The sequence below is a fragment of the Lynx rufus genome, unplaced genomic scaffold (assembly GCF_022079265.1).
Source record: "Lynx rufus isolate CCGP_SWC_20201006 ecotype Redwood Valley unplaced genomic scaffold, mLynRuf1.p SCAF_6, whole genome shotgun sequence".
NCBI classification, from domain to species: domain Eukaryota; kingdom Metazoa; phylum Chordata; class Mammalia; order Carnivora; family Felidae; genus Lynx; species Lynx rufus.
The window spans coordinates 113667054-113947785 of NW_025814878.1; the positions used below are offsets into that span (position 1 = coordinate 113667054).

The 280732-nt window shown below is 52.0% G+C and overlaps 7 protein-coding genes, 1 long non-coding RNA gene and 1 pseudogene across 17 annotated transcripts; 6 read left to right on the forward strand and 3 right to left on the reverse strand.

The window, feature by feature from the left end:
- The first annotated feature begins 13140 nt into the window (after positions 1 to 13140).
- Positions 13141 to 22398, forward strand: MLN (motilin). Its single transcript, XM_047101321.1, has 5 exons — positions 13141 to 13184; positions 15801 to 15924; positions 17989 to 18105; positions 21332 to 21440; positions 22241 to 22398. Exons 2-5 carry the CDS (start codon positions 15808 to 15810, stop codon positions 22246 to 22248), a joined length of 351 nt encoding a protein of 116 aa, XP_046957277.1. The 5' UTR covers positions 13141 to 13184; positions 15801 to 15807; the 3' UTR covers positions 22249 to 22398.
- A 5496-nt stretch (positions 22399 to 27894) lies between these two features.
- LEMD2 (LEM domain nuclear envelope protein 2) lies at positions 27895 to 45477 on the forward strand. The gene is made up of 9 exons (XM_047102245.1): positions 27895 to 28648; positions 30260 to 30300; positions 33359 to 33434; positions 36552 to 36628; positions 37530 to 37609; positions 39233 to 39378; positions 40406 to 40507; positions 40590 to 40692; positions 43906 to 45477. The coding sequence occupies exons 1-9, from the start codon at positions 27919 to 27921 to the stop codon at positions 44054 to 44056; spliced, it is 1506 nt and encodes a 501-aa protein (XP_046958201.1). The 5' UTR covers positions 27895 to 27918; the 3' UTR covers positions 44057 to 45477.
- A 29286-nt stretch (positions 45478 to 74763) lies between these two features.
- IP6K3 (inositol hexakisphosphate kinase 3) lies at positions 74764 to 86425 on the forward strand. The gene is made up of 5 exons (XM_047101391.1): positions 74764 to 74977; positions 81320 to 81533; positions 82678 to 82853; positions 83863 to 84038; positions 85958 to 86425. Exons 1-5 carry the CDS (start codon positions 74779 to 74781, stop codon positions 86423 to 86425), a joined length of 1233 nt encoding a protein of 410 aa, XP_046957347.1. The 5' UTR covers positions 74764 to 74778.
- An 8968-nt stretch (positions 86426 to 95393) lies between these two features.
- LOC124528061 (ubiquinol-cytochrome-c reductase complex assembly factor 2) lies at positions 95394 to 109430 on the forward strand. The gene is made up of 4 exons (XM_047101392.1): positions 95394 to 95547; positions 105514 to 105588; positions 106499 to 106568; positions 109249 to 109430. Exons 1-4 carry the CDS (start codon positions 95410 to 95412, stop codon positions 109374 to 109376), a joined length of 411 nt encoding a protein of 136 aa, XP_046957348.1. The 5' UTR covers positions 95394 to 95409; the 3' UTR covers positions 109377 to 109430.
- Positions 109431 to 110395: 965 nt separating this feature from the next.
- On the reverse strand, positions 110396 to 177174 carry ITPR3 (inositol 1,4,5-trisphosphate receptor type 3). Of its 4 annotated transcripts, none has more exons than XM_047101387.1 (58): positions 176963 to 177166; positions 161204 to 161274; positions 149896 to 150017; positions 147902 to 147988; positions 147144 to 147302; positions 146854 to 146952; positions 146431 to 146514; positions 143977 to 144123; positions 143672 to 143767; positions 143014 to 143064; positions 142698 to 142831; positions 141591 to 141690; positions 141349 to 141509; positions 140581 to 140722; positions 138941 to 139102; positions 138206 to 138378; positions 137516 to 137635; positions 136979 to 137161; positions 135827 to 136078; positions 135591 to 135735; positions 134893 to 135034; positions 134240 to 134439; positions 132895 to 133024; positions 132315 to 132372; positions 131046 to 131211; positions 129911 to 130075; positions 129753 to 129827; positions 129202 to 129327; positions 128426 to 128548; positions 128149 to 128349; positions 126942 to 127193; positions 126544 to 126669; positions 126282 to 126407; positions 124942 to 125062; positions 124209 to 124399; positions 123457 to 123605; positions 123146 to 123254; positions 122944 to 123034; positions 122659 to 122828; positions 121343 to 121517; positions 120989 to 121173; positions 120640 to 120840; positions 120382 to 120492; positions 119834 to 119929; positions 119616 to 119717; positions 119435 to 119521; positions 118774 to 118884; positions 118481 to 118673; positions 118137 to 118262; positions 117503 to 117675; positions 116646 to 116810; positions 115774 to 115966; positions 115210 to 115314; positions 114996 to 115123; positions 113937 to 114102; positions 113338 to 113498; positions 111961 to 112122; positions 110396 to 111261 (listed from the first exon to the last, which is right to left on the reverse strand). In XM_047101387.1, the coding sequence occupies exons 1-58, from the start codon at positions 177049 to 177051 to the stop codon at positions 111193 to 111195; spliced, it is 8007 nt and encodes a 2668-aa protein (XP_046957343.1). In that variant the 5' UTR covers positions 177052 to 177166; the 3' UTR covers positions 110396 to 111192. The 4 variants fall into 4 exon arrangements, with proteins under 4 accessions (XP_046957343.1, XP_046957342.1, XP_046957344.1 ...); XM_047101386.1 differs by having other exon boundaries at positions 142698 to 142840; XM_047101388.1 differs by lacking the exons at positions 110396 to 111261; positions 111961 to 112122; positions 113338 to 113498; ... (2 more) ...; positions 115210 to 115314; positions 115774 to 115966 and adding an exon at positions 115973 to 116133 and having other exon boundaries at positions 142698 to 142840; positions 176963 to 177173.
- Positions 177175 to 196595: 19421 nt separating this feature from the next.
- On the reverse strand, positions 196596 to 206163 carry LOC124528272 (gametogenetin-binding protein 1-like). Of its 6 annotated transcripts, XM_047101782.1 has the most exons (9): positions 206048 to 206163; positions 205234 to 205271; positions 201813 to 201917; positions 201028 to 201149; positions 200488 to 200585; positions 200132 to 200279; positions 199077 to 199216; positions 197139 to 197285; positions 196596 to 196866 (listed from the first exon to the last, which is right to left on the reverse strand). In XM_047101782.1, exons 1-9 carry the CDS (start codon positions 206066 to 206068, stop codon positions 196816 to 196818), a joined length of 870 nt encoding a protein of 289 aa, XP_046957738.1. In that variant the 5' UTR covers positions 206069 to 206163; the 3' UTR covers positions 196596 to 196815. The 6 variants fall into 6 exon arrangements, with proteins under 6 accessions (XP_046957738.1, XP_046957733.1, XP_046957735.1 ...); XM_047101777.1 differs by lacking the exons at positions 205234 to 205271; positions 206048 to 206163 and having other exon boundaries at positions 201813 to 203138; XM_047101779.1 differs by lacking the exons at positions 197139 to 197285; positions 205234 to 205271; positions 206048 to 206163 and having other exon boundaries at positions 201813 to 203138.
- Positions 203580 to 210251, forward strand: BAK1 (BCL2 antagonist/killer 1). Of its 2 annotated transcripts, none has more exons than XM_047101783.1 (6): positions 203580 to 203800; positions 205820 to 205920; positions 206919 to 207054; positions 207392 to 207535; positions 208626 to 208806; positions 208925 to 210251. In XM_047101783.1, exons 2-6 carry the CDS (start codon positions 205851 to 205853, stop codon positions 209027 to 209029), a joined length of 636 nt encoding a protein of 211 aa, XP_046957739.1. In that variant the 5' UTR covers positions 203580 to 203800; positions 205820 to 205850; the 3' UTR covers positions 209030 to 210251. The 2 variants fall into 2 exon arrangements, with proteins under 2 accessions (XP_046957739.1, XP_046957740.1); XM_047101784.1 differs by lacking the exon at positions 203580 to 203800 and adding an exon at positions 204684 to 204927.
- An 18170-nt stretch (positions 210252 to 228421) lies between these two features.
- On the reverse strand, positions 228422 to 231074 carry LOC124529190 (acyl carrier protein, mitochondrial-like; annotated as a pseudogene).
- Positions 231075 to 234816: 3742 nt separating this feature from the next.
- LOC124529275 (uncharacterized) lies at positions 234817 to 241885 on the forward strand. Its single transcript, XR_006966301.1, has 3 exons — positions 234817 to 234898; positions 235117 to 235240; positions 241336 to 241885. It is a non-coding gene; the product is annotated as an uncharacterized LOC124529275 (long non-coding RNA).
- The last annotated feature ends 38847 nt before the right edge of the window (positions 241886 to 280732 follow it).

A 280732-nucleotide genomic window follows, 5' to 3' on the forward strand; every position in this document is an offset into this window, starting at 1 on the left:
CCAAAAAACAAATAAGGCAATTATGAAATGGGCAGAAGACATGAATAGACATTTTTCCAAAGAAGACATCTAGATGGCTGACAGACACCCGAGAAGATACTCACCAGGGAAATACAAATCAAAACCACGATGAGATACCACCTCACATCTGTCAGAATGGCCAACATTAACAACACAAGAAATAAGATGCAGAGAAAAGGGAAACCTCTTGCACTGTTGGTGGGAATGCAGACTGGTACAGCCACTCTGGAAAACAGTATGGAAGTTCCTCAAAAAGTTAAAAATAGAACTACCCTACGACCCAGCAACTGCACTACTAGGTATTTACTCAAAGGATACAAAAATACAGTTCAAAGAGGGACATGCGCCCTGATGTTTATAACAGCATTATCAACAATAGTGAAACTATGGAAAGAAACCAAATGTCCATTGACTGAAGAATGGATAAAGAAGATGTGGTATATATATATACATATATATATATATATGTGTGTGTGTATATATATATGTACATATATATATATATATATATATATACACACACACACACACACACACACTGGAATATTACTCAGCCATCAAAAAGAATGAAATCTTGCCATTTGCAATGACATGGATGGAGCTAGGATGTATTATGCTAAGCAAAATAAGTCAGAGAATGACAAACACCATATGATTTTACTCGGGTGGAATTTAAGAAACAAAACAGATGAACATATGGGAAGTGGAAAAAAAGAGAGAGAAAGGGAAACAGACCATAAGAGACTCTTAACAACCTGAGGGTTGATGGAGGGTTGTGGGTGGAGGATGGGCTAGATGGGTGATGGGTATGAAGGAGGGCGCTTGTTATGATGAGCGCTGGGTGTCATATGTGGTGATGAATCACTGAATTCAACTCCTGAAAGCAAACTGTATGCTAACCAACTAGAATTTAAATAAAATTTTGAAGAAAAAAATAAATAAAATATAAGATCCCTACTTAAAACCCCTCAGTGGCATCCCATTTGAATCCAGACTGCCGTCCAGGGTCAGTCAAGATATGTTCATTCATATGTAACACCAACTACTTCTGTCTAGTTTAAGGGGAAAAAAAGGCTCTGCTGGGGGATATCAGCCCTCAGGATTCATGACGGGAGACTCTAGGTTTGGAAAAGAGACAAGAAGCATCTCTTGGCAGGAACAGCCAAGACAGAACATACCCAAGGCTCCTAGGCCCCACATTCCCCATCACCACCCAGAGACAGCCTGACTTTCTTCCCATCTTTGGCTACTGGAGACTCAAAGTCCAGGGCAGGAGGGAGCAGCTGGCCAAGGCAGGTCAAGTGCCATATCCCAGCCAAGAGAGAAAGAATCTGGCCCCTCGCTTTCCCTTCCTTGTCCCAGAAGGGAGGAAGGGTGGATGCTGGATAGCCAAAGCATGATAAATATCCATAGGTGACCTTCAGGCACTGCATGATCCAGCTCTTGCCTTCTCTTTATCCCCAGCTTACCCACCTCCCACTAGCTCCTGCCGTGGTTCATTCCACACCACACTGACCTGTCGGTTTCTAGAATATGGTCAAGTTCTTTCCTGCCTCTACAGTCTGTGTCAGGGCTCACCCTCACAGAGGAAAGATGCCTCATGATCCCTGCTTCCCACAGTCCTCTTACTCATTTCACTTTCCATGCTACAGGGATGGGAGGGGTAAGGGAGCTGCTGCTGTGTCCAATAGGTGTCCAGGCCATGCTCCAGTCAGCTGTGATGGGTGACCTCAAAGCCAACCTTCAGGGCCAACACATTCTCAGAGCCCAGGTGTTGTCAAGGTAGTTTACGTGGGGCTGCTTCCCCAAGGGGGCACCCTCCAAAGCCAGCCCCACCCCCCGCCTCCTTCCCAGGCTCAGCATCTTCCAGGGGGTGCTTCTCCTAGAGGCAGGGCTCAACTTCAGGCCCAGGAATCCAGTCCCTCTGTGTGCCTTCCCCCAAACGCACCTCCTTCTACCACCCACCCCCCCTTCACCATCCACAGCTGCAAAATTTCAGCAAAAGCCTAAAAGACAGGTGCTTGTCTTTGGCTTTATTCTTTTAGAAGAAAAACAATGAAGAGACGAACCCTAAGAAATCAAGTGGGGGGAAAAATCAATCCTTCGTCCTGGAGAAATGTTAAATCAGCGAATTAAAATGCTGGAGATGAAAGTGGGACTGCCGGGTGGAGCCTGTCACACCCGCTCTGACAATGACAGTGTCATGATGGTGGGGGGATGCGGGCGATGTCAGGCTGGGAGGCTTGATGTCAGCGCCCGCCCCCATTCTTCTGGCTCCTGAGTCCTCTCCTGCCAAGACTTCCCTCCAGCCCCTGGGCCCTCCTCGTCTCCCCCTCCAGCTTGGACAGTCTGGGTTGGGGGGAGCTCTCTTGCCTCTGCCCCTCCACCCCACCAAATTGTCCTGAAGTCCCCCAACCCCACCCATCATTTAGGAGAGTGCTCCCTAATGGTGGAGTGATATTGGGATTCATAATAAGCAATACATACTTGGTCTTCCTCCTTCCCCACAGAGAGCTCCTAAAACCCTTGGAATTTCCTAAGCGAGAAGAACAATGGGAGCATCTTTTGTTACAATGTTTGTTTTCTGGCTCCTGAGGCAGCCCCAGAGCCTCAAAGATGAAAGGAGTGCCTTGTTATTCATCACAAACCCCTTCTACTGCACCAGGGTTTATGTTAATGAGGTAACTTTTGGAAAGCACCTAAGGATGGGGTTGGTTGCCAAGGGGAACCAACCACTTATTGGAGGATTGGAATTTTCAGCCCCTCTCCTCCACCTCCAGGGAGGGGAGAGGGGCTGGAGATCATGTTCAGCCACCGATGGCCAATGATTTAAACTCCATGCCAATGTAATGAAACTCCTATAAAAAAGACAAAAGGACAGGTTCGGAGAGCTAATGAGCTGGGAACACATCCACATGCCAAGAGGGTGATGTACCCTGTTCCACTGAAACAGAAGCCCCTGTGCTTGGGACCCTTCTGGACCCCATCCTGCGTACCTCTTTATTTGGCTGTTCATCTGTATCCTTTATAATACCCTGGTAAACATAAGCTTACCAGTCACGGAAGCTGACTTCTGCGAGCAAATCAAACCCAAAGAGAGGGTCATGAGGAATCTCCGATTTATAGCCAGCCAGTCCGAAGCCCAGGTAACAAGCTGGACTTCTAATTGGTATCTGAAATGAGGGCAGTCTTGTGGGGGTGAGCCCTCGAGGGAGATAGTGTCAGAATTGAGTTTAAATTGGAGGGCACCAGCTGGTGTCACAGAATTGCTTGGTGCTGTTGAAGAAGACACACACTGGAGATGGCCTCAGCAAGTTTGAAAAAGAGATAGTGGCCTCCTTGGTTCTCTCGAATACACCCCTCCATGACCCAGCCCTCTGCCCGCCTCTGTCCCAGAGAGAGTTTAGCCCTCAAGGAAATAGACTGCATTCCTGTTTCTTACAGACACTCAGTCCCCTGGTCATTGACTGTGACCATGGATCTTTTTACAGGAGGTTTCCAGGTGGATTAAGTTCTCCGGGGGAAACAAAAATGGTAGAAAGAGGTGGCTGACATCTGTGGACAAGGGCCCATCTGATGAAGCTACTCAACGAAAGGGGTATGAGAGAGGAAGCAAAGAATGTTTAGAGAAGAGATAGAAACCCAGAGAGGCAGCCAGCAGGATAGAGCAGGGGTCAAGGGAGGTGGTGCATGGGCACCCCTCCCTGGAACCTGAGCTTATAACTGAATCAAGAGAGAATTTGCCCACCTACTGCACAGCAAGCCAATAAAAACTGACATCGAGTGTTTGCAGTGAAGAAACATAGGCTATTTACTGGTGTGGTACCACTCAGGAGAATAGGAAGCTAACACTCAAAAGTTCCAAACTCCCTGATGGTTTGTAAGTGAGATTTAAAAAAATTTTTTTAATGTTTATTTATTTGGGGGAGGGGGAAGGGGCAGAGAGAGAGGGAAACACAGAATCTGAAGCAGAGGCTCCAGGCTCAGAGCTGTCAGCACAGAGCCAGACGCGGAGCTCGAACTCACAAACCAGAAGATCGTGACCTGAGCCGAAGTCGGATGCTTAACTGACCGAGCCACCCAGGCACCCCATAAGTGAGGATTTTTAAGGGCAAACCTGGGGTCCAGGGTCTCCTGAGAAAGTGGATGCTGTTGATTGGAGGCCCATGAGGTCACACTAGCAGGTGCTCTGGTGGAGCTTTGTCTGGCTCCCCAGAGGTTTCTTCCATCTCAAGAAACTTGGAATCCGAAAAATATCTTTATTTTTTATGTTAGAGATTTTATTAGGTAGATCTGGTTCATCAGGCACATGGAGATGGTGTCTTTGGGGTGTGCTGATTCACTACTTGTAAGCCAGTGGGGTTGTGTTCCTACAGGTTCTTTGGCCGGTCCAGCTGTGCCTAGGGGTGATATGACCGCTAGTGTTTATTCTTTCGTCTAAACTGACAGGATGGACTACAGCTTGAAGCTGGATCCCAGACTGGGGGGGGGGGGTAGGACCTCAGGGGGGTAGGACTGTAGGCAGGACCTCAGGGATGGCAGCTTGTGAGCTGGAGGGTGAAGGAAAGGCCTGCTGCCCACCAGCACAGTTAGCGACACACCCAGACGGTTTCATCCTCTAATGAGCCCTCTTGTCCCCACGCAGCATCTGCCTGCGTGGGTCTGTGTGGTGCCACTGTCTGTGACAGCCTGGCCTTGATAAGCAGCTGTGTTTTAGGACAAAGTAGGGCCTTCTTGGCACAGTGCTGGGCCTATCATCAGTGATAAGGGGACAAATTGGACCTCCTGTCCCCATACGGGCTTGACAAAGCCAGAGGCAGAGGGGAGGAGGGTTGGGCATGGGCGCCAGGGCTGCCTCTTCTTCTCAGGGCTCCTCTGTCTTGCGTGCTAATAGAGGACACCACCCACAGCAGGAACACCACAGCGGAGCCTGCCCACACTCCTCTCTTGTTCTCCCAGCTCCCAGCAGGGTCACTGAGTACCCTTGAATGAGGGGTAATCATTCCAGAGATGCAGCAGAGGATGTTTTGTTGTCCATTGGGAAAAAGGAAATATACCCATTGGTGTAAATTATTCAGCCTTCCAAGTTCGGAAGCGGCAGGAAAGAGTGCCCTGGGGTGGCCAGGGAGCCTGATTCAGCGGGGCAGCCTGGGATCCTCAGCACCACGGACAGCGCCCCGGGCCCGGGGAAGCCACTTAGGCGCCTGCAGGCTGGAGGACGCTGAGGGCTAGGCCTAAGAAAAGTGCACCCTTGAGGCCCCGAGAGCATGTCCCTTTCACTGCAGCTTGAAGGGACATCGGATAAGGAATGTCACCGCCAGGCCCAGTTGCCTGGTAATCAACCATTCTCAGTGCCCTGCATGGAAAGGCAATTAAAGCAAGAATTAAAAAGCCATAGCATCATTTAAAATCCAATAACACGGCTGGCCTGAAATGTGTCTTCAGTCTCTGGGGAGGGTGGAGGTGGGATGTGGGGAGGTGCGGAGGGCAGAGGGATGTAGCAACAAGGGAAGAGAAAGAAGGGAAAGGGAGAGATGGTGGCACAGTGGTGGAGAAGGTTTCTGAGGCTCATGTGCCTTCCCACCATACTGCTCGTGCACCCCACAGGCATCGGAAGCCCTCCTTGATGACTCTGACCTCAAGGAAGTTCTCTCCTCTGGAGTCCTCCAGAGCTTACTGCCATCTCATGGTGTCCAGCCTTGGTTCCTTGCTGTCATCTTTCCTTCTCAACCAGAGCAAATGGTCCTGCAGGGACGTGTTGTGCTTATGTTATCAGTGTCCACTGCCCCCACCCAACCCAGTGCCTAGCACAGAGCCGAACCCTGCATAGGTGATCATTAACTATCCATTGATTGGTTCAATGGCTGAAGATTTTGTCATAGTCCTACCCTTCCCCCCCATTACCCACAACGCAGCAAGACCATCCATAAAATGAGAATCATAAAACTCATGATCGGGGCACCTGGGTGGCTCAGTCAGTTAAGTGTCCGACCTCGGCTCAGGTCATGATCTCACGGTTCGTGAGTTCGAGCCCCGCGTCAGGCTCTGTGCTGACAGCTCAGGGCCTGGAGCCTGCTTCAGATTCTGTGTCTCTTCCTCTCTCTGCCCCTCCCTTGCTCTCTCTCTCTCTCTCTCTCTCTCAAAAATAACTAAACATTTATTTAACTTTTTTTAATGTTTTTATTTTATTTTTGAGACGGAGAGAGACAGAGCATGAGCAGGGGAGGGGCAGAGAGAGAGTGAGACACAGAATCCGAAGCAAGCTCCAGGCTCTGAGCTGTCAGCGCAGAGCCCGATGTGGGGCTCAAACTCATGGACTGTGAGATCATGACCTGAGCTGAAGTTGGACGCTTAACCGACTGAGCCACCCAGGCGCCCCAAAATAAATAAACATTTAAAAAAATTAAAAAAAAAACCTCATGATCCTCATGACCTTGTGTACTGAACACAAAGCAAGTCTGGCCATTTCCTCCTTTTGTTTCCAGCGTCTAAAGGGGGTTTATGCACACTCCTTCATGTAAAAGCTCTGAATTTTCTTTTCATTCCTAAGAGACCCAGAGAATTTCTAATCTGCTAAAATGACGGTAACCCTTTTCCCATCAAATAAAGCCCTCCTGCAGGTAATCTTCCTGTCACAAGCTGACTGCCTTGATGTGACTTGGAAGTGAGTAGGGATACTGGGTTCCCTTTCATATTCCATCCTCCTTAGGAAAATCCTAAACCGGGAGGATTCAAGTTTGATTGGAGCTGTTCTTGCAATTTATACCTCCTGCCCCTTGGGAGCTTACATGTGCCTATTTTAAATAAATTCCCCCTTTTTTCTCTCTCTTTTACAAAGAACAACTGCAAATCTTCTCTAAGGATAGCTTTTCTTTGGGGTGGAATTCAGTTCTGACAGTTGAACATTCATGAGATGAGCCCTGGGTGAATAATGATGAAATGAATTACCTCTGTGATTGGGCCTTGCCTGGGACCTGGGGGCGTTCTCTCAAAGTCCTGCAGTGTTGTTTGGCTGCAGTTTCCCAGTAACTTCGTTGCTCTTCCAAAAGGAATATTACTCTAGGGAGTAAAAAAGGACAAAAAGAGGAATGGGCGCTGCCAGGGGAGGTGAGGTTGAGCTCTAACGCCCCTGTCTTCAGAGCTGCTTTGGGCAGTTCTTGTTTAAGATCCCGGTAGAAGCAGCCAGCCTTGCCGCTATCTATCTACATCACTCTCTCCAAGTTCGTCTTGCCCCGTCCTGGCTCCTGTGGTGCCTCTGGCTCACCCTACTATCCCCACTGAGATTTTAGGACCTGCCCATTTGACACGTACCTCACTTAGATGTGGCACACAAGAGACCACAAGGGTTTAGGACCTGAGCCGCATGCTCAGTGTGGTGGCAGAACAGGTCTCTGCTCAGCCAGACATCTATGAAGGGGCTGGAGCACCAGACCTGAGCAGCAAACAATTTCTGCTCAATTCCTGGGTGAACTCACCCTCCTCCACCGTGCACCGTCCACCACACTCGCCCAGACCCCACCTGGCCACCCAGCCCTAGCCATGGACCCCAGAAGAAACAGAATCCCCTCCTAGCCCTGCCACTCACCTCCAGAGTGGGCTGACGGGAAGGAGGTCCGTGTGACTGCCACAGCTGTCAACCGCAGAAGCCGCATGTGACTCGCTGTTGCCATTAGCAGCCACTGGCAGCCCCCCAAATCCAAAACCCATCAGCCCAGCAGATGTGGGGGAGTCACTGGAAGAGGTCGGTTGATGCACTGGAAGAAAAAAGTTTGGACAGCCAGCTCCTTTTACCTGAATCTACCCTGGATTAGGCTGACATTTGAAATGATTTTGGCTCCCATCCACACGGCGTAAAACCTCTACCAAGACTTCTTTCCTTCTTAAACACGAAAGCACAAACTTTTCTCAACCACAGACTTCCTTAATCATTTATGAAAATTTGTCAGCTGTCCCTGCCTCCGTGTTCCAATGCCTCGTGCCCTCGGATCAGGGTGCTGGGAGCCACCTGCCCTGAAGGAGTTGAAGAGGAGACAGAGGCTTTGCCTTCCCTTATAATTAATTCGTCACTTCCAAAGCCATCTGCTTTCTCTTCACACACACCCATCACCTCCATAAAAATATAAATACATATATTTAAAATTCAATTACAAGGCGACTTGATGTCGCCAGCTCAATTAACAGAAAGAACAGAAAAAAACAAATCCCACCAGAGTCAGCCCATAGACCCAGCTCTTAGCACCTGCATCCTGTCCCTGGAAAAAAAGTTATGTGACCTCTTTTTGAAGTTTTATAGCAGCAGCTTTGGCGATAAACCCCCATAAATAGAAAGGGAACCCAGAAGCAAGTTAGCGACTGGGACATTTCTAGGAGTGTATTAACCACCCGGGGAAGTATTGACCGGGAAGTCGGCAGGAATGCTATTGTAAAACTCAACCGAGCCCCCAAGTTCTGTGCACACTGTCAATAGTCCACAAAGCTGAACTGAACAGGAAAGCATTTTATTGGATTGTTTTGGGTCCAGGTTGTCGGTGCACATTGAATGGACTCAACAGGAAATCGGAGATGCAGGAATGTTAATTCGAGTATCAGATGTAACACACAAGAAGCTCAACAAATTGGACATTAATTCTGGACAGACCCTGTCCGAGTTTGTTTTCCTTTCCACGCACACTATTTCTACATCAGGGGTTCTCGGGGTATGGTGTCCGCTGTGTATCATTTCTCGACAAATCATTTGTGACTTCTGAAAAAAGACCCTGAGCCATAGAAGGAAAAGAATAAAAATACCCCACAGGTCACCAAAGCCCGCGTCCCATGGGCCAGGGCACAGTTGCTGCCTAAAATACATCTCTCAGTGCTTTGCTTGCCCTAGTTTCAAGTGCCATCACCATCAACTAGTATTTTTGCTCATGAGCCCAGTCACACACCTCCAGCTCCACGAGGGACCCCTCCCCCGCACCACTCCTGCACTTGACGCTGTGTTCTTTGCCTCTCCTTGGCCTGCGCTTAACGTCAGCGGTGCACATTTAATTCTTACCAGCATTCGGGCAAGCCGGCCTTTTCGAAATCTTTCATTTTTCATTTTTATACCTTAAGCTTTGGCACTCCCAGCCATCCTGGGGCTATTTTGGCTCATCTGAACTCTGTCTTCCCCTGGCCACCGTCCTCTGCCTCTTTGAGGGAACCATCTGGAAAACACAACCATGTGTGCACCTCCATGCCTCCTTCCAAGGGCCCCCAGTTGCAGCTTTCCTTCTTTGCTGGTCTCCCCTCGCCATCCATATCTTCATCCTGTGTCCCCGGGGCCTTGATGACATATGTCCAGCAGCTCACCTGGCCTTTTCCAGCTTGTAGTTCTGAGCTCCCAACGTCTTCTCATATTAGGTCTCTGTCCTCCTGATGTTTGTTACATCTCCCAATTTAGTATCATCTGCAAATTTAATTAACATGCCATTGCCTCCCTGTTCCAGGCCATTAATGAAGATGTTATGGCAGTACCCAGCAAACAATATTTTCAAGGTCAGGAGGAGAGGAGAGCTTAACGGCTAATACTTCTGCCCAACATGGGGGAAAGAGGCAATCAAGTGTCCACATGTGGGTGGGTTTTTCGCCTCCCCTCTGCTTCGGCCGCTGCACGTCCGTGGCAACTCCCGTTTGGAGAATGAAGGACATTAGATTATACCTCCCTTTTGCTTTTGTCCAGTTTCTAGCTGGAAAAATAGCCACTAATTGAGCATTTGTAGGGAGAGACGGTGTACATGGTAAAGACAAAGTAGTCGTTATTAGGCTTGTTATCCACCCATCGCTCCGTTTCTGAAGCACGACCCGTGACCGTGGAAAATACACGTTGAGGGCCAAGGCACCCAGCAGAGAGGAGAGAGAAGACATTTCCCCGGGGAGACACTTTCCCTGAAGGGCTGACCCTCAAGATCCACAGCCAAGAGGGGCACGAAGGAGAGGCCCCTTCATCTTTGCAGGTTGTGACCCCAGAGCAGAGCCCCCCATGAGTCCACGTCCTCCTCTACGTTCCAAGGAGTGGCTCACTGTGAACCCTGATTTGCCTTTCTTCCAGGGCAAACTGCAGATCTCATACTGTAATATTGCAAATTGCTTGGATCAGAAGTACTGAATCACGGGAGAGTTCCAGGATAATGCAATTCACGCCCAGAGAATTGATCCCAGATTATTTACTGTTTCCTGCACCTCCTTTCTCCCCATCTCTCACTGCAGGCCTGTCTCGGGTTCCGAGGTTCCCATCATTTCTTAGAGTGTTTCTGGACCAAAGCCTGGACTGGCCCAGCAGAGGCAGGGCCCAGGTCTCAGAGCCCTGGTGCAGAGGGGTGGTGAGCAGAGGCTTCGAATTTCCCCTTGTGCTTGGTGGACGGCCTGGCCCACCAGCTGCAGCCCTTCCTGGCTCTCCAAAACTAAGAACACACCAGAACAACCTGTGCTTGTCCCAGGTGGTCAGCTCAGACTGCACTGTGCTCAGATACCTTGCGGGGGGAGGGGGGAAGGGGGGTGGGCCTGGCTTAGGAGAAAGTGGTGGGTTTGTAGAATTGCCACAAGGCACTCACTGTTAAGGGCCTTTCCCAGCTGTAGACATCCTACCTGCTCACTCATCAAGCATCAAGCGGCAAAAAAACACAGTGGCCTCTGAAGCCAAACTTTGAATCCTGGCCGTGCCATTTTGATAGCTGTGACCTTGAGCCCATTGTTTCACCTCAGTTTTCCCACCTGTAAAATGGAATAATATCCATACCAGCTTCACAGTGTATGTTGTGAGATTGCAAAAAGCTGATGTCTGGCTGTTATTTTTTACATATCAAGCACCTTCCACACTCCAGACACTGTCGAAGTCAGGGGTAAGCAAATTTTTTCTAGAAGGCCCAAATAATAAATCTTTTCAGCTTTGTGGGTCTTAATGTCTCTGCCCAACTATTCAGCTCTGTTGTTGTCGCCCCAAAGCAGCCATAGACAATAAGCAAATGAATGGGAGTGGCTGTGTTCCAATGAAACCTTATTTATGGACTCAGAAATTTGAATTTCATATATATTCACATATCACCAAATATTATTCTTCCTTTGATTTTTATGAATTATTAAAAATGTAAAAACTACTTGTAGCTCGTAAGCTATGTAAAAATAAGTGGCAGGTTGGATTTGGCCCGTTGGCCATAGTTGGCCTGCCCCTGGTGTATGCATGAGAGACACAGAAACTGACGTGTTCCCTGGCCCCCCGCCCCGCCCCACAGGAGTCCATTGTGCAGACGAGCCTCCCAGAGCCTGGGTAGGTGGTGGGCTCCTTCATTACCCTCCTGCTAACCTTGTCCCTACCAAGGTCTGTGACCTGGTCTTAAAAGCCACTCTTGCAACCTGGGGCAGGGCGGGCAGTGGCATCTCAGTTCCAAGCCCTGGCGTTTTAAGCTCTAATTTCTCTGCGATAAATCTCAAAGACTGCAGAGACCCAGTGCACCCGTCTGACAACAGGCGGCGATCCAGCGAGCTGGACGAGGTCTAACCTGGCGTCAGAGTAGAATGCAGAGACCCTGCTGGCCAGAAGCCTTGCTGAGCCGGGGGTTTAGAGGTTATGTGGGCTGGGTTTGAAGCACCTGCACTTGTTTCTTTCTGAGAGGAAAAGCCACAGCAGACTGGAGGACTGAGGGGGGAGGGGTTCCTGGACAAGAAGCAATCCCCATCTGAATGTTTGGGGCAGCGTCTCTGGAAGGTGCTAATGGCCAGTGAGGTTCTCCTGGAGAAATGGCCTCTGCTAGCCCAGACCCTCTGGACTTCACCCTCAGTCTGCCCCAGCCACCTCCCAGATTCTCCTCGCCCTGCCCTGATGACCAGACCCAACCACTAAGCCCATTCAAGGCACTATGAGGGCCCCCGTTTCTCCCCCCATCGAATCCAAATCCTTCTGCTTGGTTTCTAAGAACGCCCACACTCAGACCCAAGAATGACCCTCTCCCAACCCACAGGGAGACCCTGCCATCCTATGCCATCCTTTATTCCTGCGTATGCCCTGTGTCCCAGAAGCCCCCACTCCCATCCTCTGCCATGTCTGGCCACGACCAGCCTTGACCCTTGTATAGAGAGACCTTGGGGGTCCCTGGCTGACTCCGTCGGTAGAGCATGCAACTCTCAATCTCAGGGCAGGGTTGTGAGTTTGAGCCCCACATAGAGAGTAGAGCTGACTTAAAAAGAGAGAGAGAGACCTTACAGTGGGGTCACCGAGGAGCTATTTCATTGTGCCTCGGTTACCTTATCTGCAAAATGGGACAATTAAGAGCACCAACGTCATGGCATCGCTGAGGCTTCATTAGAACATGCGTGTCAAGCATTCCCGGACCGTGTTCCAGAAACGGCACTGGCCAGCAGCAGCAGTAAGCCCTGACTCCAGATTACATTCATCTCTCCCCTGTTTAAATCTTTCACTTCACCATTTGAGTTATACGATTACCATGAAACGTGCCTGGATAGGTGTCTCATCTCCCCCATTTAAGCTACAAACCCATAAACCTTCTGTATCACACACCTTACATGCTTTCTTGGCTCCCACAGAGTCTCTGTTGCTCCACAGCCCTGGGTCTAGACTGTCATTGTCTTTTCATTAGTCACTTTAAACTGCCACACACTCCTGAGCCTTTTCTTTCTTTTGTGAGGGGCTTCGGCGGGGGGGGGGGGGGGGGGGAGGCTGAAGGCAAGTTATCTTTCTAATACAGCACTCTCTCTGACAGCCCAACAGAGAATCCGATCACTAAAGAGCTGGCCTGAAGACACTCAACAACATCATATATTTAAGTAACAAAAAAGAAAGGGCTTTTGTTAAAACGACCCTCTGAGCGGCAGCTAAGTTCTAAGTGGACGGGAAAGTGCCATCTGGGTGGAAGCTGGCCTCCACCAAATCCTGACTGTCGTCTTCCGGGAAAGCCCCAGAAGTCCAACGACGTGCCAGGCCCTGCCTGTTGTTTCCGTGAGCTTCGAGAATCCAGGCTCCCCACCCAAAGCCCCCAAGGTGTGGCCAAAGGTTAACGGGCTCCCAAGGGAGGGCTAGAGGGCCCATCAGACCAGCCAGATAGCAGATATAAGGGCGGGTCAGATATGCCAGATACCAAAGGAGGAGCAGAGACAGACAAGGTCAGTGCCACCCAGACCGTGCTGCTGTGAGTAGCCACAGAGGAGAGGGGCGGGGGGAGGGGGAGTTCGGCCTGAGCCCCAAGGCAGAAACCAGCCCAGTCCAGAGATCTCCCCTATGTCCCTCTGCCACCTTCAAATACTTAACTAGGCTTCCGGCTGAAAGCCCTGAGCTGATTTCCAGAGAAGCAGCTTGAAGCCATACATAGTGGGAGCACAGGCAGGACAGCCCCGGAGGCACGGAAGCTGGAGGGAGGAGGGGTGGGTGCAAATCCTGATAAAAAGGAGGCTGTCTGGGATGCGTGATGCCATTGACTGCAGGCCAGGTACCGAAGCCAGGGCTCAGCATGGACACCGGACCCCGCTTGGCACGAAGGCTTTGCTCTGGAAAGTTCAGGAGAAAGCTGGTCCCTAAAGAGATTACAGGACGGGGCAACTCTTGCCAGGTCGGGTGGTACCATGGGTGGGGAGGAAGGAGACAGGTGCCCGCTTATCCAGAGCTGATCACTTGTAGGCTGGAGCCCCATCGCTGGAGATGGAAAAGGGACGTCACTGGCTCATCACACAGTGAAAAGCTCTCCCACTCCGAGCTCCCAGAAACACAAATGAATGTAGGTGACATGCCAACTGCCAGTTGGATCAAGAAAATGAGCAGCAATTGGATTTTGCCTTTTTTTATTTAAAGTTTTTATTGATTCTTATGGAGCGAATGAAATGCGAACACCAGAATGAAAAGGGCTCTATAGCATCTCTGTGAAGGAAATGGGACGCCATAAATGTGACATATCCGTCCCCACTGGGAGGGAAACAGGGCTTCACAGACGCACCATCGGGGAAGCGTAGGAACGGGGAAGGGGAGAGTGCCTGGGAGCTCTCCACCCCCCACCCATCCTCTGTTCCCCTCCAGATCCTCCCGGGGCTGGGTCTCGGCTTCCCGAGGGTCCGCCTTCAGTGGGTGAGCGGTCTTCTGACCCCACTAGGAATTTGTATGTAGCTGGCATGGGAGGCTTTGGCTGCCTGAGCTCTCTCATCCTTTCTCGTGGAGTGTTCGCCAGATGGAGAGAGAAAGTAGGACGGGGCAGAAGGAAGGATCGCAAGAAGGCAGAGGGAGCGTCCTGCTTCATAGCAGTGGCTTCAGATGACGGAGGAGACAGGTCCCAGGGAAGAGGCAGGATGCAAGCCCGCAACCTTAGAAGATCCTCTCCAGAGGGGGATTTGGGGTTGGACCCGCAGAGAAACTTAGAGGCCAGTCCAGGGCACGACCCTCTCCCACCAGCAGCCCCGGGCCGACTCCCCCAAAGCTCTTTATTTGCAACCCTGTGATCACCCCCACGCCGGGCTGCAGCAGGGGCCGCCCCTGGTCTCGTTTCCTCACTATGGGGCCTGGCCCCTCCCTAGGTCTTCACTCCTCTAGGCTTCCTCCCTTCCCCAGATTTCATCTGCTCCCAGATGAGTGGGAGGATCATGTGAGAGAGGGCTTAGAAGGGGACACTGAGCACCGGGGTAATTACTTACGGAATCAACTAAGGCTGGCACCCAGCAGGAAGCGCCCTCACCAACCCCTGCCACTGGACCATCCCGACAGGGCCTGAAGCCTGCCCAACTGACCGCATTTCTTTCTTTCTTTCTTTTTTTTTTTTTTTTAATATTTATTTATTTTGAGAGAGAGAGAGAGAGCATGAGCAGGGTAGGGGCAGAGAGAGAATCCCAAGCAAGCTCCATGCTCAGCGCAGAGCCCAAGGCAGGCCTTGAGCCCATGACCCTGAGATCATGACTTGAGCTGAAATCAAGAGTTGGATGCTCAACCGACTGAGCCACCCAGGCACCCTCTGACCCCATTTCTTAAGCCGTTGCACTCTTGAGGTCACCACACCCACCTGGTCCCTGGCAACTGTCGGCGGCCCACCTTCCGGCCCACCATTCCAGACCTGCTCCCATCCTGGGACACAGGAGGCCCCCACACAGGCACGCAGGCACCCCCAGCACTCGTGGCATTCTGAGGTGGGGTGGAGGGAGGTGCAGGGCAGAGGTGAACTCTTGTCGTTTCTAGATGGTAACCAACAGGCAGCTAGCTGGGGCTCAAAAGAGTCCTGTTTCCGAGCATGCGCTGGCCCCAGAGGGGTGGAGACCCCACTCCCAGCCCTGGGAGGCTGCTCCCTGCTGAAAATTTCCATCTGGCTCTGCCTTCCCCCGGGGCAAAGGGTCCCAGCCTCTTTCTCTTCAGACCCAAGGTCTTCGCCTGGTGCTCCCGGGGACACCCAGGGTCATCAGGGCCTGGGTCCATCCCAGGGAGCAGTGAGGGCTGCCTGAGTCTTGGGGCACCATTCTGTTGCTAATCTAGAGTTTTTCTTCTGAGACATGGAGTCCTTCCCCCTTCACGAGCTTTGGAAGCTTTGGAAGACCTCACCGGCAACAACGAGGGTGGCTGGCGTGTGGGATGCTTCTCCCCCAGTTGTGTGACGGGGGCAGGACGGCCTCTCCCAGGCACTTGTTCACCTCTCTGGGGCAGAGAAGGGCCTCTGAGCTCCTCTGGTAAAGCCCCACACCCGGCCCACACGAGGAGAGGCCGAGCGGCTTGCTCAACGTCACAGCTATCGGCAGGGCGCGCGCCGTGAACCTGACAAGAGCTTCTTGTCGTTGTTCAGCCCCAGGATGGTGTCCCGCAAGGCCGTGGCTGTCCTGCTGATGGTGCACGTGGCCGTCATGCTGGCCTCCCAGACGGAAGCCTTCGTTCCCATCTTCACCCACAGCGAGCTCCAGAGGATTCGGGTAGGAAATCCCCCAGGCTGCCTGCCTCCCCAGCGTGGTCCAAGTGACTCACAGCTGCTCAGCGCTGAAGTGGTGTCAGTCTCTCTAAGGCACAAGTGTCCCTTGGGGGAAACCCACGTTTAATCAGCTGCATAGCTGGCATCAGTGACATCGAGGGGATCATGAAGGACCCAGACCCAAGCTGACCCCAAACTCCAGCTGCCTCCCTGCGGCCTTCATTCCCCACTAGCACCAATCAAAGGTGACAGCGGCTCCCACAAGTGACATCTTTTCCCACCCTGCCCATCCTTCAGAGGAAATTTTCAATTAACAAGCCGATAAACATTTGCTGAGCATCTCCGTAGTACAAAGGGCCACCCTGGGTGAGAGGCCAGGCATGCGAGGAAATCGAGGAACCTCCGTCTTCAAGGAGCAGGCTCAGGAGCCAAGATACAATCGTATGAAAAATTCGCTAACAATAGAAAACAAAGGGACACGGCACAAGGCAGGACGGGATTAATTGCCCAGTAAGTGATGCTGATGGTTAAGTGCTAAGTTCAGAGGCGGGAGAAGCCTCCCTGGGGTGTCGGAAGGGAAAAGGTGAGAACTGAGCAGGGGTCTTCAGAGAGAAGGAGGGGGCGAGGGGTTGGTCCCCCACGGAGTGCTGGTCAGAGCCTCTTCTTTAGAAGCCAGAAAAGGGGCCTGGGTGGCTCAGTCGGTTGGGCGTCCGACTTTGGCTCAGGTCATGATCTCGCAAGTTCGCACCCCACATCGGGCTCTGTGCTGACAGCTCGGAGCCTGGAGCCTGCTTCGGATTCTGTGTCTCCCTCTCTCTCTGCTCCTCCCCTGTTCACATGCAGTCTCTCTCTCTCTCTCTCTCTCTCTCTCAAAAATAAATAAACATTTTAAAAAATATTAAAAAAAAAAAAAACCCGGAAGAAAACAAGACAGGCTTAATGGAACTCAGGCAGCAGGGCCTCTGGAAAACTGGATTGCCAGACTGGCTCCCCGTGCCTTTTACTTTAGATGTCAAGCGGTTCTGAGTATCTTGTGTAGATATTTGTTTCTCTTTGACCTGAGGAGCTGGATGGGACTGTCGTGTCCCACCTGTCTGAGACTCGGCTCCAGTAGGGACAAACACACGAATCCGTTCTCTGGGAGGTCGCATGGCCTCTGCACCTCCATACTCTGTCAGGGGCAAGCTTCCACATACCCAGTGGCCTATGTCCTTTGCAGAGGCAAGGCCGGCCCCAGCTCCCCTTCTTCAGGGGTAGACATAGAAATATGGAAGAGAGGCAGCAGGCTCTCTAAACCTAATTTCTCTACCACCGGCTTCCTCTCCAGAAGGGACAACCAATTGTTCTAGAATCACCGTGTCCCAGGCAAGGCCCAGAGCTGAATCCCAAGGGGGTCATTAGAGAAGCCAAAGGATTGAGGTGTGTCTGATCTCGGTGCCCCGGGACCTGGCAAGCAGGATGTCACATAAGGTTTAGGTCTGGGCAGAAACAATCAACGTCGGTAGAACATAAACTAGCAAAATGGCAACCAAAGAACGCTTTGCGTTGATCCGCTCTGTGGTTTTGCTCCTCAGAATTGCCAGGCACCGGGATTTCTCTGAAGAAGCTGCAAACTCCTTCCTCCATAATTCATCTCACTGTCTCGCCTCTTATAAATCACCTCCCAGGGACTCCAGCTTCTGGGCCACCCCATGGCGTCCTCCCAGGCGAGGCTGTCTTGCCACCTTTTTTATGGCTCTCTGCGAAGAAAAACACATTTCCACACTTAATATGCATGAAGGGCAGCCCTTATTTTCAGCATTTTAACTTAATTAACAGTAACAATCTGGGTGCAATGCTTGAACTACAAAGGAACGGATTCTTCTTCAAGTTGACCTATTGGTGCACGACTCCGAGGGCCATTTGTAAGCCGTTGGGTTTCTGGAACTCCTCATGTAGAGGCACCTGGGAGAACTCTTTTGGCCTGTGGGAAGCTCAGACCACTTAGCACCCTGGGCAGAGACAGGCGAGGGCCATCTGGGCGGTGGAGAGATGGCAGGTTTTGTGCAAATTTGTGCTCTGCCCTTAGGAAAAGGAGCGGAACAAAGGGCAAAAGAAATCCCTGATTGTACAGCAGAGGTCTGAGGAAGTGGGCCCTCTGGACCCTGCGGAGCCCACAGAGGAAGAAGAAAACGAAGTTATCAAGGTGAGCAGACAGGGGGACAATGCAGAGAAACCTAGTGTGGGGAAGGGTTCCCCCTGCCAGCCACAGATTGTTCTGGAACACAGCAGCAAACCAGACATTCAGGCAACAAGTTCCATCCTAGGAGAGATACAGACACCAACAATGACACAGCTATCTCAAATAAGGCACCGGGTAAGGAGGCATGATAGAGGGTGAGGGGGTGGGGGCTGGGGGCACTGCTTTGGCTAGGAGGCCTCTCAGAGGAGGTGACATTTATTTGATTTGGAACCAGAATGATGAGAAGGAGCCTGTGATGCAAACGGCTAGAGCAAGAACGTCCCAGAAGGAAAAGTGCCGGCAAAGGCCCTGCTCAGGAAGCATGTGGTAGGTGTGAGGCCCCCAAGGCCAGGGCGCATTTGGGAGAGGACAAGAGAGTGGCAGGGCCTAGTGGTCCAGGCACCATGTCTGGAAGGTCACTGGGCAGTTCACAGCAGGGAAGTCATCTCATCTGACTTAGAAAGACCTGGGACCGCACAAGTGGAGGCAGGAGACGAGTCAGGGGGCAACTGCGGTCACCAGGAGACAGAGGACAAGGGTGCCCTGGGAGACGACTACAGTGTCAAGACCCAGGGCCTGGGGCCCGCAGTGCTGCGTTAGGATGCACAGATCGTGGCGGCCTGAGCGAGCCTTGAGTTTGTCCAGCGCGGCTCTTAAGTTCTCAGCCTCATTTATCCAGATGAGAAGACGCCGAGCCCTAAGTGTGAAGCATGGCTCAGTTCTGGGCCCTGGCAATAGGGCAGTGAACAAAACAGATACATCCTCCGAGCTCGTGAAGCTCACACTGGAGTGGGGGACTGGAAATGAGATGTCAGAAGGACGGGCAGCAGACTACAGACAGGATACAGAAGCAAGCATCATAACGTGGCCGGTCCTAACAGGTGCCGTGGAGGAAAATAAGGCAGGGACTGGAGGCGGATGGGTTGCGACCTCAACAGGGTGGTCAGAGCGGGCTTCACGAGGAGACGGTATTAGCGCTGAGACCTGGAGACGGCGAGGCAGGCAACCACAAAGATATCTGGGGGAAGAGCATTCCAGGTGGCAGGAATAGTCAATGCAAAGGCCCCGAGGCAGGAGGAGGCCTGGTGGAAGAGTGTGGAAGAACAGTGAAGAGGCTGGAGTGGCTGGAGCAGAGGGAGTCAGGGAGGAAGAGGGAGGTGGGACCAGATCGTGGACTTTGTAGGCTATTGTTTGGACTTTGCCTTCCCTCTGCTGAGGTGGGAGTTGCTGGGGGCTTTGGAGCGGAGGAGGGACATGATCAGATTCACATTTTACAAGAGTCTGCCCAGCTTCCGTGTTGAGAGCAGCCCGAAGGGGCAAGGGCAGGATTCGGGAGACCACTGAGGAGCTGCTAGCACATCCAAGAGCCCAGGGTGGTCAAGGTAGAGGCAGAGCACAGTGGTCAGGTTCTGGAAATAATTTCGACTTAGAAGCTCTGAGGATTTGCTGAAAGAACGAATGCAGGGTATAAAGAAAGAGAAAGGTAAAAACGAACTTTGAGGTTTGGGGCCGGAATACCTGGAAGGATAGATTTGCCACTCAGGAGACGGTGAAGCCTATGGTTGGCTGCAGGATGGCAGGAGGAAGGTCAGGAGGTCAGAGAGGACCTGTGAACTATAAGATGCCTGGTGGGCATCCAGGTGGAGGCGTCGCACAAGGCAGGTGTATATAGCCGTCTGGACTTCAGGAGCGCTCAGGGCTGCAGACATCAATGTGGGAGGCATCGGCAATTAGCTGGAGTTTCAAGCCAGGACAGTGGGATTCTTAAGGGGGTGGGTATGGATGGAGAAGGAAGGGCTCCAGGACTGAGGGGAGGGACACTTCCCTGTAAAGAGGCCTGGGAGAGGAAAAGACTGATATGCAGAGAGAACGAGGGCCTTGCCAAGGTCACAGTCAGGGCAAAACTGAGCTGGACACCAGCCAGGGGTCTTTAGACCCCATCAGCTGTCCATAAAGAGGGAGGTCGGTCATGGCCTCCTCGGTGCTGTCACCACCCTGGGTGGTGGGGTTAGGGGAGTGTGCCTTTCCTTCCCACATGCTCCTTGGGCTCCCCAGGAGGAACTGGGGGTGACTGGTTCAGCTGGCAAAGGGGAGCTCCCTCAGGACTGCCCTCCGCACCCAAGGCAGTTTAAAGCACATGTTACATCCTGTGGAATGCCTCTCAGAGGCTGAGGGTGAGGTACCCGTCGTCCCCTTTCCATCCCTCTAGAACATGATATACAGGCCAGGAGGTCCTTTCCGGATCATTCCGTCCAGCCTCCTCATTGTAGGGTGAGGACACGGCAGGGCTGGAGGCCAGAGCCCACGGGGACCCTTTGCTTGCCTTCAGGCATCCCAAGCCCATTTCCCACCACCAGTGGGGGGGTGGGGGTGGGGGGCCTGGGACTCCTCCATCGCGGCTCCCCAGACAGGCAGGCAATCTCCCAGTCTGCCAGCTGGTTTGCAAACCAAGACCACTGAACCAGGAAGCTCTGGGGGTGACAGCAAGCTCAGCACCCCCGGCTCTGCCACAACCACCTTTCTTGGTGATGAGCCTCCAGACAGCAACTCTGGGGTCTCGCCTGTGTCCCCGCGGTGCTAGAGAAGACCTGGTGGTCATGGGCACAGACCCTGGAGTCAGCTCTCCTGGGTATAGCACCTTCTCCCTCTGCTACTGAGTACCTGTGTGGCTTGGAGCGAGTTATCCTACCCTTTTGCCCTCCCTTTCCTCCTCTGCAGAATGGGGACACTAATGATCCCTACATCACAGGGTTATTGAGAGGCTTAATATACATGAAGCGTTTAGAATGGCGCCTGCGCCCTAAGGCTTCACGGTGCTGGTTATCATTACTCAGGAGAAGGGGGAGGGAGAGTTTCCTCCCACATGAAAAGACAGGGGCGGGGTGGGGGCAGTGGGTTCCTGCAGACCCTCCCCTCCTATCCCAGCTTCCCCACCAGGGGAGGTTTGTTGATCGTCCCTGGGCAGCAAGTCCGGGGGACTCCCAGGATCCGGGCCCCTGGATCGAGTTGGGGGGAGGTGCCAGAATTCCCTGCCGGGTCCTGGGAGGCCGAGGCTCCCAGAGGATGGGGCAGAATGGGGCCGCAGGGTGGTGTGGCTCCTGGCAGTGCCTCCTGCCGCCCGTGAGGCGCCCAGGGGTTAATGGCGCTCTCCGTGTCTCTTCCTTCTTGTTAACTCTGCCTTATTTCACAGCTGACTGCTCCTGTGGCAATTGGAACGAGGATGAACTCCAGGCAGCTGGAAAAGTACCGGGCCGCCCTGGAAGGGCTGCTGAGTGAGGTGCTTCTGCCTGCCCGGAACGGTACGGGAGGCAGCGCGCCTCTGCCTCTGGGGCTCAGCCTTGTCCACCCACGTTAATATTCCCAGAGTGCGTCTGAGCAGGGTTTGGGGATGGCGATTTGTTTTTCTGCCTTGTGCTTGAGACCATGAAGTGGTCTTCTCCGGGAAAGGGTGCCCCCGTCTCGGATGGAAGCCTGATCACAGAGCGGGGGCTCAGATGGCTCCTGGGGACCGGGGAGGCCCAGTTCCCCAGCCAGGGGCATCTCGAGGCCCTGCCCTGATGGCTCAGGCCCCTTTCCCAAACACCCTCCTGGCAGAGCTGACCACGACAACCCACCCAACCCTTCCCCTGCTCCAGATCGCGTGTTCCCTCCCAAAACACCACCCAGGCCAGGCAGTTCCTCTGAAGGAAACCCTGCGGCAGTCTGGCCACAGAAGCCTGCATTTTCTTTATCTGTTCTACAAATCGAAGTCCGGAGCTCCACGTGGCCTTGCCCGGTTCAAGGTCTGCCCTTCAAGGTCTGCCGGAGCCACTTGTGCAAAGCCAGGACTTGTCTGACAAACAGCCACTAATTACTTCTCAGGGTCCCCAGGAGGAGAGGAGAGAGGTGGGGAGTTGGTGTTTGAAATGGAAGAACCGGGAGGTTAAATGACTTGCCCCAGGCTACAGAGAAAGCTAGAGGCAGAGCTTCCAGAAGCCTGGCCCAGCGTCCCCTGGGGGCGCCCCCTCCTCCCTGGGTTGGCCCTGGGTTGGCGGCCAGCCTTAGAAGTGGACCCGCTGAATCTACCAAGCTGCAGACCTCCTGTGTTTTTCCCCAACAGACAAATGACAGCCCGCTCCAGGGGAAGGTGGATGAAACTGGGAGCGCCCTCCCACCCGAGGGAGACCCCGGAATCTGCATGCCCCACAGCCGGGCTCCAAAGGAACATACTCTCTCCCAAGCAAGCCCCCTCCGGCAAATAAAGTGGCAAATAAACAGAAACGACTCTTTTATTTAATATTTTAATTTTTAAAGGCCAAACCCCGGGTCATTGCATAAAAGGGGGAAAAATCAAGCTCAGAGGGAGTTAGCTGTAAATGGCACATATACAGTAGCAAAACGTGTGCCTTGGCTAAATTCTCCGTTCAAATTGTCACGTGAGACCCACGGAATTGCAAGATTTGTGCTGGTGAGGAAACTGAGGTCCAGAGACATGGCATTTTCGGCCCACACACCAGTCGGTGGCAGAGCGAGGAATTCAGGTCTCCACTTTCTGTTTATTGGCAAACTCAAGGTCTAAATGGGCTGGAGAGCCATAAGACTTCTGTACTCAACCCCTTGCTGAGTAACTTCCAGCTAGCCCTTTAACCTCAATGAGGCTTTGCAAAAGCCAGGTGGTAATACGTGCCTTGAGATGAGGGTACAGGCACGAGCAAATTACTATCATTATTATCACCTTGTGACTGCATGCTCCAACATCCGCAGCAAAATTCCACAGTCAACCCACTGATTTCTGCCTTCTAAACAAAACTGGATGGGAAATTTCATTCTAATTTAATGTTACATTAATGGATGCTCATTTATTTATAAACTGGGGCCTTAGAGGAAACACAGCTCCCTCTACCCATAGGTTATCAGCAATTAGACATGAGGCCCATTCCGTATTTCCACCCACCCCAACCATTGCGAGAAGTGAGCCACAGACAGTAGTTACCGGAACAAGACGACCCCAACCCTTAAAAAGGATGGTCCTTTGGGGGTGCTCTGAATGGTCCTGAGGAACACCCAGGCCTTACATGGGACCCACACCCTCCATGCTGCACATTCCCACAATTTCCTATGCACGTACTGATCATCCCAAGGGCAGCTGCAGGTTCCCAGGAAACGCTGCCAAAACACTCTGTAATAATTGGAGAGAGGGCTGCACAGGGCAGGGGAGAAAAGGGAGGGAGAAACGTAGGAATCTACAAAGCATGCTGTTGGGGAAAACTGGATCCAAGACTCCTCCTCGCCCTTCGGAGTACCACCACGCCATTCCCGCCATTATCTGGAACCCATTCCAAAAAAGCAGAAAAACCATTAAACGGTCATCGTCTCCTCCTATGGAGAAAACACTGCTTTTGTGTCTTTCCCTGTCTCCGCTCAGGATCTGTCCCTACAGTGAGACTACCTTCCCCCATCACCAGCAGGGGGCGCTCACCTCTTTCCCCCCACCCCCAGCCTCCCCCTCCTCCCTCCTCCCCCTCCACGCCCACCACCCTGCTGGGGTTTTCCTTAAGATCCCGGGGCTGAATAGCAGTGTTGAAATAGGCGCCAAGGAGAGAAATGAGACCCCGAGGGGATCATGCCCCAGGCAGTCTGCATTTCTTAAAATGGGAATTGGCTCCGCAACCACAGCACCTAGAGCCCCGTTCAAAGCTCGGCGCTGTTGTCCCTGACCCTCACCCAGCGGCCTCTGATGTGCTTCTCAGTAATGAGCCGCAACAGGGACCCAGCCACCACCTGCATCTGTATGCACAGTGCCCCAGCCGCCTGGTTAGACGTGTCGGCTCCTTTCTTCTCTCCTTTTCCTCCTCCTGCCGCTGTTCAATTTCTCACAATTGGCTCAAATAATTCTTTTTCTCCGAGTTCCTCAGTTTCCAGCACAGCAGACTCGATTGCTTACAGGACATGCACAGCCCTGGAAGAAATTAAAACTGGGGGGAGGTTGGGGAGGAGACTGTGAGCTGAGCCAAGACAAAATGACCATATTTTCACAAAACAGAAGTAAAGACAGACACACTCCTGCTTAAAGCGATCCACTGCCAGGGCCAGGCCCCAGCCAGGAGCAGAGACTGGGAGAGTGCCCAGAGGAACCAGTCAGGTAAGGACGCCGTTCTTCCTCACACGTTACTGAGGTTTATCTGGCAAAATCTACAAGAATATCTCCAGAAAACTGGCAGTTTCGGAGAGTTACAGATTACCCCTCTTCGTCTGGAATGTACTTTACACTTAACAGGACCACTGGTAATTACAGGGCGACCTGAACCTAGCTTCACAAGATGGAGATGATGAGGTATTTTCTCGGCAACCACATCGGTATGATTTTATAATTACTGAGCTACGTGGATTTGCCATGAAATTGAATAGTTAAAAAGCAAAGAGTAATTGCCTGATATCTGTACTCTGTAATTTAGTGTAATCTAATCATGGACAAAGCCCAAAAGAAAATGTTCTGAAAGCATTACATTTTTCTTCATACACAATTCGCTATTGACATCAGGGAATGTATTCCGTGCCTCTAAAGGAACTCTTAACCCACAGATCTCAAAGTGTGGCCAGAAGAATGAGACTTTTGTTACATTTTCAGCCAATTATGAAAAGCGGGCGACATAAGTGCCCATTACACCTGTTCTGGCATTTCTCCGTTGAGTCCCGTTGCCCCTTCGTTGACCTGGAGAGATTAAGGCGCTCTCCTCTTCCCCAGGACACCGAGATGAGGCGGCCAGAAGCTGGGCAGTGCTGGGACCACTCCAGTCAAAATCTGAGCCTAGACGGCACCCACTTGGTCGCCACTTTTCAACCACGCTCTCCCCGTGCCCCACCACTCCGCGGTGGGACCCCACCCGAGATGTGGTTCCAAGGAAACTTGGCGAGATGCACGAGGCTGGTGAGGAGGCAGATCAAGGAGGAGCTCGTGGTCCCTGAGCATCTTTAAGGACCTGACAAATGCGTGCAGGGCTTTTGCAGGAGGAGAAGGAGAATGGAAGCCACTAAAAGATTTATGGCTGTTGTTATTATAAGGTTCTGCTGAGACAGAGAGAGAGGTCAGCAGGACGGCAGGCGGTGTGGCAGCCCTCTGGGAATCCAGAACGTCCTCCTAGAGGCCCCTCACCTCCGCTAAATGTGTGGATGTGGTTACTAAGTAGATCTGGACATTGGAGCTTGTTTTTCCTCTTCTGCCTTTAATAAATCAGGAAGACCGCCCGCAGCCTGAGCTGCTCACCTTAAAACACACACACACACACACACACACACAAGAAAGTGATGAGAAAGGGGGGGCACGCAGAGCAGCCATTGACTTTAAAATATGCGTTCCCATCCGCGACATGGAAGGCCCCGGAAGAGCCTTGCGGGCAGCTCCCCACGCGAGGCAGCGGGCCAAGCCTGCGCTGGGGCAGACACGAGGGTCCGTGAAGAAGGTGTGGGTGGTCATGTGGAGGAAAATGAGCAGCAACAAGCAGGTAATGGGGTCTTGGGGGCAGGGAAAGTTGATGGAGGGCCTCAGAGGGGCTATCAGTCCACAGAAGGGGCAGGACTGGAATGAGGAGTTTAGGAGGAAAACGGAGAGGCCCCAGACCTGAGAGGGACGACTGACTTGTGAGGGTTTTTCCAATTGACTTTGCTCAATCAGATGGTGAGGTTTCTTCCTGGGGGCGGGCATGGGGGCGGGGGGCAGGGGGGACACTGATTGGCAAGCACCCTACGAGTGGTAGCACCCTACCCCCAAAGGCCTGTTCGACCCAGTGAGATGAATCCAGCAACTGCTAGAAGCCCCGTGGAGGCAAAGAGTAGACCACAGGGGGGCAGAAAACCGCAGCTGCCAACATGATGGGTTCCAGGCTAGAGGCAAGACAACAGGCTTGGCGGGTGGGGGTCACTTGGCCCCGGGTATGTGCGGCGGTAGCAGCGTCCCCAAACACAAGGCAGGCTGACAAAGCCCACGCTGGGGACCGCTGCTGGGGGCAGCTCTAGTTCAGTACATATTTTTAAATCGCCCTGGGATCCATTGTGATGAAACAGACCGTAACTCTGCGAAATGCCGGAACGTTCACTTGGTTTAAGCGTCAGCTTCAAGCCCTCTTAGACTACACGGGGCCAGTATTGATGCCGAAAGGCTCATTCCTTATATATGGAACTGCACAGCTGCAAGGAGTTGCACAAATGTTACCAACTCATTTGTCATGCAAACAGTGCTTCAGAAAGAAATAAAATACTATTATGTGGTATATGTGTTAGGCAATCACTATATCAAATTCATGGCATTCCGTGCAAACACAGGCAGAGAAAAGGAAAACAACACTTGGTGAGAAAAATTGCACCACATGGGAACAGCTAAGTTGGGGGATATGGGGAGGCTGACAATGGAAGCCTGACCGAGCTGAGCCTGTAATTTTCCCAGCAATTGCGGCCAGTGTAGGAATACCCCTGTGGGACAGCGAGTGGCAGGAATGCAAACCACTGGCAGAGGGGCCTTGCCCGTGACCCAGGGAAGGAATAGGAGGAGACCTGGGGAGGGGGGTGATGGGGAGTGGGCGATGGGCAGGGAAGAGGGGAACTGATTTAGAGGAGTAGTAGTGGAGCGGAACCTAAGAGGCCAAGGTCGGCCATAAACGTTTGGGACAGGGAGCTGAAGAAGGATGTAGAAGGATTACAAAGAGGGGAGAGGGCAGAAGGGCAACTATGAGCCATGGCGCTCTTTTCCTTTGCCACCACTTCCCATGCTTCCCTTAGGGGCTTCTCAGCCAAGAGCCTTCCTGTAATCAAAGAGGGTGTCCTGTGGGAGATCACACATGTGCTGCCACTGCAGAGATAGGGGTTAAGTATAAGCACTTAGGAGGTGTACCAGGCACTGTTTTAAGCACCTTAAACAAGTTACCTGTTCTAATCCTCATAGCAACCCTATCAACTTTACTGGCCAGCAAGCTAGAGATGTTCATTGGATATGATCACACATCTAACAGTGGTGCAGTTGGGATTCAAATGTCCTCAACCTAAATCTGCAAGGGACACAGGACTGTATCTCAGGGGTCTTCCCCTACCCATCTCTCAGAGAAATCCCACTATCCAGACGTATGGCCTCCTCCCAGAAGGCTGAACTGCCCACTCAAGCCCAAGGGCATTTGGCTCTTCTGCCTTCTCGGCGCATGCGGTGTCTGGCCTGAGGCAGGGCCGGTGCCCCCTCGGAGCCCCACCTCAGAGTTAACTCCCAAGAAAACACAGAAGCCTGTAGCCCTCGACCTCAGGTCGGACCGGGTCTCGTAGCATGCCTGGCGTCTAGTCCACGACCCAAAGCCCTTCCCTGACTGCAGAAGGGATCACACAAGGTCCCCAAGCACAGAGCGGCGAAGGGTCCCATCTGCCTGCTCTCTGTAGTGACTTGTCTTTCACCATCAAGCAATTCATTCACTAAATCAACAATTCACTGAGTGCCTACCACGTGCCAGGGACCGCGCAAGGGGCGGAGGATTCAGAAAGAAAACACCGATTGGCCTTACAGACAAGGAGGAGGACTGAGTAAGGAGGGAGGGGGGAAAAAAAAAAAAATCCTTGGACCTCTCCAACATGGCGGCCTTAATGGCCGAGTCTGACCCCCTCATCATGGCCGGCAATCGGGGTGGCGCCGACCTTCTCAACATGGCGGCAAAGGCCGACCTTCCCATCATGGCGCGGGGCCCCGCCCGCTCCGCCGCGGCCGCCAGCGAGAGCAGTTCCGGGTGCGGTGCGCGCCAGGGGCGGGCGGGGGGCGGCGTCCTGGCCATGGCCGGCCTGTCGGACCTGGAGCTGCGGCGGGAGCTACAGGCCCTGGGCTTCCAGCCAGGACCCATCACCGACACCACCCGGGACGTCTACCGCAACAAGCTGCGCCGCCTGCGGGGCGAGGCCCGGCTACGCGGCGAGGAGCGGCTGCGGGAGGAGGCCCGGCTGCGGGGCGAGGAGCGGCTGCGCGAGGAGGCCCGGCTGCGCGAAGAGGCGCCGCTGCGAGCCCGGCCCGCTGCGGCCTCCCTGCGAGCGGAGCCCTGGCACTCCCCGCCGGCCTCGGGCTCGGCCTACGCGACCTCTGGGGCCTTCGGCGATCTCGGGGCCTCCGCGGCTTCCTGGTCCGGGAGCCGCGGCTTCGCCTACCCCGCCCGCCCTGCGCCGCTCAGGCGCCGCGCCTCGGTCCGGGGCAGCTCCGAGGAGGACGAGGACGCCCGGCCGCTCGACCGGGCCGCGCCGGGCCACGGAGTCCGTCGCTGGTGGGCCACGACCCCGGCCCCGGCACGGCTGCCCTCCAACCTCCTCGGCGCCGACCCGCGTCCGGGCCTGCGAGCGACGCGGACGGGCTCAGCCGGCGCGGCGCGGGCCCGGCCCGAAGCGGGGCGGCGGCTGGAGCGCTGCCTGTCCCGGCTCCTGTTCTGGGCCAGCCTGGGGCTGCTGCTCGTCTTCCTGGGCATCCTCTGGGTGAAGATGGGCAAGCCCTCGGCGCCGCAGGAGGCGGAGGACAACAGTACGTCCCGGGCCGGCGCAGGGGAGGGCCCCGGGCGCGCGAGTGTCCACCTGCACCACCACCGTTCCTCTCAGCGCCAGGCTGCACATTCCCGGGCCTTAGATGCCTCTGGCTGTCTTCTTACCTCCAGACCTTGACTCTCCTCCCTCCAGCGGTGGGAGAAGAGGGCCGGAGTTCCTGCATCTGCAATAATTTCTGTCTTCACTCTCTCCTGTTCTCATTTTCTGCCCTAGCCCTTCCTACCAATCTCCCTTTCAACCACGTGCTGGAAGCAATCTTCATTCGTAGTCACTCCTTCCCCAACCTCTGGTTTTCCCTCTCTAGAGAAAACCACACCCCTCTCTAACAGGTCCACCCCCATTCCTTTTTAGTTCTTTCTTAACTTGGATCTCTTGCTCATTCACACATTAGTGCCCATTCCAAGGCACCCCAGGTTTCACTGCCCACAGATCGGATCTGGTTGGGTTCCCAGCTTTGCAGCACCAAAAGACTTTAAACTGATGTAAATGGAGGCGTTTATCCTTGCTTACATTATCCTCCTGGAGTGTGTTAAGGAAGGGTTCTGTGAGTCAAGGACATTGCCAGCTATGCTGCTTCTGTCCACACTTTAGTTAGTGATTAGACATGACAATTAGAGGTCTGCAGGATACAGTATGTTTCCTGAATAGTTGACGATTTGTATGTTTCTTAAAAGGAAAATTTGCCTCTTGGGTAATTCTGGGCTTTAGCCGAACAGAAAACAACATAGAAATCATTCCTTTATAAGTTTTAGGGTGTAAAGTATATAAATTTAAAGTGTAAGTATAAAGTGGCATTGTAGTTCACCAACTTTTGATATTCTTTGCAAAGGATGAATGTGATTAATACTGTTCCCAGCCTCAAGCCAAGGCCACATCTTTCCATGCCTAACAGGAACGGCCAAAATGCAGGGAGATGCCAAATCATGTCTTAGCTATTGCAGCAGATGGGTATTTGGGTGTATGAACAAGCCTGTGGGCATGGGGATCCCAGACTCATGCACACACCCAAATAGTTTCTTGGCTATAAGAGCAATGTATCCACCTACTAAAGAAAGTAAGCAGACCCGGGAGTCTGTGGGACTGTACTGATACCACAACAGTCAGACAGTATACTGTCCTACCGCTGAGATGCTTTCAGACAACAGCTCTTGGATATATACTGAAATCTACCTGGACTTCCCCTCCCACGATGTTACTGATCCCTGTTCAACACATCATTGTTTGCAGTTTCCAAAACCATCATGTGTATTGACTTGTTTGAGGCCAATGCCCCGAGTTAAACAGGGAGGGCTTTATTGATCCCATTTTACAAATGAGGAAACACGCTCAGCGTGGTTGAGTTGCTGGATATGCCTAATCATTTCCAGCTAGGATTTGGACCCAGCTGTTCTGGTCCTAATTCCTAATCTAGGATTGGGAAACCCTGACATGTCTGCATTTTAAAAGTGCCTCATTTAGGTGACATCTTTCTGATCCCCACCCTTAGGCTGGTAATGTTTTACTTCCCCTGAATTTTGAGAGTGGTCTTTTTTTTGTCATCTTTTCCTTAACCCACACTTTTAATTTCCTGTGTTTCTTTTCTTGGTCTCAGTGAAATTATTGCCAGTGGACTGTGACAGTAAAACAGATGAGGTGAGTTTGAATTTCTTTAGCTTTTGTTATTCCTCTCAAGGATGTGAGCCTCCGTCAGGAGGTAAACTTCCCCAGAAAAAAGATCATAATAGGATCATTTTCAGGAGTGCTTCCTGTAATGCACCAGAATCACATCGTGTTCTGTGATGTTTGTGTCAGACTCAATTGTGGCAGCAAAAGGAGTACTTGAAACAGAGAGAATTGAGCTCCCAAGATCCAACCCTGGGATTGTTATGGAAGCTCTCCCATCCATCACAGCACTGGGGACTTTGATCTTCTGCCTAAGTCAATCTGGGGGGATGCAGTAGGTTGTGGTTGAAGGACCTCTCAAGCTCCCTGGCTTCCAGAGGAAGGGCTGGTGGTTTTTAAGCGTCGGGAGGCTGGGTTCTCAGGTCCGCCTTTCCCTCTGGTAGTACATTTGTGGCTCTGACGATGCTGTTCGGATTTGAAACATGGGGGGCTGGTTTTAAACATACCTAAAGTGGAATTAGCCCCGTTAGTCTATAGATTTGTTTTATGAAGCTTTAATGTTCCCTACAAATAATATTTGGGGAATGCAAGCAGCCCTATCTGTCTATGAGTCATGCAGGCAGCATCAGCAGGGAGCTGGGAAGCTGGCCCAGGTGACAGTCTGGGGAAGATAGGAGGCAGTAAATTTTCAGGTCATAAATCCTACAAGGAGGAGCCTTTTGCTGCCAGAGGGCATGACTTAGTGGTCTAATTATTAAGTGTGCAATGCCAGGCCTCCCCCGAGACCTCAGTCTCCATCTCTGGCAGCCCGGGGGCTGGGAAAGAAACAACCCACGGCCACACGTTCATTCTCTCACCCGTGTTAACGAAGGGGTGTCCCGATAATAGGTTTTATTGCTTCTTTTGGCTTCTGCGGTATCCTATTGGGGGCCGTCTCATTGCATTCATTTACTGCAGTCATCCACCAAGTATCTTTGCTTCTCAGTTGTTTTTGTGAAAACAGATTCATAAGAAGTTTAACCTGCCTTCTGTCGTGAAAACCACAGTGGGTGATTAGAGGCAGTGGCCCAGACAAAGAGGGAGTGGCCAGAACTTTGAACCCTGAAAGCAAAAACAGGAAACAAGGAACTTTTCTATAAGGCCTCTCTGGTTGCTATTGCTTGGTTCTTCTTCGTCCCACTCGAGTGAGCCCAGGCAGGCATAGTCCAGGTACCTGCGAGAGATGCGCTCAGCGAGCACACTGGATACTTGCCACATCAGAGCATCGAAAGACAGGGTCTGGGCGTCGTCTCAGGCTCCAGTGAGCTGAGGTTGCATGGGGTGCTGCTGGCCTTTGTGAAGGGTGGACACAGGAACAGCAAGTTGGCAGATGCTTCTTGGCTTTGGTGAGGCTCATGCCGAAAGTCTTGTTCTTTGCGCGGCTCAGGCTCACCCAGAACCCAGATGGGCATTTGAGTTTTAGATATACGTGTTCTTTCCCTTCTCAGCCAACTACGACACTTAGCGTTTTTCTTTCTGCCTTTGTGCTGCGGAAAGCGTGTGGACAGGCTGGGAGTGGGTGTGCTGTCTCAATCAGGCCGTCTCGTTGTCTGGTGCCTTCTGTCCTCCTGTTCCCTTTAGGTGGTATCAGCCCCGCTTTGCCTAAATGTCGGTGAGTTTGGAACAGAGTTAATTGTTACTGCTTTTTTTTTCTGGTTGTGACAGTAAGGTTTAGTATAGAAAATGTGAAAAATGTGACAAAAATCACCCATGATTCTGCCACCAAGGGGTACTCTCCACATCTTGGGGGGAATTTCCTTCCCATCTCGTCTGCGTACCTGTGTTTATAGAATTGGGATCTCCGTGTATATTCAGTTACATTTCTTGTCGTCAACATTTGCCATCTCATTAGTCTTTAAAAGGTAGTTTGGATACCTAATTCTGCTTACAGACCTGTGAGTTGTCTCTGAACATTTATGATCCTGTGGGTAAATCTTGGTTGTGTCATTTTGTACCTCGTAAAGGCTTTCGGGTCTTTAGGCAACACGAGGGGACGTTTCTTGGCCTCCGAGACTGTGAGAAACCAAGTCCATCCCGTTACAGGTGAGGGCAACGAGTGAGCCTGAGAAGGGAAGTGACTGTGGTCCCTTCTGCAGTTTGGAGCCAGAGCCAGAGCCCAGACCCTAGGCGTCGGTCCACACCCCGCCCGGTGACAACGCAGAGGAGGTCTGAAGGGGGGCTCCAACACCCGTTAGCTGTGGCATCTTGGTGGCCTACCTAAGGTCTCCGCCTCGGGCTCCTCGTCTGAGAAACTGGTGTGCGGTCAGGACTGTGGTGGCGCTTCAGTGCGTGCCCACGTGTAAACGACTCAGCACAGCACATGGCTTGCCGTTCGCTCTCAGGGAAGAGCAGCCTTTCTTTCAAATCTCCTAAATCTAGCGAGTCTAGCAAACTGGTGTCAGTTCTGTTACAGGTGCAGGAGATCTAGGTAGGCCTGTATTCCTAGTTCTGTTTTCTCCTACACGTGACTTCTTTCCCCCTCTAGTTGCAAGGTTTCTAGAAATTTCCCATTTCCAGTCCAGAAGCCAGTCCGAGATGAAGCATTTGCTGCAGCTAATCCACAGAACAGACAATTTGTAGGCAGCATGCAGACAGCGGACTTTCCAAAAACAGACGGGAGTGGCCCGAGGGGAGAAGCGACTGCAGTCGTGTGGCATTTGCTTGGCCCGCCAAGGAGGCCGGGCTCCCGCGTTTCCCCACAGCCCCATCGCCTCTGCTCCGCAGCCCCACTTAGTGGCCTTTATTCCAGCGAGAACCATGGGACAGAGGCCGGGAGCCTCCAAGATGCAGACCCTTAGTTACCGTGTCTGCTTTCAGCTCTGCCTCTGCTTTCACGGTGTTCCTCTTCGGTCAGTTAACCCGATATCTATCGACCCTGTCCTGGGCCCACCGCGTTGCAGAATTTGTTTTTTTGTCTTTTGTTTTTAAAGTATGAGGTGTTTCTTGCTGCTTAGTACTTGACAGTGTAACCGAGGAGGTAAAACCAGACAGACAGAGCCCCCTTTCCCCCCACCCCTCCTTGCTGACTGCTTGTCCTGTGCCCTTTCAGTTCTGTCAGGCCAAGCAGAAGGCGGCCTTGCTGGAGCTGCTGCATGAACTGTACAACTTCCTGGCCATCCAAGCCGGTGAGTGGGTATCTTGAGGCCTGAGATTCCTCATGAGGGTGTGGGCTATTACCCGATCAGCCAGGCTGGGGCTGGCTGGCTGGCCGGCAGGTGGCTGAGATGCTCTGTGGAGATCTTCTAGAAGATATACTCAGAAACCAAGTCTTGCCTTCCCTGCTTCCCCACTCAGACACATCTGTTTTAAGCCTACATTTCGTTCTTATATCCCCTTGAAGGGTCCCAGGGGTCCTGGCACATGCACAGGCCTTTCTGCCTTCCCTAGATGCCCACCACCTGATGTTTTGGGGGTTCATGTTGATTGGAAGGGGCCAGGCCCCAGGTCTTCTCAGAGTCTGGGTCTTCTGACCTAGAGGGCCTCCCTATATCAGGTGGTCGGCCAGGCCAGGAGGAGAGGCATAGGCAGGTGGCAGGGGTGTGCCTGGGGGGGCCAGTCACACTCGGGCCCATCCAGCTTGCCAGGGCCCTGGTGTCACAGCTGGTCCTGATCTCCCCATCTGGCCTCAGGACTTCAGAGAAGTCCTGTACCCTCTCAGGAACTCCCCATCTTACCAGGTAATCTTGGGTATTTTTTTTTTTTTTTTTTTTTTTTTACAAAATGAAAATTAAGTGCTCTACTCTAGAGGAGGGTACTTCTAGCACCCCCAGGATGCCCCTAAAAAGTCATCCATCCAGAAGGTCCCCCTACTACTTTATTTAGAAAATTATTCTTTGAGGCCAGAGATACCACCTCCCCACACCTCTCAGAATCACTTGCTAAAGGTATCAGTGAATGACCAGGGCTTGAGTACCAGGCTAAATATATTTGGCACCAAAATCAGACAGAGCTCTTCAGTCTTATGAGATGTTCAGGAGGCACCTCTTACCTGTGGGGCCAACCCTTGTGGAAGGTTGTTGCTAGAAAATCAAGGCCAGATGGGCCTGTAGTGGGCCCTCAGCCCTCGGGGCCAGTCTTGTGATCCCAGCTCTGCCACCACCTCCCTCCTGAACGGTGGGAGACTGGAGGTGGTCATGGAGGCATCTGTGAGCAGCTCAGAGGAGCAGAGCAGGAGGAATGGGAGCTCACAGCATCGCAGGCCTCAGGGGCCTTTCTCCATGGCTGAGGTGCTTAGACTATAAATTTTGGCCTATGAGGGTGTTCCAGACCTTAGTGACTCAGCTGTGGCCCAGGAACCAACAGCATCAGGATCACCCAGGAGCTTGTTGGAAATGCAGACTCTGAGGTCCCATCCCGAACCTATGAATTAAAGTCTGCATTTTCAGAAGCCCCCCGGGGCATAAAGTAGAGAAGCTCTCCTCTTAAACTGTGGATGCTGGTAGACATTTTTCCTCCATCCCACCCTTCATATATGGTCCTGGCTTATGCCATCCAGGGGTTTGCTGCCTGCTGTCCTCTGACAAGCCTGGCAGCGGCGACCCTGAGGGTCTCGCTGCAGGGGAATGAGGGCTCTACTAGGCCATACTCCCCTCCTGCCCCCGCCCTGCCTTGGAGGTCACCTTTGGGCAGGGAATTGTGCTGGCCTTTGCAGCCCACGGGCTGCTTATGGTCTAGTAGAAGAGACAAACCACCTACCTCCCTGACCACTGGCTGATACACAGTGTGACTGGATGAGAACTGAGAGGCCGGAAGTTCCAGGAGGCACGTTGCCTTTTAGCTGGAGCAGTCGGGAAAGTGTCACAGGGGAGGCGGTGTCTGCCGGGCGCTGAAGCCCAGCAAGGATTGGTTCTGCATATGTGTGGGGGAAGGCAAGGCCAAAGGGGAAATGACAGGGTCAGGGCTGGAAGCGGCTGGTTTCGTGAGGGAAGAAGAAATGGAAGGAATGGAGTTTGGAAAGGTCGGCCGGGCTCTACCATGGGTGGCCGTAGAGGCCAGGCCCTCGGGGCTTCATCCTGCAGGCACTGAGCACCGGGGGAGACTTCTGAGCAGGGGAGTGATGTGCTGAGAGCCAGCAGCCAGGAATGCAAATGTGACAGCAGCTTGAGTGTAGTAGTGTCACGTAAGCAGAATCGTTTTAAAGTTTGGTTGCTCAAACGTGGAAGAGAAAGGGGAGAGGAGGCAACCAATCAGGAGGCCGTGGCGGTGGTCCAGGCGGGGTGATCTGGGGTGGGGCAGACCATGGCAGCCACCTTGGTCTCGGGGGTCCCATAAGGTCAAGATCAACTTGGCATAGGAGGGATAAGCTTTAGTTCGTTCTGAAGCTTTTAATGTTCATTCCCAGCCACTCAGTCCCCAGCACACAGACGCACAGACTAGCCATCCGCAGCCCCTAAGCTGTGCCAGGTTAAGAGCAGTCAGGCTGTGCGTGGGTGGGTTCAGGTTCTTGTACATGCCGACCCTGTGCTGTCCCTGCTCTCAAGGAGTCTAGTGACCCATGGGAAACAGCACGTTGTGGGTGGACCATAGCAGGCTATTGAGAACCAGCGGCTGTGGTGGGCCCCCAAGTCCAGAGCAATTTGGTCCAACAAGATTCTCCCACGGGCTGGGGATTTTTCAGAGGAGGTGGCCCCGGGCAGGCCTAAGGGGAGGCTCCCAGCTCCATCCTGGGTGGGAGCTGTTCACCCAGGGTGCTTGGAAGGGAGTGGCCCCTTGGAGCACCATGCCGAGGCCCCACTACCCAGCTCAGAGATGCCCTCTTTCTCTTTGGGCCATTTTGGACACCCCTCCCCAGAACCCCTTGAAACGGTGGGCCTGGAGTTCAGGTTACCTGCCTATGTCACGGTCAGAATCCCTGCAGTGCCTCCGGCCTCCCTGCCTTTCTTTTTTCCCAGGTTGTGTTTATTTATAGTGCCATTCTGGTACCTTCCAAAGCTATCTGTCTGATCCTTTTAGGGATCAATTGCAAACAGACCTTAGGATTGGGCAGCTTTTTAGTCATTTAATGCAAATCACCGCACTGCTTTGCAGGTCAGGTTTTAATGATCTGGAATCGATCCAAGCTAAGTGGCTTTTGATCTTGCTGCAGAGTGAAGATGCCCCACAGAAGCCAGAGCCACGGGGCCACATGCTCCCTATCAGAGCTGATGGCTTGATTCTTGCTGCATTTTTTTTAGTCCGTTTCAGAGTCATTTTTTTCCCCCACCTCTTCTTTGTGTTTGAATGTGTGTTTTTTTTCCTCCTAGGTAATTTTGAATGTGGAAATCCAGAGAAGCTAAAAAGCAAATGCATTCCTGTAATGGAGGCCCAGGAATACCTAGCAGTAAGTAAGGCTGCAGCGCTTACCCATTCCCGGGAGGTGCTGGCGCTTTTGTAGTGATCTTTCAAGCCCTGCTTTTTTTTTTTTTTCCCCTTTTTGTTTTGTGTTTGCTTTTTGGCTTTTTTGTTTTCCTTTTTTTTTTAACTTAGTTGAGTGCTAGGCTGCTGCAAGTTTAGGCAGCAGTAGGAGTGACCGGTCCAAGGTGAGCTATGAGCCAGAGCCCAGCCTGCTGGCATGTGGGTGGGGGGCTGGCTCCTGAGCGGCCAGTGCGGCCACTGCAGGCCACCTCTTCTTCAAGTGGCCCTTTTACTCGCTCCCCCTTGCTCTCCTTCCCAGCAGCTTTGTGGATCTACATTTCACCTGTCCGTTCTCTCCTTTTCGTTCACTGTGCAGATTGCTCAGGGTCTGCTTGACTGTGTGCCTGGCCCCAGTCTGATAGAATGGTGGAACTTTGGAGCTGACAGAAACCTTAGGGGTCACCTAGGTCATTGCCACTTCCCAGACGAGGAAACTGAGGCTCAGAGAGGGACAGGGACTTGCCCAAGGCCACACAGCTGGGACTGGCCACTGGGCTCCCATCCCCACACTGTTTTTCATTTTCCCCAAGATGAGCTGCCAGCTCTCTGGCCTGACACTTTGGTCCTCGAGGAAATGATAATTCCTTTGGCTACCTCAGACCTGCGTCGTTTCCTTGTGTGTGCTTCCACATCAACTCCTCCGGGCAGAGCTCCTTCTTGACTCCCAGCAGCCCAGATTTCCTGCCTGCCACTTTGCTGTGCATGTAGTGGAACAGGGCTTTGGGGCCCACAGAGGGCACGGGAGAGGGCTTTCTTAATCCAGCAGGAGAATAATGTTCCCGCTGCTCGGCCCAGACGCAGAACTCATCTCCCGCCCCCTCCCACAGAACGTGACCAGCAGCTCCTCTGCCAAGTTTGAAGCTGCGCTGACCTGGATACTGAGCAGTAACAAGGACGTGGGCATCTGGTGAGTGCGGGCGAGACATCACAGGGTGGCGGCCCCGCCACAAGCACCCGTGGCCGTGGTCCTCACCCATCAGCTGACTGCCGTGTGCTCACAGAGGTGTCTCGGGTCTGAAGTTAGAGGCAGGTCTCCCAGCTGAGTCCTTGTGGGCTAAGCCTGAAGCCAGGCAACGGAAGGAAGAAGCGTTTGGGGTGCAGATAAGACACAAAATCCGGGTGGCGGGACATTAGCCTAGTGTTCCAGCTAAACCTGTTTCAGGTGACTCGCTTTGAATTCACTGGTCCCACGTGGGTTGCTGGAGAAGGCATTTTTCTGCACTTCCTCTCCCCGGGTGCTAGTTTTCATTCCTAGACAAATGTTTCTGCATGTCGGTTTCACTCTGTGTGGAAATGGCTAAAGGAAATACTGGATTTTATTCTGACTGGGCAGTTCCGCCTCAGTTCTGTCTCTGGGGAGCACTGTTCGCAGAGATGGTGAGCCCTCTCGCCCTCCTGAAAAGCCCCATCTGGCTGCTCAGCTGGCGGGGGCAGGGCACACCAGTGATGCCCCCCCCCTCCCCCACCAGAGTTCATCATCCTGGCACTGCCTCTCGTTTCTCAGGGTTTGTCGGGGTCTCTGCTCAGGCCATAGCTCCTGATATTCAGACACCCTCCAGGGTTTTGTTCCCTTCCTCTCTAATCCACCCAGACTACTAATTCCATCAGCAGTGCCTCTACCAGAAGCCCCTCGGGCAGCTCAACCCAAAGCTTGATAACTGGATGCGTGGCACGATTAAAATTCGTTGGCTTAAAAAAGAATAAAGCTTCTCTGAGTGGCTGAGCGATTTTCCTGTGTGTTAGGAAAGGCGAAGGAGAATATGGATTTTATCCTCCACGGCACTCACCGAAGCTGCTAGCACAGAAGAATGATGACGCTCGCCCTTCCACTCTGGGGAAGGTAGTCAGGAGGGGGGCCGGGCCCAGCTCACACGACCAGTGTTCAAAGTGGGTCGTTAGAAGTCGGGACGCTACAGATACTGGGCATTGCACTGTGCGGTCCAGAGCGCGAGACTGTCACCCAGCTGGAAGAATGTGTAGGTGTGGGCATCCATCCCCGTGTGTCCTGACACCTCCTCTCAGTGGCCAGGGTGGAGGCGCTGGGGCTGGGGCCTGGCCTCGGGGAGCCCGGTGGTCATCATTCCCTGAGCCTCACGGCACCCCGATCTTTACCCTTAAACAGCTTATAATGCCTCTTTGTCACCATCACTGAGGAAAAGCACACCCTCCCAGACTCTTTCAGTTCCTGCCATGCAGTGCAAAGCCAGCAATTCAGTAAACATTTCCATTTCTCTATGCTGGGAGGTGGGAATCCAATTTACAGTTTAATCTTCCACACGCTGAGAGGGGCTGTCAAAAGACCCGACAGAGGGGGACGTCACTTTAGCGGTAGGGGTTCAAGCCTGCTGCCGTCTTTAAAGCTTTATTCTTCCTAAGTAGCCAACGTGGGAAATTTCGGGAAAGCACGCAACCAGGATACCGAGTCTATTTCATAAGCAAGTAGAGGCCTCAAAGCCCATCCTTGAGTGGGGCCGATCCCACGGCTCCTGGGAGCTTTTGAATGTGTCTGCAGCCCTGTGTCCTGTTTCAGGTTGAAAGGGGAAGACCCATCAGAATTGGTGACGACCGTGGACAAGGTGGTGTGCCTGGAATCCGCCCGCCCGCGCATGGGTGTCGGCTGCCGCCTGAGCCGCGCCCTGTTCACTGCTATCACCAACTTGCTCATCTTCTTCTGGTGTAAGTCCTTGGCTGCCCTTCTCCCCCCCTGCCTGTGCCGCGGGGACTGCTCCCAGAGCACCTCCCAGGAGCCCAGCTCAGTGACATTCCTAGGCATGAGTGATGAGTTCTGGAAGCCCAGGCCCAGAGAGTTCATTTCTGTCTAGTGAACCTGAGGTCTGTCTAATAAAACAGAGGAGATGAACAAGTCAGCCTCTGCCCTGGTTCATCTTACCTTTAGAGACTGGTGGCGGGAGCGTGAGGATAACTAAAAACATCCTTGCTCAGGGTCGGGGACCGTCAGTGTCCCTGAGAGGGAGATGGGCGCTGGCTGGAGCCCAGCATCGTCGCCCTGGGGGCCCCAGAGTGCAGGCCTCTCTGAGGAGGAGGCGCACCAGGAGCTTGGCCTAATTTTACTCCCTCTCCTTGGGAGCTCTAGGTACCTGATGAAAGCAGGAAGGACCCGGGGCGCTGAGCTGAAAAGCAGAGTGCGAGTCTTGTCTCCCGACATCAGGGGCCGCCTTTGAGCAGAGACCTTGGGGTGTCTCTGAAGGCAAAAGGCCGAGTCCTAGAAACTGCCGGCTCTGCAGACATGGCAGAGTTACAAATCACAGGCCATCTGGGCGTGCACACAGCTCCCTCACCCACGCCATCAGGCACAGACATCATTATCGGCAGCAGCATCCCGGAATACAAAGGGCCCCGCATGTATATATGTATGAAACGCCGTGTTCTGGTTCACAAGGGAGGAGATGAAAGTCCCGGAATGCGGTTGGGAGGAGCTGCAATCTGGACGGCTGGGGATGCCTCTGTGGTGACAGCCGGCAGGAGGAAGATGATCACTTAATGGCCTGCCTTCCCTTTGCATTTCCACCTCCTTTGTCCCCTCCCGCATGCTAGCCGGGGCCTGACACATAGTAGGTGCTCACAACACTTGTGCGGCTCACCCATAGCCTCCAGCGCAGCCACCGACCCAGACTGACACGCAGTGTGCCTCTGAGTGGCCGCAGGTGACGTGAGGATTAACCGGGCCTTTGTTCCCTCACAGGCTTGGCCTTTCTGTGGGGCCTCCTGATCCTCCTGAAGTATCGGTGGCGGAAGTTGGAAGAAGAGGAGCAAGCCATGTATGAGATGGTGAAGAAGATTATAGGTGTGTGGCCCCTGGGGCGAGGACTGCGGGCACCCGCCGGAAGGTCCTTGTCCTAAACCGTGCCCCCTGCCCTACCCTGCAGACGTGGTCCAGGACCATTACGTGGACTGGGAGCAGGACATGGAGCGCTACCCGTACGTGGGCATCCTGCACGTGCGCGACACCCTGATCCCTCCGCAGAGCCGGTGAGTCCTGGTCCGGCCCCGCCGAGTGCCACGGAAGGAGCCCCGAGCATCAGTTATGGGGCGGGGGGAGGGGGAGCTCAGCCCCGAGGATCCCAGGGGAGGGAGCCACCACGCACGCCTCCTGCCACTCCTCCGGCGCTCGGCTCTTCGTGGCAGAACGCAGACCAGAGGTTTAGAAACATGGTCCCACTCCTCTGTTAGCGTTGGGTGGCTCAAGCCGGGAAGGATCTGATAGGTTTCCATTAGTGGAAGTCCAGAGTCATGTGCGCTCCAGACACAGAATAGTTGGGTCCCTGGTCCCTTTTTTCTGTGATCCTTGGGGTCCTGGCTTCCGTGGATGTCGTGGGCTGGCGGGAGTTCCTCGCGGTCACAGGATGGTGGCCAGCAGCAGCTGGACCAGCATCTGCCTTGTCACAGCCAGCAGGGGAGAGAGGGACCTCCCGTTGCTCTCACAAGCAGGAGAAAACATTCCCAGAAGCTGCCAGTGACACACTCACTGAGGCCCTGCTGGCCAGACTCAGTTACTTGTCTGTTCTTTAGAATTTTTGAGAGAGAGACAAAGTGTGATTGGAGGAGGGGCACAGAGAGGGAGACACAGAATCCAAAGCAGGCTGCAGGTTCTGAGCTGTCAGCACAGAGCCCAACGCGAGGCTTAAACCCACAAACTGTGAGATGGTGACCTGAGCCGAAGCTGGACACTTAACCGACTAAGCCACCCACGTGCCCCATATTCTTGAATCAGTCACTAGCAAGGAGGAGATTGTTTTTCAAACATTTTTAACCACGGCCCATGACATGTTATCTAAAATACGGTTCACTTCCCACACACGCATGCGCACGCACACACGCACACAAGTGTACCTGCAGTTGAAAGCAGAACTTCACGGCCGTGGATGGGGTCCGTTCCCAGGGGGCACGGCTGCATGGGAAGGGGTAACAGGCCGTTGTCCCGCATGACACCAGGGGACCTTTCACATGGGCTGCAGATGCCGGATGTGGGCATCTGCAAAACCGCATGTGGGGTAGCTTTGGAGGACGGGGTCCCAGGGGGCAGCCATCAGGGCCCGCCGAGGTGTCGGCCCAGATTGTGGGGCCCCCTCAGTAGCTCGCTGCGGTCTCCAGCCGGATGCCATCTCTCCGGAGGGGGACGAACACTCACTGCAAGCCGGCGCTGCTCTGTGCCCTCCCCGGGCAAAGCCCACACTCACTGGCTCCTCACTGTGGCCCTGTGAGGTGAGAACAGTGAGTACCCCATCTAACAGATGAGGAAACTGAGGCACAGGGAGGTTAAGGAGCTTGCTCGAGGCCCAGCGCTGGTGGCACGTCTGTACAACCCAAGAGGAACTGGAAGAGCAAAACATTTAAGGTTTTACTTGTAAATGCTTAGTAACTTTCATCCTTCTTCAGGGACGTGCAGGCAGGAAGCTTAGGGAGAGAAGACTGACCACGGCAGCGTTGGCTCGTGCTTGTTGTTTGGTCCTCAGCAGGAGGCAGCTACGTCGCCCTCTGGCTCCCAAGAGGAGGCCACTTGGTGTTTTCAGACTCCCACCAAATTCCTGGCCCCACCAGGAGTCGCCACGTGACCATGAGTCACGGCCACTCCGAGCCAGTTTCCTCATCCAAAACAAAGACACCACTGCCGGGCAGAGGGCTGCGCTGAAGCCCTTGTTTACTCAACAAATGTTTATTGAGCACCAACCGCAGGCCACATGCTACTGGGTCCCGGGGAGACGGTGGGGAGAAGAAACCCAAATCTGCGCCCCAGCGGAACATTGGTTCTAGGGAGGAAGAGAGGTGACAAGATGCATAAGGAAAATGTGTGCTATTAGGCAGTAGTGACAAGTCCTCAGGAAAGGGGGACGGGGTGTCAGGAAGTGGCCTCACAGCTCATTAAGTCTGTGCCTAGCACGTGAGCACTCACCCAAGAGTGGCCCTTGTTGCTTGGGCTTCAGTTCCATGCAACCCACATGCTCACTGAAGTAAGAGCAAGAGTGCCGTCGCGGCTTGTCTCCGGCCGGGCCACCCGGCCTCAGCTCCCACGCCACAGCAGGGACCACAGGCGGGACTGAGCCCGGTCGGTAAACCCCGGGAGACTCAAGCCATGTTGGCTCCCAGCCTCTCGATTTATCTCCCAGGCCCCCGGTCGGTGCACCTGAACCCTCATGTCGTGAGGACCTGTCCGCTGCTGTCGGCCCTGCATGGGCACCGTCGGGCGTGCCCCGCAGAGGAGGGTCTGCCCGTGAGACTGAGGGAGAGCCGTGGAGCCTGGCTGGCGCAGGCCTGCTCGCTGCCTGGGAGGGGGGGCTGGGGCTAGAGCAGCCCAGTGGGCCTGCCCCATGGGACCTGACCTCTGGAGGAGAAAGCCCTGGCACCCCAACTCTGACTCCTGACCCACGGGCCACCTTGGGCGCTTCCCTCCTTTGTCCTCCCCCAGGTGGAACCTTCCCGCTCCCACATGTACACACCCATGTTCACTCTCCACGCGAGGGGTCACAGGGAGGTGGTCTGCGGTGCTGACGAAAGACGGGAACTCATCGAAGAGAGGATCAAAGCAATCCTCCCTGACTGCCTTGGAATCTTCCTGTCTAGTCTGGAGGGGAAAGAGACCACAGGGGGCTGTCCAAGGGGATGCAAGGCCCCAGGGACCCAGCAGAGCAGAAGGGGCCCTGGCTGGTAGCTCTGGTTCCAAGAGCAGCTCCAGCTTCTTCGCCTCCCCGGTTGGATGCTTAGCTCATTCGCGTGCTCCAAAGTACTGTGGAGTTTGGACTCGACAGCCCAGTGGCCACTCTTTAATTAGCCCACATGGGGCATTAGAATGCAGCCGGCACCGGTGGTGGGGCCGCCTGGCCCGGGCTGCTGCGGTAACAGGTCCCAGCAAGCGCTGGCTGAGGCCAGCACAACCCCTTCCCTCTTGGACACCTGGGGGTGCCCTGGCCCCCTCTGGCCCCCTTCAGCTCCCTTTAATTGAATGCTTTTGGAGCAGAGAAGGTTGAGGAATTATTTCTCTGTGGCTCAAGAAACTCCTCTCCTCTGCAGGAGCTCTGTTAGTACCTGATGCCTTTTCCTCCCGCAGATAAATTCTGCGCGAGATCCTGGAGTCAGGGCCCCAGTTTGTACAGAGGGTGCGTCCGGACCAGCTCGCTTCTCTGGGCAGTACCCAGTGGAGCTGCCGGGGCGCAGCTTGCCTGCTGAGCCTGGTCCTTGTCGTTGCAGGAGGCGCATGAAGCGGGTCTGGGACCGGGCTGTGGAGTTCCTGGCGTCCAACGAATCCCGGATCCAGACAGAGTCCCACCGTGTGGCTGGAGAGGATATGCTGGTGTGGAGATGGACTAAGCCCTCTTCCTTCTCCGACTCAGAGCGATAAATCCCGGGCGGGGCCTGTTCCCAGTCGGCCTGTCCCAGGCCAGTCCCCTCCGGGGGCGCGAGAAGGCCACCAGACATGCCAGTGCTGAATTCACACTTGCCTTGACTTTCACCTTCCTCCAGACTCTGGTTCCAAAGGTCTCTCTGTAAGACTCTTCAGAGATTAGCTTGTAGGGAAGCGTGGGCTTCCTTGAAGGGCACAGGGGAAAAGCCAGAGGCCTTGTCCTCTGCATTGGTCCAATCCTGTGCCCCGATTGCCGGCAGGAGAGGGGAGAAGGGTTTGTTTTTGATGAACAAAAAAGATGAAAGAGCAGCAGCTGTGAGACCCTGCAGAGCTAGTGTGCAGTTAGGTGGGCTGGAGCTCGTCCACCGCTGGCGAGCACTCAGCAGGGTGGGCGTCGTGCCCGTGGGCGGTGGGTCGGGATGGCAGGCTGGGGCGGCAGGGGTCGGGGAGCAGATTGGTCCATGTGCCTTCAGAGGGTGTTACCTGGGAGCTCAAGGGTGAGGGGAGAAAGCCTGTCCTCTAGCTGGGTTGGGCCTCTTTTATCCTAAAGGGGGAAGGTGCTAGCAATTAGAACGAGTACTGTAGAAGGACTATCTAGAAATGCCAGGCCCTGGCACGCAGGACCCTTGGGTCGGGAGTGAGCTGCTGGCGTGGCCGCCTGAGAGCAACCGGGAGCAGACACGGGCCGAGAGCGGCGAGGCGGGTAGGGCTGCCCAGAGGCGGCCTCTTTAGTGGTGCTGCTCACAGAGTCGCAGTTCTAGACCAGACCTGCAGCCAGGGCACTGCATCGGGCCGTGAACGCAGATTGCAGGACCCGGGGAGGGTCTCGCCTCCGGTGTGCGACGGTCACCTTGTCCCGTGGCGGCCACGGCGTCCCCACGCCGGGGCTGCTTAAGCAGAACTTCCGGCACCGACTAGGTTCGCAAGGGCGGCTCGGCTGCCCCCTGCTGGCCTCCCCGGGAGCGTGCCGGCGCCGCCGCAGACCTTCGCGGCCCCCCGCCAGCCGGTCAGCCCGCGTCGCGGGAGCCCGTCTCCGCAAACACCCTGGCGGGGGGCCTTATTAGTTAAGTGCGAGGAGCCTCTCCAGCAGAGCCTCGTCCCCATATGTTCTCATCTGCGGCCGCGGGAGAGGGGCGAGCAGAGGAGCCGAAACAGCTGCCTCCAGAAGGCACCGACCACCCCCTTTCGGTCTTCCTGGTATTTTTTGTTTCCTTAATAAAGCTCCGGTCTCCCTCATTTGAGCAATACTCTCTCATTTCCTCTGATGTCTGGATGATCGGCGGGGCTGGACTCTGAGCGCCAGCCCCGTGGCAAAGAAATGGTCTCTTAATCAAGGCTGCAGCCAGAAGAATAACGCTGCAACAGGCTTCAATATCAGGGTTGAAACTGTTGGATAAATAAACTATTTATTAAAAATGGATGTGTTTCTCGTCCATGGTTCTTTCCCTCCCCGCCCCCCCAGCCCAAGCAAGTTATAAGGAATGGTAAGTGGTGGGGTTACGAAGCACTGGCTCCCGAGAGGTCAGCTGGAAGAGGAGGCTGGGGTGGGCAGAACAGGGGCCCCGAGCCTTCTCGGGACAGCTGGCCTTCCTCCCTCTGGGCCCCGGCCTTTTCGCCACCGGGTTCTCCAGCAAACTACACAACCTCTCAGAGCCTTAGTTTCCCCATTTACAACAGGGCATGACTACCACACCCTGCAGGATGAAGTCAAAAGGCACCCACCTGGTCCCAGTGAGTGGGTGGCAAGGGCTGGAGATCGGTAGACCCTCTTTCCTGGGCCCCATTTCTGCCTCCCCGCAGGGCCCCAGAGGCCCCCAGGGGGAGAAAGGAAGAGCAGAGTGAGGTCGGATGGGGCTCCTTGGCAGCCGACGGTGTCCTTAAAGGAGGCGGGAGATTGATGTTGGCAACACTCTAGTCTGGAGACTGCGGAGGCCCAAGTGCTGTCTGGGAGGGAGCAGGGCCCGCAGGACTCTGCAGGGCAGGGGCTCACTGAGCTGCCCGCCCTACGGCTCTCCACCAGGGCAGCCCCCACCCGGAGGGCACACCAGAGCTGCGGGCATTGGAGCTGGCACCAAGATCCAGCCCTTCCTCCTCAGCCGGCCCCGCTGCGCCCCCCGCGCGGTCCCACCTGCAGGTGGTGGCTGGCCGGTGAGCACCGTACCGCTCTCCTCCCATCTGCTGGGAATTTGCTGGATAAATTGATAGTCAAAGGACCCAGACAGAAATGAGCCCACCTTTCCCTTTTCTGTTTTTCAGTGAAACATTCTCCCTCTGCTGTGTTTTGTCTTAAGCTGTGAAGGGAGCTAATGCAGGGCTCTATTTCTGTGAGACTGTTTGGAGAGCGGGAGCAAGATCAAAATAAGCCAAATAACAAAAGGCCCCCGCCAGCCGGCCCCTGCCTTTATGGAGCACGGAGCGCCCGAGCGGCACAAAGGCCCGGAGATGCGTCCTCTGCCGCACAGCCTCAGATCCGGCCCTGCAGCCCTCCTCCGCTTTGAAGGGCCACGTCTTTCTTTCAAGCAGCTCTCACTGCACAAGGGACAGGGCAGGGTGGTGGGATTTGCCTGAGGAGGGGGTCTGAGGGCATCTTTTTTGGGTGGGAGCCATTACAGAGAAGTTTCCATTGCTCTGCCCACTCCCTTCAAGGCTCCCTGGGCTGCGGACCTGTCTTTCTTCAGTGACAAATAGCCCTCTTGGGCTTGGGTGGCGCCAATAAAGAAGCTTGGGGAGTACAAGAGGGAGAGGCTGTACCCCACAAATCTCGGCCGTGGACGTCCACCCAGGAGCTCCAGGCCATCTTCCGGAGCCTCTGCTCAGGAGAAAGGTAAACACGGCCATTTGTCACTGACTTATCATAGGAACTGCGGTAGCAGCTGTTCCCCTTAATTAATACACCATTGACTTTGAGCCTCACACACACACACACAAAAATCCCTTTGTTGAGGCAGGTGTGCGGACTTCAAATCCATTATCCTGTCGGCCTCCACCAAAGGGAAGGGGCCGGGCAGTGGTTAGGCAGCAACTGGACGCAACTCTTCCAGCAGCCCTCCTCAGGCAGCCAGGCCAGCTTCTCCACCCCTGTCCCCAGAGAAAGCTCTAGACACAAGGAGAGAATCTGGACAGAGGGGCCCATGGTGCACCAGGGAAAAGAGAGGCAGAGGGGATGAGTGGGGGCAGGGGGGTGGGGGAACGTGCCACCAATGAGCAGTGGGGTGGAGGCAGGCACTCAGCATCTTCAGGACCGGCTCTGTCCTTTATTGGCCGGGACCTTGCACTCATCACTTTGTCCCTGTAGCGGGGGAAGTTATTAGGAAAAGGTAAAATCAGCCAATACATGACAGCATTATGACACGCTCATAGGGAGCTTTAGCCCGCTGAATGACCACAACACCCCCACGCTGTGGTTATCCCCTTTATATGGGATGGGGGAAACTGAGGCACAGGTTAGTCAGGCAAGTAGTGGAGCTGCGGTCTGAACACCCAGACAGACCAGCTCCAGAGCCTGTGTTGTCAGCCCTGCTCTCTTCCCTTCTCCGAAGAAAGTAAGGGGGGGCCACTCAAGATTTGTCGGGCTGCCCTGGGTTCACCAGAACAGTAAAGCCGCCTCATCCCAGAGAAGAGCCAGGACCTCACACAGGCTCTAGGAGGCTCCTGTGACCTGCCATCGTGCTTGCCCCACCTCTGCTCAGGCCACACGCCTTGCTGCCCCCACCCTGACCAGACCCGCCGCTGCCTCCGAGCCTCTGAGTCCCCACGTGCTCCCCACCCCCTCCTCCAGACCACTGTCCCGTTGGGAGTCATAGCTGCGCCCCTCACCCGCACATCTAGGGCCCGCCCACCTTTTTGTCTCTCCTAATGGAGGTGCTTACTCATACACCCGCCCCTGCAACTTACCAGCCTGCTACCTGCTTCCCTGAAGTGTCCATATCCCCCTCCCCAGGGGGACCCTGGCCACAGAGCCAATCAGGCTGGACTGTCCCAGCCGGGGCAGGGCTGTCACACAGAGAGGGCTACAGCTCCCTATGAGTGTGTCATAAGCTAACATGCCACAGAGCCCCCAGGACCTGCCAGCCCACCGCACCATGTGACAGAAGGCCCCAGGGTGAAGGTGGTCTAGGGGCCAGGCGCCAAAGCAGACCAGCCCAGGATTTGTGTAAGACGCGGCTGGGCCAGGCCCTGCGTCCTAATTGTGACCTCTCCGCGGCCCTGGCGAGTGAGGAGGGCTTGGAGCAGATTCGGTGAGATTTCTCAAAGGAAGACAGATGTTTCCTCCTGCCAAGAGCCGGGGCCGATGCAGGGCTAAGGCCCCCGTGACCTCGAGGACAAACCCCTCAACGTGGTGGCGTGTGGTGAGACTGCAGGCCACTGTGGAGGGGCCACCTCCCGCAGGCTGTGAGCAGGGACGGTCCGGAGCAGGGTCTCGGGAGCAGAGGAACAGAACAAGCTCTGAGAAGAAAGGAGAGAAGAGGTATCACTGGTGATTACAGCCCAATTTCTGAGCCGTTTCTGTTTAGTAAGGAGACAGGGGAAAGTACAGTAATTTTCTTCAATGAAAACAGGCAACAGAATTCCCTTTGCCTCCTTCCCCTTGCAATTAAGCCCTTCTCTGCAAATGAAATGATTTGGTTTTCATGGGGACTAATTTAAGCACACTTGGAAGGGCCGCTGAACTTTTTGATTGCAAACACCAGCACGTGCAAAACAGAACCCCCAGCATCGATGCCAGGCTGGTGAGGGGGGCCCTGCCACGGAGCCCGGGGCTTCGAAGGGGCGAAGCGGGCTGAGCCCCGGGGTGGGAGTCCAGCTCTGCCCCTAAATCTGTGACGCTCTCCCTTCTCCAGCCTCCATCCCTACATCACAAGTGAGGGAGCAGAACTGGAGCCCGGGGGGGGGGGGGGGGGGCAAATGGTCTGACACACCTGGGGACGACAATGAGCTGAGGATGTCACACGCTCTCCGCCACCCCTCCCATCAAGCCCTTTGAATCTGGGCTGGCTCTGTGACTGCTTTGACCAGAGAAAGATGGTCAGAGGGACACTGGTCAGCTCCAGCCCGAGGCCACCCGTGCGGCCCAGAGCCACCACGTAAAGTGGCCCAGCTGCCCTGCCGGAGAGACCTTGTGGGGAACAGATGCCCACCTGCCCCCAGCTGGCACACCAGATGCCTCAGTGAAGCTGCTTTTACCAGTTCCCACCCAGCCTACCCAAATGGCAGGGTCATGAGTAAGTGCATGGTTGTCCGTATTATTGTTATTACCACCTTTTAATATGAAACAGTTTGAGATCCACAAGAAGATGCAAAAGTAGTACAGAGATTTCTCATGTACCCTTCACCCAGCTACCCCCAGTGACAATATCCCACAAAACTGTGGCGCGTTGTCAAAACCAGGAAATTGATCTCGATACAATACTAACTCAGGCACGACTTTATTTAGATTTTACCAGCTCTTTTTTTCAACTTTATTTATTTATTTTGAGAGAGAGAACATGAGCAGGGGAGGGGCATGAAGGGGTGGTGCAGAGAATCCCAAGCAGGCTCTACACTGCCAGGGTGGAGTCCAATGCGTGGCTCGAACTCATGAACTGAACTGTGAGTCGTGACCTGAGCTGAAACCAAGGGTTGGATGCCCAACGAGCCACCCAGGCGCCCCAAGATTTTATCAGCTTTACATGCACTTCTTCTGTGTGTGTGTGTGTGTGTGTGTGTGTAGTTCTATGGAATTCTGTCACATGAAACCACTAAGTTTTGGGATGGTCATGACTCATAATGAATAGCTGATCCAGATATGGACAAAATCCCCCAGGAGTGTGTATCATCACACAGACCCTTGCGTGGAAGTAGAACATTCTACACTAGACTCAGAGAATGAGTGTCCGAGTGGTCTGACGGGAACCCAGGACGGCCCTGAGGGACAGGAGCAGCTAGTCTACAGAGTAGTCACTAAGGCCACTTGCCAGAACTCCTGGCACTAGGAAAGATGAGGCTGCCTTACTCCCTTTGAAATTAGGCACAGCCACGTGACTGGCCTCAACCAATGAAATGCTGAATGGAAGTGACAAGGGGCAAGCGGAGGCAGAAACGTTAAGACCAGCACGCGATCTGTGATCTCTTTTCTTCTGCCCTGGTGTGATGCTGCAGCTGGGGCTGCTGCCTCAGCCTGGGTCCCGGAGCGAGGGTGGCTGGAACCAGAATCCCCAGCTGACCCCCAGTGCAGTAGCGTGAGCAAGACCTCAGTGTAGGTGGGTAGAAGCCGCTGCCAAGAATCGGGGGTGGTTTGTTACTCACATCAGCTACCTGATGCAAGTAACTAGCTTCTGCCACCTTCCCTGAGGGAAGAACAAACAGTTGCATGAGGGGAGCTATAGGAATATCCTCTGTGTTCCAACATCCAGTGCCTGGAGGCTGGGGGATGGACTAGAAGATTCCGGAAGGTCTGTCTAGGCCCTGGGATCTTGTTCATTCCATTGAGGCAATGTCTGGCAGGCTCTGTAGTGAAGATCTGGATCTTTCCGAGCTGGCTAGCCCTGCTATGCAATTACCGCAAAGAGAAGGCCTGGGGTCCCGTGAAGAGAAGGATCAGAGGAACATCACTTAGTGGGCGCACGGGCAAGAAGGAGATCTCACCCCATGCAGTGGTGCTGACTCCGCCATCGGCAGCCACAGCCAAGAGGAGAAAGAGCTGCGCCTTCAGGCACCGCGACTTGTGTGTTTAGCAGCAGAGGGGGGGCCACACAGCTGTCCAGGAGAGCCCCGGCCCATGCTGGCTGGACCAGCCTGGCCCCAAGCTCGGTGGAAGAGGCCAGTGGGCATGGCCAGGTCAGAGGCTCTTTAAACAGAGGCCAACAGGGGTGAGGACACGTGGGTGTAGCCAGAGCGTCCCATCCCCCACAGGGACACGTGCACAGCAAGCGGCTGCTGAGTGCTAAACCCCCTGTGGGACACAGGTGCCCAGGATCCCCACCAGGATCCAAGTGACTGAAAAGGGCTGACAAATCTCAGCCGGAGGAAAGTGTGTGTGTGTGCGTGTGTGTGTGTGTGCGCGCGTGTGTGTGCGTACACACACATGCCTGTGCACGCTTGTGCTCCAGCCACCCAACGAGGGGAGGGGGCTTCCTCTGAGACAAACACGCTCCATGTACTTTATCAAATTTGCAGATGCCACACAGCTGGGGGGGATGATGGTACACCAGATGACAGAGCTGGGATCTAAAGAGAAGTTGACAGGCCGGAGCGATGGGGTGGATCTAACGAGATGAAACTTAACAGGGACGAACGTGTTTATTTCGTTTTATTTATCTATTTGTGCCCTGCCTCCATGCGCAGAGGAACGGGGAAGGAACAGTGGCTCACAGGCAGAGGTGAAATTACACTGCACGCAGGACCACAGACCTGACTGCACAGACCCGGGGTTGGGGAGGGGGTCGGGGGCTGAGCTCCAGGGTGGGCTTGGGGGTCTAGGGATGATGGTCGGTTCTACAGGCAGCAATGTGGGGTTGGTCTGAGGCTGCATCAGTAAAGGTATAGCATCTAGGTTGAGGAGGGTGGCGGGAACTGGGGAGCCAGGGCACCTGAATCTGAAGTCCGGGGTGGTCAGGCTGTCCTGTTGGGCAGCAAAGGCCGGCCTCCCTCCATGCCACCCACCTGTAATCCATCTCTCCTTTCCTCCTCGGGCCAGGGAACCGTTAAGGCAGCCTCACCTTTCAAACATGTGCCACCAAGAGTCAGGCCTGGGCCTCTGAGACATTTGCAGGGGACACATCCAGAACCCTCTTCACTCTCCGCTCAAAGCTGGCAGGACTGGGCTGGGAGTGTCAGCAGCTTGGCTGAGGCTTGGGAATGAGATGTCTCTCCCCTTGATAGGTACCTCCCAGTTTCTCAGAGGGGTCTCTTACTGGCCTATTCTCTTGACTTTGGCTGGGGACAAGATTCAGCAATAAGATGGTCACTTGCTGCAAACATCATAAGGGTGTGGGGGGTTCTGAGGCCTTGTGAGTATAAGCCTCAGGGAGACAAACCGTAGCTCTGTAGGAGAAAGAAGGTCCTCACTATTTTGAGTCTTGGGCTGCCTCGAAAGGTAATGAGTCTCATGTCACTGGAGGTATGTAAGCAGAAAAACTGAATAGGCACTCAGCAGAGATGCTGGCACGGAATGGATGGATGGGACTAGATGAGTTTGAAAGTCTTGCCCTACACTGAAATGCTTTTCGTTAAAGCTTGACCGAGTTTTTCATCCATGGGAATCCTTCTAAATGCTGCTCCCTGGGGTTTCAATAGTAAGACTGAAAAATAGAAGGAGCTTAAGGTGGCAGCCAGGGGTGAGGGTGTCTGAGTACGAATGAGGGCACTGTGGCCACAGAAGGTGGCCAGAGGTCATCAAAGGAAGGGAAAGACTCCAGACCCCAGGTAATCAGAGTGTCCTGTGTCCCTGCCATGCAACTTCTCACCGTGCAGGGCTGGCCAGAACCCAGGAAGCCTCTCCGTGCCCCCTCTCTGCTCCTTGTCCTTTGAGGGGTAATGAAGTCTGCACCCCCACCCCTGCCCTCAAGCACCGCTGACACCCCACCAGAACCTGGTGGGCCAGGCAGGGCGGGGCCACGGGCCTGCAGAAGGATGCCACCCCCACTGCTACAGGCCCTGCCATCCTGCCAAGGGTCAGTAAGAGACCAGGCCTGGACTGGCCTCCCAAGTGCTCACTACTGGGGTCCTGCCAGCCACCAAGGAGGGGCATCAGGTCCTTGAGCAAAATCTGGTCTGGAGGGAAGAGGAGCAGTAGGAATAGACCCCCCCCCTCCACTGTGTCACCACAGACTCACCCATATTGCAGACACGGGCCCCCTATCTCCTCCCCTCCTCTCCTCTCTTTGTGAGAAGATACCTGGGGGAGAAGGCTCTTTCCTTACCCCTTAGCTGTCCAGGAGGACTTCCTGGAGGAGGAGTGAATCCACTGCAGGTTCTGGGGAGAAGGTGGAAGCTTATGTGGGGCAGCAGGGCTTCGGGGAAAGGGAAGAACAAGCTGGAGGGGGGAGCCAAGCAGAACGCAGGGATGAGATGGGGATATCCCTAGCTGGCAAGGGCATGGACTCTGGCTTTGAAACCCAGGTTCTGTGACTACTTAGGCGACACACTTCCCTGGAGCCCGGGCTTCCCATCTATATAACGGGGATGACCCAGGTACCAACCTCACAGGCGTTGAAAGGATTAAATGACATGTTATACGGCACCTAGTACATAGACAGTACATGGTGATGATAATGATGAAAATGTGTGACTCTAGGGGCCCCTGGTGGCTCCGTCGGTTAAGCATTCAACTCTTGATTTGGGCTCAGGTCATGATCTCCGAGTTCATGGACTTGAGCCCCACGTTGTGCTCCTCGCTGACAGTGCAGAGCCTGCTTGGGATTCTCTCTCTCTCTCTCTCTCTCTCTGTCTCTCCCCCTCTCTCTCTGCCCCTCCCCTGCTTGTATATGTGCTCGCTCTCTCCCTCAAAAATAAATAAATGGACTTTTTTTTTAAATGTGTGACTCTAGGGGCGCCTGGGTGGCTCCGTTGGTTAGGCGACCAACCTTGGCTCAGGTCATGATCTCACAGTTCGTGAGTTCAAGCGCCACGTCGGGCTCTGTGTTGACAGCTCAGAGCCTGGAGCCTGCTTCGGATTCTGTGTCTCCCCTCTCACTACCCCTCCCCTGCTCATGCTCTGTGTCTGTCTCTCAATAATAAATAAACATTAAAAAAAATTTTTTTTAAATAAAATGTGTGACTCTAGAGGGTGTGACTATAAACAGTCACCAGTATTCAGACTTCAGCTACTACAAAGAACTTTCCTAAGAAGCAGAGCATCTCTGCCTAGAACAGGCTACTGCATGAGGTGGTGAGCCCCCCGTCCCTGGAAGTATTCAAGCATTCAAGCACTGGTGTTCTGGGGAGGGATGCCTGTGCAGGGATGGGTGTGTGTGAAGATGGCCGGCAGGGGTCAGCAATACAGCAGGACGGAAGGGAGGGGTGGTCAGAGCCAACCCCTGCCCCCCCCCCCCCGGGCCCAGCTCTGGGGACAGCAGTGACAACTGGATCAGGCTGCCTTGCTTCCAGGCAGACAGGATCCACAGGATCTCGTCCAGGCTGTGGCGTGTCCTGCAAAGTCAGGTCAGAGTCCTGACACCCAGCAGGCTGGGCAGGGGTGATGGGAAAGGAGAACTCTGAGGCTTCCAATGAGGATCCCTGAGGCCGAAGGCACAGTGCACCTGAGGGGACTCTGGGCAGACTGGAGAGGCCAGAACAGGGTGCTGGCAGCCCAGGATCTGAAGCTCGAGGTACAGGCCTTCAGAAGGGTCATTCGGGTGACCAGAGCTGGGGCCTGCTCGCCAAGCCATCTGTACCCAAGCCTCCTTAGTACTCTGAGGGCTGAGGCCTTCTTCCCTTCTCTTTTCCACAGCGGGGCTGACAATGCCTATCACACCCCACCCCCAGTGCTGAGCCCTCCCTCAGCTCCACCGGGGGCCTCCCAGGGCTAGGAGACTGAGGATGAGTAGACAGGCTGGGGAGGGCCAGGGACTCAGCCATGTCCCCAGACCCTGTCCCAGTTGGTACAACCAGAGATCCCTAAAGATGGCGCTTCTCCCTCTTCCCCCTCCAGGACCAAAGAGTGGGGCCTGTGATTGGGCTGCTCTGGGAGAAAGGCAGTGGAGTGGGGCAAGGAGTGGGCAGGAAGGGGAGAGCCTAATATGTCCCCTGCAGCCTGTCCTGGTGCATAAAGCCCCCAGTTGGCTGTTGGGGGCACCCACCTGGGGCTGAGGGATGGTGAGGGGTTCATTCCTTCACCTGCCCACTGAGGCCTCCCACTCAGGGAAAGCGGCTGCAGCCTCCACTGAGGCAAGGAGAGCTAGGTCCAGGTAAGAGCTGACATTGCATAACAGTGGTCAACGACACTCGGATGTGGCTGGTGTCCTCTGCCCAGCCCCAGATCCACAGAGGAGGTGCAGGTCCCTCCTGGCTCCCAGAGTGCCCCCCACCTCCCTCTGGGGAGGGTGTACCAGGACAGAGCAGGACAGGAGGGAGCCTGGGGCTTCAGGGTGGCTCCAGGGACACAGGGAAGCTTCCCTGACAAAACCAAACCAAAGCCAAAATAAATAAAACCTCTCCTAAGAGAAAAAGGTCTGAAATTCCACCATTAAAGATTCATTCCTTTAGCTTAACACTTTGTCCTTTTTAAAAATGCAAACCTATCAGAGCCTCACCTACAAGTAGGTTTGTCAAAGGAAAGAGAGAATGCCTAGCATCCGTGAGGAGGCCAACCGAGAGCAGCAGTGGGGGTGGGTTTCCCAGGATTTACTTTACTACAAAGCTACAGAGCTTTGGCCCAGGGCCAGCTCTAAAGACACCTACAGGGGAAGGAAGCTGAGTGTCCCGGTGCTGTTCCCGTGTCCAGGGAGTGAGACTGGACAGAAGAGACTCATACCCCTCCAACCAAAGACACCTTTCACATAGGCACACGCCCCCACGAGCGTGTAAACATGTGTACCTGTGCACATGGGCAATCATGCCCCCCACCCCCCATCACCACACCTACCCTCCAGGTCCAGGAAAACTCTGGGCCCAGAACACCTGTTAGGGAGGGGAGGGTGGGGTCTCTGCTGTCCCTCCCAACACCTCTCGGGGTGGTTGCCTTGAGCTACATCCCGCCAAGCAGTTGCTTTCTGGTTTAGGGTCAAAGCTTGCAGCCAGTGAGTATTTATGGAGGTTTTGCAAGAAGGTGCTGACATCTGAGAGGCAGAGAGATTAACCCATTAGATCAACCCATTATCGAGGGTGAATTTTTCACATTAACAGGTGCCTCAGAGCTCCTAAGGCATCCCTCCCGCCCTCCCTGAGTGTTCAGCCCGTTCCACCTGGACGAACCCTCCTGCACCAGTTATTTCTTTATAGGCTTCAGCAGGGCAAGGGGAGGGGGCCACTTTGGCACATTGGGCCAGTATACCTGGTGCCTCTTCCTTCCCTTCTTTTTTCTTTTTTAATTGTGGGGAAATATCCTCTCCTTTGAAAGTAAGTTTAATTCTTTTTTAAAATTTATTTATTTTGAGAGAGAGCTAGTGCACACGTGCGTGCGTAAGTGGGGGAGGGGCAGAGAGAGAGAGAGAGAGAGATCATGACCTGAGCCGAAATTAAGTCGGACCCTTAACCAACTGAGGCACCCAGGTGCCCCTAAGTTTAATTTTTATAAAAATAACACACGGGCATCATTTTTAAAATCAAATGGTGTTTCATGGTTGGTACATAGCAGGTGTCCCATGAATGAATGAATGAACGAACGAACGAACAAAAGAGGAACCCCTCTTGATGTTTCTCCAGTTCTTCACAACAGGGGCACCTAGTGAGAGAGGCAAGGAGCATTCACATCTTGCCTAACAGGTAAGGAAACTGAGGCCCAGAGCCGTGGTTAGGGGTGTTAGACAAAATGCAGGCAGCCCAGGCCAGGGACTTGACTGAGGTCACCTGCAGTTTGGGTCTAGACCCAAGCCCACCCCTGCTCTGGACCCTCCAGTCAGCTTGGGGCTGCCCTTCCCGGCAGAGCCCTAGGGCCACCGTGTTACCCCAGCCTGGGAAGGTGAACTGGCTTCTCACATAGCAGGCCTAATTTTATCTGCTTCTTCAGAAGGGCTGCAAAGAGTGCCAGAGGAGGCAAGGTCAGAGGGCCAGAGCTTTGGGGGCGAAGCTGGTCCAGGGCTGCAAGGGACTCCTCCAGCCCCAGAACCTGGGGTCCGGGCCTCCAACCTGGTCTTTCCTAGAAGGGCAGGCACCAGGTGGCCAGCTGGGCCAAAGTAAGACCAGAGGTGAGAGGGGAAGTTTGCAGGGCCTTGTGGGATCCATATGGCCAGGTCCTCACTGCATCTCACCTGGATCACTGCTGTACCCCCAGAATCTCAGTGCCTCCCAGGGGCTTCTCAAGGAGAAGTACATTGAGTTGGGAGCCAGTGCCTCAGTCCTCCCATCCGTGAAATGGAAATAATAATGGCACTTCTGTTACTCCATTACTCTGGGTGACTGGAGGGTTAACTAAATTGAGAGAATTAGGGTCTGTCTACAACAGTGCCTGGCACATAGCAAGGACTTCATTTGTATCTGCTGATGTTGTTATTCCAAACGTCATGATTTGAGCCCCTACTCTCACCCCCAGGCCACACAAGCCTCCCCCCTCCCCACACCCCCTGGGGCTCCCAGGTCCTCCCAGCCCCTCCCCTCGCTGTCTGTAGCCTTCTCCTGGGGCAGGGGAGGGGGAAGGGGGAAGCAGCCTGCAGAGAACAAACTCCCTGACCACCAACACCCCCAGGCCCTGCCTTGGTAGGGATGGCTGCCAGGGGACTGGGTGGGGGCAGACCAAGGACGGATGGCCACTCCAGCCCTGCTTGCCCGACTCAGCAGAAACCAGGGCCGGCAGTAATGGGCTGGCGGCCCCCAGCTGCAACCAACTTCATTTTCTGTCACAATTAAATGATCGCTCGAGTTTGCTCACGCTCACTTATTCAATTACCTTCTTGGCCCTGAAGGACTCACAGAGAAACAGCCATAAATAACCCACATCAGCCAACCCCCCAGGCTGTCATCCCTGCACATCACTCACTGGCCCAGGCCGGACTTGTCTGCGAGCCCAGGACCATGGCCACGGGCATCCCTGTCCCCCAAGTCAATCCTCCCCGGCTCCCATGGTCCACATCCGAAAGTCAATCCCTAGCCTGAGAGCTGGCAGATCTGGGCCCCTCCTGGCAATACATGCCCACCCGTGTATCTCTGGGGGGCCGCTTCCTCCTGCAGGCCTCTCGTTCTAGGCCTCTGTCGTCTGTGAAATGACAGAAAATTCTATGTGAGTTGTGAAGTATTACCCTTGTAGGAAGCTGTGGTCCTGGCTTCACAGTCAAAATGTGGGCACGATCAAAGGTGAGACAAGGTGTCCTCTCTACCTGCCTGCACCCCCACCTCCTCTCCAGGCCCCTCCACTCCAGGCTTCCACACGTGCCCTGCTCTTCTAGCCGCCATGCCTTTGTGGGTGCTTTTCCCCTTGCTGTTCCCTGCATTCACTTCTCTTCCCTGCGTTCGCTTCTCCACCCTTTACGGTCCAGCTTGGATTCCATCGCCCCTGGGGGGCCTGAAGTCTGCCCCCACGGCAAGCATATTGGCCTCTCCCTCCTTACGCTCCCACAACATCCTTTTTGTTTTTTTTTTTAATGTTTTCTTATTTTTGAAAGAGAGAGCGTGAACAGGGAAGGGGCAGAGAAAGAGGGAGACACAGAATCTGAAACAGGCTCCAGGCTCTGAGCTGTCAGCACAGAGCCCGATGTGGGGCTCGAACCCACGAACTGTGTGATCGTGACCCGAGCCGAAGTCGGACACTTAACACTGAGCCACCCAGGCACCCCACTCCCACAGTATCCTAGGCGCTTGTGTGGTACCTACAGGTTCTGCACATGGGAGACTATCCCAGGATCAAATATTCTGGGCCGCTGTGCCCATAACCATGTCAGGGTACGAATCTCACTTCAGGGTTGGCAAGTGTAGTCACTGTGGTTCCTCTCCCTGAGTCCCATCTGCACAAGGTCTAACCATTTATAATCGTAACAGTAGCCAATATCTTGGAGGCCTTGTGTCACACACGGTGCTAATCGGTTTTTACTTGCATTATCTCATTTAAACACTACAATAACCCTAAGAAAATTATCCCGGCTTTGCAGATGGGGAAACGGAGGTTCAGTAAGGTTGAGATGCTTGTCCAAGGTCCCATCACCAGGAAAAGGCTGGGCTGGGACTCAAACCCAGGTGTGTCCACACCCACAGTCCACGGTCTTTGCCTGCCCTCTGCCCGTTCAGCAAGAAGAACTAGCTGTCTCCGGACTTGGGTTCAAGTGTGGCGTGCGACTCTGGGCACCTCTCTGCTGTAGCCTCTCTTTGTCTCTCACCTTCTGTAAAATGAGAAGATTGTAACAGGTGGCCTCTGGGGGACCCTCCAGCACAGATGCTCTGGGATTCCACTTCTTTCTGTGAAGCATGGCTCTGACCAGCCCAGTGGAACCAACAAAGCCAGAATGGGCTGGGGGGGGGGGGGTGCGGCGAGCTCATCCTCCAGGAATGTTCTGGGGAGGGGCCCGGGCACGTTCCTGGAAGCAGGTGGCAGGCCGCCTGTTGTCTGGAGGAGGGCAGTTCTTGAGCCTAGCAATGGTGGCAAAGTTCTGTGGGCACTCACACGCCGGTCAGGTCCTTCCTCTTATGGCCTTTGATGCCCGCCCCCAGGGAGGCCTGCTCAGCTCGCCTGCGACTACAGTCGTTTAGGAGCAGAGGAGACACGCACCGCAGTACTGACAGCACTGGGTTCTCCGTGCCACACGTCAGCTCCTTCTCCCGAGAGCTGTCTTGGGAAGGCGTCCTCTCTGAGCCTTGGCCAGATGTGAGCTGGGGAACGCGGCCAGTAACGCCGCGCTGTGGGGAGAGCCAGCCCCAAGCCGGGTTCCCAGCAACACCTCCTCCTTGTCACCTCCCCAGCCCATACCTGGCCCGTGGGCTTGACGGGGAAAGTGGAGGGATCACCCTGTGCTTCCCCCCCTTGGCGTGGGGATGTGGCCTTGCATCGGTGTGTGTCTGTGGGGCTGTCTGGTGAGTCAGAGTCGTTAGGAATGGGGGCCCTGAGTTCAAATCCCAGCTCTGCCACTTAATAGCTGTGTGACATGAGGCCTTTCTGAGCCTCTGTTTCTCAGCTGTGAAACAAGAGTAATAGAGGCCCCTCTCTCACAGGGCTGCTGTGAGAATCAAATGAGGTAGAGAGAGAGAGAGAGAGAGAGAGAGAGAGTGTGTGTGCGTGTGTGTGTGTGTAGAACAGGGAGCCACCATATACCTGAATGTTTGCTGTCCCTGCGGGTGGTTCTGGTGGCTCCCTCAGCACCCCCCACTGCCCTGAGCCAGCACCCTGACCCCCCGCCCCAGCACATGGCTGGCATCTTGGGTGTTCCTGATGCCACTCCCAGTCCTGGTTGATGACACCCCGCAGCTTCCTAGTCCAGGAGTCCATCTGACTTACAGAGGGTGTCATGCCTGCCCTACTGTGTCCATCTCCTCAGATTCCGGGCTTCCAGGAGGCAGGTGGAGGTCAGTAAGGGGGAAGTGCTGCCATGGCTGGTCCCTCCTCTCTGAGGGGTCTTAGCTCATCAGCCATTTGGGAGCCCAACACGAGCCCAGGCAGGCTCTGGGACGGGACCCCAATGCCCAGGCTAGAAGTTGCCAGGTGGGGCCAGGAGCTGAGCGCCGGATCGGGCCGGGTTGCACTCAATCCTCTGCGAGCCGCCAGCCACTAGCCGTGAGCCCTCCTCCAACTGCAAGGGGCTGGACAGGGGCCTTACTGTGTGTGCTCCATCCTGGGCTTTCCAGGGAACGGGGGTGGCAGCTGATGCAGGAGGCAGCTGACCCCCAGAGGGCCCAGGTTGCTGCCATCCAGGGAGGCTCTGGACGACTGGGGGGCAGGGGAGAGCAATGTGTCCATCGTGAAGGAAGCCAAGGCGCTCCATCCCTGAGACCTTGTTCCGGGATTCCCTTCGAGGCACCTGTGACAGGTCCCTCAGTGCCCAAGTCTCTGGGCAGAATCCCGTGCCCCTGTCCGCCCCAGAGCACCCATTGCCAAAGGCCCACTAATGAGGACATACTTGTTCAGCCCAATGCGCTCTGCCATATCAAGGCGCTCACACACCCACACATGGCCTGAACACAGCACAGTGAGAACAAGAAGTACCAGTAGAAACAGAAAAGGTGATGAGAGAATGTGAGAGAAAAAAGAAAAACCAGAGACAGAAAAAGCCAGGACAGCGTAGGAAATAACCAACAGGCGGGAAAAGGAGGAGGAAGAAAAGAGTTTGTTGAGAGAATCACAAAACTGAGATGCCTTCCCTCTCTGAGCCTCAACATCCGGTCCTGGAAAATGGGTCTCCTCACAGAGCGGAAGTGGGGGAGGGTTGGGGAGGGGCCAGGGAGCGGAAGAGGAGAAGGAAGGAGAGGGCGGTATGCCAACCTGGGGTGTGGCAAGATGGGCCCGGCACAGGGGAGTAGGGGCTCTTGCTGGAACCCGGGCGGGTCAGCAACAACCGCAGCAGCCACGATGTTGATGCCATGAGAAGGGGGTGATGATATGTCCTGGAACATGTTGGCTCTAGAGCGGGAAAACTGGGTCATGGGGGCAGTAGAGGGAGAGGGGGAGGGTGACTGGGCCATGGAGAGCAGGCAGGGCCTCCATGCCCAAGGCCAGGAAGAGGAAAGGCACCCCTGATACCAGCTGTGGTGGCTCATGAGCCCACACACCCCCAGTTGTGAAAGCCAGGGCATCGGGAGGCTTGAGAGGGAAGTCGTAGACCCAGAACGAGTTCATTCATTCATTCATTCATTCACCAAACGGGTACTAGGAAGCTGGCACTGTGCTACATGCTGGGGACACAGTGTGAAGCAACACGATCCCCGTCACTGCCCTCGTGGAAGGGAAACATGCGGGGAGCAAATAATCACATAAGTAAGAGTGCAACTGTATCTGGGACGAGTGCTTCGAAAGGAAGGTCTTGGGTAGCAGACCATGTCAGAGGGGTCAGGGAGGGCTGCTTGGAGGAGGTGACACTTGAGCTGGCGTTTGAAGGGGGAAGAGGAGTTAGCCAGGCAGAGAGGTGAAGAAAGGGCATCCTAGGCAGAAGGGACAGCAGGTACAAAGGCCCCGCACAAGGTGTGGCTAGACCACAGAAGGCGAGGGTGCACCCCGCAAGATGGGGCTGGGGAGGTGGACAGGGCTGTGTCCCCCAGGGGTAGGGGCAGGGCTTTGGACTTTATTCTAAGGACAGGGAGTCACTGAAGTGACAGGACCTGAACTGTCTCAAAGCATCACTCTGGGGAGAATAGACTGTAGGAGCAGGGGTGCAATGAGAAAGGAGGGTACCGTGAGGAACCACCAAAGTCACCATGGGAGATGGCAGGGCAGCGGGCCAGGGTGGTGGCTGTGGAGACACAGAAAAGGAGTCCAGTTTGGGACTTGAAATTTTACAGGATGTGATGATGGATAAACTGCCAGGGAATGCAGCAATGAAGGAGGAGGTCCTAAAAGGTCAGTCGGGTATGGGGGGTGAAGGGAGAGCACCCTGTGGCCTAGAGCCAGCAGGGTGGCTGTGTGCTTATGAGCCCCGGGCATTTTCTGCCTCCAAACGGTGGCAACCAAGAGCTGACCTGGAGTCCTGTGTCCACAGAGGGGCCCCGTGGGTCAGGGCTGATTTCCTAAAGGAGAGGCAGGATCAGGCCCAGAGGGTGGGTGGGGAGTTGTCGTGGGGGCAGAGGTGGTCCCAGACATGGCTGTAGAAGGAGGCTTAGCTACAAGCATCTTGCAGGCGAAGCTGAGCTTCAGAAAAATGAGCATGAAGAGAATTTGGCCGTAGTCATAAACGGAAATAGAGTGGCTCATTTGATTGCATAACAGAAAGCCCCAGATCACCGGCTCTGTGACCACAGGGCCCTGTGCGTTTTGTTTACTGCCATGTGTCTCAGATCACATAGTAGGGGCTCAAGAATGATGTGAAAGAAACGCATGGAAAGGAAGTTGGTATGGAACTTTGCTCTTCACAACAACAACAACAGAACAAAACAAGAAAGCAAGTACTGGGATGCAGTCAGACCCTCCCAAGGCCCTGGGTTTGGCCACTCACTGGCCCAATGGCTCAGGTGGGAGGTCCCTTCTCCTCTACCCCCAAGGGCCTACGGGCTCAGCCTTGTGTTGATTCTAGGGTTCCCAGAACAGGGATTTGAGTCCAGTAGATGGGAATGGGGAGGTGCGGGAGAGCTGGGGGGAAAGGAGGTCATACCCTCTTTCCCAGGGCCAGGTAACCGGAGCCCAGCACATAACTGGGCAGCGTGAGGGACTGAGCGCACAGGAGGCTCGCAGGGCAGCCTGACCATCTGCCTTCCCTGGTGAAATGTGATCTGCTGCCCTGAGGAGCAAGGAGGGGCATGGGATCCACACCCCATTAAACCCAGCCTCAGGGTGCCCAGGAATCCCTGTCATGCCTCCAGGGCGCTGCCCTGTCTGGGTATGGGGGAGGACTCAGGACGGGGATAGAAAGGAGGTTGGCCGCAGGAAGGGCAGCAGAGGGCAGCCCCCAAGCTTGCTATGGCCTTCCCCTGACACTCTGTCCTGTGCTGCTAACCCATCTGTCCAGCAGCTCCTGCATGCCAGGCCCCAGGATGGGCGCACGGCACACCGCAGGAATTGTGACAGAGGGTCCTCTGGGACAGGGGCCAGGAGACCAGCATTCTAGTCCCGCCTCCTCTCCCATTTTGGCACCTTATCAAAGCCTGCGGCTCACCCGCTCCGTGCGTGAGCAGTGATTGAGGAGATTGAAAAGTCATCGTGGCTCAGCGCTGCAGCAACAAATCTGGGAGAACCCTGTTAGAACCAGGAGATAGGTGAGGGTGCCCGGAGGGAAGCAAGGACCAGGGGGATGTTGCCTGGAGTCAGAGAGAGGCTGGACCAGACCAAGGGACAAGCTGGGCCTGAGGGGTCTGGGCAGAGCCCCCGGCTGGAGGAGGCCGAGCCCATGGCTGTGGCTGAGCCTCAGGGGCTGAGTGCCCACACTTGGAGAAGCCCGGGCAGGGCCAGCCTAAGGTCCTGGGCCAGTGGGGCACCCAGTGCCCCAGACAACGGCAGCCAGAAGTCCGGGGTATGAGTCGCCTGAAGGGCAGACTTCAGATCTTCCTAATACTTGGTCCAGAGTCACTCAGACATGAGGCCTGACGCTTAACGAGCCCCTGTCCTTTACCCATCTCTCCCCATCCACATGTCACCAGACCTTGTCAAACCTGCCTCAACATCTCACGAACTTACCATTCCCTTCCACTCCACTGCCTCTTCTCCCCACCACGCTGGACTCACCCGGAAGGCAGTATCTGGCAGCCTCATAACCTGTCTGCCCATCTTTGATCCACTCCTCCTCAAATAAGAATGGATGTGCTCAAAACACAAACCTGAGCCTGGCCCTTTCTGATACAAAGCCCTTCTGTTTCTCCTGAGAAGCTCAGATTAGAGGCCTGTGAGACCCACCTCGCTCACTGCAGACTCACCTGTCATCACTCCCCACCTCTCTCATGCTCCAGTGCTCTGAGTGCCTCCACCTCCCTGACTACCCTCTTCCCTGATGCCTCTGGGCCTTTGCACATGCTCTCCCTTAGCTAGAGTGCTCTTCCCACCACCCTCTCCCCACCCCAACCTGGATGACCCCATTTGTCCTTCGGGTCTCTGATGGCTACTTCCTCCAGGATGCCTTCCTTGCTCCCCCCAAGGCTGGGTGAGGGGCCCCCCTAAGCTCCATGTTCTCCCACCAAATGCACTGGGATTGCCCTTCAACCTGCTGAACACCCCTTCCTCCACCCCCACTGTAATCCCCTGTCAAGAGTCATGGTCTGGCAGGTTCCTGGGTCAGCCTAGCGGAGCATCCGGAACAGAAGGGCCTCCAAAACTACTCGACTGACTGTCTTCAAGTTGATTGAGTGTTGATGAGCTGTCTTCCTACATGACTTTCCCTCTCACTGGAGGCCACAGCATGGGACAAACTGGCAGTGGGGAACAGGGTGGGGGAACGGAGAAGAAAGGAAGGGAGAACACGATCCCCTAGCCTAGCCTTACCTCCAGGAGTGAAAAAACAGCCAGGGTCCTTACGCAATCGGCCCTTGATGCACAGGGCCTGCCATCCAGGCAGCAGAGCAAAACACTTCTCTCAGACCTCTCCTCTTCTTCCTCCTCTTCATCCCCCCTCCCTCCTAGGCCCTCAGGCCCTGCTCAGAGCAGCCGTACACCAGCTGACAGCTGGGCATGCCAGCCCCCGCCAGCCCTTCCCGAGGGTCAGGTGACCTCCCTTCCCCAGGGCCACTGGGCAGACCTGAGTCTAGGCAGACCTCTCCACCAGCGCTAGAGTGGACAGGGAGTTCTCTGTGCTGGACACTGGGAAGGGCCTTTTCTTTGCCCAGGGCCTGCAGTCAGACAGGCACTGAAAAAGACTATTTTCCACTGGATCTTCCCTTCCAGACACTCCCTGCTGCCCTTCCAGGAAGGAGGCCCTGGTGAGTGCTGCCTCAGGGGATAGGGCAGGGAGGGCCTGGTTGATGGCGCCTGAGGGTCCGTGCAGGACAGGGCAGCCCCCTACATCCCGACAAGGCCCCACCCAGTGGAGGTGCCAGTCTGTCTGTATGTGTCTGTACATCTGTGCGTACCTGTGTATATGGAGGGGGTGCTGGGTCGGTTCAGGGACACGGAAATTCTGTCGTTCGCTCTTCTCCCATCTCTGTGCCCTTCCCCTAGAGTAATTCCAACCCTTCCTAGGGTGTCCAGAAGTCTCTAACCTTGGCTCCTGCATGAAGGCTGGGAGGGTTCTGGTGCGCTGGGACTGTAGAGGAAGCTGTGTGGCAGGTACAGGGGTTGGAGCCAACGATTCCCACCGTTTAACCCTTAACAGCGGCAGCTGTCCCAGGAGAAGTTGGCAATGCCCCCTGGGCTCCCAGAACGGTGTGTCCTGTCCCAGCAGCCCCACCCTTCCGCAGGGTGGGGGCGGTGCGCGAGGCTGGGATGATGTCAGGGCCTGTGGGCAGTAGCCGTGGCCTGGGTATGGGGTGCCCCCGTGGAGTGTCAGTAGACCACCGGCACCATCAGGGGCCCCCCTGCCCTGGGTCCTCGCGGCCCTCCGGTAAACCTGAGACCTGAACCTGTCTGGGCCTGTCACAGTCCTCAGGATCTCTGGGGACCTAAAAACATCCACGCTTGGTTCCTTCTCCAAAGATTCTGATCCCATGGGGCAGGACCCAGGCTTCTCCAGTTTTTAAAAGCTACCAATTTATGTCTAAACCTTTTTTACTATGAAAAACTTTAAGCCTACAGGAAAAAGTTGAGGACATGATATCATGAATGCTTGCATATCCTACACCAGGATTTACACGTTGTTTGACCTTGGCCGTAATTGCTTCATCGACTACTCTAAGGCCAAGGTATTTGAAGTCCTTTATGGACATCACCACAATCCCCTGAAAGTACTTCAGTAAGTTCTTACACAACCCCAATGCCATTATCCCATTAACAAAATTAACAACTCCCAAAGAACGTCCACATCTAGTTCATATTCAAATTTCCCCAATGCCCCCCTAGATGTTTCATATTGCTTTGTTTACACCAGGATCTAATCAAGATATACGGGGTCACTATGTCTTCTAAGTCCTTTTTAATCTGAAAGCGGCTCCGCCAACCACCTCCCGCCACTCCCCACCCCACCCCCACCCCCAACCCACCTTGCTGACTTGAAGGGCCAGTTGTCCCACAGGAGGGTGAGAATATGGCTGGGTCAGAGAGCTCTCAGTGCAGAAAGGGAAAATGAGGCCCAGAGAGAAAGGGACAGGGAATCTGAGGCAGAACCAGGTCTCCTGGTCCCCTCCTGTGCTGTGATCCCCCAGAACTCCCTCAGATCTCCTTATCAGAGATCTGAAAAACTCCTCCTCTGCAAAGGGCCTGTGGCCCCTGGGAGCCTCCCAGTGCTCTGTCCCAGGGCATCCTGGGGACGGCAGGCCAGGCTGAGCCATCCCGTGGCTCCCCACCTCCCCCACCCCACTACCCCCACTTACTCCTGCTGGGAGCAGGGCACCTGAATAAATCCTTGCCGTATGGTTGCTATCTTGTTCACCAGCAGCCACAGGGAACAGCAATCAACTTTACGAGCGTTGGGTTGTTCAGGGGAGTGAGATGAGAGGCCGGGAGGAGCTCCAGGAATGGGGGACGCAGGGGCTCACTGAGTGCTGGTTACTCTTCCTCATCGAGCAGGACCGGAGCACCTGTAGCTGCAGGGGGAGTGGGGTCCAGCCGCCCCAGGGAGGGACTGGTTGAGCGGAGAGGCCGAGGACCACATTCCCGTCAACTCAAAGGTGCCCTCCAGCTCCTGTGCCCTGTTCCTCTTTGGCAAGCCCTGTGCCTGGCCTCACCCTGTGAATGGAGCCAGGCACGCCACTCCTCAGAACATTCCTCACCAAGGGCGGGAAGCTCCCCCCACTCCTCCGGCCAGATACCCCTTAGAAAAAGTGGGGTGCAGTGAGAGGAGGAGGGAATGTGGAGGGGCATTGACCTTGGTGCCAACTTCTGAGTTCTTGAGAAACCGGCCCTGGGTAAGGCAGGCCCTTCAGCCACCGTTCTGGGCTCTGTGAGGACAGGCCTAGCAAACCCAGGTCCGGGATGTGTCCCCCCTCGGGGGGCCGGGGCTGGCTGGCTGTGGAGTGTGGGCCGCAGTGACTCCCTCTCTGGGCGATTCTGGCATGCCTGCTGCTGCCCTCTGCTGGGGAGACGCCGGCTTGCGTTCTCCCTGAACAGGCTCGCTCACCAGAGTTGGCCAGTCCCTCTCTGTGGGGACTGCACACTCACACACGCGCACTCACACATTCGGCCGCACGCTCACACGCTTGCTCCACCCATTATCGCATTTTGACCTTAAAAGGCCGTTTCTTCTTGCAGCCACAAAGTTGCCATGCTAACCACTGACAAAACCTTCTATCTCTGGCTCAAAGGCCTCTTATGTAAGGCAGGTGGCTGCTGATCGTAGTACTTAAGAGAAAGGTGGGGAGAGGCGGCAAAGGGGGCCAGAGGTTGGGAAACGTGCAGGTCTGGGTGGTGAGCAGTATCCAAGATCCTGGACGCAGCTTCAAGGGGGTGAGGTCCTGAGGGGGTGCAGGGAGTTGGAAGATGCTGTGCAGCCATTACTAGCCAGGCGCAAGGTGGCCGAGGCCCCGTGGTGCTGTCACGAGGTCAAGATGTGTCAGGAGTTGGGGAGGGAGAAGCCTCCCAGCCTCTGCCTCTCCCAGAGCAGGCCTTCCAGGGGCACTTGGATTCTTGAGTCATCTTTGGCCCATGCGTCTCCCGCCCTGACAGCAAGCTCGGAACATTGCTGCTGCTGCTAAGGACATTTGTCAGTGGCTGAAGGGCTTCTAAACTAATAATCGCTGTATTAAAATCACATTTGGTCCTCAAACTGGAGGAACATTGGGAGATTTTAAATGTTAAGAGAAAAGGAAAGAGAGAAAAAAAAAATCTTCTCTCAAAGGATGAAATCAGCCCCGAAATAAGTCTGTGTGACTGGGGAATATGAAGCATTGCTCTGTGGTTCTGGGTGTCAAGCCTTCCCTGGGGAACAGAGGCTCTGCAAAGCCACATACTTCAGCCACGGCTGGGAAGGTGATGTGTGAAGTCCCCCAGTGTTCGGTATTGATCCCATCGGGTGGGGGACCACGCAGACGGGGGGCACACACCATCCTACAGCCCTTGAGTCATTTTTAGAATGGATTTTAAAACACGACTTTTTTTTCCCCAGAAAATAATCTTGTGCTTTCCCGGCTTGGATGGCCCCGGATGATACACAACCCTCTGCCACATGAGAAACTCCAAAATCCTCCTGCCCATTACGACCTAAGCAGTTTTAAACGGTTTTCGGGTCCTCTCATCTCTAATAGATTAAAAAAATGCTCCCTTGGGCATCGCAAAGACATTGAATGGTACTTGTACCAAACCTCTGGCTCCGAGAGACCCGTGAAATGTACGGCAGAGCTTCAGAGGCGAGAGGGCACCCATAAACCATGCTGGTTTTGAGTCCGAAGCCTGACACATCTCACACTGCGGTCTGCTTTTGACACAAGCTGTTTCGTAATTATCTCCTACCCTGAACGCTCCCCCATCAGACTTATGGGGATGCGGTCTGGAAGGCTTCCACACCTCACGGTCTCAAGCAGCCCCCTCCTCCCTGGCCTGAGCAGGAGCCAGATGGGCACCTCCGGTGCGTGTGGCCAGGCCCTCTCTGTGCCCCCTCTAGGCCAGTGACTAGAGCAGTTCGGAGGGCATTGAGCAGGCCGGGCTTACCGCCACTCAGAGCCCTTCCTCTGGTCTCCTGGCTGGTCCTGGCTCTTCCCTATTGCTCCCTGCACATCCCCTCCCTGAGACTTACCACCACTCAGAGCCCCTCCTCAACCTCCCCCCCGGCCCAGCCGGCATCTCTCCCCGTCTCAGACCCCATCCTGGACCTGTGACGCCACCCCTCCTCAGCCGACAGCAGTATCCCTCCCAACCTTTTCAACCAGGGCTCCATCTCAACATAATTTGTTCCCTACGAGTCCCCCTGCGATACTCATTATACTTTTAGTATCCGTTGACTGAGAAAATGGATGCTGATAAAAACTACTAGGAACTCAGTAATGCCTTTAAATGAATTTGTCTTTTGATAATCACCAAAGTGTTTATATACATTTGAGAAGTTATCGTGCTCCAAGGGTATTACTGTTCCGGCCGGAAGACGATGCTGGATGGTGGTGTGGCTTGGGGAAGGTCTAGACTGGCCCACAGGAGGCCCACAGGAGGGGGCCTTCACCCTCGGCACTGCGAATCCACACCGCTGAGCGCCCCGTCGGACCCCGTCCACCAGCAGCACACTGCCCAGCCGGGTGCAAGCTCCTGGAAGGCCCCCATTTCTGGCCACTAAGGCACACAGCGTGGAGAGGGCCTCAGACAGGACCCTGACCCTCAGGCCTTTAGAACTGACAGGGCCCCTATGGCTGAATCCCACCTAGAGTACTCACTAGCTCTGGGCTGTGAGGAAGCTCTTTAACGTCTCAGACCCTCAGTTTCTCCACCTGAAAATGACTCTCTTCAGAAACAGAGATGGGGATGATAAAGCCAGTGATTCGCAGGAGTAGCTACCATCATATAGGATATATTTGTGCAGTGAAGTATCTGAGGGCCCAATTCAAGTGAGGTTGCTTTCCATTTCCAGGCTCCATGCTGGGGATTGGGCCGTGAGTGGGTCCATTAGTCAGGATGCACCAGGCTGTGCTGTATAACAAACAACCCCCAAGTCTCAGGGGCCTACTAGAGCACAGATGTACTTCTCTATTAGGCTGCGTATCCAACATGCAGAGTCACTCAGAGAGTGACCGTGCTTCCGAGATGACCAGGGCCAGCGTGGAACTGCTTACCGCTCCCACCAGAAGTGACGTATGTCACTCCCGTTCCCGTTGTGTTGGTGGAGGCAAATCACGTGGCTGTACTTACCTCCAAAGGGCGAGGGAAGTGCAATCTTCCCACATTCCCACAGGAAAGACCGGACTCTTGGTGAACAGCGCTGACAATGACCGCAGTCAGCCAGCTTGTTTCCAGGTATAAGGAACTGACAGGCTTTCATGAGATATAGTTCAGGACTAATTTAGTCCAAGTTTGCACTGGTACAAGTTTGATTTGTGGTTTCGCCTGCCATCTTCCTCTAAAATGGCAGTGGCAAGCTTGAAAAGAGGCCTATCTTCTGTAATTTTTAACGAACTTGGGTTTCGTATGTAGGTAGAGATTACACACACACAGACTCTCAGGAAATAAAACGTGCCAACTGGTAGTGATGAGCCATGAGGCACTCATCCACCTCAGCTTGATGGTGGCCTCTGTCACTGTCCCTGGCATCACTTGTATTGTCATCTGTCTCCATTCTGGAAGCCAAATACAACTGCAGGCCCTGCTGTCCATGACCCCCCCCCCCTCAGCCCAGGGAGTGTCCTGCAACCCTACAGCAGGCTGACTCAGGACCCTTGGGGCTACACTGACACAGGCATTTAACAACCAGCTGGATGGGGGGCCCATCAGAGAATTTAGCCCTTGAGTCTCCTGGAGTGAGCCCAGAGTTATTTCATTCAGGACATAACCCAGCGACAGGGGAGGAGGACACAGGGACCTGGGCCCATTTGTCCACCACTCCGGGGGGAGGGGGCTTTAAGCTGAGCTCTTCTGGCTGGGGGCATCTGACCCTCTTCCCTCCCTCGGTCTCTCCTCCTCCCTCCCCAAGGAACACAAGGGCAGGATGCTGGGTGAGGGGGGCAGCTGTGGGCCTCTGGGGGCAGGTGTGGGCTGGAGAGAGTGACACCTGTCTCCTTTCGACGCACTAGAGAGAGCCCAGCGTTCTCAGCAAGTGTGTCAGAGGGGTGTAAGGTCCTGTCTCAGGCGGCGCCTCACCTGCCTTCCCAGCACCCAAGCTGAGTCAGTCCCGAGAACAACCCACGCAGTGACAAGCCTCGAGTGGTGGAGACGCTTGGGGAGAGGACTCCACAAAGGAATGCTGTGCATTTTGTCATCTGAGCATCGTGACAAGGCTATGGCAGTGGGCGGGAAACCAAGACTCAGACGAATGTTACCGGTTCGTCCTAGGGGCCTCAACAAGCTAGTGGGAATGCCTGGTACAGATGTGGGCTCTGGACTCCTTGCCCAGTGCTCTGAGGAAACAGAACAGGGCCCAGAGGCACTGATCGAAGGCCAAGGCCCACGCCAATGACAGACGTGCCTGCATGTGGCAAAAGGAAGGTCTGGGTTGAGAAAGATCTGTCAGCTTGAATTACTTATTCGGGACTTTTGAGGGAGGATGGGGAAGAATGGAGGTCTTCCCTCGCTCATTCCCACAGAGCAGGAGGCTGCACGCAAAGACAGTGACATCCTGAGTTTCCTTGGGAATGGAAGGTCGGCATCAGTGTCAAGGGGAAGCCACAGTGTGCCTCCCTGAGCAGCACAAAGCCTACCTGCCCAGCTCAGGCAGGTGCTCTGGTGTGGATGCCACTGCCCTCCAGCCTCCCTCTGTCCCTTCGCACCAACCTGTGTCAGAACCCCAGATCATACTGTACTATGCTATCACCTCCTCTATACCCTGAGGAGACCCTCGAGAGGAAGGATCTCCATTGCCCTATCTGTTGAGTCTAGATTTTTTTTAACTTTTTTTTTTAAGTAATCTCTATGCCTTACATGGGGCTCAAACTCATGACCCCAAGATCAAGAGTCACATGCTCTACGAACTGAGCCAGCCGGGTGCCCCAAGTCTAGATTTTTTTTTAAAGTACAGGCTGACTACCCATCAGACTCCCCATCACTACGACCCACCCTAAGTTTGCACTGCTGTGCCATGGGTTGCCTCGGAGACCCAGGGTCTTCCTGGCTCGCTCTGCGCTCTCTGAGAAAGTTCAGCCAGGGCTCCTGAGAACATCTGGGGATGCCAGTGCTTCTCGGGTCTTGTTGACATCCTTAGCCAGAAAGTACCTCAAGCCCCAGCTCTATAGGTAGACCTCCCTGGACCCCTCATGATGGTTTTTGCAGAGGTACGGAGCCCACCCACCACTAGGACAAGCACTTACTTCACCGGGTTGGAGGAGGAAGGCTAGGGGTGGTCAGGAAAGGAGAGACCAGGCCTGGGGGACAAGAAAACCTGGGCTCCGTCCTAGCACAGCCAGTGACTTGCGGGCGACTTTGGCCAAGTCCCAGCCTCCTTGGGGCTCAGTTTCCTGACTGTCAAAGTGGACCCACAGCAGCCCTCAGCATCCCCGCAGCATGGCGGGTAAATGCGCCATGGGGCTAAGGTGTCTGGGTTCAAATCCCTGCCCCGTCCTTAACGGCGTCGTGCACATAGGCAAGTTACTTAACCTCTCTGTGCCCCATTTTCCCCATCCGTGAAACAGACTGCTAACACTACCTCATAGGGTAGTTGTGAAGCTTAACTGGGTTGATCTATATAACAGAGACCTGGCACACAGAAAGCACTCTGGGTTTATCACCATTTATTGTTATTTCCTCCCCACACCACCACGGCAGGGTGACACTGATGTCCTTAGAGCTCCTTAGGGAGACAGGAGCGTGGGGAAGAAGGGCGGTGGGCCGCCCAGCGCGGCTGCCTGGGATACCAGCTGGACCTGTCAGTGCTTGCTCAGCAAGCCCAGGCCTGGTTGGTGGTCCTGGGCCACTTTGGTTTTTCTCTTCTTTCTTCCTTCTTGCCTTCACCAAATCTGCAAGCAGAATTGGGTTTGCCAAACAATTGTGCTATCTTGTCATATACCCACTGATCCCCGAGCCAGTTTCTGATCTGCCTCTGCATCTAGATGCCTCCTACCACCTTCCCAGCTTGTGGACCAGGCTCCAAATGGGGCTCTGTCTGTGCCGTCTTAGAGCAGACGGGATTAAGGCCTAGGCTGTTGTGTCAGCTCGGCCCCTTGCCATCGGGCCTCAGCCCCCACCCCCACAACACACACACCTGTCGCCTGGCCCCGCAGCCCTGACCTCCCCAGTCACGCTCCAGCCACGCAGGCAGCTCTCAGAAGCTTCACCCTGCACCCAGCAAAGCAAAGGCACATACCAGACAAAACGCCTCACCCTTCCTAAAGGGGCACTCTGTGGCCTGAAAGACAGTAGCCAACGTGAAAGAGGCCCTTGTAGGGCTGTGGGGCGTATAAATGGGCTGGGCTGAGGCTTTCACTGCCACCTGGTGCCAGAGGTCTAGGCGGGTGGCGGGGGTGTCTCTGGGCTGGGGTCCTGAACAAATTGATAGGTACTCTGTGCATGCAGCCAGCTGGCCGTGCCCATGGTCTGGACTGAAGGTCATTTAGAATGTTAATCATGTCCAGTCCTGCCTAGCTTGGTGGCATCCGTGGCCAGGAGTCCAGCGGAGAAGAGAATTAATAACTCGGCGGTGATGGGCACCCCTGTGAGAATGTCCTCTCACACAGGACAGGACGTATGTGGCCAGAAGAGCCTCCCCTCACAGTGTCTCCTTGGCACTCTCCTGAGACAAAGTCACGAAGTCTTTGGGGGCTGCATTTCCAGCCCAGAGTTCCAGCAAGCCCACCCTTCAGGAGGGAAAGGGAACAGCAGGTAACAGAGGACGAGGCCCAGAGACAGGCGGCCCCCACTTTGCTCCTGTCTCGCTCCTGGTCCACACCAGAGCCCAGGTAGGGCATTTCACGCCTCACTTCCCTCACGTGCAAAGCGGCAGTAAGAAAGGCTCCCTTTCTTACAACCCAGAGCTGTTGGGAAAATACGACCGCCACAGCAATAATGCTAGAAATAATAATGATAAATCACATTTATTGAGTAGTTAACTCTGGGCCTTCAGCTAACCTTTTCATGGGCTTTATCTCAATTTTGTCCTAAGTCCATGAGGTAGGTATCCTTACTATTTCTTTCTATAGATGGGGAAAGTGGGGCCCAGAGAGGTTTGGTAACTTCTCAAGGTCACACAGCAATTATGTTGTGGAGCCATGATGCAGACGGATGTGCACAGCTGTGCCGTACAAAACTGAAGCTTTCCTGTACCCCCTAAGCCCATCCATGCAAGAGGCCGAGTGCCCCAACAGCGGGGACTCTGCTCTATTCTTGGGCCTGGAACAGACGTTCCCAAAGGCAGGCAGGAACCATGACAGGAGTCAAGACAATCTCTGCATTCTGGAAGCCTACAGTTGTGTATATTATTTGATTTTTTTTTAATTGTTTGAGTATTTAAATTCAAAAGGCACAGAACAGTATTTACAGAAGTCTACCTCTCATCCTGGCTCCCTGGAGGCAATCACTGTTACCAGTTTCTTGCAACAGATTATTCTGGAAGTGATTGATGTCTCTTTACAGTCTTGTTCAACTACCAGTGGGTCGTGGCTGGGAACCGTGGGTCCTTCTGCTTCCCCCAGCACACCGTCTCCCTCACGTCATTTCTACCTTCCTCCTCTGCTCTCAGGGGTCCCCTCCCAGGCTCACAGAGAGACAGCTGTGCCCTGACGGTGGCGAAGGCCAAGAAGGAGAAAGCTGGGGAACGCTGACAGCCCGCCTCCTGTCCAGGAGCCGCTACCCCTACCCCAGGCCTTCCTCCTGTGGACACATGGTTGTGCAGGACAGCACGGATGCCGGGGATGCCAGAGTGGGCGTGCAGCTACAGCCCTTCCTGCACCAGGTCGGGGGGCACCTGAGCGTGATGAAGTATGATGAGCACACTGTGTGCAAGCCCCTCGTCTCCCGGGAGCAGAGGTTCTACGAATCCCTGCCTCTGGCCATGAAGCGGTTCACTCCTCAGTACAAAGGTGAGTGTCCAGACACGGCTCTGTGCCTGCCACACTGGGGGAGGCCTAGCCGCGTGCGCCCGCTGTTTCCTCGTGCCGGGTGGTGTGTGTAAGAGTTGCCACGGAGACACGCCCCCCTCCCACAGCCCGGTTGGCCTTCACTGTCCTAGTTTCTCTGAACCCTTCAAGCCTCTGGGCCTGGAGTCTAATGCCGTTTGGCAACCCTACAAATTAGCGCAAGCCACCACACTTCGAGGAATTGAGAACGGAATAAAATGATACCCCAGCCCCACCCTGCTCTGCTAGGGTATCCGGTCTGTGCTTCGGGAGTGCCATGGCTGGGTCCCGTGACCAGGGCTGGGAAAGACAGGACGGGCTGAGGCCTCCTTCACCTCTGGAGGCCCAGGCGGGTGAGAGGAGCCTCAGGCCTGGGTCAGGGCATGAAGGAGTTGGGACCCGACAGGTTTAGAAAACCAGAATTCCTGCCCTCAACTTGTGGCAAAGCCAGGGCCATGGGTTGCCTTTGAGGTTTAGCTGGGGAAACTGGGTACAGAGCAGTGTATGTTCTAGATCCGAGCACAAGGTGGGTTCTGGGGAGTGAAGGCGGGGTGGGGAGGGCTGCCGTCTGTGGGACTCCAGGCAGGGGCACTCTTGGCAGCCGGCCAGCATCCATGGGGCAGGCTTTTTGTGCACACCCAGCCTTCAGTAAATGCAGTTCACAGGGCTCTGCCAACCTCCAGCCCCTCAATGGGATGAGTGCCCAAAAATCTCTTTTAAAGGTGTTTAGATGTTGTGACTACAAGCTTCTGCCCTCATTATCTAAGCATCTGTAGTAAAAGTGATGATAATCTCCAAATAAGTCAGCCAAAAATTCACTTGCATTTCAATGACGAAGATACTTGGGAAGGATGGAGCCTATCTATATGGGTGTTTCTCAGAGTGTGACCTGGGATTGACCAACTTTACCAGAATTGCTGGTGTGTGGGTTACAATGCAGATTCCCAGGCTCCATTCCAGACCTGTGAACCAGAACCCCTGGGGTCAGGGTCCAGGAATGTGTATTTAACGTGTTCCAGACTGAGACTGACTGATAGGGGGTCAATGAGCCCTAGGCATTGCTTCAGCCCCAGCCTGCCAAGACCTTCTGAGAGTCTAAGACAAGACCCACGAGCATCATACGCTAAGAGACAGGGGCGGACGGGTGGTGTGCAGCCTGTGTGGGCCTCCCCTGAGGCCTCTGGGGCCGTAGGCCGGTGTTGCCCATCAGTTGTGGGTCACTGCCCATCTTGTCAGAGCACCCACTGGAATGAATGTCTGTCCTTTTGCAACTAAACTCAACCTAGCAAAGCGGTGGCAGGATCTTGCGTGGGGTGGCCTCCTGCCCACAGCATTTCACGCTTGTTGGACACAGCTCTGAAGCTGAGACAGACTGCCAGGACGGCCACAGGCAAGGCAGGAAAGTGAAGGAGGCTGGTTGGTCTGCAGGACCCCATCCTGATGCTCTGCCTGTGTCCCACGTGTCTACACGTGCCCATTCCTCTGGGCAGGAGAACAATGGCACCACTCTCAGGCACCCTCAGGCACTGGTCTACTGTCCAGACCCCTACTCCACCCTGCCTCCCAGTTCTAGTTGGGCCCATCCCAGTACTGCCTGCCTTAGGGCCCTGCTGACTTGATAGATTAATTTCAGCCAAGGCATCACAGCTACGTGTATCAATGGCCATAGAGCATGCTTCAGTCTCTGCCTTCCCCTAGGAGATGCTGTTTCCACACAAGTCGGGAGGGGACTGGGTCAGGGAAACACATGACACCCTCCGGCGAGACCACATAGCCCTGCTGAAGGTGAGGCAGAGCTTCCACACTGGGGCGACACCCAAACGTGAGGTTTCAATGATGCAGAAACACGGATTCACTCAACAGCCAGAACACAATCCATGAGGTGCCACGGGCCAGGCACCACCTAAGGAAACACACATCTAGGGAGACACAAGAGAAAGGCACCGAACCAGGACCCTCACACTCTCAGATGCCTGGAACAGGTTGCTGAGGTCAGGTTTTAGATGGGAAACAGTCCCTACAAGGGCCCTCGGGCTGCGTGGGCTTCTTGTTTCACCGGAGAAGAAAAGTGGTGTCAGCTTGGTGTTCACTCAGTAGTTTCCACGTGTTAACTCAATCCTCACGACAACCTTCTGACGGAGCTACTATTATTATCCCCGTTTCACAGGTGAGGAAACTGAGGTACAGAGAGGTGACATGACTTGCCTCAGGCCACACAGCCAGTGAGAGGCAGAGCCAGGATTCAAAGCTCCGAGGTCTGGCTCCCAAGCGTGGGCTCTCGGGCACCCAGGCCCGCTCCACCAGCACGGTCACCCAAGAGATGGGCTCCTCACAGGCCAGTGCTCAGGGGCTCATCTAGCCCAACAAAGGAGGGGATGTGACTTGCCCTGATCCGCTCAGCTAGTGACCTTAGATCAGGGAGGCTCGAAGGCCCACAAGGCTGCCACAGGGGGGTCTCCCTTTTTCTCCCCCATGGGAATGGCCCCAGAGAGAGGGGCTGTTTCTCTAGTGGCCACTGCAATGCCATGGAGCACACCCTCTCCCTTCTCACTGCCCCGTGCTGTGGTGGCATCAGGGAGTGTTAGGCAGGGATATCACTCCCAAAGGTAGCCTCCCCATGACAGGAGCTTGCCTCGACCTCCTGCTGGGCTCCTTGGCCATGACATCTTAGGGGCTGCATCCCTCTGCCTCCCAGTGTACCTGTCAGCTTTGAGTGAGCAAGGACGTACTTCTAGGTCCAGCTGGTTGACGGACGAGCCAGATTCATATTACAGACACCGGCAAATAAATGCTCTCACGAGCTTAAAAATAAATGCATGACAGTATATTCATGGAGGCTGGGGAAGCTGCTTGGCCAAACCGAAATTGCTGAGATGCTCCGGGCATGGCGGTTGGGCCGTAAGCACTCTCGTCTGCCCAGCTGGCAGGGCTGCAGGTTGAGGTGCTTGGGGAGGGCTGGTGAGCAGGCAGGCAGGGCTCCCCTGGCCAGGCAGAGGCCGCAGAGTGCCGGGAGCCCATGGCCCTCTGAGGCCTAGTTCCCACGGACACACAAGGCAAGCTGGAAAGCCAGGCCAGGCCCAACATGATTCTTGACTACAAACCAATCCAGGCCCCGAGGAGTCTGGATTCCATTGACACGCTGCTTCAGTAAAGAAAGAGCTGGCATGTTGAGATGGCCAGGCAGCTATCTGCTATGGGTCTCAGGCTTCAGAAGGAAGGTCTGGGCTGAGCTGCAGAGTGATGTGGGAGACGGAGGGAAGGCAGATAGATGGAGACACAGAGCCAGAGGCGTGCAGGAAGCCGGAGCACGAAGGCACAGACCTGGAGTCTGGCTGTGTAGCTCTGACAACATGAGAAATAGAAATGCCTTTTGGATTTTATTGGTTTTGGGTTCTCTGCACCTCTGCTCGCCTCCATTTATTTAGACACTCAGATCTGATGAGACCAGACAAGAGCTGGAGCCTACGGAAGCGGATGAAGGTCACATTTCTTGTCCTTCCAGGGAAGCCTCCCGGGGTTGAGGCTCCCCGAGACAGCGGTTTCTTGCAGGCTTGGCACCATAGTCCCACAGATGGGAGAGGCCAGACGGTGAGCTGAACTTTACAAGTCCCCAAAGGGCCCTGCCCTTGGCTGGCACACCATCCAGGGCTCCCCCAGGCAGCCAGGAGACTCCAAGCTCCTCAAGGACAAGCACCAAGGCCGGTGCTCTCCTTTCTCCACTGTGGAGTGGTGGCTCTGGGGCCTGGTGCTGGTTTCTAGGTCAGTCCTCCTCCCCAGATCATGCACAGAGACCCTCCTGCCTGAGAAAACAGGAATGGAAATGTAAACACCATGTCCTCAGGCTTCTCAGCACTCCCAACCCTCTGTACTGATGACCCTCTCACACATTGGTGGCCTCATGGCCTCTCTGACTGTTCCCACGGAACAGAATCGCCAAAACAAATGTGATAGGGACACAGCAGGAGTGTCCCTCGTCTACACACAAGTAAACACAGCATGATGACACCGGAGTCTCCCGATGAAGTCCTTGGCTCCGTGGTACAGCTTGTTCCTTCTTCCGTATCCGCACCTGGTGTGGCCTTCTCAGAGCTCCACTGCTCACAAACTGTATGACCCCGGGCAAGTTATTCCAGCTCTCTGGGTCTCGGTGACCACAGGCAAGCACCTTACAGGCTAAGTGTCACTCAGTGGAAACAAAGCAAAAGCACCAATGCTGGCACCTGGCAGAGATTATCACTACGGTAGCTCTTGCCCTGACCTGCATCAGCCCTTGTTCTCACGAGCGACACAGCTCAGGCAGGCTCCACCGAGAGATGCGTGCCAGTGTGCAGGTAAACTACAAAATGCCAGGTTCAGGTACAGTATTACTAGTAGTATCATCACTAGTTCACAGGACTCAGGGGCCTGAGAGATGCTGAGGCAGAGCAGAATTTTTTTAAAGGAACTGGAAAAAAACTGCATGTCACTGTCAGGCTGCAAAATTAGGGCACTGGGAATCTGAGATGACAGGACTGGCCCAGAGAGACCGCTGAGCCAGACGCAGATGGCCCTGAAGAGCGACTTGCTGAATTATAGAGCAGCCCTGAAAATGAGCGTCCGCCCTGACCAGCCCGGGCAGGGACGCGAGCAGGGAAATCAGCTGCCTTGAGTGCTGGTTCAGCAGAAATTACCACTTGTGCTGAGAAAGTGACCAAGTGGTCGGGGGAGGAAATGAATACCTGAGAGGACATGATCACATGCAACCCACCTTCTCTCAGTCAGAGTCCCAGCAGAAAATGAGCGGCGTGTTTAAAGGGGTTTAAATGAAGAGAATTTTTAGAGGGACTGCTTGTAGAAGGGCATGCAGGATTAAGGGAACAACTGGGGGTGACGAGGCACCCAGGGACCAGCACCACTGCAAGGCTGTAACCATCCCTAGACCTGAAGGGCCGAAGTCAGGGAGTGGTGTCACTGACCCAGCAAGAGGAAGGCCACAGAGGGACAGGATGACACTGCAACAGGGAGGGCGCCGCTGGGATAAGTACCTCGACCTCTCTCCCGCCCCGCCCCATCTCCTGCCAGTGCCAATGTCCTCCACTAGCCAAACCCATGGGAAACGGGGCGGGGGGGGGGGCAAGGAAGCCACTGGTGCACCCCACAGGGTCAGCCTCTGAGGCACAAGGCAGGTTGGAGACAGGTGGAGAGAAGCTTGGTGGGAGGAGGAGCAAACTGAATACTCATGGCATCAGCTACAGAAGAACAGGGAACTAAGAACTCCAGAGATCCAGTCCTCACAAAACCATTCACATGGCTGTCTCCTGCCACCACCGAGAATAGGGTTCCACCTCCACCAGAACTCTGGCGAGGCTGAGCACCCACTGATACTGAGCCCCACGGAGAAAGACCTGGGCTGTGCCCTCTGAGCAAGAAATCCAAAAGGGGGTGCCCACAGAGGCATTGACATACACGCCAGAGCTAACTACCTGACCTGGCCGACGTCGTGGAGGGGAAGCCCAATTAGCACATTTGTTCACTGGGTCTCCTCACCCTCTTCACTCTCATAAGCAGCGACTGGAGCAGGCTGTCGTGCCTTGATTATAAACACCAATGGTCAGGAGGTACCATAGCTGGAGAAATCCCACCAGTCCTCTGTTTTATATCAAAGAACCATGTTCTGTCAATAATATTCATGTGCTATGTGTATAACTGAAGGAAATGGTGAGCATCAGTGTTAAAGCCAGAGACGGGGCGGGGACAGGGTATAAATGAAGGCAACAGAGAAGCAGAGCCCCCAGAAGGCTGAGGCGAGCTTCCTGGCAGGAGCTGGTCAGACATAGATTAAAGGAAGGGAGAGCAAGGATGATGAAGGAGGCAAAGGGGAGGCACGGGATGGGCCCCAACTTCCCGCAAAGTCACCCTGGGAGAGGGGGCCCTCTTTGCAGAGGACCGGCTCTGATGACCCAAAGTTGGGCCCCTCTGGAAGAGCGGTATTGTCACTGGGAAGGTGCCACTGTGCACAGAGGAACCAGAAGGCGAGAACAAAATGTACAGGACTGGCTTTGCGAGCATGAAAGGACAGAGAGATGCAATAAAGCAGAGGCTGTGCCCAGATCAGCCCAAGGCTATTTTTTTTGCAGGCTCCATGGCCCTGGGCTCATTCTGGAACAGTCCCCATAGCTCTTCCTTGAGAGGAGAGTTAGGGAAGCGGAGAGGTCGATCAGTGCCATTAGAACTACAATTCAAAAGGATGTCACCCCTTGTCACGCGTCCACCAGGTAAATTCCATCTGGTTTTCCCCTCCTCTCCCTCCCCCCGTGTGCTCTGCAGGCACCATCACGGTGCATCTCCGAAAAGACAGCCGAGGCCATCTCAGCCTGGTAGCGAACCCACTGAAGGAGAACCGGGGGCCCTTCAAGGTCTCCACGGAGTCGGCGGCAGTGGCAATATGGCAGACTCTCCAGCAGACCACCAGCGGCAGCGGTGGCGCCCACACCCTCGCCCAGTGGCAGCACACTCAGCTGGCACACTCACTCAAGGAGAGGTGAGGGCCACTTGGCAGGATGACAGAAACCCACTGGGGATCAGCACCGTTCCCACCTGGGCCAAGCCTAGCAGCTCCCCAATGGGGCCAAGAAAGTGAGAAATTCAGATAAAGGCTCCATCTAGAAACACCAATGTGACCAAAGAAACGAAAGGACTTCCGTTCATGCCATTTTAGAGGGAGGACTCCGATGCCTTTCTCTCAGCAGCTGCCGCACATGCAGAGTCCTGCACAGAGCAGGCATTTAGTACACGCTTGTTTAATTACATACCTGTTTCACTGAGACCATGAAGTGTCTCTGGTGGGGGGAGGGGGTGGAATGCAAAGACCCAGAACAGTTGACACGAAGCAAAGTGGCTAATGGCAGTCAGAAATCACCTTTCCTTAAGGGCCAGGAAGGGACGAGGAGAGAGATCAACACAGCCACCCCGCGGGACCTAGGAGACGCAGGCAGCTCAGGGCACCCGAGGTCCTGGAGAGGTCTCCAAAACCTCTGATACTGTTAGCTGACCTTTCTCAGATGGAAAGCACCCCTGGGGACTTATAAACCATTTACGGGGAAACAAAAGGGAGCTAATACAATGAAAATACCTCCCTTCCCCAAGGAGCACAGCGGATGTAATTAAGCCTCTTGGCTCAGCATCAGGAAGCGGGTACACATTATCTCCGTTTCACAGATGGGGAAGCCAAGGTGCACAGGACAGGAGAGAGGGTGGACCAAGGATCCCTGATTCCCACCCCTGTTGGCATTTTGAGGTCTCGAGGAAATAACAACACGGCACACAAACAGCCTAAACCCCGAGACTTCTGATTCCAGGCAGGGTCGCCGCCCCCGTGCTATGTTGCCTCAATAGTGCGAGAGTAATCCAGATCACTTACAAGTGAACTGAAACCACCACAGCCCTCTGATGAGGTGACACGCTCTAATGAATTATTCTGGGGTTTAGAGGGACCCCCTGCCAGGGCGGCAAGGTGGCCTGATCTGGTGCCCAGGGCCTGAATGCGGCAGGAGGGACTCTCCGAGGCCCCGCAGGCTTCCTGGAGAGTAGCCAGAGACAGTGCACTTCAGCGTCCAGCCCAGGAGAGCCCAGTCACAGGGACAGGCACCGGTGCCCTGACTGTCGTGCGCTTCCCTCGTCCACAGCTCAGCCACGTCCCTCCTGAGGTCAGAGTTCCACCTCAACGCCCACGTGTCCTCACTGGTGGAAGATGCTAACGGAAACCAGGCCGAGAGGAGGAGCTTTAACCCGTGGGGTCTGCAGTGTCACCTGGCCCACCTGACCCGCCTGTGCACTGAGTACCCGGAGAACCAGCTGCATCGTATCCTTGCCCGCACTCCCTGCCCCCTAGTGGGGTGGGGGTGGGGATTAAGAACAGCCATGCCGACGGAGGTGGGAGGGGAACAGGGCCAGGGGAGGGGTGGGTGGCGAGACAGAGACTGACACGTGAGGGAGACTTTGAGGCACAAGCCCTCAAGCCTAGGACCTAGAAGAAATCTCATCTCTCCAAAAAAAAAAATCAGAGCGGATGGGGAAGTCAGACTGGGATCTGGTCAGGCCGCTGCCTCTGCCACCCAGGGAAGCAAGGACAGGCTGGGCCAGGGGTCTCTGGGGGCAGACAGGAATGATGACTGCCACGCCGGGTGGGGGCGGCACACCCCATCCCCTCTTCTATCCCTCCAAATCCTCCCTGCAGATGTCTTCCTGTGGAGCTGATGGCGTGAGGGGGTGTGGCTCCCCCCTTAGGGAAGTGCCCCTAAGTGGACTCTTAGAGGAGTCACTCCCCCCTCATCCTCAGGCTGCCATGTTCTCAGCGAGCACATTTAGGCTTGCAATGCCCCTTTGTCAGCGCCGGGCTCCTTCCTGCAAACGAGTGACTGGTTTCACAGTGTTTACTAAGACACATCTGCAACCCTAATCCCTAAGAAGCTTTTGCAGGATAATTACTCCGCTGAAATTAATATTCCTGCAACTCATCTCCAAAGCTAACATCAACCCACTTCTCCCAAAAGGTATTGGCCCATTCAGTGACTTGAGGTTTTAGCCTTATGATTTTCTGCCATAAAATGTAAATTGGGCATGGCCTGCCAGGGATTTCACGCCCGCATTTAAATTTCAACCTCAGAGCAAAAAGGAAAAGGAAAAGCAGCTCACAGGCTCATAAACTCCCCCTAAGTAAATGGACTTATTAAAGCAGCCTGCAAAGCTAATACCTTGAATTCTTAAGAGGGACGCCGGACTTGTCTGTAAGGAGAGAAGGGAGAGAAGGACTGGCACTCAGGGTGGGGGCCTTCACGTCCTCGGAGCCTTCCTGAACTTGGTGTGACCAGGGTTTCTGTTGCTGGAAAACGTCGTGTCACAGTACAAGTACCCCTGTATCCTTGACCTGAAGATGGGGACCCGGCAGCACGGGGACGATGTGTCCGAGGAGAAGAAGGCCCGTCACATGAGGAAGTGTGCTCAGAGCACGTCAGCCTGCCTGGGCGTCCGCATCTGCGGCATGCAGGTAGGTGGCAGAGGGCCCGCTGGAGGGCGGGGCATCCTGGCACGTCCACTGTGGGGCAAGGGTGTCTCCCAACTGCCACCACTGCCCACGGAGCCCTTCGCTTGGGAAGCAACACAGGAGGCAGTCGGGCACAGCCCTTCCGCCCCGGAAATGCATATCCCGGTCTGTGACACGCTGGGATTTTTTTTTTAAGAGACCCTTTCAGGATAGTGGTGTCAAAAATCCACCATTTTTTAAACTCGGTCTCAGGGTCTCTGGCAGCTGAACTTCCCGGCGGCCACGTGGGTCCTGCCCACAGTGAGAGAAGACCTTTGACCGCAGCGTGTGAGCAGGGGCTGAGGAAAGAGCTGAAAAGGAGCCTCTCCGCTCACTCGCTCACTCAGCACACTCCGCTTCCTCAATTACTTGAATGATAAAGTCGAACCTCTCCTTCTCAGGGACTGTTGAGGCACTCTGCTCTTTGAATTCTTATTAGCCATTCCTTCTTCCTCCTCCACCTTTTCTGCTTTTCGCTGCCTGTTCTGGTTAGTGAAGTGGGAAGGTGGTAACCTATTCAGCGGAGGCAAAGGAACGGTTAATTTTTTTATTGCCCAGACTCTACCCTGTTTTTTGCAGCTCTGATGTGGCTTGTGGCAGAGGGGCTGCAGAACGGGAAGAAATAAACTTTCCCCACGCGTTCACTCTTACAGTCTATCTCCTCAAAGCAAAACCAGACACCGATTTGACGGTACACGTTCAAGCTTTCCTTAATTGAAACTGCCACCCCTTGAAGCTGGAAGTTGAGTCTATAAATTTGTTGCACAGATGTCCCTTGGGAGGCTTGGAACGCAGTCCTCAGGAGAATGCAGTGTGATGATTTGGGGTGTAAATGGAATCTCTCTCTGGACCTCAAATCTTCTGAAATTGATCTGATTTATTTAGACAGTGACACCCGTCGTGTATTTATGACGGCTAATTTAGCAGCCGATGTCCAGCCCTCCAAAGCAAGTCTATCATATCTTTCTGATTTTTTTTCCACACTGGTAGAAACATATCACATAATCTGAAGGCAGAAAAGACCTGAGAAACTGTCTTGGCCAGGTATGGGCTGCCCTTCCCAGGTGAGCCAGGGAAAGGTGTGCCAAGTCATGGCCATGCCAGCTACCGGCCTCGGTACAGCCTCTGCCATCTGAATGAAATGGGAGCGGTTGCCACTGTCCCCCCATCAGCATCTCCTCCATCTGCTCCCTTCCTGTGGCCAAGACATGACAGGGGAGGGGAGAGGAGCTGGTGCCAAGGAGGACCCACCAGCCCCACAGAGCTGCTGTGAACTGCCCCCCACCCACCCAGTCCAGGCTCCCCTCAACTGCACTGGCTGATCCATACCTGATCGAGCCCATCTTTTTATCTTTTTCTCTTCAGTCACCCTGCTCTACCCCAAGAGCTCTGTTTCCTTAGAATCTGCAGAGAAAGGACTTTATAAACTTCAGTGGGGAAAATTGAATCTAGTTGGCTTTCCAAGGCCATTGGCTGTGATTTCAGATTCCTGCTAAAGCTTACTAGTTTGGATTTGCTAATATTTGAATTGAAGAGGGCCAGAAGCCAGGGTTTAAATCATGATTTGGAGGATGACATTGGAAATTCACAAGAAAGGCAATCCAAAGCTTTTCCTCATGGGTGGAGGGTCACCTCTGTGGAGTGAAGGATCTTTACACCTTGGATTCCTATTAAAGGCCTGCACAGAAAGCATTTTAAAATGTGAAAGTTCCACTGGTGCTTGATGAAAGATCATCCTTCCATTCATTTCAGCCACTCTTGCCCTGCATCTCCCGGAAATCTGTTTATATATCACGTTAGCTTGTAACACTGCAACCATAGCAGGGACAATATTTTTTTTAAGTTGGCAATTCTTCACATTTTCTTTCTCTTTTTATTGGAAGGTTTATCAAATTGATAAGAAGCACTTTCTCTGCAAAGACAAGTATTATGGAAGAAAACTCTCTGTTGAGGGGTTCAGACAAGCCCTCCATCAGTTCCTACATGATGGAACCCGCCTCCGGACAGAGCTCCTGGAACCCATCCAGCGCCAGCTTCGGGCCCTCCTCTCGGTCATTCGGAACCAGAGCTCGTACCGGTTCTACTCCAGCTCTCTCCTCATCATCTATGATGGGCAGGAGCTGCCAGAAAGGACCTCAGAGGGCCTGCATCCTCCGGAGGCTCCGCAGCCGGACCACAGCAGCTCTTCTGGAAGCCTCTCCAAAGTTGACATCCGGATGATCGACTTTGCTCACACAACATACAAAGGCTCCTGGAATGAGCATACCACTTATGATGGACCAGATCCAGGCTATATTTTTGGCCTGGAAAACCTCATCCAGATCCTGCAGGATATTCAAGAGGGAGAATGAGGCTTGTTGCGCCTATCCAGATTTTTCTGGAGCGCAGATATCAAAAGGGACCTATTGGCAGCCGGGGTACTCTAGACACTGTTAGAGGTCTTTGTAATCATTATATCCATGTTTGAAAGCCATACGTGGCACATTAATGGCTGCTAAAGAAACCAGCTCTGGAGATAATTCCATGTACTCTGGCATCTTATGCTAATGCTGGTCGTCAGAGGCTGGACACGCAGTGTGAAATGGCACCATTTTAGAGTATACTGGAAGGCTGCAGCTTGAGTGAGAAGCCAGCATTACAGTGAGATTCTGGAGAATTCGCATTTAAAAATGCTTTTTGTTGTCATGCCGAAGTCTTGGCAAGCTGTGAGGCAAAAAACTCTACTTGAAGAAGACTTGAAGAGGGAGTTCATGAGTGTACGGCTTGTCTGCTCGCATGGGCTGCCCACTCCAAGGGCAGATACAACATTATAATGAATGACTGTCTCTTACCTTCTTAAGAGGCATTCTCTGTGGGGCAGGAAGAAGTGGGACAGATCTGCCCATCTCACCACCTTCCTGCCCAGGGTCTGAATGGACAAGGTCAATCCAGATACAGCCCAGGCAAATCAAGACCCCAGGTTCTCCATTGTTTCCCGTGGAGATAAGGGTCTCTTTCTAGACTTCCGGGTACCTGTTGGAAGTGATGACTCTGCCAGAATCTGGCCACAAAATGGCTCTAACCATGAAATGCAGCTTCCAGGTGGGGGTGGATTGCACAAAAGAATGAGCCACTGATGTTACATTACACTCCCCGCTTTCTATTTATTTATTTTGGGGGTGGGGTGGGGGAGTCAGAAGAGAGAAGCCTGGAGGGCCAAAGAAACCAGGCGCAATGTTTACAAGACTGGTGGACAAGTGTAAATACGGAACAAAGAGCAAACAGTTCTAATTAATTCCTTCTTCTGCAGTGTGGAAACCTATTACAATGCCCTTGAGTCGAGCACTAAGATACGTTACCCAATTAGGGAAATAAATTTGTTAATAAAATTGCTGAGGTCACCAGTGATTATTTGGTGCGCCTTATTACCCTTTCTGTTTGTTTATTCTGATCATCACAGTGCACGGAAGTTCCAATTTATGGCTGACTAGAGTATACAGCAAGAACAGTTCACCGATTTCCTGCAATCCTTTGGGGATCCGTGGGTGGGAAATGGTGGCTAATACAATATTTCCATGCATCTACAAGGCAGGTAGCAGGCCTGGGAAGTAGGTGGTCCTTTTATCTGAACTTTAGACAATGCAGAGTTAAATAATTTCTGTATTCTCGTGGCTAATTACCATCAACTTTCCAAAATCCACATTTAGAGAAGGAAAGAGTGGCCTGGATAAAAAAACAAAAACATTGTTTAATTTTAGGATACATTATATAGATTTCAAAGCAAGTTAACTTCCCTAATTAGGTTTGGCTGAGGTAACGATGTGTTAACTTGCATGCTTTGCACCCATGGTGGGAGAACTGAGTCCAAGTATGTTGGGTGGCAAAAGGAAGTCAGCCGAAAACTAAATATTTGCTAATGACAAAATGGAGCCCTAAATGCTGCTTTTTCTAGGCCACTTCCTTGCTTGAAAATCTGGTTCACCAAGTCCAAAGCTCCCTGCCTTCGCTTCTGATTCCTGCCCCCGTTCTCAGCCCTGGGTCCTGTGGGACCTGCCTGAGGATGAGGGGGATGATCAGCAAGAATACAAGTCTTTTAGGGCTGGCCACCCATGTCACTAACTGTGCTGCCATCGCTGTGCTCGCTCCTGCCCACGTGACCCTTCTTCCCTTTAGTCACTCCTTTATCTGACAGTACCCTTCATATGAGGACTTCTTCCTCCTCCACCAATCACTCAAGCCCCAGCCCAAATCCCCACCTGCCCCTGAAGATGTCACCAACAAAAGCGCAGTTTGTCGCAAGGGGCAAAGTTGGCTAGTGGTTTTAGACTGTGCGTCCCAGACCACTGGGCTCACAGGGGTCGCTGCTGTCTGAAATGTATATGAGGCTTTGCTGATCCAGCTGAATGAGTCAACCCAAGCACCGTAAACCCGGACAGAAGGAGAAGAACAGAGAGGCAGGGAAAGTAGAGAAGATGGCGGCCATGTATGTATTTGATCTCCAATGGGAGTTTACTTTAAAATGGCAAGAGGGGTGAGGGAGCCCTGAATATCTAGTAACCAGCAAGGGTACACCGACCTGAGAAGCTCTCCCCTGTCCATCTTTTTTGCTAAGCACTGGGGAAGATCCAGCTCTTGGGAGCATAGATTCTAGTTGAGGGGCAAGAATAAGACACGTGAACTGACGACAAACCGCATAAGACAGTACCCAATGATACAGAGGATTCATCTGTGTGGTCAGATGATCAATCCTAAGAGTTGAAGAGGTCGGCTGACAGACAACACACATCATAGAAACTGTCGGAGGAGGTGAGACTTCATCTGGGCGCTCAAGGGTGACAAGAACAGGGAAGGGGTTGGCTGAGTGGAGGCAAGGAAAAGTCCAGCATGCTCACGAGTCTGCCAAACCATCCAGAATGGGGATTTTGTGGTTGGGAGTAGTACAATGAAGAGTAGAGAAGTGGAGTGAGCCCAGATGGTAGAGACACTTGAAAATCTGGCTGAGTAGCTCATTCGTTTGTGATTTCATTAATCTGTCCTTCCTTCCTTCCATTCATCCATCCAACAAATACTTTCTGAGTGCCTGGTACATACAGCACAGTGCCAGGGCCGATGTAGAAAACAAGGAAGTGTGAGGATCATGTCGTTATCCTTAAGAACCTTATGACTTCATAAGAAAGTGAAGCCTCTCATATGAAAATACCATGGCGGCTTCGACAAGGCATGGGAGCCGTTTGCTCAGCCATACAGAGTGCTACCCAGGAGAGGAGAGGCAGTTAGGGCTCACTGTCATGTGGGGTGATCATGGAGGTGTTTGAGGCGTGCCTTGAAAGGGAGGCAAGTCTGAGAGGTGATTAAGAAGGCAGGTATTCCTGTTTCCGATTCTGTGTCTCCCTCTCTCTCTGCCCCTCCCCCGTTCATGCTCTGTCTCTCTCTGTCCCAAAAATAAATAAACATTGAAAAAAAAAAATTAAAAAAAAAAAAAAAAGGGGCGCCTGGGTGGCGCAGTCGGTTAAGCGTCCGACTTCAGCCAGGTCACGATCTCGCGGTCCGTGAGTTCGAGCCCCGCGTCAGGCTCTGGGCTGATGGCTCAGAGCCTGGAGCCTGTTTCCGATTCTGTGTCTCCCTCTCTCTCTGCCCCTCCCCCGTTCATGCTCTGTCTCTCTCTGTCCCAAAAATAAATAAACGTTGAAAAAAAAAATTTTTTTTAAAAAAAGAAGGCAGGTATTATCGATGAGCGTGGGAATAGGAATCAAGGGTTTTGCTCAGGGAACAGCAGCGGAGGGTGTGGGCCACAGGGGCTGATGTGAAGAGGTACCAAGAGAGATAAAGACAGACCTGGAGAAAGCCCAGCACTTGAGGACTGAGAAGGACCTCCCAACCTTCCACCTCTATTGCTCCCTCTTGGCAGGAAGCCCAGAAGGGCCTCCTGGCTGGCTTCCCTTTCCCGGCGCTGGGGAGCGCTCTTCTCCCTTGAACTGAGAAACATACAGGGATTAGTCAGGGTGGGTTAGCCGTTATAACAAACGCCCCCCAATAACAGGAGCTTCATGTTACAATCAGGTTTGGTCAGCAGAGAGCCTCCGCTCCACACAGTCATCCAGGGACCTTTCATCTTGTGACACCACCACCTTCAATCAGCCTCAAGGACTAAGAGTGAGACAGCACAGAGAAGGCACGCACACATTCCATAGGCAAGAACCAGCCATGCATGGGCCCTGCCCAGATGCCAGCAGGCTGAGATGTAGTTTGTGTGCCTGGAAACGGGTTTGATGAGACCCCGGTCAGTCTCTATTATAACCTCCAGGATCCTCGTGCCAAATTGATACCTGATTTAAGGAGGGAGAAAGAAAGACACAAAGAGCACATAAGGGGGCACAGGGGGCAACAGGGGCCTGGCAGTGCCAGAGCTGCGGGCCCTGAGCAGATCCTTCCCCTGGCCATGTCCTCATACAGTGAGGGTGAGCCCAGAGCGCTGGTGGACCTGGTTCACGTCTCCCTACCTCAGCTGCCTCATCTGCCCCCAGGAGCTCTCACTGGATCCTCGAGACAGGTGATGCAGAGGAATAACCTTCTCCTGACCTCCCCACCAAGGGGGGACAAGGGCAGCCTGGGAGCCAGTCACCCAGCCCTGCCTCCTCCCTCTGTCGTCGCGGTGTGATTGAAGAGGAAGCGACAGAGTGTTATTACAGCTTTTCCATGATGCAATGTCATCAGGAAGCCCTGGGCCTCTGGACAGCACCCTGGCAGTCCCATCGCTCTTCCCAGCTGCCTGGAGTCTTGTAGCCCATGCTGGAAAGCACAGGAAGCGGTCTAATAAAACAAATGGCCAAGCAAGGCCACTCATCAGCAGCTCTTCAAAATGATCTAAACTTCTGACTTTTGATTTAAATCTGCATCCACTGTGGCCAAAAACAGAAAACAGAAGATGAGGGAAGGAATTGAAATGAAGGCGTGGGTGCCAAGAACTGGAGGGGAGGGAGGGAGGGAGGGGGAAGCAGCTCTGGGACAATATCAAGTTGAGCACCAGCCAGGCCGGGCTGACTTGTGGCCAGGTTGGGTCCTTTTCATTAGGCATTGCTCAGAACTTCCCTCTTCTGTTCCTAGGCTGCCCTGGAAAGGGACAGGAAGTTTGAGGGCTAATCTGAATCCAGAAATCGATCTGCTCCTGATTTGCCCTTCACCCTTCTCCCTCAGACCTCTCAAGAGAAGAATCTTACAGGGGCGTCAGGTGGGGCCTGGCAGGCCAGGGGACCCGGGTCTGTACTCTAATGCCGTCTGTTCTCTTCAGATCGTTTACTGAGAGATGACTATACCGCCAGGGCCTGCTGTCGAATAGTGACTAGTGTTTTGCGGGGGCCAAGAGTGGCAGGGCCACTCCTTGAACTGGGGGCCAGGGAGGACCTCTCTGAGGTGACATCCACTAGAGCAGACTGAAGGGAGGGAGGCAGGGCCCAGGACAGAGGACACACGTCTCCACAGAGCGGAGGGGCTCTAGGTATGCTGGGCTGTGATTTAGGACCCCACCGAGGCCTACCCCAGCACACCTCAAACACCCGCCGATCTTGGTAAACAGCTCACCTCCGGAAAAGGGCCGCAATCTACTGCCAGCCTGACCCTCCCCGGGCTCACCTCTATGCAGGGGCATTAAGTGACTAACTTCTCCCAGGCAAATCCAGACCCACTTTTGGTGGTAACATATCTGCATATTGCAGCCAATCATTTTCTCTGGTTGAATAAGTTGAAGGAAGAAAAATCAGGCGATCGTGCCCCACAATACAGCTAAGTATTTAATTCGTTTTTAATGTTTACATTATTAACACCGGCATTACAAAACGATATTTTTACTTTCAAGCGATTTAAATCTGCAATTCGGTGTCTCAATTACTGGGATCATTATAACCTGAAAAACTGAAGCAATGCTCGCTCCCTCCTCTCCTCCCCCTGTGGTGCCGGTTTCTATAAGGAGCAACCGGGACTCCATGGAGCCCAAATACCCATTCCAAATGGATCAGGAGGCACTGCCCTGGTAGAGGTTTTCAAGAAGCCAGGGGAGGTCGCATTCGGTGTGGAGTGAGTGACAGCCGGCAGGTGGGTGTTAAAATGGTCATCAACTCTCCGAGGACTGGCACTAACCAAGTCACATTCCAGGCAGTTGCCTACTAATGTGTCCAGAATGGCGCTGGGTGACTGACAAGCCAATGAGCTCAGACTCTGGCTCTGGCCACCCACAGGCATGAGAAGGTGGAGGGCACAGGTAAAACAAGACTGGAGAGGACCCGAGCCCCTCGGGAAACTACAGTGTGTCCTAAACCACACCACACATGCAGTTCACGGTAACACTGCAGAGAGGCCGGAAGGGGCATCCTGATGGAGGGGGTGAGAGCGGGGGCTCTGGAAGCCACTCAGCTGGGGTGCAAGTCCAGGTTTTGCCACTTACCAGCTAGTGACCTTGGCAAGTCCTCATCCTCTCTGTACCTCAGTCTCCACCTCTGTAAAATGGGGACAATGGTGGTACTTCTGAGCGCCATTATGAGGACAAAACAGCCAGTATTGTGTAAGGCGTTTGCTGTGTGCCTGACACACAGCAAATACTCAGTGAGTGTTACTTTATCACTTTAATTCCCATTTTTTAAAGAACTGAAGCTCAGAGAGATTAAATAACCCACCCGAGGTTGGCTGCTCCAAAGACCTCTGCTGCTCCTGTGCCTGGAAGCCACTCCTGCCCCTCGTGTGACGCCAGTCTCTCTCAAATACAGGCTCCTCCAGACCACCCAGACCCCACCCCTGCCCCAATCGCTGTGGACCCAGCACCCTGCCTCGAATCTCTCCCTAGCACTTACTGTATATGAAATTATCTTGTTCCTTTATTAAATGACTTAACACATTTAAAAGCACTATTTTCATCGTTATAGGACACGTGTTCGGTTTGTTGCCCATCTCGTCTGACTTAAATTTAAAACCCACAGATCCGGAGGGGAGAATGGAGGGAGGCGGAAGCAGCTTTGGGACGATACCAAGCTGAGCGTCAGCCAGGCCGTGCCCTCGCCCGTCTTGTGCACCATGGGGAAGGAACTCAGGACTGGCTTCATGGCTGTGTGAGCTGTGCAGTCACACAGGGCCCTGCACTCCGAAGAGCCCCACACTTGGTTTAATGCTCTGCTGTTATGGTCTTACAATTCTTAATAATATTTTAACAAGGAACTTTACATTTTCATTTGGCAACGGTCCCCCACAAATCATGTAGACAGTCCTGAATGAATGAATGAATGAATGAACAAGCCCACATTCCAACCCAGGTCTATAAGACTCCGAGGCCTCACTACTGAACCAAGCCCAACAAGATTCCAGTGGGGGTAAGAGAGGTGGGCAGAGCAGTCTGAACCAGGGGCAACCACAGCCTACCTAGAAGACATTGTGATGGGGAAGGGAGAGCCTTAGAAGCAGACATTGGTTTGAGTTTCCTAGATGTCTAGTTGTTCTCAATCTCTCATTCCACTTGCGCCTCGAGTGGGGTGAAAACCATTTAATGCCACCTAATGCTACTCTTCCTCTCACTGAATGAAACAGGGACCTCAGACCCTGCCTCCTAGGACACTGTCAGCCAGCCATGTGCTCTTCGAAGCCACAGCTGTGGTCAGGCCTCAGGCAGAATGACAAGGCCTCTGGGCACCCAGCACAGCCCTAGGCGCCTGGAACTTGACAGTAAACAGATACAATCCTCGACCTTTTAGGCCTGGGGTCGGCCATCAAAACTATGTGGCTATAAATACAGCTGATGATGAGAGCAGGGAGGTACTGTTGGACCGGGAACGAGGTGAGGGTGCCCCTGAAAGCCTCATTTTTCCACTCCTCCTGAGCTCTTCTAATCTCAGGTAGGCACCCCCTGAACTCACTTACCTCAAGTGAGCATTGCACACCCCAGGTCCCCAGTGGTCCTCGTTCAATAGGTCTTTACTCTTAAGGCCTTCAGAACAGTTCAAAGCTGATCCTTGCTAAAATCATTCATTGATCTTTCCTCAATTAAACCCCTCCCTCCTCTTCTCTCTCCCATTTCTGCCCCAGGCCTGGCTCTTACTGCTCACGTCCCTCCATTCCCACTTATCCAAATTCTAACCAGCCTTCAAGGTCCAGCCCAAATGCCATCTCCTTCAGAAGCCATCTCCGATCTTTCTCCCCTCACTCCCCCGAACAACTAGAAGTAGTATTTCTTTCTCCAAACTCCCCAGCATCCTCTAACATTTCAAGTAAGGCCCTCGTGACTTTGAACTTTGGGTTGCGTATTCACTACTCCACATTCTACTCCTTGAAGGCAAGAGTCTCCTGGGTTCACCTTTACAAAGTGGGCAGGTAAGAAGAAAGAGGTTCGGAGAAGCTGAGTGTTGTAAGCAGAGGATGGTCTTGGCTAAATGCCAGGACAGTGAAGCTACAGAGCAGGGCTGAGGATTTCTTAAGGAAACTGGTGGGGTTATCTTGGGAAGAAAAATGATGGGCACACCTGGGTTGCTCAGTCGGTTGAGTGACCGACTGACTCTTGATTTCAGCTCAGGTCATGATCCCAGGGTCCATGGACGGAGCCCCTTGTCGGGCTCGGCGCTGAGCATAAAGCCTGCTTGGGATTCACTTTCTCTCTCCCTCTCCCCTGCTCACGCTCTCTCTTAAAAAAAAGAAAAAAGAAAAGGAAAAAATGATGACATTCCACATGATGTTGCAGCTGGAGATGTAAAAGAGAAGACTGGGTAAAACAAGTTTCCGAGGCTGAATCAACCCAGCTGACTTCACTCAAGCTGGGAAATCTGTGCCTCCCATGGAAAAGTGCCTGGTGTGGGCAGGGGGGCGCTATGAAGGGATACTAATATGGCTGGGAGAGAGGAACAAAAGCTAAGGAGCAGTACCAAGTGGTAGTGACAGGTACAGGGGCTGTGAGAAGAGAGAAGGGGAGGCGAACAACTTGTGCCTGCTACATGATTAAATTCAAACACATCTTCATCGAATAACAACCCGTATTTACATGCAAATGTACTCGTTTATGCAAATTAGCAGAGGTCTCAGAGGAAGTTTTTTAGTCTGGCTCTTGTGCAGTCATTGAAAAAGAGAAGCAAACCTATCCCTGGGGTACTCCGCGTCTGACTTGCCCCTGGGTGCTGGGCCGGCTCCAGGAGGAAGGAAGGCTGAATTAGCTCCGCGAGCAGAGACAGGAGAGCAGCGCCCCCATCCGGAGAGCGCCAGGGCGCCCGCGAAGTCGCGCATGCTCGTTCCTCCCACCCACCCCATCTCGGGAAGCCGGAGAGCCTAAGTGCGCAAGCGCCACCGGCCGCTCCGACTCCTCCCATGAGGGCGGGGACAAGCGGGGCCCAAAATGGCGGCCAGCCGCTACCGGCGCTTCCTTAAGCTCTGTGAGGAATGGCCAGTGGACGAGACCAAACGGGGCCGGGACTTGGGCGCTTACCTGCGGCAGCGGGTGGCACAGGCCTTTCGGGAGGGAGAGAACACCCAGGTGACCGGACTGTGGGGTCCTCCTGCAGCGGGGAGGCGGTTGGGGCGATGGGAGGAAAGGACGAGGCAGGGACGGGGCCAACGAGCGGCTTGCCGAGGTGTTCACGCATGCGCGCGCCTTCCCACCCCGGTCGCACGTGCGCGCGGACCCTCCTGTACCCCCGGGAACTGCAGAGAGCGAAGACCCAGCCTTTTATTCAATGCTCTGATCTGGCTGCACTTTGGAGTGACTGAAGAAAGCTTTTTAAAAATCTAGATGCTCAGGACCATCCTGAATCAGAACCACTGGGGGTGGGGCCTTGGCCTCAGTATTTTTTAAAGTTCTCCAGATGATTCAAGGTGCAGCCAGGGTTGAGACACACAGCAGCAGTCGTAGACAGTGACAGTCGCAGGCTTATAGCTCCCCCGACACGGTGCTGGTACCTCGCAGTGTTGTGCACTGACATTGAGCTGAACCTCCGGGACCTCTGTAAGGCCTGAGCTAAGCCTTTGTGTGCTACCTGGGCCCCTGTTAGCCCGTGCAGCAGGTTTGGGACCTCAACCCATGCCCCTGTGTGTAAGTAGTAGACCTGATTCCTGCTATCCTCCAGGTTGGTGTGACGGCAGCTCTGGGACTCATTCATAAAGCACATCTTCGTTGAGCATCCACCATGTGCTAGGTGCTGGGGAGACGGATGAGGTCCTCTCTGCATCTCAGCGTGAAATTTAAGCTTAAATTCTAGTTCGGGACACAATAAGGAAGTAGACCTATGTAAAGTAGTCCAGATCAGTACTATGCTGGGTGTAAAACAGTAGCATGATAAAGGGGTACTATTAGTTATGGTAGAGGAGGACTTGCTCAGGAGGTGACACATAGATGAGACATAAGGGAAGATGAGCTGAACTGATACTAAGTGGGAAGGGGCATGCCAGGCAAAGGTCCTAGGCAGGAAACAGATTGATGTGTTAGGGAGCCGAAAGAAAGCCAGAGTGGCCGAAGAGGAGTGAGTGGGAAGGAGTTTGCTAAGAGTTGAGGTCAGAGGAGGACAGGAGCCAGGCACAGTAGGGTCTTAAAGGCACTGGCTAGGAGTTGGATTTTCTCATAAGGCCAGTGAGAAGCCATTGGCGAAGTTTGTGGAGACTGAGTGTCCTAATTTAGTTGTTTTAAAAGATCATTCTGGTTGTGTGTGGTGAATGAATTATAGGGGGCAAGGATAGAAACAAGGAGGCCAGGGGGGCCTGGGTGGCTCAGCCGGTTAAGCATCCAACTTCGGCTCATGATCTCATGGTTGGTGAGTTCGGGCCCCGCATCGGGCTCTGTGCTGACAGCTCAGAGCCTGGAACCTGTTTCAGATTCTGTGTCCCTCTCTTGATCTGCCCCTCCCCCATTCGCATTCTATGTCTTTCTCTCTCTCTCAAAAATAAATAAACATTAAAAAAAAAAAAAACAAGGAGGCTAGAGAAAAGGCAAGAAACAGTGGTGGTTTGGATGAAGTTAGCAGCACAGGAGATGGAGTGGCCAGATTTGGCTTGCAGAGTGAAGGTTGCTTCAACAGGACTTGCTAATATAGTGGATGTGACGTAAAGGAAAAAAGAGAAACCAATGATAACACCTAGATTTTTTTGGCGTGAGCAACTGGGTGGGAGGAGGTGCCGTTTATCAAGATGGGAAAGACTAGATGAGGAACAGGTGGGGTGTGGGAAGAACATCTTGAGTTCGGTGTTAGACATGTTAAATTTGAGATGCCAAGTGGACTTACCTCCAAGTGGAAATGTCAAGTAGTCAGTGAGATATTTGAGCCTGGGGCTCAGGCAAGAGGTCAGAGGGAGGAAATGGGATACATAAACACACAACCTGAACTTTTGCCAAACTTGGCCAAGACCTATCAAAGCAAGGACATTTTTTTTTTTTTTGCAACTTAGCCCAACACAGAGCCAAGCCAGCCCACCTAACAGAGCAGGAACATGGCCAGTGGCATCGTTGAAATCAGATTCCAGATTGGGTAGAGAGCATGGATGGAGTGTCTGGTTCAGGGCTTGTGAGGAGTAGGGCACTACACTGACATGCCTTTTACACCGGTCTTCACTGGTCTGATGTATAAAGATCTTGAAAGCAAGAACTGTACCTCGCCCCAACTCTGCAAACTCCATAGACTTTCTAGGATTCTGCTCCCTACATCATTTTAGTGTGAGCTTCCTGAGAAAAGAGATGGTGCCATTTTTATCTTTCTCCCCTGTCTAGCATAGTTCTTGACACATAAAAGACAATCAGTAAGTGTCTGGATAAACAAATAAATGACTGATTGGTTATGGCTCATGAGGTAAAAATCATTTGAATATGGTTCCAGATGTGGCAGAACTAGATGGACAGAAGTAGTGAAGAGAGAGAAGGAATAATTCTGTGTCCTGAGTGGTGAGAATTAATTTGAGAGCTTGCTGTGCGAGAGGGGGGCGGGGGGTACTGTGGGAACTCCAGAAGAGGGACACAGCCTGGTCCTTACCGCCAAGACAGAGCCGGGCAGATATGCAATTTACGCTACTGAAATCCCAGCGGTAAAACCAGCCAGCAGTGAGGCTGACAGAGGCTGGAGCCTTGGGAAGGAAGTGTGATGTTCGCCTACTTGACTTAGTGTAAGAGGAGCCAGAGAAGGAGGGTAGAGCTTTCTCTTTTGGAGTTGTCATCCTTTGTCATCACCTGGGGAGATAGTTCTAATCAGTCGAAGGCGCACACAAATTTGAGTCACGGTTTTAGATGCAAGTCATGGCTCTGTTGATGGTTCTGGAGCAGCTGATGAATGCATCCCTAGTAGAGCAACCCAGTATATCATGATGGCAGCGAGCACATTACTCAGGACCACTGTCATGGTACCTCATCCTGATGTCACCTGAGAATACTCCTGGGCTTCGTAAATCTTGGTGATAATTTTTAGAGGGAGCGGCTCCTTGCCAGAATTGAGAACAGCACTGTGAGTCGCTCCCACTGACGCCCCCGGGTCATCTATAAACCTTGAGAAAGAGAGGTGGTTCTGGTAGACTTTTCATTAAGTTGGCAGCCGGCAGCAGGCATTAGACCCGGTTGGCTGATTGGTGTGGAGTTTCTCCTTGGTTATGCCAGTTGCCAGAAACACAGGACTGGAGGGGGAGGCAGCTCTAGTCCACAGCCTCTTTGTTCCTGTAGAGGAGAGAGGCAGGCAGTCCTCTCGGCCTCTTGGCTTCCTGCGTCTTAACAATAACACTGAATACATGCCTGGCACATTGTGCATGCATCATCTCATTTAATTTAATCCTTAGTGCGGCTGACTGAGGCAGCCATCGCTTATTCCCATTTTACGGATGAGAAAACCAGAAAAATAAAACAACCTCCTCAGGGTCCCATGGGAGTTAGGTGGCAAGACAAGTAAGCAGCAGACCCAGCTGTTCTGGCCCTGATCTTTCCTCAGCTGCCATTTCTCCCAAGTTCTTTCTTGTTAGAAAGTCCCCTTGGTCCACAAACATCAAGCCACTCCTTTTCCCTCGTGCCCTGCTCAAGCCTTTTTGGACCATGGACAGTTTCGCCAAAGAATTAAATACCTCCCTGTGTTTACCCACCTGCTTTTCTTTGCCCCGGCCATGACCTCCCTAGTGTGGATGGGAGGAAAGATGACCCTCGGGTGGGACAGCAGTGCAGGAGAGCCAGACTCGCTGGAAGGCAAACGAGCCCTTCAGACTTGAAAGCAGAGTACAGAAAGCACCGCCTCCATTTATTCCACCTCAGGATGCCCTTTGGGGAGTCTCACAGTCCACCCAAAACCCACCAAGAAGGAGGTGTGGTGGGAAGCAGGAACACACTCAACACCTCTTACACCCTCTGTCCTTTTGTACAGTTTTTTCAAAATTAATGGTTATGGGCTTTGCCCACTTTGAATACAGTTTCTTCAAGAAACACGTACCCTGCCGCACCAAGAGCTTAATAAAAGAACCTCAATGTGGGGGAAGGTGGCAAAACAACCGTAATTGTTGACTTAAGTACAGGGAAAGGAGCAAATCCTTCTACTGAGTTCATTAGGTACCCCAGCAGCTTCCTTTAAGCTCCCCAACTGCACACCAGCACCCACTAATCCAGCGTGGGGCACAGCTGTGAGGAACAGCCTGGAAATGCGGCCACCCGGGAAGGGGCTCACCCACCAGTGAGTTCTTGTATTATGTCCAGGTTGATACCATACCCACCTCGTTTGGAAAAAAGTTGAACTGTGTTCTCAGGCTTGCGGTAATGGAAATGCTAGTCCCAGTTCTCAGAGGAGAATGTGAAAGTGTGTATAGAATTCTGTTTTCTCGGTCATCCAGCAGAGCCCCGGTCTTCGGCATTCCTGTGTGGCCGGGACTGGCTCCCAGCTTCCTGGCATGTGCTGGCAGGGGTGACACTGCCTCAGCGCTGCCCTGCCCCATATGTGGGCCCCCCGAAGGCAGGTTTTTGAGGAATGGGCTGAGGACAGATCATGCTGTTTTTAGTTGCAATATTGAACCCATTGCAAAACAGGAGTTACGAGGAGAATCATCTCTGAGGCGGAATGCAGACGTCTCCATCTTTCCTCCTCTCCCAGGTCCAGGTGGAGCTAGAGTGGGGTGAGGTAGTGTTTAGACCTGGGGATGGCAGTCTTCTGTGCTTGGTTAAGGATGCAGGTGCTTCTCGGTGGGGGACAAACTACTGACCACTTTCAGTGGGTCTCCGCTTTACTCAGAGCTCTTTGGGTCTGCCTGTTGCCCTCTGGACAAGTGGCAGGCAGGTTTGTGAGGCCTTCACCGTCCTCTGATCCTTGGCAGCAGCCTGAGTTTTGCCTTGCACCGCACCCCAGCACTGTACCCTGGTGTAGGGTGTCTTCTCTTGCCTCCCAAATTGGCTACGACGTTAAGTGGTTCTTAACCCTTGAGGATCTCGTGCACTGTAGACACCGCCCCCCAAACACACAAGGCTTGCCAAGGTTTGCTGCCTTCCCAGGCCCTCCTTGGTGGCTCAGCTTAAGACCCTGCTTGTCTTTGACCCATGCATCCTTGTCCCCTGCCTTTTCACGCGTCCTGCCAGCCACTCCTCTGATCCGTATACCACCCCAGGCTCAGTCCCAGCCTTGCCAGGACGCTCCTCAGTGCGGGACTCTGGCTCCCCCTCGCTCTGTGAACTGTCACCCGCGGTGAAACTTGAGACCCCTGCCACACCTGCCCTGTTAGCCAAGCCTGGTGACCCGCTCCCACCTCTGATTTCCCTTTAACTCTGGCTCTCAGTTATACGCTACCCCGGAGCCATGTTTGATTTTTAATGCGCGCGTGTCTTGTCTCTTCAGCATGATTGCCAACTTCTCCAAGGCCGAGGCTGGGTCTTTATGTCCCCTCACAGCCCCTAGCAGAGCATTCTGCATAGTAGGTGCTCAAGAAATAGATTTGCAACTGAAGGGAATAGGCTCCCATAACGGAATGAACTCATTTCAGAAGTTCATTACCAAGCCATGAAAACCTTTTTTCATAGATCCTCCTGGACTGAATCCAGCTCTACCTTAATTAGCAAAGCAATTTGCGACACCCTTTCCCAAAAGTGCTTATGCGTCCCTTTGTGTGACTAGAATCAGGGCCGCCGTGTGTACCAATTGCAGTCACCACCCAAAATTCAATTTTGAAAATCGAAATCAGTGCCTGCGGCACTGATGTAGATTTGTATGTATAAAAGTTTAATATGGTAAAGAGAAATACACTGACGACTGAGCAGGGGAAATGCAAAAGGAGCAAAAATAGAGCCATAAAGGACACTGTGTCAGTTGCACATCTATTTTATTCACATTTAGGGAGCAGAGCTGAATTTTTCATAATGTCCCACTGCTGCCTTTCTCAAACCCAGAGCTGCTATTAGTCCTAAAATGTCCGTAATCTCATTAGGTGTGAATGCAAAATCAGGTAATTTAAAGCTTGTCTATAAGAATATTTCTAAAAGTGCACAGTACATTTCATCAGGAAAACTGTATATTTCAAAATTCAGAAATGTTTGTGCTGGCATCTATGAATAAAAGTGTACGATGTACAAGTGTGGCCAGGCTTCTGGAATTAGAAAGATATTTCTCGATAATCTTTTAAGCAGTAACTGAGACTTTTTTAATTGCTGAGCTTGGGTTGGCTGTGCCTGGGACCCAGAGTTGGCCATGGCCACTTCTCTCCTTAAGCAGTAACATCTGGCCAGAAGTTGGCATACCTAGTTCTCATCGCCTCCGTCAAGCCGCTTTTACAGCCTGATAGAGACCTCTTCTGACTTCAAATCAGAAGTTGGGTGACAAGTTCATTTTTTGGTGGTTATTGTCAGGTGTTTGGTTCCTTCTTGGATCGTTAATGGAGCACCAGGCATTATGTAAAATATCTAGGAGACTGTGTCTTTACTACTGAAGGAATTTTAAGAGATGGAAAAAACTCAGAGGATCCCTTTGTTGTTTGCACTCAGACCCTGTGCTCTTTGCCCTCCCAGGAGCAGTGCTCTGCAAGGGTGACCTCAGCCTCCTCCTGTGCCCTTCCTCTGCCCTTTCAAAGAAGGGAAAGGACAGGAAGGGAGAGGACACCTGTCACCCACTTGAGGGTGTATGTGGTAGGAGGTAGCTGAGTAGCCCTGTAGCAAATTCTCACGGTTAGAGAAGTTGGAGGAGCAGCAGGAGGGGAGCTTGCATGGGCAAGATTTTGGAGGGTGAGGATCTGGTCAGAATGGGGGTTTGATCAGGAAGCGCTGTGTTGGTGGCCGAGGAGGGCAAGTCCACGGTGGGAACGCCTTTCCTCCACTTGGGTGGGAAGGTGGTCGGATGGTGGTAAGAGGGGAAGGTCCAGATGGGCGACCACCAGGTGAAGAATAAGTGTGACAGATGACTGCTCACTTGGCAGAGACTGAGGGTTGGTGTTTCATCCCCGGCGAGCTGACCGCGGAATGCTTGGTGACCGCCGAGAGCCTCAGGTCAGAGCCGGTGGTTCGGTCAGGTGCGGCGATTTTCCCTGCCTACATTACTCCGTCTCTAGCCACGCCCCAGCCATCACACTGGCATCACTGATCCACCGAGAATGCACTGCCTTTTCCCTGGACATGTGCTTAAGCCTGCCCTGGGCCTGGAAAGCCCCCATTCCCTTCTGTAGCCATGACCCTTCGGCCAGTCTTCCCCGGCAGTGTCCACGGCACCCTTCATGCCACTGTCACCAGGATTATCTATCTCCAGGCTTGTCCCGAACTGTTCTGCTCTTTCCTCTTGTAGTTTGCAAGCTAGAGGCCTGTGCTTCCTTCTACAACTATTCACTACCAGTAATATTAACAAAAGCTGATCGCTCACATTTATCAGTGTTCCAGGTCCCAAATTCAGAGCAGCCCAGGCATTACCTCATTTTTCCTCACACCGCCCTCAGAAATAGGGGCTATTATTATCTTTTCTTTTAAAAGAAAGGTTAAGTTGGCGGGTATGCTTCAAAAATGTCAGTGCTTGAAAGACAAAAGAAAGGCCGAGGCACGAGGAACCATCCCAGCTGAAAGGAGAAAGATACACGACAGATAAATGCAGTAGGAGATCTTGGACCAAAAAGATTTTTTTTTCCTGTAAAGAGTATTACTGAGACAATTGACAGAATTGGAATATGGATGATGAACTAGATAAAAGTGTCATATCAGTGTCAGATGTCCCGTATTTGATCACTGAACTGTGGTTATGTAAAAGAACGTCCTTGTTCTTAGGAAACATACTGAAATATTATGGAGTAAAGGAGCATCATGCTCCAACTTACTACCAAATGGATCAGAAGGAAAATGCATAGAGATGGAGAGACTGATAAAGCAAATGTGGCAAACGTTTTCTTTATAATTTTTTAAATTTATTTTTGAGAGAGAAAATCTCTCTCAAAGCATGCGTGCACACGTGTGTGAGCAGGGGAGGGGCAGAGAGGGAGACACAGAATCCGAAGCAGGCTCCAGGCTCTGAGCTGTCAGCACAGAGCCCGATGTGGGGCTTGAACCCATTTATTTATTTATTTGTTTGTTTGTTTGGAGGAGCAGCAGGAGGGGAGCTTGCATGGGCAAGATTCATACATATTTATTTACTTACGGACTTAGTGGCAAATGTTTTCTAAAGTGTGGGAGGCAGGGGGAATTGCACGATTCGCCCAACCTTCTGTAGCTAGCTGATGAGTGAAGGAGCCAAGATTCAAAGCTAGGCAGTGTGACCCTACTGCTCTCCACAGCCACGGAGACCTGCTCATACACAGGGCCGAGCACGCCGCGGGTTCTCGGTGCGCGATCTTTACATGTGTAAGTGAACTCATCCTCCCAAGAATGAAGACAGCAAGCAAAAGATGAAATGCGTGATTTTCTTTTGATAATTGACAGAATATTCTTCAAAACTTTGTGCTGGCATTGTTCTCATTCCTTTTGTGTCATGTACCTTCTGTTCCCCTACCTTCCGTGTTAGCTCTTGGTCGCGCGTGCTCTGCTGAAGCCAGGATGTTCCATGCGCTTTCCTCCAAAGTGCGTCCTGCAGAATTCTGCTCCAGCTGGACTTTTCCCTGGAAGCGCTGCCCCGCAGGGGTCAGAACGTGATCTCTGGTAGCACATTTCCCCATCCATTCTTTCTGTCCTTCCCTCAGCGCCAATCCACTCAAAGAAAGACTTTGATCATTATTCAGTGAACACTGGCTACCTCCCCAGCCCAGAATCCTCTCTCTTCTGATGTGGCTACCTGGGCATTCTCGTGATGAGTGGCCTCAACCCGGGGATGGATCAAGTTAAACTAAGTGATGGATCGTCTTTTCTGTTGGCAGTAAAGTGGAGACCTCATTTGACACGCGCAGAGAGGCAGAAGCAGAGCTGCCTTATTAAAACGCTTAACTACTGATTTATTTATGCTTTGCCTTCTTGGAGAAAGGATTTAAGTTGGAAAAATCTATCATTTGAATTCTGGGGAAAAAACATAAAAGTGAAAGTTTTGTTTTTGTTTTGTTTTTCTGGGGAGGTTTCAGAATTCTTGGCAGAGTAATATAAGGAACTGTAGATAAATAATAGCAAGAGCAGAAGGAAGGGAAAACTAAAAAGAGGTATGAAAGGGGAGAAAACACTTCGCATCTGCACGTGCCGTCTTTCCTGGAATTTCCAGCAGGGGCACCAAGGGTATTTCTTGTTTTTTTCCCCTCTCTATTCACAAGGCCTCAGTGTTCAGGCCCTATCCTTTCCAGCGGCACTTAATTGGACTCTCCCTCTTGGTTCTCCTCAATTCAACTGTCTCTTAAAATACTGCCTTCTTCATGTTTCTTTCCTTATAAAATTGCAGCGGCTCACCACAGATGAGCGCTCAGACGATTTTCTTTTTTCTTTTTTGCCTTTCCTAAAAGAATATTTAATACATTTCATATTGAAGGTTTAACTCAAAAAGCTCCTTCTCCCACCCAGGTTCTTACTGCATATTCGGGCCCTCAGCCAGATTGGTCTGGTCTGAAGCATAGATAGCATTCCTGCCTCCTCTTGCTCACACCATCCCCCACCCGGAAGGCCTCTCAGCTCTCCCTTCTGCTCCCCAACTCCTTTGCATCCTCCAGAACCCAGCTTAGTGTCACTTCCACCATACACTGAGCACGGGAACTCCCCCTCCTCTGGTTCCTTGGAGCCCACACTCTCCACCACCACTCCCTGTCATGAGATCCACCCTTCTGATCATCTATTTTGATTGTGGTGCATCCCACTGCAGCCGGTGTGGGGGTACACAGGTCCCAGATGCCAGTTGATGGATGGAGTTTTTCTGCAGGTTGGGGAGTTGGTGAGGTGAAGCCATTACAAAAAGGTGATTTCTAATAGCTTTCTAATAGCTGGAGCTGTAGGCCAGGTTTGCCTCCCATGGAGTGAAAAAGCCAGTGCGAAAGCCTTCTGTAAGCTCTGTAAGCGGGGTCCTACCCAGTGGTGCAGACACGGCCTGAGAGGCGGGGCTTATTTGCCTACTTCCTTGGGGGGTTCTTTGTTTTTCAGATCGCCGAGCCTGAGGCCTGTGATCAGATGTATGAGAGCTTAGCACGACTCCATTCAAACTATTACAAACACAAGGTGAGTGGGCCAGTCTTTTATATCCCCAGCCCTCGGACTGGAAATGACCAATGAGAGTGAGTGAAAATCTGATTATACAATCCTTTGTAAAGGATTGTGGTTTTGCTACTTTCAGATGTAACCAGTAATTTCAAGCAAGCCAACAAAGGCGCCTGGTAGAGGCTTTTAGGTCACCTAAATAAAAGCTATTTATAATTTCGAATAAAGGCCATGTGTTTTATATGCCAGTGCGTGCCCAGGGTGTATCTGACAACCGTTGGGTCTTACACATATTTTTGCATCTACTCTGATGGAACTGGTACTTCCCCACACTCCGGTGATAAAGTTGGGTGCTTTGGGAAAGTCCTGTCAGACAAAGCTGGGCTTTTCCTCAGCCCTGACATGATTACTGTCAAATTCCACTTAGTGTGGTTTTTCCCAAGCCTGAAAAATGTGTTCAAGTGACTCCAGAAATATACACAGCCAAATGCCTAGCCTACAGGGAAAAGGGATTTCTTCTAAATCCTCATAACTGAGAGTGTGGTCCGTGAGCAGCAGCACTGGCGCCACCTGGGAGCACGTTAAAAATGCAGAATCTTATATGCCAACTAATTTGGATGTAAATTAAAAAAAAAATTAAATTAAAAAAAAAAAAGAAGAAGAAGAAATGCAGAATCATGGGCCACACCCAGACCTCCTGAATCACAGGCTACATTTCAAGAGGATTCTTGCGTACGCTCAAGCGAGGCCAAGTCTTTGACCTCTAGGTGGCGCTGCTCTTCTCCCAGCCCGGTCTCTGGCTTCCCGAGGCCCAGGCTGGTGAACTTTGCCGGGAGAGCAAGGCTTCCCCCCAGGATCATCAGGTCTCAGGTTGTGCTGCAAAACTAATCTCTCCCCCACCGTCTCTCTCCTCTCTGGCCCGTGTGACCAGTACCCTCGCCCCAGAGACACGAGCTTCAGTGGCCTGTCCGTGGAAGAGTACAAGCTGATCCTGTCCACAGGTATTGACAGCACAGCTGCCCTTTCTGGTTGGTTTGCAAATGATTCTTTGAGTTTGAGCAGCCAAGGGGAATTGTCTACTAAGACCGCTCTGCTTGATGGAAATTCTTGTGGAATAGCCCAGAGGAAATTCTGAAGCTTCGGGGCTCATGCTTTTTGGCCATAAAATATGGAGAAGGTCAAAGGCATTATTTAAAAAAGAAAATCCATCTTCAGAGCTTTTAAATTCAAAGCGTGCGGCAGGGAACCGGGGAATACGTATTTGCCAAATGGAAGTAGTTGAAATCAAGATGGAAGGAAAATAATTTTATTTTTATGGTCCTAAGGGGGCTTTATAAACAATGAGGGTTTTAATTAAAACAAAAAGCCATTCAATACACTTGTATGGGGATATCCGTCTGAGAGTTATCTGACCCAGGGGACATGGTTTGTGGGTTAGATATGGGTTTAACTAGGTGTGTTTGGGAGTTGTTGACAGACCTCGATTAACAGAAAGGAAATACCCTACCTAGCCCATCCCCTCCTTACTTCCCCACCTCCATTGTCACTGGACAGGGAGATGGGGGGAGTGGCAGGGGGAGCCTGGGTTGATGTAGGCAGGTTCTGGAAAATTACTATTTTTATTGCCAAGGATACCGTATACAAAAATAGGCTAACCTTTTCTGCAAGGGCATGGCCCTGAAACATTTGCCTTTGGGCACTCTAGAAATTTCTCTCTCCTAATCCTCTGGCAGCCTTTCAGCAACCAAGTTTTGGGGATTTGGCCTTCCAGACAACTCTTACCTTCTGAACAGATAAAGCCTGGTGGTATCACCTGCTATTGTGTGTCAACTCTGATCCTATTTTTTGTTACAGTACTCTGGAAAACCGGGGTAAGGATAGTTTGGCCAGGTGGAATTCCTTTATCGACAGTTTTTTCAAATGTACACATAAAATTATTCCCATGTTTCTGGGCCTATGCAGTCACCAGTATTGGTGCATAGGGTCACTCTGAGGGCTCTAGAGGGTTTGAGCAAACTTTGGACTTGAAACTAGAATAGAAATAAGTTCCAGAGGCCCAGCCTCCACCTTCTTTCTTGGCCCCTGGACACCTGTGTGAGTTGGGGGAGAGCAGGCTGCAGCAGACGAGGGGGGCACGGAAGACTCCCCACCACTGGCCTGTGCTGCAGCTTGTTCTGGCCAGAAGTTCAGCTCCAGCAAACCTGCTGATGGTTCGTTTTCACAGTAAGCCTCCTATTTTTGTTGCGACCGTGTGGCACAGGCTTACTGATTGTTTCCTCTGACAGGGCAAGAATACACCTTGCAGTGTTTGAGGGCCTAGCGAGTCTGAAATGTGACCAAGGTCTGGGTCCCAAGCATGTTCACCTGGGCTTGGGGCCATGGGAGACTCTAAAAGAGGCCCCGTGGCTTGTGAGTGGACAGGGACCGCCCAGCATCCCACTTCACGCCCACGAGAAAACCTGGAAAGGTTTCAGGGTGGGATGTTGGGCTCATGGCTGAGGTATAGCATATGTCCTGACTTAGTCAAGAGCCCACTGACAATAAACGTAAGCTGCCTTTTTGTTCAGAAGAGCTGTTCTTTTTTCTCTAGAAGTTTTGCTAACTGATGAAAATCTAGGCTATGAAATTTAAACAAGATTATGTGAAAATCTAAATTTAAAATACAGGTAAAATTAGGTGTCATAGAACTTTAGCCCTAGAGAGACTTGTTGGTTCTCCACTGGGGGCAAAACTGCCACAGTCCCGCGTGGAGGACGTCTGGAGACATTTTCAGACGTCACAGCTAGGGGCCGGGTATGGGGGCTGCTACTGACATCTAGTGGGTAGAGGCCAGGTTGCTGCTAAACATCCTACAACGCGCAGGTCAGCCCCACAGCAAAGGACTGTCTGGCCCAAAATGTTAATAGTGCCGGGACTGAGAAAGCTGGTTTTGATTCCTTTGGGGCGTGAGCGTGTGCGTGTGCGTGTGTTCTTACACAAGGGCCCCACCAGCTCTCACCGGCTCCCTGCTGCCTTCATAGCTATGAAGACTGCCGCCTCTTCTCAAGTGTGGGCCAGCTGCCAGGGAGTTCCTTTAGTCTGGAACTTTTGAGGCAGGCGTTTTTTTCTCCACCTTACAAATGAGGAGCCCGAGGCTAAGAGGGTTAAATCACTTGTTTCCCAGAGAGGAAGTGATCGGTGGGGACCCCAGTCCATCTCCTTCCCCAGTGCCTCTTCAGCTCCGCTGGATGTGGTGCAGAGCTTCAAATCCCACCTCCACCACTTCCTGGCTGTGCGACCTGAGCAACTTACCTAACCTCCTTCCGCCTTCACTTCTACATCTGAGAAGTGGAGACAGTATGGTCTGTGTGTTACAGGCCAAGTTTTGAGAGAAAGTCTCAGGGCCCGTGGGTCACGTCACTGACAAGGGCAATACCGTTTCTTTGCTGTTCTCTGGCACTGGGTGGAGACCACTGGAAGGGGCAGGATGTTCATGTGGTGCCTGCTGCACAAGTGCTGCATCCACACGAGTTATTTTTCTGTCACCCTGTCTTGATTTGCTTATCAGAAGTTGGGGGCCACGCTTCCCTCTTTCAGGAACATACTGTGTAAAAATCAGGGTGTGCTCGGATGGGGCCAATTTACATATTCATATTGTAGACTTCAGTCTCTTTATTTATTTTTTGTCTTCCCCTTTTGCAGACACCCTAGAAGAATTTAAGGAAATGAATAAAGGCATGTGGAAGAAGCTGCAGGAGAAGTTTGCCCCCAGGAATCCCGAGGAGAAGCAGAAGGCCTGGGCCCGGTCCTTATCTCGCCCGCGCACCTAAGCGTGGAGTCTTGTACATCGCCATCATAAATAAAACTGCCCTGATTTCCCCATCCTCACGGTTCAGGAATCTCACCCAGCCTTCACAGAAAGAAAGCCATTGCTGCTCTAAAGAAAGCTTCTGCCTGAGAAGGGATGCCATGGAGCGTCCACCCCCACCCGCCGGTCAGGGTAGGGAAGTCTCCAGAGGAGAGGAAATGCGGGTCTCCGTCTGGGCCTGAGAAGGGAAGGTGACGGGGCCTCTGGGCAAGGTGCTTCCTGTGCAGCCCCAGGAGCCCCACCTGCCAGGGGGGATCTGCTGGCTCCTGGCAGGATTCTCAGGCTCCCTTTTGTTGGAGTTCCTGGGGGATAGCCAAAAATAGCGGTAAACATTGAAGAAGGCATCCTGTTGCAAACAGAAAGCAGGAGGTGGTGTGGCCGAGAGGTGAGAAGAGGCTGTTTGGCCGTCATTCCCACTGACTCAGAAGGACGGATCCGGTCCTCTGCCCCTGACCTTGCAGAAAACCCATGTTCCAAGTTGGTTTGAGGGACATAGTAGAGACACAGACGGTCTTCGGCCAAGTGGGGCTGCAGACTGCAGGCGGCTTTAGCGCCCTAGGCAGGTTCTGTGGGAGGCCACAGGACACCAGCCCCCTGGCCAGGGACACACACACACACACACACACGGTCACCTCATCCCATGGAACCTTAGTTGTAAATGCTCGTGGTCCCCACTTGAGCATTTCTTCTATCAACCACAGAGCTGAGAGAAGGTAGGGCAGGGGCTGACAGGCACCCCTCACCAGGAAGTGAAAGTGAGCTCTTAACCTCCTTCGTCCTTGGACTCCTCAGTATGTTTTGAAATACATACAATAAAATACAGACCAGTTCTACTGCGATACAGTTCTGTCCAGGAATCACTGCGAGACAGGATGTCGCTCAGGGCATCTACCGAGAGCCCGAGGTGAGGCCGGGCCAGTGGGCACAGGAGCCCCCACCGCCCCTGGGGAGTGTAGGAAACAGCATCCCTTTCTCATGGACTAGCGTTCTATTAATTTATTTAAGGCAGTTAACATATTAGTTCTCAGGCCAGAGGGTTTGTAAAACGTTACACCAAAAGGAGATAAAACAGTCGAAACCCAGCTGCTCCAACATGCCCCAGCCCTGCCCTCTGGGCCAGCAACTCTTCTCAGGAGGCCTAGAAGAGGCAGGTCCCAGGAGCAAGGCTCTTTTCCTCGGGTCACCAGTCCACCTGGGGCCGAGCTGGAGGGGTGGCCTGGATGATGAGGTCTACACGCGGTCTACAGCAGATCTGCGGCCCAGAGGGAGCCGTGGAGCCGTGGCCTGGGCTGAACACGGCACCCGTGAATAAGTTAAATAAAAAGCCCTAAAATCACTAGCAACAACAGCATTACTGCACCTCCCTCAGGAGCAGGCAGAGACCAAAATGTAGTGCTTAGAATAAAGACGCGACCCCACTCCTAATCCCATGGAGGAACACAAGAGAATGTCAGTTACTGCTTTAAGGAACAAAGCAATTGTCCTTCCGGAGGACTTCTCTCCTCTAAGGCATTAAGGTAAGCTGAGTCCCCATAAGTTTCTGAGTCGTTTCTAAGGGCTCTAGGCAGGACTGTCAGCTCTGTGGCTCCCCACTCCATGCTGGCCAGAGCCTGGCACGGCTTGGGGGGTGTCTGGCAGAGTGGGAGCTGGAAGCCGAGTGGGCACCTGGCCTTGAGAGGCTGGCGGGCTGGCCGGGCCCCCTGACCCGCAGGAAGGGGCAGTGTTCCCGGTCACCACTCTCTGCAATGACCATCCCCTGCTGGGGCCTCCGGTGGCTCTCAGCGGCTCATGCAGTTCTGGACGTCCACAAAGCCCAGGCGTTGCCTGCGTTTCCGCTGCTCTGTCATCTGGGATTAAACGGGTGCCCACAGGTCGGGTCAGGCAGCCCAGAGCCCTCTCTCCATGGGCACTGGGGAGGGACTGGTGCCCACCCCTCACCCCCCCCCCACCCTGCCCCTCAGACCCAGCTGCTGCTCAGCTCTGGCAGCAGGCCACAGCCCCCTCCCCCCCAGGGTGCCTTGAGGATGTCAGCCCCAAACGCTTGTCCTCAATTAGTGCATCACACAAACCCCTGATTTGGTGCAGCTGGGAAACACCCCACCTAAAAGAGGGGCGCCTGAGCTCATTTAGTCACTCCGGACGGAGAGGAGGGTGCTCTGGGCAAGAGGGGATCTTGAGAAGTGGAAGGGTGCCCTGACATCCCCTATTAGCGGTGAGCCCCTCAGAGAGCCCCCGAGCAGCTGCTGGGAGTAGGGGTGAACGAGGGGGAGGACCCCTCACACCTGTAGCAGAGGTCCACTTGGCCATGTCTTTTCGGTGGACTCAGGAGCTGCCAACCTCAGTCTAACTTCCCATGGGGGAGAGAGCGTATTTGGAACCTGTCTTCCACCCCAAACCCACAAAGGAAAGGAAGGAGCGTGAAGGCCCCAGTCCCCTCCCCCTCTCCCCCATGGCAGGCTGGGCTGTGACCTCCCACGGATGGTCTGGTCTGGAGCTGCCCGGCGTGGGACCCCAAGGGTGGGGCCAGGATAGGCCTGGGTGCACACCTGCTCCTTGAGCTCGTTGAGCTGGGCGGTGAGGTGGGACACCAGCTTCATGGTGGAGTTGAGCTTATCCTGAAGAATCCGGATCTCATTCTGCTCCCCTTCCCCCTCGTTGCTCACTAGGGACATGGCCCTCATCCGGGGGAACCAGTCCAGGTTCTTGTTCTGAAAAAAATCACCGGTGGGATGAGCAAGCTCCGGCCCAGGCTAGGAAGGCCTCATTTAGAAGAGCAGTCATGGAGGGGGAACCCGCCGTCACACCCTGGACACATTCCTCCCCAGGGCTGTGTCATGGGAAAATCTGAACTGACTGGGGTCCTCCCCGGAGCCAGAATGAGCTGGCAGTGAACCCTCGGCGGGCGCTGAGGCCACCACACTGTGACAGGCTAACTTCCTTTAGCCGGCCTCAAGTCTCGCCAGTATCAGCACCATCTGTTTACACTCGGAACACCCTGCGAGGTGGAGGAGGGCTCTGCAGCAGACCCTGAAGCGCCTGCCTTCCTTCCGCCCCACCCCGCCACGCACGCCCCACGCCCCAGGAAGATGCGAGTCGGACAGATGGCACACTGAGGGAGGGGAGGCGCCGCCGGGGATGGCTGGCATCCGACACGTGTCTCAGAGGCAAGGCCACGTTTCCCACGACCGAGGAGGAGCGGGAGGGGGCCACCAGTTTTCTGGCTCCTCGTCACAAGCTGGGAGTTCTCAGACCAACAGATAAACCTGCACTCCAAGATCAGTTCCAATTATACACTCAAGAAACAAATAGAACTCTCCCCCCCCCCCCATAGGTCTTTCCTTTTAGCCTGCAATTTATCTGATGTGCAGTAATCTGAAGATGCACTACATTGAATGGAACTGATGGGGCTTCCTTTATCCGAAAAGCTACGAGACCTTTTTGTTTTTTTGGTTCACTGCCTTCACTCCCTTTTAGTCACTACAGAAATTGGACGGAGTAACTTTGATTCCTCCGAAGTCTGATAGTTGAAAGTTTTTCCAGGCTCCCTCTCGGCCTGGACCATCCAAACTCCGGGAAGCTGCCCTTCCCCTTGCCGAGCTGGAAAAGGCTCCCTCAGAATGGTCCCCCAAGCAGCAGTCCCGGGACAGGGTCTGCCTGCTCCCCCACCTCCTCGGTATCGGGCAGCCACGGGCCTGGGGACACCACGCACGTCCTTTGGGGCTGACAGGTTTGTTGTGGGCTTTTCCCTGACAACAGAGGCCATGCAGAAGAGCTCGAGGACCCTCGGTAGGTAGCACGGGCAGCCGGCGGGGCCCCGGTGAGGGCTGCCCCCAGCTGCTCCTCAGCTGGCCCTCCCACAAGGGTTAGCGACTGTCCGCCCCCCCCCCCCCCCAGCGGCCGCTGCTCCCGGACGGGGTCCACACCTTGATCATCTGGGCCACGTAGCTCTCAGGCCCCGTGTAGTCCGTCTTGTTTTTGACGCGGACCAGCACGATGAAGTACAGGTAGTTCCACATGTTGTGCTCGAACTTGATGTGTTCCTCAAAGGACACCGTCTTGTTATCAAACTTGTCTCTCTCCAGACCTGACGATGCAGAGGGTGAGGACGAAACCATCAGGCTCCAAGAGCCACCGTGGGGCCACCTGGCAGAGTAAACACCCACCTCTTGGGGCAGTGGGGGCATTTGTTCCCCGGGCTAAAAGGACTGGTGAATGCATGTGACAGCCCACCCTGGGCTATTTAGGTCACTTCTATTTAAAGCACCAGCCACTTAGCCGTGGCGACCCCGCCCTGCCACAGCTGTAGCCTCCCACCGGGGCAGCTCAGCACCACGGTGGCCAGAATCCCAAGAGCCCGGCAAGCAGGAGCAGTTGATAAGGGATTTGTCCTGCAGGTGCCACCCGCTCCTTAGCCTGCAGTGGGTGGGGAGGGGACTTCACACCGGGAGTGGGAAAAGCCCTGGACAGAGACCGGGGGGCTTCGGTTTCCTCTGGAAACTGAGAAGGTGTAAGGGGGCCTCACCGCAGATGAAGCACGTGGTCTTAAGAATCTCCTCCTTCTTCTGCTTCTCGCTGCGCAGGTCAGCAAAGGTGTCAATGATCACCCCAAAGATGAGGTTCAGCACGATGATGATGACAATGAAGAAGAACAGGAGGTCGTAGACCACACGGGCTGGGAAGAGGGACTCCTGCAGGGGGGGAAGCAGGGAGGCTGGGCCCCGTCGCCCAGGCAAGCCAGACTCAGGCAGGGGTCAGGGCTGTGACAGAGGAGGCTCGGCCCTCAGCAGAGGGGGACGAAGGCCCCCGGCTCCCGGGGCCCTGAGGGAGGAGAGCAGACCCAGCCTCACTGTGGGCAGTGAGAAGTACAATCACAAGCCCTGAGTGTGGCTCAGGAGACAGCGAACTCAGAAAGGATACCAGCGAGGCCGGCACCCTGTGATAAGAGTTTGGCATGGGGCACTGAGGCTGCAGGTCGAGGCCTGTCTCTGCCCCTAACCTTGGGCTGGGGACAGAGCCAGCTCTGAACGCCTCTGCCCCACCCTCAGGACGCCTGGCCTCACACATTCTAGAAACACTGTCTGACCTTGGAAGCGGCTTTCCCATGTGGCCGAGGACAGACTGAGTACTGGTAATGCCTGGCTGCCTGAGTCAAATCCTGAGGCGTCCTCACGGAGCAGACTCAGCTTCCCCACCCTGCCCTCCCCTGCTGTGGGCCGGGGCTCTGCCTCGCAGATGAAGCCAGCCAGCGCAGCCGGGGATCCGCCCGGTGTCTGACTCACGCCTTCCCCAGCCTGGGCAAAGCTCGGCTGCCAAGGTCTTTCCTGAGAGCAACTACAGGGAGCCGGTGGGGAGGCGTGAGCAGACGGGGGTGGGGAAGCTCAACAACCATGTAACCGCGCACTGGACCCGGTGGCCAAGCAGGGAGAGGGGATGCGAAGTGGGGGCTTGCAACATCGGAGAGGGAGGGGGGCCGAGCTGCTCCCCCAGGCCGTGACCGTGACCCGAGAGCAGGACCTCGCAGTGGCTGACGTGGCCAGGGCTCGGGCCACGTGGATTTGGGAGCGGGGCAGGGGATGCTCACGTCTTTGGAGGGCTTGCGGAGAATGTCGCCCACGCCACCACCATTGCGCAGCCCGTGGTTCATGACAGTGACGATGCACATGAGCAGCGTGTCGCAGGCCCGCTCCGTGCTCTCCAGCTCTTCGTTCCCTACAAGCGGAGTATGTGTTCACACCCAGGCCAAGCCACCCGCCTCTGCGCCCCTGCCCCAGGCGCCCAAGACACACTGCCCTCACCTTCCAGGACCTCAGGCACTGAGACCCCTGAGACACAGTCCAGCTTGTCCCCACTGCACGTGCCCACAAATGTGGCAGCTCCATGTGGCATCCCCAGGGGGCTGGCTAGAGAGGACGTGGGTGAGGTCACCAGGAAGTCCAATGGCCATCATTCCCCTCGCTGTGCCCCCCGCCCCACATCCTCCATGAAGCCTTCCCTGATCCTGCGAGCTCCCCCCTCTGTCAGGCTACACGTGAAGGGTCCTCATGCCCCTGCTATGCACAAAGGACAGGAAGGGGGGGGGGTCCACACCCCTGAGCCTGGCACACAGGCAGCCCCTGCAAACACTGAGTTTCAGATGGATGCCAGGTCTGCAAGCAGGTGGCTCCTCAGGGAGCAGAAGACCAAGGCTCTCCCACCCCCTCGGTGTGTCCCGGGGCAAAGGGAGGCAGATTGCTGTGAACTAGACACCCCCGCCCCAGGACCCAAGAGGAGGAACTGAGGCAGGGCGCCTGGTCCTGACACGGGTCATCTGTGCAGCCCCTCTCAGCCCCCACACCCTCCCAGGAGAGGAGCCGCCAGACCTCCAGAGTGATTGCCGGGCAGCCGGTCAACCTCAAGGATGAAGTCATCCTTGAGGAAGAGGAAGCCAACGATGGAGAAGAGGTAGACCAGGATGAGGGCCAGCAGGGCGGTCAGCAGGATGGAACGGCCATTTCGAGTCACACTCTTGATGACGTTGAACAGCGTCTCCTCCCGGTAGATGAGGTCAAAGAGCTGCAGGGCAGGGACAGGGCCTTGAGGGGCTGCAGACGCCGCTGGATCCAAGGGCTGCCCGGCTCCCAGTGGTTTCCCACAGGCTCCTCCAGGAGGGTCTGTGCTTGGGCAGGTGGAACCAGCCTAGTGGGCCTGGCGGGGAAGGCTGCTCAGAGGCACCTGGAGTTCTAAGGCCAAGGGAAGGGAGTGGCCCGGGAGAAGGTGTGAGGGCCGAATGGGCAGGCAAACACCACACCCGGGGGAAGAATTTTTTGTGTGATTTGTGTGCGCTGGCTCACTTCAGCCTCACAATCACTCTAGGAGGTGGGTGCTGTTAATCATCCTCGTTTTATAGATACAGAAGTGAAGGCACGGGGCAGTTAAGAAACTTGCCCCAAATCACAGAGCTTGTAGGGGCCACGCTGGGATGCAAACCCAGGTAGTCTGGTTCGAGTCCAAGCTTAAAACCACTACCAGACAGGGGAGATGAGCCAGATGGGGGCCGGGAGTGGCTGTCAGGGCCCTGAAGGCTGGGCTGGGGCCAGGTAGAGGAGGACTCTGCAAATCCAGCCCTCCCAGCCCAGCAGCAAGAGGACCGGACAGAGAGACTGGCACTGGGGAACCACTAGCAACTTGAGGGAAGCCCCGACCACCCCCACCCCCCCCCACCCCTGCCAGCCCCAGCCCCCAGAGGGCTCACCAGGATGCTGTAGAAGAGCTCATGGACAAAGAGGCCCAGGACACTCGTCAGGATGTAGCCCACATGGTAGAGGAACTCCATGTCCATGACCATGGCCTTATAGCCCCGGATGAAGGTTCCGCGGTTGCCCACAAAGCTCACCACAAATACAATCTTGTTGGTCAGCTGGGGGCAGTAGAAGGCATGGGGATCAGTGCCCCACGGCCCACCCTGAATCTCCACTCCCTGCCGCCCTGCCCCCCCAGTGACCAGCTCGGAGGCCAGCCCTTGCCCGGAGTGGATCTGAGCTGGTCCTGCTCAACCTGGCAGGCTCAGCATTAATGAAAATGCCTCCAGAAATGTACCTGGACTCTTGGATAGAACAGGTGAGGAGCCCCGTGGGCCCCTAGCTCCAGGAAGAAAGTGAGATACAGATAGAGTCAGACCAAGCAGACCAACCTTGGCCTCTACGGTGACTTGGTAAGTTCAGAAAAGGGGTCTCCCCCCACCTTGCTCTGGGTACTTTATTTCCAGCTGTCAGGAACTGTCATAATATACAAATCTTTAATGTCTACAGTACACACAGTGCCTCTGGGCAGTGCCCGACTAACACCGTCTACACAGCAGCCCTGAAGCCGGTGCCCCAAAGTGACTCCTGGCTGGCTATCTCTGAGTGCCGGTTGCCCCAGGCTGTCCCGGGAGACAGTGGAGGCACAGAACGGCCCTAACCGCGGAGCTTTAACAAGCTTGATCCCGATACAGGCACAAGGGGGTTAGGGCAGAGCAGTGGCTGCAGGAAGACAGCAGGCCAGCCCGAGGTCCAATGGCACCATGAGCCCCAAGGGTGGTCTGGGGTGAGGGCTCCCTCTGACACTCACGTTGAGGGCGCCCAGGATGTTGAGTGTGGGCCCAATGCCCAGGTAGTAGATGGAGCGCAGGATGAGCGCCACAATGAGGGGGCGGATGCTGTAGCGCTTGGTGAACAGGGCCGCGATGGAGAAACAGATGAGGATCCAGAACAGCAGTGAGATGAGTGGGGAGCCCAGCACGCCTGGGGGCCAGGGTGCAGGGTGAGCACTGGTCTCTGAAGCCCACCACAGCCCCAACAGACCCCGAGAAGCCACCTCCTCCCGGAAACCTTCCCTATTAAGTTCTTGGTCACCTGGTATTAGGGCCTCTCCTGCACCACCACACCTGCATGTCTAGGCTTAAGGCAGGAGAGGCCCTATCCAGCTGCTGCTATCATAGCTGAGCTCTGGCTCATGCGCATGGGCCCGTGTGTGTGAGAGAGACGTGTAGTGTCTCGAGGTCAAGGACCCTGTCATCGCACTGGACCCCATCTGTCTCTCCCCCCATGATGGGGTGCAAAGCCCAGAAAGTAGTGCAGGGGTGCCTTTCCCCCACTCTGCATCTGGTCCCCTCAGAGCCTGGCTGGCCACAAGGCTCTGCCCAAACCCAGGGAGGAGGCACGGTGGTCTCCAGGGCCACAGTCTGCCAGCCTTGTGTCCCCACCTGTGGACGCGCCCTCCATGTAGGGGTAGAAGAAGGCAATGATGATGTTGATAAAAACTGCCAGGTTGAAGGAAATACTGCCCCACAGGGTCATTCGGCGGGAGAACCAGTAGATCAGTGGCATGCCTGGGGGAGATGTGGGTGGGTCTCTGGTTAACATTGTCCCCTCATCCCACATGGCCTCCCCCTCTGGGGCCCCCAGCACCTGCTCAAGCTCCAGGCCCCGCTTCAGGGGGAAAATGTGACTGGAGCCCTCCTGGGGTGGGGTGGGGTGAGGCAGCCCCCCCTGGCAGGTAAGGGGGTCACCAGGGGGCCTTGCCCTCCCGCCCCGCGGGGGTCCTCACTGCGGAGCTTGCGCTGCCACTCCATTTCGTTGTGCAGGAAGGAGGACTGGTCGAAGAAGTCGCTCACTTTGCTGCCCTGCTCATCCTGCTCCGTGGTGGTGAAGAGCCGGTGCTTGGTCTCCTCCGTCAGGAACTGGCAGATGCCAGGCACTGGGAACACGATCTGCTCCATGCTGCGGTCCTGTCGCACGATCTGGGTGCACACAGGCACGTGGTCACACCTAGGCCACAGCCCTCAAGGGCCAAGTTCACAGGCCCTCACTCACAGCGCCCCTACTGCCCTCGGGCCCCACCTCTATCTGGGATGTGTGGTTCTCGTAGTAGGCCAGGGGGTCCTCCTCCTCCTCTTGTGCGGGCGCGGAGGACTTGAGCATCTGGGACAGCTGCTTGTTGTTGAGGCTGAGCTGGGGGTAGAGGGGCCACCGAGGTCAGGCCCCGCAACTTTCCACCGCTAGACCTCACACCAGAGCCCTACCTGCTCCAGGTGCGCCCCCTGCCAGACGAGACCCAGCCTACTCCAACTAGGATGCAGCCCAGAAGAAAGAGGGGATAAGGGGGGGAGAGCCTGTCGAAACCATTCTATAGGCCCCTCAGCACCCACGGCTCCAGCTCCAGGCTTCCAGACCCGTCCCACAACCCGGCGCCCACCTCTACCCGTAGGTTTCACCCCGGACCGCCCACCCTCCCGGCTCCTCCCACCCTGAGCCCCGCCTCCCCATTCCAGCCCTTTACTCAGGTTCAGGCCACACCCCCGAGTCGTGCTCCGCCCAGAGTTCCTGGACCTGCCCCCGGGCTCATCCCGTATTCCAACCGGCCCTCCGATCTCGCAGTGCCCTCATCCCTTCCCTCAGTTCCTAGCCTCGCCCCCAGATACCAGCCCATCCAATCTCTCGCCAAGCCACGCCCCTAGACCTAAGCCCCGCCCCACACCCAGCCTTGTCCCCGCGCCCCCACCATAGAAGAGATGCCCTCGGCCTCCTCCTCTTGGATGCGCTTCACTGGCTTGAGCAGGTGCTGCAGCTGCTTGTTGTGCCTGGAGAGCTGAGTGAGAGGGCGGCGCAGTCACGGGGCGTGGTCGCTGGGGTGGGGGGGAGGGCAGGACCGCCGGGGGCGGAGCCAGGGGTGGGGCTGGTACCTGCAGCGCCAGGATGTAGATGTTGTGGCCCACTTCCCGTGGGCTCACCTCCGAGTTTTCCCGCTCCTCCTCCTGCAGGTAGGCTTTCTTGATGACGTCCACCTGGCAGGGCAGGGCCTGTTTGCCGCCTTCCTGGCGCGTAGGGAATGCCCCGATCCCGGTTCCCCTACACCCCAGCCAGGCACGTCTTCCCACCTGACCCCTGGCCCCAGCCTCACCAGCTCCTGGGGTCGCAGGCTGATGAGGATTCGCTCAGCGTTTTCACTGTCGTGCCGGCTCTCCATCAGAGCCAGGAGCAGCTTGGAGGCATTGTCCTGTGGAGAGGTGGGGAGAGGGGGAGAGGCCACAGTCTGAGAGCCCCTACGATGCCCCCCAACAACCTCTTCCACCGTCTACTCCATAATAGCCTCTCCTGGCCTGCAAGATGCGCCGTAACCTTCCCATCCCCGCTGGCCCCCGGGACTTGCTGAGAAGTGTCCTGCAAATCCAGCCCACCCACTAGCTGTCTTCACCGCCACCCCATGGCAAGCAGACGCAATCCCCAGAAAGCGGACACGTACGTGGGAGACCCTCAGATAAACCCAGAACACGTCTGCTCCTAGAGTGTACGTCCAACACTCTTGCTCACACATTTACGTATGCATATTGACACGTACATATTAAACATGCCAACACACCCCAGTACGCACACTCAACACAGGTCGCGTCACGTGCATTTGTGCACACGCATCCCATGCACACTCACGTGGAGTGCCACGGGCCCCACCTTAAGCTGCAGCACCAGATCCATACGGTATTTGCACAAGGGACTGATGTCATTAAGAATCAGGGCCGTGATGATGTCTATGCCGTTGGACTCATGCGTCACGATGCAGGTCTGGCAGGAGGCAGTGGGAGACACGGGGCCCAGGCCTCTCAGAACTGTGGCGCTCCGGAGGCTCACTGTCTCCCCTGCCCAGCCTGCTCCACCCACCCACACCTCCACACTCCCCCTCGGCTGCTCCTGGTTCTCATGGCGACTTACCTGGTTCTCGTGGCAGGGGCCCTGACAGTACTCAGTGAGGGTCTCCAGGGTCTGGATGACAAGGCCCACGTTGTCCTCATTGATGTAAAGCCCCAACAGCCCCAGGCCACCGGTGGTGCTGCCGCACATGATGTCCAGGAACTGCAGTGTCTCACACACCAGGTTGTAGTTGGTCTTGTTGTTCTGAGAGCGCAGGAAGTTCTGCAGAGCACAGAAGGGTGAACATGGCACCGCTCCCGCAGGGAGGCAGAGGCCTGCACGGACCACACGGTGAGCGCCGCAGGGCGTGACCGACGGGGAGGGCGGGGGCCCACGTGCTGGCTGGGGGAGGGGCGGGGCAGGCGCTCACCTGCAGGTCTCGGTTGTGGTTCTCACACAGCAGCTGCAGAAAGCGCAGGATGGGCTGCATGATGAGCACGGAAGTGCCCATCTCGTTGCTCTGCACGCGCTCGCCCACCTCGTGCCCCCGGCGCAGGCTGGGGCCCAGCGAATAGCGGGATGGGGAGCCTGGCATCGAGAAGGAGGCCACGCGACCTGCAGGGAGAAGCCCGGTAAGGCTGGGGCTGCTGGAAGTAACCGGACCCTGCGTTCCCACCCCCAGGCCCCTGCCTGCAGATCTCGCCCCGTGACCCCCCCTCACCCTGAAGCCTCTGACCCTGGCCCAGCACCCAGTACAGCATCTTGTACTGCTGTGACCTCTGACCTTTGGTGGTGGGGTCTGCCGACTCCCGGTCCTCGCGCGGCTGGCTGCCCAGGTCATTCATGTTGACGGCCACCGTGGACTTGGTCTCCTGCTGGGCCCGCTTCATGCGGTCATGCAGCACCTTGAAGAAGCGCTCTGACTTCTTGTCACTTGTCATCAGGTTGTAGAAGGATTTCTGGGGGCAGATGGTGAGATGAGTGAGGGACAGCCTCAGCAAGGGCCTGGCTCTGAGCAGCCCTTGCTGGGTCCCTGGAGGGCTCTATCCTGTGCTGCAGGGAAAAGCACCTGCAGGACCACAGACAAGCCCCTAGACGTGCCCCAGGACTAAGGCTGGGGCAGGGTCGGTCAGGACTGTGGAGGCGGAGGGGGAGGGTCCGTATCTGCTGTCCATGTGATGCTGGAGGCCCACCCCAGGCTCCTCACCCCCATCTGCATCTGCCCTTGGCCCTCTGTCTGCTCCCCACACAGCAGCAGAGATGCCCCTCAGAAGTCTAAGTCTCGGATTTCCTCTGCCTGAAACCCTGCAGCGGCCCCATCTCACTCACAGGAAAAGCCACGCCTCACAGCTCGCATGAGGCCACACGATGGCCTGCCACTTCTCTGACCCCAGGGCCCACCACTCTCCACTCCTCTGCCCTCTCCAGCCACATCAGCCACTTCCTCCTCATGGCCTTTGCACCTGCTGCCTGCTCTCCCAGGACAGCGCCCGCCTGTCCACATGCTCACCTCTGGGTCCAACGTTCCCCTTTCCAGGACACGACCCTGATCCCTGCCCCAGCACTCCCTAGGCCCCTCACCTCCATCATCACTGTCCAGCATGCTCTCCATGTTATGTGGGGATTACGGTTATTGGCTGTTGTCCTCATTAGGATACAGGACCAAGAGAACATGGATTTTGTCTTTTTTGTTCACTACTGAATCCTCAGTGCCTAGAACACTGACAGGCCGTGGAAGGCACTCCGTGCGGACTTACTGAAACAATGCACGAATGAATGAATGGGGATAAAGCAATCAGGGGGGGCTTTTCAGAGGAGGCAGTCCTTTAGTTGGGCACCAAAGGCTGAGGAGGATGTGGAAGAGGAGGGAAGCAAGCCTGAGCAGAGGCCAAGAGGCAGGAATGATGGATGTGATGTGGGCAGCATAGTGGGGAGACAGGCTCAGGCCTGGCTTGAACAGGGTGGTCTGCATGGATAGAAAAGAGGCCAGGGTAGCCAGACTCGTGCCAGCCACCAGCACCTAGCCCTGCGGCCCCAGCTACGGGGTACATTGTACCTCCTCGTAGAAGGCACCACCCAGGACCCCCACCCAGTCCACACCTGGATCTCCGTGTTGCCACCATCCAGCAGGCGGATGGCCAGGCCAATGCTCTCCTGGAAAATCTTCTCATTCTTGGTGCTGGTGATCAGGTCACATACCAGCTTGGTGGCCCCCTCCTTGTCCAGCCGGCACTGGGTGGCCGCAATTGCTGACCAGTCTTGGTCCAGGCCTGAAGTTGGGGAACCCGCGTGAGGGGAGCCGGTGGGGCAGGGGAACGGAAGGGGCACCCAGGGCCTAGGCAAAGGGTCACCCAGAGGCACAGCCAGGGGGCAGGTGGTACTGACCAGGGCTCATGGGGTCCGGAAGGTCCCCCCTCGAGCTGGACTTCCGGTTCTGGAGGTAGTTTTGTAGCAGCATCTTGCGCAGCTGATTGCCCTGGAGGACAGGGAGCGAGAGCCCACAGTGGCACTTTTCACCATTTAACCCCTGGCCGGACAGTTCTGGCCCCGAGCCCCTGCATGGTGTCCAGCCCGCCTGGCCACTCACCCGGTCCCCGTACTTGGCCTTCTTGAGCAGCATTTGCTGCAGGGTCCGCAGCACCTTGACACACAGCTTCTCCTCTGACTCCATGAGGTCCTTGGTGTGCTGGATCAGCCTGGCCAGTGAGGAAGAAGGGCACACATGGGGCAGCCTCTGATGCCTCCCTCCAGCCACTTCCCCTGCCCTGTGCCGGGCGGGAACACACCCGGCCCTCTGATCCCGCAGGCTGTCCAGTCCCCGCAGGACCCTTCCCTGTCCCAGGCTGCCTCGCACCTGCCACCCCCCCCCCCCACCGGCCGGGCTGGCATCGCACTCACTTGGACAGGAAGCCCCCACTCTCACAGCGCTGGTAGGCCTCACTGCCCTCCAGGAAGAGCAGCTCGGGCCAGTGCAGGACGTCCACCAGCACGGACAGTTCGGCCTGTACCAGGGGCCTCAGCCGCTCCTCCAGGGCCGTGATGATGTCCTGGAGCGGGCACGGCACAGTCACTACCGGGCAGGTGCAGGCCATCCAGGCCCAAGAGATGAGTGAGGCTTGACCGCCATTCCCCACACCCCAGCACCAAAGGGCCCCACGGATTTCTCTGAGCCTGTCTGAGGGGCCCTGGACCCACGGAACCACCCTGAACAATGCAGGATGTCTGTCTGCCCAGAGCTCCTGGCTGGGAGCCACAAGCCCTGCACTTTCACCCAGCCCCTCGTCTAGCTGTGTGACCCAGGCAAACCCCTCACCCTCACCCTCTCTGAGCCTCGGTCTCCCGCCACGTGGGGATAGCAAGCCACCACACCCCCCAGAAGTGTGTGTCTCAATAATGTGTTGCACAAACAGGAAGGGGCTATAAGGACTGAGAGTTGTCCTGACCCCCTCCGTGAGCACCAACCCCACTAGCAGGTGCCTGGGTTCTCCTGGCTTCCCCTGGAAGGATGCCCCTCAGTCCCTGGCCCCTGGCCTGCCCTTAGCAGAGGACTCCTTCCTGGGGAGTGGGGGCAACACAGGAAGGGATGCTTCCCCGGAACATGCCCTTCCAAAGCAGCTCTCGTGGCAGATGCCAGGCAGCCCCACACCCACCTGCAGCTTCTCGATGATGTTCTTGTAGTCCCACTGGTTGGCGGTGGGCGTGACACGGGGGAAGGCCCGCGTGGTCGCCTTGTAGTTGGAGGCGTTGCGCTGGGCTGCAGCTGCACAGCTGGTGCCGCTGCTGAGCAGCGAGCTGATGTGTGCATCCAGGTCCATGGGCAGTGAGATGGCCCGGCCTTTGGCTGGGGGGAGAGAGGAGGGGTGCTGGAGGGCGGGGGGGCGGGGGGCAGGTGGAGGCCTCAGCCAGCCAGAGGGGCCAGGCTCAGGGCTGCTCGACCAGGGCACAGGGTGAACTAACCAAGGTTCTGGGGTACACGCCGGCCCCCTCTTGGGCTGAGGTGCCCTCTTCCCCCTTTTTGGGTAAAAAGAGGGAGTTTCTGCCTCTTTGACTCTACCCTGGCTCTACTCTGACCCCTCCCCGTCCCCAATGCTCCCTAACAATCTTACAGGCTGCCCTTCTGCCTGAAACCATTTGCAAGCACAGGCAACTTCGGTTGGGGAATGTCCCCCAGCATTCTCCTCTGGGGAACTGGCTCAAAGCAGAGAACAGCTTCTCTCAATTGCTAAGATGCTAGTTGGACACCAAGAAGGACCTACTGAGAACTACCTGGAAGCAGACGACAAGCGAGCTTAGGAATAACGTGTTTATTTTGAGGGCAGGCGTCCCTGTGGTGAAGGGAGGGGAGGGGTGGTTGGAGCTAGCCAGTGCCCCTGGCGCACTCACCCACCATGGCGAGGGTCCGGATACAGGCCTCCACGGAGCCCTTGTGCTGCTGCTGCAGCCACGGACACTCGAGCAGCCGTGTGGTGGACTGCAGCAGCTGCACCACGATTGTCTGGTGTGTCTGCAAGAGGCAACACGCCTACTGCTACAGCCCGACCCACCCTCCAACGTGGAAAGCCCCAGGCCCAGTGACCAGGGCCCACTGAGAATGGGCACAATAGAGGAAGAAGGCCTCCAACAGATACCATGTGTCTTTGTGCCAATCGGAAAAAGGTACTCCCTTGCCTCTCGGCAGTGCACAACCTGCCCGACTGTACATGGCAGCCCTGTGAGAACTCCCCAAAGTCCAGACCTGGGGCTTCTAGTCCTATTACTGGCCTTTTCCTTCCTCTAAAAAAAGTTTTTAATAAATTAATATTGTGGAAAGTTGATGTATTTACATGGTTCAAAACCCAAAGCATGCTATGAAAAGGCACACTTCGAGAAGTGTCAGCCAACCTTGACCCCATCAGCTCCATTCTCCCACACTCTGCCCTGGGGCTCAGGAGAGGTGGGGAAAATTGATACAATTACCCATAGTCCCAAAGAGGCCCCAGAGCGCAAACATATGTGTGTCAAAACAAACCCACCCATGCTGAGACCAGGACCTGCTCCACCCTCAGTCCATCTATAGGTAGCCCCTTTCTTGGTCACTTGTGTGTCCATCCAGTGTTGCTTTAGGATTTAGGTATTGTCATAGGCTCCCTCCTAAAGGGAACCTGCCTCTCTTTCCTTCAAGAGGCTCTGGGCTATGACATCTGAGAATCTGGGAATCGATTAAGGGGCCATGACTCTTCCAGTGATTTAAGACAAACTCCTATTCGCTAGCCTAGAACTTTTTTGCTGATACAGGTAAGTAAGACTTCAAAAGGCTGTCTATTTCAGTCCTAGGGGCACCTGATCAATTAAGCCAAACACCAAATATCTCTGTACATCGGACCCTCTGGATTACTGCTCTGACTCTGCTGTCCACTGAGGTAGGCATGACCATCTTGTCTTTGGGGAGTAAGTGCTGCCAGCTGCCCCCCGCCACCCTGGGATCCGTCATACCTAGTGAATTTACGAATTCCTGTTCTAGGGTACTGCCCCCACTGCAATTCCTGACCCGCAGAAATTACAGAAGAATAAATGTTTGTTGTTTTAAACTGCTAAGGTCTAGGGTGATTTGTTACACAGCATATGCAATTAACACACTTGTATATGTCCTTCTGCTACGTCTTTATGTGCCACGAGCAAACAGGAATATATATCCTCTTTTCCCTCTTCGCTACACAAAAGCTGTGCAGGCAAGAGCGGCTCACCTGCAGGGAGGTGCTGTTCTCCGAGAACGGAGAGCTGAAGAAGGCGTTGATGGTGTCCAGCACGACAGTCAGCACATACTTCTCCAGGGTGGGGTCAGCCAGGCGCTTCTCACGCTTACTGCAGACCTGGGGTGGGAAAGAGAGATGCCTGGGGGGCCCCACCGCTCCTGCCCCCCGCCCCGAAGGCTGCCGGGGCTCCCACCCACGCCCCTGCCCAGCACAGCGCACCCACAGGCCCACGCCCCACCCCCCGGGGACAGACCCGAGCCATGTCCAGGGTGAAGTTCTCAAAGAGTGTCCAGATGTGGTTGCTGGTGTAGATCTCCTTCATCTCCACCTCTGTGTCCACGTAGCAGTGATTCACGAAGTTCACGTAGGCCATTTTCACCTGCACAGCCCGGAGCAAGGTCAGGGGCACTAGCAAGGCCGCCGGCCCAGGCTCTCCCTCTCTGCACTCGGATTCTCCCCTGACCTCTCCGTTGCTCCTCTCCCCACACCCCTCCTACCAGCCCCCATGTCTGCCACTCCCCCACTTCCCTCACCAACCTCTTCCTGCCCTGCCATGGCAAGACTGAAAGGCTGCCTCGGCCTGGCTCTACCCTTCCCCCCGCCCCGGCCGTCCCCACCCACCCCAGCCACCTCTCCCAGTCCCCAGAGGACCTCGGTGATGCAGTCCTCGTGTGTCACCACAGACACCACGTCTTCCAGGGGCAGCAGGGAGGTGCACTTGATCTCAGTGTAGACGTTCTTGCCCTCAGCACAGGCAGCCAGCAGGTCCACCAGGGAGATGTGATACATGAGGGGGCTGTGGTCCTCCACACCATCCCGGGCAGCCTTCATCATGTCCAGCAGGTGGGCCAGTGAGGCCTTGTCATTGTAGAACACGACCACGTCGTCACCTGCATTGGTCAGCTGAAGGCAGGAGGGGTGCCCCATCAGACCCCCTGAGTCCAGCAGGCCCTAGGTTTACCCGAGAGAGATGGGGACTCTGACCTCAGCCCTCACCTGACATTCAGGCAAACCCCACCCCCCTGCCTGGCCCTCGAGGCCGTAGGCTAATGTTTCGGGCCCTCTGCCATCAGGGCCGAACCCTGGACCCAGAAAGTGCCCCCCTCCTCCCCTAAGGAAAGAAGTCCCACTCAGGCATGTTTCAGAGGTGCCTCCTCCAGGAAGCCCTTGCGAATCCCACCCCTGCCTGGCTCACCCCCCCTACCCCCACCAGTGCTCCCACAGTGTGTAATTTAAAGGCTCACAGAGCACATGCTGCATCCTCTCGTGTCAGCAATTATGTTATTCACAGTAATATAATAACAGCAACTCATAATTCGCATCGCACAGCACTTCCAGCACAGGGCGTCTCGTTTATTAGGTCCCTCATCTCACTTCACCGGGCTCCTTTCTCCCCTGCCCCCACACCATGCGGTAAGAGGCTCCAGGGCAGAGTCCACGTCTGTTCCAGATGTAGACTCAGCCCTCGACCCTTCATACCTTCAGGTAACGGGCCTACTGTGTACCCACGATGTGCCCGATGCTGGGGCCCGTGTACGAAGGATGTGGTCCCCCGCCCTGAGCTCACACCCCAGCGCCTTCCCCCACGTGCACAGAACAGGTGCTTCATGATTTTTAAGTACATGATAATAGAAGGATAAACAAAGGAATGCGTGTTTGAGCTCTTTCAGGCCTGTTGTCTGAGTTCTACTAGACCGGCCTCTTTGACCTTAGTTTTCCCTCCTCCTTCCAGCACCCTCAGCGTTCCTCTCGTGACCCCACTGCCTGACTCCTCCAACTCCGGGTCCTGCCTCCTGAGCGCTCCCTCTCTGTGGCCACCACCCATGAGTTCCCATGCGCCCCGCGGCCTCGTCCTCACCTCCGTCATGATCATGTCCTGGCACTTCTTGACGTACTTGCCCTCGGCCTTGATGACGGTGTGCAGGAAGTCCAGATACTGAACGTGCCGCCCGTGCGTGGCCAGCAGGTGCACGAAGTGCTGCAACACGGGCTCGCTGATTTCAGAGCACAGCTGGTAGTTGTTCAGGAAGATGTGCTGCATGGTCTCTGCCTCCAGGAGCTAGCGGGGAGGGCATCCATCAGAAAGGGGGATCTGGGCCCCGCTCCACCCAGCCGCCTCCACCTGGCGTCCTTACCCCTGGTGTGAGGAAGAGGTGCAGGTGCTTATGCAGCAGGGCCTGGTTGCCGGGGTTCCCCGCGCAGAACTTCTGCAGGAACTGGTGCGTGTACCGCAGGATCTCCATCATCTTGGCATCACCCTGGGCACGGAGAGGGGAGGAACGAGGTGAGGCCGGGCCTGGTGTCTGCGCTCAACGGGTGTGGGGGCAGATCGGGGCTCGGGATTGGGACCACAAGGAGGCCAGGTTCAAGGTGAAAGCTGGGCCTCCAGGTCAGGACAAAGAAATGTGTGAGGGGCTGAGGGTCAGCGGCTGAGGCGAGGCTGGAGCGGGGAAGCAAGGCTGAGGGGTCAGGGTCAGGTGAACGCTGGGATGGTGTCAGGCTCAAGAGTCAGTGTGAGGCTTGAGACATATCAAGATCAAGGTCGGTCAAGGGGAGGTGTGGGTGTCAAAGGTTGAAATGAGGCTCAATTTGGAGTCAGGGACCAGGTCGGGGTAGGAGGGCAGAGCGAGGCCAGGGTGTGGAATCCAAGTCAGGGGTCAGTATGAGGGGTCATGGGTCAGGGGTCAGCCTGTGCTGACATCATGGGTCAAGGGGAGACCGGGGTCACATGGACCAAGGGGAGGCTGGCCAAAGGTTACAGTGAAGCTGAGATTATCAGGATGAAGCCAGAGAGGGAAACAGAAGCTGGGGTCGGGGTCAAGAGTCAGAGTTAGGTTAGCATCAGGGGTTAGGGTGCGGTTTGGGTTAGACTGGGGTTCAGGGTGAAGCTGCCCGGGGGATGAGAGGTCACCTTGTCATAGGGGATCTGCAGCAGGTCCAGCATGACCTTGTGGGCGTCCATGTTCTTGAGCAGCCTCTGCTGCTTCTTCCTCATCTGCTCCCCAACACCGCACATCTTGTTCAGCCGCTCCAGGATCTGGGGAGGGTGGGAGGTGAGCCCAGAGCCCCTCCCCTCCTCCTCAAGCTCCCCCTCCACCCAGGGCCCCGCTCAGGCTGGTCGGAGTCCCCGGCCAACCCCAGCCAAGTCCCAGCTCACGCTGGGGACAGGAAAGGGGAAGGAGGCCGCGGTCACAGAGTCAGATCACTGCAACGAGGCAGGGAAGCACTAAAAACCCAATCCCACCCATAAAAGTAAATAGAACAATATGACTGTGAAATGGAATTTCATTAAATTCCTTCAGCTTTAAAATAATGCCATCTGGACTTCGGCAGGGCTGTTTTTAATGCACAGGAAAAGCCAGAGGATGTCAATCTTGAGGACCGGTGGCCGGCAGAGTGGGGAGGCGGGAGAGGCCAGGCCCCAGAGCCTCCAGGGGGTCCTCGGGGCCCCCAGCCACTCACGCCCTTGACGATCTGGTAGTTCTCACTGCTCTTCTCCCCAGGTGGGTGCAGAAAGCCCTCCTCGTCTGTGGGCCGCTGCGGACACAGGGAATGGGGGTCAGCCAGGCCCCGCCCTCACTGGAAGCCCTGTCTCCCCAGCTCCCCACGACCTCACTCACCTCCTTCTTGTCTTTGGTAGCACCTGCCTCCACCTCCTCGCCCTTGCTGCTGCCCTTCTTGTCGACCCACAGCTCCGACTTCTCGACCATGGTCCGCAGCCGGTCCAGCTCTGACTTGATCACCTTGTAGTTCTCCACATCCTGAGCTGAGATCAGCAGCTGCACCTGAAGGTTGAAGGCAGGCTTGCCTGGTGAGACCGGTGCCCCCAGGTCCACTGCCTCGCAAAGAACCCCGGTGCCTGATGCCCCGGCCTCTGGTCCTGGCATCTCCATTCTGCCTCTGCTCCCATTCAATGTGTATGGCCCTGCCATAGTCCACCACCTCCAGGAAGCCTTCCCTGATGGCCGAAGACCTCCCTGCACTCCTTGGCATGAGCTGCCCCATCACCTGGCTTCAGCGACTCATTGACTTGTGCTGCAAAGGCCTGTCGCTTGGTCACTCGGACCCCAAATGCAGGACAAAGCATCCTGGCATCACTGAATGCTGGCTGAAAGAGGGATCTGAACCTCGGCTCCCACTTCGCTCACTCTGGTCAGTGGGCAAGGAGGGAAAGCTTCCTGGGCCTCAATGTCCCTCTAAAAAAACAGGAGAGTAGTAACCACATTGCCAGGGCTGCCCCGAGAATTCCATTAACATGAGGCCAAGGCTCAGTGTCTGGCACACCCTCGCTAAATGCCAGTCCTGTTTCCCAGGGAGCTGTCAAGACCACACGACATGGCGAGGACACAACCAGTCACCTTAGTGAGGGCTGACTGCACGCCGGGCGTGATTTGAAGCACTTAGCAAACGTGCACGTGGTGTAGTTTGTTAAACTATGAAGTGCCATCCACATCATAAAGAGTGACAGGCCTTGAGTCAGGCTGAGAGGGAATAAAGATGGCCCAAGACTTGGCCTTCACCTTTAAGGAGCTCAGCAAGGCCAAGAACCCCAGAGAAGCATCTTGAACTTCCCCTGAGCTGTGAGCATCTACGTCACGGTCAACCCCCCGGTGCCCAGCACAGGCCAGCGCCCAGCCAGTGCACCTGCCCGCTCGGTGCCGGGGCCAGGTGGTCCTCTGGCCACCCCCCCGGGGAAGCCCCTTTGGGCCTCCTTCCCCCTCCCCAAGGGCAAGGGGGCTCAGACAGGAGCAGCACCTGCTTGAAGGTGTGCATGGCCTCCTGGCGCTGGCTGAAATGCTTGAAGAGCAACTGAAGGGCCCCCGAGACCAGCGGCGCGTAGTCGTGCATGCTGAGGTGGATAAGCACCCGTAGGAACATGCGGCCGCCCTCGTCGTCCACCTCCAGCATGCTGCTTGTCTTCCTGCAGCACAGGCGAGGGGAACAGGTGGCCCGTGAGCTCCCTGCCAGCCGAAGGGAAAAGCGTGCTCCCCGCACCCCCTCGGCAGAGGCAGCGCCCAGTGCAATACTTGCTGAAAGCAGTGATGGTTTCTCACCAGTTTGTAAACAGCCACCGCCCTGAGCTCCCTGAGTGATCCCCGGGTTCCCTTTGATTAAGCAGCGGAAGCGGCGACTCTTCACACGGGACCCACAGACACCCCCCAGGGACTCGCAGAGATCGGCCGGGGCCGTGGACAGAGGGCGGGCAAAATCCACGGCTTTGGTTTTACCAACCTCTAACTAAAGATGCAGCATTTCCTTCAGTGAGAAAAAAATCAGCACTACCTGTGATTCGGTCACCACTACAAATCACAGATGTTTTCACATCACCTTATGGGTGTTACAGAAATCGCGAAATGCCAGGTACGTTCATTGCCACTTGGAAATCGTGGTACTAATTATAGCCCTGGCCCAGTTTGTTATCTAATGTGTTAATAAAAAGGCCCATATCTAACTGGCGTGTCTAATTTGTTTTCTTCAATATTTTGATAGCTGTATCTCAAAGCACTTGCTTTCCCTTGTAATTCACGTGCTTTATTTTATGAATTTAAAAATGCCATGCTGAGCAGGGGTCCAAAGGCTTCGCTAGATCCCAAGAGTGTGGCGTGGAAATGGTTAGGAGCCCCCAACCCCCAGGAGGAGCCCTCCCCCTCCAGCCCTCTGTACAGCGGGCTATCCCCCCACCTCCCCCTGCTCCCCTCCAGCTACCTGGTCCAAATCCCAATGCACAAACAGGAGCACAACAGCCCTGGGTGACGGCAGGGGAATGACCAAGATGACACTAAGGTCCAAGCGGCCCCTGTATCATTGGGGCCGGGGAGGCCTGACAGGGCAAACGCACAAAGCCAAGGAGACCCCCGCCGCAGAGCCCGGCAAGGGGCTGCGGGGAGTATGACCCAGGAGGAGGGGCCAGCCCCAGCCCTGGGAAACCCAGCCTTGGAGACCCCAAGAGGGGGGTTCTCACACCGTTGTCAGCATCACCCACCCAACCCCTCACACAACCCCCCACGTCAACTCTGGCCTCACCCTACTCCAAACATGGCCTCCGCCTGCTCCCCGATGCGATCCAGGTTCATGTTGGCAGCTGTGGGGAGCAAGAGTAGGCAGATGGGGGCAGGTGGCCGGTCCGTGCCCAGGAAAGATGAGGATCACAGGGGGAGGGAGCAGGCAGGTCCCCAAACCACCTCGTTCCCTGCACTTGTTGGGTAGCAGCCCCACCTGCATGCTCCTTCTCAGAGCAGCCCCACCACCCTGCAGGGGTGAGCAGGGTTCTGAGCTGGGCATCCGGAGACCTGGGTCCTGGTCTGGTTCAGCCTCTGACTGGCTGTGACTTGAGGCAAGTCCCCGCCCCTCTATATGGGCCTCAGTTTCTCCATTTGGGAAATAGAGAGGATGATCTCTGCCTTTGCCTCTTACCGTGGCAAATAAATGAGATACTAGGGAGGAAAGGCCTTTGCAGGTTGGGAAACAGAGGCAGGGCTGGGGATCCAGCCCCAAGGTCTCCCTCATCCTCCACCCCACTGATGTGTACCCCTGGGCGAGTCACATAGCCTCAGTCTGAAGGCGGGGGAAGGCAGGGGTGGGGAAGGCAGCGGTGGGGGCTCACTTGTGGAGTCGAAGGCCGGGGCTGTGCCATCGGCCCCGCTGTCCTGCATGGGAAACACCTCCACAAACTCCTTCTTGAAGACAGACAGCAGGTAGGAGATGCGGTAATCCAGGCGGACATTGAGGATGAACTGGAGAAGTGGGGAGGGACGGGGTGGCGATTGGACTGAGGTCGGAGGGCCAGTTGTGCCCCGGGGGTGGGGGGAAGGTGGTACCCTGAATGAGCTCTAGCATTTGGGTATCTCAGGATAGACGTTCCAGATGCTCCAGCATTATCACAACCTAAAAAATCAAGACTCCTCTCCCCAGGGAGGTCCAGGGTGCCCTCTCCTCCACTCTTGACCCAGTGATGAGGGATGACACCTCCTCTCCAAATTAGGCAGAGACACCCCCTGCCCCGTCCCAGCCCACTCAGCCCCTCCTTCCCAGGCAAGATACTGACAGGAAACAGAAGGAAGCTCCCCAGGCCCAGAGGCCGACTCTCATCCTCCAATCTTGCTCTGCCTGGGGCTGGGGGTGGGGGGGGGGGGTGGCGGGTGGAGAACTGAAGACTGAGAGGGAGCAGGAGAGGCCACTGTGGGGCAAGGGGTGAGGACACAAGGTTTGAGGACACCCTTGACTGGCCTCTATCCTTATGGGGCACAGAGAGCTTCTGGCCATACCCCAGAACACAGATCTGGAAGCCCTTAGCCCCTAGATGAATCAGAATCCCCCTCCTCTGACTCCCCTCCTCTGACTCCCCTGACCAGGCCTTGCCCAGACTGGGTCCCCATGGAGGTCACTGTATTACCCTTCCCGTCCTCTGCTGACAGTAAGGCAAAAGCAAGCAACCACTCCTTGGGATCGTACCAGCCCCTTCTCCAAGTGTTACTAGGGGGTCTCAGACAAGACTCAGAGCAGGAAAGACTATATCTGCCTCACCAAGAAACGGCTCTTAAGACTCTAGCTCTGCTTCAGAATCTCTGTGTGATGGCGGGAAAGTTCCCTCCCCCCTTTTCCTTTCCTCATCTGTACAATGGAGGGACGGAGCTAGGCCTTGGTGCACACCAGAATCACCCGGGGGGCTTGTCACAGCACAGACCGTGGGCCTGCCTCAGAGGCTTCTGATCCGTAGGTCTGGGGCGGGGCCCGAGAACATGCATTTCTGAGTTCCCTGGTGAGGCTGAGGTTGCTGGTCCAAGGACCACACTTTGAGAACCACTGGGCTACACAGCCGATCGCTATGGAGCCCTCCAGTACTGGATCTTATAATCTGAGTGGGAGTTCACCCCACCAACCTTCCTGTCCCAGGCTCCCCTCTCCTGCCCTATTCCCAACACCTCCCACCACTGTTCTGGCCCAGCCACCTGCAAGATTTCCAGGATCTTCAGCTTGGTCTCCATCACCACAATGTCTTCATTGTCCTCAAACTTGCTTCGGTCCAGTGGCTCAGTGGCACCAGAGCCAGCAGGCAGGCTGGGGGCGCCAAAGACAGACTGCTTTCGGCTTAGCACCATGGTGGACATCATGTGGCCCACACCCTGGATGGACCGCCGCACGTTCTTGCCTGCGGAGTGGGAAGCACACGGGGATCACAGGGGGCGCACAGCAGGACCGCTCGGTCTGACTCTGTCTCTGTCAGCTGCAGGGCTAACCCAGAAAGCCTTCCTGGGGGAGGTGAGCTTTAAGCCAAATCTGGGCAAAGAAGGGATGGCCAGGGCAAAGGCGGCCATCTGATAATAGATGACAGGGCTGTTCTCCCCCACCTTCCCCATCTGACAGGGGGCCCCTCAGGCAGGGCCTGTGTGTCTCCCTTCCTCCCTCATCATCTCCCCTCAAGACCAAGATGCCTTGGAAGGCAACGCCCCCAGGCCCCGGGGTCTCCACAGAGCCTGGACAGGAGCCCCTCTGGTCCAGCAGAGGCCAGGAGGCAGGCTGCACAGGGTGTTGATCAGAGGACTTCTGGCACTAGGAGGAGATGGAGAATGCCAGGGGTGGGGGTCTAGCCACAAAGCCTCACCGCCTGAGTCATCGTAGGCCTGTAGCATGGCCGGGGGCCCCTGCACGCAGTCGATGATGCCCAGCAGAGTGCGAGTGAGCCGCAGCAGCTCACTGAAGCTGTAGAAGCCGAAGTAGATGAGATTGTGCGCCAGGCTGACCACCTGTGGGAGGAGGAGGCGGGGCCGAGGTGAGTGGGGCGGGGCCGAGGTGGGTGGGGCGGGGCCTCGTGAAGGGCGGGGCCAGGGCGGGAAGGTAGGGCCGAGCAGGTGTAATGAGGATGTGACTAAGTTCTTGGGTAAAGGCAGGATCTCGGGGAGCCTGGACACAGCCACCCTTGTGCCCTAGTGGGCTGATAAGGAAGTGAGGCCTACAAGGAAGAATACTGTGCCGGGGGCGGGGGGGGGGGGGGCAGTGGGGATAGAGCGGAAATGCAGGAAGGTGGGGCGGTAGCTCCCCACAGGCACCTATGAGCCAAGTGGGGCTGAAGGGGTGCGTGGACGAGGGGGATCCAGCCCTCTCCAAGGTAGCAGGGGGAGAAGCCTCCCACTTGGGGAATCCCACTGGTCCACGCAGTCTCCCTGAACTGGCTGGGGCACTGAGGAAAGGTGGGGTCATGGAGCCCCCAACGCACCCCAGGGGGCAACTGAGGCCTAGTGAGGAACCCCCCGCCAGAGCCCCCGCCAAGCACCAGCCCCCCCACCCCCCTGCCCAGCCAACCTCAAAAGTGAGCTTGTTCTTCTCCTCATTGGCAAAGGGCACGGCCTCGCTGACCACATTGTTGAGGTAGTCCTCCACGAAGTCCATAGTGCTGGCAAACTTGTTCTTCTTGTCGTCTCGAGAGGCGTTTAGGTTGGAATCATAGCTGGGGGGCGGAGGCAGTGAGGCATGAGGGTCCGTGAGATCCTCCCACCCCAGCCTCGCTCGCCTGGCCCACCCTCCCCTACCCATCTCACTCCTTGATGGTGATGGCTGTGGGGATCTCAGTCCAGAGGCGGGCGAACTTGACAGGTGTGACCAGCTCCTGGGGGTCCCTGTCCACGTGCACGTGCAGCATCAGGTGGCAGAAGGAGGCGCGTAGGTCAAAGGGCAGCATTTCGTCTGCCATACACAGGAAGATCAGGTCAACACCCAGCTGCTGGGAGATCTCGTCGATGGCCAGGTACTGGCGGTCCAGGCACATGCGGGCAAAGAGCTTCAGCTGGTACCTGCAGGGAGGGCAGGGCGGAGGGTGAGGACACGGCAGGTGGGGGCCAGCGAGGGCTACTAGCAGTTGGACCTGAGCAGGTTGAGAACTTGGGAAAGTGGCAACGGGACGTAGGTCAAACCAGGCATCTGCTCACATAATAGGAAGGGCACAATTCTGAGTGAGCACGGTGAAAGGGAAAACAGCCTGGAGTTTTGCGTATTTGCAGCTCTCCCCGCTCCTTGCTGAGGAGGAAAGGAGGAAAGCACTTCCTGGCTCAGCCAGCCCAGGTCTTCACAGGGAAGAGCGCTGGCTGAGTGACGGGCCGGGAGAGGAAGGGGAAGGACGTGCAGTAAGGCGACCAGCCTGGGCAGAGCGGGGGGTGCAGGGTGTGAGCCCGGGATGTGAGAGCTACAGAAATGGCAGCTGCAGGCGACACTGCTCTGCCCCAGGGTGGCGGCACACCCTCGGCTTCCTGCTCAGAGCCCTGCGTGACCTGCCGTGGGCCCTGGCGACAGATGGCCCACCACTAAGGATGTGTGAGCTTGGGCAAGTTCTTTAACTCTCTGTGCTGTCGCTCCAACTTCGAGGGTGACAATAGTCACAGGGTTACGGTGGGGCATCAGTGAGTGGCCAGGTCACTTTGAACAGTGCCTGGTACATGGCCCGCATTTGATACGTGTTACCCAGTATCTCATTTTCTAAATCAATAAGTTTGGAGACAGGTTTGGGTTTCTTTCAGGCCCAGTCACTGTGCTGAGCTCTTTAGCTACACAGTTGCCCTCACTCGGCCTCCCTGAGGAAGGCTGCAAGGCTGCTGGGGCTCATCCCCAAGCAGAGACTGGCTGAAGGCCTTCCGAGAAGGCCCAAGGGCACAGGTGGCACGGCACGAAGCAGGGGAAGGAGCTGGCCCCGGACGCACCTGTAGTAGCTGAGCACGTTCTCGTCGTGGGCATTGCCGGCCCGCGCCTCCTGGGCCAGCTGCCTCACGCTCTTCTCGTGGTGCTCGTTATTCTTGTCGGTCCAAGTGAGCCACACCTCCTCCTCTGAGTACTCGATGCTCAGGTACTCGTGGGACTGGGCCATCTCCTTCACCGGCCGCAGCCTGCAAACCAGGGCCACCCATCACAGGGAGCAGGGGGCTGGGGCCGGACTCTGTGCCCACAGCCCTCCCCGAGCATGCCCAGCCACACGGACCCCTCCTGGAGCTTGGCTGAGTGCCAGCTCAGACAACTTCCTCAGGCCACGCCCTTCTCAAGGACAAAGGATCCGGCTCATTCCCCTAGGCCTCCCTCCTCACGTAGCGCCAGCACAGGGCTGGGCACCCAGCAGGCAAGGGCACATGTCTGCAGACCGCGAGGGTGTCAGTTCTAGCGGATGGAGCCCAGGCTCCAAGGCGGCTGAGGAGCAGGGCGAGGCGGAGCCCTGGATGTGGGCAGGAGGCAGCGCAATGGCTCACTCAGTCTGGATGAGAATGTCACTGTTCTTGGGGTCCAGCACACATTTGCAGATGAGCTCTTGGGTGACAGGGATGGCGATGTGGTTGGACACACACAGGTCAGAGAGGTAGTCCAGGAACCTGGGGTGGTGCAAGGAGGGCCAGGGGGCTCAGAGGCTGGTCCCTGGTGGGGATAAAGCCCAATGTCCTCCTTCCCCAGCGGATGGCACCGGCTCCCTAAAACCTGTTTACTGCTTCTGCTCCTACCCCAAAGCTTGGGGTATGGGCACGATGGACTCCCAGCTGCCCAAGGAGAGACAGTCATGGGCATCACCCTGATCACCCTGGGCAGGGGGGGGAGGGTAGCTGGGGGTCCAAGGGGTCAGGGTAAAGGAGGCACAAGGACAGGAGTGCTATTCAAAATATTTTACAACTGGTTCAATACGGGCACCGACTTTGTCACCAGAGAAGGGTCTTGGACCTTCTGCTATACCAGGCATTGACCCTCTTGTTGTTAGATTGGGCCAAATTTGGGAGGGGTCCCAGAGAGGGGCTACAGAGGCCAGGGCCTCAGAGAGGTGGCAATTTACCAATGGAGGCAATAGTTTTTTTCACTATTTGTAATGAGCAGCCGCAGCGGACTCTGTGCCCCCAGAGGACTGGGAAGGAGAAGGGCATAGGTGCAGTTGGGGGGGGAGGGGGCGGGCTCACCTGGGCTCCCTGTTCTTCCGTACGAGGCTGACGAAGGTCTCCACCTCGGTCTTGGTGATGTGCTTCTCCAGGAGCTTGCGGTTGTTGTGCAGGAGGGCAGTGATGGTGTCTTCTGCCAGGATGTCATAGCCGATCTGGGACTGCATCATCCCGAACTGCTTGGCGATGTGCTCCTGGGGAACAGACAGGCTGAGTCGTGGGGAGCCCGGCTCTGCTCCAGCACCCCGCCCTAGCCCTGGAGACAGGGGTCCCCCCCACAGGCGGGGAACCCCGACCCTAGCAAGGTGGCAGTCTGGGAGAGGAAACTGGCACCGGGCAGAAGAGTAGGTTTACGTAATCTAGTTCAGCTCCCAGCCTGTCTCCCTACCAGAGTGAAGCCTCCGCAGGGGAGGAAATTATCGGGCAGGACCGGCTACATAATTTGTGGGGCCCTGTGCAAAAATGAAATAGCAGGACCCTTCTTCAAAATTTGAGAATTTCAAGATGGCATTAAACCGCAGAGCATTAAAGCCAGCTCGAGGTCCTTCTCTGCACACCCATGAAGCTGGCCGGGTCGCCTGGTTCCCTGCAGTATCCCCGGGGCCTAAAACGGTGCCTGTCACGCAGCGTGTGCGTGCCTCAGAAAATATTTGCTGAACGAACAAAAGCAGGAGTGAGCAAGAGAGCAAGCCAGTGAGCAGGTGCATGGGGAGACCCCCGGGGCCAGGAAGGCTCAGGCCAGGGTGAGCAGCACACCTGGTTCTTACGGTAATCCTCCTGGGAATGCCGCAGCACCCGGTAGCAGAGGCGGAACATGTGCTGGTAGGGGGCATTCTTCTGGTCTGACAGCTCCTCCAGCCGCACCAGGGGGCCCTCACCCCCCTTGTCACGGAAAGGGGCCTTCAGAATGCCAAAGATCTGGAAGGGCAGAGAGAATGAGGAGGGATCCCCCTATACCTGCCTGCAACCCTCATTATCCCAGAAACCCTCCGCCCCAAACTCACTCTGCCCCAAAGCCACACCACCATGAACCCCAAAGCTGATTTTAAGCTGGACTGAGACCTCCAAGCCCCCATCAAGGGCCCCTCTTCCAGCTCTCACCCCTTTCTCCTGGCCAGGATTCCAATGCTGGCCTAAGCCCACCCGTCCCCACATGACTAATCCCAGCTCAGATCCTGGACCAGGCTCAGCGTCTGGGGGAAGAGCTCAGGGCTGCCATAGCTCAGGGGTCTGAGGTTAAGAGAAAAGGCAGGTCAGGCGGGTGTGGCCAGAGGTCTCCACCTCTGGTCTCAGTAATGTGCTTCTCCAGGAGCTTGTGGTTATTGTGGAGGGCGGACACAGCCTGCCTCATCAAAACAATGTTAATGTAATTTAAAAATTTTTAAAGGCAGGGATTGGGTGAGGGTTCTGTTCTAGAACAGAAACCAAAGAAATGCAACCATATGGAATGAGAAAACCTTCATTGGATCCTGCTTCAAAAGAAACAACAACAACAAAAAAAAACCTTTAAAAGAACATTTTGGGTGAAAAGTAGGGAAACTTGATATGGATTGGGCACTATTACCAATTTTCTTAGGTGTGATGACAGTATTGTGTTTATCCCAGGAGATGCACACTGAAAAACTTAGGGGTGAGGTGCGCCCTGTCTGGAAACGCATGGGTGGAGGGACAGATGTATAGATGCATGGTTACGTGAAGCCAAACCAGCAAAATGGTAACAAGTGCATTCAGGCAGTGGTTGTAGTGTTCACTGCACTATTCTTTCAGTACTTTCTCATATTTGAACGTTTTCACAATAAAAATTTAGAAAGAATATTTAAAGTAATCTCCACACCCAATACGGGGCTCGAACCCACAACCCCGAGATCAAGAGTCGTGTGCTCCACTGGGTAAGTCAGGTGCCCCAGAGAAAAAAATATTTTTAAAGCACAAGTTCTGGGGGCACCTGGCTGGCTCAATCAGTAGAGCATGGGACTCTTGATCTCGGGGTCATGAGTTCAAGCCCCATGTTGGGCATGGAGCCTACTTAAAAAAAAAAAAAAAAGCACAAGTTCTAGACCCAACATCCTGAGTTCAAATCCTGGCCCTGCTGCTTCCTAGCTGCAAACTCTCGGTCAAGTTACTCCACCTTCTATGCCTCAGTCTCCTCACGGGTAACATGGGGATAATAATACTACCTCCCCCAGGTGGAGAAGATCAACTGAGCCAAGGGCACTGGTATACAGTCAGTGCTCAACAAATACTCATTTTTGGAAAAGGGGTGACGAGAAGCTGCAGACACAGAAGGTCCACTGCAGATGGGAATGGCTCCTGTCCTGGACACCCGGCCCGGTCCCCAAGGCCACTGTAGGTCCCAGGCGGGGTCCGCCCCATTCCCCACGCCTGTGCACAGGCACCTGTTTGAGGATGTTCTGCTCGCGCATCAGCTTCTGCCGTTCCCGGTTGGGCTTGGTGACCATGATGTCCAGCACATTCTGCCCATTGTTGGGCACATCACTGACGAAGAACACCAGGTCCTCCAGCAGCTGGATGACAAACCTTCACAAAGGGACGCCAGGGATGACAAGCGTGAGGCACCGACCCTGGGAAACACCCCTGGGACACACCCGTCACATGCCCTTCATGGGCAACCAGCCCTGCCTGAAATACGCTCTCATCGAGTCACCCGCCCACCCTGCTGGCCAAAGCACAGAGCCCATCATCAGCCTTCAACTTCTCTCCCCAGTTTCACGGCTCTCAAAATGGCTCTCAAAACACACTCCTCGCCCCACCCGCCCTGGATTCCAAAGTGCCCCCAAGACAAAGAATCTCATTACACTTCAGTCTGGAAAGGAACAACTGGGCACAAGGCAGGGTGTTTGATGTGAAGGGCTCCGCATTTCTGCCCTGGCCCCACCACTGATTAGCTGTGTGACCATGGACAAGTCTCTTAACCTCCCTGAGCTTCAACCCATCATCAGGGTTAGTTCTGGCAGTACACGAGCAGTGAGGCAAGGGCCCGGGTCCACCAGGGCCTGCAGGAACCAGTCCCCCACCTCTGTCTCCCCCACCCCAGCCACGCCTGCCCGGCTTCTGCTTTGTGACTCCTTCATCCATGAAAAGCAGACCCTTGGAGGACAAGGCCTCTCAGGAGACCTCGATGACCCCGCCCTGCAGCAGCCCACCTGCGGTCATTCTGGCTGATGAAACCCTCGCTGAGTTTCTCCACGGCACTGGCCAGCATGGAGCTGGCATCGTTGGCAAAGTCCAGGTCCCGGATCTCAGACACCGGAACTGACACGATGGCAAAGGCTTCCTTGTCCTCCTTGGTGGGGCAGGTGCCCAGCTGCAGGGACAGGGGTCAGCAGGGCACCCAGGGACGAGCTAAGGCCCCAGCCCCAGCCCCCCAGCCCCGGGCGCCTCGCACCATGAGCCGAATGGGCCGCTCTTCCTCAATGTCGATGGGTACGTTGGTGCTCTGGATCCACGTGTTGGTGCAGAGGTGCCGCAGCCGGACATAGGAGTTCCTACAGACGGGGCCAGGGTCAGGGCTCGGGGATGGGGCCTCGGATCGCGTCCCGCTGTCTGCTCTACCCCCGATGCTCCACATCTCCACCTGACTCCACACCCACGGGACAGGGAACTGCTCCCCTCCAGGCGAGGAGCCCAAGCCAGAGAAGAGTGACCAGCAAACAGCCCCCAGGCCCCCTGCTGCCCTTACCGAGGCCCACGTGCCTCACCCGCACTCCCCAAAACCGGCTTGTTTGTAAACTTGGAACCAAGACTCATTTGGACAAATGGAACCACTTAGACTATTTATCCCACTTAGTGTCAAGACGCATGTGTTTCATAGCGGAAACGCTCTTGTCTCTGATTATGAAATATCATTACCTTTCTGAAATGAAAAACAATCTGAATCTCAAAATGCACCTGGCCCCAAGAGTTTCAGCTAAGGGATCGTGGGGGCCTGTAGCCACTCAATTACTTCTCCCATGAGTCCTGTTGATGGGTAGACTTGATATTCCCACTTCACAGATCAAGAAATCAGGGCAAAGTGATGGAGTAAGCTGCCTGAGGTCAGACAGCTAATAAACACTAAAGCCTGATGGACACCTGGGAAGTTGCTTGATGTTATGGCCCAGAATCTCAGGGTTGGGGGAAGAACTTAAAGATTGGGGAGCCCCGGCCCCACCCAGTGCGCCCTGGACAAACCCGTGCAGCCCGAGCTTGAGTAGGCAGACCAACGGGGGCAGGTGGCTGATAAAGATCCCTGGAGAGAAGGCATTTTGATAAAGCAACTTGCATGAGGCAGCACCCACATGCACAGAGCCCAGGGCCAGGCACACAGCAAGCATTCAGTGGTGGTTAGCTGTCTACAGCTCTCAGAGCTCCATCCCCAGAGGGACGGGACATGCAGGTCCTGAGGCCAAAGGATCTCAGGAAGACAGAGGAGTGTGGGATTCAGGGAGCCCAGAGACAGGATGGCCCGGCCTGGAGACTCCCATCAGCCCCCAGGCACATGGCACCTACTCACCTGGGCACAAAGGAATCAGTTTTCTGCAAGGTGGTGGGGTCCAGCTCAAAGAGGGAGGCAATGTCGTTGCCATGGGGCACAGCCACCAAGCGGTACTTGATCTTCTCCCCAGCGTTCCGGCGACCTGCACGACCCTGAGCACGCTGGGGTAAGGACCCCCACTCAGGCAGAGGCCCCTCCCTCCTCTCAGGCACCCTGAAACCACCTGGGGTTCCACCTGAGAGGCCTTCTCCCTCCGGCTCACCTCCCAGGGTTTCACGGCCACCCTCCCGTGGTCCCTCTTCCCCCGGCCCCAGAGCCCTACTTTGGTCCTCACCATTCCTGCCGCCTTGGACTCACAGGTATCGCCTTTGTAACTGGGGTTCTCCTGGACAGAGACACGAGATGGGGAAGGCTATTGGACACTGAGCTATGCTCACATGACCCCAAAACAAGGTCTACCCCAAAATAGCCCTCACCCTCCCAGGGGCACCCACCCCAGCACTTAAACCCAAGTCACTCGTGAAGAAGCCACCAATGAGAGCCCCCAGGCCTTGACCTTCATTCCCCTCTCCGTGGACACCCACAGATGAACACACACACACACACACACACACACACACACACACACACACAAATGCCCCAATATAACCAGCCTGCGTATTCCGGACAGACATGAATGTGGAATGTAAGTTATACAAGGGCTGGGGATTTGGCTCACCGTTGTATCCCCAGGGCCTAGACTAGCTCCTGGCACATAGCAGAAGCACAGTAATACTCATTAGTATACTCGTATATACTCATATAATACTCAATTATATACATTCATGCACTTACTTGATAGTATTTGTTAAATGCAAGAGTGCAGATAAGCCAGGGTCCACAGTCACATATGTCTGTGTGTGCAGACGTGCAACAGGCACACACGCTCACACATGCCCACACGCACGCACACCCTGAGCCCCCAGGATGCCCCCCTCTCCCTCCCCACTCACCTCGGCAGCCAGGTAGTTGCCCGTGGCCAGGTGCTTGAAGCGATACAGGCCATTCCAGTGACCGGCTCCTCCACGGCAGGGGTCATGGTGGACCACCTGAGGGGTGCAGGGGTGAGGCAGGAAGGACGACTGGCCAGGGAGGGGTGACCCTGGGGAGACCTGGAGGAGTTTACTCTGGACGCCTGGAGAGCTCTGGGTGAGTGGCACCTGGACACCCCACCCCCACCTCAGCTCTACCCTCCAGGGCGATGGGGGAAGAAGGGGGGAGCCCAGGGCTGGGTTCTGGGTAAGACACAAGCTCTGACCTCCACTTCCCAGAGGGCATTGGAGCTGGTGGCCGAGGTGGCGGACTGGCGCAGCGTGGTGCGCAGGAACACCTGCAGCTTGCCCTTGTACTCGTCACACGTCAGGAACTTCTCCTGCTCCGCATGGAACAGCCGCACCACGTCTCCCTGTAGGTGTGGGTCACGGGCTCAGGACGGCCAGCCCCACCTGCATCAGATGCAGGAGCGGCTGGCCGGGCCCCCGTGGCTCCTCCCAGAGCCAGCAAGCAGAGGGTGAGATGTGTACTGGGCCCCACCAGCGGGTGGCCGGGGCCAGGGGCTGGCCCCTCAGCCGGGCGCTCTGCCCAGATCCCAAATCCAGGATGTCCAGATGACTGGGGCGGGCCAGGCTCTTATCCAGATCCTTCCCCAGCTTCCTATGTCAAACCCACCCTTGACTGTCTCCTTCCCGGATTTATATCTCTAGAAACCCCACCTGACCTCTAAAGGCCAATCTCGAGTCACCCCCTCAATGAAGGCAGGAGGGATGTCACCTTCTGGGGCCCTTCTAGGCCCATGGCTGCACCTCCCTAGGGCCCTTTCTGCCCGATCATGGGTAGTTCTTGCCCATTTCTTCTGCTCCCACAGGACTAGAACAGCTGGCTTATTCATCTCCGAAGCTTTGGACACAGACAGCAACTTTGGGTCCTGGCTCTGCTTCACAAGCCGTGCGACCTTGGATAAGTTCCCTAACATCTCCGAGCCTCAGTTTCATCTCGTGTACAACGGGGCTACTATGACCTCCTTGCAGAGATTGCGAGGATTATAATTTGTATAATGGAGTCACGCTGCGCGCTTAGCACGTGCCAGCCTCTGCGTGCCCACCTCACGTGGACTTTCTCACCTCCTCCTCACACTGACTCCCTGGGTACATACATCGCTATCCCCACCCTACAGGTGGAGAGGCTCAGGCACGGAGAAGGTAAGCGTCCTGCCGAGGGTCACAGAGCTAGTGACAAATGGGACATGAATCCGTGCTGCAGCTCCAGAGCCCTTATCTTTCCACCACACTTCCTCCGGCAGCGAACCTACAACCAGCGGGTCGTCTATTACCGTCTAGTAATATTATATCTATTACTCCAACCACCAGTTGCGACCACTAACAGCATTATCTGGCTTCTCTACCACTGCACTGGACACAAAGTTCTCAGTTAACACCTGTGGAGTGAACACATGAGTGAATAACTAGACAGATTATGTGAGTTGCTTTGGCGGAACCTTGTGACCCTTGTATCCACGAGGCGCAGGGTTGAGAACAAAAAAAAGGGGTGGACTTTGCACACTCAGATCTCACTTCCAGGTTGCCTGGCACTAACATCAAAGCCATGACAGATTCACCGAAACCAGTCTAGGCAGCACCAGGGGGTTCGACCTGATGATGGTGCTTCATTTTCTCAGGGCCACACAGATTGGGGGCTGGAATGTGTAATCGGAGAAGGCTTCTGGGAGGAGGTGGCACACAGGCTGAGGCTTGACTGATATGTGGATGACGCGCAGGCTTCAGGGAGAGATAGAAAGGCATTGAACAGAGCGTGGGTGAACTGAAAAGAGCCTGGGAGACGGGAGAGGGAGAGTGATAGGCTGAGGCAGCCTGAGGGGGGCAGGAAGGTCTGATGGAGCAGCCTGGCTGGGAACGGAGGGTCAAGGGAGCCACTGCAGGCTTCTATGCAGGGGAAGATGCAGGGAACACAGGGCAGCCTCCTTAGGGGGCTGCTCTCGGGCCTGTCCCCTGTCCCTTTAACAGATATCATGGTCAGATGCCTGCCAACTCCCCTAGCTGAGGAGCCCCACCCTCTTTGCTACCCCCATATCTGCCCCTCCCAACTGCCCCTCCACATAGAACCCACACCCCAGTAGGCTGGTTCCATCCCCTGAAGCCCCACTTGAACTTGGTTTTCAGGGCTGGTCTAATGGTGTCTCCAGCCCTCTTTCCCCCTTGCTCTGGTCCCTCCCTAAGTCGTTGCCGCAGTGTTTCCCAGCAGTACTGTGTGCCCTCCAAGTCTGTCTGGAATCGGGGCACAGGCCCTGACTCAGCAGCCTCAGGCCCTTGCCCAAGAGGGCATAGGGCAAAGGGCAGTGCACCTGGCTTGGATCCATGGAGCAGGCGTGGGGGAGGAAACAGAGTGCTCAAAGGATCTGGCTCTCCAAGATGAGGGAACGGGGACCCCTATCCACTGACACACTCTTAGCAAGAGGAAAATTCGAGGCTCGCCACGATCCAGAAAAGATGGAGACTGAGGCTGGGAGGCTAGACACAAAAGATGGGGTGGTCCAGTGGGTGGCGGTGGAGGGGGGGGGGGTGGGGACGGAGGGGAGGGCCTGACAGAGAGCAGGGCTGGGTAAGGGTAGGTGAGGGAAAGCAGAAAGGGGGACCTTCAGGGCCGGTCTGGGCAGCCGGCAGGCAGGTGGCAGCGGCAGTGGGCTCCCAGTCCTTACCCCTTTCAACACCTCCTCCAGGTGGTCTCGGAACTGCATGAACAGGTTGATCTTCCAGCTGGTGTTGCAGTTCACAGAGTTGACCTGGGGAAGGGCAGAGAGAACCCTGATGCCAGGCGGACCGCCAGCGGTTGGAGAGTGGGGCATGAAAGGCCCGGTGAGGGGGTGGGGGGAGGACCAGCCCAGCTCCCATCAGAGCACAGAGAGGAGGTGTCTTCTCGAAGCCAGGGCCCCCAGGCCCCAGCCAGCTGCCCTGGGGCTGCCAGCCTGTGGGGCAAAGAATGGGGCAGACGTAGAGACCCAGCTCGCCCAGCTGGCCAGGTGGGAGTGGAGGAAAAGACCATGGTGGGGAGGGGCCCTTCTGTGCCCTCAAGGATGTTCAGACGCCCTTCCACTGCGGGCTGGCCCCACCACCTCACTCACCTCCTTGCAGCCAGCGTTGTCACTAAGCTCATAATTGCTGGCATGCAGAGGCTGCCCGGCGTTGACAGGATTCAGGATCACCTTGTCCCCCACCACCACCTATGGGGACAGGCGGAACAGGGTGAAGGTGGGAAGGGCCAGGCCTCCAGGCCTCTCCCTGGTCTCAGTCTGCCCCTCTGAGAAACGGGCACGACCTCATCCAGTCCCCACATCAAAGACCCTGTCGAAGCCCCTCTGGTGCTGCGGCCCGCACTTCCCACCAGGCCCCTCCAGCCGGGCCCTGTCCTTACATTGTCCCCGTTGCTCCTCAGCTTCCAGAAGGGCTGGATGAAGAGCCAGGAGCCCTCGTTGCCTGTTGCATCCAGTGTCACCCGCATGGCATTCTTCTCCAGCAGGGCCGGCAGCCGCTTGTTCACTGTCAAGTACTTGTTGCTCTTCATGTGCAGGAGCTGGGGGGCAGGCAGGGTGCAAGTGAGGTCACCGGGCCCCAGGGGGCCAGCCCATCAAGGACGGGGACTCTGGGCAGCCCACTGGACCTTGGTCACAGCTGGACACACATACAGTGTCAGATACACAGACATAAACACACGAATTGAGACACGTGCAGTCACTCACGCGCGTGTAAGTGTGTGACACACACACACACACACACACACACACACACTGTCAGGAGCCTAGGTGAACACAAAAACAGCTAGCATTTCTGAATCCTTCCCATGTATTCATTCCCGTAACCTTACAACTACCAAAAGGGAAGTAATATCATTGGTCTGAATTTGCAGATGGGGAAACAAAGGCACTGGGAAGTTAAGTAACTTGCCCAAGGTCACAGAGCCAAGATTTGAACTCAGACCATAAGGCTCCAGCGGTCGGTGACCACTGTGCTGGAAACACACCCACAGACACAGCTACTCAGGCCACACAGAAACAGGCACACCCAGAAACAGATATGCAGTCACAGGGACACGCCCCAGAGGGCATGTCAGCTGACACCCCTCTCCCCAACGCCAGCCCAGCCTCTTCAGGGGGGGATGCAGGTGGGTCTCACCTGGATGACACTGCCATACTTCACGACGTCCCCGTGCACCTTCTTGTTCTCCGTGTCATTCTGCTTCTGCTCCATCTGGGCTGCGTGCTGCACAGACACACGCGGAGGTGGAACGCAGGCTCGGAAGCCGGCTCCTGGAGGGCCACATCCCCCCCCATGCACAGGTGTGCACACACACACACAGCTTCTGGCACTGTACCCAGTGACCCACCCCCCCCCCAAGGCCATCTAGCCCATTCCCTTCGCAGGTGGTGAGGGACTGAGACTCAGAATGCAGAGGGGCAGCCTGAGGTCAGACAGCCTGCAGCCCAGGGACCCGAACCCCGATCCCCTGCCCCCTCCCCCCATCTGGAGGAGGCATGCCAGCAGGCCCTTGAACTCCCTGTGCCGTCTGACACTGCCAGCAGACAACCTAAGCTGTGCCTCACTACCCCCAACTCAGCCGATTCCTGATGCCCCCATCACAGGACCCCTCCCCCAGCCCAAAAACCTGACAGAGGCGCCTGGCGCTACTTCCTCCGCCTCCTTCCCATCCCCCTCCACCCCACTCCTCTATGATCCTCCCTCCCAAAACTGTGTGTGCTCCTAGCCACTGTCTTCACTGGTGGCCCAGATCCAACTCTGACAGATCCAACGCCAAGGGCCTTGAGGCTTTGGCTGGCTTCCCATTAAGGACACGTTTTTAGGCACTTCTGTCACATTAGACTGGAGGCTGCTTAAGGATAGGCACTGTCTCCTCCATCAGATTGGGGGGTCCTAGACAGGGCTAGACAGGGTCCTAGACAGGGCTCTGTCTCCTCCATCAGACTGGCACTCCCTGAAAGCGCTGGCCCTTCTACCCAGTTCTTCTCCTCAGTCCCTTCAGCCAGGCCTCACAACGGAGGCTGGGGCAAGGGTGGCTGTTAGGGAAACTGGCCGTGTACCACATGATTTCCCATAAACCCACGGCGTGACTACACGTGTGTGTGTGTGTCTGTGTACATGTAAATGCCCGACACCCAGGCCAGATCCCCGGTTCAGCCTCGGCGTGTGTCGCAGCAGCAAGGAAGCCCGTGACAACCCCCAGCCCAGGAAGAAAGATGGGTTATCTGTTAACAGACCTCAGGCAGCCCAACCTCAGCCCCCTCTTTCCAGCCCAGTTCATAGCTATGGGGTGAAGCCCACTCTTCCCCCATTTTACACCCACCTCCTCAAGGAAGGGGACACAGGGAAGCAAGGTCTACGGGACAGGGGCTGGGACACCAGACCTGAGGGAGGGTCTCAGAAACAAAGTGCCAAACTGCTGACCACAGCCAAAGCCTCGTACTCTCTTTTTCATGGGGACTGGGCCCTGAGGTCTGTCCGGAGGGGACTGCTAGGATGTCAACTGAGCCACTGCCCCCAAGAGGTCCATGAGCAACCACCAGGCCTCTACACTGTGCACTGTCCCTGTGTCCAACAAACCCAAGGTGAGTCAGAGATCTGAGGGCCGTTCAGGCCCTACTACAAACTCACAGGATGAAAGCACGGACTGCCCAGCCCCCTCTAATGGTCCCAGGACCCAGCTCTATAAAATGAGGAAGGAGGTTAAGACTGGTTTTCAAATCAGGTTCCCTGGAGCCACTGTCACCAGGGGCTACTGGTAACTCCAGGTACAGTTGTACAGGTTGTTCACTGCACTATGGCATCCAGCTGAAGGGCTGAGTGGAAGCTGAAATCCAGTCCACCTTTCACTCACTGAGCCATGTGCCCAGGGCATTAGGGCTATGCCAGCCTGGAGGAAGGAGTACCTTCTTCTAACTGGCACAAAGGGTCATATAGACAAGTGGATCACTGGGAAGGCACTCTACTTCCTCTCTCTTACCTCATTCACACCCACACATACCAATCTCTTGCATCCTGGGGTTTCCCACTTAGCCACAGGGCCCCTCTTGGCTCTGATGGGCAGTGGCCCCCGTGTGTGCACCCGGATTCCTGAGGCACATACACAGGTGCATGCCTGTGCGCATACACACCTGTAACTTCTGGAGCAGCACCACGTCAGCGATCTTCTCCTTGTCCTGCTTCGTCTGTTTGGCCTTCCAGTACTGCTTCTGGGCCGAGTAGCGGTTCATGGGACACACCTTGAAGAGGCAGTCTGTGGTGGGGCAGGCCAAGGGAGGGAGATCAGTTCATGGAGGGCTCAGCCTACAGCCCCACCCCCCAAATTCCACCTCCACTCTCCCCATCCTCCTGCCCCACTGGGATGGAGAGGTAGTGGTAAGAAGGACCCAGAAGAAGTTGGGGCAGGTGTGAAAGCAGGATCCCAGCTGGGAGGCAGACGCAGGCCCTCTTCCCCACGGGAGATTTATCAGAGGCTCTCAGGCCCGCACCCCATGCCCTGTCTGTGCCAGCTTTTGTGGACATCGGTGGCTGACAGTTCATACCTGCATCCTCCTCTGGCCCACTGCCATCTTGCCCACAGATGCCTGGGAAGTTGCATCCCTCTCCCTCCCCACCCCCAGGAGCAGCTGGCACAGGCACAGGATAGTCTGGCCTCTGGAGATGACTGTCCGCAGTGCTGGTCACTCCCCAGCTCCCTGTACGATCCGGCTGACGCTTCTATTTGGCCTGAAACCACATCCTTGCTTGGCTCTTCCCTTGCCCTGAGTCAGTGAGGTCTCCCCTGAGACCCCTCTTCAATAATTCTTCCTGTCATAGGCTCTGCTTCCAGGGAACTTGACCTAAAACCTGCCCAATCAAAATTCCAGAAACAGGTTCATTTTTACTCTTTTTCTTTTGGAAAGCAGATGAAACACTTAGGATTTTCATAAGCCCCCACTCCAGAGAGGGCGTCAGATTTTTCTATTTATCAAAAGGAAGCATGAGTTGAAAAATCCTATTCTAAAGTGTGGTGGGAGGGGATCAGGGATTCTGGGTCATGGTGACGTGCTGGCCCGGGCGAATGGACCCACCTGACAACAGCACAGACTGTCCTGTGAGGCAGTGGGTGCCCCGTCACAGGAGGGAACCACACCCTGGACGAGGCGCTGGGCTTATGGTCTCTAAGACCCCTCTCACGCTGCAGTACTGGGCCTCTCCAGCCGCTTGGAGCCCAGGACAGGGATGGCTGTGCTGGAGAGCCCCTCAAGCCCTCTCATCTACCCTCCAAAGGAAGGCTAGGTGCCTGCTCTGGTCAAAGCTGGTCATCCAGCCCCCGGCAACTAAAAGCAAAACTGGATTTTCTATCTAGCCCACGAGCAGGCAGAGGCCCCCTGCTCAGGAAGAGAGACCGAGTGAGTCAAAGACAGAGGGAAGGAAAAAATGGCAATTCTATTCGTAGATGGAGCCGCCAAGGCCTGCCCTGCCTAGCCCACCTTGGCACCACCAGCATGAGGGGGCATCACTTCTAGAAATAAGCGCTCAGTTTGTCGGAGAGAGTATGTCTTTACAAGGATCTGCTTAGCCCTCCAGAAGAAGCTCATGTGTCACCGCCTCCCAGAAGTCCTCCTGCTTCGTCAGGCTGGGTTGGAGCTCCCAGGGCTCCCCAGGTCCCCCGGTTACCACATCGATCGCACTGCCTTGTTAGAGGCCACTGGTGCCCAAGAGAAGTCAGAGAAATGGAGCATACCAGGAATTGTTTTGGAAAACGGGAGGGTGGTTGTCCTGATAGAGGTAACAGCTGGCATTTAGTGGGCAGGACAGGGACGCTGGACACCTGCACCATAAAGACTGTCCGGCATGACTCCTGCCGAGAGTGTCCTGCCACACGTGTGCAGGTGGACAGCGGAGGGCAGCACTCTGGGCCCAGAGTGGCCCACAGAAACACAAAGTACTTGTTGCACAGTTTTTAGCAAACACTGAATTTTTCAGGAATGCGACTCGTTTCGAAACTGAGGGAATTTGTGTTGTTCTTTGTATTGCTCAAACTTGACCAGGAGTTTTTTGCTGTTTCAGAGAATGCATCACGCTCATGGCCGTGCCAGATGCCTGCGTTTGTGGCTGCCGTCTTCATGATTCACAGGCAAGCTCTGACTGCTTCCTTGGGTCTTCTAGTTGTGCCCAACATCGACTTCTAAAACATGTATTACTATCTTATAAATTGTTTTCCTTTTATGTCTCTTTTTTATCACACTTAGGGCATTAGACTGGCCTCGCTCCCTCCCCCCAGCTCCAAGCTCAGTCAGATCCGGGCCCTGGACCCCCCATTTTATGTTACATAAATATAGACATGCATAGATTGTATTATTTTTGAATTCCACTTAATAATATTAAAGGGGGTTCTGGATCTGACAGGCTCATCTGCAGGCTGGCAGGGCCACGTGTCCTTCCCCGTGTCTCCAGCACCAGGTCAGGTCTCAGAGAATATCTGCCAGATGAACACAGGAATCTAGAAATGAGTCCCTCACGTGGATGACGTGGGGCCTGAATCTATAGCCTAGAAGGGAGGAAAGGGATGGGGCGCTCAAGTGGAGGGAAGGGCAAGACAGTGCCGGAGGAGGAGGTGAAGTGACAGCAGCCAGTCACACTTGGGGTCGGGCAAACTGAGACAGGAGGGCCAGGGCCAGGAGTCTGAGTGAGCCTGGAGCCCACGGGTCTTGGCGGTCATGAGCTCCCTGGTCTCCCCACCACCCCCTCCCACTCCCAATCCAGAACAGAGAACAGAAGGAAAGACAGATGCTGCCCCGGGTCGCCCTACAGCAGAGGGGCTCAAGCCTTTCTGAACTGACTCGCCTACGAAATACATTCTTGGATCACCACTTTGTGAAACCACATGGGGACTTCTGTCCCTGGTAATAGGGCAGGCTGTGACAGGGCAGGGCTGAGAACCGTCATTATCATGTCTTTTGGACCAACCCAACCAGAAAACAACTAAAGCAACCAGGTTTTTCAAATGGATATTATTTTAAGACTTCTTAAAGAACTGACAAAACAGTGAAGAATTATTGGGCCCGAACAGAAGATCAAAGGGAAGTTCAGAGATACAGAAACACCCAAGCTACTTTTGCCCTGAGGATATTTGCTGATTCCAGAAAACACGGGCTTTTATTTGGATGACTCCATCAGGTGACAGGGACAGAAATCCAAGCCCAGGCCCATGGAAGGTGGGAGTCTAACAGGCGACCCTCCACTCAGGAAGCTAAGACCCCAAAGGGCTACACCCCAGGTGAAAAGAGCTCCTTCCAGCAATGAGAGCCCTGTTGGAATCCCTTGGATGGTGCAAGAAACCCAAAATTCGTGCCTGGCTTTAGGCGGTCTTGCATGGGTGGAGCCCCAGGAGTCCGGTAACAGGATATGCACACCCTCTCTGGAGGAAGGTAACTTCCTCCCGGTCCACAACGACTCATACCAAATCTTTCAATTTTTTAAAGCGTTTATTTATTTTCGAGAGAAAGAGAAACAGAGCGCACATGGGGGAGGGGCAGAGAGAGAGAGGGACACACAGAATCCAAAGCAGGCTCCAGGCTCTGAGCTGCCAGCACAGAGCCCGACATGGGGCTCAAACCAGAGCCGAAGTTGGATGCTCGACCGACTGAGCCACCGAGGCACTCCGTACCAAATTTTTCAAATGCAATATCCAGTGTACAGTGAAAAACAACCAGGAACTCTTGGGAACTAGATGTGATGAGAGAGAACCAACCCACAAAACAGACAGTAGAAACAGATGTTGAAGAGACTTCAAACACAGGCATCCGTAGAACAGTTACACCTACCCTGCCTAAATCCACAAAAGCCTAAGGGATCCTTCGAAGGGGAAACTGTACAAAGTAACACCACAGGCTGAGAAAGAACCAGATAGAATCTCTAGAAATAAAAACGCTTCAACAACCACACTTAAAACTCACTTAAGTATTTAACAGGGGAACAGGAGCTTAGGCAGGGCCGAAGGAAGAATTAATGAGACATTAACAACTCTTACTACCATGCATTCTAAGACGCATTGGAATTCAATTCTATCCAATTCTTTAAAGGATGGTTGAGTCCCATTGAAGGGACCTCACAGCCCACTAATGGGTCAGAGCCCATGGCTGAATGAAGCACACTGCCCTGGAGCATCCCAGGAGTGCGAGGAAGCCAGCACTGATCCCTCCCTGCTCCCAGCTCTTTCATCTCTGTCTTGGAAACTGACTACCTAGAACTTGTCAAATGTGCCTTTTTCTCTCACACAGATGGTCCCTTAGAGCCTCGCCTGTAATACACGTCAGAAGATGCTTGTTGAATGAATAAATGACTTGAGTCCTCTAAAATATTTGTGGCCCACCTCTCTGCGCACCTCCATGCTTTTACAATGCTGTGCTTTCTTGCCCAGAGGCAGCCCTGTCAGAACCCCAGAAGAGGCCAGAACGCTTCTTCTCACCAAACCACAGGGCAGAAGGGCAGTGAGGAGGAAGAGTGGGATGGGAGAGGGGAGATCGGGCTCACACAGGAGCTGCAGCCTCAAAGGCCAAGAGATAAGTCTGGGTCCGGGCAGGTTTCCAACAGTAAGGGCTGCGTGTGCTGGGGGACACATGCTCGCGGCGGAGGGGGCACCACTGCCTGTGAGGCTGCAGACAAGAGGATGTTCACCTAGTAAACAAAGTCAAGTGACCTTCCCTGAAACTAAGGTATGTAACACTCCAAAAGCCACTGCCACTGGAGGAGCTTTAAAAAATACAAACTCCTTTGGGGCGCCTGGGTGGCTCAGTCAGTTAGGCATCTGACTCCGGGTTTGGGCTCAGGTCATGATCTCGCGGTCTGTGAGTTCGAGCCCTGCGTCAGACTCTGCGCTGACAGTGTGGAGCCTACTTGGGATTCTCTCTCTGCCCCTCCCCTGCCCATACTCTCTCTCTCTCTCTCTCTCTCTCTCTCAAAATAGTAAACATTAAAACAAATTTTTTTAAATACAAACTCCCAGGTCCCCTGTAGATTCAGCAGGTTGGGGCGAGGCCTGGGGATATGCATTTGTAAAGGCACCCCAACCCCAAATAGTCCTCCTGTTCCCACCAGGTTGAAAAGCACCAGTGCAGACGACTCGAGATGCGAACACAGCACAAGGAATAAAGTTCTACAGTCACAATAACATCTAAGCCCTGTGTAAATCACGTAAACATCTGCTTTTAATTATTGTCAACGTTTAGACTCAACCTGTCGAACAAAACACGGAAGACTCCATGGGTGTGTACAGAAGAGAAGGCAAGGTCATTCAGCCTTGATGTAAAACTGAAAGTGAGCCTGGCAGAGGAGGGAGGGGGCGGGGGCAGCGCTGGGGTTGCTGGTGGCCGAGAAATGAAGGCGGAACCATGATCATCAGGTTTATGAAGGTGACAGTGGAGAATCGCGACAGGCTGCCCTCAGGAGGATAGGGCAGAGGAAGTGGACGAGTGGCCCAGGGGAGCTAAATTCTCCTAGAATAAGCAAAACATTGAAAGACCTGGGAGCGACAGGGGAAACATCGAAGAGTTCAAAGGGACTGCCTTCCGAAGCGGCTGAGGAGGCATAACATGGTGTAACCCAGTGGGGGGCAGCTGGCAGACTCGATCAGCAGCCCAGATGCCCCTGCCCCCGACTCAGCAGCCTCGCCGCTGGTCCAGCCTTCCAAGAGCACACCTGCGTTTGCACAAAATGACAAGGGACAGGGGTCTTCGCTGCAGCACTGGTGGGAAAGCTGGAGATTAGGGATAGCCCAAGTGTCCATCGGAGGGGACTGGTTAAATACTTCCCACCAGAGCCGCATAATGGAATGCTCTGCAGGTGTAAGAGACAGAGGTCAGAACTTCGGACACACGCTACACGCCACACGTGCGTAAACCGTGAGGCCATTATGCTAAGTGAAAGAAGCCAGTCACAAAAGGGCAAATACTGGGTAATTCCGCTCATGTGGGTACTTCAAACAGTCAAATTTACAGAGTTGGAAAGCAGCACGGTTGGGGGGGGGGTGGCAGTGGAGAACGGCTGGTGGTGGTGATTATTTAACAGGTTAGACTTTCAGTTTTCTGGGAAGAAAAGAGTTCTGAGGCCGGAAGGTGGTGATGGATGCATAACAGTGAGAATGTGCTTAATGACACTTAACTGTACACTTAAAAATGGCTAAAGATGGGGAACTTTATGCTATGGATCTTTACCACGATGTAAAAATAAATACTTTTTTTAACGTTTAAAACTATGTAAGTAGGGGCGCCTGGGTGGCTCAGTCGGTTAAGCGTCCGACTTTGGCTCAGGTCATGATCTCACGGTCTGTGAGTTCGAGCCCCGCGTCAGGCTCTGTGCTGACAGCTCAGAGCCTGGAGCCGGTTTCAGATTCTGTGTCTCCCTCTCTCTGACCCTTCCCCGTTCATGCTCTGTCTCTCTCTGTCTCAAAAAAATAAATAAACGTTAAAAAAAAATTAAAAAAATATATGTAAGTAGTAGAAACACTATTTTCACACAGTTGTCGAGGATACAGAACAAAAATGAGTTGGTTTTTGTTTTGTTTGTTTCTTTTGAGAGTGTGTGTGTGGCACGTGTGCACGCGCGTGCACACACACGCACACACACGCAAGCACAAGTGGGGGAGGAGCAGAGACAGCATGAGAAAGAATCTTCAGCAGACTCTACACCTAGCTCGGAGCCCGACACAGGGCTCGATCTCACAGCCCTGGGATCATGAACGATCTGAGCCGAAATCAAAATTCAGACACTCAACCGAGTCACCCAGGCACCCAAAAATGAGTTTCTAAGTGAAACAAAAAAACAGAGACATTTCAAGGTTTCTATATACTAATATGAAAAGGTCCCCAGTAGGATCCATAGTAAGATTTATAAAAAAAAACAAAAAAAACAGAATAGTGTATACAGAATGCTACTTCTATGTAAGAAAAGGGGGGAAATCCGAAGAGTGTGTATGTTTGTATTTGACAAAGGAACCCTGGAGGATGCATAAGGAGCTCAGGAAAGTGGTCCCCTGAAGGGACCACAGTAGAGGAGTGAAGCAGAGGGAGAAGGCGGGTGGGAGTAGACTCTCTATGCCTATTTGTACAATGTTTTGATGTTTTCATATATGAATAAATTTCCTAGTCTGTTTTTTTATACCGTTGCCCCCAGGAAAGGGGGCAGAAGGTGAGTGAGGGTGAGGTGGGGGGGCAATGTTGCTTTCATCTTGAACCTGGAGCCTGTATTCGCATTACTTTTATAAAATGGGGGGGAGGGAATAAGAACAAAATTTTAAGTGGCCAATAAACATATGAAAAGATGCTCCATCTCATTGGTAGTCAGAGGAACGCAAATTAAAACCGCAGTGAGATGCCATTTCACACCCAGCAGGCTGGAAGAAATTTAGTGGGACAGAACCAAGTGCAGCGAGGGGGGGGGTGGAAGCAAGGGGGGACGCACCCATAGTCTGGGGGGGGGGGATGTGAGCATGCACAGCCCTGCAGGAAGGCTCAGAAGAGCTCCCTTGCACCAGGTGTCCCCCACCTCGGGACACACCCAAGACACTGCTGCACATGAGCCCCAGGAGACGGGTATGGCAGTGTCCGCCGCAGCATGGCCGGCAGCTGCCAAAAGCCGGAAATGAGCTAAATGTCTATCAACAGGAGAACCGATAAGTGGATTGCAGTTTATTCACCCGATGGAATATTACATAGCAATTAACCAGATGAACTAAAGCCAAATGTGTCAACATGGAGAAACCTCAAAAACCATGCTGAATTAAAAATGTGCGGAAAGATTTTAATACACGGGGTTATAAAAATGGGAAATCGTACCCTGTATCGTTCATGAATACAGCCCTACGTATTAATAGCAAAAGTATAAAAACAGGCTCCTGAATGGTACACACCAATTTCTGATGAGTGTTTGCCTCTGGAGAGAGAGGGAGGGGAAAGGGATCAGGGGAAAAACCCAAAGGGCTTCAGCTACAGGCATAAGATGCTTTAAAAATGACAAGGTCTGAAATAAACGTGGCAAGAAGGATCTGATAGAGCTCTCTTGACTTTTGTGTAGAGTTGAAATATGTCTTAATAATAACAAAAATAACAATCAACTGGGCTTGGAAGGTGGGACAGGGAGAGCAGAGGCATAGCCTTGGGGGAGGTGGGGGGCCCCCAGCCATATAAGCATGGGGAGGTCACTTCATCAGCCTCTCCCCGGCATGGGCTCCCCCGAGTCTGGGTGGGTAAGTGGGTAAGTGGCCACTACATACATTCCTGGGGTTGCCATAGCTAGGTATGTGGGCTCTGAGCTTCCCTAAGGTAGACTGGGAGACAAGAGCTCCCCAAGCCCTGTACCGGGTCTCCCCATGCCCCCAAGTGGAAATGGAGATAGAAAAAGGGCTCACAGGAGAGAATTGCTCAGACCCCAGGCCCAGTCAGCAGTGTGAGACTCAGAGCAGCCATAACCCCAAGACCCCTACGGCAAAGCAAAGGTCAGGGAGGGTGGGCTGGCATGGGGTGCCCTACACATTGGGGCACCAGCAACCTGGGCCTTCCAGGGCCCTGCAGAGTCTGGAAAGAATTCCCAGAACGTGTTAGGGCTTGGAATGGCCTCAGAAGATGGCTAGAGCTGAAACCACAAACAAGAAGCCTATCAGGGACTGGTGGAGGCTGGTCGGGAGCTTCACTGGGCTTTGCCAGCCCGGCCTGGGGGCCTCCAGGGTCAGCATGTGAGGATAACCAAGCTTTTGGGGGAGAGAGGTAGCAACCAGAGTTCCCAGCAACGGTTGGGCCCACCCAGGATGCTGTGACTGCACTTGTGGGGCCTCAGGAAACGGCCATCTCTGATGACATCTAGCCAACTTCTAACATGCCTGCCATGGCCCCCACACCCTTGCTGGGGACCTCCTTCCAGTGCCTTACAGGGTGTTTACAGGAGGGATGTGGAACAATGAGAACTAGGACTCCCAGGTTTGAGGCCAAGCTATGCTTTCCTCTTCTCTGGGCGTTAGTCTCAAAACTGAAGTAGTGGGAGGCCATGTCTCTTGTCCAAGTTCTCACACTCCCAACTACCTGCCAGCTATGGGGTGCACAGAGACCTGGTTCTGTCCCAAAGGTCGGCTCTTCTCAGGTTCAAATGGGGCCACAGGGAGTTCAGAGGGGCCTCTGCCTGCCTCATCAAGATACCCCGGGCCAAGACCTGGGGCAGAGAGGGCACGGAAGAAGCTGGAGGCTGAGTCCCCCCTTCCCCCTCTCTGAGCTGGCTGGGCGCAGTGAGGCCACAGGGACCACAGGGCAACCCCCAGATCTTGGAGAGGGCCCCACTCACAGGCTTTGGGAAAACAGAGAGGAAAAGAAAGGAGGGAGTAGTGGGTTTTTTGTTGCCAAAAATTGGCCCCAGACTCTGTCCACTGGAACTCTAGAGCAAATCTTCCTCGGCCACACCCACCTGCCTGCCACCACCTGTCACACCACAAAGCTGACTGCGCACACCTTCCCTCTTCGTTCCAGTGCCCTCCCTGCCCTGGCACAGCCCACCCTGGGGACCCTCACCCTTACTAACTTCCTCCCAAGAATTTACCTAAATCCCCCAGCTAGAGTAGAAATCCGCCCCTCCATGAGCCGCTCCAAAGCTCTCCTACTTCTGGCTCCAGGAAAGGCCCAGGCTCCATCACTACCCACTCTCAACCTTCAGAACCCAGGGGCAGGCATGGTCAGAGCTGGGCCTCCAAGCAGGGGGCCCGCACCAGCACCCTGAAACCCCCAAAGCCCAGGCTCAATGCTTTCGAGGTTGGGTTCAACCTAGGGACTTTGGACGGGTCACAGCAACGGGAGCAGCCAGGCCTGAGAGAGGCAGCAGGGGCGGGAGGAAGCCTGAGGAGGGGCTGATGCCTGCATTTATTCCTCAGATGTGTACCAGGCACGCACTATGTGGCAGACGCTGCGGCCAGAACAGAGAACAAAACAACCAGAGATCCCTGCCCTGGCGGAGCTGACATTCTAGCTCCACAGACGATAAACACGTAACTAGAACGCATGGGGCATGTCAGATTCACGCTGTAGAGAAAAGGAAAGCAGGGAAGGGAGATGAGGGGTGCAATTTGATACTGGGTGGTCAACGAATGCCCCACCAAGGATATGAGACCTGAAGCACAAGCCAGGTGAATATGCGGAGTAAGAACCTTCCAGGCAGAGGAACAGCAAGTACAAAGGTACAGGGGGGGGGGGGGGGGGGGAGAGCTTGGCTGATAAATATGAGGAACAGCAGGGAGGCGGTGTGGCTGGAGGGAATGAGAGGGGGGCAAGGGGTGGGGGATGAGGTGAGAGAGGCAGCGGGGCCAGACTCCGCAGAGCAGAGTCTACGGTGGTGAGGAATGTCCAGTGCCAGAGGCAGTTCCCACATACCAGGGCACGTCCTGGCCTAAGACCCCCAGACTCAGCCCCCACTCAGAGGCCCCCGGTACAAGCAGAAGCACAACAACAGGTGTGGGGCCCTTCTTCCAGCTGGGAGGGCCCCCCTCTATCTCCTCCACCCTTCAATGGATGGGCAAGGCCCGGGCAGACAGACGGTCAAGGATGCCGCAGGATTATCTTAAACCCCGCTCGCCTCCCAGCATCCCCCTCGAGCACAATCCCAGCTAATCTCTCCCCAGAGGAGCAGCCACGTGGGCAGACCAGGCGGCAGCAGCCCGGCGTGTTCCTACCTGCTCCCACCCTGCCCACCACACCCAGGATCTGTCTGATTGTCGGTCTCAGCCTCACAGGTAATCACAACAATAACACTTTACCCTGGCTGGGCACGGTGACAGCAGGGTGTCATTTCATTCTCTCAGCGCCCTTGGGCCTGTGGGGCGGGGCTGAGGAGCCCACTGACCACGGAGGACACAGAGGCCCCGAGAGCAAAGGCCCTTGCCAAGGTCACTCAGCAGAGCGAGGTCTGGGTTCCACAAGCTCCCCTCGGGCGGGAGTCCTCCACAAGTCCCGGGCCTGGGGACACCGCCAGGGTCAGGAGCGGGGACCCAGAGATCACTGGCTCCAATCCCCTCACCACGAGGATAAGGAGACTGCGGCACCCGGAAGGGCTCTCACCCTGGGCCTCCTAAAGCCCGGGGAAATTCTCTTCCCCTGCCCTGCTCCCTCAGAAAATGCCCAGTCATGCAAACAAAGAAGGCCTTGTGGCCGGTGGGGAGTTCGGGGGAGAACGGCTCCCAGCCAGATGCGGGTGTGCCCCTGAGAAGCGGGGTGTGGCCCCCTGGAAATGAAGGCAGAAGCTGTCTGGGCCGAGGTAGCAGCAGCACAGCCTGATGGGGGTTCTGCAGAGAGTAGTAGGAGGGCTGCAGGGCAGCTCCTGGTCTAACCCGGCCCGTTGGGGCTGGATGGAGTTGAGTGAGTTCTGTCCCAGGGCCAAGACTCAGCAGCCTGGGAGGGAGGCTGGCGGCGAGAGCGGAGGTCTTACCTCGGAACTTCTTAGGGGGGTTGTCCAGGTCCCCTGCCGCGGGCTCCACCACACAGCGGTCATCCACCAACCTGAGGGACAAGGCAGCTCCATCAGCGGGACAGAAGAGACCATCTCCCCAGGCGTGCCTCCCTCAGGGCAGGGGATTCCAGGGCACTGGGGAGACCTCCAAAAAAACCTCTCCATCGCTGTCAACCGCCCCCCCCCACCATCAAGTCTTTCCCTTTCCTGGCACCGCTGTTAAAAGGCAAGGTCTTTTGGGGTGGGGATGGGGAGACCCCAGAAGAAGCACAGAGACACATCCAGCTCCCCGACCCTCCCACCCCTCACTTCACGGGGCTGGAGCTGTCTTGTAGGGGGTCTGCCTCCAGTCTGGGCTGTTGCACACTGCAGATATAAATCCTATGAAAGCCCTGAGTGAGACACTGCTGCCCAGACCTAAGGGACAGTGGGCAGTGTAGGAAGGCAAGGGAAAAGGACCAACAGAGACACAAAGTCAGAGAAACTCAGAGAGGGAGGAAGTGAGAGACAGAGAGAGCAGAGCAGAAAAGATAGAGTCAGAAAAATAAGCAGGATACAAACAGAGACAGAGAGAGACTAGAGACAGATGGACAAGTGGGAAAAGCTTATGAGACACCAAACTAGGAGGACCATCCTTTGGTCTCAAAGACAGGACAATGAACCTTGCACCTTCTCAACCTCAGTCAGGCCCCATTCCATACCCTCCCTTTTGGCCTATCCTGGGGCCTAAAATCTCTTAAGCCACAGCTGTGATTAATCCTGAATCTCTGGAGGACATCCATCCACCCACTTACTCATCCATCCATCTACCCACCCACTCATCTATCCATCTACCCACCCACTCATCCATCCATCTACCCATCCATCCAACTACCCATCCATCCATCCATCCATCCATCCATCCATCCATCTATCCATCCATCCATCTACCCACCCACTCATCCATCCAACTACCCACTCATCCATCCATCCATCCATCCATCCACCCATCCATCCATCTACCCACCCACTCATCTATCCATCTACCCATCCATCCAACTACCCACTCATCCATCCATCCATCCATCCATCCATCCATCCATCCATCTATCCATCCATCCATCTACCCACTCATCCATCCATCCAACTACCCACTCATCCATCCATCCATCCATCCATCCATCCATCTACCCACCCACTCATCTATCCATCTACCCATCCATCCAACTACCCACTCATCCATCCATCCATCCATCCATCCATCTATCCATCCATCCATCCATCCAACTACCCACTCATCCATCCATCCATCCATCCATCCATCCATCCATCCATCTACCCACCCACTCACCTATCCATCTACCCATCCATCCAACTACCCACTTATACATACATCCATCCATCCACCCACCCGTTCCTACATTTAAAATTATTCAATGCCATCCTAGCCTCTAGGATAAAGTGATGATGATGATCCATCATTTCAGAAGCCAGATCTTATCTCAGCGTTTCACAACTGTTACCTCTGAATTCTCACCAACTTCCCCACAAGGGGCTATTCATTAACTCCATTTTACAGAGGAGGAAACTGAGTTTGAATGCGAAATAATTTGCCTGAAGTCACAGAGTTGATTCCAAAACCTCCTTCTCCTCCCCTCCTTAGGTTGGCTAACAAGGCCTTTTGTGGACTGACTCCACCCACTCCCTAATTGGCCTCACAACTTCTGCTCCAACCATGCTAAACCTCCAGTTGATCCCAAGGTCCCTGGAGCTCTCATCTCTAAATAGGTGGTCCTGGAAGCCTGCAATGCCCTTCATGCTCAGCCCTCCCTGGCTCCTCACCAAGACCCAGGCCTAGCAGACCTCATTTATTCTTCCACCCTCGGCCCCTCTCTCTACTCTGTGAAACCTTCCTTGGCCAGCGCCCTCCCTCCCCCTGGGCCTCGGGCCTCCTTCCCCCCCCCCCCCCGCCCCGTGTTCCCACAGCACCTGGTCCCGGTCTCTCCTACTGCCATGCCTCTTCCTACTGCAACTGGTTGCCATGTCTACACTATGGGTTCCTTGAGGACAGGACCCCAGTTTTTCCTTTGGCATCACCAGCACTTTGCACAGTGTGATCCATAAAAATAATAAAAGCAAGCAGGATTTTGTTTCTAATGTTTTCATATGTTGTTATTTAATTTTCTAAATCTGCTTTATTATTATTTCCATTTGGTGGGCCGAGAAGCCAGAGCACAGAGAGGTAAACAATCTGGCCAGGAACATAACAGCCAGCAAGCAGAAGGGCCGAGCTTTGAAGCCAGGCCGCTCAGTGTCAGAGTGGATGCTGTGCACGACCTCGCCATGATGGGGAGGGGAGAAGGCAGCTTGCTCTGTGAGGACCCCTTGGTCTTCTTCCCTCTCCCTAGCTCCCAGACTGGCTCAGGGCTTGGCCCTCTTTCCTCTTCCATCTGCACGCACACCCTTGGGCATCTCAGCCACATTTGTGGGCTCCAAAGACCACTTAGACACTCACCAATGACTCCCATATCCACCTCACCCCCAAACTCCAGATCGCGGATCTAACTGCCCACCCAACACCTCCACTTGGATGCCCATAGCACCTCACACTCAGCATGTTCAAAACTGAGCTTCTGGTCTGCCACCTGAACGTGCTCCTCTTAAAGTCCTCCCCATCTCAGTTGATGGCAACTCCGTCCTTCTGATTGGTTGGGCCAAAAACCTTGGACCAATCTCTGGCTCCTCTTCCACCCACGCTCACACCCAATCTGTGAGAAAACCTTGTGGGCTCTATCTTTAAGATACGCGCAGACTATGACCTCTTCTCATCACTGCCACCACCACCTGGCCCAAGCCACCACCCGCAGTCGTCTGGATGTGTAACTGCGTCCTCACTGATCTCCTGATGTCCCCCCTTAACCCCCTAATTCCTGTTCCCCACACAGCACACACACCTTTACTTGAGAAGGTGAGTCAAATCAGGGCAGTCCTCTGCTCAGAATCCTCCGGAACTACCCATCTCGGAGTAAAAGCCTAGAATTCACACGGGCCTAAACCCACATGACCCAGCCCTCACCTCTCTGACCTCATCTCCTCCCCCTGCCCCTTGCCCACTCTGCTCCAGCCCAACGCCCTCCTCCAGGCTCCTCAAACTTTCCAGGAGATTTGGCACTGGCTCTTTTGTCTGCCCCCAGATGACACCCTCCTGGCTCCCTCCCTCAACTCCTTCAGATGGCGGCTCAAATGACCCATTCCCCTGAACACCCTTCCTCCCTCCCTCCCGATTCTTTTTAAAACTGGAAACTGCTGTTTCTCACACCCGTTATGCACCTCCCTGCCTCACTGTTCCCATAGTCCTTCTCACCACCTGGCCTGCTCTATATTTTACTTATTTATTTTGGTCACAACCCCCCTCACTTGGAATGGAAGATCCATGAAGACAGGGATGTGTCTGTTTTGCTTCCTGCTGTATCCCCAGAATCTAGACCACTGCCGGGCACAGGGCAGGCACGCATGGACTATATAGTGAGCGAATTAATTCGTTTCGCTAGCTGCTAGGGAAAGTATACAAGAAGCAAAAGATAAGGTCCCTGCCTCAGGGAGTTTAAACTCTCATTGGGAAGACAAAGCACATACTCAGAGGAGTTAATGATATAAAGAATATGTATGAGTGCCAACTGGTGGTACCAACTGTGGATTTTGTCCAAATTCAGGGAAGGAACAGGTCAGAGCTTGGCCAATCAGAGGTGTGAAAGAAGAGGCAGGAGCTGTACAGAGCCTTGAATAATTCATAGAATTTCCTGTAAGACATTAGTGAATCAGATTATCTGGTTGCCTCTTAGCAAAGCCCTGAAGGAAGGGGACACAGGATGGATATGTTTTGATGGGGGAGGGGAGGAAGCACTGGCCAGGACTGGGGGCCAGGGGGTGCCGGACAGCCATAGGGCGTCATGGAAGTCAGTGTGGCTGAGGAGAGGCTGGGGTAGCCCCCAACAGCCCCGATCTTGTCCAGCGCTCAAGGCCTTGGGGTGGTCCCCTCCTCAGAGATTCTGTCTGAGGAAAGTCCACCCTCGCCCTGACCCCACCATGACTCCCCTGGGGACTCCTTGTCTGGGCCACACGTGCAGGAAAAACACATGTAAATTCGGATGCCTGGCGTGCTTTTCCTAATCCCCCTGGCACAAATCTGCCCTGTCATTACGCGGATGTCCTTCTGTCCCCACCCACTCTGGCACAGCTTCTGAAGCCCTGATATCTCCAACTCAGCCCCTCCCCAGTGCCCCATGGAGTGCGGGAGTGCAGGCTAAAAACACATAGGGAAAGGGAGGGATTGATCAGGAGGGGAGCATGGCCTCCAGGAGGAGAACTTCAACAAGGTTGGGAAGGAAAACATCCTCCACCTGCAGCTGAGAGAGGGCAGGAACGGTCTGTAGGAGGGACCAGAGCAGAGAGGCAAGCCATGTGGGAGGATAAAAGAGGCAGGGGTGTTCCCGGGAGATATCAAGAAAACAAGGTCAGTAGATGGGACTTTCAGAGGGTCCTCCTGGCTCTCACATTCCACCCCCTCCGTCCTCAAAGTGTGGGTCCGGAGTAGCAGAATCAACATCGCCTGGGAACGCTGGGCTACATTCCGTACCCCTCCCCAGGAACAACTAAGGGATGGCACCTTGCCCTACTCAGCATTTTATTTCCCATCTGATGCATAGGGGAGCTCCCCGCCTAGCCTGTAAGCAAAGCAGCTGTCAGCAGAATGTTTAGCGTCTCCAATGTCCCCAAGCGCCCCCGCGAAAGCCTCCTTCCATTCCTCTGTGTGTACTCATTAAGACTGAGGCAACCCCTGAACAGGCTATCAGTCGGGAGGGGCGGGAGGGGCGCCTCGAGAAACCATTAACAGATTAAGCAGGAAAGTCCTTATCAGATGGGCTGCAGGTAGACCTGAGGCCAGAAGGAGGCCCGAGGGCCGGGACCCACGACAGGTAAGTTCTGACGGAGGGGGCGCCTCAGGGGGCAGTCCGGGCGGGGGCGCCGGCCAGACTGTGGTCGCGAGCGCCCCTCCAGCCCCTCCCCCGGAACCCGCCTACCCGGCGTCTGCAGTGCCCTCCCGGCGCCCCGCCCCCGCCGCCAGGCCCCGCCCCTTCCCCACCGCCCGGCGAAACTCGCCGCCCCACGTGCGGCAGTCACCCGGCCGCGCCGCCTCGCCCGGGCCTGCCTCCGACTGCAGGCGCGCGCGGGGGTGGGAGGGTGACGTGCGCTGCGTCCGCGCTTTCCTCCCTTGCGCTGCCCAGCTGCCCCCGCGGCGGCCCCGGACCCCTCCCCAGCCGGTGGCACCCACGTCCGGGGGCCGTACCCCCGCACTCTCCTCATGGGGGGAATCTGCGTTGATTAAAGGAGCCGGACACCGATCTCAGGTGCGCGGCTTCGCGTGCGCACCTGGCGCTGTAAGGAGAGCCGAGCTCTCCAGAGGGAGGTGGCGGCGGCGTCGCTTCACCCCACCCCTGACCTCTCCCGAGCGCGTCTCGGTCTCCGTCTCCGCCTGAGGTCCCGGGAAGGGTTGACTCCCACCCTCCGCCAGCCCGCTGATCTCATCGTCCCACCTCCAGGCGTTTGCACACCAGAATCCCTGTCCCTGTCCGAGCCCTGCCAAGCCCTGCCATTTTCAAGGCAGTGCTTAGACTCCTGCAGAGTTCCCTGCCCATTCCCACCACATCGCTCCTCATCTAAAAGCAGGTGACACCCCAGCCACGACCACGTTAGAAAAACCAGTGTGCGGAACACGTTGTAAATTGTTGTATATTTTATATCCAATACCTAATTCTGTTCTTACCACAGTCCAGTGTGTGGTTCAAGGAGTGAAATTAAACACTACCATCACCCTACCCCCTCCGGTCACACACACACACAGCTGGTCAGTTGGTGGCACGTGTACAACCGAGGTCTCCATGGGTTCAACAAAACCTTACAGAGAAGCCATTAGGTGCTGGGTGTCATCTCTACCATCAGGAAGCTCATACCCAACATGCTGAGTGACCTGAAGACAGGAGTCATGTCCTAGACCCCTGCATCTCCCCACCTCAGGGCCAGCCCAGAGGATACTCAGCAGCCCTGAGGACAGTCCCTACTGTGAGCCTTCCATCCGCTGGGAGGCACAAAGCCAGTTTGAGCCTGCACCATGCAGGGCCCGACAGGGCATCCACGAAGTGGGCAGAGAGAGATGAGCGCAAGTGGGGAGGGGTCTGGCCGGAGGCCTGTATTCAGGGCTGCCCTGGACCCTCTGAAGAAGAGATGGTTGAAAACTCTGCTCTACACAGTTGTGGCGGAGGTTGCCGTCCCTGAAATGTCCATGGGGTCTGCACCCCCAGACCTCAGTCTAAGGGAAGAGAGGAAGGCAAATGCATCCAGGGACCAGAGTGGCCCCATTCTGCCCTGGCTGGACTTTGAGATCCAGGTGGGAGTCATAGAAAAGGCAGTGGGGCGGGTCAATGCTGTCTGGAAAGATTAGATAAGGAGGAGGAAGAAAGGACCTAGAAGTGGGTCAGGTGACTATCAGAAGAGCCTGAATCAAAACCTGCACCTACCAACATGGCCACTATCACAGAAGCCACAGGAGGGGGAATCATAGACTGGGAAATGCCTGAGGGACTCTAGTCAGCCCCTCCCAATCTGGCCTGGAAACTGAGGCATGGAGGGGAAACTGAGCAGCAGGTCACACAACAAGTTAAAGGAACAGTCAGTTCCAGACCCCAGATCTCTGACTCCCAGACCAGGACACTGGCCACCACCCCAAAAATCTAGGCCAGATCCATGGAAGGCCTCTCCCAATGCAGGCCCTGTTGGAATACTGGGATTGGCTGGTGGTGGATGAGGGCCTTAGAATCCCTTTCTCCAAATACCCAAAGTCCCACCCACTAGGTGGGGGTGGGGAGGAATGTTGGAAGAGGAAACCAGGTTCACTGGCTGGGATGGATCTCTGGCTCGGATCTCTGGCTCATCGGAGAAAAGAAATTCATTTCTGCATCCCTACAAAAACATCCATTTACTTCACCTCTACATATCTTTCTTTATGAAGGATCCACCATGTATCACCAGAGAGCCCAGTATATGGAACTTAAAACAAGCATGAATCAGTAAATGTTTGTTGAATGACTTAATGCAGTCTGATGAAGGCTAAGAGATAGACTCCCTGGACCTAAGGGCAGGCAAGGTAGGCTTCCTCTTCAGAGAGCGTAAGTCTAAAAAGGACAGTAAGCCACACACTCAGTGAACTCCAAGAATATTTCCAGAGATAATGGAGGTGGTAAAAATGACTAAATTTGGTCCAATAGAAATAAAGAGCAGGGCACTTGGGTGGCTCATTCAGTGTGTCCGACTTTGGCGCAGGTCATGATCTTACAGTCTGTGAGTTCCAGCCCCGCATCGGGCTCTCTGCTATCATCGCGGAGTCTGCTTTGGGGCCTCTTTCCCCCTCTCTCTCTGCCCCTCCCCTGCTCGCTCTCTCTCTCTCTCTCTCTCTCTCTCAAAAATAAACATTTTAAAAACAAGAGAAAGAAAGAAAGAACAATCCCGGGCTAATGTGCAAGCCTTCAGGGAGCTGCCTCTGCCCACAGGCCTGGGTTTTTGGCTTTCAGGATTGGTGGACTCTGGTAAGTCCCAGGGTCTCAACAATGCTGCTCGGTACACAGGGAGATGTATCTGTTAGGCTAAGAAGAGGGACGGAGAGCTGGAGAGACAAGAGGGAAAGCTGAGAAGAGACAGAAAAGTTTAAACAGGGGCTGCCCCGCTGGTCGGCCTTCACCTCACCCACTGGCCTTGCTGGCCCAAGCCTTTCTCCTGCTCTGCATAACCCGGAACTGGACTTGTCCTGTCCTGCTTGACATAGTAACTGAGGCCTTAGGATTCAGCAGGGCAGGCCCTGAGGCCTGGCCTGCCTGGCTCCAGACTGCCGCAGAGCTCTCTGGGAAACAGAGCCGCAAAATCCAGAAAGTGAGATGGTCTATAGCATAACCCACCCTGTCTTGTCAGGAACTCGGTGTCATCGTGGGAAAGAACGAGGTGGGGGCATAAGAATCAGATGTAACATGTGGACCTTGATTGGATCCTGAATTAAAGAAACCAGTGGTCAAAGACAGACTGAGGACAATGGGGCACATCTGACTACAGACTGGGTATTGGATGCTATTAGGAAATTATTGAAGGGTGTGGTAACAGTACTATGGTTACACAGGAACATACCCTTATTTCTTAGAGATGTGTAATGAAGTATTTAGAGGCGAAAACATGCAATTATGTAATTTACCATAAAATACTTCAGCAAAAAATAGATGCAGCATATATGGCAAAATGTGGGCAATTATCGTCTAAGTAGCGGGCATATGGGTAATTCTAAATGGTTCTTTTTACTTTTTTTGAATTATATGTATGCCTCTGGCTGGAGGTGAGGGACCAAAGTGACAGCCTAAGTGAAGGCCAGGGCCACCCACTGTAAAAGCTCTGTAAAGTCTCCCCGTTGCCAGCAGCAGCAGCATCTCTGAGACACAGACTGAATTCTGCCTTCCATGACCTAGATCATTCCCGTCACCGGTTTCTAGACTCCCAGCCTGGAGAGGACAGCTCTCCTACAGGCTGGGGGAAGCGGGTGACGGCTGGCTGGCTGAGTAATGGGAGGGATTTGCGAACCAAATATACTGCCCCAGCACCTGCAGCTGCCCCCAGGGCTGAGGTTCATGTTCACTGCCTCTTCTGGCTCTGCCCACCTGATAGCCAAAAAAATACCTACGTTTACACACCACTGTGATCACTGTGCTCCTCTGCTCTGTCCCCTGAGGAGTCCCTCCTGACTGTCTCCCCAGGTGGAAAGCCCTCTGCAGTGTGTCCCCACCCAGCCCCAGCCCCATCCCCCACCCACACCCTGGGCTCACTGTGTAGTCAAGGCCTAGCCTCATCTCTGTGCCCACAGTCTCCAGTGTGAAAGGCCCCTGCTACGTGAACCAGGGCAAGTCCTTTAGCCTTGCTAAACCAGGGGCCTTCATGCAGGGAACTGTGACTGCAGGGGCTCTGTGCTGGGTACCAGTGCCAGCATGACACATTCAGGGGGACTCGGAACTCACATTCAGAGGCCTGAGACGAACTTCCTGGAGGTCTGGGTTCTGCCCACCTCCCCTCTCCCAGACCTCCTTCCCTCCTTTCTCACAGCCCCCACTTCCAGGGAGGAGCCCCCCAGCTCCACATGGGGTGTTTGCGTGGACAACAGGCCCGGGGTGGACTGCAGGGGCTCCATATGCGGGCCCAGGGGCAGTCGAAACCCAGAAACTTCCCCCTGAGCTGAGAGCAGAGCGCTGGTGTGGCCTCACCCTAAAATCCAGCACATCACCCCACCCCCAACCCAAGCCACTGCCCCACCCACCCCATAGCCCCACTGGGCCAAGTCGGGAGGGGATGCAGGGTCAGGAATGTAGGGCAGGGCAGAGTGTGAGCAAGTGTCTACAGCAGGATTCTTTAAGGCTGAGAGCTGGATGCAGCCTGGGTCCCTGGCGTCCCTGCCCCCACCTCCCCGTGGAACCCTGGGGCGGATTCTGCCCTCAGGCAACCCCCACACAGCCCCACTCTCCAGTTCACCCCTCCTCTCTCCATCACGGTCACCACGCCCAACTCTGAGGGTGGAAGCTGGTCTTTCTCCCCACACCCCCTAGTACAGCACCCCCAAACTTAGGACATGAAGGGGGGATAGAGCCCCTGAGGCACAGGGTCACCTTCCCAGTACCTCTACCGCCAGAGAAACAGGCAGAGTTTTGAGAGAGCCTGTGATGTAAAGATGCGCTTTTTCTTTGATCTCAGAATTCCACTTCTGGGAATTTAGCCTGAGAGGAAAACCGGACAAGTGTTAGGGCATGTATGGACTAGGATGTTCAGTGCGGATTGTTTATAAGGGCCAAACTTTAGAAACAACCTGAATGCCCGATACTAGAGTTGCTTGAATAAATGAGGATACATCTTACCGAGGGACACTATGCAGCTATAACAATGGCGTGTGGGCATAAGAAAATACAGCTTAACATACCCACCCCCCTGTATGACAGGATACAAAGCCATATGTGCGGTTTGACATCATTTTGTAACTGTTTATTTGTGTAAATAAAAGGTTTGAAGATTCACACGCAGAATGTTAATATAAGTCACAGTGGTATCACAGATCATTTTTTTGAGTTTTTCCAGTTTTCTCTGTGGAACATATATATTTTTTTTAACTTTTTTTTTTAATTTAAATTTATTTATTTATTTTTGAGAGACAGAGGGAGACAGAGCACAAGCAGGGGAGGGGCAGAGAGAGGAGACACAGAATCCGAAGCAGACTCCAGGCTCTGGGTTATCAGCACAGAGCCTGACATGGGGCTCGAATTCACAAACTGTGAGATCATGACCTGAGCTGAAGTCAGACGCTTAACCGACTGAGCCACCCAGGTGCCCCATATATTATTTTTTTAACAAAAAAATATGTATTTTCAAAAAACGAGTTGCATGAATTGGCCTAGCTGAGGCCCAGACCCTGCCCTGTGCCCCAGGGCATCTCCAGGTGAAAGGAGTCCGGCATCTCCAGTGAAATCACAATTAAATGAAAGCCAAAGGCAGGTCTGAAATCTGCTCCAGGAATGTAGTCTCCACGGGAGGGGCAGTGCCCTCCCCCCTGGAATTACGTGTGTCTCAGAGACTTAAGGCTCAAAGGGCCCTTATAGACCATCTCACCCAGCTCCCCATTGTATAGACTGGAACAGGCTGGAACTCTATCGTGGTTACTACTGACTCCCCAGTGACTAGAACAGTGCCTGGCACATAGTAGGTGTTCAATAAAGCTTTGTTAAATGGCTTAAAGAAGTCTGATGAGGGGCGCCTGGGTGGCTCAGTTGGTTAAGCAGCCGACTTTGGCTCAGGTCATGATCTCGAGGTCTGTGAGTTCGAGCCCCGCATCCGGCTCTGTGCTGACAGCTCCAAGCCTGGAGCCTGTTTCAGATTCTGTGTCTCCCTGTCTCTGACCCTCCCCTGTTCATGCTCTGTCTCTCTCTGTCTCAAAAATAAATAAAACATTTAAAAAAATTAAAAAAAAAAAAAAAGAAGTCTGATGAAGGTGAAGAGATGGGTCCTCTGGACCAGGTAGGCTTCCCTACAGCCTGTCAGTCTAGAAGGGCCCTTAGATCAGGGATCCCCACCCCAGGTAAAATCACTGGAGAGTTTTTAAAAAATCCAACCCTTAGACCCCAGTTGGTCTGACATGGGACTTGGAAGCTGGAAAAAAAAATGTTTTCTTAAAGATCCCAGGGGAGAGGTGTCTGAGTGGCTCAGTCCGTTAAGCAACTGACTTCGGCTCAGGTCATGATCTCACGGTTCATGGGTTTGAGCCCCGCATCAGCTCTGTGCTGACAGCTCGGAGTCTGGAGCCTGCTTCAGATTCTGTGTCTCCCTCTCTCTCTCTGCCCGTCCCCCATTTGTGCTCTCTCTCTCTCTGTCTCAAAAATAAATAAGATGTAAAGAAAAAAACAATTAAAGATACCAGGGGATTCTCAGGTGCAGAGCACCTTAGAGAACATCAGGCTGAAGGAAACACACTCTGAGAAGGCAGAGTCTTGCCAAAATCAACCAGAGAGTTAGTGACAAAGCAGGAGAACCCTGCCCCTGGGACTACTGATGTAAGGGTCCTGACCCTGGGGACCTGGGGCTTCCTCCGTATTTACCTCCATGTTTTCTGGGTGCTGACCTCCAGTGCCCACCCTTCTGGGGAAGTGAATCAGGCTGGAAGGTGGACAGAGAACCCCAAGGGGGGCATCTTTTGACCCTATTCCCTGTGATCACCCAGCCCTGGGCAATACAGGTTCGGAGGCCCTGAAAGCCCCCAAATGGAACTCCAAGCAAGGAAGGCACTTTGACAAACGATGGGAGCTCAGTTTCAAGACCCAGTTCACCTGCACTCCCCAACTTACTCCTTGTGGGCCAAGGCCCACCCCTCTGGCCACTCAGAGAGACCTGCAAGGAACTGGATGTCAGACTCTGAGGGGCCCACCCTGCACACTCAGGGCCAGTTCCCCACAGCCACTGGCCAGGAGTCGCATTAAATCCTCCACCTTTCACTGGCCCTGATCAGTCGCTCCAGCCCTGGCCTCTGCTGCCTTCCACCCAGGATGAGGCGCAAGGCAGTGGTCCTGGCCACACTCTCTTGCCAAGAACAGGCATGGGCCTGCTTTCCCTTCCCTGCCAAGGTCCCGACCTGCTCCAGGATCTGCTGCCCAGACCCCTCCCATCCTCTCAACCTGGAGTTAATGTACAATCTTCACCAGGAGCTCTAATTATTCAGGCAGCTCTAATTAGCTTCCTCCACTTTGCCCTGTAGTGCCTGGCCAGAAACTGAAGGCTGCCCCGGACTCCCTCCTCCACCCATGCCCCCCCCCCAATCTCCCAGCTGACCAGCTCCTCTGCCCACCAAGGGGGCCCCTGTCTTCAACAAATTCATTTCATCCAGCCCTTACTGGGCACCTCCTGGAGATCAAACATTGGACTAGCCTGGGAACTCACTCAAATCACAGACATGGGCACCCACAGTCAGGGTGAAAGCCAAGGGGCCCCTTTCTGGGGCCACCAGAAAGATTCTGGCGAGGATGGGGCAGAGAGAGAATGACTTAAAGCAGTGCAGCTCACACTTTAAGGCACCAAATCCCATGGGGATCAGCAGGCAGCTTCCGAGGGACAGGCAGAGGTCAGAGATTCTGTACTTGTAGCAAGCTTCTAGGCGACGCTCCTGCTGCTGGACCAAGGACTATACTTTGAGTAGGGAGGACTTAGCAGTGCTTAGAAATCATTCTCTCATTGACTGAGTTCCCAGAAGGTGAGACACAAGGCTCCCTCTTTCGCCACAGAGGCCCCCCGTGCCCAGTACGGTGCCTGCGGACAGCCTGAGCGGATGAATGGTGTAATGAATTAGTTAATCCTGGCAAATTGCCCGGCATTAGATGGCCCTCCAGAAAAATCCCCAACTAATCGTGAAGCAACACAATCCCAGAGAGGAGTTTGTGCTAAGCAGTGCAAAGCACAGAGAAAGAAGGGTTAATTCTGCCAGGCTGGGGGAGGAGGAGCTGGATCTCTCAAAAAAGGTCACTTCGCATGAGGTCTTAAGGGTGGGTCAGATTTACCCAGGTGGAGACTGGCTGAAGGGCGGGGGCAACCCAGGAGCAAAGGTAAAGAGACCTAGAGCGTGGGGTAGGTTCCAGGAATCAGGGTAGTATCGTGCACCTAGAACTTCAGAGGGTGTGAATGGGGGAAAAAAATAGGAAATTAAGTGAGGGTGCCAGAATGCCAAGCTGGGAGGGGGGCATCCATCGGTGGAAAGTCAGGAGCTGTTGGAGGTGTTTGCATAGGGAACAGGCACCCTGGAGTAGAAGTGCTATCGGAGGTCACCATGTCCTGCCCCAGGCTCAAAATGGACTGGAGGAAGCACTCCTGGGGGCAGGAAGGGCCAAGGCAGGAGGGAGCTGTGTTGGGAGGTGACAGATCTGTTTTGAGGGGATGAGGGCTGTGTGGAGGGCAGAAGATCCTTCCCCTGATTCTGACAGATCTCATAGATACTTAAAAACCACTCACTTCGGGGGTGCTTGGGTGGCCCAGTCGGTTAAGCATCCGACTCCTGATTTCAGCTCAGGTCAGGATCTCACAGTTGGTGGGATCAAAGCCCTGGGTCAGGCTCTGTGCTGACAGCTTGGAGCCTGCTTGGAATCCTCTCCCTCTCTCCCCCTCTCTCTGCCTTTGCACTCTCTCTCTCAAAATAAATAAATAAACATTTATTAAAAAAAAAAAAAAAAAGGGGGGGTGCCTTGGTAGCACAGTTGGTTAGGTGGCTGACTTCAGCTCAGGTCATGATATCGCAGTCCGTGAGTTCAAGCCCCGCATCCAGCTCTGTGCTGACAGCTCAGAGCCTGGAGCCTGCTTTGGATTCTGTGTCTCTCTCTCTCTGTCTGCTCCTCCCCTGCTTGTGCTCTATCTCTCTCTGTCTCTCAAAAATAAATAAATGTTAAAAAAAATTTTTTTTAACCCCACCCACTTTGTGCTCAGCCCTGAACCAGGCACTAAGCAACAGTGGAGATGATCATTTGCCAAAAGCTCCCAGTGCTGTTCTGACACAAGGTGGGGGGCTTCCGTCTGCCCCCAATTCCCCCACATTCTCTCCTCCTTCCCTCAGCATTATGGGAGGTGTTTACTGTGTGCACACTATGTGCAGGCTAGTAGTTTCAAACAGCAGCCCTGGCCAGAGCAGCAAGGGGTCCCCCCGGCCCGTGCTCTCTGGGGGAGGCCTGCACAGATGCTGGCCCAGATGTGGTTCCACCCCCATCCTCTGGGGAAAGGAGCAAGAGAAGTCAAATCTAGTGAGGGCGAGGACATGTGGCTGGGGATTCCACATCTGAACGGGGAGGGGAACGAGAGAGGCACCAAGAAGGATAAGGAGAGCAGGTATGCTGGCATTCCCAGTCAGAATCCTCTGCTGGCAGAGCCAGCCCTCCAAGCCCCAGTCCTGTTGGATTCCCCTTCCTACCGGACTAAAGCCAAACTCCCAAATACCCTGGGAGACATCAAGAGAACCAGGTGATTCCCACTTCCCAGCCTCAGGGGTGAGCCAGGCCAGGTCCAGAGCCAGACCTGGGTTGAGGGCTCCAGGGCTGTCCTCCAAAACCCCCAGAGAGGAGGCACCTTGTGGCTGGCGGGTGTCCTGATGCGTAGGGAGAGCAGAGGAGGGTGCGTTTATCCTAAAGGCAGCCGGGGGGGGGGGGGGGGGGGTTGGAAGATGAGCCAACTTAACACAAGTCCCCAGACTGAACATGGGACAAAGGGAGCAAGACCTGCCCTGGAGCCTGGCTGGAGAGGTGGAGAAACCACTCTACCTCCTCACTCCCCCCCTGCCCCCCGCCCCCACCGCCCGTGCGACTCACCCAACTACTCCTTTGAAGATAAACCTATTGGCTCTGCCTAATTCCTTTCCTGCCCTATGCCTGCTTCAGGCCTAGGCCTCTCCAGGGACTTGAATAGATTCCCTGCTTATCCAGACCCTGGGGGGTGATGGCCAGAATTAATTAATGTTTGTAAAGAGCTCGGGAGATCCTGGGACCGGGGACCAAGGGGCGCCAGATGAGCCGCGCAGGAAATTGACCGGGAGAGGCGGAGAGAAGGGGCCAGGACCTAGGATTCTTGGTAGGGGAGGGCTGAGAAGGCACTCCTACTTAAGGGGGGCAGGGGAGGACAGAGCTAGAAGGAAAAGATGCGACCCTTCAAAGGTGCGACTGGACCCTAACAAGAGGATTTCGGGCTCCAAGCTGCCCCTGCCTTCCCCCACAGCTCCGCCCCTCCCCCCCCCCCCCCCCCCCCCCAGCCAGTCACGTCCAGGCCCGGATGCCTTCCCCAACTCAGGCCCCAGCCACCCACCTGCCCCGCCCCGGGACCACCTGCAGAGGAAGTCTCAACCTCTCCTCCGGCTCCGAAGAAAGTCGAGAGCGCGAGGGTGGAGGCTTCGCCTAAGGGGCGCCTCCTACCAACTCCCGCAGCGTGCCCGACTTCTACCTGGGCAAACATTTCACTTCCTTTCTCTAAAAGAAGGAGGCGAGCCGTTACCCGCTCCCTGAAGCTGGGGACTTCCAGGTCCTCTGTCGGGGGGCGGCGGCAGGACGCACGCAACTGGTACCAGGGCCTACGGCGCCCCTTCCCTGCCCGCGCCCCCCTCGAACTCGGCTCACTCACCCCAAAGTGCTGATGAAGCCATTGACGGAGCCCTCGGCGTACAGGGAGACGATGTCCCCGATGTGGAGAAAGCTGGACATCTCGCTCATGGCTGCGGCCCTCCGGGGACCCGGGGCGGTGGGAGCGCCAAGGGGCGCGAGGCCAGGCTCGGTGCAGAGGACGGAGATGACCGTGGAGGCCGGAGGGGCGCGCCCCCACCCGCGAGCAGGGCGCTCGGCGCGGCCAGGGCGGGCTAGCGGCCACCGGAGCGGAAGGCGGCGCGGCGCGGCCCGGGAGCCGCTGGTGGCGTCCGGGTGAGGAGGTGCCCGCGTCTCGGCGCGCCCGCCGCCCGCCCGCCCGGCCCGGCCCGCGCGTACCTGCAGTGTAGAAGGAGCAGGAAGTCTGGGGCCGCCACACACACATGCAAATCCCGCCCGGGAGGCGGGGAAGCCACACCCCGGCCCCCCCCGCACCCCACCGCCGCCGGCCCGCCTGCACCCATGTGCGCCTGCCCGCCTCCCCGCGCCCTGCGCCCCTCGCGCGTCCGGGGCCAGGCCTCCCGGGCGCCGAACCAGCCGCCTGCCCTGCGCTACTCCGAGGAGTCCTGGAGCTCCCGCTGGCTCCCGGGCTCGGAGTTCCAGCTCCAGCGACTCCCTAGACAGACTCGCGGAACCGCCATCCCTGGGAGGCCCAGCCGTATGGGGGCTCTCTCCCCTTGGGGTTCCCCGGGCTCTCTACTCCTCTGCCCTCGGGTCGGTGAGAGCCAGTGCGGGCGCCGGCGGAAGGGGGTCCAGCGCCCCTGCGGGCGCTACCTTGAACCGCGCGCCGAGGACCCGGGAGCGTCCCAGCTGAGAGCCGTCTCGCACCAAGAGGCGCGCTCATTCCTTTGCAGCGCAAATCGGGATTCATTTTTCTCAACGTGAAAAGCCTTTTCATTGCACAATAGAAAGTGCTTGGGCTTGGAGGGGAAATGAAGCAATGGGGTGGGTTTTGTTTTTTTCTCTCCACATTCCTGTGTACAAAGAGATCCAACTTCCGAATCAGTTCGGCCGCTCCCTCTCCAGGAGTTGGCTCCCAAACTCTTGGCTCCTTCTGTCTTTCTTTTTAAAGGGGGGTGGGGAAGTGGCGAAAGAGAAAGCTACCTTCTCTCGCTAATAGCGCACCGAGTGCCAACAATGACAAGGCCGGTGCTGGCCCTCTGGGAGTGACCCGCTGCGGTGTCGCCGCCGAGCTCTTGCTCACGAAGTCCTGCCCTCAAACCCACGTCCCCAGCTCGCCTACTTTCTGTTCTGTTCCTGGGTGCTTGGGTGTTTGCTTCTTAGTCCTTTTATCTTAACTCCTGGCACAGAGTGCCCACAGCCACCCCCATTGGATCACATTTATTCTTCTGAAATCCCCACCCGGACTTCCTGGGAAGGGGGGTGAAGGGGGGCTTGTCCCTGGGAGAAAGGGAGGAGGGGACTGGATTGAAGCAGGAAGAAGAGAGACCCAGGGAGGGGTGGAGGCAGCTAAGAGCAAAGAGACAGCTGCTGACCCAGGGGAATGAAGAGAAGAGTCCTGGGTGTGTGGCTTTTTCACAAAGACCCCTAGAATTGGGGGGTGGGAGGGAATACCTCCAGGATTGCTGAGTTCAGTGTTTTAGTTTCTTATCAGGACCCATAGTAATAAATACATTTTACATCAGAGCAGTCCACCCCCTTACCCCCTATATGTAAGTGAAACAATAGTTTCACAAAACAATACTTACCCTTGTGACCTGTGATGCACTCTGATATTTTCTGTTCTATTTCTGTATTTTGTTTTGTTTTTCAATACTGATTGTGACCCATTTAATTGCTTTTTTTGATGTAACCAAACATTTAACTGCAGTTTGGAAAAACCTCATCCAGACTTCTCTGCCAAAAAGAGATGACAAAAGCCCAGAGAAGGAGCACCAAACCTCAAGGTCACACACGTATATTCATGGCAGCTGGAGCCAGAAGCCCAGCCCCTGACTGGCAGCCCAGTAGTCTCTCCAGTACCCCCACACAGCACTGGAGCTGGAGATGTCCATCCCTGGAGCGAGCCCTGCTGGAACAGCTCTTCTTGCTTCCAGAAGTCAGGCCTCCACTGATAGAGCCCACAGATGCTGGGAGCCCAATGCGGGCCTTGATCCTGAGACCCTGGGATCATGATCTGAGCAGAAATCAAGAGTCCCACCCTTAACCGACTGAGCTGCCCAGGCATCCCCCCAAAAGGTTTTTTTTTAAGAACAGATGCTACAGCTGCAGTGAGTTCACTCTGCTGCTCCCCTGCTTGAAATCCTCCTGAACCTCCTCATCCCTGACGGAATAATGCCTACACATCTTAGCTCAGCACACCAGACCCTGTCTGTCTCCATCCCTCCCCACCCCTGCCCCCTGGGCAGACACAAAGATGGCTCCTCAAGGAGGAACCATGGTGCAGACTGCTCAAGAGCGCAGGCTCTGATTCACAGGCCTGAGTTCGAATCCCAGCTTCTGTTTCCATCTGTTCAATAGGAAGGCCTCTGTTTCCTCATCTGTTAAATGGGAAGAGTGTGGTGCCGACACGTGAGGGAAGTGGGATAAAGCCATCCATCAGCACAGGATCCCCTGTTAGGAAGGACTAGGTGTTCATTCTCATTACTCAGGACCTCATCCACTCCTATCCCTGCGCCTGGGCTCATGGGCTTCCCTCTACACTCCCTCTCTCTATTCCCACAGTCAGAATAAAACTCCTTTCCTGATGTCCTATAAGTATTATCACGGAATATTTTAAGAAATAATAATATTAAATAAAATATTAAAAACAGAGTGAGGGCCGGTACCTTTCCTTCAGCTTTATCAAATGTTAATATTTGGCAAATTTGGGTTCCAATATATTTTTTAAAGAACTGAACCTGAAAAAATGAAGTTCCTTATGCTCCCCCCCCACCCCAACTCCATTTCCCCTCCCTCTCCCACCAGAGATAACCACTATCCTGATGTGGGTATCATTTTGTGCAGTTCTTATGCTACATAGGGATGTATTCGTAAATAATGTGGGTATATCATAATCATAAAATAATATGCCATCACTCTGTAGGGTTTTATATTTTATCTAGATGGTTTCACCCTGTGTCTATCTTTTGATACATGTAGCTGTGGTGTGACAGTGTGATACTTTCTGACCATGTCACAATTTGTTTATCCATTCGCTTGTGGATCATGAAAGCCCCACTTGAGTTTTTGTTATGACAACAATGTTGCACTAAGCCTTCTTCTGTGCATACACGTGAGAGCATTGTTCAGACTATGGCTTGAGACCTACTAACGGGTCAGATCAATTTCGTGGCTGAAGGTCAGCATTTTTAAAACTCAAAATCGGGGTTGGCTGGCTGGCTCAGTCGGTAGAGCACACAACCCTTAATCTCAGGGTCGTGAGTTCAAGCCCCACGTTGGACGTGGAGCCTACTTAAAATAATTAGTAATAAAATAAACAAATAAATAATACTCAAAATTGATTAGAAAACAACGTGCATTAAACTGCAACTATATATTCATAGCAGGAAAAAGAAAATAGTGTGTGTCACACATCAGGTAACTATCAGAGAGTTTAGCATGTGGTCTCTGTGTTCTGGCTCAGTGTATGCTTACTGAGAATAATGTCAAAATTTTCAAAAACTCTAGAGTGAGAACTTGAAAAGTGGAATTGCTGGGTCACAGGGTACGTCCTTCCTAGAATTGCCAAATTCTTTTTTTTTTAATATTTTTTAATGTTTATTTTTGAGAGAGAGAGAGAGAGAGAGAGAGAGACAGAGAGAGACTGTGAGCGGGGGAGGGGCAGAGATTGAGGGAGACACAGAATCCAAAGCAGGCTCCAGGCTCCGAGCTGTCAGCACAGAGCCCGACGAGGGGCTCGAACTCACAGACTGTGAGATCATGACCTGAGCTGAAGTCGGACGCTCAACCATCTGAGCCACCCAGGCGCCCCACCAATGTGGCTGTTCTAACTCACCCTCTCACCAGCCACTGGGACTGTGCCCACTGAACCACACCCTCACCAGCACTATGTATTGTCAGACTCTTTAATGTGGAATTTTTAACTTCCCCCACCACTACCATGGAACATATCACGGGCTACCTTGAATTGTAATGATCTCTGTCCTTTCTGGCCTCCCACAGCCGACTGTGAGCTCTTCACTTTGTGTCTCCAGACCAGGGCAGGCACATAGTAGGTGCCTGACAAGTCCGTGTGGATTTTTTTTTAAGTAGGCTTTACGCCCAAGGTGGGACTCGAACTCACAACCCCCAGATCAAGAGTCACATGCTCTGCCAACTGAGCCAGCCAGGCACAAGTCTGTGTCGATTTGAACTGTCAAGGAAGAGGAAGGTGAGGAAAGCATCTAAGTTACACCAGGAGATAAAAGGAGACTGTGGGAGCCCCAGCTCAGGGTGTCAGGTGCCTGGATCCCATGGGTGGAGGGTACAGAGCTTCTGGGGATGCTTTAAGCAGTTGAAAAGGAGAAGCAACAGGCCCCACCCTTCCTGAGTGGCTTGAGCAGGATTCTATTAAGCTGGGGCCAAATTCATGCCCAGGAGGGAGACCACCACGTCCCCAAGGCAAATGGTCTGCCTACTCCAGGCCCCAACCTCAGTGGAGGTGGGGACCTGCACCCACCTCCTATGGGAGCCTCTCCTAGAGGGAAAACAGGGTGGATGAGAAACTCTAGTCAGAAATCCCAAACTCAGGCTGCACAGGGAGCCAGTGATTGCAGGGACCTCCCAGGGGGACCTGGGGGGCGGGGCTACGTTGGGGGAAATTACCTTTTGCCATCTCTTTTCTTAACTTTTGAATTTCGGACAACGTGGATATATAGCCTATAAGCCAACATAAATAATAATAAAGATGTTTGGGACGCCTGGGTGGCTCAGTCGGTTAAGCATCTGACACTTGATTTTGGCTCAAGTCATGATGTCACGGTTCGTGAGTTCAAGCCCAGAGTCTGAGCTGACAGTGCAGAGCCTGCTTGGGATTCTCTCTCTCTCTCCTTCTCTCTCTGCCCCTCCCCTGCTCATGCATACATGAGTGTTCTCTCCCTCTCTCTCTCTCTCTCTCTCTCTCTGTCTCAAAACAAATAAAACATTTTCTAATATAAGAATAAAGATGCTATTTATTAAAATAAAGCATATTATAATGATACAATGTAAAGTTATAAAATAAGGCATCACCCCCAAGAGCCAGCAGGAAGACTTCCAGGAGCCCTATCTCCACTGTCTGTCCAACCTGGGCTTGAAGAGGTGAGGGAAGAAAGGATGGTGATGCTCAGACCCTTTCCCTGGACTCAGATGGAACACTGGAGAGGTGGGCAGGAAGACAATTGGCTACCAGCTGTGAACCCTAGTCCTCCTTCACCCGTGTGCCCCCACCTCAACGGCCTCCTGGAGACTCCTTCCCAGCTCTGCTGTGTGACCTTGCATAGGGTACAGACCTCTCTGGGCCTCAGGTTACTTCTTGTAAACAGAGTTTGCATCGCCTTCCCAGATTTCACCCTTGGCTCTGATTGTTCTTTAACTTTGTTCTGGCCCTCCAGGACCGCAGTTGGTGCGGGGGCGTGGTAGGAATGCCACCCCCCATGTTAATTGTGCCATCTTGTGGTTTGGAGAAAATAACAGGTAGTTCTTAAGGGGTTCCTCTGCCTCTCACTCCTGTTATGGAGGCAGGGCCAGGAGAGGAGGAGCCAGAAGGACTGACTCAGTGCAGCAACCACCCAGCCCGGTCACCCGCCGTGGGTGGGGTGCCAGCCCAAGCCCTCTGGGTTTCCCAGAGAATTCCTTCCCCATGCCATAAGCTGCCCTGGGCGGGCACCCCGGCCCACAGTAACCGCTCAGCCACCACCGGGGGCCTTCACAGGAGCCTTCACTCACACACTCTCCCTCCCTCGCCTCACATAGTCACACACTCTTCCTCACACATTCACACTCTCCCTCATATACTCACGTACTCTCCCTCACACATGCTTACACACTCACACGCTCACACCCTCACTCCTACACCCTCATCCACACGCTCACACACACTCACGCACTCACCCTCTCAGGAAGCCTGAAAGGAAACAATACTTGCTCTGTCTGCCTTCACCCCACCCCCACGCCCCAGTCATCGAGGCCATATCTATTTGTCTCAGACCACCTACGACATGCAAGGGACCAGAGAGGAAACCGGCTGTAAGAATGCGGCCAGTTAACCCTAACACGTGGTCCTGGGCTGCTGAAGGGAGAGATAAAAGAATCTGCTCTGGGATTCCTGCGGGTCACAGAAGGAAGCGTGATTCCTTCTAATTTTGACCTCTTGCAGGAGAAGCACCCTGGTTCTGCAGCCCTGAAACTGAGGGGCCCCTACGCCAGGTCTTCCCTCCTCCTCTGCCCCGAGGTGTGCTGGCAGGTAAGGTGTGAGGCGTCCCCGGGCACCTTCACAAACAGCGAAGAGCACAAGTCCCGGAGCAAGGCCGCTGGAACCACTTGCCAGCTGTACAGAGAAGCCGTCGGCCTCTCTGGCCCTCCGTGTTCTTGTGTGTAAAGTAAGAATACAGCACCGTATCAGTAAGATCCTGGCAGGAAACCGCCACCGCATCCCCGACGAGGGGCTAAAGAGAAGTTAATGAATGGATGTGAGACTAGGGTTAAGGGCCCCAGGAAGGGACGCTAACAACGGCAGAGAGCTGTTACCACTCCACGCCCGAACAGTAGCCGACAGAACAAATGCCCAGACCTCTCTCTCCCCTCCTGTCCTCCAGTTTTGCTAGTGCCCCTCGTTGCTCCGAGGGAAAGGGAGCCTAAATAATTCAGGCCACAGAGGTCAGCCTCCCAGGGCACAGAGCAAGCACCGAAGAGTGGTCAGTGGCCCTGGGGGGAGGGCGTGAATGGAGAATATCTAGCATAAAGAACTACTTTGTAAAGCCCTTAGTGCGGTCGGCAAATATTCTATGTAACTGTCTTTATTTGCGTCGTCCTGAGGGTCTTAATAAAGAGAAGTGCTTGTGGATCCAGAGAAATGACCGTCTAATGGTGGATTTTGTTTTACAGGATTGCCAAGGAGGGAACATTGATAAGGCAGAAGATTTCATCAAGCTCTCCACAGATCATGCCTGAGTCCCCTCCCCAACTGAATACTCAGTTAATGAGTACCCATTACACCCACTGGCCCGGAGGAGGAAGTACAGGAGGCTGGACTGAGCTCAAAACCTCCTGAAGTCAGAGTCGGGAGTGGTGGACGTTACAGTGGAGGCTGACTGCAATCCCCAGTCATTCTGCCAGGTCACCCCATCCGTATGACCAAGTCAGCATGCTGGAGCCCCCAAGAAGAGGGCAGGCCTCTGGCAATTCTGCCTCTTTCCAGATTTGGGAAAAGGGCCCCACACCGTTGTGGGGAAGCTGCACAGGCCTCTGTGAGCATGCCCGGGCCTCCGCACTTCACCTGCCAACAAGGGAGGCCGGTTGGAAGGAGAGGGGGGACATCATCCCAGTGATCCTATTGGGAAAGGGGGCCAGCATGGAAAATCTCCCGGGGGCCAGGACCAGGCAGGAGCGGCCTTTGTCTGGCAGGAGATGAACAAGATGACATCAAGTCCACCTGGGCTGGGTCTTGGCCTCCAGCCACGCCCCACACCCACCTTGGCAGGACCCAGGCCCTGCCAGCTGGCCCTTGCCTGGGCTGCCTGGCCAAAACTGGGAATGACTGAAATATAGGGGTTCACCTCCCAAACAGGACCTGCTCCTATGCCAGCTTTGCCGGCCTCTGTTTCTGGATCATTCAGAAGGAAGAGGTCCTGCAGCAAGGGGTGTGCCATGCCCTCCCAAGGGGGCAGGGAAGGGTCAAGGCTGAGGCACTCTGAAGAGGGGAGGGACAGAAAGGCCTGCTGTTTGCCCAGGAGCTGAGCAGACACTAGGGCCCTTGTCCTGGGGCAGCGGGGGAGGCTTCTGGCCAGATGGAGAGCAGCCGGGGGAGAGGAGGGACTCTTGGGCCGAGCAATCAGCCTCTTCCTCCCACACCCCCACTGAACTCCCAGGACTCTCTTCCTCTCCAGCCCCAAAGGAAGAGAGGAGCCTTACTGAGGCCTGTTGAAGCCCAGCCCCCACTCCCACCCAGACATCAGAACATCTGGAGGCAGTCCCAGGGTGCTCAGAAGCACCCCAAGTTGTTGAGCAAGGTGCTGCCTTCCTGAGGCACCGATGCTGTAAAACCCTCTGGGTCTGGGTGGTCAAAGCTGGACAGGCTTTTCTCTGGAAGGGGCCCTCCTGGTCTGCAGGGAGCAAACCCAGTCTCGGACCTTCAGGGCAGGCTGGTGAGGAGGGCTGCGTTCAGCCATTTGACAGATACTTGTTGAGTCTGTGCTCTGTGCTGGCCATTCTACAGGGGCAGCAGGTTGACAGCTCCCTGAGGGCCTAAGCACCCTGGTCGCCATGGCACCCAGCTCCTGCCCAGCCCCTGACCCAGAGCAGACCTTGGACAAACATGGGTTGGGCAAGCTGAACCTCAGCAGCTCCTTCTTTGGTCGGCATTGCTGAGATTCTATACCCTCTTTCTAAACGTAGCCACACCCAGGAGCGGCCCCCAGCACATCAGTCAGCCCTCAGTATTTGTCCAGGGTTGGCTGGGGTAGCTAAGAGGAAGGCTTTCCCAACACTTGGAGCAGGAGCCAGGAAGGGGAAACTATTGACAGACCGCTGCCAACACCTGTTGCCCACCCCTAGGTGGTGCTATGGCTGCATGAGTGCACTTACTCCGGCCTCCTCCCTGCCCCATTTTACAGATGAGAAAACTGAGGCTCGCACAGCCAAGGGGACTTCAAGGCAATCAAACAGCTAATGGATCATTCCCATTCAACAGATAGAGGGGAAACTCGACTATCTAAGTGGCTGGTGAAGGTTGTACAGCTGGTAAGGTGTCCCCATGTTGCAGATAAGGAAAGCTCAGGGCGGTGGAGGGATTTTCTCAGTGCCACACAGCTAGTAAGTGACAGAGTTGGGACCCAAGCTCAGGCCTGCCTGACCCCCAGAGCATCCCGGCTTAATTTTCCTTTTGCAGAAGGAATCTGGGAGGGGAATCTGCTCACTCATGAGTGTTGCTCAGCAGAGGGTGGTTCCTACGCCCTCACAGACCCTGCCTGGAACTCCTTTTCAGTGGTGGCTGGGAGGAGCCTCTCGCCATTGAGACAGGGACCCTACCAAGGCCTGTCCCTCCATTTAGATCTTTCCTCTGACTTCACCGTCCAGCGGGCCTGGTCTGGCTCCCTCCATCCTGAGCCAGGTGGGCCTCCATGCCCCAGGATGGGCCCTCTCTGAGCACCACCGTCTGTGGGCCACATGCAGGCGGCACCTGCCCTGATTCCTGCAGACTCCAGCACCAACCACCATGATGCATTAGCTCTCCCGTTGTCCCAACAGACAAAATGAACAGCAGGAGGGAAAGAAGTTAGACATCAGGGAGGACTTCCAGGTTGTCACAGATGGAAGATGCAGGGACCCCGGACGACAGAGGTTGTGGAGTTCTTTAAAAGAGGAATATGCCAGGCTGCCCGAGGAAAAACCCAAATTCAGGGGTTCCAAATTAATTAGCTTCCTTTGGCTTCTCCAGCTCCCTCCCCTTAGGGCCTGAATGATGGGATGGGAACTGGAAGGCTGCCTCCAGAACCTGTTCAGACCTCTGACCAGGGCACACCCAGCAGCTCACACTGTTTACATTCAGAGCCAATAAGAATGAGCATTTCCTGAACCTTACTACGGTCCCTCTATGCCTCTATCAATGCATTTGATCTTCAAGTGGCCCTAGGGAAGGGGCACTGCTATTATGTCCACCTAAAAGGCGAGGAAACCAAGGCCCAAGGCCTTTTCCAGAACTCTCCATCTTCCCAATGTCTGTTCATCCTTCAGGGCTCAGCTTAAGTGTCCCCCTCCCCAACAGGTCACACCAAGGACCTCTGCTCTCCGCGGGGCAGTCAATGCACAAGGACCACCACCAGGCTGTCCAGGGCAACCTGCCACCTCCTAGCTCTCCACCTTGAATAGACAACTTCCCTAAACCTCAGTTCCCTTATCTGTCAAGTGGGGATAATGAAGTACCAACCATAGGGGATGGTGGTGGGCATTCACCAAGATGACAGACCTCTGATGTACCCTTGACTCATGTCCAAGGCCACAGCTTCCTGCAGCTCTGAGCTCTGGTAACGGGCTCTTTTGTCTTCATCCAGCTCCAGACTTGCTCGGCCAACAGACGGGGGATCAGGAGGCTGGGTCTTGGAGACATGGAGTGCCGAGGGCTGAGGGCAGGGCCCAGCTGAGGCAGGCACCAAGGATACCCTGGCCCTGGCCATATAGGGACCAGGGTGGAGGTGACACCCAGCAGCTCATCTGTCAGGTGCTTGGTTGGTCATGGCCATGAGGTTAAGCCAAGTAGTTCCTATTTACCTCTTGGGGCCAGAGGGAGGGGGTGCCATCCTGTCTCAGCTTCCCCAGTGCATTCTGAGAGCCCAGGGAGTCACCTCCTGGCTTTGGGTCTAGTGGAGGAGGAGCTCAGTCTGGGTGACAAGGTGGGAAGGGGACTAAGAGAAGGATCAGGAACAATTTAAGGGTAACGTTTGGATTACTACTGCTGCGTAACAAATTATCCAAAACTTCGTAGCGTGAAAAAAACCACCATTTTATTTTGCTCAGAGTTTTATGAGTCGGGAATTTGGGAAAGGCCTGCTAGGCAGCTCTCACTTAGGGTCTCATATGATTGCTATCAGATGTTGTCTGGGGCTGGAGGCATCTGAAAGGCTCAGCTGGGCTGGCTGAGCAGGACAGTTCCCTCCCATGGCTGGGAGCTCAGCTGGGGCTGTGGATGAGGCTACTGCCATGTGGCCTCTCCAGCCACATTGGCAGTCTTAGGGTGGTCTGACTTCTCACACGGGCTCTGGCTTATCCCAGAGCAACTGTCCTAAGAGAAGCAGGAGGAACCTAGGTGGCCTTTTATAACGTAGCTTCCACAGTCACAGAGCAGCACTTCCACTGTGTTTTATTGGTGGAAGCAGCCACAGCCCTCCCAGATTCAAGGGGAGAAGGACATAGGTCCCACCACTCCCTGGGAAGAGTGCCAAAGGACGTTGGGACCATGCTTTTTTTTTTTTTTTTGAGAGAGAGAGAGCGTGCGTGCAAGTGTGAGCAATGAAGGGGCAGAGAGGGAGACAGAGGATCCAGAGTGGGTTCCAAGCTGAGAGCAGAGTCCGATGCAGGGTTCAAACCCACGAACTGTGAGATCACGACCTGAGCCGAAGCCAGCTGCTTAACCAGCTGAGCTAGCCAGGTGCCCCTATTTATTTTTTAATTTAAATTTTAGTTAACATACAGTGCAATATTGGTTTCAGGAGTAGACTCCAGGGATTCATCACTTACATGCAACATCCAGTGCTCATCACAAGTGTCCTCCTTAGTACCCATCACCCATCTCGTCCTTCTCCCACCTACCTACCCCCCTCCCTCTGTCAACCCTCCGTTTGTTGTCTGTCTTTAAGAGCCTCGTGTGGTTTCCTTCTCCACTTCTCTCCACCTTCCCATGTATTCATCTCTTTTGTTTCTTAAAGGGACCATGCTTTTAAACTACTAGAGGTAACATCTCAGAATGGGTCTCTCCCTGTGCTAACTGGGACCTCACAGGTTATAGGCCCTGAGGGATAGCAAGAGACCTTAGGCCAGCACCCATCCTACAGATTTGAAGACTGGGGTCCTGGGAGTGCAGAGCTTGGCTCTCAGCACGTGCCTTGGTCCCATCCTGCCTGTCTCTGACAGTGAAGGTCAAGGAGTGCTCAGGCCCTGAGGCCCAGGCCCGGTCAGGGACTTGGAGAGGCTTGTGGGGGAATGCGTATGCGCAAGGGGTATGTAAGAGTGTGCATGCGTGTGTACAAGCACTGGCATGTGTGGATGAACAGGGGAGGATCACTCCACTTACTTACTATTGTGCCTTGTTAGCAAACTCCCCTCTTCTAGGGACCCAGATTTTGCAGTGCAGTAGAAAAGGTGAGGCAGGACCATAGGGAGGAAAGGGCTTCAGGAGGAAGGGGCCAAGTCAAGAGTGTGTGCTGGGCAAGAAAGAGGCCTGTGGGGGTCAGAGGGGCTAGGACTCTGGTCCTGGGGTCTCGGGGTTCAGGGCTCCCAAGAAGCTGACAACAGCTAGTCATCAGAAACCCTTGACAGTTTCCTGGCAGCACAGGGGAGCACCTGCTGGGAGAGGGTGGAGACTTGAGGGGTCAGGGAGGCCTGGAGAAGCCCATGGTCCTCAGCCCCCACCCTGAGGCCAAGAGGTGAGATACCTCTTCAGTACCCTGCCTGTCCCCAAAGCTGCTCTAGGCCTCCAGTAGCCCATACCACAGTAGCCCAAGGCGAAGCAGCCAAGGCAAACCAGTGTCCCAGTGTGTGGCAGCCTGTCACCCAGTCTCTTTCATCGCCTCCAGGGCAGGGACTTGTCCACAGCCAGACTCCCAACAGGCTCTCAACAGACATTTGTTGATTGAATGGGGAGTGGGTGCATGCTGGAGTTGGTGTGGGCTGGGGTCTGCCCTGGCCCCTGGCCCTTGCTCCTTTGCTCAGCCTCCAGGCAGGGTGGCTGCTGCAGCCACTCCCTAGCCCACTCCAGAGACCCACCCAGGTCCTCAGCCACTTCCCAGGCGGCAGACATGTTTGGCCCTACAGGCCTCTGGAAGGAGGCAGCTTATCAGAGGGGAAAGGACACTTTGTTCAGGCCTGGCCATCTGCCTGGGCTGGGGGCGCCTTGTTCAGGCCTGGCAGGCAAAGCAAGGCACTCCCTGTAGTCAGATCCCAGCAAACAGACGGGGATGGAAGGCCTGGAGAGGGCAGATTCACAAGGCTCTGTGCCCCAGGCCATGCCAGGACCTCGGGCCCCTCTCAGAGGTCCACTCAGGCCCTCCCTTCCCCTCTGCAATTCTACCTTCTCTCCATTTGTCTCCTACCTCTCTGACTCCTGATTAGATTTTTCACTCACTCGCTCCATTCGTTCATTTAAGCAACATTTAAGGACGACTTGGAAGGTGCTAGTAAGGTTCTAGACCCTGGGGACATGGCAGCCAGCAAAACAGGCAACCATGCCTCATGAAGCTTACATCCCAGTTGAGAGACAATAAGCACAAAGATAAATGAAATATGCAATATGTTAGATGATGAAGGTGCTCTGAAGAAAATAAAGCAGGGCAGGAGCACAGGGAGAGAGCCAGGTGCAGGGGATGAAGGGGAAGAGATGATTTTTTTTTCAACATACGGTGGTTAAGAAATATCCCTCCCTCCCCCTGGGGCGCCTGGGTGGCTTAGTCGGTTGGGTGACCAACTTTGGCCCAGGTCATGATCTCATAGTTCATGAGCTCGAGCCCCGTGTCAGGCTCTGTGCTGACAGCTCAGAGCCTGGAGCCTGCTTCAGATTCTGCGTCTCCACCTTTCTCTGCCCCTCCCATGCTCATGCTCCGTCTCTCTCTGTCTCTCAATAATAAATAACACGTTTAAAAAAAAATTTTTTTTTTAAAGAAATATCCCCTGAGAAGGTGACAGCTAAGCAAAGGCCTCAAGGATGTAAGGAAGTTCCTCACCTAAATTCCTCAAGGCAGATCCTCCAAGGCAGCGGGAATAGCAAATGCAAAGGCCCTGAAGCCAGAGCGAGATGATTTTGCGCAAGGCACAGCAAAGAGACCAGTGAGGCCCGAGCACATAGGGCAAGGAGGGCAGCAGGAGATGGGGTCAGAGACCCACAGACAGCCGGATGAGGAGGGGCCTCATCCGCCTGGGGAAAGGACTCTGGCTCACGCTCAGGTGATGGGGAGCCAGTGCAGGGCTCCGAACAGAGGATTTACCTTTCAAAATAACAATAGCTCCTGCTACATAGTGTCTAATATGTATCAGCCACTTTTCTAAACACCAAACATGTATTAGCCCATTTAATCCTAATAACCTTTATTAAAGATGAGGAAACTGACCAGAGAGAGTTCTCTACACACTAGATGTTAGTAGCACCCTCCTCCAACTGGTGACAAACCAAAAACGTCTCCGGACATTGCCAAATGGTTCCTGGCAGACAGCATTGCCCCCAACCCAGAACGACTACCCAAGTGTCCTCCTGTCCACCCCATCTGCCACTGTCCCAGCTCAGGCCCACACCCCTCTCACTATGACGATTGTGACAGCTTCCTAATTGGCCAGGCGGCCCCCTGTCCTCTCCACTCCATCCCCCATGGTGCATCTTGCCATACCACTCTCCCAGCTTTCAGCGATCTATGAATCCCAGTGCCCTGAGGATAAACGCCAAGCCATTTAGGATGGTATTCATGGTCCTATATAATCCGGCTCCTGCCTATCTCTCTGGCAATATCCTTGAACCCTCTCTTCCCACTGGCCCCCACCATTCAGTCTAGCAGCGTGTGTTGAGCCTACTGTGTGCCAGCCACCATGGTGGGCGCTGCTGACAGAGAGACCAGACCCCTGCCTTCACTGTATATGTGTCCAGGGTTGGGGAGAGCAGGTGAACTCGCGGGTCCTGTTTGTCCCTGGCCAGGGAGATGTGAGCGCTCCAGGAGAAGAGGTGTTGGAGCTGAGCTGTACAGGATGGGCAGGAGTTGTCAAGAGGAAGCAGAGAAGACCCAGCAGTCGTGGGGCAGAAGCTTTGAGAGGATGGGGAAGGTGTGTCTGTGATGTGGGGCCCCAGGAAAGGCCCTGAGAGAGCCAGTGTGAAGAGGGATGGATGGCGAGGAACAAAGGACTAAGCATGAACAGGTGGACCGAACAAGGAGGTCCAGGAGAGCAGTCCAGGGTGGTTCCGGGAGGTGGAAAGCAGGGTTGTGGTGCAGGCTGAACACCTTCCCCTCACCACAGGGTTCTCCTGGCAGGCATGCCCTTCCCCCCTTGCTTTATCTAATTTCGCCTCCTCTTGCAAGCCCAAATCTCAAATGGTTGCCGCCTCCTTGAAGCCTTCTGGATTCCTCCCTGCTGGAATTACGATCTCCCTCCTCCGTGCTCTCCAAACCTGGTATTACAGAAATATTATCATCTGATTTTATGGCAGGGGTCCGATGTTACCCCCACACTTCCGACTGTGAATTTCATGTAAGCAAGGAGGTGTCTTTTTTCTTCTTAAGTTTCTCCAAGATATAGTCCTTTACCTATTAATTATGCATCTTCTTTACAGTGATTTGTTTTTATATTTATTTTTGAGACAGAGAGGGAGAGAGAGAGCGCGAGCGAGCGAGAGCACACGAGTGGGGGAGGGGCAGAGAGAAAGGGGAGACAAGAGGATCCCAAGCGGCTCTGCGCTGACAGCAGAGAGCCCCCTTTGCGGGGCTCGAACTCCCAAACCGTGAGATCAAGCCCTGAGCCAAAAGAGGGACGCTCAACCGACTGAGGCACCGAGGCGCCCCAGGGAGGTGTCTTTTATCCTTGGTCTCCTGATGAATTAAATCAAACTGCCTTCAGCAGAGGTAGCCCGGACAGGCCTCGAGGCCTCAGGGAGCGGAAACACCCTGCGGTTCAGTGGCTCCCGCGCTGGCCCAGGTGCGCACGGTCGGCGCGCCGCGGGGCCTCCAGATGGCAGGGGTGTCGTGGCCGGGCTGCATTTGATGCGCCTCGGTGCGCGAACGCGCGGCCCGCGCCAACGGACTCCTCCCGCCCTAGCGCTGCAATCGCCCACACGTGACCGGGGCCGCCTCCTTGTCTTCCGCAGGCCCTTCCCGAATCCATGCCCGGGCCGCCCCTCTCCGCCCTCTGGGGCGGGGCTGGGAGGTGCCACCGCGGGAGCCCCTGGCTGAACACTGCACGGAGGTGCGGGCCAGGGGGCGCTCCCTGGTGAGAAAGACCCCCCACCCATCCCCACCCCTAGCGACGCCCAGGACCCTTGTAATAATTACAGCAGCCGGTGAGGCCACCTGCCTCACGACCTAAGTGGCCTCCCAGCTTCAGTCCCTGCCCCCTATAGTCTCTTCCCCCCTCAGCAGCCAAGGAAGACTTTTAAAAACTGTAAACCACATTGGGGCACCTGGGTGGCTCAGATGGTTAAGCGAGGGACTTCAGCCCACGTCATGATCTCATGGTTTGTGGGTTCAAGCCCCGAGTCGGGCTCTGTGCTGACAGCTCAGAGCTTGGAGCCTGCTTCGGATTCTGGATCTCCTTCTCTCTCTGCCCCTCCCCCTCCATCGCTCACGCTCTGTCTCTCTGTGTCTCTCAAAACTGAATAAATGTTAAAAAATAAATTATAGGGGTGCCTGGGTGGCTCAGTCGGTTGAGCGACCGACTTCAGCTCAGGTCATGATCTCACAGCTGGTGGGTTCGAGCCCCACATCTGGCTCTGTGCTGACAGCTCGGAGCCTGGAGCCTGCTTTGGATTCTGTGTCTTCCTCTCTCTCTGCCCCTAAGCCACTCGCATTCTGTCTCTGTCTCTCTCAAAAATAAATAAACATTAAAAAATAAAAATAAATAAATTATAAACTGTAAACCATATCATGTCACTCCTTGCTCTGACCAAATAAGCCCTAAAAACCCAGATGGGCAAAATAGTTCCTTAACTCCTGACCTCACCTCTTACTCCCCCTCCCACTCACTCCTCTCCGGCTCAGCCTCAAGGGTCTACTTCCAGTTCCTCAAACACCTGTGCCTGCTCCTGCCTCAGGGCACTTGCGCTTGCTGTTCCCCCTGCTGTAATGCCCTTTCCCCACCCCCACTCCCCCAAGGCTCCCTCTTTCTCACTTCCTCCTGGCCCCTGCTTCTACGTGATCCCCTCAGAGCTGCCTTTCCCACCCCAACACTCTTATCTAAAACAGCATCCCATTCCCCAGCTCCCAGCGTCATCTTTCTTCATAGTACTTGTCGCTCCCTAATGTGTTATCTGTTTATTGTCTCTCCTACTAGCAATATAATAAATGCTAAAAAAAAAAAAAAAAAAGGTTTTGTACATCTTGTTCTGTGCTCTATTCCCCAGTGCCTACAATAGGAATGGGATGTAGTAGAAGCTTAATAAATATTTGTTCTGTGCCAAATAGCACTTCATTCGGCCCACAAGAGAAGCCCTGTGATTTGCCCATTGCGCAAATTGGAAACTGAGATTCAGAGGGGTATGGGACCCTCCACCAGCGCTGGAGCTGGGGCTCCAGGCTCCAACCCAGTGAGTCTCTCCTCTCTGCCTCTCTGTTCTCCATTTCATGTCCTACCTGGAAAAGAATACAGGTGTGGTTTCACCCTTCTCTTGTCCCAGGATAGGCAAGACTGACAACCAGTGACTCAGAGCCCAAGGCAGCATTCTCCTCAAAGGACCTGCCCAGGAGCCCACAGGGAGAGAGTCCCCCCCGCCATCTCCCCAGGAAGGCAGGCCCAGCTTTGACCTGACCACTTTTCCCTGGGACCATCTGTTCACCCCCTCCCCCAGTTACCTCCTCTCCCCTTCTTTTCAGCCACCTGTGGGCCCCCAAAATACCCTCAGAATAATCTGGGGGCTGCTTTTCTTACCTTTATCCCCCCAGAGATACAGCGAGATAGAGACAGTGACACAGAAAGAAAGCGTGGTGGGGGAGTGGGGGAGCACAAGCCAGAGATACACATGCAGAGACAGGAGAGAGACAGGAGAAGATGGGAAAGATGAGAAACCCAAAAAAGCAGAGACCTGACAAGTTCCAAAATAATGGCTCCACTCAAACCCGCAGGCCAACCCAGGGCCACTGCCAACCCAATAGGGCCTTTTGAGTGAATTAGAGAGATGCACCCTGGTCGAGTTCCAGAGCCCTCTGGCCTTTGAGCCAAGCACACTGGTACAGGGCCCAACCCACAGAGCAGTGCAGAGCAGCCCTCCCTTGCCGTCTGCCCAAGGAGGGAAGGCAAATTTCAGTGACACCGGGTCCTCAGGTTTGACCCGCAGATGCGTCCATACAGTGGTCCCTGGAAGCCTCTCATACACTTCAGGATCTCTCCCCATGGGCCATGAGCCTGAACCCAGCCCTCTGCACTTCCCCACTGGCCCTTCCCTAACAGCAGGTCCTTGGGCCATGTCACCCCTGCCTAAACCAGTCCCACCCACAGAAACCAGCCCAGGACTCCCAGGGGCCAGGACAAGGCCCTCATGCCTGTGCCAGTGCACAGACCCCCTTCTTGCTCGCATAGGCCACCTCCTAGCTTCATAGACCTTCTTCTCTGTAGTTCATAGGAATTTCGCCCCCGCCCCCGGCGGGTGGGGGCATGACCCTCCCTCAGCAGAATGGGCAAGAGAGAAGCAGAGAGGGGAGCCATCACCTAAGAGTCTCCCATACTAAATCAAGATTCCTGCCGCCTCAATCCCCAGCAGCCATACCCTTGTGGGGGCTGAGAAGGAAATGCTCCCTCCCCAGGAGCACAGGTGACCTATGAGTGGACACTTGGCTCACACAGGCAGCCAAGGAGCCTGAGCTGCCAGTGGGGACCCAGCCTACCCCAGCCGAATGTGGGGCTGCCTGTGTACTCCACTGGCTGGCCCTACCCACAGGGCAACGGGGGAGGGCAGGAGCTGTCCTGCAGCGCTCTGGGCCCTGGGATTCCCCCACTCAAGCCTGGGCATGGCCTGGAACAAGGTCATGGCCTGTTAGGATGGGGGAGGGAGAGGAAATATCCTCTCCATGGGGTCCGTGAGGAGTGCTACATCTGTGCCGGGGGGAGATCGGGGGTCCAGGTGGAACCAGGGGACCCCCACAGGCCACTGTCTAAGGCCCCCACCCTTCCCCATAGCCAAGACTCTGGAGGAAATAATTAGGGCATAGGTGAGTCATAGGGTCACAAGGCTGCTTCCTGGCTGACTCAGGCAGGGGCAGTCAGATGGGCTTTTCCATCAGGATCTTCCCCAGCCCAGAGCCTGAGTCAAGGATTCCAGGTGAGCAACACCTCCTGGTATCCAAACTGGGCTTCGCCCTCCCTGATGCTGGATCCCCGAAAAGCCAGGTATGAGGGTGTGCCCTTCCATGGCCGGTAAGGGCACAGGATCGTGCACCCCCAACTCAAGCCTATCCTTGCTTCTGGGATTTAGAGTTGGGTCTTCTAGATGTCGGGACCTCCCTCTGACCAGGATCCCCAGAGGCACCTGGCAGTGAGCATGGCACAGAGGGGCCATGACCAGGGGCAGCAGGTTGAGGCCCTGCCCCCCACTCCTGCAGCAGGGGCCCTCCGGCATCATCCCAGGGCCTCCTACCTGTCCCCCAGCCAGCCCTCCAAGCAGGTCCCCGTGGCCCCAGGGCCGCTTTCCTGGCTTTGTCCCTGTGCTGGTTGGGCAGGAAGTTCCTGCTGGAGAATTCCCGGATCCTCCCCATGAGGCCACAAGCCTGGCCTGGGAACTTAGGAGGGAGGGAAGTCAGGGATGCTCCTACCAACAGGGTCTGGTCTTGTGGGAGCAGGGGCTCTCCTGGCATTCTGGGCCACCAGTCCTTCCCCACCCCCAGGGCAGATGCACCAAACCTCTTGCCCTCCAGCTCAGATGCCCCACTGGGGCCCCTCCACTGGAACCCAGGACTCTGCAGTTGCGGCTGCCACACTGGGGACTAGACTGAGACCCTGGATAGCCTTGAGCTTGTGAGCTTGCTCCTAGCTTGAGGATGAGGTGGCGGGGGGGGGGGGGAGGGTTCCACACATAGCTAAGGAAGCCAAAAAGTCAAAGTGGGTTTTATTACTATCACAGGCCTGAGTCTGATGGGTAGGAACATTCTGCTGGGCAGGCCCACCCTGCAGACACATGGATTCCATTTATATCAAGACCCCTTGGCCCCAGGGGCTCCTTGGATGTGCCCTCAGAAGAGGGAGGCTAAAGCTCTATTCGGGTTGAAGGGATCTGGGAGCAGGGCAGACTCAGGGCCAGCACCAGCTTCACTCTGGAGGCCAGTTTCCCATCTCGTCCATCTCCTCCAGGAGCAGGTGCTAGGGGGCAGAAGTGGGTGAAAAAAGGTGCCTCAGCATCTTTGGGCTCTCCCTTCCTGCTCTGTATCCCCAGAATATTCCTTCATATCCCCAGAGATAAGCACCCTGAGGCCATGCCAGGCCCTCCCTCATATTCGCCCAGCTGGCCCCCAGTCCACCAGCCCTGAGCCACCTCCCTCCCACTGAATGAGGGACCCTTCTCCCTCCAACTTGGGGGGGATCCTTGGAATCCCAGAAGTCAGGCACCCCAGCGAACCTCTCCCTTCCCTCACCTCTGTCCTGGACACCACACCAAGGGGGGGCTGCACCCTTCCCTCCAGCCTAGGGTGGTGCTTCAGCTGCCTCAGCGCCCCTCCCCTAGGTCCCCAGCATTCCCAAAAGGCTGGGGGGCGGCTTCCTTCCCCCTCGGCTTGGTGTCCCTGAGGACAGATAAGGAGAGAGTGGGGGATGGTGATGAGGATAGGACCCTTGAAACACCCACAGGAGGAAGATATTCCTGGGGCAGCTCTGTCCCCAAAGTGAGGACTGAGCTGGGACCCAACTTGCCACCACCCAGAAACTCCCTAGGGCCCCCCAATTCTGCTCAGGCTACCCCCTGGACTGTGGCCCCTGGCTCAGGGGTGGTTCTGGAAGGGAGAGGGAGGAGAAGGGGGCCGGAAGGGTGATGAGATCCCTTTAGTGTGAAAAGGCGAAAGCAAGAGCCCCTGGCAGAGCTGACCAGCTGTGTACTTTAGGGTGAGGTGCACGGCCTTGTTCCCCACAGCACACAGGGGCTCCTGTAACTCAGGCATGCGGGCTTAGGACAGTGAGAGGGCTGCCCCTCAGTGCCTGGTGGGCATGCGCTTCTGGTATTCATTCCCCCAAGGGGGTAAGTCATATCCCTAACACTGGAGTGCCCTTGGCGGCTGGCAGGCAGCCCCTCTCCATCTTGTCTGATCCTTCCACCAGTGTCCCCTTCCTTACAGGAAGCCAAAGCCTGCATTCAAAGTCACAGAGCAAGTCAGTGCCGGAGCAGGGCTTCAGCTAAAGGCTTTGGCCTCTGAGCCTGACTCTCTTTCCTTTACTTTCCCACAAAAGTAAACGACACAGACCGTCAGGGGCCTATGTCCACCGAATGAAAGAACGGGTTGATGAATGAATGAAAATTAATTCAAAAAGGACACGGACACATTTTTCTCACAACAGATTCATCCATGTGCGCTCAAGAGAGTCTGGGACAGGCCTGACCTCGAAGGCCAGTGTCAAGGAAGGTGGGCAGTGGGTGGTCCTTGGTGTGACACAGACAGGTAACCTATATGTGTGTTTGTGGGAGTAAGTGTGGGTGTGAATGGGAGAGAAAGCAATATAATAAAAGCAACATTATGTGAATTACAGATGTACAAGGAAGACCTAAAGCCACCTAGACAAAACGCCTCATCGTACAGATGAGGAAACTGAGGCCCAGAGAGGGGAAGAGACTTGCCCAAGGCCACACAGCAAGTGAATGGCAAAGTTAAGACTTAAAAAAAAATGGACTTTTAGGGGTGCCTGGGTGGCTCAGTCAGTTAAGTGTCCAACTTCATCTCAAGCATAATCTCATGGTTTGTGGATTTAAGCCCTGTGTCGGGCTCTGTGCTGATAGCTCGGAGCCTGGAGCCTGTTTTGGATTCTGTGCCTCCCTCTCTCTCTACCCCTCCCCTGCTTATACTCTTTCTCTTTTCTCTCTCAAAAATAAATAAACATTAAAAAAATTTTTTTTAGTGGGGGCACCTAGGTGGCTCAGTCGGGTTAAGCGTCCAGCTTTGGCTCAGGTCATGGTCTCATGGTTTGTGAGTTCAAGCCCCCTGTCAGACTCTGTGCTGACAGCTCAGACCCGGAGCCTGCTTTGGATTCTGTGTCTTCCTCTCTCTCTCCACCCCTCCCTCGCTGGCACTCTATCTGTCTGTCTGTCTCTCTCTCAAAAAATGAATAAACATTAAAATTTATTTTTTTAATTTTAATGGATTTTGGGACGCTGGGTCAAGTGAGAGACAGAGAGACTGATGGAGAAGTGTGTGTATGCACAGGGCTTCAAGGTCCTACTCAGAAATACCACCACCAAGAAGGGATTGTGCCTTCCCTACCCAGAGAGTGGGAGGCTGGAGTCAGGGCCAGGAGCCGATGGAGTGGGAGGCCCCGCTCTCTCTAGTGCCTTCACGCAGGGGGTGGTGGTCGAGACAGGCCAGGCCTACCTGGCCGTCCACAATGCCTGCCTCCTCCAGGGTGATCTCTGGCTGGGTCAGCAGCTCCCGGCCCTCATGACTGCCCATCTTCCAGAGGCGGGACTCCCGTTGTACTACCAAAAGCTTCTTTAACTCCGACTCCACGAAACCTGAGAGTCAGAGAGATGGGCATGGGACAGGCAGGTGGCTCCGGCTCTCCAGACCTCATCCCAGCCATGTGCAGTCCCTGGTCACCCCCAGCCCCAGCCCTTATGTTTTCCATTACCTGGAACCAGCCAGATACTACCCGCCCACCTCCCTGACTTTGCCAGCAAACTCACTTGCCAAGCGCTCCCTCCCACCTGCATGAGTGTGAGTTTCTTCCCCTCCTGGGGAGAGCGTGCAAGGGGCAGACATATGCCTCCACTCTCCACCAGCCACAGACTCAAGAGCAAGGATCTGGAACTACCCAAACTGCCTAGGTTCAAATCCCAGCTCTGCCACCTACTACTGTGTGACCTTGGACAAGTTACTTAACCTCTCTGTGTCTCAGTTTCCTCACGACGAAGTAGAGATTATAATAGGACCTACCTCAGAGTTGCGAAGTAGCATTTCACGAAAAGTGCTCAGAAGGGGGTCTGGCCCATAGTAATGGCTATGTGAATGTCAACAATGATCATGTGATGTTATCATGTCATATCGCTACCACTGAGTCATCTGCTCACAATGTCTGGGTAGTGCTGGGGCACCGTCAACAGCAGGGTGTGATGGGAAAATCGGGGATGGAGATGCCCACTGAACAAGTTAGAATTCTGGGTTGGGAGTGGGTGATGCTTCTGGAGCGCAAGCCGTAGTCACAATCCCCACCTCACTGCCCCCCCAAACCTTGAGAAAGGAGGACTCTAGCTAGACCTAGCCTGCAGCTCCTGCTGAGCCACCCACTGGTCCCCCTGCAACCCCTTCTCCAGTGGTCATCTTAGGTCCTCTGGTACCACCTGGTGGTAGGAACTGGTATCACACCTATGAGTCAGGGCCAGAGTGGAGCCCCCTTGGCCTGAGGAGGACAGGTTGGGCGCCACACTTACCCACTGTATCTGTTGACCTAAAAGTCTTATGCAGCGGTGACTGCAGGGTGACAATGCCTGGGACACAGACCTTGAATGAGCTGTCCTCTTCCTCCATTTCCTCTTCCTTGCCTTTCTCCTCATCAGGCAAGCCTTCCTTGAGAGGAAACTGAGGGCATGCCGGGCCACTGAGCAGGTGAGGATGACAGGGACCCAAGCGTGCAGCCCCACCCCCAGATAAAACAAAAAGCAGGAGGGAACCCACCAGGTTAAGAGGGGTCTGCCCAAGCCCCAAATCCTGGGGCCCAGCCAAATGCGAGGAGGAGCCCCAACCAGGCTTCACCCACTCCCCACTGCCCCAGCCTGGTTCTACAGACCTTGGCCACGGCTGATTTCTGAAGCTGCTTGTACAAGGTGAGGAGGCGGCGGTTCCAAGGAGTTGTCCCCACCTTCGAAGAGGCCAGCCTGAGGTCTCCTATGAAGGTGCAGTGTCACTGACAGGCTGACAGGAACAAGGGGCAGCCCAGGCCCAGGCCGAGGAGGGCAAGGGCACTGAGCAGGCTGAAGTGGGGGGGAGGTTCCCTCATTTTCTTTAGCAAACACCTACTATGTGCTCAGCACAGTACCCGGCACTTTGCAAAGGACATTTCATTGACTCCTTGCAACTGCCCTCTGAGATAGATACTGTTATGGTCTCATTCCTTTCAGATGAGGAAACTGAGACACAGAAGCGGGGAGCAACTTGCCACTATCACACGACTTGGCATAGGGGAATGGAATGGACTCTGATCCATGCAGCCTGCCCTCAGCATTCCCTCAGACTATCCTGTGTCCTTCCAGGCCCCACACCCCTGAGGAGTCTGAGGAACAGGATCTATTTCTGGCACTGGCCTGACACCTGTGGCCACCACACTCACCGTCAAGCAGACACTCCTTCTCCTCCTCCTCCTTGGTGAAGGTCTCGGGGCTGACCTCCAGTGGCCCCATGGCCCTCTGCAGGCATCCTTGCTCCAACTCCAAAGCTTGGGCAAAGTGGCCCCTGATCCCAAAGCATAGTCAGATGGGGGTAGCAGGTGGAGCCCAGACATGTGGCAAAGGCTCCCTAAACCCCCCAAAGTCCCCAAGGGCCCTCCTATAGGCCCTGCTCAGCCCCCTCCACCCTCCTGCCTCCAACAGTTCCCTGCTGGGCCTTTTGGGGTCCTCATCGTACAGGGGGCTATCTTCCCTTGAAGGTAGAGTGAGGAGGAAGGTGGGGAGCAGAGGGGGAGGTGGGCCCTTTTCTTACAGGGAGTGGTGCCAGGTCCACACGGGAGTGGGAATGAGGAGGGAGAGAGTGGGGAGGGAAGGCAGGGTGGAGTGAGGACCAGGAAGGAGCTGGGAAGCCATGGTGGCCTGGCTCACCTTGGCACTCTCTCGTCCCAGTCCCAGCCTGTCTTTCTTCTATCTTTGGCACCTCCACCCACATCCCCTGACTTGTGGGAAGACCCACCCCATCTCTGCCCCCCGCCCAATACTCTCACTCCCAGGCTCCTTCCCATCCTTGATACATCTGTCCCTCCATCAACCCCCGTGCCTTATTCCAGTCCTCTACCCATCTGAAGACCCACATTCCCGGGCCTTCCTCAATTGGGGTCCTCCCATATCCTTGCCCCAGTACCCCCATCCCAGGCTCCCGCCCGCCATCCACAGCCCAGTCCCTCACCTGTCTGAGGTCTCTGTATCCCCGGAGGCCTCCCCTACCTCCTCCTCCTTCTCTTCTTCCGTTTCCTCTTTCCCAGACAGGTTGCCCAGCACCTCCTGGCTTCTCCTGGGCAGGACAGGCTTCACCTCTACATCCTGGGCCCCCACCCTCAGGACTTCCGTGGGGGTAGGGGTCTGGGCCCCTGTGTCCCCCATCCCTAGCCCCAAGGGGTCCTGCCGTGGCAAGGCCACAGACAGCATGTAGGGTAGTGTGGTGGATGGCTTTGGCTCCTTCCTCCCCACCCCTCCATGGCGGTTCATCACCAATGGGGTGGCGGCTTGCTCTCGCAAGGAGCATGTCCGACTCCCTATCGGGGTCTTGTCAGAGCTCTTTGGGCTGCCCTTGTTCCCCACCAGGCTACGGAAAAAGCGGAACATGGAGGAGCGGCCCAAAATTCGGGATTGACGGTTTGGAGCTGGGGCCTCCATCCCGAGAGAGACCCTGACTCGAAGGGTGGGGCCGTCACAGCCACCCCACCAACTGCTTAAGAACAGGAGGAGTTTTCAAATTAAAACTTCCAGTTGGAAACTTCCAAGAGTTCTAGAAGGCAAAGGCCGGGGGTGGCGGGGGGGGGGGCAGGGGAGTGATGGGGAGCCAGGGAGGAAGACATGGTAGAGGGGATTCGCTGGGGGCAGAGAGGGCAGGAGGTCGATGAGGCAGGGGCAAAAGGTACAGGAAGGCAGACTGGAGGCTAATGAGGTGGCTAATGAGGCTCCAGAAGGCATGGGGGTGGGGAGCAGGCAGAGGAAGCTGGGGGTCCTTGGACTGGGAATGGGGCAGGGGCTTTTGGGGCCTCTGCACACAACTCTCTCCACCTGGCTTGTCTTTCAAATCCACTCCTCACAGCCAGATAGTGTCTATCCTCCCTCTTTTCTTGCCTCTCAGCATCCACTTGCACATCCTCAGGTGGTACCCAGACACCCCTGTTTTCATCTCTGTTTATCTGCCTGTCACCTTTAGGATTTCAAATCTCTAGAGACCACCAGGGTGCCTGTGCGCCCGTCTTAATTGCACGTTGAATCTCAAGTTAGTATTATTATTTCCCACGACACCTATAGACTTGATTATAAACCCAGCTTAGTGACCCTGCGAGTTCCTTAAGCCCACTCACTGAGCCTCAGTTTGTTCGTCTGTAAAACGGGTGCAGTGGACAGCGTCTACTTCCAAGAGTTATTGAAAAGATTCAGTAAGAGCACCTGAGTGGCCTGATGGGTTAGGCATCCAACTCTTGATTTCGGTTCAGGTCGTGATCTCACAGTAGTGAGATGCAGCCCCACATTGGGCTCCACGCTGAGTGTGCAGCCTGCTTAAGATTCTTTCTCTCCTTCACCCTCTGCCTCTCCCCTGCTTGCGTGTGAGTGTGTGTGTGTGTGTGTGCACATGCGCGCGTGCACGCCCCCCCCCAAATAAATTAATAAAGCTAGTACCATACTGTTTAAAAAAAAAAAGAAGATTCAATGAGAGAATGGTAACTAAAGTGCAAGGCACACTGTGGTGCTTAAGCCATCCTGCCTTTTTTATTGGTATTGATTCATGAAAGAGGGTAAAGATCAAAGACCGGGACTGGAAATCAGAAGTGGGAGAAGGGGAGCCTTGCCACCCGGCCGGGGCCAAGTGTAAAGGGTGGAGCACCTCCTCTGCGGACGAGCCCAGACCGACCCGCAGGCTATAGGCCCTTCATCAGCATCCGGCGGCCACACAGCGACTTCCTCTAGAGGGAGCTAATTGGAGCCGGGAAGAGCCGGCACGTCTAGGATCCGGGCAGCCTCGCGGGTCCCTAGGGCCAAGCTGGGGCAAGCAGAAGCCGCGTCCAGACATCGGGACTGTACTGACGCCTGTTCCAGGAAGCTGGGCCTGGGCACCCGACCCCCAGGAGCAGCCGCTGGCCCCTCAGGATCTCTGGCCTTGGCCCTGTGAGCCATCCCAGGCCTGGGCGAGGGTCCTGGCAGGTAAGGTGGGAGGGTCTTGCCCATCCTCCCGGCTTTCGGCAGCCCCAGGCCCAGGGGGTACAAGGAGCCTGCAGGCAGCCAGGTGGGGACAGGGAGGCCTGGAGACTTGCCTGGGCAGCTCCGCCAATGTCTGCTCGGGGCCTGATCCAGCCGGGGCTCCCTCTGGCTTCCCCTCAGACAGCTCCCCCATTGCCCTTCCTGTCAAAGAAATCGGGTGCCAAAGAACCAGGTCCTTTAGCAGTCTGGGGCGGGGTGGGGTGGGGGGTGGGAGTGGAGATCGGAGCCAAGGTCAAGGTCAGGGAGAGAACTTTCCTGGTGCTTCCTGCTGCCCTAGGAGCCCTAGACTGGGTCTGCAGCCCAACCAGGCATCTCCCCCTGGGGAATATTCTAAGCCCAGCAAGTAGAGAGCAATGGACTCCCCTTACCAGGAAGTCAGGCCACTTGGATGAGGGCAAGGGTAGGCCCAGGTCAGCATAGGCCTCTGGCCCTGGGGGCCATTCTGATGTTTCACCTACTCCCCAGCAGTGAGCCCCTGGGGTAGTGGCAGAGAGAGTTGGTGGTGCAATCAGCAACCCCCCTGCTGTCTTGGGGGTTCCAGGTTTCGTTCAGGGACCAGGGGAGAGGGAACGGCATCTTCCGGAAGGAGCAGGGATGGGGGTGTGCCAGGCAAAGATCTGTTTCAAGCTGGCGCCCAGGGACAGAGGAAGGGAGGGTCGGGCTTCTCCCTATCCCTGCCCCCAGTAAGTGGAGGGGTGGAGAGCCTTCCTCCACACCTTCCGGAGAGCTCTTGCCTTGGGGCACTTTCGAAAATGGCCCCAGGCCTGAGAGGCAGGAGGACTGGGGCGGGGGGGGGGGGGGGGGGGGAGGGTAGTCAGGTCCTCCCTGGGAGGAGGCCGTGGCTGTGCTCAGCCCAGGGTGGGACCGGGCCTTCCCCCGAGGTAGGAGGAAGGCCACTTCCCCCAAAGAGTGATGGAGGCAGCTTTGGGGTGGGTATGAAGGGGTGAGAATTGAAAGTGAAACAGCTCACGTCCAGGAAATACTCCCTCTGTTGAGGGTTCACAGAGCAGATCAGGGCTGTGGCCAGGATTGAGCAAAGAGGAAAACTGGGGCCAGGGACAGGACAGCAGGTATGTGGTGGGGATACATATGTCAGGTGGGGGGCGGGGTGGGAGAGCTGTGGAGAAGACTTCCTCAGCTCACGGCAAGGCAGGAATGGGAAGAGCCAAGGTAGGATGTAAACAGGTGATCTTGTCTTGAAAGGGTACCCTCTGAGGTCCACAAACTGGAAAGTAAATCTTATGTGAGTATTGAGCGTATGAACTCATGGAAATTCAGATTACCACCCTGACTCCCTGAGTGGCTATGTGGCCTCGGGCCCCAACTTCTTGGTGCCTCACTTTTCCCACCTGTAAAAGGGGCATGATGATGCTTACCTTGCTGGGTTAATGTGCATTTTCAGTGTCTGACACCCCTGGGGGAGCAGTAGAAGTATACCATAGGTGCTCAGGAAGTGTTCGTAGCTAACAGGCCTGAGTTGGAAAACAGGGGTGCTCTGACCAGCCAAGGGGAAGTGGGACCTCCGGGCATAAGTTTCATGGGTCATTGGCTAGAAGGTGGTAATCCTGTGGTAAGGGTGTGCTAGGGAGGGTGCAGGAGGCCCCAGGAGCAGCAGAAGGAACCCCAGCCTCTGCAACCAGCCTCATTTACCCAGGAGCGAGGTGAAAGAGGACTTGAGACCCAGGAGGGCACTACTCCAACCACCCCTCCCCAGGGCCCTGGCTGCGGGGTCCAGGACCCTAGGAACAAATCCTGACTGCCTTGCCTTTCTCGCCCTCTCTTGCTAGTGAAATGCTCAGTAAGTTCTGATTCTGCCGACAGACTCCACAGGGACCCAGGGTGGTGAAATGAGACTTGGCTGGAGCTAGGATGGAGGGGTCTTTTGGGGGAGTGGGGGACCCTCCCCCTCATCAACAGCCCCTGCCCGTCCCCATTTCTGCTGTCTCTCACCCGTCCCCACAGGATAGCGCTGCCCTCCACTGGGACCTGAGAAATGGCATCCGGGCAAGGCCCAGGTCCTCCCAGGCAGGAGTGTGAAGAGACTGCCCCGTCTGCTACTTCTGGTAAGGGTCTTTCTGTCCTCCTCCCCCATCCCACAGCCACCAGGGCTGTCTGAGAGGATGGAGAGAGCAGGAGTGGACAGGGCCAGGCCAGACTTACAGGCAGGCTCTCCTGCCCCCATTCACTCACCTTGGGTAAAGCAGAAAGCATCTCCCCACCCAGTGCCGGTGTGTGCAGGTGACCTCAGAAGCTGCAGTGCGGTCCAGGTTAAGCCCTGGAAGTGGGGAGGAGTCTGGGCCTGGGGGTGGGGGGCAGAGGCTAGGAGAGGCCTGGGAGTGAGCGTGAGGTGGGCACCATGCCATCTCCAGGAAGAGAGGCAGGAGGGGGTGAGGAGAAGAATGAAGAGTGGGGCGTGGCTATTCTATTCCTACAGTAGGAGAAAGAAGGAAGTTCCTACGCTTATCACCCCGGCAGCCCTGCTGACTGGTGAAAGCGATTGTTATGACTTTGGGGAGGAAGTAAGATGGCTGCCTTTCTTCCCTTTTCCAAGGGGACCATCAAAGGGCTGCGATTCCCAGCCCACTACAGACTGCTCCCTGGGCTTTGGGTTCAGTCCCCTGTATGTCACTGTGTCCCTATGTAACTCTTCTGGACCCAAAGCTGCAATTCTAAATTTTGTTTCCCACATTCCCCGAGCCATAAGGGCTACCCAGCCTGTACACACTAAAACTCAGGGGCCCACATGCCTGGGATTATGTCCTGGCTCCACTGCTCATTCTTGACTGTGTGACCTTGTACAAGTTATGTAAACACCCCGTGCCTCAGCTCCCCACCTGTAAACTGGGGTGTTCGTCTGCTTCACAAGGCTATTATGAGGCTTCAGTGAAACGTGCTAGAAAAATATCCTATACGCGATAAGCACTAGTTGTTAACTAAGGGCTGGAGTAGGGACACTTCTGTTCACGGGTGAGGACAGCCGAGGCCTTGAGGAAGAAAGACCCATCCACAAAGCATGGGGCCGTCCAGCCCTTCCTCCCTGACTCCTGGCTTTGATCCTCAGAGGAGCAGGTAGCCCGGGACACCGAGGAGGTTTTCCGCAGCTATGTTTTTCACCGTTATCAGCAGGAGCAGGAGGCTGAGGGGGCAGCTGCGCCTACTGACCCAGAAATAGTCACCTTGCCCCTAGAACCTAGCAGGTGAGCAATGGCCCTCTGGGCCCACGGGGGTATCTTCAGGGAGGCGGAGGCTCACATGGGGCTGCTGTGCAGGTCCTGGGAACTGGGGAGGCCCTTTTTATTTGGGGCTCCCCCCGCCCCCCCCCCCCCCCCACCGATCGGGGATCTTGGACCCTTTATAGAATATGCCTGTCCCGTGATCCTGCGCTCTGCCCTCATGTCTGAGAACACGGCCAGGAACTTCCAAGGAGGGGTCCACAAGGCCAGGGGCATCTTGGGCAGAACCCCCTCTCCCCGAGTCCAGGCCCCAGCCCTGCCCGCCCTCTGCCTGCTCACCTACCTGCCTCCTGTTCTCCAGCACCATGGGGCAGGTGGGTCGGCAGCTCGCCATCATTGGGGACAACATCAACCAGCGCTACGATTCAGAGTTCCAGGCCATGCTGCAGCGCCTGCAACCCACAGCAGAGAACGCCTATGAACTTTTCACCAAGATTGCCTCGAGGTAGCCCTGGCCCCGGCCTCTGTGCTGCGCTGTCACCCCCGCACTGTGCCCTGCCCGTGGGATGGGAGATACACGCTTCTCTGTCAGTGTCGAGAGACATGTGCACCACCCCTTGTCTGCTGTTGACTCACACATGGCCTCGGGCCCTGTCTTTCTCTCTCTGGGCCCCAGACTGCTCCTCTTTGGTATATAAGCTCACAGCTCTTGTGAGCTTGGGCACTCGGGACTGGACCAGATAGATCAGGACTATAGAGATGCCGGAGTAGGGATGTCCCCAGAGCTCCCCAGCCCAGCTGAGACACAGCTGGCCTTCTGATCTGGAACCATATTTCATACCAAAAATGGTCAGATTGCTAATGCCCTAGAAATGGCTTCCCTTTGCTACAGTGTGGTGTCCGAAAGGCCATCTGGTGTGGCTAGAGAGCCCACATGCCTGGGTCAAATCTCAGCTTTGCCACTTACCGGCTTTGTGAATCTATAGCCCTCAGTCCCCACGTCTGTAAAATAGAGGAAAGACGTTTAGAACAGTGTCCGGACTTAAAGGTGTCATCTGCTGTTACGTCTGGGTTAGGAGTCAGCGTCGAGGTGACTGAAGCTGGGGTGAAGGTAGGAGGAGGCGACTGATCGAGGATTAGCGCCCAGAGCTGAAACATCCTGCCCCTGTCCTTCGAGGCCTTCCCCACTCCACTCTGATTCCAGGTCCTGTCCTAACCTCCTCTTTGTCCTTTTCTCTCTGCTGTCTCTCGGGCTGCCAGGCCAGCAGCAACACCCACAGGTAATCTCCCTGCTGCTTCCGTCCGCTTGCTCTGCCTTCCCTGCTCTCTGCCCCTCTGCACTTGCGGCGCTGGGGCCACAACCTGGCGGCAGCACCCCGCTCAGACGCCCTCTGAGTTTCCTCCTTTCACAGAGATGCAGGTTCTTCCCAAACTGAGGCCAGGCTGGGGCAACCTCTGCCACCTTGAGTCACAGCTAAGCCATTTTGCTTTCCAGCTGGGAGCGGGGTGGGTTGCCACCGGACGGTGGGAGAGGAGAAGCAGGCTGAAGGGCCCTCTGGGGGTCTCCACTGACAATATCAATACTCTACCTGCAGTCTATTTGAGAGCGGCATCAACTGGGGCCGAGTGGTGGCTCTCCTGGGCTTTGGCTACCGCCTGGCTCTACACATCTACCAGCACGGCCTGACCGGCTTCCTGGGCCAGGTGACCAAACTGGTGGTCGACGTCATGCTGCGTCACTGCATTGCCCGGTGGATTGCGCAGAGGGGCGGCTGGGTAAGTGCCCAAGCGTTGGCAGCCTCCTCCCTGCTGCTGGGGCTGCCTCTCTCCCAGCCCCACCCCAGCCCTGGAGTGCCTGTACGTGCCGTCAGCCCCTCTATCTCTCTCTTGGCAGGTGGCAGCCCTGAACTTGGGAAATGGCCCCATCGTGAACGTGCTGATAGTTCTGTCTGTGGTTCTGTTGGGCCAGTTTGTGGTACGAAGATTCTTCAAATCATGACTCCCAGAGGGGCCCTTTGGGGTCCTAGCTGAGACCCCTGCCTGGGCTTCAGCCAAGCCGTCTCCCATCCCCCCCTTCTCTACAGGGGTCCCCCCTCAAGAATACAGAAGCTTTAGCAAGTGGACACTCCAGCTTTGGGAGAGCCCCTGCATGGGGGTCAGTTAGGCTGCCAGGGGTGCCCCAACATTGCATGGTGCTAATGGGCCCCCTCTCTGGGCCCCATCCTGTCAGAGAGGGGCTATAGCCTTCTTCCTCAGCTCTCTGGGACACCCTCAGCCCTATCTATTGGGCACTGGGGAGATTCACAATTTGGGGAAGCAAGAGGCTAAGAGTCACTCTCCCCTCAAAATTTTTAATGGTTATATCTTTATGTAATACCCTTGGAAGGACCCTCCCCCCACCCATTCCCACCACTCCCCATGCCAGGAAGTCTGGGTGTGGGAGTTAGTAGACTACCCTGTGTTCCCCAGGATTCAGCTAGGTGTTCTAGAAGGTCAGAGCTTGATTGCTGGGCCTGGAGCCCAGCCCTGGCCCTTCCTAAGCTCTCCCGCTGCTCCACTCCCCCCCACCCCATATCACCGTTGCAGTGGACTCTCAGGGATTCTGGGCCTCAGTGTGGGGTAGAGATGGAGTTGGGGGTGCAGACCAGAGCTGTCAGAACCTCATCAGCAGCCCCCAAGCCCCCCTCCCAAGATCCTCAGTTCTCTCCCTTCCCCTCATCTATTACCACTTAAACCCAACCTATTCACTACAAGTGAAGCCCACCCTGCTCCCATCACTCCAAATAAGGAAGGAGGAGGGGTCTTGGGTAAGTGGAGTGCCGAGGTTCCCTCCTTGCCCAGACTACAGAATTTAGGACTGGTTTGTTATTGTCAGGGAAAGGGGGTAAGGAACTCGTCTTGAGGTTTCTGAGAAAAGAGCTGTTAATGCCACTAGGAACCCTGGGGTTGGGATCTTCCCTCACGGCCTGGGCACAGTGTAATCTGGGGGTGTGGATGGGGAAACTGTGAATACTTGAACTCTACACCCCCCTGACCCCCCATTCTCCACACTCCTCACCTGCCTAAGCCCCTCCTGTGGGTGGGGTGGGAATGCCTTGTCTATCTTGCACAGTCTAGGGGTTTGGGGGTAGATTAAGCCAAATGCAGGGAGGGGATGCAGACGGAACCCACTGGCCAGCCCCCACCTTCTGAGTGTGTCTGAAATAAACTGCAATCTCTGATTCCCATTTGGTAATTTTTATATCCTCTGCTACCCGTCCCTCCGCCAGGCTGGATTGGGGGAGCCTGGGCGAGCCTCGCATTTACCTGGTTTATTACTGGATAAAAGCTCATATTAGGCCTCCAGAATCCAGTAGAGGGCTGGGTGTGGTTTTCCCAGGCCCCAGCCCCCTACAAGGCCTAGGCCCCTCCCCACCTTTCCTAGCCCCTTCTCCAGGCACTTCTAATCTCTTTGTGTCCCAGGCAAGTTTCCCACCCTTTAGGAAGTTGGGAGACTCAAGTTGCTGGGCTCTGGCTGGTAGAGCCTCTGCACATGCCTGGGGACTCCTAGAGGCCACCTTAGGCTTGCTTTGAATGCCTCTCTCCCCGGGGCCTCCTCCATCCATGCTGGCCCAAAAAGTCCTTCACCCCCACACCTGGCTCTGCCTGGGACACAGTGTCCCAGTCCTCTCTTCCCCATGTCCCCCACAACCAGCACACACAGGGCTTTTGATTCCAGGAATTTTGTGCTACATAGGAGTCCCTATGGGAAAAGGCAGCTAGGAGTGATAAAAATAACAAGCACGGGGGCGTTCAAATGTTCCAAAGTCTTTCCAGTCCTGGGCACCCTGGTCTGTGTTTCTGACACCTTTCCAAAATGGTCACGTGCAAGTCCTAAAGGATTTAGGGGCTTCACTTGCACTCCCTGAGGGGGTCTTGCCAATCCCCTCTCCCTTTGGACTTGGTCTTCAAACAGTCCAAGTACAGACTGCACCCTTGGATATCCCGCCCCCCTGCAGCTGGAAGGGTGGTGGCTACAAAGCAGCCTGCAATCTGCAGGGAAAGTTCACAGACAACCTACACCGAACACATACTACGAGCCAAGCCTTATGCGGAGAATTTATCATCCACGCCCAATCAGTAGGTTTTATAGCTGGTGACCTGGGGGATTGGGAGGTGGGGCTGGGGCTTTAAACTCCCAACTTTACAGTTATATAAAGGAAACTGAGGTACCTGCCCAGAGTCACCAGGTAGAATGGGCGGGAGCTGGCACTTGCCACCAGGGTACTGGCTCGAAGTTTTACGTAGAAGCCGACCCGGTGGGGAACGGGGCCGTTGGTCTGCAGCACAGGCCCGCCAAGGGGTCAGCGGGGAGGGGGTATATCCTTCCCCTCTAACCCCCGCGCGCAGCCGCCGCACCACCGCCCCAGGGCTCAGAAGACCGTGGAGGCGGGCGGGCTGCCCGAATTCAAGATGGCCGTCGCCGCACCGAGCACGCCAGCGTGCCCTCTGGTGGGCGGGGCCCCCGGGCGCACCTCCCCACTGGGTTTTGAGAACCGCTGGAAGACTTTCGTTGGAAGAAGGCGGGCGGGCTGGCAGTGGCGCGAGCTGTGGCGGTCTCTGCCCCTGTAAGGAAGGAGTTGGAACTCTATCCTGTAAGGCATGAGGAGCCCCAAAACGTTTGGCTGGAGTCTACCCTGGTCCCCTCCACTCTACCCTTTATTCCGCCAGAATGAAGTTTGCAAAACCGAAATCTAAGTGCGTTCCGGGGTTGCCGAAAGGAAGGCGTGAGAAGTTGGGAGGCATAGGATAAGGCAGGGGTTTATGGGGGTGCAGGGGAGCAGATGGATTCCGCAGGTATTAAGGAAGTTAAATTCTCAAAATGGTGGTTCTTCTGAAATCGTAGCTTCGTTTCCATCAAAGAGGTCTAGATTCCTGAGTCTTTGGAGCCAGTGATTTGGGGCAGTCCAGCCCCGGGAGAGAAGCGTGTTTGGGTGTCGTCTGCTCAGTTGTGCGGTGTGGGTATGAAATCCACCTTGCCTTGTACCCAGCATCTCCCTGCCTCCCCGCCCCACCCCACAGTTTACCTTCATGTGTCTGCTAGTTTACCTCGTCTGAAAAAAGTTTATTTCAGGTCACTAGGTGTCCATCCAGACAAAATCCTTCCTTTGCCCAAACCACTCAGTGAACTGAATAAGTTTTTATGACCTAACCATCTGAATAGCTTTGAAATAAATTAAAATTAATTCATTAATTAAAATAAAACCACCACCATATCCTGCTCCAGTTGTACCCACCTCAGATGTAAAGGCCCCGATCAAAGACTCTTGTAAAATATGGATTTAATTCAATCTCTAATCCTGTGTGTGTGTGTGTGTGCGCGCGCGCGCGCGCGCGTGCCTGACAGGGAGAGATGGAATGGTTACCAAAGATTGCTGGAAGTGTCCAAAGGTCAGGAACCAGAAAACCAGCAAACCCAGCTTCTGGGGCATGTTCACCAATTGCTGGACATGTTAAAAAGGTAAACACCAGACTATGGCATATTAAAGATGTGGGGGAGGGGAAATTCAGCCCACCGGATAATAAGGGAACAAAAAGCAGTGATCTGGCCTATTGAGCATAGGACAGGTAGCAGATCCCCAGCAAACTGTATGAATGATCCAGTAGAGGGGCAGCCTCACAAGACCAAGGTCAGGTGATGAACTAATATGAGCAGAAAACAGACTTTTCTGAGAAAGTCACTTAATAGCTGAAGGGGCTAAAGCCACAGAATCTCCCTCCACCTGGAGTATGGGATTTGGCAACCAAATGGAGGGGAGAGCATGAAGGTGTGCAAGTGACATCTGCAGAGTAACATTTGAGTAGGCGTCCATTGTTGAAATCAACATGCAAATCAGAAAAACTCTCTGCTCCACTTATCTCAACTCTTGCTTTGCAATCTTGGAATCATTCCTGGTGCCTAATGCTTCAACTTTTCCCAGCTTTGTCTAAGAACACAGCAGGAAGACAGTTCTTCAAAGTTGCCTGCTTCATCACATCACAGAGTGAAACTACTTCGCAACATTCAGACTTCTGTGATGATTGGCCCCACACAGGCTGCACTCACCAACCTTCTCATGTTTGGATCTGACCCCTTTCTCACCTGACTTCTGACTTTACTGAGAGCAACTTCTCCAATTCATTTCTGGCAGGCAGTGAGGCTTCCTCTAGAATGGGATCATTTTCTTGGTAAAATTCTCAGGTGGACCACACCAGGGAAAGATGGGGTGAATTTGGCACCGTCCGGCATCTCTGAATTGGGGGTGTTGTGAATCAGAGTGCAAGGGAAGCTCTGGGTTGGGCTTAGAGATATGGGTTCCCGTGTTTACTGAAAAAGAACGAGGTTTCTAGGAGCCTGAGTAACAATGCTGCTGGGTTGTGTGAGAGAAGAGTTCTGTGTAGGTTCAGAGCAAAGTGCTACCCTAGTGAGGGTGTGGGGCAATCCCTCCTCCCCGCCCCCCCCTTATATAGTGACATGTAATATAGTGTATAGTATAACATGTAGTGTAATAGAAGAGACTGTCTTCATATGGACTTAGAATCCTTAACACATCCTTTAAACAAAGATATAAATACCGTATCCACATTATTTCCATTTTTTAAAAGATATCTCTATGCCCAACGTGGGGCTCAAACCCACAACCCCAAGATCAAGAGTCACTGCTCCACCAACTGAGCCAGCCAGGCACCCCTATTTCTATTTTTTAAAACATTAAATCATCTCAAAACCCCATTGTGGACAGTGGAGGGATCAGAGTGAGGAGAGGGATTCCTCTCCAGAGAAAGTCGTTTTTCTTCCGTCTCACAAAACGCCTCCTAGATATGCCCCCTACCCATTACACTTAGAAGAAAGAGAGACCCTGGGATTTCTCCACATTAATCTGAGTTTTCGGGAAATGCTGTAGTGGCAAAAAAGGAGAAAGGAGGAAATGAACATGTGTTGAGTTATTATACTTATGACAGATGTCTCGTTTGGCTGTATAGCTCTCTAAGACAGAAATTACTATTCCCATTTTACAGATGAAGAAAAAAAAAGTATACTAAAGGAAGAACAGGATGGTATAAAGTAATGGTTAGTTGCATCATTCACTCTAACATAAGTGTTATTTTTGTTACTTTGCATAGATAAATAATATAAATTAATACATTTATTAGTTTTGTTTAAACCAAGTTTTACATTTAGAAGGACAATTATCAGACTTTTCTTTAGTTATAGGGAAAAATCAATAAGATGATTGTAGAATTATGGCAAGAAAAATATGAACAGAAAACATTTTATTCTACCACCACCTCCAGGAGGAAAATAGAAATGACTAAAAGTAAGTCCAGGGGCGCCTGGGTGGCTCAGTCGGTTGAGCGGCTGCTTCAGCTCAGGTCATGATCTCGCAGTCTGTGAGTTTGAACCCTGCGTCGGGCTCTGTGCTGACAGCTTAGAGCCTGGAGCCTGCTTCGGATTCTGTGTCCCCCTCCCTCGCTGCCCGCCCCCCCCCACTCATGCTCTGTCTCTCTCTGTCTCAGAAATAAACATTAACAAAAATTTTTTTTAAATAAAAAAAAAAAGTAAAGTAAGTCCATAATGTTACTTCATTTGTGTAAGGTCAGGAAAAAGATTTTTCAAGACTGAGATAGTCTGTGTGTGTTTTTAATATGTGTATAATATTTAAAAGAAGTTGGCATGTTAGAGAATCTGATAGATTAGTCTTGTGATTTCAAATTGAATTATGTAATTTATCTTAGACTTGTAATTTGAAGCTGAAAGGTATCAGTAATTTGATTATGTTTGTAAACAGTATTGAAATCTTTAAGATAACTTGATTTGCTACATTTAGAAGCTTGAATTATTAGGCTTATGAGAGTCATTTACATGCTTAAGGTTTTTTCTTGTTTGACTTGTAAATTTGCCCTATGAGGAATTTGAGTTGCTTGAAAAAATCCAGTATATTAAATTTATAAATGTAGTTTAAATATGTAAGAGAATTTAATTAGCTGGCTTTGTAAGTGGCAAGAGTAATGTTCAAGCAAATTTAATATGTCAAGCCCATGGGCTAATTGAACATTAATCAAGGAACAAGTTATTGCTTTTATTTTTATACAAAAATTACAAGATTTCTAAATAGAACATCCAAGTTATGCAAGTTAAACTTAAAAACTTAAAGAAAATCTGTTTGTAAATTTACAACTTTAATTAATTGAAAATTGATTTAAACATAAGCAACTGCAAATAGTATAGCTGAACCCAAGTTCATCTGCCTGACGCGTAGCAAAGCCAAGCACTGAGACGTCCAGTATGCAGCAAGGAAATGGCTTGAGAGGCAGCAAAAGGAGGAGACAGAAGAGACTGGCTCAAATCTGCCTCCTTCAAGTCAGAGTAGAATAAATTTTTATAATCTTAGGGGTTGGGATTACATACATATCGATGCAAACAGCAGGTAAACTCATTTGTATTCATGAGGAAAGATGGAGCATGTGCACTGAGCACACGTACATGTAACATACATCCCATGTTCACTTTGGGGTGGAGATGTAACATTACAATGAAGCAAAATTTGGCCCCTGATGTCAGGAGGTCATCTGTAGGACAAGAGGGGTTATGCACATGCTCTGAAAGCCGGTATACACTGGATGGGATCTTGGGCTTATTATCTCAGGGACAGAACGCAGGGCATTGCTTGTTCTCAGGCTGGAACCGTATAAGTGACCTTCATTTATGTCAGTCCAGCCCTCTATGGACACAGCTAGTGGGTTTGTTAGTGGGATCTGTAAAGAAATAATAGCTGATTAGGGAGAGACAGGTCTCTGAAAAACAAGCTTTAAATTTCCTGTTAGTCTTAACCTCATTAATCCTATGGGGCACATTTTTATTCCCCGCGAGTTATGATCATTCCTCATTCTTGAAGGAATTGGGACAACGATCGCTTTGGCTACTTCCTGCTGGAAAAGTGTGCAGTTTCAGGGTCTGAGGGATGAAACAACTTTGTACTTTGTTGGAAATATTCCCTGGTACTTGGCTTAATATGTACATTCTGCATAACCAAAATATTAGTTCCTTCTTTGGCCATTTTGGAGCAACATTGGAAACCACACTTGATTAGTACATATCCAATTAATAAATGAAAAGTGATGAGGGCAAGCTGAGGACAAAGCATATGCTAGCAACCACCCCCCCCCCACCCCATATGTGTGACATTCCTCAGGCACTCCTAGCTGCCCAAGAACAAAGGAAAGGACAGAAAACAAACGGTTAAAGAGTCTCCATCAGTTTACAAATATCTTAGTAATATTACATGAAAAGGGCAATCTTATCAACAGCGAATCTCCAGGAACTTCCTACTATTTGAAGGATAATGCTTTGCTAGAGGGAAAAACAACCTTAGCTTGACAATAGCTAGACCTCCAGTAATCTGTGAGTCTTCTTTAGCATATGGAAATCGCTTTAAGAAACTTCCTCTTAACTTTACTTCCCCCACCTCCACAGTGTATAGCCAATCTTCACAACCCTAGTGCAGTTCTTTCTGCCCATGGGTCCTGTCCCCATGCTTTAATAAAATCACCTTTTCTGGGGCACCTGGGTGGCTCAGTCCATTGAGCATCGACTTCGGCTCAGGTCGTGATCTCACGAGTCATGAGTTCGAGCCCCGCATCAGGCTCTGTGCTGACAGCTGGGAGACTGGAGCCTGCTTTGGATTCTGTGTCCCTCTCTCTCTGCCCCTCCCCCACTCACACACAGTTTCTTCTCTCTCTCTCTCAAAAATAAATAAAACTTCAGAAGCATTAATATAAACACAGCAAGTTGTGTTAGCAGTGGCATTCTACCCTGTTCTGGAAGAATATGGTCCAAAGCAATGTGTTTAGCAAGCACTACCTTGGCTAACAGATTTACTTTCTTCTTGTTGGGCAACAATGGCAAGAACAGTTTTGTTGGCCAACTAAAAATGTTCTCCCAAATGAATACCAAGATCCATCCTTTTGATAACCAGGCAAGTAATCCCTATCTGGTGTTGATTTCCTTTTTGCTTCATAAAAAGTTTAAAAGTTCACTGGAATTGTAAACAGAGTGAGGGGGAACCAAATTCCCTAGCAAGTAGACCTCTCCTACTCTCCAACTGCCAAGACATAGACAAGCCCAGAGCTGGTTAGAAGTAATGGCAAGATCCCCTGTTTGACCAAGATTTTCTTCTTAGAAAAACATCACAGATCAACATTATTCCCTCATAGCCAGAGTTTAACTGCTCTGTTCTGGACCTTACGTACAAAGTCTGATCCATATCTCATGAACCAGTCTTAGTCTTGAGAATAGGTTAGTTCGGTTAAACAGCTGTCTTACTTCAGGAGGTGGTCCTGCAGGTGGGGGCTCTCAGGCCTATAATATGGAGGCAATCAGGTAATGAATAAGCAGCATTTCTGTGGAGGGCGTCTGGGTGGCTCTGTCAGTTAAGCTCTGACTTCGGCTCTGGTCATGATCTCACAGTTTGTGAGTTTGAGCCCCAATGTGCTGACAGCACAGAGCCTGCTTCAGACCCTCTGTCTCCCTCTCTCTCTTCACCTCCCCTGCTGGTTCTCTCTTTTGCTCTCTCAAAATAAATAAATAAACTTAAACAACAAAAAAAAGAAGAAGCATTTCTATGGAAACAAAAGAAAAACACAGGTTAATGGTTGGGGCAAATTATAAATCCAGTGTCTCAGTCCTGACAGTGAGAAGCCAGTGAGAAGATTTCTAGATGTCAGGCTTCAAGCATCTTCGGATGAAATGAGGGTAGGCGGTGGCTGTCTGATAGACTTTCCTGGTTTGCAGTTTGGATGTCTCTGGTCATCTTCTTTTTAAAAAAATTTTTTTTTAACATTTACTCACTTTTGAAAGTGAGAGACAGAGCACAAGTGGGGGAGGGGCAGAGAGTAGGAGACACAGAATCAGAAGCAGGCTCCAAGCTGTCAGCACAGAGCCCGACGTGGGGTTCGAACTGATGGACCACAAGATCATGATCTGAGCTGAAGTCAGATGCTTAACCGACTGAGCCACCCAGGTGTCCCTCTGGTCATCTTCTTGAGTGGCCCATACAGCAACAGGCACTAAGTTCATCTACACATCACCGTTGTGGCAAATTCTCTAAAATTTACATCACGCTGTTTGCCTTCAGTTTGCAAGACTTTAGGAAAAAGGGCAGTTTTAGTTCTCAATGATTCCAACTCAAGAGAATGGGAGAAAATAGAAAACCTTGGTTTGGAGAAGCATAGTCAGATATTTGAGGAAACCAGAAGAATTCAGTATCCAGCCCAGTCGTTTAACAAACACTCAAAGACAATTAGAACCGGAATCTAACATCCACAAAGGCGTGTTACTGAAACAATTTTTCTCTCTAAAATCACCCTCATTTCCACTAAAGATGGCCAAATTAAGACTAATTTATTTGTAAAATTAGTCCAGTTTTAACAAACTTGGCCTAATTATTTATGTAAATACGGCAACAATAGTGATTGGCCAGCCACATAGGTTCTTTTAAATCTGTTTTGCTGGAACTTTTTATAAGAAATTTCAGATTGAACTTTTAATAGCCTCTTGAGGCTAAGAAGCCAAGCCCAATATTTGCCATCAGACTTTGCCTATAATACCTATAGATTTGGGTGAATTCCTCTCTTCTTGAGGTCCCCAAAATATCCCCAGGTTCCTGAGCTTGCCAAGAAGTGATCTTCCCTACTTCCCATAGAGCTACTGGGAACCCTGTAAGCAAGGTACAAGCCCTATTTTTTCCAAGGGGACATCAATGGCTCCATAAAGTTTATCTTAGTTCCTTAAAGCTGTTTGGACATATCTGAGACTATGCATGTCTCCCTCAAATGTGACATTCCAGTCAAACCTTTAGTAATATGACCAATATTTCCACTGGTGTCCTGTCACTGGTGTCCTGTTACAAGGAGAACAATTTCTTATTGAACTGTAATTGCCATAAAAGTAAAAATACTCATTGAGAGTTCCCACATTCTGGAGGGATCAGAAAGGGAGAAAAATGTTTCATATTTGCTTACAAAGGAATATTTTACCAAATATCTCTAAGTCATAGATAAGAGAAAGAGTTTCCTTATATGTGGAAGAGCAAACGTTAGAGAAACAGCAATGTTTCAAGTAAGAGTCATAAAAATATAACATCTTTCTCAATTCATTCAGTCCCATGTTACTAATTCTTGTTCTGTTTGAGTGCAGTTTTCCCATTAGTTCTGGAAATTCTTAGTTTCATTTACGATTGTAAAGGTATCACAAACCTTTATTTGTCAAAAGTCTTCTCCATGAATCTCCTCACAGCTGGAATACATTTGCAAGAGCATCAGAGTAAAATAATAACTATAAATGATAAAAGACTCAAAAATGGTTAAAGTGGTTAAAGATCTGAAGAGAGTTCAGGTTCAGGTGACAAGGAAATCTGTCTATTTCTGTGACACGTAACACTTCAATAATTAGAATTACAAGTAATGACTTTATACCAGGACATATCAAAACCTTGGCAATGTTACATAATTTCTGGAACTGTTATAGCATTCATTCATATAACCCAAGAAGGTTTGTTATCATGTATTTGACAATGCTTCCCATGTAATTTGATATACCAAATTAAAAAAAAAAAAGCCTAATTAGTCAAGGAGACTTCATTTAAAATTTGAATTTTGGGAAATATCTCAAAAATATTAGCTTTAGGCACATGCCTAAATAGGATTACAGATCATTACAAAACTTAATACTTAATCATCTATTTAACCAAGGTGGCAATAAGAGATTCTAAAGGCAAATACAGAAGGTTACATAGTTGTTATCAACATTTAGCCCTTTTAATACTGAGAAGATTCAACTTTCTTAAGTGATCAAACACGGAACATAGAAGACAAAACATACTTTGTTTTTCTAGACCAATTGCATTAAAGGTAAAGAAAAAATCGTGGCCCCTGGGTGGCTCAGTCGGTTAAGCATCCAATTTTGGCTCAGGTCACGATCTCATGGTTTGTGGGTTCAAGCCACTGGAGCCTGCTTTGGATTCTGTGTCTCCCTCTCTCCCTGCCCCTCCCCCCCCAAGAATAAACATTAAAAAAAATTTTTTTTAAAGAAAAAAATCTTTGTTTACTTTTTTTTTTAAAGTAATCTCTATACCCAATGTGGAGCTCAAACTCACAACCCAAGATCAAGAGTTGCATGCTCCAATGACTTAGCCAGCCAGGTGCCCTTATGATTGCTTATTAAGAACAGACAACTAGGGGCGCCTGGGTGGCGCAGTCGGTTAAGCGTCCGACTTCAGCCAGGTCACGATCTCGCGGTCTGTGAGTTCGAGCCCCGCGTCAGGCTCTGGGCTGATGGCTCGGAGCCTGTTTCCGATTCTGTGTCTCCCTCTCTCTCTCTGCCCCTCTGTCTCTCTCTGTCCCAAAAGTAAATTAAAAAATGTTGAAAAAAAAATTAGAAAAAAAAAAAAAAAGAACAGACAACTAACCCAAGAAAAGTTTGTCATTTTAACAGAGAGGAAAAACAAATTCTAATCTTATATCAGTGTACTTCCAATATTAAAATTCATTCACTCCAGTCTCAGTCAATCCTGATCATACATAAAATTGTTTTCCAAAGATTCTCTTCTCCCAAACTTTCTACAACTTTCTTTTTTTTCAGATTTTGTCCTAAGTTTTCCCTCTTTAAATAACCAGTCTCGGGGCTCCTGGGTGGCTCAGTCAGGTAAGCGTCCAACTTCAGCTCAGGTCATGATCTCAGGGTTCATGAATTCAAGTCCGGAGTCAGGCTCTGTGCTGACAGCTCAGAGCCTGGAGTCTTCTTTGGATTCTGTGTCTCCCTCTCCCTCTGCCCCTCCCCCACTCGCACTCTGTCTCTCTGTCTCTCTCTCTCAAAAGTAAATAAATATTTAAAAAAAATTTTTAATAACCAGTCTCACTTTAGGACAAAATTATTTTCTTTTCCCTCAACAAAAATGTATTCCTATTCCTAGGCACCTGGCTGGCTTAGTCGGTAGAGCATACAACTCTTGATCTCGGGGTTGTAAATTTGAGCCTCACATTGGGTGTAGAGATTACTTAAAAATAAAATATTAAAAATAAATGTATTCCCATTCCTAATATTCCCCTTTTCTTTTTCTTTTTCTTTTTCTTTACCAGTTCTTTAGACTGGCTAATCTATGGATACATTTCATAATTTTTAGAAACATGCACCTTCTTAGGGTGCCTGGGTGGCTCAGTCAGCATGTGACTTTGGCTCAGGTCATGATCTCATGGTTGGTGAGTTCAAGCCCCCTCTCCCCTCTCAGCACAGAGCTGACTTCTGATCCTTTGTCTCCCTTTCTCTCTGCCCCTGCCCTGCTTGTGCGCTCTTTCTTTCTCTGTCAAAAATAAATAAACATTAAAAAAAATGCACCTTCTCATAGTAAATTTTTCAGCATGACATAAAACATGTTTAGTAATAGACCCAAATATCTTTTGTTTTTGTGTAATAGGAAGCCAAAAGCAGATAAACCAATGTTTTAATAAACTTATGTTTTATTAATTTATCTTATTTAGAAATGATCTGGATATTTAATGAATCTAACTTTACTTATCATTTAACAGAGCAACACCTTAAAGTTTCAAGCTAGCAAAGATTTTGGAAGCTATTTAAAAGTTTACTTATAGGGGCACCTGGATGGCTCAGTGGTTGAGCACCTGACTGATTTCAGCTCAGGTCATGATCTTGTAGTTCATGGGATCAAGCCTTGTACTGGGCTCTGGGCTGGCAGCTAGGAGCCTGCTTGGGATTCTCTCTCCCTCTCTCTTTGTTTCTCCCCCTCTCAAAATAAATAAATAAACTTAAAAAAAGAAAAGAAATACATTTCTAAAAGTTTACCTATAAACCTTTTTATCTCATTTATACCTGTTCATCTGTTCTCAACATTTATGTTTAGATTACCTGTTAAACTTTGTGATGCATTAGACAAAGTCAATCATGATTCTACGTGTTTTTTTCTTTTCTGACAAAGTGTTGCAATGGAGATAACATGAACTTTATTTGACTTTCAGTAAATACAGCAGCATAAAAGTTTTATATTTAATGTGGATAACTCTAAAGATATGTCTAATTAAACTAACAACCTCAAGTTAGCTTTAATAACAGATATTTTCCCAGATCACATGAACTTGAAAAACATTTGGGTTAGTTGTTTGGTTGGTTGGTTGGTTGGTTTTGTTTTGTTTTTGAGAGAGAAGAGAGAGAGAGAGGGGGCACAAGTGAGCGAGGGGCAGAGTGAGAGAGGGAGAGAGACAGAGAAGCAGGGCTCATCCAAAGTGGGGCATGAGCTCACCTGAAGTGGGGCTCAAACTCATGAACTGTGAGATCATGACCTGAGTGAAAGTCAGATGCTTAGGGGTGCCTGGGTGGCTCAGTTGGTTAAGCATCCCACTTCAGCTCAGGTCATGATCTCACTGCTCTGAGTTTGAGCTCCACATTGGGCTCTGTGCTGACAGCTCAGAGCCTGGAGCCTGCTTTGGATTCTGTGCTTCTCTCTCTCTCTCTCTCTGCCCCTCCCCCACTCACTCTCTGTCTCTCAAAAACAAATAAACATTAAAAACAAAATCTTAAAAAAAAAAAATGCTTAACCAACTGATCCACCCAGGTGCCCTGGGTTACCTTCTATCTTTCTGAGTTTTAGAATGCCTAATTCTTACAAGCACTTGTCTTTAAACCAACTAAATAGAGCTCTTTTACAAATTAATTTTAGCAATACCATTCAGAGGTAGAGAAAATATCTCACATTTACAACATATAGGAACACACAGAGATACATAACCAAGACGCAAACAGAATCTTACAGTCTTTGCTTTACTAATTTTTATGGAAAGGACATTAAAAACCCAATTTCCAAACATCTCCCTTTTACAAAACAAATCTAATTGCAAGATGGTATTATAATTCAAGGATCAATTTTCAGGCCATTTTTCTCCAGAGTTTAAAGAGTCTTATGACCAAGAAGTATTGCAAAAAAAGATAATCTTTTCCCTTTTCATAGGTTCATAACTAAACATTGCCCAGTTTTACAGAATACAGCCCAAAGGGCTACATGTGGGAATCGAATTCTCATTTCCCATCTTCCAATGAGAACATGGCTGGTTTTGGGGTGCCTGGGTAGCTCAGTCAGTTGAGCATCCAGCTCTCGATTCTGGCTCAGGTCATGATCCCAGGGTGGTGGGAGGGAGCTTCACACTGGGCTCCTTGCCAAGCGTGAAGCCTGCTTAAGATTCGCTCTCTCTCTCTCTCTCTGCCCCTCTTCCCTGCTCATGCACTGTCTCTAAAACAAAAAATAATATAAAAATATTTTTAAAAAAGAAAAAGGGGCACCTGCATAGCTCAGTCAGTTGAATGTCAGACTCTTGATTTCGGCTCAGGTCATGATCCCAGGGCCATGGGATCCAGCCCCAAATCAGGCTCTGCGTTGAGCATGGAGCCTGTTTAAGATTTGCGCTCTCTCTCTCTCTCTCTCCCTCTCTCTCTCTCTCTCTCTCTCTCTCTCTCCCTCTACCTCTCTCTCTCTCTCTCTAAAAAAAAAAAAACAAAAAACCAAAACAAAAGAAAAAAGAAAAGAACACGGCCAGTTTTATTTAAAGATACCAAAAGCTGCAGCAACAAACAAACCAAATGAAGCCCAGAGAACCTTTGAGAGTGCTAGCTCCTCCCTAAAGGTCAGAACTCCACAGGCTGAACCAAATGGCTTCCTAGTCAAACTTTTATTAATCAGGCAAGAAAAAAAAGGCTAAGAGAGCCAAACCAAAACCCTCAATTTGGAGGCCACCAAATAGCAAGAAGAAATAAGAATCTAAGAGAGTCTAACAGTTGCACTTATGAGTCCCATTATCCCTTTGGTTACTGGTTTCAATACTATCTTTTGACCATTCCTCACTCTCAAGGGAATTGGGATGAGAACCGCTCTAGCTACTTCTTGCTAAAATGGGGCAGAGATCAGGGTTAGAAGAAGGAAACCTTTTGCATTTATTTGAAATATCCCTTAGTTTCAGGTTGAAATCCAACATTCTGCATTACCAAAATGTTTGTACTTTGGTTAAGAGTTCTTGTACAACATGTTATACCATAGTTTATGATTAAGTAGCAAAGAAGAATTAGAAATATGGATAATCTGGAGTGCCCAGGTGACTCGGTTGGTTAAGCGTCTTTTTTTTCCTTTTTTTTTTTTTTAACATTTATTTATTTTTGAGAGACAGAGATAGAGCATGAGCAGGGGAGGAGCAGAGAAGTAGGCTCCAGGCTCTGAGCCGTGAGCACAGAACCCGATGCGGAGCTCAAACCCACAAACCGCGAGATCATGACCTGAGCCAAAGTCGGATGCTTAACCGACTGAGCCACCCAGGCGCCCCTGTTTTTTGTTTTTTTAATATTTACTTATTTTTATCTTTATTTTTTATTGTCAAATTGGCTAACATACAGCGGGTAAAGTGTGATCTTGGTTTTGGGGATAGATTCCTATGGAATATTTATTTATTTTGAGAGAGAAAGAGAGATAGGGAGTGAGAAGGGGATGGGCAGAGAGAAAATCCCAAGCAAGCTCTGCACTGTCAGCACAGAGTCCAAAGGGGAGCTCGAACCCACAAATCATGAGATCATGATCTGAGCTGAAACCAAGAGTCAGACACTTAACCAACTGAGCCACCCAGGTGCGCCTAGTGTCCAACTCTTAATCTCAGGGTCATGAGTTCAAGTTCTGAGTTGAGCTCCATGCTTGGTGTGGAGCCTACTTAAAAATAAAAAAAAATAATAAAAACAATAAAAATAAATATGGATAATCCACATCTGAGTAATCCTTGTAAAACTGATCTAATTCCTTGGGAGTTCTGCAAAAATAACCCTGAAAAACAGTCAAAATCTGAATCTAGGGCTTTAGGGGAGATTTGTTGTAGCCAAGTAACTTGCCCTATTTTGTTAAGATGAACTTCAATTTCCATGGAGGTATTAATACATGTGCAGCATGATGAATTAGCCACCATATAAACACCTTCTGTTTTGTTAAAATATAATCTAAAGCAATTCTGTTACCTAAGATTACTGTTGCCAAAGGGTCTAAGGCTTCTTATTGGGCTGGTGTGGCTTGGACAGTTTCATTTGATAGGATTCCTAAAGTTATTGAAACGTTTCCAATCATATGTTCATGCAAGGCCACTCCCTGCCATAGCAATAAGGTTCTCTCGAACAAGTACTGAATTACATCTTCCTGATTTGGGGGAGGATAATCAGAATATCTTGTGGCTTCTCTTTTTCACCTATAGAACAATTTGAGAGAACTGGTCCAATGACTGACTTCATTGGAATTATATATGGAATAAGAGGTGACCGAAAGTCCTAAAAGACATACCTCCCATGCTCCAGCCATTCAACCATTATCCCCAGGGGAGACCGTGATATATATATATATATATATATATATATATATATATATATATACACACACACACACACACACACACACACACACACACACACACAAATAACCTGGGGATACACATAGCACTCCTGTTAATTTATGGGAGTCAGGACTTTCATTTTTGCAGGGTCACTGAATGTATTGTTTGAAATAAGAAGTATGGTTAAGGTTAGTGTAACTGGTAAGAGGGCATTCGGGGAGAAATGGCGGGTGGGGGGGCATACTGCCAAGTTCTTTCTGTTCTCAGTATTGTATAGAGAAGAGTAGAAAAAGATGAGTAACTATTGTGAAAACAGCGTATTTCCCAAAAGTCTCTGGAAGGTGGTGAAAGGAAAAAGTTTCAATTAATTTTACAAGAGGTGAATAATTGTTCTGGTTATATTTTAAGCATAAGTGGAACTGCAAGCTTCTTGTGGTGAGTTCCAGTCATTGAATGTGAGATACTCATGCTTTGGGATAGGTAAGAAGAAACAAGGGATGGGAGCAGTGAGGGAGCCAGGCCTGATTAACCTGACTCTATAAGCTAATGGAGTGTGTTGATTTAGATGTATTAAAAAATTAATGACCGGAGCAAGATTGGCTATAGGCATTACTACTGGGTTGCTATGGTCATGTACTGAGTGGGACTTAGGGCAACATATCGAGCAGTGAAAAAGATTGCCAACCTTGGCCAACGTTTGAAAAATCCTAATCATGGAACTGTTGTTTCAAGCTTAAGAGGCTGTGAACAATAGAAAGATGGAAGGGAAAAAGGAATAACATTCATAGCATATAAGCTATTAGCAGGTCACAGGCTATTTGTTCCTTATTGATTGGTTTCTCAGACCAGTTCTTCTAAGCAGCAATTTCAGGTCTGTCAGAAGCTTGCTGGTAGTAAGGTTCTCCTCTATGTTCTCCTTGCTGGCAGAGTGTGGGGGACCTGTGGATTCCTGTGGAACCAATTCAATGGGAGTGTGGGAATCTGCAGCTGAATTTCCCTTCAGTTTCACTGAAGAGTGGGTGGTCAACGCCACCCCCTAAGGTCCCGTCCATTAAGGATGGAGCTGGTCCTTCGGGTGCTTGCTCTCCCAGGTTTTTAACAACCCCACATCTCCAGGGGTGGTATAAGGGCACATCTGTGGGATACATCAAACTGCTGGAAGTAAATCTGTACAGCAGTTAGAGTATTTCCTAAAGCTGGGACATACCTGATAGTATCCAATTGCTTAATGTGAGCAACATCAGGAACTCCTAAGCCATGAAAAGAGTGTAGAAAGGGTCTTCCATGTAACATTCCATAGTGGCTTAAATCATGCCTACTTCTAGGGGCCACTCTTACCCAAAGTAGGGCAACTGACAAGACTTTTTCCCAAGTTAAGATGGTTTCTTGGCAGACCTCTGATAAAGTCTTTTAAAATGTGTGGTTTATTTTTTCTGTTTTCCCAGTCTATTGGGGTCTCTAGGAAACACGTAATTTCCATCGAAAGCCTAAGGCATTGGACACTGCTTGTGTGACTTTTGCCACAAATGCTGCTCCATTGTCACTCTGAAGTGTCAGTGGCGATCCAGATCTAGGTATGATTTTGTTTAAAAGTGTATTGACAGGGGGCACCTGGCTGGCTCAGCCAGCCGTACATGCTAGCATGTGACTCTTGATCTAGGGGCATGAGTTCAAACCTCACGTTGGGTGTAGAGATTAAATAAATAAATACATACTTTAAAAAAACGTGTTTTGACAACTTCTGAGGTCTTCTCTGAATGTCATGGAAAGGCCTCAACTTCTAAAGTTCAACAAATATTAGCAAATATTGAAAATTATCTGTTACTCTCTGCATAATGGTGAAGAATATCTGCTGGTCCTCTCCAGGTTCATTGCCTCTAAGTTGTATGTTTGTATGTATGTATGTAATTTATTTATTTATTTTTAATGTTAATTTGTTTTTGAAAGAGAGAGACAGAGTATGAGCTGGGGAAGGGGCAGTGAGAGGGAGACACAGAATCTGAAGCAGGCTCCAGGCTCTGAGCTGTCAGCACAGAGCCTGACATGGGGCTCGAACTCACGGACTGCGAGATTATGACCTGAGCTGAAGTCGGACACTCTACCGACTGAGCCATCCAGGTGCCCCAATGTATATATGTATTTAAAGTAATGTCCACCCAACAAACTCACAATCCCAAGATCAAGACTGGGATGCTCTACTGACTGAGCCAGCCAGCACCCCCAAGTTTTATATCTTTTAGAACTGGTGGGGCCCAGTCCTAGGAGTGTCCTTAGCACAAAACTTCACATTTCTAGTCTATCTTTTGGATAATTATCTGGAGTTTGGGGCCCACAATTTACCTTTGGATCCACTGAAGAGTAGCATCTCATCCATGATGGGTGCTTTGGTGAATATAACTATTTCTTCCATAATATGTTCTGGAATAAGGAATATTCCTTTTTCATTATATTTCCAGCTGACTTTCATGCCAGCATTCTGCCCAAACCCCCATTCCCTAGCTTTTCTTAGGTCTTACAAGGAATATTTTGGTTGGTATTTAGTTAAGTCTATGTCTGCCACTAAAGGCATCATAGAGGGTTTGGAGTCCTCATATGGGCTACCAGGTTGGTGGCCTGATCAGCTTGATTATTTCCTTGAGCTATATAATTACTTGGCTTCTGATGCCCTGGACAATGAACTACTGCTCGTTCTTTCAGTTTCATTACTGCAATTATTAAGTTTAGAACTTTTTGGGTGTGTCTAATTTCTTTATTTCCTATAGTTAACAATCCTTTTTCTTTCAATAAGGTACCATGTGCATGAATCACTGAGAAAGTGTATTTAGAATCAGTATGTATAGTTATCCTTTTTCCTTTACCTAAATGAAGGGCCCTTGTTAGGGCAATGAGTTCCGCCTTTTTTTTTTTTTTAAGAAACTTTTTTTTAAGTTTATTTATTTATTTTGAGAGGGAAGAGAGTGGGAGGGGCAGAGAGAGAGGGGGAGAGAGAGAGGTTCTTAAGAGAGTATATAGATTGGGTAGCACCGAGTGGATATATTCCACAGTCTGGTTCATGGCCCTTTAATCTTGCACAAAGTGAACAGTTTTGGATGCCTGATTTTTGTAGAAGCAAAATAGGTGAATTGTATGGGGATTAGCAAGGGCTGATGAGGCCAAATTCCAAGAAGGCACAGAGAATGGGCTGAACGCCCCCTTTTGGCTTGTTCCTTTGATAGGTACTGAAGTTCAGAATCTTTACCCCATCACAAAATTTAACATACACAAGTGTCACTGATTTTGCTCGCCCCAGCTTCCCATCCATCCAAACATCTGATTCTTATCTTTTGGATAACTTCTTCAGGCAGCTCTTATAGGACTTCTCCACCTTGATGTGGTACCTCTGCTTGAAAGGCACAAGCTTGCTCTGGTGGTACTTTTACATCGATGTGCAGGTGCTAAAGTAGATTCAGCATTCAATTTAGTTAATAGGTTGCATCCCAGTAAAAGGATGGGACATTCAGGCATATACAAAAAGCTATGTTTAAGGTGAGTTTGCCCCATTTGACAGGCTAGTGGTTGTAAGAAGGTTTAGTAAGATACTCGCGTTATAGCCATGGCTTGATTTGGTAGCAGAGAGAGCCAAGAGTTCAGTACTGAATATGTGGCCCCAGTATCAATCAACAAGTCTGCAAATTTGTTTTTCTACTTCCATTGTTACCCAGGGTTCCTCATGGGAAATGATGACAGGTTTCCAAGTTTCAAAGGAACCCCTGGGCCCCTTCATTCTTGGTCACCAGCCAATTCAGGCATCTGACAGGTGGTTTGTTGCTCTGTCTCTTCAAGATACCTTGTGAGCTTGGGGCATTCCTCTTTCCAATGGCCCTCTTCTTTGCAATAGGCACACTGTTGAAGCCCCAAATTGGGGCATCCTTTAGGGTCCAAGGAACTCAAATTTCTTCTCTGGGGTAGACCTCGACCTGTTCCGTGGTCCTCAGTCTGGTCTTGGCTTCCCTTGAATTAGGGCAACAGCCAGAAAGGTAGCCTGCTATTTCATTTTCTAATGCTCTTTTCTTTCTTGCACTTGGTCTCTGCTGTTAAAAACTTTAAAGCAACCTCAACCAATTGTGACACAGATATTCCTAATGCATCTCCAGCCTTTGGAGTTTCTTTTGAATGGCTGGGGCATTTTGCCTAAAAAACATCATGTTGAATGTTTTCAAAAATTCTTTTTTTTTTTTTTTGGTTTTATAGATTTATTTTCAAAGGGCAAAACAGGCAATTTAAATACAAGTCTAAACAGAATTACTCTGTCAAAGGCAGCAATAATGCCAAAACGCATTCTCACTTCCAGACACTTGCCAGCATCTTCTGAGTCTTCTCTCAGTGAAAAAATGGAGTCTGATATTTTATTCATAAACATCCTTCTTATCTGCAATGTAATCTATGATTTCTTGTGGACACATTAACTTCTCAGCATCTGTATCAGGGATTTCAAATCCAAATTCGTTCTCCATGGCCATGATAATCTCCACTTGGTCCAAACTGTCTAAGCCCAGGTCTTTCATAAAGTGGGAATTTACTGAGAGCTTTTCAGGGTCGATCTTGTCATAGAGTTTCAGATGTAAAGAACCCGGTCCTCGATTTCCCTCTAATGTCAAAGTGGGCGCATCACTATACTGGAGGCACAACTGTGTTATTGGAACCTGTGTGAGCACTGAGGCAGGGCATCAAGGCAGGACGCGGAAACCTAGGCCTCCCCTGGGCCCCCGCGGGTACAGGGTGTTGTTGAGCAGCCGGACTGCGGCCAGCATGGGGACCCGGGGCAGCGGCACAAAGGCCACAGGCAGTCGGCGGACACAAGTGGAAAGGGCACAGCCGCCATGGCTACGCTGACCCAGAATCTCAAAAATTCTTTCAAGAAAGTCTGAAGGGTCTTCATTCCATTTATGCTTTCTTCCTTTTTTTTTTTTTTAAGTTTATTTATTTATTTTGAGAGAGAGAGAGAGAGAGAGAGAGAGAGAGAATGAACTGGGGAGGGGCAGAGAGAGAGAGAGAGAGAGAGAGAAAGGGAGGGAGAGAGAATTCTAAGTAGGCTGTGGGTTGTCAGCACAGAGCTCGACACAGGGCTTGATCCTACGACTGTGAGATCATAACCTGAGCCAAAATTAAGAGTGGGATGCTTAACTGACTGAGCCACCCAGGCACCCCTCTTTTTTTTTTAAGATTTTATTTTTAAGTAATCTCTATACCCAACGTGGGCTTGAACTCCCCACAAGATCAAGAGTCACATGCTCCACCGACTGAGCCAGCCAGGTGCCTCCACCTTCTTATACTGTACAAAAACAACTCAAAATGGATTGAAGACCTAAATGTGACACCTGAAACCATAAGACATGAAGAAAACAGAGGCAGTAATTTCTTTGACGTCAGACATAGAAACATTTTTCTAGATATGTTTTCCTCGGGCAAGGGAAACAAAAGTAAAATTAAACTATTGGGACTACATCAAAATTAAAAAAAAAAACTTTTGCACAGAGTAGGGACCCCTTTTCTTAATCCAGCTAAAATATCACCGTGATAGTGTTCAAGCTTACCTCAGTCTCCACCTTGATGTTCCAGTTGGGATCCATAGTAGGAGTGGGCAGTATGGCATTAGCTCTTAGGAAGTTATTAGAGTTTTAGCATGTAGCCAGTTAACTTCTTCCCTAGCCTTTCCTAGCATCATGTGGCATTCCTCAGAAATGAGGAGAATATTTAACAAATTTTGTACACCTGTCCAAGTGGGGTTGTGGGTGACAAAAATAGATGGGAACAGATTTTCCATCCTCTTGGGGTCATCTCTGTAAGTAGGCATGCTGTTTTTCCAATTAAACAAATTCAGGGGTGCCTGGGTAGCTCAGTCAGTTAAGTGTCCAACACTTGATTTCAGCTCAGGTCATCATCTCACGGCTCGTGAGTTCGAGCCCTGTGTCGGGCTCTGTGCTGACAGCTCGGAGCCTGCTTGGGATTCTCTGTTTCCCTTTCTCTCTCTCCCTCTCTTTGTGCTCTCCCTTTCTCTCTCTCTCTCTCAAAACAAATAAAGAAACATTAAAAAAAATTTCAAGTGAAGAGTGGACCCAAATCATTCCTATAAGTTATCCCCACCACATCTAAGCCTCCAATTGGGACTTGCCTTAGCAGATTTTGTCCTCCCTGGGAACGAGTGGCTCCCTGAACAAATTGAGTCAGGGTATGAGAAGGGGAGACCATTCCTACCTGTTGACCCCCTAAGGCTGAGGGTCCTGGTTTAGAGCCCTGTAGGCTCAGGCTGTTGGGACTGGGGCTGCTGAGAAGGGACAGTAGCTCCGGTGCCCCCACAGGGTGGAAGAGCTGTACAGGAGTTTAATTCAAGTAATCAATAGATCATCCTCCTCTCCCTGGTGAGGATCAGGCAACACAGCCTTTTTATTGTCACTGGTTTGTTGGAGTAGAATTTTACATCTTCTCTGAGCTGGCTTATTTTGATACCAAAGCAAAAAAAAAAGACTTACCTTCCCTTTTACAAAGCAAATCTAATTGCAAGATGGTATTACACTTTGGGTATCCATTAATTGGCTATTTTTTTCCAGAGTCTAATGAATATTGTGGCCAAGCATTGTTGCAAAAGATCATCTTTTTCCTTTTCATAGATTCATAACTAAACATTGTCCAATTTTGGAGAATATAGCCCAAAGGGCTGCATGCAGGGATCAAATTGTCATTTCTTATTTTCCAATTAGAACACAGCCAGTTTAATGCAAAGATACCAAAAGCTGCAGCAACAAATGAGCCAAATGAAGCCAAGAGTACCTCTGTGAACAAAGGTTCTCTAGTTCCACTCTAAAAGTCAGGGCTTCACCAACTGAATCAAATGGCTTCCTAGCCAATGTTTTCTTTTCCACTTGTTTTTGTTTTTGTTTTGGGGGGGGGAGGAGCAGAGGGAGAGAGAGAGAGAGAGAGAGAGAGAGAGAGAGAGAGAGGATCTTAAGCAGGCTCCACATCAAGTATAGAGCCCAACACAGGGCTCAATCTCATGACCATCTGCGAGATCATGACCTGAGCCAAAATCAAGACTTGGACACTTAACCACATTGAGCCACCCAGGCACCGACCCCCCCCCCCCCAGTCAACTTTTTCTTAATCAAGCAACAAAAAAAAAGGCTATGAGAGCCAAACTAAAACCCCTTATTTGGAGGCCACCAAATGGGAGGAAGAAATAAGAATTTAGTCACTTGTACTGAGGTTACTCACCAAAGAGATATCTGTCCATACTGAAACCAAAAGCTGTTTCCTTTGCCACAAGAGTTAAATTAAGCACCTGAAGGTCAGTGGAGCTGAAGTGGGGTGGGGCCCCCAGAGTAAGGTCTCTAGGACAAAGAGCCTAGGCAGCTGCTTAGACTCACCACCAGACTCCCATTAATAGCTGGGGCCACTGAACCAAGGTCAAAGAGTTCCTGGCTGGCTCACCAAATTTGTGACCAAACCCAGGTTCGTAGGACCAATGTGCAGCAGAGCCAATCAACTGAGACATCAAGTATGCAGCAAGGAAAGGGTTTATTCAGGATGAGCTGGAGCTTGTAACTCTTGATCTTAGGATCGTGTGTTCCAGCCCCTGGTTAGGCATCCAGCTTACTTGAAAAAAAAGAAGGAGGAGTTGGAGGAGGAGGGGGAGGGAAGAAGGAGGAGAAGGAGGAGGAGGAGGAGGAGGAGGAGGAGGAGGAGAGGAAGAAGAAGAAGAAGAAAAGAAAAGAAAAGAAAAGAAAAGAAAAGAAAAAGAAAAGAGGAAACCAAAGGAGAAGGGAGGGCAATCCTCAAATTCCTCTTCTCAAAGGGGGAGAGTCAGGGATATTTAAAGGTAAATGAAAAAGGATCTGGGTATAGGGAAAAGGAGCTACATGATTTCAAAATCAGTTAAAGGTAATTATTAAGTAAGGGAAGGATTGAAGTGATTTCATTGGCTGTACCTTCACATATCTTCTGTATGCCTCTTCTATGATCAGAGAATGGCCTCCTTGGTATGATTCGAGGGTGGGGTTTTAGACCCTTCTGTATCAAATATTCATCCATCAGACACAGGTGCATGCTCAAAGAGAAGGCTGGCTGTCTTAACCGGTTCTGGCTGGTTTCTACTGAAACCTTGATTCTGCAAAATAAGGAAACCAACATTTTCTTATTGTTAGGCTAGGCAAGAATGTTATCTCTAGAAACATGGAAGCAGGCTGCATTCTGAGAATAAACAGATTTGAGTAGAAAGTCACCTTTGCATTTATTGGTCCCCTTAATCCTTTGGTAAGATTTGCTGTTAGCTTTTTAACAACCAGCTCAACTCAAATTCAAAACTCCCTGGGTCCATAGGCCAAAACTAACCCGTTGCTCTATTCTTGATACCAAGACCATAAAAATGTCCTCCTTCGAGTGATTATAGAGAGGGACTGTGTAACAAGAGCACCGTCCCTGGGGTGAAAACGGTAACAAGCTTCACAGCACTTCCCTAAGGACAGGCTGAGACCCACTTCGGTGGTGCTATTCAGTGGAAGGCTGGTATTCCTGGGCTCAGTGTGGGTGATTTGATACAGAATGAATAAATAAGCGATGATAATCCAGTCAACGTAGTATTACAACGGGTATCACAGTGTGGGAAGGAGGGGCGAGCGCTTACGTGACAAAATCAAGTAGGAAAATTGGAGATGACAAAAACACAAAAATATTAAACTATATGTAGAAAATTATAGGAGTAAAAGTCTCTAAAATGGTAACAGTGGTCATTTCCTTATATTAGGGATGACACTGCCTTTTTTTTTTTTTTTTCCTCTTTAGTGGTCCACTAGGAAATACAATGGGGAAAAGCAGTTTTAAAGATGATTCGCAGGGCTGCTGGGTGCCTCAGTCCCTTAAGCGGCCAACTTCGCCCCAGGTAATGGTCTCACGGTTTCTGGGTCGGAGCCCCGCATCTGGTTCTGTGCTGACAACTCCAGAGACCGGAGCCTGGAGCCCGCTTTGGCTTCCGTGTCTCCCTCTCCCTCTCTCTCTCTCTCAAAAATAAATAAACATCGAAAAATAAATAAATAAATAAAAAGTAAAAAAAAAAAAAAAAAAAAAAAAGATGATTCGCGTGAAACGTGAAGAGTGAGGGGACCAAGCCTCGCAGAATCGCCGAGGCCCGGGTCGCCATGTTTCCGGTCCAACCCGGGACCGGCGCTCCCCAAGCGAGCTACGGAGCGGCCCACCGAGACGCAAGGTCCTCCGCGCAGCCTAGAGAGGGCACGAAGTTGCCTAGGGGCGGGGCCCGAGGCTCAGGCGGACGCGTGGTGGGCTGGGCGCGCGGAGTTTTGCTGCTCTACTGAGTGTGCGGCGGAAGCTTGTTGCTGAGGGCGGAAGCTTGTTGCTGAGGGCGGACGGCGTGTACTTTACTTTTCTGTTATCCCCAGCGCCTAAGGTGAGTCGGTGCAGGTCCCGAGCCCCCTCGCGGGGGTCCACTTCGGCATTGTCTCTCCCCCTGCCCGGGGTCGTCGGGCCCTGCCACTCTCGGTGCCCCCCGACCGCGTCTTCTCAGCGCGTCTCTCCCCCGCTCCTCAAGTTCCCAGCCCTGCTTCTCCTTCGAGGAGCAGGTGCTGGGATGACCCCGGACCATAGTGCACAAACCTCCTGTTGCAGGGGCCGGTGACCTTCGATGATGTGGACGTGGGCTTCGGAAACGAAGAGTGGAATCGCCTGGACTGCACCCAGAAGGCTCTTTACACGGACTGATGCTGAATTAAGGGAAACACCAGCGCGCTGAGTAAGGACTTTCCTGTGACCCGACTGGTCTGACTGGAAGGCTTAACTGCAGTTTCTCACTAACTGTGGCTCCGTCTTTCTCCACATTTGCCCGCTCGTGTGTGGTGGAACGCTTCAGGGTCTGGAGAGCCTCCAGAGCTTCAGACCTTCCGAACAGCTGAGCTCAAGCTTCTTCTGTTTTTGGTTTTTGTTTTAGTCAATATTTATTTATTTCTAATTTATAGTATTTATGTTTATGCCCGACGAAAGGCTTGGAATTTGCGTGTGACTTGGCTTGAAATGTCCCTTATTGGTATGCCAAGCGCTCTTTTGATGCAAGTGTTGCTGGGTGGAGCTGTACAGGTCCTAATTCCCAGTGTTTTTGACAGAGAGAGCCTTGATGTGCTGCTGGGCCCTGAGGCAAGAGATTCCTTTTTCTTTCTTTCTTTCTGTCTTTTCTTTTTTCTTTTCTTTTCTCTCCTCTCTCTCTCTTTCTTTTCTTGTCTTGAGTAAAATCTACCCCCCCATGTGGGGCTGAAACTCAGGACCCCGAGATTCATTAACAATGTGCAGTTTTCTAAGTGTTCTCAGTTCTTGCCTTTCTCCTGCCTGGAGTTCTGTGTAAGCATTCCCACAGCAGGATCTTAGGCCTGGGACTGACTGGTAGGTATCTAGGGTGACTGCCCACTGCCACTGTCATCTTTCCATCCCAGACACACAAAAAGGAATTGCCCACTGGGCCCATCCACACCTCAGAGTAGGTTCTGTCTGTCGGAGAGAGCATATTCCTCCAGCTTCCCCCAAATACGTGAAATGAGTCTAGTTCCTTTTGTCATTATAATCCTGTATCAGAATGATTTAATTATATTAAATGGGGGGGGGCATTAAGGTGGAAGACTCCACAATTTGGAGTTTGCCAGCCCCCCATATTTTGTCGTTAAAAAAGGAGGCCCCCCTTGGGGGCGCCTGGGTGGCGCAGTCGGTTAAGCGTCCGACTTCAGCCAGGTCACGATCTCGCGGTCCGTGAGTTCGAGCCCCGCGTCAGGCTCTGGGCTGATGGCTCGGAGCCTGGAGCCTGTTTCTGATTCTGTGTCTCCCTCTCTCTCTGCCCCTCCCCCGTTCATGCTCTGTCTCTCTCTGTCCCAAAAATAAATAAACGTTGAAAAAAAAAAAATTAAAAAAGGAGGCCCCCAGTATAAGTGTTGGAGAAAGTATGTATGAATGGGATGGAGTTGAAATCCACCCTTGATAATGAAAGTGTGGTAGGAAAGAGATTCCCAGGGGTGCTTGGGTGGATCAGTTGGTTAAGCATCTGACTTTGGCTCAAGTCATGATCCAAAGCTTGTGAGTTCAAGCCCCGCATTGGGCTCTCTCTCTGCTTTCAGTGTAGAGCCTGCTTCAGATCCTCTGTCCCCTCTCTCTCTGCCCTTCCCTCAAGCTTTCTCTCTCTCTCTCAAAAATTAAAATATTAGGGGGCGCCTGGGTGGCGCAGTCGGTTAAGCGTCCGACTTCAGCCAGGTCACGATCTCGCGGTTCGTGAGTTCGAGCCCCGCGTCGGGCTCTGGGCTGATGGCTCAGAGCCTGGAGCCTGTTTCCGATTCTGTGTCTCCCTCTCTCTCTGCCCCTCCCCCGTTCATGCTCTGTCTCTCTCTGTCCCAAAAATAAATAAACGTTGAAAAAAAAAAATTAAAAAAAAAAAATTAAAATATTAAAAAGAAAAGGGATTCCCAGAATATCACCTAAAAAGGAAAACCAGAAACACAGACCAGGCTTTAACTGCCGGTTCTCTGTATTTCTGTGGTTTTTAGCAGAAAAACCTTTAAGGTTTTTTTTAGGTTAGAGTGGACAGCAAGATAGTGGAAAGCTGGAAAGTCTACAGTTGGTCATGAGAAGAGAGGAAAGAAGGAATCAAATGGAGTATCTAGAGCCAGTGGGAAGGAGCCAAGAGGCAGGAACAGAGGAGGACAGTTAGCTTGACTGCAGCCATGAAATTAGAGGGCTCATCAGCAGAGAATTGCCCTGATATCCTGATTCCTTAACATGCTGACTCTTTTCCCTTGCCTGTGAATAGGATTTTCAGTCTATAAAACTGAAGTGATAAGCCATTTGGAAAGTGGGGAGGTCTTGCGTATCTGGGCTGGATAAAGAACCATAGTGTGGTGAGTGCAGGAAGGCCTTAGGAGCCCCTGTCCTGCTCTGCCTGCAACTTGTACCTGTTACATAGTAATTCTAAAGGCTTTTGAATTCTTTTGTTAAGAATATAGATTCATTCTAGTAAGTTCTCTCCTGCTTTATTTTATTTTTTTAATTTAATTTTTTTCTAAATTTTTTTTTTGAGAGAGAGAGGGAACGAGAGTGGGAGAGGGACAGAGAGATAGGGAGACAGAGGTTCCGAAGCAGTCTCTGCCCTGTCGGTACAGAGCCTGATGTGGGTCTCCAACTCAGGAACCAACTCATGAACCGTGAGATCATGACCTGAGCTGAAGTTTGACGTTTAACTAACTGAACCACCCAGGCGCCCCCTTATTTTAATTAATTAATTAATTTATTTATTTATTTTTAAATTTAATTTTATTTTGTCTTATCTTATTTATTTTTGGTTTATTTTACTATTACCAATGTTATGCAGCCTTTTCTCCCAGGTCTGAACTCTGGTTCAGAGGTACTATGAAGGAAGGCTTAAGATGGATTCCTTTCCACCTTCCTCAGTTCCCCGTGGACTTAGGATTTCTAAGTGAGCAGAGTGTAGTAACATTTGCAGGTTTTTTTTTTTTCCTATGTTATTAATCATTTTTTTATTTTGTAAGTAATCTCTATACCCAAAGCAGGGCTCGAACTTGCAACCCCGAGATCAAGAGTCACATGCTCTTTTGACTGAGCTGGCCTGGCACCCCTAGCATTTACAGTTTTTATGTGTCCTATTTAGAATCTGCATCTTCATGTTTGCTTGGAAATAGAGCCGAGTAGAGAACAGGACTTTAGATCTGGATCCCCTCAAATTCTCAGAACCCTCATGTTCAAATAAGTCCCAGTCCGAATCCAGTGGCTCCTCTTCTGAGGTTGGACTGAGAAAAGGTGTCTGGGTGATGGGCAATGGGACCTCCAACCCTGCTTTCTCCCCTCTGTCCCCTTAGTGAAATCATAGGGACCTCTCATCCCAGGGAATAGGAAGAGGACTGGAAAGTTATGCTGACAGGACAGACCATTTTGCCTCTAGAAGATGAAGACCTTTCCTAGTTGCTTGGAGGGCCAGGAGCCCATTCCTGTTCTACTCTCCTGGTTGCTGAGTGAGTGAGCCCTGGCCCTAGTAGGATTGATGTACTCTCTCCGATCCAGACAGCCGGGGTCATTTGCTAAGGGCAAAAAGAGTAACTTCAACCACCAGACATTTAAATAGTTGGAGGTTTATTGCTGATAAAATTAATTTAAACATTTGATTGTCAAATTCTATTTGAAAATGAAATCCAATAAGGGATGCCTGAGTGGCTCAGTCAGTTAGGTGTTCCACTCGATTTCAGCTCAGGTCATGGAGACTGCTTGAGATTCTCTCTCTTTCTCTTTCTTTCTGCCTCTCCCCAGCTCATCCGCTCTCTCTCAAAATAAACAAACATTAAAAAAAAAAACCCAAAACACCGAAATCCAATAAAGCCATTGTTGTTCATTTTTATTTCCATGCTCTTATGAGTAGAGAAGGTTGCTAATAATGATCCTCTCCTGGTTTAAGAATGAAAAATCACACACTTTGTGGTCATGAGTGAGCCAAAAAACCTAGCATATCTATTTAAATAGTGCTACCAAGGGGCGTCTGGGTGGCGCAGTCGGTTAAGCGTCCGACTTCAGCCAGGTCACTATCTCGCGGTCCGTGAGTTCGAGCCCCGCGTCGGGCTCTGGGCTGATGGCTCAGAGCCTGGAGCCTGTTTCCGATTCTGTGTCTCCCTCTCTCTCTGCCCCTCCCCCGTTCATGCCCTGTCTCTCTCTGTCCCAAAAATAAATAAACATTGGAAAAAAAAATTTTTTTTTAAATAAATAAATAAATAGTGCTACCAAGACTACAAATTAAGTAAGTCCGTCAGAATTATAGACTTTAAAAGTTAAAGACTACTTTCCCAGGACGTGGTAGCAATCTCTGAAGTCCAAGAGTCTTGAAGGACTCCTTAAAAACAACCTTAAGAAGAACACTTTCGTGACATTGAATAGTACGTGCTTTTCTGCAGCTGTAGGAGAACAGAGAAATATTTTTTCCTTTGATCTAGCTGAGACTTTTTTCACCAGTAGGTGGGAAGGTCTGTAGTTTCAAAGCCAGACTTGGAATTCTGTTAATTAGTAAAGGAGGAGGGAAAAGAGAGCAAACTTGAGAAGCTAAAAATTCACAACGTAGAAAGGAAAAGAGCTGAATAGGATAATTATCAAACAGACCATGGGAATGTAATGTAGTCCTGTTTTCCAGTAGAATCTGGAAGATAGTTGTTAGGTAGAACGCACATGAAGTACAAGTCCTAGCTGGTCTCAACCATGGACATGGTCTTGGGCCTGTAATCATGGTCTCCTGTCACTACTGCACTGGTGGCTTCTGAGCCAGTGGCCGACCTATAACCCCTAGAGGAAAAGGGAACAGGGTGGCTGGTGGGACAGCTCCTGACCCTGCTGTGTTCATGTGGAGCTGCTGCTCAGAGTAGTCCTCTTAGTCTCTCCTCTCTGAGGCTGATGTGGTGTCAGGGATCTAGGGAAGGACCAGTAACTGAGAGATCAACTAATCACTACTGCCTTCTGAAATGCTTTTCAGTATATCAATTCTGGGACCCAGGGTCCTCATTCTGGCTGTAGAGCCTCTTGGCTTTCAATCCAAGCATTCCAGAAAGGAAGATCCCAAACCTCTGTGGGTAGTAAACCCTTTAAATAAGTCTACTGGGTTATTTACTAGTACACAGTGGTTTGAAGAGAGTGGTTTCTAAATGCCATGAAAGTAGATTGTTTTCAGGGCACCTGGGTGGCTCAGGGTTAAGCATTTGACTTGGGCTTGGGTCATGATCTTGTGGTTCGTGAATTTGAACCCCATCTCTGTGCTGACAGCTCAGAGCCTGGAGCCTGCTTTGGATTCTGTGTCTCCCTCTCTCTCTCTGCCCCTCCCCAGCTCGCCCTCTATCTGTCTCTCTCTCAAAAATAAATGAACATTAAAAAAAAAAAAGTAGATAGTTTTCAAGTGAAGAGCTGGAATTTACCCTAGGCCTTAGGGAACACTATGATTTTAATTGGGTAGCCATATGTCCCAATTTGTTTGAGACATTTCTAGTCAAGACCCAATGTCCTGCTCCAATTTTTTTTTTAATGTTTATTTATTCGAAGAGAGAGAGCACACGAGCAATGGAGGGGCAGGAGAGAGGGAAAGAGAGAAGCGCTGTCAGTGCAGAGCCCAACACAGTGCTTGATCTCACAAACTATAAAATCATGATCTGAGCTGAAGTCAATAGTCGACTGAGCCACCCAGGTGCCAGCCCTCTTCCCCCTCCTGCTTTTTTAACAGAGAAAGAACACCAGCAGGGGAGAGGGGCAGAGGGAGAGAGAGTGAGTCTTACGCAGGCTTTACTCTCATCATGGAGCCTGACGTGGATCCCAAGAACTGAGTCAAAATCAAGAGTCAACTGACTGAGCTACCCAGGCGCCCTCTGGTGTAATTATTATTTTTAAAGTATGTTTATTATTCTTGAGAGAGAGAGTACATCAGCCAGGGAGGGGCACAGAGAGAGAGGGAGGCACAATCCAAAGCAGGCCCTGAGCTGTCAGCCCAGAGTCCCACGCAGGGCTCAGATCCACAAACCGTGAGATCATGACCTGACCTTAAGTTGGACGCTTAACCGACTGAGCTACCCAGGCACCCCTCTGGTGGAATTATTAATAGCATTCCTTTCCAGTCTCAGAAGTAAGAAGTATCCCCATTGTGACAATAAATCGTACGGTCCCTGAAATTCTAGGACAGATTACATTTGGTCCAGTATTAGTTCCTACTCTCTGAATTCCCTCCCTGGTCATTTGGACTGGAAGCAGTCAGACTAACTTACCTACGGGTTACCTGTGTAACCCTGGAATCCCTTTCTTTTTCTTTTTTTTTTTTTTTTAAAGGAATCTCTCTACACCCAGCGTGGACCTCTCAAAATTCCAAGATCAGAGTTGCACGCGCCACCGACTGAGCCAGCCAGACGCCCCCAACCCTGGAATCCCTTTCTTACCACAGGTTGGTCATGCAGTTGGTTTCCATCATTGATAACAGCGACTGACACGTGAGCATAGAAACTGTTCATTGTTGAGGTGCCTGGCATGTGACTTGATTTTGGGTTCATGAGTTCAAGCCCCGTGTTGTGCATGGAGCCTACTTAAACAAACAAACCTGTTCATTGCTGGTGTTTTAACAACATCCTACCTGAGGGAACACTGACAAATAACTTGAAACCCAGTTGTGAACACCCTGAAGAAAGAGGAGCATTGACTGGGATGGCCTGTACAACAACCTGTAAATTCCTATCACTTTAAATTGGTCTTTTCTGTGGATACTTTAATGCACAAATCAGGGCAGCTACAGGGTAGATGGGGGCTGTTAGGCCAGTGCAGGCTATTTATTTATTTATTATTTAAAAATTAATTTTAAGTTTATTTCTTTTGAGGGAGAGAAAGAGCATGGGAGTGGGGAGGGGCAGAGAGAGAGAATCCCAAGGGGCTCCACGCTGACAGCGTGGAGCCCAATGTGAGGTTTGAACTCACAAACCAGGATGTCATGACCTGAGCCAAAATCGAGAATCAGACGTTCAACTGACTGAGCCAGTCAGGCACCCCTGCAGGCTTTTAAAATAAGTGGAATGGGGCTCCTGGCCAGCTCAGTCGGAGGAGCATGCAGTTCTTTGTCTCAGGGTTGTAAGTTCGAGCCTCATGTTGGCTATAGAGATTAATAAAATAGGCCAAATTGAGGTACTTCTGAGGAGCATCCCCCCTCCCGCTGCCACTTCTGCAGAGCCATAGCACCCTGCTCCTTGTCAGCCTCCCAGCTGCTTCACTCACATTTACTTTTTTTCCCTGGTGTCTAAAGACTTGGGAATTTGTGAACTCAGCCCTAAATTTCCCTTTCTACCTTTGTTAGTTGTTGTGGAATTAGATGGAGAGGCCTGCTGGCTTCTCAGGCTGGCTCTACCCTACCCGTGAGACAGGCCTGGCCCTCCAGTACACATGCATACTTGCAAGAATTTCAGAGCTAATAGCTAACCTTTACTGAGCAACTCCCACTTGCCAGGGATTGTTGTAAGCATTTACATGTCCTGGTAACCTAAAGGCAGGAGTCCTTTTATCCCCATATTTATAGGTAAAGAGAGGTTGATTAACTTGCCTAAGGTCATCTGAATGAAAATTGAAAAACAAAATTATTGCTGCTTGTTTTCTGATTATAGAAGCAATTATTTTTCATTATAGAAAGTTTGGAAAATGCAGAAAAATGAGACCTAAATTTACAAAATTACAGTATAAAACAAGGCGTCTTTAGCTGTACCCTGAGACACAACCCCATGCTTAGTAAGGTTCTGCCAGGTTTTTTTCTCTCCTATTTAGTTTTTTAAACATAGCCAGGATTATTTGATACATCTGTTTTGTAACCTGATTTTCTAAATGTCCTCTATTTGTGGACATTTTCCCATGGCAATCTCTACTTTTACATCATGTTTTTTAATGGCTGTGTAGTCTTATATATATATATGCACTATAATGAATTTTATTCTTAACTGATTCCCTATTGTTGGACATTTATGTAACTTTCAAGCTGTTATAATTAGCCAGCATGCAAATTTACAATGAGAAATATATCTGGCAAGCAAACAAGACTATTTCTGCAAGTTGGTCACACATCTTTTCCCTATAAAAAGGATATAGAAAGTCAAACTATGTCATAGAATTCAAAAAAAGGGCATTGATCTTAATAACCAGCATCAGCAAGCTACGTGGTAGTCTGTTAATACACATTTGAAGATGTTTGAATCAGGTTGTCTGCATCATAGCTTTCCAAGTTACATTAAACACACAGCCTAAATCATGTGTGTCAGTCTTCTCATCCTCACCTTTAGAGCTAGCCTGTGGTGTCTGGGTTCGGCAGGTGATTTATCTTGTCTCTCCTGCCACTCCTAGGGTCCTAAGTGCCTGTCATCTCATCCCCATGGATGAGGCCTGAACATCTAACATGGATATCTATCATGTATACATGCTACCTTGCCCTCTTTTCACCATAATTTACATCTCATTGCCATGTGTTTGTAACACCTAAGTATTTGATTAACAAAATTGTATTAGCTTTATATTCTTTGGTGAATGCATAGATTAGTGGGAAACTATTCAACATCCTTTTCTCTTGGAGACATTTGCAAATTGATTTAATGTGTGTCTGAATGTAATTTTTTAAAATTTACTTATTTTGAGAGAGAGAGCAGAAGCAGAGGAGAAGGAGAGGCAGAGAGAAAGAGAGAGGGAGAGAGAATCCCAAGCAGGCTTTGTGCTGGGGCTCGATCTCAGGAACAGTGAGATCATGACCTGAGCTGAGATCAAAAGTTGGATGCTTAACCAACTGAGCTACCCAGACACCCCTGTGTGTAGTATTTTAATTTAAGTGAAGACTTTGTTTATTGCTAATACAGTCATTCACATTTTCCCCCCACACCTCATATGTGACAGGTACTGTTCTAGATGCTTGAGATCATCAATGAACAAATAAGAAAAAAATCCCTTGCCTTGTGAATTTCTGTGCTAGTGAAGTAGGGTATTGGGTATTACTGAATTTCACTGTGTGGCATGAGTATGGTAATCTCTGCTGAGCCACTCTCTTGTGCTATAGTTTTAGTTTAGGGTGAGTTTTGCCTATTTGGATTGTTGTATTCACATTTTAACTTAACTGTATTCAAAAGACAGCTTAAATAGTGGGTTTTTAAATTCTTGAGATGTTCTTATATGTGGAGTGTAGAGAGTCCAGTAAGAAGGAAATGCACACAATAAGATGCTTCAGTGCTTCTTAAATGTGTGTTTGAACATTTTCCCCTTAAAGGGAGGATTCTGGAAAGCTGTACTTAGTTTAGTTTTACTGTGCTTGTACAAGAGTTTTTTGAGCTGCCTCTGAAGTGGATACATGTACGTGGGCCTCAGGTGTGACTGCTCTTTGCCTTTGAGGATCATGTTATTTTGAAATATAGCCAGACATTAATTTAGTAGAGTCTGAAAACCAAGGAATTAATCAAGCTGGTGAACAGATGTTTATTCAAAAATATATGTGATGTGGGGCACCTGGGTGGCTCAGTCGGTTGAGCGTCTGACTTTGGCTCAGGTCATGATCTTTCAGTTTGTGGGTTCGAGCCCTGTGTTGGGCTCTGTGCTGACAGCTCAGAGCCTGGAGCCTGCTTCAGATTCTGTGTCTCCCTCTCTCTCTGCCCCTCCCCTGCTCATGCTTTGTCTTTGTCTCTCTCAAAAATAAATAAACGTTAAAAAAAATTTAAAAATGTATGTGATGTGACCTGGGAGTTTTTTGGCCCATAGGAGTAGAGAGTGTGCAAATTATACTCAGTTTGAAGCCCATTGTCATTATTAGTCAAGCAAGGTCTCTCTCACTTTATTCACTGTTTTCTTGGTAGCCCATTCCCACCCCCAAGAGTAGGCAATTCTTTTTTTTTTTTTTAGGGGTTTATTTATTTATTTAAATAGTCTCTAACTCCCCACCCCTGCCACCAGTGTGGGGTTTGAACTCACAACCTAAGATCAAGGGCTGCATGCTCTTCCAACTGAGCCAGCCAAGCACCCTGGCAATTCTTTTTTTTTTTTTTTTAAGATTTTATTTCTTAAGTTACTCTACACCCAGCGTGGGACTCAAACTCACAATCTGGAGATCAAGAAGAGCCGCATGCTCCACTGACTGAGCTAGCCAGGTGCTGCACCCTGGCAGTTCTTTATCCTGTTCAATATTGTACCTTTTTTCATGTTAAGGTGTCCTTTTGTGTAAGGTACATGTATTTTCTAAACAATGTCTCTTATTATAAAATTCATGCACAGTGTAAAAAAATTCAGTCAATAACAGAAGGTATAAGGAAGAAAATTAAATTTACTCCTAATTCCACCACCTACACTCTGAGCATTCTGATGCATATACTTTTTTTTAAAATTTTTTTCTTGTGATGAGAACTTTTTTTTTTTGAGTTTATTTTGAGAGAGAGAGAGAGAGAGAGAGAGGGGGGTAGGGAAGGAGGAGAGAGAACATCCCAAGCAGGTGCAGAGCACAATGCAGGGCTCAATCTCACAAACCGTGAGATCATGACCTGAGCCAAAATTAAGAGTCAAGTCAGATGCTTAACCAACTGAGACACCCAGGCTCCCCAGTTGATGTATATACTTCCATCCTGTGGAAATTTTCATACACTTACATGTGCCTCTATATATTAACTTGAAATGAAAAGATTCTGTATGGTTTATGATCCAGTAACGGTTGACTGTGCCTTTTTCTTGCTTCGGGCTTTCTGATATCTTCTAGTCTGTACATCTGGAGTGGTTCCTTGTCAGTAGTAAGTACACATGGTAGAGGTTATTCCCCTTGTGTTAAAGAGGTCTGGAGCTGCGGTGCCTGGCTGACTCAGTCAGCAGAGCATGGGACTCTTGATCTTGGGGTTGTGAGTTGGAGTGCCACGTTGTGTGTAGAGATTACTAAAAAAAAAAAAAAAAAATCTGGAGCAGGCAGCTCCAGGCGGTGTGGTGGCTCCATGATCATGATGTCATCAGTGCCTCAGTCTCCTCCTGCTTTTTTCACTATCTTCCTTAGCATGTGGCTTTTGTGAGGTCACATCATGGTCAAAAGATGGCCACTGTAGCTCCAGCCACCACCTTCACATTCCAGGCTGGAAAAAAGAGGAAGCTAACTAAACTCCCCTTAAAGTAGCACTTCTCAGAACTTTAAATGCACATGTGAATAAACAGAGGATCTTGTTAAAATGCAGATCCCAATTCTGTAGGACCCAAGATTCCATATTTCTTTTTTTAATGTTTTACTTATTTTTGAGACAGAAAGAGAGAAAAAGAGACAGAACATGAGCAGGAGAGGGGCAGAGAGGAAGACATAGAACCTGAAGCAGGCTCCAGGCTCTGAGCGGTCAGCACAGAGCCCAATATGGGGCTTGAACTCACGAACCGTGAGATCATGACCTTAACTGAAGTTAGATGCTTAACAGACTGAGCCACCCAGGCGCCCCCCAATATTCCGTATTTCTAACAAAGTGTCACATTTTTAAATAACAGGGCTTTAAAGAGCTTTCTGGAAGCCCTATCTAGTGACTCCTGGCTTTCATTTCATTGGCCAGAACTCTCATGTAACCAACCAGCCCTGGCTATGGGGGAGGCTGGAAGATGTGGCCTTTTTAGCTGAGCACTTTGTCACCCTGGATACAAATGTGCTTCTGTTAGCAGGAAAGAAGAGAGTGGTGTTGGTAGGTGACTGGCACCCTCTGACAGTGGTCAGATCACATTGAAAAAGCTTTTTTGAAAGTCTGTCCTGTTAATTGTCACAATTCATTTTTGGTAGAAAGAATGATTTCCACTGCCTAGCCTATATGGAAAATCTTTTCTGGGGATGTTCTCAGTGAAACCAGAGTAACTTAGTAATATATATGAAGTGATGGCCCTTGTCACCCTTTCCAGATACAAATTCTGTGTACTATAGTTTTCCCATTCTGATTTGTGAAATGTGACCTTTGCGGCGGGAGAAAGGGCAGGCAGAGATGGGCTAAGAGAGACCCTCCTGCTTGGCTTTGCATATTTATTCAGCCTTTACATTCGTCCTGTGATGCTATTTTAACTCCAGATACAAACATCTAAGGTCCTGTAGATCTGTCGTTATTTCAAAATAAAAAGCTAAATAATCTCGAAAATCCTGATCCAACTATAAATGATACTTTTGAGACATTTTTTTTTTAAATGTTTATTTATTTTTGAGACAGAGAGAGACAGAGCATGAATGGGGGAGGGTCAGAGAGAGAGGGAGACACAGAATCTGAAACAGGCTCCAGGCTCTGAGCTGTCAGCACAGAGCCCGATGCAGGGCTTGAACTCACAGACCACTAGATCATGACCTGAGCTGAAGTCGGATGCTTAACCGACTGAGCCACCCAGGCACCCCGTGAGAAATTCTTGAATTGTAGACATTTTCCATGCAAAAAGTTTTTTAGAAAGTCTTTAAAAATTGAAAGAGATCCAAGATATATAAAGGACTCCTACAATTTAAATAAATAAATAAATAAATAAATAAATAAATAAATAAATCCTAAACGACTCCATTAAAAAATGGGCCAAAGACTTAAATAATAGACATTTCTCACAAAGATGTGCAGATGGCTAATAAGCATAGGAAGAGATGCTTAACATCCCTAATCATTAGGGAAACGCAAATCACACCTACAGTGAGATACCGCTTCACACCCCTTACAATTATTATACCAGAAAAACAGAAAATACAAGGGTTGGTGAGGCTATAGAGAAATCACAACCCTCGTGCATTGCCAGTGAGAATGTAAAATGCTGCAGCTGCTGTGAAAAATGGTATGGCAGTTCCTCAAAATAATTAAAATATAATTACCATATGACCCAGCTATTCTGTTTTTCAAGATATTTCCAAAAATTAAAAACAGGGACTCCAGTATTTATTTGCACACTCATGTTTGTAGCAGCGTTAGTGATGATAGCCAAAAGGTGGGAGCCACCCAGGTATCCACGAGGGGATGACTGGGTAAACAAAATGCGGTGTACATACAACGGAATGTTTGTTATTCAGCCTTGAAAATGAAGGAAATTCTGACACATGCTACAACATGGATGAACCTTGAGGACATGTTAGTGAAGTAAGGCAGTCACCAAAGAATAAATACTGTTCGACTCCACTTACATGAGGTACCTAGAGGAGTCAAATTCATAGAGACAGCAAGTAGCACAGTGTTTGCCAGGGGCTGGGGGGAAGTTATTGTTTAACGGACATGGAGTTTCAGTTTGGGCAGATGAGAAAAGTTCTGGAGACGGATGGTGGTGATGGCTGCACGGCAGTGTGAATGTACTTAATGCCACTGAACTATCCACTGAAAAATTCGTACAATGGCAAATAAGTTCTATACATCGCACCACAATTTTAAAAAGAGAAAAGGTGGTTGCTGGTTGGGCTCAGCCACGAGGAAGTCTCGGGGATTGTCCTTTCAGCCTGGGTGCCATGGAGCAAAGCCACAGCCCTTCTATAACACGAGTGAGAAATAAATCTTTTTACTGTTCTAAACATCAATAAATACATTTTATGTTTATATCTTACATGATACAAAAATTTGAGAGAGATGTTTTTCATAAAGCTCTTTGTGTAAAAAAAAAATGTTGAGAGTGAATGAATACCCCTCTTAATCCTTTCCTTCAAGAGTTTGGAATACCTTCATCCAGACTTTGTACAAGTCTTAAATTCTAGAGTGAGGCCTGCCTGTCTTTCTCCCACACGAGAGATGTTGGGTATTGTCCATTGCTGCCTGAGAGTCTGGTTTCCAAAGTAGGTTTGGTTGCAGGGTCAGAACTACAGGGCTGTGCGCACTCCGCCTTTGGTAAACATTCCTGCCTTGTAAATATTCCCTCCCTGGGCATTGGGAATTGGTCAGGGCACAAGGCAGAGGACTGCCTTTGTGTGTGTGTGTGTGTGTGTGTGTGTGTGTGTGTGTGTGTGTGTCCCCTCAGAAACTTTTCCCCCATCCTCTGCCAGTTGTGGCCCTAAAGCACTCACCCTCTGCAGAGGAAAGTCCTGAGGCCCAGTCATGGCAGCCGCAGCCCTACCGCTTGGGTCTGTGAAGCCTTGCTTCCCTCTGCTGCCCTTCCTGAGACCTTGGCTGGCCATCTAATTAATTAAAGTTTGCATTCCTTCCTGTGGTATAATAAATATATTTGGTCTTTGTCCCTGATTCCTGGCAGTGAGCTCCTAAAGCCCTTGGAATTTCCTGGGTGATAGGATTGTCTCTTGCTACTCTTCAGGAGTCCCTTTCCAAGTGCACTGGGTTTATGCTAACAAGGGCACTTAAGGTAGGGTCCCTTGATAACCCCAGGATGGAGCTGATCACCAGAAAGATCAAGTAATTGGAGGGTTGCAATTTTCAGCACCACCTGCCAATCTGTGGGAAGGGAAGAGGGCTGGATAATAAGCCCTGTAAAAATTGCTGGGCAGTGAGATTTGATGAGCTCCTCCGGGTTGATGAACAAGAACGTGTCCATTTGCCAGGAGGTGGCACATCCTAAGTCCACAGGGGAGGAGGCACCTGTGCTCTGCTTATGTATCCCTTCATCTAACTGTTTATTCATATCTTTTAATACCCTTTGTAATAAACTGGCAATAGTAAGTACAGTTTTCCTGAGTTCTGAGAGCGCCTTTCGCAAATTAATGGAACCTGAGGAGAGGGTCATGGGAACCTGATTTATAGCCAGTCAGTTAGTGCAGGTGACAACTTGGACTTAAGACTGGTGTCTGAAGTGGGGACAGACCAGTGGAACTGAGCCCTTAACCTGTAGGATCTGATGCTTTCTCCACATAGTATCAAAATTGAGTTAAATTGTGGCACACCCTTGGAGTGCCTGCCTGGCTCAGTCCGTAGAGCACGTGACTCTTGATCTTGGGATTGTGAGTTCAAGCCCCACATTGGGTATAGAGATTACTTAAAATCTCTAAACTGTGGGACACCCAGCTGGTGTCAGAGAACTGCTTGGTGTAGGAACACTCTCCTCCCCACATTGGCCCCCCAATAGACACACATTTGGTGACCAAAAGTGTTGGGAGAGGGGAGAGAAACGCAGTTTTCCCTTGCACTTTCATCGCTGTGACATTTGCTAACCATGGCAGCCCTGACCACCGCTTCTCTGCTGGAAGGGTCTTCCTAAACTTGACCCTTGTCTTATTCCATAGCTGTCTTTGCTTGTCAGGTATAAACATAGATTCAAAGCCTCCCCTTTACCCTGCTGAATCTGGTTGTGCCCCTCAGGGAGTATTCCTCTGGTGGCAGTAGAAATCACGTGTTTCAGGATTGGGTGACCTTCGAGGACGTGTGAGGCCACAGCTCTACACTTCACTCATGGGGACTGGCATCATCTGACCCTTCCGAGAGGAGTCTCCATTAAGATGTGATGGAGAATTTGGGGAATGTGATATGACTGGGGCAGAAATCTGTGTGACTCAGTTCATCCATTGCTATAACTAAGTCATTGCTGCCACCCATTTGCTAGCAGCATGCTCTAAAGATTTCAGGTTAGTTGGTTTTACTTTCTGGATCCTTGTAAGCTCCGTGGTTCCTCCTGATGAAACGTGAGCTAGTTCTGCCTCCCATAAATGTTGGGTTCTGATATTTCCCTCACTGGGAATGGGCACCTTTTCTGTGATGTGAGTCTACCCTCTGCAGCACCCAGGTGATCTGCCTTTGTATTGAAGACCCTGCCCGTGGGGGTTTCACTTCTGTCCTGAGATGGTCATCCCCTTAGATAGCAGCCTGCCTGTTGGCTCCCCTGCCGTATCCGTTTCATGGCTTAGGGCTAAGTCTGGTTTTGGTCCACCATGTTCCCTTTCCTGTCTCAGTGCTATGAACAGAATTTCATTTTTCCCAGCCTAATCTGATCGTCTTCCTAGAACAAAGGGAAGCGCAGCGGGGACCAGGTCTGCCGGCCACTGAGGGACGGAGGACTTCATTTGCACCAGTGAGTGAGGGGGGCCATTCGCTCCCTCCTTGTTGTGACCCCTGCCTTGTGCCTTTTGAAACATGGCTGCACCCAAGGCAGAACACGGATCTAGGGGATTCCTCATTTTCTCTTGGTCTCTTAGCCACCGGGTGGAAATCTGATGGGCACAGGAATACCCAGCACACATTCCTTTCTGGGGCTAGCCGTCAGCACCCAGAGGACGGCGGCTGATGCCATGCCTCTGCCTGGTCTGTCTGTGTGACGACACCGAGGACCTCTGCCCTCAGCCATTCCCCTTTGCCTGCTTCTTTGTTTTCTCACCCCTTACATTCAAGGGGTTGACTTCATCTTCATATATTGGCTGATTTTCCTATTTATTCCCTAGGTGTTTTGTTCTGTCCTTTGTCCCCTCCCTCTTATGCTCTGTGTTTACCAGTCTACTCGGCCTTCTTTGCTGGCTCCTGTCCCCGTTCAAGCCCCCTTCCCTGCCTTACTGTGAAGGGTTGGGAGGGTAAATGCTGCACACTCCCCCTCTCTCTCTCTCTCTCTCTCTCTCTCTCTCTCTCCCTTTTTTTTAAATGTTCATTTTTGAGACCGAGACAGAATATGAACAGGGGAGGGGCAGAGAGAGAGAGGGAGACACAGAATCCAAAGCAGGCTCCAGGCTCTGAGCTGTCAGCACAGAGTCCGATGTGGGGCTCGAACTCACGAGCTGTGAGATCACGACCTGAGCCAAAGTTAGATGCTTAACTGACTGAGCCACCCAGGCGCCCCTCCTATTCTCTCTTTGATTGTTCTGTTCTCGGGTTGGTTTTTGCTCACAGTGGCTATCAGGTCATGCCATGTTTTTATTTGTCAGATGGTGAGAGCAGAGCCAAGAAGGTGGAGTCAGCAGTAAAGCAGGGTCTTTCTGACCACACTGAGTATGGAGGGAAGGTGTGGGGAAGACTCCCAAAGGCTGGGCCCCAGAGATCCAATTTGGTAGACTTTCCTAGAGTCTCTAAGACCAGAGGTCTTAGAAGAAAAGATCCTTCAAGTATGGTGAGTGCAGTTAGAGATCCACTGGGAAGTCACAACTTACTGCGTATCAGAAAATATAGTGGAGAGAGGTTTGCACTGTCCCGTTCTGCAGCCCATAGGAACTGCACTGGCAAGAGAGTGTGATGGATATACAGAGTATGAGAAAGCACCGAGAAGCAATAAGATTCTTGTGCATCAGTGTGCCCACACCAGAGAGAGCCCACTCCTGCAGCAAGTGTGGGAAATTGTGTGTCCAGGGCTGTGACTGTCCGCAGCAGATAGAAGGCAGTGAATGTAAGCAATGTGGCAAGACCTTCAGCTCTAGTTCCCAGCTTCCAACACATGGGAAGAAGTGTCCTGAGAGCTGAGGGTGGAGAGATAGCACCAGGAATCACCAGGAACCAATCACTCAAGCTCCTCATTAGTTCTTTGTAATAGACAAGGCTCCAAGCGTGGAAGAACCTTCGAAGACAACGAGGCCCCTTTTCCCTTTCTTCCTGATTAGAAGGAGTATATGTATATCTGTAAGGAGTGCAGAGAGGCCTTTCCTCAGGAGGTTGCTTTTTGTTGTTGATTACATAGTCCACACTAGGGAAAAGCTGCGTAGGATGTAAAGCAATAGGTTATACCACATTACGTATCAGAGAGTTCACACCCCTAGTAGGCTATATGTGTGCAACAAGGGTGGGAGAGCTTTTATGTATTACATTAATTACTGTGCGCTGTAGAGTTGACACTGGAGAGAAGCCCCACAAACATCAGAGCTCCCAAAGCTTGGTGCCTCTGAGTAGTCTCTGGGGAAAAGCCTTTTACATGTGGCCATTGTGGGAAGGCCTTCAGAAATCAGCCCCATGTCATCACCCATCAGACTATTCAGACTGCAGAGACGCCTTAAGAGTGCCAGAGGTGTGAAAAAGCCTTCAGCCAAAATGAATCTAAGGGCCTATCAAAGAGTCCACACAGGAGAGAAACCTGGGAGTATCGCGAATGTGGGAAGGCCTTTATGAGGAATACCAACCTTATTGATCATTAAAGACTCCACTTTGGGAAGAGGCATTGACTGGAGAGAGGAAGGAAGAAAGGTTGTTAATAATCATGAGGACCGTCAACGTAGTCGGTTTCATACAATTTCCAATCCCATGAGTGTGATGAGTGGGAAAGCAGAAAAGATCACACCTGACTACCACAGAATGGACGCAGGAGACAGATTGTGCAAGCACGCTAAGGAGGGGAGACCTTCGCTGTGGCTAATTCCGGAGCATGGGTGGCCACGCTGTTTTTGTAAAGGGCCAGAGAGTAAATATGTTGGGCTCATGAGCTCTATGGTCTCTGTCGTAGCTACTCAGCTCTGCTGTTGGGGCACAAAAGCAGCTAGACGGTACGTACACAAATGAATGTGGCTGTATTCCAGGAAGATTTTCTTTACAAAAGCAGAGAGCTGACCAGATCTGGCCCATAGGTCCTACTTTGCCAACCCCTGTTCTAGAGAGAAAAACCTCTTAAGAAGCCTTAATAATCAGAGGGCGGGGTCACAGACTGGATTCCTTCTGCAGAGGAATCTTGGAACAGCATGACCATGGAACAGAACCTTCAGGGGATACTCCAGCCTTGTGAGAGGGTCAACAGGAGAGGCATGAAAGATCCAGAAACCTGCGTTCTGCCACAGAATAGCTGAAGGACTAGCGCCCAGTCACCTAAGAGCCACAGGGCTTTTTTTTTTTTTTTTTTTAACATTTGTTTATTTTTGAGAGAGAACATGCCAGTGGGGGACGGGCAGAGAGGGAGACAGAGGATCTGAAGCAGGCTCTGCGTTGACAGAGAGCCTGATGCAGGGCTTGAACTTGTGAAGTGCGAGGTCATGACCTGAGCTGAAGTTGGATGTTGAGTCACCCAGGAGCCCCAGGAGCCACAGGGCTTTTATGAGAAGAGCAAGAGAGTATATCTGAAAGTGCTTTCAAAGTGAGTGTGGTAAACACATTTATTACATTTGTTAATTTTTTTTTTTTTTTTTTTTTAAGTAAGCTCTACACCCACCACGGGGCTCAAACTCACCACCCTGAGATCAAGAGTCGCACACTCTGCCGACTGAGCCAGAGCCGGCCAGGTGCCCCAGTATGGTAAACACATTTGAAATGGTGGTTTATGTGAAAAGATTTTACTCTTTCCCCAAATAGTTTTGGAGCCCCTACTGTGCCCGCATCCTGCAGAGGTAAATTGGGAGTGTCAGTGTGTGGATGGTGTTTAGAGCCGTGGAACAGGATGCTTCATGAAGAGGATTCATGGCTGAGCTAGGGGCGTCCAACATTTAGCAGTGGGGAGAAGTGAAGGACTCAGCATAAAAGATTGTGAAAGTGTCCTGTGAGGTAGGAAAACGGCATTGTGGAGCCAGGAAATCAGGGTAGAGGCAGTGTCTGATGACGGAACGGTCACCTCCAAGTGCTGCTGCGGGGTGAGTGGGCATGGGACTGGGAATGGCCCCTGGGTCTGCTAAGGGTGGTGTGTTAGGTCCCTGGGGCTGCCCTAATGCACCACCGCCAGCTGGCTGGCTTGAAACAACAGGAATTCTCAGAGTTCTGCAGGCCCGATGTCCAAAATCAAGGTACCAGCAGGGCCGTGCTCCCTCCGCAGGCCCTCAGGGATAATGCTTTGCCTCTGCCAGCTTCTGGGGCTCCAGAGGCTCCTTGGTTTGTGTGGCTGTGGAACCCCAATCTCTGCCTGTGTCTTCACAAGGCCCGCTATGCTGCCTGTGTCTCTTAGGACACTTGTGTTTGGATTTAGGGCTCACCTCAGAATCCAGGATGGACTCATCTCAGGATTCTCCACTTAACTACATCTGCAAACTCCCTTTTTCCGTATCAGTTCACAGTCATAGGCTCCAGGGTTTAGGATGTGGATGTAGCTTTTGTGGGGCAGCACTCCAGGTTTTGCTGGTGAAGCACTAGTAGCAAAGCATGTGAGCCGGTTCTGGAGAGAGTGGGGGCAGAGCGCAGACGGCAAGCAGGTCTAGAGCTGGAGGGTAAGACTGAGTCACACTTGCCTGATGAAAGCAAAGATCCTATTATACCCTACTCTCCGCGTCGGATGCCTCACCCCCGCACACGCGTTCTCAGAAGGAGGGGCCGGAGGAGGTGGGGAGTTATATCACAGTATTCCTGTTACACAGCCATGACCTTTCTGGAACCAGCCATTGCAGTGGGTGCGTCGCATCAGGGTCTAGGGGCCACATGAGCTTGATTGGAGGTTGGAGAGGAGCGTTACCAACGGCGGGGCGGGGGGGCGGGCAGGATATAAAAGAGATGAAACTTGTAGTGGCCTGACTTCTGGAAGCCCTTAAGGCTGTGTGGAGGGCTCGCAGAAGCCGGGTTACCTGCAGTACTGAGGCAGCTCTCCAGAAAGCAAGTGGCATGTCCTCCATTGCCACAAGAGACTTGTCCTTGCATAGGAAACCCACTCCCCAGATTTCCAGGAGAAGGAGGTAGTCTTGTATGCAGGGTGCCCTCGTTAGACTTGGCGTCAGGCTGGTACCCAGACCTCTGGTGGTAAAAGCTCACCCCAGCTGTCTGGCATAGGATTTCTTCCCCCCGCCCCCCGGGTTTGTTTTATTTATTTATTTATTTATATTTTTTAAATATATGAAATTTATTGTCAAATTGGTTTCCATACAACACCCAGTGCTCATGCCAACAGGTGCCCTCCTCAATACCCATCACCCACCCTCCCCTCCCTCCCACCCCCCATCAACCCTCAGTTTGTTCTCAGTTTTTAAGAGTCTCTTATGATTTGGCTCTCTCCCACTCTAACCTCTTTTTTTTTTTTTTTTCCTTCCCCTCCCCCATGGGTTCCTGTTAAGTTTCTCAGGATCCACATAAGAGTGAACACATATGGTATCTGTCTTTCTCTGTATGGCTTTCTTAAACAGCAACACAAATGGTGCACTTGAGGGAATAGTGAGTTGAGGTCATCTCAGCCTTGAGCAAAAGAGAACTAAACAGAGGGTCTTAGGTAGGGGCCATAGCCAGATAGGCCATGTTGCGACATGTAGACAGCCAGTGATGGTGACAGGCTGGATGAAATTACTCCCTGGAGGGATAGTGCCTGGAGGATGGTCAGGTGCAGGGTGGGGGGGGGGATGTGTTCAAGTCTCAGTTGAAACATAACTTTTCCAGAAAGACATCCCTGAGTAAATTGTGTTCCCTATTTCAACTCATCCTATTCCTGTGTCATCCGCCTGCGAGTGTAGCTCCACAATGGTAAGGACTGGCCCAGCATTCCTAACTCTGACTGAATAAACTGGAGAGGGGGAGGCAGAGCGTCTGGCTCCCACATCTCCTGGGGAGGGCTTTGTCCTGAGCAGTTGCCTGGTGACATCCAGGGGCACCGCCACCGCTCACCGCCTGTGGGAGCTGCTCTGTGCACAGCCACCAGGAGCAGGGTGTGCAGCGTGGGGGTGGGGTCCCTTGAAGTCACTCACTGAGGGTGGAGGGGGTGCCGCCCTCCCCCTGCACCTTTGCCTCTCCAGCGGCCTCTTTTGTCACTGTTGCCATTGCCTCCCACTTCCAGCTCTTCCTGTCCCATGTCCTTATTCCCACACTGCAGAATGCCACATTGACGTGTTTCCTTTGAGTCCCTCTCCCCCTCTCCCCCTCAATGTTCCCCTGTCTTTTGGACAACCCTAGCTGAGAAAACACGGTGGGGCGAGAGGTGTGCTACTCCCAGCACTGGCCTGAGGTCCTGCTCCCCGTCCTTCGCCAGGCAGAAGTACCTCAAACGAGTGGATGGAAGCAGACATTTCTACTTCTACACATGCTTCTGGGGGTGTTCACACACAGGCATCTCCCTGTGAGAAGGTGGGTCAGACACACAACTGTTTCTGAGGTTTGACACTGGAAATGGAATTACTGGAGAAACTCATTTTCTATGTCCTGTGCCTCTAATGTATTTTGTAATCAGAAGGAGAAATTAAAAAACTGAAAAAATATGTGTGTGGCTATTTACTAACCATTAGTTACTAGAATCTTTTTTAAGGATTGTTTTCAGTATTAGGGCTCTGCTCAGCTTGATCTTTCTATACATCTTTTTCTCTTGAAATTTAATTTTGACACATCAGCTCCCCATTTTGTAAAGCACAGATTAAAAACCATTTATAACCTATGTTTGGCCAAAGGAAAGTTGTAGAAAAGTAGTTCCTATCTTAGCTGTTTTTAAAAATTAAAGCCTAGTTCTAATTTGATTGTTGATAAGGGTGTACAATCTTGGAATATTTGAGAAGTATCCATTTTGTTGCCTGCTGGTGCACTGATCACAAACTTTTCTCTAAGTGATGTTTATTTGCTAGTTGTGAGCAGAGGGGAGTGTCCCACGGTCACTCGGGGACCTGTCTCCAGAAGTGGAGTGGACTTTGTGACTCCGTGTTTGCTCCATGTGATGCTGTGTTCAGTGTGGCCCGGAAGCAATGCTCTGGTGTCCCACTTCCCTCCTGACCCATGGCACTAAATACGTAATCTAAAAAGAAAAACAAGAATGGTATCTGTTTTGTAGACACTTGAGGAGGAAAATCCCTGAAATGGGAACAGGCTTTTTTCAAAAGCAAACTTGGCTTCGGCCTTCCAATTTCTTTGATTCTGATTGTGTTGTTCTAGAAGCTGTTACATAGCTGTTACCTACCGTTAAGGTAGGTAGTTTCCACTGTTAGAGGTGCCCCCCACCCCTGTGCCTGCTGCTTTTTTGAAGGGTGGCATTAAAGACCTAGGACTAGACTGAATTTTTGAACTCCGGGAGCATTTCTTAGTCATCTCAGCACCTCCAGTACTTGATGTGAACTAGTGAGGTGCGTGGAGTTTTCACATGGCCAGAAAGTCATCAGCCCGGTGCCTGTTCCTGGGAGTAGGTGGGCTTTGCAGTCTGCCCCCCACCCCCTGACCCTTGGACCCCAGCTCAGGGAGAGGGAGTAGAGATGAGCGGCCCCACAACCCCCCCGCGGCAGATGGCTCCAGCACCCCGGGTGAGAGAACAGTGAGGGCAGCCGCAATGAGGCCAGCGCACCCCTGCCCCCTGGCCAAGGAGCAGGGGTGACCTGAGGCGGGAAAAGAAGAGGCCCAGGCCCGGGGAATGCAAGAGAGGTTACAACCCTGGGGAGACAAGCAGGAAAAGGTTTCCTTTCCTCAGAGGAAAAGGAAGGAGAGAGCCTACTTTTAAAAACACCCACGGCCCCTGCTGGTAACCAGAGGGGCCCAGGAGGCTGGCCTCTGATGGAAAAGGGTGGGCTGGGGCGCGCAGAGCCACCCCCAAACAGCAGGCAACACAGGCATCGAGCCGCAGGAGAAGCAGGTTTATGAGCCTTGAAACCCTCTGAGATGTGAGAGATAATATCCATAAAATCCAGGATTGCTAGAAAGCCACAGACTTGCTTCTCCAAACTGCTGAAAATAGAAAGGAGGAAGTGAAATTAATAGCGCTGGGAATGAGAAGGAAACCAGGCCATGTGTGCATATCTTCAAAGCTAGAAAATAACCACATCTTCTGAACACATTACATTCCAGGTGCTGAACCAAGCAATTTTCACTTATTATTTCATTTAATCCTCATAAAAGCCCAAGGAGATAGGTATTACAATCTTGTTTTATCGGTGAAATTCTCTTAGGTTGAGTAACTTGCCCAAAGTCACAGCTGAACCCTATTCTAGCTGACTCAAGAGGATGGGCTTAATCACTGCCGGTAGCTTTCGAACTTTTTCCACCAAGACCCACAGATCTTAACCCAGCATGCATACGTATAATATATAACTGAAAGAAAAATTTCATAAAACAGCATGTACCCTTACCACCTACAATGCTCTCTGATACTTTCTATTCATTCTATTTTATTTAAAAGGAAATGCTAGTCACGACTTGCTAAATGCATTTCCTAATTCATTAATGGGAGAGGACCCCAATCCCCCCACACAGTTGGAGGAACACTGTTACCACCTCCTGGCAGTGGGAGGGGGTACATTGGACCCAGAAGATGGCTTTACCGGCCCCCCTGAGTTGCTGGGCTGAAGGGTAAACAGCGCAGACTGTAAAATCCTCTCGAATCTTCTGGGCCTGATGATCAGCACAGTCCGAGAATGCGCCTCATGGACCTTTCAGGAAATGCCCCCGGGGGACACTCAGTGAATTATGAACAAATAATTAGTAAGCGATTACAAAGGGTGCATTCGTGAAGAATAATTCTTGCCAGATTGACCTCTGTCCTGTCTGATGCATTTCACTAGTATGGCAGACACCATGCCCGTGAATTTCAGCAAAGCATTTGACTGATCTCCTAATAGCCCCAAGGATAACTTGGGAGATTGAGGATGGTGTGTGGTTAAGTAAACTTATTCCTGGTTGACTGCCTATCCCAAACAGGGCTCAAAAGAGACGATCTGTGAGGGAGTTCTTTGTAAAAACAAAAGAACAAGGGGAAGTTGTAATTTGTATATGTAATTGCCTCTGCCTCCTCCACAAGGGTGTGAGCCCTGTGAGGGTGGAGGACTTGTTTCCTCCGCCATCTTGCATCCCCAGCACTCAGCCCAGGCTCAGACATTTAGATGCTCCTCAAGAACTCTCAGGGGATGTTATCATTAATTAGTCAATATCTGCCTGAGAGAGGACTCTGGGGACACGGTCCAGGGTTCTGGCCTTAGTCCTCTTGTGCTCCACATTCTCTCCAGTTACTTGGACAGAGAAACAGATGACATATTTACCAAAGTTTCAGGTGGCAAAAAACTGGGACAGCCAAAGCACTGGATGAATCGGGGTCCAAAAATAACTTAGCAGCCGGGAACGGTGGGCCGAATCAAGATGAAAAATAATAGAGATCTGTGTTCTGCCTGTAGGTCTAAGACTTAACTTCCCTAGCGCAGGATGAGGGGGTATACGGTTTAACAGCAACACACGTCAGGGACTTGTGGTTTATATTGGAAACTAACAAATGAAGCAGCGATGTAGCAAGGTCACCAGCCAACACTGCAGACTTAGCCTGTGAAAATACAAGCTTAGTGAACAAATAGCAGAAGGTCAGGGCCCCTCTACTTCGTGCAGGTCAAATGACACTGGAAGGGCTGGCTTTGAACAGCAGTTATTAAGGACGATATTGACACATTGCAAACCTTCTAGAGGAGAATATGTTGAATTTGCCCACATCAAAATCAAGGATTTCTGTTCAGTAAAACACCAGAAAGGCACTCAGTGGCTGGATAACAGACTAGGAAAAGATGTATACAATTAACACAGAATTAACATCCAGGGTATTTAAGGAACACCTTCACATCAACAAGAGAAGAGCAGGAAACTAGGAGAAAAGAGGGCACAGGGGATGAGCAGGCATTTTGCAGAAGAGGAAATTGGAATTGCCACCGGTGTAAGAAGAGAGGCTGGGATCCGCCACTAATCAAAGGAACTCAAATTAAAACAACAGGACTCTCCTGTAATAGGATAACTCTCCCCAGCAACCCTCCTGCTGAAACAGCTAAATAAGCTGGATAAAATGTTGAAAATAACCTCTGTAAAGAGCTGACAAGATGGGATGAGGTAGGACAGCATCCTAAGGCACGGGGATCAAGGAGTGAGGAGCCCAGAGGCTGGTCCCTTCCTGAGGATTGCACTGAAGCGGAGGGTTGAACTTTCCTACTGATGGCCTCTTGAGATGAATATGTCCCCAGGCCTGCCCCGGGTGGAAAGTCTAACAGGAGACCCCATTCCCCGCAATATGCCCGGTTAAGGGTAAACTAGAAGTGGACCAATCTGCCAGAATCACAGCCTGGTTCTGTTTGCCTGGGCTACGGCAGGGCATCCCAAGCCTCAGCTTTGAATAGCTCAGCACTGGCAATGCCCCCAGGCTCTTGAAAGCAGCAAACACAAATTCTCTGTGGAGAAAGCTACCTTCATCCCAAATTATTCCTACAAATAATCTTTGAAATATAACAACCAGCATATGATCAAAGATAACTTGGGAAACAAGGAAATCAGGCTCCAGTCCAGTGCCCTGGAAGCCCAATTTCTGTGGCTGCTAGACTCCAAATCTGACACCTGGGAGCTGGGGTGCCACTGACTAAGCGTGTGGCCATCAGCGCCCATGTGCCCTGGCGGCCAGGGATTGTGTGAGTGGGTGACCGTGTGTGTGCCACCAGCATGGTTTTTTTAGAGCAGAAGTTTGTTTGTCTGTTTGAAGTTAGTTTATTTTTGGAGAGAGGGGAGGGGAGGAGCAGAGAGAGAGAGGGAGAGAGAGAATCCCCAGCAGGCTCCACCGCACTGTCAGTGAGGAGCCTGGGGCAGGGCTCAAACTCACAAATGGTGAGGCAAAGTGGGATGCTTAAACGACTGAGCCACCCAGGCATCCCTAAGGGGCCCTAAATAGGAAGGCAAAGTGATTTTTCATGTTGAGGTGATTACAATTTTAACTATTTTATTTGTATTGCTGTCATAGTGTTAAAAAAATCACTTAATTTGTTAAAGTCTAATGCATAGAAGAAGTAATCCAGATTATTAGGAAAATAAAATCTAAAATACTTTCATAATGTCAGTATATTTTTTGGTAATGGTGGTCTCTTCACAGAATCTGACAAAAATAAATTCTCGGTCAAAATGCAAAACTGACCAATTAGCTGGAGAGGGTTCATCTCCCAAAGACTCCAGTTATTTAAGTCCTCTATTTTTGTTAAATTTATCAACAAAATCATCTTTCCATATTTCTTTAGATACATTTGTGAAGTTAATGATTGATTTTAATTAGTTAATCATTTAATGGGATTAACATTTTTTAAAGTCCCCATAGTCAAATGTAGCCTACAGCCAAACCTGAAGCGTAAAGATCGTGTATAAAATTTATATCAATTGGGAATGCAAGCTGGTGCAGCCACTCTGGAAAACAGTATGGAGGTTCCTCAAAAACTAAAAATAGAGCTACCCTATGACCCAGCAATTGCACCACTAGGCATTTATCCACAGGATACAGGTGTGCTGTTTCGAAGGGACACATGCACCCCCATGTTTATAGCAGCACTATCAACAATAGGCAAAGTATGGAAAGAGCCAAATGTCCATCGGTGGATGAATGGATAAAGAAGATGTGGTATATATATATATATATATATATATATATATATATACACACACACACACACACACAATGGAGTATTACTCAGCAATCAGAAAGAATGAAATCTTGCCATTTGCAACTACGTGGATGGAACTGGAGGGTATTATGCTAAGTGAAATTAGAGAAAGACAAAAATCATATGACTTCACTCATATGAGGACTTTAAGAGACAAAACAGATGAACATCAGGGAAGGGGACAAAACAGAAGAGACTCATAAATATGGAGAACAAACTGAGGGTTACGGGAGGGGTTGTAGGAGGGGGGATGGGCTAAATGGGTAAGAGGCATTAAGGAATCTATTCCTGAAATCATTGTTGCAGTATATACTAACTAATTTGGATGTAAATTAAAAAAAAAAAATCTCTTTCAAGAAACATAAATAAGATGATACACAGTTAGAAGGAAAAAATAATTTATATCATTGGGTGCCTGGGTGGCTCAGTTGGTTAAGTGTCTGAGTCTTGATTTTGACTTAGATTATGATCTCACAGTTCTCGAGATTGAGCCCCTGGTCGGGCTCTGCACTGACAGTGAGGAGCCTGCTTGGGATTTTCTCTTTCTGTCTCTCTCTGCCCTTACCCGCTCAAAATAAATAAATAAACACTTAAATTTTATATCAAATGACAGGCACACGCACACAAAATGACAAACACTATTTGCTGAAAGTTGATTAAATCAAGAAACCTAGACCAGCATTTTATTTTTTTATTTTTTTTTTTCAACGTTTATTTATTTTTGGGACAGAGAGAGACAGAGCATGAACGGGGGAGGGGCAGAGAGAGAGGGAGACACAGAATCGGAAACAGGCTCCAGGCCCCGAGCCATCAGCCCAGAGCCCGACGCGGGCTCGAACTCACGGACCGCGAGATCGTGACCTGGCTGAAGTCGGACGCTTAACCGACTGCGCCACCCAGGCACCCCAAGAAACCTAGACCAGCATTTTAAATAAGTGGTCAATGGGGCACCCCAAGAAACCTAGACCAGCATTTTAAATAAGTGGTCAATGGGGCGCCCCAAGAAACCTAGACCAGCATTTTAAATAAGTGGTCAATGGGGCACCCCAAGAAACCTAGACCAGCATTTTAAATAAGTGGTCAATGGGGCGCCCCAAGAAACCTAGACCAGCATTTTAAATAAGTGGTCAATGGGGCGCCTGGGTGGCGCAGTCGGTTAAGCGTCCGACTTCAGCCAGGTCACGATCTCGCGGTCCGTGAGTTCGAGCCCGCGTCGGGCTCTGGGCTGATGGCTCGGGGCCTGGAGACTGTTTCCGATTCTGTGTCTCCCTCTCTCTCTGCCCCTCCCCCGTTCATGCTCTGTCTCTGTCCCAAAAATAAATAAAAACGTTGAAAAAAAAAATTTAAATAAGTGGTCAATCTACCTCATTAAAATCAGATCCCCTAACTCCAAATGACTAGGTACAACTTATGCTGATAATATTTAAGATAGATGGCAATTCTCGAACACTCCAACTGGTCTCTGGATGATGATCCTGGGAAGAGCTGGACTGGTGAGGGGTCTCCTGAAACCCACGTTGTGAGCAGGCTCGTTGCAGCTTGGGCCTGGGTAATGAACGATTGACGACTGAAATGTGTTGCCACCAACTGGCTTTAATGTGACCTGGTTTACTGATGCAAAATTGTTTATGTTGAAGTTACATTTGCAAACTCCTTATTAAGAGATTAAATTTACACTGGTTTGCTTTGTTGTATTTGGAATGCTCAGATACATTTTTATTATCTTCTGGGAGCTCCAGGGGTTTCTCACAAGTAAGCTTCTTGTTAATTGCCTTTTTTGTGCATAAACAAAATCCCAAATTGGAAAAATGAAAGAAAATGAAGAACTAAAATTTCTTTACTTAAAATGCAATTTTAAAAAAATGCAATTCTTTTGTAGTTTTATGCATTCTTTCTCCTTTTTCATGAATTATTTAACACGTTTTTATGATCCGTGGGGTTAACTGGCCTGAATTAAAATTGGAACGGGGAAAAAATATGTTGTCCAAATGATGGTGTATTTTTCCAGTAATAGTTCTGAAGAACAATGGGGTGAATTTGAAAAAGCATGAACTTTACAATCATTCAGACCTGGGTTTTAACTGGGGTTCCCCAATTAGCTCTAAATTGATGCCTTTGTTGCAGTTTCTGTTCTGTCGGATGGGAATATCACCACCCTTGCAGTTGTTATGAAGGTTAAAGATATGAGGAAAGTGTCTGGCACATGAGAAAGAGTGCTTAATATTATTCCCTAGTATGATTCTTTTATAAGTTTATTTTTTAAATGTTTATTTATTTATTTATTTATTTTGAGAGAGAGAGAGAGAGAATATGCACACGCGCATGAGTGGGGCAGGGGTAGAGAGAGAGGGAGAGAGAGAATCCGTGAGGTCATGACCTGAGCTGAAATCAAGAGTAGGATGCTCAACCGACTAAGCCACCCAGGTGCCCCTCCCCAGTGTGATTCCTGCCAGGATTTAATGGTTTAAGCGTGTCAGTCTTGTGGGGGTTTTGTGTTGTTTGTTTGCTTTTACACTTAGTCTGACCTCGTGGACTGTTCTTGTCCTTCTGTATATTCTTTTCAATATGATTTTATTTTCACCTGAACTTGAGACATACCTTCTTCATGTAAGTTCATTGATCTGATCTTCACAATAGCCTGTGAAGGTCTCTTTCAAGGCCATGAACATGAGCTCACAATCCAAAATGGGGAAATCCACAAGGAAGTAATCCACCATGAATGAGAATTTGCCTACGTAACAAAGAGCAAGTTTAGACCCAGACAATGGAATAACAAGATTCAAGCTATAAGTATGTTAAAAATAACTGAAGTCAGGGGCACTTGGGTAGCTCAGTTGATTAAGTGTCTGACTTAGACTCAGGTCAAGATCTCACTGCTTGTGAGTTCAAGCCCCGCGTCGGGGTCTGGGCTGACAGCTCAGAGCCTGGAGCCTGCTTTGGATTCTGTGTCTCCTTTTCTCTCTGCCCCTCCCCCACTCGCACTCTGTCTCTCTCTCTCTCTCCCTGTCTCAAAAAGAAATAAACACTAAAAAGTTATATTTTTTTAAAAATTAAAATATAAATTAAAAAAATAAAAATAATTGACGTCATAAGACAAAGAATCAAAAGCATGTGAAAGAACAGAATGCTATAAAAAAGGTTAGGTATCAATAATTACAAATGATTATTATAGGGACGCCTGGGTGGCTCAGTCCATTTAAGCATCCAACTCTTGATTTCGGTCCAGGTCATGATCTCATGGTTTGTGAGTTTGAGCCATTGGACTCTGCCCTGACAGCTCAGAGCCTGCTTGAGATTCTCTCTCCCTTTCTCTCCCCCTCTCTCTGCTCCTCCACCACTCGTGAGCATGCTCACTCTCTAAATAAATAAATAAATAAATAAATAAATATTAATTTTAAAATGATTATTATAAACTCAGTGGATGGATTAAAAGTAGCTGAGGTTAGAGTCAGGCACTGGGAGATAAATCTGGCAAAATTATATAAAATGTAGCACAGAAAAAGAGGTCCCTGGCTGGTTCAATCCATAGAGAGTGTGACTCTTGAGTCATGAGTTCGAGCCCCAAGTTGGGTGTTGAGCTTACTTTAAAAATAAATAAATAAATTAATTAATTAATTAATTAATTAATTAAATGGCTAAAATCATGAATTAAAAAATAAATAAATAAAATGTAGCACAGAAATGGGGCACCTGTCTGGTTTAGTTGATGGAACATGAGACTTTGATCTTGGGGTTGTAGGTTTGATCCCCACATTAGCTGTAGAGATTACTTTTAAAAAATCTTAAGAAAATGTAGCACAGAAAAATAAAGAGATGAAAAGTATAAAAGAGGAAAAGGCATGGTGGTTAGAGTGAGGTGTCTGTAAAAAATCAGAGCATCAGAGCATAGAGAGAATGAGGAGGAATGGAGAAATGCTCATTTATTTACAAATTCATTCAACAACTATTTATAAGCACCTAAAGTGTGCCAGGCACTATTTTAGACTCTTTCAACAACAAATAAGGAGATGATGAGAAGAGATCGTGGTTGATCATCTTCCAGAGCTGATTTTGGACAAGAACTGTCAGTCTCAGGAAGTCAATCCCAAGATACACTAAATCTTCATCCAAATAAATCAGAGAAAAACTGAAGAACTCAAAGATGGGAGGGGAGTGAGGGTGGGAGGACATGTTAAAAGAAACCAGAAAGAAAACACATGTTTTCCACAAAGCAACGATGCCTAGACAAATAGCAAATTTCCCAACAGCAACTACAGAAACTAGAAGGCAGAGGAATGTTGTCTTCATTGTTCTTAGGGGAAATACCTGGAAACTTGGACCGGCACACCCAGCTAGTTCATCATGTGAGAATAAAGGTGAATTGAACAAAACACCAGTACACAGTTAACTCTTGTTTAGATTGACCTAAATCCTTACGGACTTTTTAGATAATTAAAGAAATATGGATATAGATAGGATTAGACTGTATGAAGAATTACTGTGTTGTTAGTGAAAAATGATACTGTGGTTAAGTAGGAATCGTCCTTATTTTCATAAGATGAATACGCAAGAATTTAAGGGTGAAATTTCATAATGTGTGTAATAACTTTTCAAAAACCACAATGACCTTTTATTTCATCTAATCGTATTGGCAAAAGTAAAAAGAAAAATCTGAAAATACCAAGTATACCAAGTACTGGGGGAAGGAAAGGTCTATATACTGCTCGTAGAGGCATAAATTGGCTAAGTGGAGAGTGATTTGGTATCGGGTGGTAAAGTGCAATATGCAATTTCCTCCTACCCATCGATGCTGCTGTTGGAGGATGTAGCCAAGATGATGTGGCAGGCAGCTGACCCTCGAGCTGGACCCAGCAATTCAAGGCTCCTTACCCACTCCCCTCTGCTTGGAATGTGTGCACCGTGGGAGCCTTTTTCAAACACAAAGCCTTGAGAGATCATGTGTTATTGAGACCATCTGGATGGGATATGTGACTGAACCAGGTTAAGGCCTCTATATCAACTTTATTGGGGTGGGGGGACTAACTTAAATTTTTTTAATGTTTATTTATTTATTTATTTTGAGAGAGACAGATAGAGCACCAGCAGGGGAGGGGCAGAGAAAGAGGGAGACAGATAATCCCAAGCAGGTTCCACACTGTCAGTGCAAAGCCCAATTCAGGGCTCCAACTCATGAACTGTGAGATCATGACCTGAGCCGAAATCAAGAGTTGGAAACTTAACCAACTGAACCACCCAGGTGTCCCTATAAACTTTTAAGACTTGTTGGGCTGGTGCCAGAAATCTACTTGCTTGCCAAGACTAGCCTTGTAAGTAAATTCCCTTGCTTATTAAAACTGACACCTACCAATCTGGGGTGGCCTGCCTCTTTCTTGGGTCTCTCCCCGCCCTCTGTGTATGGGGGCCAGTTTCAGATTACACTGGGAAAGTTCCTGAGATTGTGAACCAATAGCGACTTTTTAAGTTTATATCCTAGAAAATTTACAGAGATATATGTTAGATGTACAGAGATATATGTACAGAGATATATGTTAGATGGTCCCACTGCACTGTGTGCTGATTATCCATCAAATGTCTATGTCCCTCCATCCTCAGGGTGCCGTTTTCAACACTTCTCAGCCTCTTGTTTATCATTTTGTGATTGGAATCTATCACACATAAGTCCTATCTAGAAAAAGTCCAAAACAAACCATTAATGAGGGATACAGTCCTAGCGTAGAACTTTGTAAAAGAATGCTTATTATATAGCAGGTGGACCCATAATATGGTAATGTATTCTGATGGGAATAGTGCATCACTTGTGATATGAGCTAGCTCAGAATGCTTGATTTAAATCTAATCAAGCCCTGGGATTCTAACCTACAGTTAAAAGGAAATATAGAGGAAAGAGGAACAGGCTAAACACCACAAGGAAGCAATCAGACCCAGAAGGTAGGATATTTCATAGGACAACCGGACCTGTCTGTTCAGGAAATCAGTGTCACAAAAAGAACTGACATTAAAAGAGGCTTAAGGGGCATAATAAATAAACTGACACAGTGTCTGGTTCTAGATTGGATCTGATTTGGAAAACCACACATGATTGGGATAATGGGGGAAATCAGAATATGGAATAGACATTCCTTGATATTAAGGAATTACTGTTTCTGGTGTTAGATGTGTTTGTGTTCATTTGGCCTGTGTGAGCAAAGGTTCTTTTTAAAATGTAGACACAAATATTTATGATTGAGATATCAAGACATCTAAAATTCTGGATTTTTAAAATATGAAGTAAGTTTGTTTTTGTTGTTGTTGTTTTAATGAGGGTGAAATAGAGTAATTTTCATTCAAAGAAAAACTCAGAGTGAAAGATTCCTAAGGGATGTATTTCAGAATGAAGGAAATGGGACACTGAGATACAACAGAGAAAAGTGTACAGCTGAAGACTTGAGTACATTTCAACAGGTGTGGACTTTGTAAAGCAATAATAATAGCATAAATATGGGATATATAAAATAAGATACAACTGAATGCTGGACATTGTAACACACCAGATGGAAGGGAAGTGTCGGTGTAGCAGCTGTCAGAGGCCCTTTATTGTTCTGAAAGGAGGTACGGAAATTAAGCAACTTTGAACTGTCAGGTATGCATGTTAAAATATTAAAGATGGGGCACCTGGGTGGCTCAGTTGGTTAAGCATCCGATTTTGGCTCAGGTCATGATCTTGTGGTTCATGGGTTCACATCCTGTGTTGGGCTCTCTGCTGTCAGCATGAAGTCCGCTTCAGATCCGCTGTCTCCCTCTCTCTCTGCCCCTCCCCCATGCTCTCTCTGTCTCTCAAAAATAAATAAACATAAAAAATATTAGAGATTTTATTTTTTTTTTATTTTTTTTTCAACATTTATTTATTTTTCGGACAGAGAGAGACAGAGCATGAACGGGGGAGGGGCAGAGAGAGAGGGAGACACAGAATCGGAAACAGGCTCCAGGCTCTGAGCCATCAGCCCAGAGCCTGACGCGGGGCTTGAACTCCCGGACCGCGAGATCGTGACCTGGCTGAAGTCGGACGCCCAACCGACTGCACCACCCAGGCGCCCCTAGAGATTTTATTTTTTAAAGTGATCTCTACACCCAACGTGGGGCTCAAACTTACAAGAATCACATGCTCTACCAGCTAAGCCAGCCAGGTGCCCCAAAATATTAAAGATATTTACTAAAAGAATAAAAGTAGGATTATAACTTCCAAACCACTAGAGAGGAAATAAAGGAAAAAAGAAAACACAATCATTCCAAAATCCAAGAAGGAAAGCAGAAATGCAGGCAGCATAGGAAAATCACAAAACACAAGATAATAGTAGTAAGTCCAAATGTATCACTAATCAAAATAGATACAATTTTCCCATCTTTCCAAGGATTGGTGGCTTGGAAGATTTTAAAATATCAAGCTATATACTATTTACTAGAGCAGATATAAAAGAAAGAGGCACAGAAAAGTTTAAAATAAATGGATATAAAAAGACATACCAGACAAGGGATCCCTGGCTGGCTCAGTTGGTAGAGCATGGGACTCTTGATCTCGAGGTCATAAGTTCAAGCTCCACGTTGGGCATGGAACCTACTTAAAAAAAAAAAAAAAAAAAAAAAAAAAAAAAAAATATATATATATATATATATATATATATATCAGACAAAAACTAACCAAAAGAAAGCATTATTAGAAATGAAGCAGGGGCGGGGGAGTGCCTAGGTGGCTCAGTCAGTTGAGTGTCCAACTCTTGATTTTGGCTCAGGTCATGATCTCATGGTTCATGATTTCAAACCCCACATCGGGCTTGGGATTCTGTCTTCCGCTCTCTCTGCTCCTCTCTCTCTGGCTCTCTATCTCTCTCTTTCTCAAAAATAAATAAATAAAAACATTTTAAAAAGCAAAGAAAGAAATGAAGAGGGGGGTGTCTGGTGGCTCACTCGGTTAGGCATCTAACCCTTGAGTTCAGCTCCGGTCATGATCTCATAGTGAGATTAAGCCCTGAGTCTACTTGGGATTCTCTCTCTTTCCCTCTCTCTCTGCCGCTCTCCCGCTCATGTGTGCGCACACTCTCTTTCTCTCTCAAAATAAATAAATAAACTAAAAAAAAAAAAAAAAGGAAATGAAGAGGATCACTATCAACAAAACAAAAAGGCAACCTATTGAATGGGAGAAGACATTTGCAAATCATATACCCCATAAGGGGAAAGAGTATTGAGGTTCTTCAAAAAATTAAAAATAAACAATTCTTAAAATAAAAATTTTTAATGTTTATTATTTATTTTTCTAAAGAGACAGAGCGCGAGTGGGGGAGGGGCAGAGAGAGGAAGACACAGAATCCGAAACAGGCTTCAGGCTCTGAGCTATCAGCACAGAACTCGATGCAGAGCTCGAACCCACGAACCCACAAGATCATGACCTGAGTGGAAGCTGGATGCTTAACTGACTGAGCCACCCAGGCGCCCCTTTTTAATGTTTATTTTTGAGAGAGAGAGAGAAGGAGAGAGAGAATCCAAACAGGCTCCAGGCTCTGAGCTGTCAGCACAGAGCCCCACTCTGGGCTCTAACTCACGAGCTGTGAGATCATGACCTGAGGCAAAACCGACAGTCAGATGCTTAACTGACTGAGCCACCCAGGAGATCTAACTTAAAAAAAAAATTCTTAAAACAGATAAAAGCAAAACGGGGCACCTGGTGGCTCAGTCAGTTGAACATCTGACTGTTTGTTTCAGCTCAGGTCATGATCTCACAGTTTGTGGGTTGGAGCCCCATGTCTGGCTCTGCACTGCCAGCGTAGAGCCTGCTTGGGATTCTCTCTCAATCTCTCTCTCTCTCTCTTTCTCTCTCTCTCTCTCTCTCTCTCTGCTTGTGCTATCTCTGTCTCTCTCAAAATGAATAAATAAAACTTTTTAAAAATTCTTAAAAAAATAAAAAATAGAACTACCTTATGACTAATTCTACCATATATTTACTCAAAGAAAATGAAAACACTAAATTGAAAAGATATATAGACCTCTATGTTTATTGCATCATTATTTGTAATAGCCAAGATATGAAAGCAACCCAAGTGTCCATCAATAGATGAATAAATAAAGAAGTGGTACATATATGCAGTGGAATATTACTGAGCCATAAAAAAGAATGGCATCTTGCCATTTGCAACAACATGGATGGACCTAGAGGGTATTATTCTAAGTGAAATAAGTCAGAGAAAGACAAATACCATATGATTTCGCTTATATGTGGAATCTAAAAAACAAAACAAATGAATAAACAAAAAGCTGAAACAGACCCATAAACACAGAGAACAAACAGATGGTTGCCAGAGGGGAAGCGGGGTGGGGGGGCTGAGGGGGGAGGGCTGGGCAAAGTGGGTAAAGAGAAATGGGAGAAACAGGCTTTTCGTATGGAATGAATAAGTCGCAGGAATAAAAGGCATAACACAAGGAAGATAGTCAGTGGTGTTGTAATAGTGTTGTATGGTGACAGATGGTAGCTACCCTTGTAGTGAGCATAGCATAACATATAAATTTGTCAAAATCACTGCTCTACACCTGAAACTAATGTAACATTGTGTGTCAACTGTATCTCAATGAAAATAGAATGGAATAGAATAGAATAGAATAGAATAGAATAGAATAGAATAGAATAGAATAGAATAGAATAAAATAAAATAAAATACCTAGTTATCTTAAAAAGAAATGAAGGGGATCTCTATATAATCATAGACGATATATTCACAAGGAAGAAGTTAAAATTCTTAATTATATGCACAAAGTAAAATAGTCTATAAATGTAAGAGCAAAAGCTAACAGATTTATAAGGAGATATTTATAATTGCCAATCATTTTAACATACATCTCAGAAGTTTCTAGATTAAGTAGGCAAAGTAAGAACTATATTACCACACCATAGGTAAGCAATCTTGCATATGATTATCCTGTCAAGTACATATGAGACACTTGCAAAAATGGCAAAAAAAAAGGGGGGGGTTAAAATTTTAATTTAAATTCTAGTTAGTTAACATACAATGCAACGTTGGTTTCAGGAGTAGAATTCAGTGATTCATCAGTTACATACAACACCTAGTGCTCATCATAACAAGTGCAAAAATGGCAAAAATTGACTGTGTACCAGGACACAAAGTAAGTCTTAGCAAATTGCAAAGGTTATTATCATATAAGACAATATGCTTAGACCACATGCAATCAAGTTAGAAATCAATTTTTTTTTAAATTTTTTTAACGTTTATTTATTTTTGAGACAGAGAGAGACAGAGCATGAACAGGGGAGGGTCAGAGAGAGGGAGACACAGAATCCGAAACAGGCTCCAGGCTCTGAGCTGTCAGCACAGAGCCCGACTCGGGGCTCAAACTCACAGACCTCGAAATCATGACCTGATCTGAAGTCAGCCGCTTAACCGGCTGAGCCACCCAGGCGCCCCAGAAATCAATTTTTTAAGAAGACTTTTAAGGCTCCCTGTTTTTACACATTGAAAACACACACACAACTTCTGGATGAGTCATAGGTCCAGTAAAAGATCCCACGGTAAAGGGACTACAGCTTGCATCTGGACAGTGACTGCAGTCGAAATTGCACCAGGTTACGCTGACAGTAGTCCACAGTCATTTTTCTAAGATTACACTTGACTTCTGCACAGGCCAAACTGGTGAATTAAATGGGAAGGGTTAGGAGTCCCTCGCCCTGCTTCTTTCAAGTCTTTGATGAGAATGTTAATGTCTGCATTTCCCTCAGAGATGCAGTGTTGCTTCTGGTTTACTCTCTTGACAGGAGGTAGAGGTTCCAGAGGCTTCCACTTAGCCCTGCTACCATAAAGACCCCATACTGATTCCATAGGTGAGAGCCAATGTGGGGATTCTGCCAGTTGCCCAATACATCTATTCCATTTATACCATTCATATTCTCAGGAACCAGGGAAATAGCCACAGGATGAGTGCGTGGGCCAACTGGGCCTGTTGTGAGTCACACTTGAGTTGAGAGTCTTTGTAGCATGTGTCCACCATATACCCTTACTTTGAGTGGTAGGCCACATTTTTGAGTTGGTGGCATTTTTTTTAAAGGGAAAAAATATTAATGTTTATTTATTTTGAGAGAGAGCATGAGCAGGGGAATGGCAGAGAGAGAGGGAGAGAGAGAATCCCAAACAGGCTCTACGCTGTTGGTGCAGAGCCCAACATGGGGCTTGAACTCCCACATGATGAGATTATGACCTGAGCCGAAATCAAGAGTTGGAAACTGACTGAGCTACCCAGGCACCCCCTTTGAATCCTAAGGAATTGGCATCAATTCAGAGCCAGTGTCTAGTAATCCCTGAAAGGTCTAGGTCTTTCCTTCTACTTGGTGGCACAGTTCCTCTAGTAAATAGTTGTGGGTTCCTTTGGGAATGCTTGCAGAAAGATTAAGGTGTTTGTGGAGCAAGGTCCTTGCTCAAGGGAACCTGGCTTTTTGAAAGGGCTTTGGGTCTGTGAACTGATTTCAGTCTGGAAACAGATTCTCTACCATGGTGACTCAAGTTAGGTGTTTGGCTACCAGACCTAGAGTTTTTCCTGTTACGTGGATCAAGTAATTCTAGTAGGCTGATTATCTATTTCATTCCCGAGGACACGATGATCAGTTACCACTAAAGATCTCTGCGGGCTAAGGCATTGATTACTGAAACATCCCTGATGCCCTCTATGGTGGAAGTGCCCACCTTGTGTTTGATGGTTAAGTGCTTCCACTTGGCCTCTGCTACAAAGGAATAGTATCATCATCTGATTTCTCACTGAAATCAGAAGTGCAGTTTAAGAGTGGCATCCCCTACAGTCATAAGTGGCCCACAAGGGAGAGAAACCACAGAACTCTTCCGGCATAGAGGTGCTCCCCTCACAAACACATTTCACAGTGCCTTAGTAAAGGGGGTATCTTCTTGGCCCTTCACACAGAATATAGTAAGGGGATAGGTCACATATGATGGATGCAATCCAACATTGCAATCTCCCTACGCATCTGGATTTCCTCCTCCACATCATGCCAGGAAACTCTGGCATCTTGACCCCATTAAATTAGACCTCATTAAACTGGGATATTGAGTTCAAGTTTCAGTCAGCCAATCAAATAAGACGTTTAGAGCCACCTCTAGCTACACAAACTAACAGACTACATCTGGAATTCTGGTAAGCTTATTCATGTAAAAAACTTGATAGAGTGTTAAAAACTTTTTTTTTTTTTTTGGATATGGTGTTCTATCTCGGCCTCCTTGATTTACCAACCTAAGAACCCATTCCCACACATGTTCCTCAGGTTAGTACCAATATATGTTAGAAAATTCCTGGGGCGCCTGGGTGCTCAGGTCATGATCTCACAGTTTGTGGGTTCGAGCCCCGCGTCAGGCTCTGTGCTGACAGCTCAGAGCCTGGAGCTTGCTTCAGATTCTGTGTCTGCTCTCTCTCTCATGCTCTCTCTCTCTCTTTCTCTCTCTCAATAATAAATAAATGTTAAAAAAAATTAAAATAAAAAAGAAAATTCCTGCAATTCTTTTGATGTCTATACTACTTTCTCCTGGGTTCCAATTTGTGTTCTGGTACCTCTGGAGCATGCTAAGGTTTTACACTATTTATGGGCCTAGTGGCAAAGGCGGATGGCTGTGGTGGATCCTGAGGAGAAGGGGCATCCTCTTTCAAGGCATCTGCCTCAGGCAAGGTTATCACAAGTTTTTCAAGTAGGGGAAAACTACTATCTTCAGACACGAGAGGGCAAACTACTTGCACTGGCAAGGGGGCTCAGAATGACCTGGGAGTTCAAGATTATCAGTTTTATTTGGATGCCTCAATTCATTTGGGATGTCTCAATTTCAAGGTTCAGATCTCATTCTTTCCAGATCTCAGGGCCCTAACTTTCACATGAAGACCTTGGCAAGACTGTTAATTCAACAGTCATTATAATTCAGCAACCTACACAATTGAATTTTGATTTTGATTTTGATTGTTAACTATATCAGCCCTGGAACTCTATAAGAAATAAGAAGTTCTTTTAGGGTTATCCTGGAAGCTTTCTGGTTCTCATTCCATGACTTAACAGTCCTGAACTATTATTTTCTCTTTACATCAGAACAACTTGTCTCACACCACAGTCCTTACAGTCATCATTATTATTTTTTTTTTGATAGAGAGCATGCACATGAGTAAGCAAGGGAGGGGCAGAGTGAGGAGAGAGAGAGAGAGAGAGAGAGAGAGAGAGAGAATCTTAAGCAGGCTCCATGCTCAGTGTGGAGACTGATGCAGGGCTCGATCCCACAAACTGTGAGATCATGACCTGAGCCCAAATCAAGAGTTGGATGCTCAACTGACTGAGCCACCCAGATGCCCCTAAAGTCTTTTTTTTTTTTTTTTTTGGTGATAAAGGTGATTTTATTAAAGCACACAGGGTGACAGACCCGTGGGCAGAAAGAGCTGCCTCCCATTAGTCATTTTTTAATTTATTTTTTTATCATTTTATTTTAAGTTTATTTATTTATTTTTGAGAGGTGGGGGGGGCGGGCAGAAAGAAAGGAAGGGAGAGAATCCCAAGCAGGCTTTACACTGTCAGTGAAGAGCCCAACACGGGGCTCGAACTCACAAACTGAAAGTTCATGGCCTGAGCTGAAACCAAGTCATTTTTACAAAGATCTTGTTTTTTAAGTATACTCTACTCCCAATGCGGGGTTTGAACTCACAACCCTGAGATCGAACGTCACATGCTCCATGGAGCCAGCCAGGCGCCCCCTTATCATCACTGTTAATGGCTTAACAGCGAAAGGCCGCAGCCACATGGGCTCCCGAGGCATGTGCTCAGTTGGCACTTCACGATCAACCACAGATGACAGTCCGATTAATTGTGGTGCCATTGCATGCTGTGGGCCACTAGCAGCCCATCTGTCATTGACAAAGAGGTCAGCACTGCTATCAAGCCGGAGCCTGTGACCCAACCAACGCCCAAATCCCACCTATATCGGCCTACTTCCTGGGACCATTCTTGGTACCAATTCTTCATTAATTTGTGCCCAGTCAAGAGACAGAAGCCACACAGTAATGTAAACAGGGTAGCTTACGATAAGGAATTATTAAACAATGGTAGGTTAGTAACCATAAAGAGGTGCAGAAATGTCCTAGAGGCAAGGGAGAGTGCCCCAGCCTCTGGGTCAGACCTTACTGACCCACTGTGTGGCAGAGAAGCTTGCTGGGTTGCCCAGGCCAGAGCTAGTCAGCAATCACCAGACAAGCGGGAATCAACCCTCCAGGGTGTGAGCGAACGGAGGCTACTGGGCAGACATGTAGAGACAGTCGAGGCATGTGGAGTGTGTGGTGGTCACAAGAAGGTTGTGGGAAATAACCCTGGGGCGAAGTGAGCCGAGGCCGGTGGGCGGGCAGGCAGAGGGGGTCAGGGCACTGCCACGGGCAATGAGGCCTGGATATACTGTATCTGCCCCGGGAGGACAGCAGCAAACTAGTCCCTGGGCCCACTGGGACTTCGTGGTAGCTGAAGGGCTGCATTCTCTAGACTCATGGCTGGAGCGGAGCCCTCGGCCACCACAAACACACACGTCCACACATTGCTGCTAGGCCATGGAGCAGGGGTAACAAAGACAGAATGCAGCCGTTGGAACGAGGAAGAAAAACGCCCTCGTTCTTCTGTCCTCCTGTGCCCTCTACATCATGCTCACTGTACAGAAGAAATACTTAAATCGTCCAGTCCATGACTGCCGAGCTAGGACTGAAGGATGAATTTGGAGCTGAGAGTTCATACATTGAGAACTGGCATAATGCTGTCCATCACTTTGCTATAGTGCTTAAAAACAAGCACGGCCAATGGGGAGCCTGGGTGGCTCAGTCGGTTGAGCATCTGACTTCACCTCAGGTCATGATATCCCGGTCCACGGGTTCAAGCCCAGTGTCGGGCTCTGCACTGACAGCTCGGAGCCTGGAACCTTTTTTGGATTCTGTGTCTCCTTCTCTGTCCAACCCTCCCCCATTCATCCTCTGTCTCTGTCTCAAAAATAAATAAACGTTAAAAAAAAAAGTAAAAAAAAAAAAAAGCAGGGCCAGAAAAAAAAAAAAAAGGAACGTCTTTACAACTCCTTTGCAAGGCTCCTGTAACATTTATTTATTTAAAACTATTCATTCATCTCCTACTATGTACTAGGCACTGCTTTAGATCCTAGCATCACATCATGAGTGAGATAGATCCATTGCCTGCTGTCACAAAGCCCACCTTGTAATGAGGGAAGACAGCAACCGAACAAACTTAAAAAGATGTCACCTGGCCACAAATGATACGCAAAGTCAAGCAAGAAAGGACTGCCAAGTGAAGATACCCCTCTCTCAGCTGTGATGGCTTGGCTAGCAGGACGCTAACCTCCCCACCAAGAACAAGAAAGCCTAGATAAAAATCAAACGACACAAAACAAATTTTATTTGCAGGCATCAGATAGCTACCAAGACAGCCAGATTTTGAGGGACTGAGTTTCCAGAAAGAATGAAAAATCATTGAGGTAGGTCCAAATTCTACTTAACTGTTCACCCAGAAGTATCTGCTAGTTTGTAGTGGCACAGGGTGAGGGGTAAGAAGCTTGTCAGAAAATGGCCACTAAGAGGTCAAGAAACTCAGCACCTCCCTCAATGGTCTCGTGGGGCTGAGGGGGCTCCTGAGACAACCAGGGCTTGAGGGGCCGAGAGCCTGGAGAGGGGAGTCCTAAAAAATGATAGTTGCTGAGAGGAAAGCATAAACTGAGAAAATGAGAATCTAACAGAGTTCTTGGCTGTCTCATGGTGCCAGGGACACAAAACACAGAGCTCAGGCTGATGAAGGAGGAGAGTTCCCTGTGAACCCCAGGCTGTCAGTTAAATAAGGTCTAAATCCTAGGAGTAATGGAAGACCAGAAATCAGAAATAGATAAAAGCCTTACAGAGCACACCAGACACAAATAAGCTCAATAAGCTCAATTCCTGATTGAATTAATCTGTTATACCTCTAACTTCCTGCCTAGAGAAGCTAAATAAAATAAGTCTTCTCTGGAGAGAGGTCACCTCATCCAGAGTCTCATCAGTTCATACAAAATGTTCAGCAATTGGCACAAAAACAGACACACAGACCAATGGAATAGAATAGAAACCCCAGAACTAGACCCACAAACGTATGGCCAACTCATCTTTGACAAAGCAGGAAAGAACATCCAATGGAAAAAAGACAGCCTCTTTAACAAATGGTGCTGGGAGAACTGGACAGCAACATGCAGAAGATTGAAACTAGACCACTTTCTCACACCATTTACAAAAATAAACTCAAAATGGATAAAGGACCTAAATGTGAGACAGGAAACCATCAAAACCTTAGAGGAGAAATCAGGAAAAGACCTCTCTGACCTCAGCCGTAGCAATCTCTTACTCGACACATCCCCAAAGGCAAGGGAATTAAAAGCAAAAGTGAATTACTGGGACCTTATGAAGATAAAAAGCTTCTGCACAGCAAAGGAAACAACCAACAAAACTAAAAGGCAACCAACGGAATGGGAAAAGATATTTGCAAATGACATATCGGACAAAGGGCTAGTATCTAAAATCTATAAAGAGCTCACCAAACTCCACACCCGAAAAACAAATAACCCAGTGAAGAAATGGGCAGAAAACATGAATAGACACTTCTCTAAAGAAGACATCCAGATGGCCAACAGGCACATGAAAAGATGTTCAGCGTCGCTCCTTATCAGGGAAATACAAATCAAAACCACACTCAGGTATCACCTCACGCCAGTCAGAGTGGCCAAAATGAACAAATCAGGAGACTATAGATGCTGGAGAGGATGTGGAGAAATGGGAACCCTCTTGCACTGTTGGTGGGAATGCAAATTGGTGCAGCCGCTCTGGAAAGCAGTGTGGAGGTTCCTCAGAAAATTAAAAATAGACCTACCCTATGACCCAGCAATAGCACTGCTAGGAATTTATCCAAGGGATACAGGAGTACTGATGCATAGGGGCACTTGTACCCCAATGTTCATAGCAGCACTCTCAACAATAGCCAAATTATGGAAAGAGCCTAAATGTCCATCAACTGATGAATGGATAAAGAAATTGTGGTATATATATACAATGGAATACTACGTGGCAATGAGAAAAAATGAAATATGGCCTTTTGTAGCAACGTGGATGGAACTGGAGGGTGTAATGCTAAGTGAAATAAGCCATACAGAGAAAGACAGATACCATATGGTTTCACTCTTATGTGGATCCTGAGAAACTTAACAGGAACCCATGGGGGAGGGGAAGGAAAAAAAAAAAAAAAGAGGTTAGAGTGGGAGAGAGCCAAAGCATAAGAGACTCTTAAAAACTGAGAACAAACTGAGGGTTGATGGGGGGTGGGAGGGAGGGGAGGGTGGGTGATGGGTATTGAGGAGGGCACCTTTTGGGATGAGCACTGGGTGTTGTATGGAAACCAATTTGTCAATAAATTTCATATATATATATATAAAAAAAAACAACAACAAAATGTTCAGCATTGAATTAAAAAAAGCCCCAGGCAGGGGCACCTGGGTGGTTCAGTTGGTTAAGGGTCCGACTTTAGCTCAGGTCATGATCTCCCAGTTTGTGGGTTCGAGCCCCACTTCGGGTTCTGTGCTGACAGTGTGGAGCCTGCTTGGGATTCTCTCCCCATACCCTCTCTCTCAAAAATATTAATATTAATATACTCCTCCTTATCCAGTCTTATATCCCAATCCCCTTGGCCCAACACCTTCAAGATCCCCATACCCAGGCATATTTTCCCAGTTACTATTGGTACATAATATCCAGATCCATGAATAAGTTCTTTTCTTCTAAAGTGGAGTCAGGATTTCCCCAGTTGGGCCATGATGAAAAATAGTCCAAATTACTGGCCTAGAAACCATGGGAAGCTGGGGGCAAATCTTGAGGAGAGCAAATATCATCTTACAAGGCATCTGCCTCCACATGTTTCTGAACATGTGGAAGCTGTTATCCTCCAACAAAGGGGAAATGAGATATTTCATTAGGTCTAGCAAGTTTAGGAAAAATCAGGGTTCTCAAGCATGTGCACACACTATCCCCATCCCAGGTACCAGAGTGTCATTCTCTCCTCATCAGGGCACTGATTTTGATGTAGGAGCCTTAACAGGGCTGTGAATTAAGCCTTCTCTATAATTCTGCTACTCTCACAAACAAGTCCTGTGCTTGGCTTTCAGCTCAATCTTCCCTCTAGCTGCAGAAGATGCAAGTCTTTCGTAATACTGCCGCTGCAACATTCTGGCTCTCACACCTTACCTGAATTTGTGGCCTGTCATTTTCTCCATCCAGCATATCAAGGGCACTTATAAGAACCTAAAAAATGAGGGTATAAAAATTTGTTCAGGGGCGCCTGGGTGGCGCAGTCGGTTAAGCATCCGACTTCAGCCAGGTCACGATCTCGCAGTCCGTGAGTTCGAGCCCCGCGTCAGGCTCTGGGCTGATGGCTCAGAGCCTGGAGCCTGTTTCCGATTCTGTGTCTCCCTCTCTCTCTGCCCCTCCCCCATTCATGCTCTGTCTCTCTCTGTCCCAAAAATAAATAAACGTTGAAAAAAAAATTTGTTCAGTAAACATCATAGTCAA

Coding starts and splice junctions, on each gene's coding strand:
- LOC124528061 (XM_047101392.1), top strand. CDS start 95,410: ATGGCGGCCAGCCGCTACCGGCGCTTCCTTAAGCTCTGTGAGGAATGG. Junction 95,548..105,513: donor GGGAGGGAGAGAACACCCAG/GTGACCGGACTG, acceptor TTTGTTTTTCAG/ATCGCCGAGCCTGAGGCCTG. Junction 106,569..109,248: donor CAAGCTGATCCTGTCCACAG/GTATTGACAGCA, acceptor CCCCTTTTGCAG/ACACCCTAGAAGAATTTAAG.
- BAK1 (XM_047101783.1), top strand. CDS start 205,851: ATGGCATCCGGGCAAGGCCCAGGTCCTCCCAGGCAGGAGTGTGAAGAG. Junction 207,055..207,391: donor TTGCCCCTAGAACCTAGCAG/GTGAGCAATGGC, acceptor CCTGTTCTCCAG/CACCATGGGGCAGGTGGGTC. Junction 207,536..208,625: donor TTCACCAAGATTGCCTCGAG/GTAGCCCTGGCC, acceptor CTCTACCTGCAG/TCTATTTGAGAGCGGCATCA.
- LEMD2 (XM_047102245.1), top strand. CDS start 27,919: ATGGCCGGCCTGTCGGACCTGGAGCTGCGGCGGGAGCTACAGGCCCTG. Junction 33,435..36,551: donor CTTCCTGGCCATCCAAGCCG/GTGAGTGGGTAT, acceptor TTTTCCTCCTAG/GTAATTTTGAATGTGGAAAT. Junction 40,693..43,905: donor CTGATCCCTCCGCAGAGCCG/GTGAGTCCTGGT, acceptor TTGTCGTTGCAG/GAGGCGCATGAAGCGGGTCT.
- ITPR3 (XM_047101386.1), bottom strand. CDS start 177,051: ATGAGCGAGATGTCCAGCTTTCTCCACATCGGGGACATCGTCTCCCTG. Junction 129,328..129,752: donor ACTACCAGATCGTCAAGGGC/GTGAGTGGCTGG, acceptor CACCCTCCCCAG/ATCCTGGAGCGGCTGAACAA. Junction 118,674..118,773: donor ACCACACATCCCAGATAGAG/GTGGGGCCCGAG, acceptor GTGTGCACCCAG/ATCGTGCGACAGGACCGCAG.
- LOC124528272 (XM_047101777.1), bottom strand. CDS start 202,279: ATGGAGGCCCCAGCTCCAAACCGTCAATCCCGAATTTTGGGCCGCTCC. Junction 200,280..200,487: donor AGAAATCAGCCGTGGCCAAG/GTCTGTAGAACC, acceptor GCATGCCCTCAG/TTTCCTCTCAAGGAAGGCTT. Junction 197,286..199,076: donor CAGGCATTGTGGACGGCCAG/GTAGGCCTGGCC, acceptor ATCTGTCCTCAG/GGACACCAAGCCGAGGGGGA.
- MLN (XM_047101321.1), top strand. CDS start 15,808: ATGGTGTCCCGCAAGGCCGTGGCTGTCCTGCTGATGGTGCACGTGGCC. Junction 15,925..17,988: donor GCGAGCTCCAGAGGATTCGG/GTAGGAAATCCC, acceptor CTCTGCCCTTAG/GAAAAGGAGCGGAACAAAGG. Junction 18,106..21,331: donor AAGAAAACGAAGTTATCAAG/GTGAGCAGACAG, acceptor CTTATTTCACAG/CTGACTGCTCCTGTGGCAAT.
- IP6K3 (XM_047101391.1), top strand. CDS start 74,779: ATGGTTGTGCAGGACAGCACGGATGCCGGGGATGCCAGAGTGGGCGTG. Junction 74,978..81,319: donor GTTCACTCCTCAGTACAAAG/GTGAGTGTCCAG, acceptor TGTGCTCTGCAG/GCACCATCACGGTGCATCTC. Junction 84,039..85,957: donor TCCGCATCTGCGGCATGCAG/GTAGGTGGCAGA, acceptor TTTTATTGGAAG/GTTTATCAAATTGATAAGAA.